Source organism: Myxocyprinus asiaticus, chromosome 31 (genome assembly GCF_019703515.2).
Source record: "Myxocyprinus asiaticus isolate MX2 ecotype Aquarium Trade chromosome 31, UBuf_Myxa_2, whole genome shotgun sequence".
Taxonomy (NCBI): Eukaryota; Metazoa; Chordata; class Actinopteri; order Cypriniformes; family Catostomidae; genus Myxocyprinus; species Myxocyprinus asiaticus.
Window position 1 is genome coordinate 20,886,567 of NC_059374.1, and position 249,568 is coordinate 21,136,134.

Consider the following 249,568-nt stretch of genomic DNA (forward strand, 5'->3'; position numbering starts at 1 on the left):
TGTAAAAATAATTCTAGACACAATTTTTTTCACCCCCGGGCCAAACATTTTAATAAAAATACATGCTATGTGTTCACTTACCAGTCTTGCTACTGGAAGTCCCTTTAAATCATATAGGCAAAAATGTATAAGGCCAAGTTGACACCAGTTTCAACTAAGAAATACTCCTAATGCTAATTAAAAAAATATTACACATTTCTCGTACGCTTAAGTGTTCTTTTAATACCATGTTTTCCAATTAATCTATATATACTTGCTACTCATGTTAATGTTCAGCATCAACCGGAAGTCCACGCGTGCTGCCTCAGACCCTCCTCAGTTTTCCGCTCACATGTCCTTGTAGCTATGGAAACTCATCAGCGGCAGCATCCTCCAGATTATCCATCCCATCATCTGGACAGCTAAGAAAATTTGCATGTAAATCATCGGCTCAAAATGGCGATCGGGCGTCAAACGCTTTTCTTGGTGCTCTATTCCTTTCTCTGTGAGTAATGTTTCTTATTCAGTGTAAATAAGTGACTTCTTGTTGAATTAACGGATGTGTTTCCGTGTGATGCATTCATCGCACTGACCCCTGCTGCTGTTTTACTATCGTTTGCCAGCTTGCAATTTAACGCCAGACTGAATTCAGTGTAAACACGGTTCCCGCTTTCTAGTAAGGTAGTTATGTAAACATCGGTGTTAGATTAATAAAACTGGATTAATGTCTGGTTTTGTATCGCACTCCACTGGATAGCGGCGGTCTCTCAAAACCTAGTGAGCTGCCTACCTGAACAGTATTTTGGGCATCAAAGACGCGTTTGAACATTCGAATTTGGAATATAGGCGCGTTTAAACGTTCGAATTTGGAACATAGGCGCGTTCGTACGTTCGAATTTGGAACATAGGCGCGTTCGAACGTTCGAATTTGGAACATAGGCGCGTTCGAACGTACCACACCAGTTTCAAAATGCTGTTTCTGTAGGCAGCTCATTAGCTTCTTAAGACACAACCATTATCTTTGCTCTGTTTTGCATTCCTCTGTTTGTGTTTGCACTGGTCGTCGGATCTGCATTACTGATTAAGTTTAATTATATGATTAACATCTTCACCAAAGAAACTATAGGAAGTTTGTTAAGCAACTTTTTGTTTCATTGTGTTTGGCATGACATGTTATTGATGTATTGTAATAAGTGTCATATTTCATATATAACAGTGGACTTTGACTCGACTGAACTCCTTTTCATTTTCATCTCAGTACAATGTCAGCTTTGTGCAAGATGTGTGAAGAGGTGTAGCTACATTCATCTGTTGGCCAGAGTCCTTTGAATACAAAGTCTGATATGGGGTCAACTTCAGTTTGTTCAGTGACCTTTACTTTGTAATGTAGTAAGGGGTGGTAGAATTGTAGAACACTTTAGCTGGAGAAAGCTTTTGTAAACAGGCATATTATAAAGAATGTTTTAAATTAAAGATCCAACCATTCATGCTCTCTTTTTAGGTAATTTCTTCTTGGTAAATTCTGGGATATTCCATTTAAAACATTACAACAACAAGCAATTGTGTTGTAATTAACCACAAAATATCAACAAACAACTATCGAGTGCACAATCATAATTAACCCAATGTTAATAAGGGCCTTTTAATGTTGTTTACAGAGTGGAAATGCGGAAAAAATTAATTTGAGATATGATTTTGATTAAGATTCATTGCTATACATTAGACAGAATGTATTAATTCTTGTTATTCAAAGTTAGCCTTTCGTACTCCTAAAAGTTCTTTGTGCAAAATTAAAAACTTTTTGCTTATGCACAAACATTCTTCAGTTTAATATAAACTTTATTGTTGCTTCCATAAACTGACCGTACGCTTCGCGGTGGTGGATAATGTAGCTTGTCTAATGGGGAAATAACACCCTTCCTCTCTGAACATGCCACACAACTTCTTGTTCGGTCACTTGTCATAACTAGACTGGACTACTGTAACACTCTCATTGCAGGCCTCCCTGCATGTGCAATTAGACCCCAGTCCAGAATGCAGCAGCATGTCTGCTCTTTAATGAACCAAAGAGAGCACGTTACACCACTCCTTGTCTCTCTTCACTGGCTCCCGGTTGATGCACGTATCAGGTTCAAGGCTCTGATGCTGGCATACAGAACAGTCACTGGATCTGCTCCAGCATACCTAAAATCATTTCTGCAGAGCTACGCGCCCACTAGAAGCCTGCAGTCGGCTAAGGAACATTGCCTTGTTGTACCAACACAAAGAGGCACCAAAACACTTTCCCGGACTTTCGGCTTCATCATACCACATTGGTGGAATGACCATCCCAACTCCATCCGTGAAGCTGACTTACTTTTTGTCTTCAAAAAACAGCTAAAAACACATCTTTTCCATGAGCACTTAACCAGTCACCAGTCACTTGTTGCACTTTAATCTGTTTTGAATACTACTATTCTGATGCTAGTGAAACTTTGTAATATGGCACTTTTCATACCACTATCACCTTAAGACGATTCGCTTATGTTTTCCTCTTTTGTAAGTCGCTTTGGATAAAAGCGTCTGCCAAATGAATAAATGGAAATGGAATTGTCAACAGCAGATGTAAAAATAGATCATGATGCATGCGATGGGAAAGGTAGCCTTGGAAACGCCACCGGAAACTTCAAGTCATCAGATACAGCTGTGACAATATGACTCTTTGCTCCAGTCTCCCATTAAGTAGCTTCACTACATGTTAATTCAGTGTATTGAACTGTACTTGAGTGAAATACCCACTACATTAACTAATGCTTGAGCTGACAGCCTAGGAGATAAAACACCACAGATGTTTGGCTTGTGCCTCACCACGCTCTGCAAAGGTCCATATGGTAAGATTTTTAATCTTATGCTAAAGCCACAGATTATCACATATGTATCACTGTAAATACACTTTGTGGATCTCATGAGATTATACAAAAGTGGAAAATGCATTTGAAAATGGTAAAAGCCCTATACCCCAAATTAATTTCTCATATGAGCGAAGTCTTTCGGGACGGTTAGGCTTAGCTAAATAGTTTGTTTCATATTTGCCTTTTCATTATGTCACACTGTCTAACCTTTTTTGGTTGGTGTGGACTGACTGGAACCAAAAACACAGAGGCTGTTCTAAATCTTTCCATGGATATTCAGCAGAAATTTGTTGATTTCTGGGTATAGTATCCTCAAGACAGTAACCAAGTATAATCTTCCACTTTGCTTCCATTAATATTACAAAACAAAGATATAGTTGAGAACATGTTTTGCAGAGAATTAATGATTTCTTTTATGGTATTAGCACAGAAAGAAAATAAAAATAAAAACTGTAGTTTAACAACTATGTTTGAAATGAGGTCATTATTAAAGGTAAATTTCCAGCAGCTTTGTCTTAATGAAAAAAATCATGAAAGTATAAATGAATTTCACGAAAACATGTCTGGTATTTCTAATTACTTTCTATGATGGGTCTCATTAGATTTTAATTACTGTAATAAAATAAAGAAAACTCATCCTGTCTGGACACATTTTGTAATTAAAATCAGCATAAATTAAGGGCAGTACAACAAAGTCTAACAGGATGTATAAATACTTAACAATAAATAATTAGGAATGCCAAATATTGACCAATCTAAAACCATCGGCATATCGGTTATAAGCATAAAAACACTGATGGTTGATTTATAATTAATAAGTTACACACTTTGTAAATACTCTGTGAATTTAAATGCACAATCCAGAAATAATAATAGCCATATGGTTGGCACTCCTAAGAACATGTAATATTTCTCACTCTTATGTTAATGCGAAAAAACCACCATAAACGGATGTGACAGTTGTGAAAGCGGCACTTAGCCATAGGCTACATGTCGAGAGAAACCATTCAAAACGCTTTGAAACCAGCAGACTTTGACTTCTGACATATCGGTATAACATCCATTAATTATGTATGATTGATTGAATTAAGATTGTAATCGCAATATGACCTTGCGTGATCACTTAACCTCAAAAGGCATGGACTGAGTTTTGAATTGCATACTACTCGTACTATTTTTGCCATATCTGTCTATGGGAGAAATAGTAAAAGTAGTATGGTAGTATGCAATTCTGAACTCAAAGTGCATTTTAAAATATAGCCTGCATTCATTGCTGTGTGAGCAAGTGGCGCCCTCTAGCGGTCTGGATGGCATAATCCATTATATACTACCATAATACAGAATTTAAAAAGGGGTTTTGTTCTTTTGGTTTAATTTTGTATTATTTTTCCATGATGTGATTGATATTTCCATGGAATTGCCCAGCATATGCATAGTATGAATTTATGTGATCTACGTATGTGTAAAATGTGAGTACTGTTGTTTTGAACTGCAAAAACAGAAGTGCAAAAATGTTTTAGAAGTTCAAAATAAACTTTTTTCATATCAGTCGTGTTATCATATTTAGTTATTTTTATTTTTTATCTTCTACTCATCTTTTATTGTTGTTCTTTTTAAAATGTTGGCCTTTTATGTTCAATATATCCAATCGATGTTCAATGGAAATTATTTATTATTAGTACAGTGAAAAAGCTTTTGGTGCTTCTTTGTACATTTTTAAAGCATAATTTCAAAGTAAAACACTGATATGAAAATGTTTGTATCAGTGCATTCATTATTTTTATTATAAATGATAAATAATCATTTTCCCACTTTACAATAATGAATATGCGATTATTTAGCATTACTGAGCATTATAGAGGAATTTTTTTTTTTTTATTAAGTCTCAAACTGTAGTTGAAGTTATGAAGCAGAGTTAAAAGATTTATGGTATCTGTTACAGGTCACAGTATAGCTTTTGCTGTAATACTTCGAACAACTGAGAAATCTGTATGGGCAAATGAATTTGAGTGTAAGTTGAAGCTTTTTCAGTCTTATTTGATGCTGTTTTAAACAGAGTGTTTCACTCATTTGCGCATAAGTTGATGTAATAATTGGATGTACCTTGTTTCTTTACAGCAATTGAGTTGACCTGCTTGATAGAGTCAATCTCTACAAACAATCCCAGGATTGAATGGAAGAAAATTAAAAATGGTGTCCCGAGCTATGTGTATTTCCAAAATAAAATTTCAGGTAATGTATTCATTTATATAATGTCATTTAGTTGTTGACAGTATTTAGCCCAACTCTGTTTACAAGACCCACATTGATGGTCACCAGCATACTGTGTGTTGTGTTTTGGATGCTAGGCCCCAGCAAGGAATGCTGGTATGCTGGTGTCTCTGCCAGGCTTAACCAGCAAGCCAGCTTCATCAGAAAGACCATGCTGGTTGATTAGCATTTTTTGTTGGTGAACAACATGGCTATGCTGGACCACCAGCTAGACCAGTTTGGAACTGCATGCTTTCTTTTCAGCAAGCTAAATTAAACTGAACTAAACTGTTTTATGTTTTCAGGTGACTTGGAGCACAGAGCATTGCTTAGAGAGCCCGCAAACCTTCTGATTCTGAACGCCACCAGATCAGATTCGGCACAGTATCGCTGTGAGGTTGCAGCCATCGATGATCAGAAGCCCTTCGATGAAATACTGATCAGTCTTGCAGTAAGAGGTACATCTCAGAGGAAGCTTGAGTTTTAATCCACAGATGCGTTTCTCACTGATGTCATCTCTTGATGTTGCACTAATCTGCCTCACGCAAACACTGATTGCACTATCCCGAAAAAGAGGTTTCACTGGGCTTGAGGGCTGAATGAATCCGTTAAACTGATCGACATGATTCCTATGATTTCTCTGCATGCACAAAACTGTCTCAGATTATAATTGTGGTCTTACTGTTTGGAACATAAAGTCGAGAACGATTTTAATGCCGCACAGCTTTAGACTTCATGCTAATGCTGTGTCCCTCATGCAGTACTCTTAAACCTTACTTAAAGCACAATCTCTTCCCATTCTTATTGTGGATATGGTTTTAGTGCTAAAAAATATCAGGGTTCCCGCGGGTCCTTTAAAATGTCTTTAATTCAGTTTTCTAAATTAAAGGCCATAAAAAGTCTTAAATATCTGAAATGGTATAACAAAAGTCTCAATTACTATTCAAAGAGGTCTTGAATGTGTATTTTCGGCTTGTTTATAGTTATAAGTCCTGTGTAATGCACTAAATCTTCATTCTTTTCCTGGTTATTATTGGAAATTTGGTTTCTTGTTGCCTCTGTGTCTTTGCCCATCACAGTAAAAAAAAAAAAAAAATTGACACATGTAATATCAATTTTAAAAACTATCGGCTAATTTATCAGTTATCGCCTGTCTTCCAACACATTTTTGTATCAGCAAAATCCAATATTGGTCAACCACTAATTCGTATGTTTTGATATATTGGTACATAAAACAATTTAAGTATGATCTGGTATGGACATACTGTACTAATTCTATTTGTTCAAGTCTTAAAAAAGGTCTTAAATTTGATTTTAAAATCTGTGCAGCATCCCTGAATATGTAAACAAATAAAGAATGCTGAAATATTTCAGATGTTGATGTGTATGTGTTGCAGTGAAGCCAGTGATGCCCAGGTGCATTGTGCCAGAGGCTGTAACAGTGGGTGCCACCACAGAACTACGATGTACTGAGAATGAGGGCTTTCCTCAGTCACAGTACCAGTGGTTCCGTAACAGTGAGGAACTACCAGAGGATCCAAAAACCACAGTCAAGTTCTACAACTCTTCATACACCATGAACATTGAGACTGGTTCGCTCGTAAGTATAATTTAAACATTCTGTGGTGGATTTACTTCAAATAAAAATGTAGCATTTTTGCATCACACTTTTTAAGTAAATTCAACTTTAAGGTCATTTTAAGTCAGTGTAACTAGAAAGCCTTTGTTAGATTTACACAAATGTATCAGTTCATTCAACTTTATTTACTTGAAAAGGTATGTAGCATGGATAGGATTAAGCATCTAATACTGTATCAAGTTGTTTCAAATGAACATTTACTGTATAGCATTACTTACTAATTTGATTTAATTAACTTGATTCCCCAAATAAGTGCACATACAACTGCACTTGAGGTGAGCATATTCCTATTACATGTGGTAAACAGGGTCCAACTTCACCAAAGGGAAAACTAATCACCCTAACAGTGACTTCACTCGAAGCAACAATTTCCAATAAAGTAACATCAGTATTTCTAAAAAGAGCTAAAACCTCTATGAATTCTTGGTAGCAACTAATTTAATGCCCACACAAGCTCCCTTTGACCAAGCAAAGATAATTAAATCATTCAGACTTATGGCTATTTCCCACAACCTCAATTTTGTACTGGAACGTTTGAGTTATTAAAACGTAAAATCGTAATTTTATGGATATTTAAGTCAAAGTAGTTCGAGACTGTGGCAAGAAGGGATAAAGAGAAGCCAGAGCCGCAGTTCGAGAGAGAGATGCACGAAGCTGTGTGTGTGTGTGTGTGTGTGTGTCCATTTGTTTAACGTAACTGCTGAAAAGCAGTGCATGTATTTTGTGTGATGCTGTAAAGCAAAGTTTTGTTGTACACTGAAAAGTGTGATTAAAATCTTACGTTAGGACCGTTTGGCAGCATATTCAGGGGCCGGCAAGCCCTCTTCTCTCTCTCCACCGACAAACTGCTCCAGCACCACCAGATCGACAAGGCGAGGACTCCATGACAGCAAACCCTTCCTCCTCCAAAATCCTGGGTTTCGCAGATCTCAGGCGAGTGGGGTATGTGGCGAGCAGGGTGTGGCAGAGCGATAAGGATGGACGGCTGGGGGAGAATCATCGCAATCAGCCGGGAGAGGGATAAAGAGGAGCCAGAGCCGCAGTTCAAGAGAGAGAGAGACGCACGAAGCTGTCTGTGTGTTTGTGTGTGTCCATTTGTTTAACGTAATTGCTGAAAAGCAGTGCATGTATTTTGTGTGATGCTGAAAAGCAAAGTTTTGTTGTACATTAAAAAAGTGTGATTAAAAGTCTTATGTTTGGATGTTTACCTGGCTCCCGCTTCCTCCTTCAGTTGAGAGCAAGAGATCTGCCACAAAGACACTTGTCATGCAACACATTTATTCATTGACTATATTCATCACTCTGAGTTCATATTATAATTGATATTTTGTGTTATACTCATTAATGCAAAATTAATTAAAGCTCAAAATTTCATAAATATTTACATTTTTTGAGTAGAAGCTATTTATTTTCATACATTATAGTTGTTGAGACAACAAGTAGTTGTTTTTTTCAGTGTACTTTGTTTTGCTATCATGCTTAGTAGAAACATTTAAATTCCTTACATTGTTTTCTCAAATTCAGAAGCTTGGACTAAGTTAAATCATGAAAAAAGATGTTAAAATAGAAAACAATTTTAATAGTTTACTAAAACAGACCCTATTTTAAAAACAATGCGAACATGCAAGCCTTTGTAAATGAGCTTTTCTCATTACAGACGTCAAGATTTTCACTAAAAGGTGACTTAAATTCTGGGTTGTGTCTCACCAAAACCCATTATATGTATTCAGAAGACTTGGAATATGACGCACAAGCCGCATTAACTACTTTTATGATACTTTTGGCTGCTTTTTTACGTTTTAAATGAGTCACTATCAACTGCCATTGTACTGAGAAGTCACTCCCTTTTGTGTTCTGCATAAGACGGATGTGGAATGACATGAGGGTGAGTAATAACAGAATTGTTATTTTTGGGTGAATTATTCCTTTAAGGTCAAATGAAGTATAGAAATTGTTCTATAGGATTGTTCACCCAAAAATGAATATTCAGACTTTCTTCTGTGGAAAACAAAAGGAGAAACTTTGAATGAATGGAGACTGGAGCTTTCAAAAGCACCATAAAAGTATCAAAAATGTTACAACTTATGTACTACACTCCAAGTCCTCTGAAGCTTTTAAATTAAAATTAGAGGCTTGGATTACGTTATGTGTATCCGTTATCTTATGGTACAATTAAAGGAATTAAAGCTCAATCAACAGCATTTGTATCACAATGTTGATTACCACAAAATTTAATTTCGACTCAAACAAGTCCTCAAACAAGAAAACGAGAAACAAGCCAAAATTAATTTTTGTGGTAATCAGTATTACGCCACAAATGCTGTCGACTGAGCTAAACTTGTATTGAACCTGGAATATTCCTTTAAGTTGCATTTTACCAGTTTCACCATTAACTGCGCTGTTGCTCAGTGTTTGATTTGTGTATGGTCAACAGAAATTTCAGGCAGTGAATAAAGAGGATGCAGGGGAATATCACTGCCAGGCCAGGAATGAGGCTGGATCTTCAAAGTGTAGTCCACAGCCCATGGAAGTCTGTAAGTGTTAGGCTTTAAACTAGCAATTCAGCTTAAAGGTGCACTCAGTAATTTTTTTGTTTATATCGTCTTGGACTTACACTGACACCTAGAGGCTTGGATGCAGCATCATTTAAATGCAATAGATTTCAATAACAGATGCCATTGTAGAAATGTACTTTTCACAGTCAGACATGATTAATTTAATCTATTTGTGAAAGTTTTCAAGAACAGGATGGTTACTGAGATTAAGCGAGTAGTATTCAGCTGGTCATGTGATCATGACATGGCTGCCACCATGAGGAGACCCTCTCCATGTAGAATAAAACAGCTTTAATACGTAAGGTTACTGATATGACAAGTCTTTATCTCATGTTATTGCTCATGATTTTATACATTTGATTTTTTTAATTACTATTCTTTAGGAGTAAAACTTTTTAATGAGGAAAAAAATTACTGAGTGCACCTTTATTTTAGAGGTACATGTTACCATTGTGTTACTATAGTTATGTTACAGGGATAATAGCCGTTGTTTCAGCCACATCATTTCTGTTCTTTATAGATGATCTGGACATTATGGGGATATTCTTGAAGGTGTTAGGTGGAGTGGCAGCATTTATTGTTGTCACTGTATGCATCTGTCAAATTCAGAAAAGTGGCTACTGTTCCTGCAAGGATCATACGGAAACCAAGTAAAAACCTTCAGAACCAGAAGTAGTAAATGGGGCCAATCTGTACGCGTTAAAATACTCACTGTTTCAAAAGTATTGCCACAAAATATAAACAATATGCGTGTTAACATGACTTTAGTGTGATAAACTTGCCTACTAACTTTTTCTGTGTAAAGTTATATTAAACTTTGTTGCCATGATGACATAACGGCGAAAAGACTAAAACCCTAAAACAATGATTTAAACAACTTTACAGCTCAAATAACACATAATTTTTAAGTTATTTTGTAAAATGATAAGCTTCACATTTCTGCCTTTAAACCCTCCAAAAATTGGCCCCATTTACTTCCAGTAACCTCGATTTTTCATGAGAAGGAAGGACGAGATTAAATTATTTTTTGTGGTAATCAAAATTATGGCACAAATGCTGTCAATTGAGTTTAACTTGTAGTGAACACGGAATATTCCTTTAAGCTTTTTGTGTGGTGTGCTTTTTTGTTGTTGTTGTAAACTTTATTCTTTTTTATAGAACTTTAAGATTAAAGTTTGAATAGATTAAAAATGCAAGCCTAGTTTTATTGTACAACTACTTTGCACTTTAAGTTGTGTTGTAATGATGTTATGTTGTTTCCTACAGCTACAAAGTACCCCAACATGACAATAGGATGGACTACGCTAGTCCAGATGAGGTAAGACATTTAAAGATTGTCAATTTGTGAAATGAAAAAGCACCACAGATTTAATTAAAGATATCATTGTCATGCATTAGTGCACTTTTGTTATGTATAGAAGCTGTATCTTCCAGGACTTGGTTGTATTTATCATATCAGGTTACTTTGTAATGTATCTCTCACTGTAGATATTTTCTACTATTAATGCTGCCAAAGTTCAGAGTGGTATTAGTGCAATCCTCAGAATAATCTCTCAGTAAAATCTCTACTTGGAAAAGGATCTTTGGCTGGAATTATTTTTGGCTTGGTGTTACCACCTTTTAACTACTGTACATTTAATTTTATTGATAACACTTTTTTCCCCCTCCTCAGGGACATTTTCGCCACAAGTCCTCCTTTGTCATATAAAATCAAAGATGAGGAAATGGGTGTTTCAGCTGCATAAAGGCCTTGTGAGACTTTCGAGCTGTCAAATTGTGCATTTTATGCAGATGTCTATGAACTTGAGCTTCTGAGCTTGCCAAAGTTATCACAAAAACTGAAAACTACTGTATTACACTGGGAAATTTTACTTCCCTCATTTGAATTTAAACTCACTGACAGGAATTGAACACAGTTTTACTCAATACTCACTTTTACTATTTATACATATTACATGCATCTTGTCAAGTGAAAACAATTACAGGATACTGTTTTCATAAATTACAATGGACTGCTTTTAAAAACTCACATAAAACCTTTGTTTTATGTGAGTTTGTTTTGTTGCAAGGTCTAAATCACATCCAGGGGCTGCTGTATTTTTTTTGCCCAAAAGTAGTCAACACATAATACCAGTGCAGGAAATTATTAAAGGTATGTCTACAAGGTAAATGTATTTTCCACTGGACCGACTTTGACTATGTGAATAGTCCAGTCCAAGCCAGTGTAAATGTGTACAATGCCATGCCAACACTGTTTTATCTGGGTCACTTTTGACAGGATTTCATGTATAGTGGATATTTAGATCATGAATTCTTAAATTGTAGCATTTTAGTTAGAGATTTAATCAAACATCTCTGTACAGTCTGTAGACTTGATTGTGCAAGATGATTATTTATTTAGTTATATTTTTGAAACAATCCTCTTGATACAGATTATGCACTTGTGTTTTTTTTCAGAGTGCCATTTCTGTGTTTAAGTGACCTTCAATAATTGTTTTATACGTTTTGGACATATTGTCCAGGTTTTTTGACTCTGTTTTTGTTTTAATCTGTTTTTTAATATTTGCATACGTTGTAGTTCACTTAAGAGTAGTAGCTGGATAGACTGTGGGCTGTGTCAAAAAAATAAACATTTATCATATGGAAGCAATTAATGTTATGTCTATCCTTTCATTTTGTTTTTCCCATTGATTTATTAAAGGAATATTCCAAGTTCAATACAAGTTAAGCTTATTCAATAGCATTTGGGACATAATTAATTTGGGGCATTACCACAAAAAAATTTTTCGACTCATCCATCCTTTAAAAAAAAAAAAAAAAAAAAAAATCGAGGTTACAGTGAGGTCTTGTCGCTATACTTTTGAAATAGTGAGAATTTTTTTTTCTCCGCTTTTCTTCCCAATTTGGAATGCCCAATTCCCAATGCGCTCTAAGTCCTTGTGATGGCGTAGTGACTTGCCTCAATCCGGGTGGCGGAGGATGAATCTCAGTTGCCTCCGCGTCTGAGACCATCAGTCCGCGCATCTTATCACATGGCTTGTTGGGCGTAACACAGACTCAGGCTGAGTGGGATCCATGTGCGGTTTATTAAAACACAACAAATTCAGAGTACAGACAAGCGTGGGTCGAATAACCAGGGCAACCAACAATATCAGAGGCAGGGCAGTAAACGAGGTCAAACAGGCAGAGGATCGGGGCAGGCAGCAAACAGCAATAGAAATAGTACAGAGTTAATCCAAAGCAGAGTCAAACACGGGCAGAACAACACAGGAAATAATAACGCTCAGAAATGTAGCCGGGGCAAACAAGACTTCGCAAGGAGTGAACACACACTCCGGGCTTAAATAGTCTGAGTGATATGAAACAGGTGTGTAGTAATTAGTCCAGGTGTGTAGTAATCAGTCCAGGCATGTGGGCACTTGGGATATGTAGTCCAATGTTAATACTCAGGTGAGTGAGACCTCTGGTGGCCGCTTGAGGAATCTTCACCGGCGTTCGTGACAGGCGCATTACCGCGGAGACATAGCGCGTGTGGAGGCTTCACGCTAATCTCCACGGCATCCACGCACAACTCACCACGTGCCCCACTGAGAGTGAACCACTAATCTCGACCACGAGGAGGTTACCCCATGTGACTCTACCCTCCCTAGCAACCAGGCCAATTTGGTTGCTTAGGAGACCTGGCTGGAGTCACTCAGCACGCCCTGGATTCGAACTCACGACTCCAAGTGTGGTAGTCAGCATCTTACTCGCTGAGCTACCCAGACCCCCGAAATAGTGAGTATTTTAACATTTCTGGATTGGCCCCATTCACTGACATTGTAAGTGTCTCACCGTAACCCAGATTTTTTTTTTTTTTTTTTTTCAAATTAAAAAAAAAGTAAGAAAGTCAAAATTAATTTTTGTGGTAATCAATAATATGCCACAAATTCTGTCGATTGAGATTAACTTGTACTGAACCCGGAATTTTCCTTTAAATTCGAAAAGGTTCAAAATTTGCAGTGGCGCTGAGATACTTGAAGTTTGAAAATAAGAACAAAAGATAACTAAATTAAAACTGTTTTTTCCACTTTTTTTATGTAATTTAATATATTTTATTATCATGGCATGTCCCACTGTCTAAAAAACAGACTGTTTATAGCACAACACATTAAAAAAAGAGCCTGGGTTCTGTCACTGTAGTTTGTATGTGATACAGCTGACATTATGTTTTGGATTAAAACAAATTTTTTTAACAACTCCACAGATTTCATATTAGCAAACTTAGTTTTGGCAAGTCATTTAGGACATCTACTTTGTGCATGACACAAGTAATTTTTCCAACAATTGTTTACAGATAGGTTGTTTCACTTTTAATTGATCACAATTCCAGTGGGTCAGAAGTTTACATACAATAAGTTAAATGCTTGGAAATTTACAGAAAATGATGTCAAGCCTTTAGACAGTTAGACAATTAGCTTCTGATAGGAGGTGTACTGAATTGGAGGTGTACCTGTGGATGAATTTTAAGGCCTACCTTCAAACTCAGTGCCTATTTGCTTGACATTATCTGAAAATCAAAAGAAATCAGCCAAGACCTCAGAAAAAAAATGGTGGACCTCCACAAGTCTGATCCATCATTGGGAGCAATTTCCAAATGCCTGAAGGTATCACGTTCATCTGTACAAACAATAGTATGCAAGTATAAACACCATGGGACCACACAGCCATCATACCGCTCAGGAAGCAGACGCATTCTGTCTCCTAGAGATGAACGTAGTTTGGTGCGAAAAGTGCAAATTAATCCCAGAACAACAGCAAAGGACCTTGTGAAGATGCTGGAGGAAACAAGTAGACAAGTATCTATATCCACAGTAAAATGAGTCCTATATCGACATAACATGAAAGGCTGCTCAGCAAGGAAGACGACAGTGCTCCAAAACTGCCATAAAAAGCCAGACTACAGTTTGCAAGTGCACATGGGGACAAACATCTTACTTTTTGGAGAAATGTCCTCTGGTCTGATGAAAAAAAATGGCCATAATGACCATTGTTATGTTTGGAGGAAAAAGGGTGAGGCTGGCAAGCCGAAGAACACCATCCCAACCATGAAGCATGGGGTGGCAGCATCATGTTGTGGGGGTGATTTGCTGCAGGAGGGACTGGTGCACTTCACAAAATAGATGACATCATGAGGAAGAAAAATTATGTGGACATATTGAAGCAACATCTCAGACATCAGCCAGGAAGTTAAAGCTCGGTCGCAAATGGGTCTTCCAAATGGACATTGACCCCAAGCATACCTCCAAAGTTGTGGCAAAATGGCTTAAGGACAACAAAGTCAAGGAATTGGAGTGGCCATCACAAAGTCCTGACCTCAATCTGATAGAACATTTGTGGGTAGAAATGAAAAAGCGTGTGCGAGCATGGAGGCCTACAAACCTGACTCAGTTACACTAGTTCTGTCTGGAGGAATGGGCCAAAATTCCAGCAAATTATTGTGAGAAGCTTGTGGAAGGCTACCCAAAATGTTTGACCCAAGTTAAACAATTTAAAGGCAATGCTACCAAATACTAACAAAGTGTATGTAAACTTCTGACCCACTGGGAATGTGATGAAAAATAAATAATTCTCTCTACTATTATTCTGACATTTCACATTCTTAAAATAAAGTAGTGATCCTAACTGACCTAAGACAGGGAATGTTTTCTATGATTAAATATCAGGAGTTGTGAAAAACTGAGTTTAAATGTATTTGGCTAAGGTGTATGTAAACTTCTGACTTAAACTGTATTTATACTCTTACTACATTATTCTTGTTTGATGGCAACAATGGTATGTTTTTATTTAAAGCACAGTATTACAACACTTTTTTCCTTTTGGCAATGTTATCAGTCAGTTGGCAAACAGAATCAAGTTGTATGTATTTGACCTAGTGTTTGGTAAATTACTCAAAAAAAATAATCCACTACAAATTACTTATTACTTCTCTAAAATTGCATTTAGATTACTGACTGGCAAGTAGTTTACTTCATTGAAGAAAGTAAACACATTACTAATTACTTTTAAGTTATTTTCTGAAAACACTTTTCACAGAACAGTTATTGTTTTTCCACTCAATGAATTCAAAATAATGTCTATATTTCCTCCTTGTCGCACCACATGTTTCAGCTCTCACAGAAATGCAAACAGACGTACAGTACATACAGGTATGAACACAATTCATGTTTTAAATGTATTTTACATAAATACAATTTTAGAAATATGTGTAGCCCAAGTAATGTACAGTACTTAAGTAATTATCTTAATTGAAGGTCAATAACTGTAATCTGATTACAGTAAATTACATGTAATTAATTACTTTGTAATTAGATGACATCCAGCACTGATTTGACCTAAGCAGTATAAAGAATGTATAAATACTGAAAACAATACAATAGAAAGGCATAACTGACATTCCACCTACGGTTAAATGTTGAATGTATATGCTTAATATTTAAACTTTATTATAACAAAGTTTGTCACATGCTAAACTGTCCTTTTATTTTTGTATCGTCTGTAATGTTTTGTGTTGTTTTGTGTGATGTGAAATGAAAAAACTTTGCTATAGTTAAATGCCATCAGACTAGCATTAAAACAGAGATGAGTAATTCTCTCTGGCATTACAATATTGTACTGTCAATAAATAATCCATTATATAATGCTTAGAATATTTCTCAGGTACATTTAAAAGGAATTGACCATTTGTGTATACCGTTAATTTGGTTATGTAATCAGTTTCTTTTTATTAATGTTCTTTAATAATAAAGACATTCTTATATTAACAAAGAACATTATTGTTTCCCAATCTCAGAAAAGTGAGAAATTTATTCTGAAATGAACTACGCAAATTGACTTTTATTTTGAAATGTAAGATAGCTCCCGGAAGTGTACAAAGAGGGAAATATTTTTATGGGCAAATATCCTTACTGACTGCAGACCTGCTGTGAATTTAGCTACTTTTGTTAAATCAGAGAGAAATATGCGGCCGATCTCGAATTTAATATATTGATATTTTCATTTAATCGCGGATATTAAACGATCAGACATCTAATGCAGTTACTTTTCATGCTCAATTGGTAAAAAGGCAGAAGAGCGACAGAGAATCGTTCATCCAGCCACCTGTAGCTGAGAGCGACAGCTGTCAATCAGGTGATCTGTCAATCATACAGCAGTGACAGACATGAGCTTTTTCGGCTTCGGACAGAGCGCAGAGATCGACATCGTTTTGAATGACGCCGAGACAAGGAAGAAGGTTGAGCACAAAACTGAAGATGGGAAAAAGGACAAATATTTCCTTTTTTATGACGGCGAAACTGTAAGTGGAAAAGTTAATGTTACTCTCAAGATTCCTGGAAAAAGACTTGAACACTATGGGATAAAAATCGAGTTTGTCGGGCAGATTGGTGAGTTTTGTGTTATTTCTACGCGCTAATGAACATTAAAAGAACAGTAAACAATTATGACAATTCTGTCATCATTTTTTAACCCTGATGCCGCTTCAAACCTATACGAGTTTGTTTTCTGTGGAACATAATTGAAAATATTTAGCAGAATGTCCATGCTGCCCTTTCCACATAATGAAAGTGAATGGTGACACCACTGTCAAGAAAGATTTTCAGTGAAAAATAACTTCTTACTCAGACATAGCTATCATATGACTTTGGAATACTTGAATGTAGAGCCCAAGCTCTTTTATAGTGCTTTTTTGTCATTTTTGGAGCCTGACAGCCCTTGGTCCCCATCCACTTTCTATGTAAAGCAGCGTAGCCAGAAACTTTTTGATGGGTGGGCCAAGAGAATTTATCGATTGCATGAGAACGGAAAACTTTTTATTTATTTACTTAATTTATTATTATTATTATTTATTTTTTTTACATTCTTGTAATGTATTTGGGACATTGAGCTACTAAAGATAGTCTACTTTAAGAATATTAGAAAGATCATGTAACAATATTTGTGTTTGAGTACATTCAGTCTTTTTTTTAATTTTACATGCAAGTGTAAAATATGGAACGTTAGGAGGCCTTGTGGGTGAGAACACATATTTATTATTATATTGGGATTTGGGGGATTTACCCTAGACATTTATGAAAATGTAAAACAGAATAGACATTTTAACCATAGAATGGACCAATTTTGGTATTTTCTTTCCCAGCACATATTGCTGGCATGTCTTTGGACAGTTATAAATATTGGAAATGGGTACTGTCGCTATGTTTCTGCTATGGTTTACTGTCAGTAAAATTACTTATTGTCTTCGATTATGTCACTGCGTTGCAACTCTACTCTCATTAAAGTGGGGGGAGAGATGACGCTGCTGCAATAGCGCGATAAGAAAAAAAAAGCATAAAGGAATCATGTTTCGAGGTTGAGAAAAATTATGAATCTACGCCTGTTTCTCTAAGTTATGACATATAAAATGCATACCAATAACTACACGCATATGACATGTTTGTTGTTGTACGGGGGTAAAAAAGAGGCTGGAGTTTAAAAGTCTTAGATTTTTATAATGCTAAATAATTTATTTCAGAGTAGCTTATTTATGCCGTAACGAGCTGCTTTTGATGCAACGAATTCATAATCAATTCATACATGTGATATTTGTGATTAACATTATCTTAAAAAATAAAGTGTAGAGTTTTAGGTGTTTTGAGAGCATTTTAAAATTTAAAGATAATTGATAAAAGATGATTAATTCAGCATCTTATGTCAACTCGATCTGGTTTTGATGAACAGGTTAGAAGTTATTTAAATTTTTTATTAAAATGGGTTTGAGCCGCTGCACGATACGGGATGCCCGTCAACCGAAGGCATGTCTCATCATCGCATCTGGTGTTTACATTGTAAATAGCTTTGTTATAATAAGAGCGATCTAGTTTTGTTTTTTGACCTGCTGTTGTTTTGAAAGCTTCGATGCTGACGATATCCAGCCCAACAGCCTCTGACGTTAGCAGTTCGTGGTTCGAGGCCAGCAAGCTTTTGACAGTTGGTGGAATAAGAAGGAATGCCCAGTGGGTGGCACCAGCCCACCCAGGTGCACCTGTGGCTACACCAGTGATGTAAAGAAGGGAGCAGCTCACATATTCTGCTAACTTTAGTGTTCCACGGAAGAAAATAAATCATACAGGTTTGAACGGGAGGGAAAGTAAATAATGACTGAATTTTCATTTTTTAAATGAACTGCCCCCGTAATGTTTGTGAACAGAACTGTAGTTTGTATAATTTATGTTGATATAAAGCTGTCCTCTTATTCTCAGAGCTGTATTACGACAGAGGGAACCACCATGAGTTTGTGTCATTAGTGAAGGACCTTGCACGACCTGGGGAGCTTTCACAGTCTCAGACGTTAGACTTTGAGTTCACCCATGTGGAAAAGCCCTATGAATCTTACACTGGCCAGAATGTGAAACTAAGGTAAATCTATCTATTGTTTCTTTACTAAAGTTACTAATTTGTCAGAAACCCGTTTAAACTGGTGCTTGATGTCATGGAATTTGTCTTGTACCTGATTACATGTAATGAAATAATCTGCAAATGAGTTTTGTGTCTGTATCTTGCATTTAATTGTTGTCTCTAGATACTTCCTCCGAGCGACAATCAGCAGAAGACTCAATGATATCAGTAAAGAGATGGACATTGTAGTGCAAACTCTGTGCACATACCCAGAGATGAACTCCTCCATCAAGATGGAAGTTGGAATTGAAGATTGTCTGCATATTGAGTTTGAATACAACAAATCCAAGTAAGCATCACACAGAATAGGAGTTAGTATTGAGTGGTATCTAGGTGAATCTCGCCAAGAAATGCCCAGGTCATATTTCACCCCAAAATCAAAAGATAAAAAGAAGAAATTATATTTTGCAAGAAATTGAAGCCTATTAAGGACAGGTGTTTTTGCATTATCACTTTGTTTTCATGACAATTAAAGGAATAGTTCACCCAAAAATGAAAATTCTCTCATCATTTACTCACACTCATGCCATCCCAGATGTGTATGACTTTCTTTCTTCTGCTAAGCACAAACAAAGATTTTTAGAAGAATATCTCAGCTCTGTAGGTCTATAAACTTTGAAGGTCCAAAAAGCACATAAAGGCAGCATAAAAGTAATCCATACTACTCCAGTGGTTTAGTTCATATCATCAGAAGCGATATGATACGTGTGGGTGAGAAACAGATCAATATTTAAGTCCTTTTTTACCATAAATTCTCCCTGCCCAGGTGGCGGCGATATGCACAAAGAATGTGAATCCCCAAAAACAAAAGAATGAAGTGAAAGTGAAAGAGGAGATTTATCATCAAAAAAGGCCTTAAATATTGATCTGGTTCTCACTCACACGTATCATATCACTTCTGAAGACCTGATTTAACCAGTTGAGTCTTATGGATTACTTTAATGCTGCCTTTATATGCTTTTTGGACCTTCAAAGTTCTGGCCACCATTAACTTGCATTGTATGGACCTACAGACTTGAGATATTCTTCTAAAAATCTTTGTATTTAGCTGAAGAAAGAAAGTCATACACAGGCATGAGGGTGAGTAAATGATGAGAGAATTTTGATTTTGGGTGAACAATCCCTTTAAACATGTTTTCTCCCCAAATTCCCATTATTTACTGTTCAGACAAATTTTTTTACAATTAAAGTACTGCAATCTTGCAAATGATGGCACTACAGCAAATACTAGTATTTTTTGCATTACAGTAATAAGAATGATTTTTTTCCACATTATCGTAGGCTTTTGAGAATGGGGTGGGAGGTGCTTAATTGTCATGAAAATGACACAGTGGTAAAAATCCTAATGGTGCTAAAACAGGCTTTTTCTTTTTCCTTTTAATTTTGTGGTACAATATCACCCAGACATTTCTTGACTGTTTTTTGTGAGATTCACCCATTTATTGAACCTTGAGAATCTCTTAAGATTTCATGTGCAGAAACAATCTTCCTTGTTTAGATATCACCTGAGGGATGTAATTGTAGGGAAGATTTACTTCCTTCTTGTGAGGATAAAGATAAAGCACATGGAAATTGATATAATAAAACGGGAAACGACTGGCACAGGACCCAGTGTGTACCACGAAAATGACACCATCGCCAAATATGAGATCATGGATGGAGCGCCAGTGAGAGGTGCAGCTAACATTTTATAACTGTGATGTGAAGGAATCGATACATCTGTACGATCTTATAGTACATTATGTGTTGTGCATGTTGATCTTTATCTGTAAACGTAGTATTTTCATGTACACTAAGTTTATGGCTTTGCTCACATTTTTTTTTTTTTTTTTTAGGTGAGTCAATCCCCATCCGTTTATTTCTTGCTGGTTATGAGTTGACCCCCACCATGAGGGACGTCAACAAAAAGTTCTCTGTGCGTTACTACCTGAACCTAGTCCTTGTAGATGAAGAAGAGCGACGATACTTCAAACAGCAGGTCCGGTATTCATACACATCTACATTCCTTACAGTCTATGTTAAAAAGTCTTGAGATGCAGTACGAGTTCAAATGTGGTCACATTCTTGATCATTCTCAAAAGGAGATCACACTCTGGAGGAAAGGAGATATTGTGAGGAGAAGTATGTCCCAGCAGGCCACCATTGCCGCCCAGAGATTTGAGGGATCAAACTCCGGAAATGCATCAGCAGCACAAGCCAAAGAAGACAAAAACTAAACACAAAATGCTATATATCAAAATGAAACTGAATCTGCCGAAAATGGAAATAATAGCTTTGTGAGATCAAAAATGAGAATCAAGCTTGTAAACTGCAGTCCAACTACTCAAATATGTATAGATTACAAAATATTTTTTTATTTCTCCATGTTCAGATTTAGCTTAATTCCTTTGCACTGATAAGTCAGTATATAGCCTCTATATTTGTCCTGTTTAATGAGCCCAAAATGAAATCACTGAGATATTTTGCGATCATTTGCATTATAAATCTAGAAGTCCATGTACCCTTATTAGAGCTCAGCACAGTATTGTTCTGTAATTTAGGGTAGAAAAATGAAAGCCTCCATAGAAACATCTATTACTACTAAAGGGAAATAAATGTTAAACTACTAACTCATGCAGGGCAGTGACTATTGTCTTTTTATGATTTTTGTATATTATTTTATCATTGATTGAAATATTTATTTTGGTCTGTCATCTTGCGATTGTTTTTTTCTATTAAAAGAATCAGCAAAAGCATTGTCACCATGGCAACAAATTTTTCCAGTATTCTCAAGAGTGGTGTTAAATGCTGTGATAGAGAAGGGTGTTATAAATCCCTCTTGTAATTTGATGCTATTCATTTTTAAAGTGATTTGGTTTTCTTACATGTATATGTTATTGTATAATATTAAATATGTTTAACAGCTTATTGGCTGTTCAGGTGATGGGGTATGACTATTAGTAGCTTTGCAACCATGAAAACTTCTGCAAAAGGCTCTTTTTATGAGCCATTATTGTAATAAACTTTATTAACTTCTGAATTAAAGATGATTATCTTTTTTTTCCCAAGATTTTAATGGAAATATCTAATATATAACATGATAATCTGGGATATCTGACCACTTTAGAGAAGTTATAGTAATAGATTTTATCAGTTCCTTTTTAAAACTTAAAATAATTATTTTAAGCATAATTAAGTGGTCTGAAGGAGACAAAAGCACAGCATGTGTTATTACCAAAAATAGTCAAAATGTATTACTTTTATATATATTTTTTAGTTTAAGAGGTTACATCAGTATAGAATAAACAAAGAAATCTCTGACAATAAAATCTTTAGAGAAAATCATAACAGGATGGGAAATTGCACTATGCACAAATGCACAGTTTTCCATTGGTGATCTTCATATTGGATCTGTATTCTCTAAACTCAGGACAAAGTCAAATTCCTCTGAGAATAAGAAAAGAAAACAAGTGTTAGACATAAAAGAGTTAACAATTATATTAAAGCTACTTTGCTGAAATTAAGAATTTATAGTTCAATATTTATAAAATTATTTTACGGAGTGACTATTTGCACTAGGTGTAAATAGCACCTACCACACAGCGACTATTTGCACTCGTATAGTCTGGTGGAAACACAGAAATTAAAGACAAACTGCACCCCTTTTCTCGTGCGGACGACCCGGGTTCGATTCTGCCTTTTTTCCCCATCCTGCATCCACCCTTAATATTTCCTTTAATACGACTTATAATAATAAATAGAAATTAATATAAAGGTTGTATATCCTCGCAGTAATTTGGTTAAGGTGAAAGGGAGTTGAGAGAAAGGTTTGATCCAGGTAAAATTAAACATGGTTTTACTATAGTAATAATGTAGTTACCATGTTTCTTGGCAGAAGCCATACTTTTAATGCATTTAACCATGGTGTTATTACAGCAATATGGTGTTAATATAGTAACTATGTTTAATTTTGTGGTTACTATGATTTTACTTCAAAATACCATGGTGATATTATGTAGTCAGACCATGGTTCATTTTTGTGAGGTACGGTTAGGTTTAGGGGTAGGTGTAGGGTGTCTGTGGAACTCTAAACAAAATAAACCCACTGCAGTGATGCCCCAATACTGTATGCTAATATTTAATCAGGGGTTCAAATAATATCTGCCACTATTTGCACTTAGTGAAAATAGCCTCTGCCATCATTTTATCATTACACTAGTACATGTAATAATTGACAAGACACTGTAAAATGAGAATATATTGTACTTTTTTATGTTTATGCATAACAAAATATAATAGATGAACTGGTTTGGTGAGTATTATATGACTAACCTGCAGTGAGGGGCTGAACTGATAGTCTAGCCCTGGTGAATAGTGCCATATCCTTCAGTGGACCACCCTTAGCCTTGTGCTGCAAGTGGTATTTCTTTAACTCAGAGAGAGGGATAAAACGCTTGGCCATCCTTTCAAACTGAACATCCACCTATACAGACAGATATTCTGCAATCAGTGTGGCCATTCTTTAGATTTAATTGGTGGTGGTGGGGGGGGTTGGGAACAGTGTCTTAAACCATTGAATAAGAATTAAAAGAATATTCCGGGTTCAATACAAGTTAAGCTCATTCAACAACATTTGTGGCATAATGTTGATTACCACAAAAAAAAAAAAAATTTGACAACCTTCTTTTCTTTAAAAAAAAAAAGAAAAGAAAAAAAAAGTGAGACACTTACAATGGAAATGATTGGGGCCAATTTTTGGAGGGTTTAAAGCCAGAAATATGAAGCTTATAATTTTATAAAAGCACTAACATGAATTGCTCTGTTAAAACTCATGTATTATTTGAGCTGTAAAATCACCATTTTTACAGTAATTTTAGGGTTTGTTGACATTACTTTGTCATGGCAACGAAGTTGAACAATTGGATATAACTTTACAACTTTACAACTTGATCACACTAAAATCATGTTAAGTATATTGTTTACATCTTGTGCCTACACTTTTGAAACAGTGAATATTTTAACATTTGCAGATTGGCCCCATTAACTTACCATTGTAAGTGCCTCACCATAACCCAGATTTTAGTGCTTCTTTTTAAGAAAAGGAGGGACAAGTCAAAATTAATTTTTGTGGTAATCAATATTATGCCACAAATGTTGTTGATTGAGCTTAACTTGTACTGAACCTAGAATATTCCTTTAATCAAGTAGATGAACTGTTAGATGGCCATGGCAGCCGATTTAGACTTTAAATGACTATTAATATGGCTTTGAACTCTATACGGTGTACGTAAAAAACATACCATACTCCATTTAGGGTTGTCCGGTTTGCTGGAGGGGTCGTAATGTGCATCTTTCTTATCAAACTGTGTATGGTCCACGTAAGCCTCCTTTACAATCTGTAAAATAATTCATAAAATGAATACTGATATTATGTGTGGGATCTTTTTGTAAGTCATTTTTATTTGTATAGCGCTTTTCACAAAAAATGAAACTGTAATATCTATAAATTCTACTACAGAACCAAACTCACCTTCATGAGACCAGCGATGCCTGGCTCTTTACAGTTGCTATGGTAAAAGAAAGACTGCTGGCCCACCTTCATGTCTCTCATGAAGTTACGTGCCTTAAGGAAATGTGCAGATATTTGTAGAACACTCATTTGTGGTGCAAGTCAACATATTGCATTTGTTTTTGTATGACAAATGTCCTCATTATAAGGTAATGTTCTGGATGTGCTTCATGTGGCATTCATTGCTGTGATGATCAATCACTCTACCTGATAATTTCTCACCCCATCCCAACATCCTGTTTGATTGGGAAGGGCTTTCAGGTCCTCAATTCCAAACTGCGATTGAGCAGATTTAAAACATGAGAAGATATATGATAAAAGATATTATGGGAACAGCCTTTGACACTTAACAAGGGGATATGATGGACTTTTTAAATTTTCTTCTAATGTTTACCTTCATGTCCACTCCATTTTCAATCCGACTCTCAGGTTCAGATTTCATCAGCCAGTGGCAATAAGATGCTTTGCATGTTTCATCTTTGTCATTTTTCTCCACCTTCGTTTTAACTGCTGATGATCTTTTTCTTTTGCCAGTTTGAAGTGGTGCAGCAACCTCGGACTCATTCACGTCCACATCAGCTAAAATAAAAAGCAATTATTAAATCGAATAACTTGTTTGGCATAAAACTATGCAACCTCGCTATCTGCACTGTATAAAACAGACAACTTACTTTGTTTATTAGATCTGGCACTGCTTCGTGTTGTTTTCTTGGGTGGCATGTTTGACTGCCTGGCAATGGTACGAACTTTTAATGCAGTTTCTTCTTGTGATCAAACAGCGCCCTGGTATATCGTGTGTGGTCTGGAGGATCATGGTTTGACTAATCTTGCGTTTATTTCATCCAAACCATCAAAGATGGAAATAAACAAAGGATTTATAACAGCATAAAAACAAAACAGTGCAACCTAAATGTAAACAGTTTAATAAAATTGAACGTGAATAAGAGTCGTAAAGAAAGCTGCGTTTATAGTGCGCATAGATGATACACATGAATCAATCGGCTTTTCTTTTCTTTCTTTTTTTACATTTCCCTTCCTATTTTATGCTTTTTTTTTATTATTTACAAACAGTAAAGGAGATAGACATGCAAAGATCCAGCCACACAACATACATAATTTAATAAATGAATTAAAGTAAAGCACATCAAGTTACAAAAATCAAACAACAAAAGCAAATAAATAAAGTTACGAGTATAAAAACACAAATAATTAAATAAAAACGACTAGTTTAACCAGGGGTCAGGAATTGGCTGGTTAGCAGGTCCCTGTTAGCACCTGCTGGTAGATACTGGAACTACACCACCCGATGGCAAAAAGAATGTGTTTCCACAGACAGCCATTCAAAAGTAGCCGTGTTTTATGACGACATAAAAAAATTTCCAAGAACCATTTCAATTTAAATTATTTCATTACATTATAGCATATCGTCATCCGGTGATGGATTGTTTTTTGAAGGGCTCTTAAAAGCGTGAAATTGATTTATAGTTTCCCCTATTCCCGTTGGCGAGTGATCAGTCACGTGACACCGATCCCGGAACTGAGCGCCAATGATCAAACATGGTAGCCTCCATTTCGCTCGCTTTCTGGGAACCCTGCGCTAGCTGAGCACAGTCATTGTCAGTAGACTTCCCATTAAATTATATAATTTCCATAAACAGGTCTTACTGTCATGGATGATTATGTATAAGCACAAATTTCCCCCTCATAAATGTTTCATTTGGAAGAATAAATAAAGCACAGAAATAATGGGTTTTTTTTGTTGTTGTTTTTTTGACAGTTGGTTTAAAAAATATATTTTATTGGTGACACAACTATTTAACAGCAATGGTAACTTACTTACACACTCTGAATTCTCTGGGAAATATTCCTTCCCAGTATCTATTAAGGAATTTCTGACTGTGATTGATGCTATACCATTTGATCTTCTTGAATTATTAAAATATTAGATTGTTTCAAGACCAAATATTGACTTTACTGTTAAGTTGGAAGGTATAAGTATTACAGATAAAAAATAATAATAACAGATATCTTAGGAAAATCTGTCAAAATTGTGCAGCTCCATCAGCCAAAATTTCAAAATATTAATTGGGAAGAAACCTTTAAAATTACAAGATGATATTGTGTGACCAATAAGATTTGTGAGGTCTCCTTTAAGATTATTCACAGGATTTACCCTGTTAAACAAGTTATTGCAAGATTTAGGATAGACATTGATTTAAAATGTGCTTTTTGTAACATTGAAATTGAAAGCATTGTATACCTCTTTTTTGAATGGATCTATAAAACAATGTTCTGGTGTGATTTAGAATATTTTATTAAGATGAATACGGTTATTGATATGCATTTAAGGAAAGAGGAGGTTAGCATGCAATATTATACATTTATTGTTGATTTATGGAATTTTTTTTATTTTATTCATAAATGAAAATGGTCGTCACAGAAACCAGACTTCACATACACTTCAAAACAGAAGTAAAGTATTACTTTAATATGTTAACAGGAGTAAAAAAACAGTAAAGTGCTAAAGAGTATTAACTTTATAAAGCCTTAAATACCCCCTTTTTTAATCTTAATGTTATATGCATTGTATATTGTATAATGTATAGCATTTTGTATTCTGTATATTGTCGATATACTTTTTTGTAAGTATTTTATATATATATATATATATATATATATATATATATATATATATATATATATATATATATATATATATACACACAGTATATTAGTTTAGTTTATTTCTTATGCTTTCAGTTGGTTTGACTGTCATGTTATATTGATTAAAGCAATAAAAAATAAATAAAAAAAGAGCACAGTCATAGAGATGAATGGGGATGCTAACGGATAGCTCTCTCCAGATCTTTTATAGTTCCATGTTTACCTGAACTACAAGTCAAGGGATATTAAATCTATAACATTTAGAACATATTAATACTGCCCATTATGCATTTAATCCAGTATACACTGATGGATCAAAAAACCCTGATACGGGGCGATCAGGTGCAGCATTTTATGTCCCAAAATTTAAAAGTGGAAACAGAGGGAGATAAACTGATGCAACTTCAGTGTACACTGCAGAGTTAGTCACCATTCAAATGGCACTTGGTTGGGTTGATGAAGTGATGACAGAGTCTGAAATGCAAGTTTTAATTTGCTCGGACTCAATGGCATCACTTTCAAGCCTTCAAACTTTCCAATAATGTCGAAGTGATATATTGATAGAAATAATGGTTATGTTACATAGACTAAGGCATATGGAGATTTAGTACACTTTCTGTGGGTTCCAGCACACGTTGGGGTACAAGGAAATGAAAAAGCAGATAAAATGGCTAAAGAAGCACTTCATTTGGATAACATTAACTTGACAGTCAGTTTAAGTAGGGTAGAAGGAAAGTGTCTGATTCAACAAGCATGTTGTAATAAATGGCTAATGTACTGGGACACATGTCAGAAAGGCAGACATTTCCATAAAATACAAAGTAACATAAAACGAAGTAAAATTAGTCATAATGTAAATAGAAAGGAATATTTTATATTTATAAGATTAAGAATGGGTCACACTAAACTTCACACAGCACTTCACATCATGGGCAAACACAACACATGTTTATGTAATATGTGTCAGGAAATGGAAACTGTAGAACATGTTTTGATTAAATGTACTAAATATGAAGAGAATTAGACACCTCTGGAAGCATAGAATTCACTATATGCAATATTTTAAGTATTGGACCAGAAACTGGTAGAACAATAATGGCGATAATGAGGTTCCTGAGAAACACTGGTTTGAAATATAGAATATAGAAAATCTGCCTCGTATTCCATCCTTGTCACACTCCAGCACAGTAGGTGGCGGTATGCACCTTTTTAGTTGGTTTGCAACCCGCCAGTAAATCCACAAAAGAAGAAAAACTACAAGTCAAGACTTTTTTGAACTACATTACCCGTCAGCGCTGTGATGTAACTCCGTTACTGAACCAACATGGCAGCGGCTAGGGCACTCGCAAGTGTTGTCCGCTTGGGATCACATAACATCACTAGAAGTCACAGTTTAACATTTAACAGTATACAGAGACGAGGAATAGCAGCTTGCATTGACCGTAAGTCAAATAATTTCAATCCCGAGATAATATTAAAGTAAACAGTCCATTGAGGAAAATCAACGACAAGCGAATCCAATTTTGATTGAGCAAGTATAGATCTGACCCTAGTTCACTGAATCTCGATAATATGTAACATTCGGTTCAAATGGATAATTGTAGCTCTGCTGGTGTTAAAATGTGGAGTCAGTGATTGTGACGGCACAGTCACAGAAGAGAGAGTTCCATTGGTGACGTAGGTTTTTTTTTTTTTTTTTTTTTTGCCTGTACTACAATTGTGCTTGACTGATACATTTAACGCTGTCGTTTTAGTGTACATTTTGATTCATAAACTCAGTTGTGCAGATTTGTTTTGCCAGTATAATGCCTCATTGAACGTACGTAAACTCTCATACTGGGTTTGACTTCGACAAAGTATACAGGAAAATTTTACTAGTCTACAGTTTACATTTTCAGGACTATTTTATAAACTTGTGTAGCCGCAAAATTAAGCACGTTCGTAATTCTTGGATCGACATTGGCTAGTTTTTCATTAGCTCAGCCAATCATATTTGGGGGTGTGTACTGGACGTTGATGATTGGCGCAGGTTTCTTTTGATCCGCGCCCTTGATGTATCTCATAATCCAGTAATGATAATGTCAGGCATACCTAAACACAAACAACACTTTGCATCCACATGCATGGAAAACCAGGAATATCAGGGATTTTAAAATAAGGATTTCAAGGCCTGGATATAAATGAAAGAAATAGTTCATCCACAAATTCTCTCATCATTTACTCACCCTCATGCCATCCCAGATGTGTATGACTGACTTTCTTCTGCTGAACACAAATTAATATTTTTAGAAGAATATCTCAGCTCTGTAGGTCTATATAATGCAAGTGAATGGTCATCAGGCCTTTAAAGCTCCAAAAAGGAAAAAAAGCAGCAGAAAAATAATCCATAAGACTCCTGTGGTTTAATCCATGTCTTCTGAAGCTATCCAGTTGTTGTTTTGTTTTTGTAGTGAGAACAGACGAAAACGTAACTCCTTTTTCACTTATGATTTCAAGCTCGATTACACTTCCTGGTGCTTGATGCATGCACAGAGCGCTAGAAAGTGTAATCGAGCTTGAAATTATGATTGCCAATGAGACTGCTGTCAAGTTGTAAAGTGAAAAAAGACTTAAATATTGATCTGTTTCTCACCCAAACCTATCATATCACTTCTGAAGGCATGGATTTAACCACTGGAGTCTTATGGATTACTTTTATGCTGCCTTTATGTGCTTTATGGACATTCAAATGTCTGGTCACCATTCACTTGCACTGTTTGGACCTACAGAGCTGAGATATTCTTCAAAAAATCTTAATTTGTGTTCAGCAGAAGAAAGAAAGTCATACACATCTGGGATGACATGAGGGTGAGTAAATGATGAGAGAATTTTCATTTTTGGATGAACTATCCCTTTAAATCTTAAGTCATGGAAATGTCTATAGTAAATCAAACATTTTCTGGTTATGCTCTGCTTTAGAATATTTAATTGGCTAGAAATTGCTCTTCCCGAGTGCAATTTCTTTAAAATTATTTTAAAAAATCCTTATCCAGTAAACCGAACAACTGAAAAATGGAAATATCCTGGAAATTAATTGGTCAAAAAGTCTGGGAACCTTGATGGTAACTAACAATTGTGTATCTATCCACAGCCTCTATAGGACTTACAGATGAGCAGAAAGAATTTCAGAAGGTGGCATTTGACTTCGCTGCCAATGAGATGGCACCACATATGGCAGAGTGGGACCAAAAGGTAAATCAACTAGACAGAAAGCGACTATTGTTTATGTGTCATGTTGAAACTTTTACCACTTGGAACTTACTAATGATTAATACTAATCATAGAAACATTCATGATTAAATTAATATATCGGGTTCAATACAAGTTAAGCTCAATCGACAGCAATTTGTGGCATAATGATAATTACCACAAAAATTAATTTAGACTCCTTGTTTAAAAATAATAAAAAAAGCAAAAATCAAAGTTACGGTGAGACAGTGAATTGGGGCCAATTTTTGGAGGGTTTAAAAGGCAGAAATGTGAAGCTTATAATTCTATAAAAGCACTTACATTAATTCTTCTGTTAAAACTCATGTATTATTTGAGCTGAAAAGTTGTTTAAATCGTAATTTTTTCAGGCATTTTAGAGTTTTAGGGTTTTTTGACATTACATCATCATGGCAATGAAGTTGTAAATTTGGATTTAACTTTACACAGAAAGTTTTAGTAAGTGATGGTACACTTTAGTTTGTGGTTACACTTTTGAAACTGTGACTATTTTAACATTTATAGATTGGGCCCCACTCACTTCCATTGTAAGTGCCAGACTGTAAACCTGATTTTTGCTTCTTTTAAAGAAAAGGAGGGGCAAGTCAATTATTTTTTTATTTTTTTGCGGTAATCAATATTATGCCACAGATGCTGTTGATTGAGCTTAACTTGTATTGAACCCAGAATACTCCTTTAATATTTGTACTCATAGGAAATCTTCCCTGTGGAAGCCATGAGGAAAGCTGCCCAGCTGGGGTTTGGGGGGATTTATGTGAACCCTGAAGTTGGCGGCTCTGGACTCTCTCGTCTGGACACCTCTATCATCTTTGAAGCATTATCCACAGGCTGTGTCAGCACAACCGCTTACATTAGCATTCACAAGTGAGTCTACACTGCCATCTGGAGCCTATTCATCCCACTATCCTTCTTTCACCTTTGTTGTAATGTTATAAGAACATCATAAATCCCACTATTGTAATTATATTTTATCTGCTTAATGACATTGCACTTATTGAAATGCCGCGTTTGAACATGTCGGTGAATATTGTTCACTAATTGTTATTGTTCAACAATAAGTTGCTTTTTTTGTGGTAGTTTGTTTCATTGTGTGTTTGTTGGTTACCACAGCATGTGCGCCTGGATGATAGACACATTTGGTAACAATGAGCAAAGGGAGAAATACTGTCCAGATCTCTGCTCTATGCAAAAGTTTGCCTCCTACTGTCTCACAGAACCTGGTAAGTAAGTTTTTCTGTATTCCTTTTATGGAATACATTCAGCTGACATGTGAACTGAAGTGTTTATGTTGTTAAAGCAACAGACATTTTTCCATTTAGAAAGGTAATTTTGTTTTAGAATCCAAAGTTGTTTAAAAAGCCACATGATTTAGGGGTTGTTACCACTGAACACGTTTTTGTGCCCATCTGCGCTGTTTTTCGATTGACCCTTTGCTAAGCTCCACCCCCCTTGGTTGATGCCACTCGCTCTGACAAGCTTTGCAGAACTTCCCATAGGAATGATTAGGAGATTGTTGTGAACTGTGCAGTTTTGGGCAAAATATTCTCATAAACAGAACTGATAATATTTTTACATGGGCTGGAATAAAGAGTGACATTTTAAAGCATATTTATTAGAAAAGCGTCATTTGATGGCAATTACACACCTGATAACTAGAGATCAGTGTTAGGTGTAATCCAGTTACAAAGTAATCAGTTATTGTAATCTATTAACTTTTAGCCAAAAAAGTAGTGTAATAAATTACAGTAAAATTATAGGCCGAAACCAATAACAATACCAATATTTTGCCGCTTTCATTACTTTGAATTGTGGCGGCATTTTTGTCCATTTAGGTGGCATTTTTGCCCCAAGCCCCCACATTTCTGACCTTGCTGCATGTTTCCTCTCTGGGCACCTTGTGTCACTGTTACAAGTGACCAGCCACAAAGATTTTTTAATTTTTCCTTTTTTTTTTTTTAATAATTTCTACCTACACACATTGCTCCCATAGACTCTCATTGTAAACAAGCAAATGCTTGTCAGAGAAATGGCGGACGGCAAAAGTTGCTAAAATACGATTGGTCAGAAATACTTAAGGAAGTGTAAACATGCGCTAGGCGGATGTCTCTGACCATTGCTCCACATTTTACAGGTTTTTTTATAGCGTCTTGTGCAGGCTTCCACGATTTTTAGATGCTGTTTTAGGTTAAATAAAATGTCACCTGTTATATTCATTGTGCTTTTTCGTAATATGCATCTAGCTTTTTGCATAAGAACGTATTTGGTCTGAATGGGCCATTAGAATACTGTTGTTTACTTGTGTTCATAGCATTATTGAATTGTGGTGAAAGGTTCTGGAATGAAATGACATGGGTGTTGTAATAGTTGCAAACATATATTGTGCTTTCTTCACTCCAGGTAGTGGGAGTGATGCTGCATCACTTTTAACCAGCGCAAAACTCCAAGGAGATCATTATGTCCTCAATGGCTCAAAGGTACTGGATTTGTGATGGGTTTACAGTACCAATAAAGGTCTTCCTGCAGCTTTTCAACAGTTTCCAATGTTTCTCCTCAGGCGTTCATCAGTGGAGCTGGAGACACAGATGTTTATGTGGTCATGTGCAGGACCGGTGGGAAGGGACCTAAGGGGATTTCGTGCTTGGTGGTTGAAAAAGAAACCCCTGGACTCAGCTTCGGCAAAAAAGAGAAGAAGGTAGCCTAATTAATGTACATGGGCCTTGGTATTTTGTTTGGTCTAAACTTATAGGTGCTTTCAAAAGTCATTGTTGAAGCTGATCAGAAATGTTAAAGAATGTCCAGCAGGTGGCAGAGTTGAGTCTGTGGATTAAAACATAAGCGGTGTACTAACATTCAAACTTCAATTCTGCAGGTAGGTTGGAACTCACAGCCAACCAGAGCAGTGATGTTTGAGGACTGTGCTGTCCCAGTGGCCAATCGGCTTGGAGCAGAGGGGGAGGGCTTCAACATTGCCATGAAGGGCCTCAATGGAGGCAGAATTAATATTGGTGAGTTGTTTGATAGATTTTAATAAGTGATATGTTTTACAATACCATCCTTAAAGAGAACAACATGTGTAAGTAAATGATGATGTGAATAATCCCTTTAATTGTTTGATCATCCCAAACCATTCAACCCTTTCCAGTAGTAATTTTGAAAACGGCCACACTGAAAAATCAAAACACTTTGATTTGAAACCATTTAGATAATTTTTGCATCACATTTTTAGTATTCACTTGCATGGGAATGTAAAAAGCTTTTAATATAGATTAATGCAAGTATTTTTGTACCCACAGCATCCTGCTCCCTTGGAGCTGCTCACGCATCTGTGGTGCTGGCTCGAGATCATTTGTGTGTGCGGAAACAGTTTGGAGAAACACTATCAAAAAACCAGGTAAAGAAAAAGTCGTGCTGAATTGTCAAGCACCAGTTCTATCCTTGGTATTTGGCTGTGTTGATTGAGTAACATGTAAGATAATTGTTTAAACCCAAAAAATTTAAGTATTATGGATATAACCAACAGTTTGTTCTCACTGTATTCAGTATCTGCAGTTTAAGCTGGCTGAGATGGCCACTAAGCTGGTAGCTTCCCGGTTGCTGGTGCGCCAGGCAGCGCTGGCTCTGCAGGAGAGTCGACCGGATGCTGTTGCACTATGCTCAATGGCCAAACTCTTTGTAACAGATGAAAGTTTTTCAGTGAGTATACACAGTGCTCAGTTCTTATGGGGACATCATGTACGGTTAGACCTGAATGTTATTGTAATTTAGACCAAAGCATAATTGCAAAAACAGATTTGCTTAAATAAGTTTTGTGACTTTTTGTGAAAAATTTTTTTTTTATGAAAGGTCATCTGAATAACACCTTTTTATATTCACCCTTCAGATATGTAACCAGGCCTTACAGATGCATGGAGGTTATGGTTATCTAAAGGACTATGCAGTACAACAGTATGTCAGAGACATAAGAGTACATCAGATATTGGAGGGTAATGGCTTTATTATATATAAAAGTGCACTAAATGCTATACTGAAATGTTTTTATACACATAATATATACTGTATAGTATATTATAATCATATATTTTATTGATTTTAATATTTATGTTTAATTAAAAATATATACTGATATGATTATTTGAATATTTGTATTAAAATGTATATACATAATGATATGTATATCACACATGATAATGATAATCACATATTAGTTGTGTATATACTGTGTGTGTATATACACCAATCAGCCACAACATTAAAACCACCTGCCTAATATTGTGTAGGTCCCCATCGTGCCACCAAAACAGCGCCAAAATAGCATTCTGAGATGATATTCTTCTCACCACAATTGTACAGAGCGGTTATCTGAGTTACCGTAGACTTTATTAGTTCGAACCAGTCTGGCTATCCTTGCTGACCTCTCTCATCATCAAGGCATTTCCATCTGCAGAACTGCCACTCACTAGATGTTTTTTGTTTTTGGCACCATTCAGAGTAAATTCTAGAGACTGTTGTGTGTGAAAATCCCAGGAGATCAGCAGTTACAGAACTACTCAAACCAGCCCATCTGGCACCAACAGACATCCATGTGATTATCTAATCAGCCAATCATGTGGCAGCAGTGCATAAAATCATGCAGATACGGGTTAGGCGCTAATGTTCACCAACCATCAGAATGAAGAAAAAATGTCATCTCAGTGATTTGGACCGTGGCATAATTGTTGGTGCCAAATGGGCTGGTTTGAGTATTTCTGTAACTGCTGATCTCCTGGGATTGTTTTGGCTGATCGGTGTATATATATATATAAAATGCAGTTCAAAAGTTTGGGTTCACTTGACTAAAATGTTTCTCATGATCTTAAAAACATTTGATCTGTATGCTTAAATGTTTGAAATTAGTTTTGTAGATAAAAATATAATTGTGCCAACATATTTCATTACAAACTACATTTTTATTTTATTTTTTTAAATGGATGATTTGGACTGAATAATAAAGAAAAGTAGCCAATAAGTGCCCAGCATATAGATGGAAACTCCTTCAAAACTGTTTAAAAAGCATCCCAGGGTGATACCTCAAGAAGTTGGTTGAGAAAATGTCAAGAGTACATGTCTGCACATTCTAGGCAAAGGGTGACTACTTTGAAGATGCTAAAATATAACAGTTTTGATTTTTAAATTTTTTTTTTGGTCACAACATAATTCCCATAGTTCCATTTATGTCATTCCATAGTTTGATGACTTTACTATTATTCTAAAATGTGAAATATATATATAAAAATAAAGAATGAGTAAGTGACCCTAAACATTTTACCAGTAGTGTATATATATATATATATATGATAATCATACAGTAGTAGTGTATATATTCTGTGTGTGTGTGTGTATATATATATATATATACATACACACACACACACACACACACACAAGCAATATCACACGAGCAAGAGTGTGATATGGCCCTACATCAGCACTTCTGTGATTACCTATGGCCGAATCACAGCAGTGCTGATGTAGGGCCATATCGCACTCTTGCTCGTGTGATATTGCTTATATACAACAGTTTAATGAGCAAGTCAATTTAAAAAAATTAGGAAAAACTGTGTACGGTCATAAAAATGCATTTGTGCATGGAACTACTTTCTTACGCGACGGATCAGAATCTGCAGTTGCTGGTTCAAACCAAATGATGCGTCCAAGCCTCCGTTAGTAATTCAAAAATGTCACTTCAGAAATAGTATCACGGCTTGTGCTGTTTCTACCAAGTTATTGGATAAACAAGGATGGATGGATGGATGTGTGTGTTTGTGTGTGAGAGAGAGAGATGGAGGGAGAGAGAGAGAGAGATGGAGTGTGTGCGATCAACTGTTGCCACTCCCAAGCAGAGATGCTGTCAGCTTTCTCAGTGGAAAAATAGCCATCAAGGGGGGGGGATATTTCTCCCTATTTCAGTGTGCAAGAGTCATTCACTATAGAAACTGCAATCTTCTCTACCATTTTAAACAGCACGTCCTCTCCAATGTGGAAAGTCTGGTAAGAAGTTAGCGCCTTGAGTTTGTGTAATTAATCAGTCTGTTGTGTCTCTCAGCTGTGATGAGCCTTAATGCTGAAGTTATTCGTTTAAAGCCGTTTAAAGCTATTTCCTAGCTTTAGTAGTGTAGTAGTAATACGAGCATTCACGTAGTGCTGTTGTATGTAAACACTGACTGACGCGGATTCACTTCACATCACCTAACTGGCTCATATTACACACAAACATTATCTTTTGCCACCACCTGCTGGCTAACATATGTAAAATTACATGTAAAGAGACACATATACAATAGCTCTTAACACATCTGCACTGCTCTTACACTTTAGTTAAGAACGGCACGAACACAAGCGGAGTGATACACACAGTGAAGCGTCAGAGTGCTGATGGTGTGAGACCATCAGTACTCATGGAACGTCTCTCGTCCAATCAGATTCGAGGACCGGAACTAACTGGTGTGTGTGTGTGTGTGTATGTATGTATGTATGTATGTATACACACACACACACACACACACACACACACACACAACTGGTCAAAAGTTTTGAAACACTTATTCTTTATTAAAAAAACATTTGTGAATAATAGTAAAGTCATCAAAACTATGGAATAACATAAATGTAACTATGGGAATTATGTTGTGACTAAACAAAATCCAAAATAAACCAAAACTGTTATATTTTAGCATCTTCAAAGTAGTCACCCTTTGCCTAGAATTTGCAGACATGTACTCTTTACATTTTCTCAACCAACTTCTTGAGGTTTCACCCTGGGATGCTTTTTAAACAGTATTGAAGGAGTTCCCATCTATATGCTGGGCACTTATTGGCTGCTTTTCTTTATTATTTGGTCCAAGTCATCAATTTCAAAAAGTTTTTTTTAAAATAAAATTGTAGTTTTATAATGAAATAAATTAATATGGTGGTACAATTATATTTTTGTCTACAAAACTAATTTCAAACATTTAAGCATACGCCTTCAGATCAAAAGATTTTTAAGATCATGGGAAACATTTGTTTCAAACAAGTGTTTCAAAACTTTTGACCGGTAGTGTGTATATATACATACATACATGTATATACATATATATATACACAGTTGTGCTCAAAAGTTTGCATACCCTGACAGAAATTGTAAAATTTTGGCATTGATTTTGAAAATATGACTGATCATTGAAACAACCACACCATCTTTTTCCAGAGCAGCCTGTATTTCTCCTGAGGTTACCTGTGGGTTTTTCTTTGTATCCCGAACAATTCTTCTGGCAGTTGTGGCTGAAATCTTTCTTGGTCTACCTGACCTTCGCTTGGTATCAAGAGATACTCAAATTTTCCACTTCTTAATAAGTGATTGAACAGTACTGACTGGCATTTTCAAGGCTTTGGATATCTTTTTATATCCTTTTCCATCTTTATAAAGTTCCATTACCTTCTTTTGACAGTTCATTTCTGCTCCCCATGGCTCAGTATCTAGCCTGCTCAGTGCATCCATGTGAGAGCTAACAAACTCATTGACTATTTATACACAGACACTAATTGCAATTTTAAAAGCCACAGGTGTGGGAAATTAACCTTTAATTGCCATTTAAACCTGTGTGTGTCTCCTTGTGTGTCTGTAACAAGGCCAAACATTCAAGGGTATGTAAACTTTTGATCAGGGCCATTTGGGTGATTTCTGTTATCATTATGATTTAAAAAGGAGCCAAACAACTATGTGATAATAAATGGCTTCATATGATCACTATCCTTAAATAAAAGACAGTTTTTCTGCATGATCAGTCATATTTTCAAAATCAATGCCAAAATTTCACAATTTCTGCCAGGGTATGCAAACTTTTGAGCACAACTGTGTGTGTGTGTGTGTGTGTGTGTGTGTGTGTGTGTGTATATATATATATATATACCAATTGTGCAAGATTGTAAAAAAAATGTAGTTAATTTGATGTACTTGTTCTCTTTAGGTACAAATGAAGTGATGAGGATGATCATTGCAAGGAGTTTGCTTACTGAATCATGAGAATCATATGCTGCTGTTTCTTCATGGAGTAAAATAGACTGTTACTCTGGTTCTGGGTTCTATCACATCTGAGACAAACAAGTTGTTTATGCCATCATTTTCTAATATGTACATCACAGTACTGTTAAATGTATTCCACCTATGTGTTACTAAATGCTTGGAGATTATTGATCTTATAACACTCCAATATCAGGAAGCTAACCTGCTGATTTATATAATGAATTGTTAATGTCACAGTATTTTCTGTAGCTGTTAGACTTTTCTGAATGTTCAGCAAAAGCCAAGTTTATGCCTTAAACTCTTGGATTAGTAGATCCAGATTAAAGTGTTTATTGTAAAAACACACTGTTATCTTGAGCAGAGAATCAGCAGATATTTGAATACAAGGAATTGTATTTGTTTAGTGTAAAAGATTTAGGCTGGATACAAGAAGTTATGCTATTAAAACATAAGCATAGTTCTGCAAATGTTACTGGAAAATTAGTCAAGTTGAAACCTTACACTGATTAAATCTAAAAATGCTCCAGATTTGTAGATTTGACCATTTTTGTTTAATTTTCAGCATTAAGAAATACGATTTATTTTGCAATGCTACTTTACTTCCTGAGAAACTTTTAGCACATACAACTTTGTTTGGGAGATCATTTTCAAAGCACAAATCAAGTCTCACAGTACTTCCATAAATTGTGTTCCAATAGAGGTGAATATGTATGGTTCTGATCCTCATGTTGTTTTTAAAATGACTGCTGTGATTTTTGTTAAACTGTCTTTTGCACCATGTGAAATGGAGAACAGTTTAGATTGAAATGTCCTTTTTGTGTTTTGAGTGTCACCTGCAAAGCTCTTATCTGTTTTGTATGTCTCATCCACATGAGTTGATAATGCTCTTATATTGGATAGGAATTCAAAAGCTGTCTGCTCCAATGCATTAGTCTATTCAACAGCAGGAGAACCTGCACACCAACTGTTAAAGAGCAAGAATTAATAAAACATTTATCATGCCTGATTGAAATAGAAATCTAAATAGGATTTTTCTGGCTTTGAAGTCCATTAGCTTTGAATAACTGTACTGTATTTTTATTAACCTTAAAGGGATAGTTCACCCAAAAATGAGATTAGAAGACATACATTAGACCACTGGAGTCTTATGGATTACTTTTATGCTGCCTTTATGTGATTTTTGGACCTTCAAAGTTCTGGTCACCATTCACTTGCATTGTATGGACCTATTGAGCTGAGATATTCTTCTAAAAATATTTGTTTGTGTTCAGCCGAAGACAGAAAGTCATACACATCTGGGATGGCATGAAGGTGAGTAAATTATGAGAGAATTTACATTTTTGGGTGAACTATCCCTTTAATCGGTATAAGCATTTAAAATGTACAGTCTTCTCTCTTTTGGAAAAATGGACCAAAAATATTGATAACTCATCGTGCACTATACATATTTTTGTCCAATCAAATGCATTTTAGAAGGAGAATGTCCCTTTGCAACAGACTTGCAAGTAGAAAAAACAGTTTATGGCTGTGACATAACTAAATTATTGTCTTTTTTTTTTTGTTTTTTTAAGGGAAGAGCCCTTCGATATATCCCAAGCAAACTTCCTGTTTCAAAAACAAATACGTCAACACAGGAAAGAAAACTACTTGTCAAGCCATTTCATAGGGTCTTTAATTCATCGGTAAAAGTAGTGTTGAATAAAATATAGAATAACAAATAAAAGTTTAACTAAAAACAATGTATTTTTACTTTCTGCTTAACAAAAAGTAAGCTAGTGCAAACAAGCCACAGATGTATAAGAGTTGCTGATAGGAAATTTTATGAAACAAGGCAGGGCGATAAATCTAAACAAGTGGACTGAAGTGGGAGACCTTCAAGTCCATCTGTTCCTCAGTAACCGACTGGCCAGTAGGTTGATTTCCTTCAGTCTGCTGATGAGGTATTGAATTGTTGTTCACCTGACTTTTGAAGAAAACCAGACTATTAATGAAAAAACCATGCTAAAAATATCACATCGTTTTTACAGAGGTTTAAATACACACCTAAGCTCACTGGAATATGTTTTCTTCAGTTGCTTCTTCCTGTTGCAGATCACATAAGCGACTGCTGCTCCAATTAGCAGAAGAACAAGAAAGATTCCCATCACTAAAGCACCGATAACAGCCGCGGTTTCCCCATCTAACAATAGATCAGTGGCAGTATAACACCATATCACATGATCTGGACTGCAATAACTGGTCTCGGAGCATTGTGTGATGTGAAGTACTCACGTGCCACTCTGAGAATTATGCTGCATGCTGACTGGCCAAGCTCATTAGAGGATCTACAGGTGTAGGTTCCAGTGAAGGCATCAGACAGGTTGTGTAACATCAGAGAACCAGTGCGCTGATCTGAAGCACAAATATTAACACGTGATTAATTGTCAAACGATATGGATTTTTCAATAGCTGATGCCAATACTGATATCAACAGAGTGGCCGATGACACATACAATGCTGATATTTACATAATACAATTCAATGACAGCAAATGAGTTAAAATAACAATACACCATAATAGTTTAATAGTACATCCCTTATGAGTCATTACAGAAACACGAACAAAGAAATTCATGTGTCACTATGCACTACTTTTAGGTGCTAACATACAGTAAATGTGGAAGTGCTAGGATAGACTCAAATCTGTATGTTTTCAAAGCAGTCGCTTGTTACGTACCTTCTATGCAACTGTCTGGCAGTAATGGGGCTGCATTCTGCTCTCTGTGCCATGAATAAATAGGTGTGGGGAGACCCTGAGAGGACTGGCAACTCAGAGTGACATCATTCCCCATATAGGTGTTTCCCTGTAGTTGACAGACTGGCTTGGATGGGGGCACTGAAGATTTAAAGAACAGTCTATGTTCATATGGTATTATTGATAATTATGTTGGCTTGAAAAATGTTATTCTACAAACTTTGTTTAGTAGGGCTGTCAACACGGCTGAGAAACTAAATTGGAATTTTTCACTGATATATTACCAGAATAATATACAAATTTTAAAGACATTATTTCAGGTAGGGGGGAAAATCTACAAGACATCTGATTTGTAAATCGACGTTGTCTCATATGTTAACAAGAGGGCGCAACAAATCAATATAAACCAAACCAATCATGACTGTGTTATAGTGATTGTTTATGGCAAACAATATATCTGGCTGTTAACAAATGTGTGTAAAATGATACTCAAAAGATTTAGCAAGTTCATATTTTCAAATATTAAATAATAAAAAGTAAAACGATAAAATAAACGCTTCACTAGACGGTTCTATGTTAAAGGTGCTGTAAGCGATTTTAGCCGTTCGAATTTTCACAAGCTGAACTGTTGGATTAGCCACACCCCCTCTTTCCAAAACCACGCACTCCAAAGATACCAAGTTATCTTTTCTGAGACAGACACAAGCAGAAACAACCGCAGCAAAATTGTGCTCTCACCTGAAAATTGTTATGAACAACATGGCATAAAAATGGCTTTACGACTCAATAATTCGCTGCAACTACAATATTATGAGAATGCACAAAATTATTGAAGGGCAGAAAGCATCAGAGGTCACATTTTTGTTTGCTGTTTACTGAGTCTAGTGCTGTCACAGAGACAGGTGAGATATCTCACAACACTTATTTCATTCATATCTTTCAGGGAGTAGGAAAATATTTTGCATACCTTTCCATGAAAAAATTGCCCACAGCACCTTTAATTAAGTGTTGCACAGTAGCCTATACTGGTGCCAGAGTAAGCCTTCTACCTTGGACTCAAGCTTCATAATACTGGCAGTACCAAAGTGTATTTCATTTATTACAGTTGTATGTACGTACCTAATGCTTATGAGGCAAGAACGCTGATAATAGAGGCATGCTCAAGACACAACCGCTGAAAACCTCCACCTCTGGGGGCCATTAACTCCACTAGACGGACCGTTGCATCGTGTCTCGCTGTTTTTTCAGCATCTCGTGCAGTAACTATGCATTTTTAAGATGCTGTGTCCATTTAAAAGGAAATGCAACCTTTAAAACGTGTCTTGAGACACCTGCATTCTATTTTATTTGTTGCACTGCGCCTGTTTTATCCCAAGAATGTAAGTCATCTTCAGTGCTTGGCACACATCCATGTTACTTTTAGCATTTTTATCTTAAATTCTGTGAATATTCTAATTCTAATTTGACAGCCTTATTGTTTAGGTTTTTTTCAAAATCCCTAAATGAAGACCACATTTTCTCACTGTAACTCCTCCTAGGGCTTTCAAGCTATATCCACCAATCTTGACTGAGACCTTCAGACATTTCTGGATTAGTGTGCTATGTCTTTTCTAACTGACAGACATACAGTTTTTGCACAGCAGATTATCAAAAATCTGAAAAATCCCATAGACATACATTGAAGGAATGTTCAAATGTTTACTCACCCACAAACACACATTCAAATCATCAAAGTTTGTCTTGACAAATTTTACCAATGTAGTTGGTTATTGTTGTAGTTCAGGCATATGGGCCAGCTTACCAAGCACAGTGAGGTTGATTAGACCCTGTCCACTGCCGGACCAGTCACTCGGGTTGGTGACCTCACATATATACAGGCCAGCATCTGAGGACTGAGCATTGATGATTTTGACAGAGGCAACACCCTTCACTGGAGGGTTCTGCACTAGAGTCATCCTTCCCTCCCAGGAGTTCACCCAGTACAGCCTTCCATTGTAGTATAACACCTGCTTGGGATAAGACTCATTGAGACTCATGGTTGTTTTATTGTACACTGACTTGTATAATTTTCCATGAATTCTCACCCTCTTTGCTTGGACAGCAGGCATTCCAGGAGCAGAGTAGCGCCACTCCAGAGTAAAACCCTCTGTGGCGTGTGTATCATACGTGCAGGAAAGCTCGGCTAAAGACCCAGACCGAACAAACACAGAAGGCTTTACCATAACCGCTTGCCATGACCTCACTATGTCTGATCAAAGACAAAGGGAACATTTGAAGGTACATTCAATGCCTTGTAAAGCTTTGGTAAGAAACTCAGTAACATCATAATCCCAATAAACTCCATAATATTTGCAGTTAGTTATAAAAGAAACAGCGATACATCAGAAACTAATTTGGAATATATTTATACATGAATGATAGAAATGATATACTCACCAAAGTACTGGATCAAAATCCACAATGTCAGCACTGTCTGACCAAACGCCATTATACACTGAATATTTTGTTTTCCTTGCACTTGTGCAGAGATAAGTAGCAGCTCATGACAGGATGGCTCTGACTAACAGTTGGCACAACAAAGTTCAGATTGTGCTTTCTAGAAGGGTAGGCAGGTGTGGCTAAACACGGCAACTTTAACCATAAATATTATTTGATTTCTTATCATTTTTGCCTTTTTCTCATGAAAATTATTAGAAAGATTCTAATTTACTGGCCATTTTTTGGCCTTTACTTACTCTAGTTTTAGTTGTGTTAAATAGAAAAAGAGAAGTGTTTGTGTTTCCTCCTAATCCTACACAGGTCGTAACATAAATTGGGGACTCGTCCAGGATCTCAACCAGAGACCTCTTGCAACTGAAACAAAAACCATGCACTGAGAGATAAAGTTAAAAGTAAATTATATGGCTACCAAAAGAAAGTGAATGGCTCTCATATTTTAGATACTGAATGTTAATCCAGTTTGTTTACTGGCACGGCCAATTAACTGGTACATAAAATGAATGTGCTAACTGAACTCTTTAATCAACCATGATATAAAAAGTAGTACAATACTGGTTTAATAATCAGAACATTATGGCAAGTGATCAAAACAAATACCACCATTTTATAAATTTTCTTGAACCTCACTGAGGCATTTTTCATCCTAAGCCTTTTTTTTTTACCTCTCTGTTTCCATCATGTGGACAGTTACAGCACAATGCTTTAAAATATGTATAATGCCAATTGCAAATAAAAAGAAAAGTGAGTGGAAAAGGCTTAATTACAGAGCAGACAATATCTTCAACCAACTATTCACCACACATGCGCAGAAAATTCAGCTTTAACACAAATATCAAACTATCAAACGCAATAGAAAACACTGCCTCTAACATTCAAGTCATTAAACCACAAGGCTAGTTGTTCGTACATTATCATGAACACACAAATGAATAAATGTACACTGCCATGGAACTTACATTATCAAATCTTTTAAGTTTATGGGGGATTTAGTGATTTCTGGTCCATTACATGAGCATTGCAGTATCTGGCATTTATATCATAAGATATTTTAAGACAGCATTTTCATGGGTCTTCGTTGTATCTATTTTAAAGTTGTTTTCCCCCCTCCTCTAAAAATGTCACATTTCCAATAAAAGACTGCAGAAATCTGTCAAATGTGTGACAGAAAAACATGCCACAAGAGAGAAAACTCCTGAGAGAAACAAAGGCACAAGAGGCACAAGAACAGGCGATGCTAAAGATGAACTAATAGAGTATTGTCATAATTTTAACTGAACAACAAATAAAGAACGGGATGAATCTGAATGTATTAATATAACTGTTTCAGGGGGCCTGGGAAGCTCAGCGAGTAAATACGCTGACTACCACCACTGGAGTCGCGAGTTCGAATCCAGGGCGTGCTGAGTGACTCCAGCCAGGTCTCCTAAGCAAACAAATTGGCCCGGTTGCTAGGGAGGGTAGAGTCACTTGTGGTAACCTCCTTGTGGTTGCTATAATGTGGTTCTTGCTCTCAGTGGGGCGTGTGGTGAGTTGTGCTTGGATGCCGTGGAGAATAGCGTGAAGCCTCCACACGCGCTATGTCTCCACGGTAATGCGCTCAACAAGCCACATGATAAGATGCGCGGATTAACGGTCTCAAACACGGAGGCAACTGAGATTCGTCCTCCGCCACCCGGATTGAGGCGAGTCACTACGCCACCACGAGGACTTAGAGTGCATTGGGAATTGAGCATTCCAAATTGGGGAAAGAATGGGAGGGAAAAAAATAAAAATAAAATTATATATATATATATATATATATATATATATATATATATATATATATATATATATATATATATAAAGTGTTTCAAACAGTCAAACATAATTAGTGGTGCCTGCATCCCTTCATAATGTCTAGCATTCTACTGCACAACACACAGTGAAGCAAAATGTTTTTTTACATTTGTAAAATTGCCCAAATAAATGGTCAGTGTATTGGTTTGAAAAAGAATAAGTTCAGAGTGTTTAGGCATCATAAAACAAACTATACTCAGTAGAAAACACAAAACATAACCCTTTATCAAACAAACCAAAGGGTTTCTTAACAGATTTACTGTACTTATTTTAGTCTTTGATGTATAAAAAAGCTAGTCTATTTCTGTTATCTTTACAATTGTTAACCATTACATCTTCACCATTGTTAAAACCTTTCCTCAAACAATTTTGGCTACTGTCTGAGGACATAAGTCATCTTGTGTCCTAAACCAATGAACCTACGTGGTTCTGGGCAGGCACCGTAACTGGCACAGCACCCATGCGGGACAGAGTGGCAGTGTTTATAGGCATGTTGAGTGGGTGTGGGGCCTGCGGCATGGGCCCCTCAGTCCTGTGTGTGGAGCAGCTGTTGGGGCTGAGGACTGCGGGACTGTGATGGCGATGAGGGTTATGGTGAAGGTGATGAAGTTGCATGTGATTGGGCGCACTGCTGATGTTATACCCAGGCAGGCCGTGAAGTGGGTTGGGTTCTCCAAGGCGGAGGCGATAGGTGGTGGTGCTCCCAGAGGCTGTGAGTATGGAGGCAGTGTCAGAGGCACCTGGAGGATACGGGTAATGGTTGTTGGGCAGATGGTCCTGCGGAGGAGGACTGGTGGCTATGGAGGATAACGTGCCGTTCTTTGATATGATGTCGGATCCAGTGCCGCTTTTAGCCCAGGAAACCCGTTTAGGCGCCTGTGCATCTTCCCTAAAAGGAAACAGGAGTCAGTCAACAGAAATCAGATATACTTTGAAGCAGGGTCAGATATTAACCAGAGTACAGGGCAAAATTTTAACCTAAAGTGAGAAAAATACTTCAATTACCTGATTCAATTGAACAAACAATGTCATACATGTGTTAAAAAAATAAAAATAAAAAATACATACAAATGTTGGAACTTAATGATATTGAACTGCATTGAACAGACAAGCACAGAAAACTCACAAACCCCACAGCAGCATTACAAACAGAAAATACACACATCTAGTCAAGCTTTCTACTAGGGATTATGGTGAAAGATAATATGAGAGCTCACTTAATGTCATTGGCCATCTCCTCCTCTGTGTCACGGTTTCTCTTCAGGATAAAAATCAGGAATAAGATAAGAGCCATCAGTCCCACCACTGAACCCACCGTGGCACCAGCAACGACCCAGGCATTGTTAGCTGCCAGAAGAATAAGGAACAATTCACTTACCTGGACTGGATGATATATAAAATATTCACATATATTTGCAATGTATTTGCTGGCGATAAAAAATTAAGCAACATTGACAATATCACAATGATTTGGCCATTAAGTTTCATCCCATTAGTGCACGTCATTAGTTTTGCAATCCGACTTGTCTTGTGACTCGTGAGTATGACAGTGTTAAGGTGTTTTAATACCGTCTCTGATTTAAACGCAAGTAGCAAAAATGGCATTAGTGTTAGCAAGTTAGGATCATTCACACGATCACTTCAAACTGTCCGATTCAATGAATTCAAAGCACTGATTGCACAATATGTTTGTGTCATCAGAATGTTCACTGAAGTCTCCATGTCAGAATCCATGTATTAAAATGTTCAAGTAAAATTATTGTAGAAAAATATTGCTGTTTGTGATTATATATTGTTATATTGGTGCATATAAATATTCTTTCTTGTGTTCATTTAATGAAAAACTGTAAACATGCCTTGATGATGACAATTATTTTTAACTAGATTTTTACTGTAGTTTACTTCTTGTATTAAACAATTTCAATACATAAATATCAAGATATTTACCATCAAAAGGCTGAACAATATTGTGACACAATTTATTAGTCATATCGCCCAGCTCTACTACTACTATAATAACTGTGCGGAAATCCACAACATTTTATGTGATATCAACCTTTTTGTGTAATACTTACGGGTGGAGACCTCTAAATTGATGTGGCAGCTATCAGTCCCCGCTGTGTTGCTGGCACGGCAGACATACTTGCCAGACATGCTTTTGGTGAGGTTGCTAAGTCGAAGAGTGCCTTGCCTTTCATCTGAAATCAGATGATCTTTCGTCTGAGTCATACGTTCATAAAAATGTCTGCTTTAAAAAACAAACCAAAAAACAAAACACAAATCCTTCTAAAATAAAGTCCTTCTTTTAGAGTTAATCACTCCATATCAAGTACTGCTGTGACCTCTTTGTGTAAGGTTTTGCAGAGCATAGCTGATTATTCTACATCTATATGAAATAGAAGGATAAATACAGGACAAAAAGAGTGCATATGCTTTATCTTTGTCATAAACAATCCAATGAAATCCCTCTTCAAAAAAGCACTTTGCCATGAATATGGAGGAAGCTGAGAGATACACAAATAGGACATAAGTATTCTAGAGTTCTAGCTACATTATGTGGACACAATACAGTGTCTAATTTCACTACATGACTGTGGCAAAAGTTTTAAGAAGGATGAAAAGCAGTGCATTAAAACCATAAACACAGACAACTGATTTGACAGAGATTGAAGCCTGACCATCTGCTGCTGATTGGCCTGCCATGAGAGGGCAGTCAAATTCAAATTCCAAGAGCTAAGGCCAGACGCCCCAGGGACCTACTGACTCTGGGCATTGCTTTAAAGATGTCATAAGCACAGACATTTAACTAATGAAAAATTGGTAATACTTTAGATGAAGGTGCTATTTGTTAACATTAGCAATGCATTAGGTATCATGAACTTTCAATGAACAATATATTTTTACAGCATTTATTAATTTTGGTTAATCCATGTTAATTTATAAAAAAAATCAGTTTATGGTGAAATTAACATTAACCAAGATTAATATGAGCTGAAAAGTATTTATCATTGTTAGTTCATGTTAGCTAATGTAGTTAACTAATGATAACAAATTATTAAATTATTATTAAAACAGCCTTATTTTAAAGTGTTGCCAAATACAAGTGTGTAATTTATTGGTAAATTTATAAAAAAAAAAAATGTTTGTTCTGCAAAATTAGTTTCTACATTCAAACTATAAAGACACAGGACTAGTAAGCTTCCTAATAAGATCCATTAATATTAATGTATAACACAATTTCATAATATTTCAACAATGGGAGGGGACAAAAAGATGAAAGGGGTAAAATGAGGTTTGGCAAGCTTTTAGACTGAGTGATGAATTAGAGGTTTTTAGCTTGTGATATTGAATGACCCTAATCTCACTAACACACATTAATACTAATTGTTGATTAAAAATGGATCTTAAGTATAATTTTTTAAGCATTTTATAAGTGTTTTTTACCATTTTTATTGAGAAAGATGATGTGCAGCTCCTATCTACTTGAATGAGGAAAGACCAAAATCTCCAAAACAGTTGGTCAAGATTACAATCAAAGAACATATTTCAAATCAGCAGTAAAATCTGACACAATGGTATTATAAATTGTCTTTACCTCAGATTACGCTAAAAAACACAATTTTCCCAGCTTGTATAGCTAATACGCATGCTTGTTCTCGAGTTGATTGACAGGCGATGTCTGATTGCTGATTGGCTCTTTTACCTGTAAGGCGGGACTTCCTTTCTACATCTGTTGACTGTTGGGCATTCCAATTTCTCCCATTCATTTTAATAGAAGTGGCCCGTCTCTGCTAAATAGTGTCTGCTGCTACCAAAGTTAGGATTACTGACCACTGGTGCATGGTGAGCGAAGCGAAGCAGATATTTTTAGTTAATTCCAATGAGAAACCACTTTGCAAGCGTGGTGCTCGGCTCCAGTTGGAATGAACTGAAAACACCCACTTCGCTTTGCGAACCACGCGCCAGTGGACACGAACGGTTAGGTTCATAACAGTTCATAAATGTTGCATGTGAGTCTTGCGAAACTGTTTACAGAATGAGGGTCACAACTGTATAGACACAACTGGAAGACATAGAAAATAATATGAAGATGTGAAATGGGATCGGGATATAGCCCAAGCCAGATTCAAACCCTGGACACCCAAAGATGGACATATGCCCTGCCTGCCAGGCCACATCTCAGACATAGTTTTAAAATCAGAAGTGTTGGGATCCAAGAACCGGTTCCATTTAAAAAAAAATATACCAGAACCAATTGATTTTCATGACTTTAGGTTCCATTAACGATTCTTGAAAATGCATTTTTCTGCCAATGTGGATGGAGCACTGTCCTAAAATACTCTAAATCTATAGCACAAAACATAAAGCACAGTGGTCCGATTTCTGAACAAATGACTGAAACAGATTCAGTTCTTTTGAATCTACAGTGTGAAACACAGTGTGGTCAGTGTAGTCCCATTTAGAGGTCAACCGATAGTGGATTTTGCCGATACTGATAACTAAGGTGGTGGAAAAGGCCGATAACCGATTAATCGGCTGATAGTTTTTAAAATCGATTTTTAAAACATCAAAAAAATATTATTCTTTCTTTACTATGGTGAGCAAAGACAAAGAGTCCACAATAAATAAAATCCCAAATGTAGCTTTTTGTTCAACCAAAATCTCAATAATAACCAGAAAAAAATGACGATTTGGTGCATAACGCAGGATGCAGGACTTTTAAGTATAAACAAGCCCGATTCATATTTTGAAATGACGAAATTATGAAAAAACTATTGCCAACTATCAACATACTGTAGATTTTTGCTGATAACTGATAGTTCCAAAAAGCAACTATCGGTACCAATTAATCTGTTGAATAGTCCCATTTCTTAACGAATGTAAGTAAGCAGCGTTATTGGAACCATAAAGGAATCAAAATCATTAAGAGGAATAGAAATTCTCATCCCAATATTTCTACAAAAGTGTACTCTTACTGATCAGCACAAATAATACATGTTTTCAAAAGGATTCCAGATCCGCTATACAGTGTGCAGAATTGAACCGCAAGATTGGAACTGTGCGTGCAAATTGTGTTCAGCAGTCATTTTGTGGGCGCTGTTGCATGATCTGCAGAATTCGGGCGCTAAACCAGCACGTGAAAACGTCGCTTTTAACGGGTGCAATTAATTCTTAGTGAATTCCCCTTACAGTGTTTCACAGGTGAAATCAACCTACAAATTGATTACTTACCGTTCACTCTGCATATTACCATGGGATACAAGAAAGAATTTAAAAACTTACACACGTCTTTAACATAATGCCTTTACAAAGGTTATCTATAAAAAAACAAAAACCTGATTTATCATTTTTGTCCTCAAGACATGCACAAGAAAACAAGGGTTGTGGACTAAACTGAACAGCACTGCAGGTGCCAACCTCACGTCTAATGTGGCTCAAAGAGTGTCTCTAAAGGAATTCTCTTTCTATCTAAGGGTCTACTCTCTTACCCATGTAGCCCAGCACAAGCACAGGCTGGGGGCAGGATCTCCACTCTGTGAATGCGCAGATGAGAGTGATGGAAAGAGGGTAAGAGGAAGAGCGATGACCAGGAGAACATGATAAATTATCTTTACTGAGGGGAGAGATACTGAGCATCTCATTTCCGTCAGGATTCTCAGTTTGGGAGAAACACTCCTGTGTAAAGTGAGACCCATGTGCCAGGGAGCAAGGAGGAAATATGCTGCATGGCTGATAAGTATAAGCCAACTTTTGTGAACAGTTGGCACCGCCATCTATTTCCACTAAAGACTTGTGCTGATCAGAGCAAACATGTCAACAGAAATCATCATGATATATTTGGAAAAGATGTAACAGATTTTAATGTGTGATTTCTTTTTTTTTGTAACCTGTTGTTGTATGTTCAGTATGCTCTGCTTTATCATTGCATAAGGACACGACTGAAAGTGCATGTGGGAATGTTTTAGTCCTCAGTGTAAGACGGTTCCTGGGACTGAGCCAAGGTCAAAGCCTGCAGTGTTCAGAAGCTGATTGAGAATCCGTTGTCTGGCTGCTCTGAGGTTAATGGAGCTATTTCCCCCTCTCCACAGGCCAAAGAGAGTAAAAGAGGAGAGATGCGCCAAATTATCAGTGATAAACGATGTCTGTGCTGTTCTTCTATATACAGCGTATAACCAATCTCACACAGTTAATAAAGTGCCCCAAAGCAAATACAAGCTCTAAAAAAACAATAATGACATTAAAAAAAAGAAAACCTTTTTTTTTGTATTTTATATTGTTTAAAAATTAGATTTCTGAAAGGATACTTTTCAGACACTTTAGAAAGATGTATCAAAAATCATGTTCTTGTTTAGGTATTTTTTGTGCTACATGTGACAATGGGTTGGATGTGAAAATTTTGCACACAATTCTGTTATTTAAAGACTTAAAAGTGGTCTAGTGTGTCCTTTTAACTCCTACTGTGGCATAACTACATTTTAATCAGCCAAAATATATCATTCCATTCAACAAATTCAACAAAATGTTCATACTTTTCTGTAAAATCAAAATTAGTGAATGAAATCTTAGGCTGTTAACGAATCCACAGAAGCTAATGAATGTGTTTGTTTCTTAAATACAGAAAGAGAAGCCAAAGGAGAGATTATAAATGCAGGAAACTAACTTTGCATGGGAAAGAAGAAAACTTCAGAGAGAGGAGCTGCTTTGGTCCACTTGTACTGAGGAACAGGTTTGCCATAGCTGGATTTACAGCTCAGTGTTACATTGCCACTCACTACAGGATGTCCCGTCATAGAGCACACAGGAGTGGATGGAGGAACTAAAACAACCAGAGAGAAATCAGAAATCACATATTTAGGAACAAACATAAAATGTATTAGATACTGTAATGTAGAAATTAAAATGAACCAATATGAATAAATGCTGTGAAAGTATTGTTCATTGTTAGTTCATGATAACTATTGTGTTAAATGTTAACTGTATTGTAAATTGCTACTAAAAAAAAGTAATTTCCATGGCTTTTCCAGGACTTTCATATTTTTATTCATTTCCATGACTTTTACAGGCCTGGAAAACACAATTTTTAAATATCCTGATATTTCTAGGTTAGTATTGGTGAGGTGGAAGATTTTAGTCTGTTCTTAACACAACGCTATCGAACAGCTTCAGAAGACTTGAATTGTAGGGCATGAGTGATGAAGACAACTTTTGGAGCTTGACAGTCACAATCACTATCCTCTCACCCCTCATCCTTGTGTTTCATGGATGAAAAAAAGTACTGGTTTGGAATAACTTAAAGGATGACAGAATTAAAAAATTTGGATGAGCTATCATATTAACATTGCTCCTACAATCAGAATCGCTTTTTTATTTGTTCTATTTTTTATATTTTAAAAGTATATACCGGTAATTAAAACGTATTTCTTTTTTTAACACAGAAAGTATACAGAAAACAGAACAGTGACAAAAAGGTCTTTACTTTTTTTTATGAAGTGTGTGACTTTATTCAGCAAAAAAGTATGCATTCAGTTTTTATTGTATTTTCAAATACAAAATATAAATTTTTTTATTTATTTATTTTTTAATCAGAAAGAGTTACATGAAGCTGAAAAAAACCTTTAACCTCCTGAGATCTGAGCATGGCTGCTGCATGTATTTTCCATTTCCTTTTTTCATTTGTAACTAGTAGCCCCTAAGAAACTAAAAAAAAAAAAAAATGTAGACCAAAGAGTTTTCCTAAATATTTTGGAATATGTGGACAGCAGGACTATGTTGTGAAATTTTAAATAATACCAAGCAATAGAAAGTCAGATTTTTTTCTTATCAAATTGTTTATGTTTCCAGGAGTGTTGGTTTGTTGGAAATGTTACAGACATTACAGCTGATTTTCTGTAAAGCTGCTTTGTAACAATGTGTTTGGAAAAGCACAAATAAAAAACCTATACAAATTAAAATTATTTGACTTGTGTGTTACAATGTTTATTTTCTACACTGGCAATAAAATATCAATGTTCTCTCTTTACACTGTCAAACAAACAAGTGATAGACAGTGCTGAATGGTGAATGATTGACGATTTACCTTTAACATTGAGGCGTAGTTCCCCAGAAAGTCCTGGAGCTCCAGGGATGATAACATTACAAAGGTAGCGTCCTGAGTCCGACTCCTGTGTGTTGTTGATGTAGATAGACAGGTTGGCGGAGGGCATGGACATTGTAAAGCCCACCCGCTTCCGAAACTCAGTGCTGCCCATGCCAATCTGTCCTGCTGTGTAGGAGATGATCTGCAGCGCAAATTACACAGAGACACGTTAACAGCCAAATAGGGATGGGCAAAACTACATTTACCAAATCAACAGTGGGTTGTCTGAACAACTAGTCAACTAGTTGATCTTAATGTCAATGTATTATTAGGCTGGTTTAGGTTCATGCCTACCAGACAGCGAGCAGACATGCTTCTTAGGGGTTAATGTTAGGCAGAATGACAGCTTCATTCACCATTCACTTTTACTGTGTGGAAAACAGATGCAATGAAAGTGAATGGTTACTGAGGCTAACATTCTGCCAAACAACTCCTTTTGTGTTCCACAGAAGAAAGAAAGTCTATATGGGTTTAAAACAACATAAGGGTGAGTAAATGATGATACAATTTTCATTTTGGGGTGAACTATCTCTTTAAAGGTACACAAAAAACCAAATCAACCTTGCTTGTTGAATGACCACTGCTGACCCTACACTCAACGAAAAAGTGGTTTAACAACATATTCATGCAGCCTGTGCATACGAACATTAACAAACAGGGCTGATTAATTCCAGGAATAATATCAGCCAGCACACACGATTAAGAACATTAAAAAGAAAGGCTTCTGGTGCCAGCGAGCGAATGACATGACAGAGGTAAACTCATCATACAGATAATCCTCAGATGCAAGTGCAGATGGTCAAGTTTGAATTTTAGGCTGATTTTCCATTCATTTTCGATAAGCTAGCAGGCAACGGGAAACAAGAGAAACTATACAGATTATGATAAGCACCACAAATATCATGCATGTGATAGCTGGCTCGCATGTCCAGCCCATTATCACGCCTTGAGGGTGTATTAGCTGACATTTACATCTCAATCTTAAACCTTCTGTGATAACACCTCGAGTAAATCCACTTCCCACCCGTCCATCCAATTCATCACTTGTATTTTTCATAAGCAGTTATTGACCTTTTAAGTCTTCCATACCGTTCCTATGATATTAAATCTAACCCCATCTGTTAAGTGAACCTGACACAGAGGATGCGGATGGGAGGTGGGTCTGATGTGTCAGGTTCCTTTAACATATTGGTGTGCTATAAGAAGTTAACGGATTGTTCTCCCATGTAATCTGTTTGTTTTTTTAAATGGGAGGACTTTTTTGCCATTTTTTCATAGCAACAGTTGAGAGAGGATAGGAAATTATGGGGAGAAGAGGGGAGAACAGAATCAGAGCACGAAAACAAACCACACTCAAACTCATATTTTCCAAATGTGTCTCAAGCATGTGTGCTTAACCGCTAGGCCATGGCTCTGACAATTTGGTCATCTGTTTTGAGGCGATCAAAGTGATCTCTAGAAGCTCCGATAAACCTCTGTGCCCACACTTGAAAATGTTGTGACTGTCGACCCCTATCAAACTCACAAATACAGAAAACTGCACAAATGTCCTCATCTGAAAGTGCATTGGAGATCTGTGACATTAAGGGTAGGCAGTACGTGCAATTTTATATCAAGTTATGTTTGCTAGGAATTCAACCCAAAAAATGTTTTATACATTACATAAACATGTAAACTTTTTATCTTTCATAATCCAGTCAATGAAATGCTTCACAAATGAAGTTCATCTTATTAAAAGCAGCTGCTTCACATTTTAAAACACTTGAGTTAATAACAAAAAGACTCAAAAAGGTAATACTTTATAAATATGATTAGATGAGCCACATTAAAAACCACTGAGAGTTACAATTTGAAAGTTGCGATGTTGCTTGGCTTGACAGTAAGGTCAGAAATGTACTTTATGTAAGTACACACTTGGCCAACGTGTGGTACGGCTGAACATGCTTAAAGTGCATTCTTGCGTTAACGTCTGTGCCGTTAAACTGGATGTGTTGTTAAATTCAATTAAATTATTACAATTGTAGCTCTGCCCCAACAGAAGTTGGCTTGAAAGAGAAAACTCACCAAAGAAGAAGACAGTTCACACTAAAGTCTGCCATAGCACCCATTTTGGCAACGTTGAGAATGCGACACATACTTCCGTTGTGGTATAAATTGTGGCCTAACACATTTTGGAATGCAGCAACACACAAAATCGAGCTTTCGTAGTTAGAAGTGTCTGCATTCTTGTACAGGTACTTGCGTAGAGTATGTTTCAGTCTTAAGACTACTTTTCCCATCACATTAGTTCCAAAAGTAACTCACTTGTTTGGATTCATTGGCCATGAAGTTCCAGATGACTGTGTTCTTATCTATGGGAGTAGTGGGGGTGTACCAGGCCTCCAGAACAACCATTTGGCCCATGACTACCTCCATGTCTTTCCGTGGAATCTCCACCCATTGAGAATCACCTGTGACAGCAGAAAAGCACAGCTGAGTGATGGGACTTACAGTATTCTGGGGTTTAGAGGACAGGTACAGGAACAGAGCTTGACTTAAAGGTGACATGATTGTATTGTACATTAAAATAATCATAATCCTACACAAGAAAATGTCCTAATACATCCAAATACCTGAAAGTACTCAGATAGGAACCTCTACAGCCCCTCAGGTCCAAAAAACAAGAAAGAAAACAAGTTCTGATTGACAGCATTAAAGTGTTCCCAAATAGCAAGGTGACGTTGATACAATGTAGATTTTTCATCCAAATCATCATTTTGGTTGAGATCGAAATTTCAACGTTAAAAGTATGTTGGATCAACACTGAAATTTTGATGAAAGCCAGCAGCAAATATGGGTGGTGGCACTGAACTATTAGGTGTGTTCAACTTGAACTGCACCTCTTTGCGCTTCCATCATTTGCTGAACCTACGTCAGTGACGGAAGAGGGAAGACCATGCAATGTTTGTTTTCTTTATTGCAGACGAAGTGGAATTCAGACAGACAGAGGTTTGAATTTTACATATAATAACCAGAAACATTATTCATTTGAAAAGGTTATGTGCTGCTTAATACGGGTCCTGCTGTGTGTACAAGAAGAAAGTCCAATAAAAGCCTATATTATTTTAATATCAATAAAGGAGTCAGTATTTTTAATAATTTTGAATTGTGTTTTATGAATAAACCTAATATCACTATGATAAACATAATTATATAAACATGATGTACTGTTATAAGAACACAGATTTGTGAGAGTTTAGTGAAACAGAAGGTGTTAGAATAAACACCTTGGTAATGGCATACTACCATACTACTCTTACTATTTCTGCTATAGACTGACATTGCAGAAGTTGTAAGAGTAATATGTGAAGTATGCCACTGCGAACTCAGCCCATGAAACACACGTTACCGATGTCAACGGTGAGTCTGGCCAATCATGAATAAGTTGTGTCATCATCAAAGCTTGTGCAGCTGCTTTGTGGCAACTGCGCCGGTTGAGCGAGGCTGCTGTTCTCGAATTGCTGTTTACAGTTGGAAAAAATTTCTAACCGACATGCACTGCTTCAAGTCCGGCGCCAATCGGTCTGCGCTGTGCTGCATGAAGTCGAACACACCTATTGATTTGTAGTTGATGTAGGAATGTCTTCATTAGGAAAGTTTAAACAATATTATGGCAGATATCTTAAAGTGCAGAGGTAATGATTCTGTGCAAAGTCTTTGTGATTGACATCACTTAGAAGAGACACTTGAGTAAGCAAGGATATAAAATTTTACACATGTAGTGCTGTGATTTCATTCTTTAAATAGCATCCTTGCATTTTTCCCCTCTTGTCTTATGAGGGAAGAGTTAAGAAAAAGAAAGAAAAAGACAAAGAAAAAATAAGGATACACAATTACTGAAATGAAAAGCACCACATGACAGAGTGACATTGAATGAACATTGATATGTTGTCGACTGTGTGATCATCTGGGATCTGGAAAGGACCAATCAGCATCTCACATCCTTGCAGTTATAACAGGTAAGGAAAGGATTTAATTTGTATTACAATCTGCAAAATGCAGTGTTTCAGTGATGGATTGTTGCATACTGATTATTAGTGAATAGTTTTAAAAGTTTGTTTATGTCCTGCATTGTATGAAGTAATATCAAATACCAAAATTATGTTGTGACTAGGTATTGCTAGGTGAGCTAGCCAACAGTGAATTTCAGTATTCCAAATTATTTTTTTACCATAATTTTACACCGCCAGACTTTCATGTATGACTGCAACTAATGATTATTTTGCTAATAGGGTTATCAATTATTAGAATGAATAACTACTGGCCGATTAATGCAAATTTTAATCTTACGTGGATTCTCTTACAAAAACAACACAATCTGTACTGTGTAACATCATCAAGTGTATAGAAAAACTTTTTTATCTTGTGTTTTCTCTTAATACAATGAGGTGGAAAATATATTTTTGATAGCAGGTGTAGCCTTTAGCCTTGTGTAGCAATATTCTTGCAAAAATACCAGAGACCGCTTAAAGAATCTATTGAAAGAATATATTGTTGTAAATATTGTTCCCACAGACTTCACATTATGGATGTTTTTCTTATCTGGAACACCCAATTCAAGCCATGGAGCCTCTAATAAATAGATGAGTTGAATCAGGTATGTTTGTTAAAGGAGACATCCCAAATGTGCAGGACTTTGGGTACCCAGGACTGGACTAGCCTACATGATCAATCTGTCAAAATGTGACCCTGCTGGACTGTACAAACCAATATTCCACTTAAGATTAATATTATTCCATTGTCCAAAGTTTTTTTTCTCTCTTTGATGTGTTCTGTTTTAGATGCCTTCATTCAGCTAATGGCCTTCATATTTTTTTAATTTGGCAGCAGTTCCTCCAGTGCATCCAGCAACAACCTTTTTTTAAATGTTATTACATTGTGATGAAGATAAATAAACTCTAGAATCCATGTGAATTTTTTTTTTTTAATTTATATATTTTTTTCAACAACTTTCTTGAATTTTTGTTGATATTTCAATGCTTTTTCAACAAAAGTTATGTAGAATTAACATCAGATTGTAATGTTAATTCAATGCCATTAATGTTGACGCATCAACTTTGACTTAATATAGTTTTTAATGCTTGTTTGCTATCTGGGTCAGCCTAGTACACCCAAAAATGAAAATTTTGTTGTCTGAATTGACTGAAAGTCATAATTCTCTTTCATTGTTTGGAACAAAATTCGATGAAAGTGAATGGTGACTGAGGCTAACATTCTGCCTAACATCTTGTGTTCCACAGAAGAAAGTCAAATAGATTTGAAACAACATGATGGTGAGTGAATGATGACAAAATTTTCATGTTTAGTGAAATATCCTATTATTAAGATGATAATACATATCCTCAAAGAAGCAAAGAGTAAATAGTAAGTAGTAAACATAGCAAATATTAAGTAGAAATACCTCCAAATTAATGAAACACGTAGCTGTGGTATGATTTGAATTCAATAGATTCAGCACAAAGTACTTCTCAATAACAATTAAACTTTAAAACATGCAAAATGACACGAGTATTCAAATTCAAATACACCCAGTGGCACCCACTCACAGGGCAGAAAGTCTCCTGAGCTGCTCAGCTGAAGGTGGATCAACTGATCCCAGCATTCCCAACTGTCCTGGTCAGCCAGTTTGGTGGTGGGTCTCTCGCTCACAGACTCAAAGAGAAATGTGGCGACCGAGCTCTGCTGAGCTGCACTGCTGCTTTATAACCTTTACTTTCAGAATTAAACTAATCTCAACAGGGAGAATTAGAGAGAGCATGACTGTGACGTAAAGCCTCTAGTATCTTGTTTTAGGCTGAACGCTGCGCTGATGCTTCTTTAATATTGCTCATGAGACTGCGCCCATCTCTCGCTTATTTTTATTTCTGTTGTGGATGTGGACTAGCTCTATAATCCTCCATCAATCCTCCAGCTCAATCTTTTGACACATTTTTTCGGGCTCATTCAGACTTAAGGATGATGTAACCGGTGGCTCCTTTCACAAGCACTTTCACCGCTGACTTGTCTTCATTCACATTCTCACAGAACAATATTTAAACCTCCCAGATAAAGGATCTGACAGGAAAGTGATCTAAAAAATAACCACGTTCCTCCTTATTTCATTTCACAGAGTTATATTAATAATATCTGAACATTTTTGAGTAACATATCCTATAAATATATATATATACACTTAATGAGCACTTTTTTAGGAACACCTGTACACCTACTTATTCATGTGATTATCTTATCAGCCAATCATGTGGCAGCCGTCCAGTGCATAAAATCATGCAGATTTTCACGCACAACAGTCTCAAGAGTTTACTCAGAATGGTGCCACAAAAAAAAAAAAAAAAAAAAAAAAAAAAAAAAACATCCAGTGAGTGGCAGTTTTGCTGATGGAAACACCTTATTGATGAGAGAGGTCAACGGAGAATGGCCAGACTGGTTTGAGCTGATAGAAAGGCTACTGTAACTCAGATAACCACTCTGTACAATTGTAGTGAGCAGAATAGCTTCTCAGAATGCACAACACATTGAACCTTAAGGCGGATGGGCTACAACAGCAGAAGATCACGTCAGGCACTTTATTAGGACCACAGTGTTCCTACTAAATTGCTCAGTGAGTGTATGTACATATAAAACATACACATTTTATTATTTATTATTGTATTTTTATAATTTAATAAAACATTTAATAAGTTTATAAAAACAAAGTAAAAAGTTCAAGAGAGTTACAAAAGTCATACAGGTTTGAAACATCATGAGGATGTTTGGCTAAATTATCCTTTTAAGTGTCCCATTTGACCAGTTCTCCCATTTTACCAGTAATCACACCATTCAACTATACATTTTATATTCATACAATATACCTAACTGAATGAATATGTAGAGTTGTAGCACAAAAAGTATATACAATGATTTCCTCTGATAGATTAAAGTGCAGATTATTAAATGATATATGATAGTAAAGTCATATGTATCAGTACCCAATCACTGAACATAATCCAAGAGAACCGAGGGCAAATAGCAAGATGACCTGACCTTAAAGGTCAAAAATTGTAAACTCCCAGCGGAATAGTAGTTTTCATTTAAATCCCAATTCTTATCATCTGATTCAATCATGATATTACTATAACCAGTACTGTACTTGTCTCTGTCTGCCAGATTTGCTTTGCACTTTGCCTACCCCTAATCTTTTTAGTGGTAAAAGCTCAATTTTTACCCTTCGTCCCAGCATGGGGAGTTTGGAGGGAGCGTAAGTAGGACATGCGTCGCCTGGGCTCAAGAGAGCGTCGTCCCGATGTGTGGCGGCTCTCTGACATGCTGCGCTCAGCAACTGACTGTGTGCCCAGGTTTATCCCTCGTTTCTGAGCTATAGTAGTAGTTTATTAAATCAAGGAAAATCTTCCTTAATCCCCAGCTCTGGATCCATCTGTGCTGCTCCAGACAGATACATGCAGCGACAAGGTGGGGAGCCGACATGGACACATCAGTGACAAACATGCACGTACATTTTCATACAAAGCCAAAGGGACTAGGAAAAGTGAAAACCTGGTGAACTCTTTTAAAAAAAATTGTAGATCTTGACCCTAATTTAAAGTTTTTTTTTTTTTTTCAGTCCCTAACATTTTGTCATCTCAACATCTTTTTGTCATTCACAGAAGAACGTTTTGCAACAAGATGAGGGTTGCGATGGCAGAAATACAATTTTTGGGTGACAGCCCTTTACACTGCAAGTAAATCACTCACATATGTGAGTAAATTTCACACAATGCGACTAAAATATGTCTGTTATTAGCCACTGGCGAGTAAATATGAACATTTCACATGCTAGTTGTGTAGTGTCGAAACACCAAGACCCTTTTACTGAACAAAAAGCAGGTGATTAAGAAGATGGATTCAGCCTCGTCTTTCCATGCATGCTGTGTCTCATGAGCACGCAGGAAAACACATTTGTGTCTCATTCAGTTGAACTCCGGCATCTCATAAAACCCACCCCCACCTCTCTTGAGAGCGCGTGAAGATGCACCGCTCCTCAAGCGCTCTGATGTGCGCGCCATCTACAGAGGCTTGTGCCAAACTCCAGCAAAAATATAAATTAGGTATAAATTTATTAATTAAATAGTGAACGTAAAGCGCTCCAGTTTCACTTCAATTTAACGACCATGTAATGGCAAATGTCCGATGTCACTGAGGGTTCATTTACAAACTGTTAATGACACTCAGTGACTACCTCTATTTCTGTGGAGATGAGAAAATGCAAGAACATGAAATTCAGAGTCTTCCTTCATGAGAAATAAGGGCTCGTGAGTTAATCGGGGGAGAGCCTTAAAATAATGTGTGAAAGTTAAGAATTTAAGGCAGAAATATTTTACTATTGCATTATATATATATATATATATATATAAAATAGCTATACAGGTTGGATTTCAAAACAAACAAAATAAAAAAGTTAAATACAGTGTGAAAAAGTAAAATGGACCAAGAATAAATCTGACAAATAAGAGAAATATATTTTATTTATTTAGAAATCTTTTGATAATGAAAACATTATTTTAATTATTTTAAAATATATACTTTTATATTTTAGATTTGATTGTCATTCATATGTTTTTGAAGCCTGACAAGGAAATCATATATACTTATTTTATTATATGAACCAAGCTAAATTTGTATAAATTACTTTGTTGTATGATAATTAATCATCATATTTGTGAAAGACCTAAAACAGACAATTAATCGTCATAATAGCAATTATTTGTTTAACAATTAATCGTCAGCCAAATTTCATAATTGTAACAGTCCTAATTTTCATTATTAGGTTCCAACCTTGTGAATTTATTTGTTAAAGATGTGTAACAGCTTGTATTATTATTAAAAATGCAATTTCATTACATCATAAAAATTGATAGAATGTGAAATTTTTAAAAAGTTAAATATGATTAAAATTATAAGGCAAAATATAAAAAATAAAATGTACAATATACTATATTGCGTGAAGTCATATATATGAAGAGGCCCCCTTTCTCGGTTTGCTTAATATCTTTTTCAGTTGCATTACGCTTACATGTTGTCAAAAGTCTGGTGAGTAAAAACAAAAATTTTCTAGCCAATGGCGATTTTTCTCCAACATGACAGTAGAGGTTTGGGTAACTACTCCCTAAATAAACAAGCTATACCCAGTTTGTACTGCTTTTACAGTCAGCTACTGTTGGCTTAAAATGGTCCCTACTGATCTATTCCTTTGAGGATGCTATTCCAAAAAATAAAGTACACAATAGTATTTGGGGTAGTCAGCAGGACACATATGGATGGGATGTACTGTTCCAAAGCAACACTTGTGGGAGATGAAAATTATCAGGCCATGAATTCAAAATCTTCACTAATGGATGGAAACAGACAACTCAGTATGGATTGTTGCAGTTACAGAACACCACCTATCGAGGGCAGCAAAATCCTGCCAGATAAGGCAAGATGATCTAGATGAGTTAAAAAAAAAAAAAAAAGAAAAAAAGAAAGAAAAAAGATTTAACCCTTGCAGGTGATTTTGATCCATTTTAGACTTTGACATCGATTTACTTAAACTCTACATCAATTTGTCAGCCTTAAACTTATTGACATCCTCCACAGATGTGATCTGAACATGGCAAAGTAAAATGCTTTCACCGCCATAATGTCTCTCACATACACCCATTCCCAAACAGCAAAATGGGACTCTTGAGCTGTGATTTGTCTTGTAGTGTCAATTTGACCCAGTAACAGCTCTGCTGGATCTTCAGTGGTAACAGCAATAGAGGGTTAACTAAGTATTTATTAATGTCACTGACCCTCATGAGCATTCAAGGGAGTCAGAATTGCAGATATCATCAGATACCATAATCATCTTCATATAAATAAAACACAAACTCCTCTCTCTCACTGTTGCTTGCGTGCTAGTGATTATACCTCCGTAGGTTAATCGGTGCCATAGGTTGTCGACCGCCATCTAAAGGCTCATTGTCAATTTATACGCTGCATGGGAGGACTGAAAACTCCCAATGCATCCGAGGGTTCTCGAAAATAGCCAAGCAGCTTTTATCAAATGCCTGGGAAAAAAATCCTTCATGAAAAAAAATAAAAAAATAAATCGCCCTCTCTCATTAAACAGAGACCCACTGTCTTCTCATATATTCTCCTCTTTTGCTTGTCTCTGGCTCTCAAGGGTCTTCTGATAAAGCTTTAGCTCCAGCGATATGAGCCAGCCTTTAAAATACCTGCTAATCTTGGGCAGCTGCAAATGACAAAGCACTTAACTGAGGTACGGGCGATGCTGGGCACGACCGACCCTCTCCATCTCATTTCAGACTCTTGTTGAGGGATCACTGGGTTAATTATTGGAGGGTTTACCTTGAGTGGTGAGAGCAGGGTCAGCGGTATATGGTGAAACTGAGTGAAGTTTGCAAGGGCAAGGGCTGATATGAGGAAATATAGATGCCCTGTTTTTTTGAAAGAGGAGTTTGTAGTTTAAGCAAGAGCTTTCTGGCAGATGGCAATTGAATAATAATAAACATTTGGGAAGGCTTCTTTAAACTGAATTACATCAATTAATCTCTGGTGCTATTTTAAGCAATTGTCACATCAAAGGTCCTCTAAATCCTTTCAAGTTTGGATCGATTCTTCATGCATATATGGACACAGACCCTTGACCTAACATGGGAGCTCATTTCCAAAAACATAGTGAGCTGCCTTGGTATCTTCAAAAGGCACATTTTTGCATCTGTCCATGCTGCTTTTCAGTTGATTTACTATGTAATAATAATGTGCTAAACGGACGTCTTTGACTGCTGCGCTCCGTATCATTATTTTTTCAGCATCTCGTGCAGGAGTGCCATGTGTTTTAAACGCCGTGTAAGAACTTCAGCTGTTAAAAACGCATTTTGAGACACCTTCGTTCTGCTCTTTATATGGTGCTGCATCTATTTATTTTCTACAAAGGTACGAACACACCGCCAATGTTCAGCATCAATATTCTAAAGTGCCACGGAATGCAACTTGCATAGTTTTCCATTAAATTTGACCCAAATCATCATCAAAGAACAAATATTACTTACTCTAGACAATACTGGATGATATATTGTGTATATGTATCTTTTATATAGCCTACACAATGTCTTTTCAGTTACAAATATGTCATTTTGTGGTTTAACAGCTTGAATGAAAGACCTATGTAAGGCTACGTACAAAGAAATTGCATAATAAATGTCGCCATTTCTAATGGTTCAGTTTGCGCAGTTGCACCAGTTTCATACACTAACCTGCAAACTTATCAATGTCACTATGTTCATTCTTGAAGAAGTACAAAAACCTTCATAACTTTGGATTGCCATCTGCTGCGCTGCATCAGTGTGTGTGTGTGATCGTGACTGCGACCGGCATCAGTCAATGTTATATCATCCTCTTGTGGTCTCCCAACGCTATTACACCAGACTGTTAAACAGAGGCCAACTGAGGGAATAGAAAGCACACAAATTAGGCTTCTAATTTAAATGTCAGCTAATTTTAATATATTGATGCCTCACAAATATATTGATAAAATAATGTGCCGATCAATAATCAATATTTTATGACATAATATATTCCCAACTGTGACATTATTTCTCACAACTGCATGATATAAAGTCAAAATTGTGAGATATAAACTCACAATTGCATGACATAAACTTGCAATTGCGCTAAATTTATCTCTTTATATTTATATTTTGCAGTTACTATACTTTTTTTTTCTTTTTTTCTCCCCTTTTCTCTCCAATTTGGAATGCCCAATTCCCAATGTGCTCTAAGTCCTCGTGGTGGCGTAGTGACTCGCCTCAATCCATGTGGCTGAAGAGGAATCTCAGTTGCCTCCACGTCATCTTATCACGTGGCTTGTTGAGCACGTTATTCTATTCTCGCTATTCTCCGCGGCATCCACGCACAACTCACCACGCACCCCACCAAGAGTGAGAACCACATTATAGCGACCACAAGGAGGTTACCCCATGTGACTCTACCCTCCCTAGCAACTGGGCCAATTTGGTTGCTTAGGAGACCTGGCTGGAGTCACTCAGCACGCCCTGGATTCATACTCGCGACTCCAGGGGTGGTAGTCAGCGTATTTACTCGCTGAGCTACCCAGGCCCCCCCCGACTTCATTTCTTATTTCAACTTTATATCACACAATTTCGAATTTATATTTCGGAATTGTGAGAAATACATTTATAATTGCAAGAAATAAAGAATTGTGAGGTATAGTCAGAATGGCCTATTTTATTTTTTTCATTCCATAGCGGGATCAAGGCACCATACTTTTTGGCACTAAATGAAATATAAGTATGTTTATAATCTGCTATGTTGGATACATTTTTTTACTGAGTTTATCATAATGCATTCTGGGATTACCTTCTCCGCAAAGGATACAAGCAATTCTGCCTTAGAATTTGACAAAAAAATGCATCTCCATGTTGTGAGTGTACCCATTATGCCTTAAAATGCTGTAAGCACCTTTCTAAGTTTTGAAACTGCTATTATGTTAAATTTGCATCCTCTTTTCTCAGCTGTTCACACTTCTCTCTATCTTTGATGTACACATTCCACAATAATAACAAATATTATTCTAAAAAAGAACACATTGTACAACGGAGGTCATATTTTTTGCCAGAACATTATAGAAGAATCTAATATAGCATGACTGCAGGACGTCAGAAAAAAAATTTCGGCCATAAATACGGTCTTAAATCAATGTGACAATTTTTTACTCTCAGTCATCATGAACCAAGCTGTCAACTGACCTTTTAAAGGACTGTGGCAATATAAATAATACCTCAGTGTATATAGAGTTAATAGACTCTACAAGTTCAATCAATAGCTGATCATAAAAATACTGGTAGACACCATGGTGCTGGCAGATATATAGATTTTCCATAAAAAGCTGCCTTGCTTTAAATAATCTGAGCTGAACTAGAATCATTATATTTGTTTACATGTCTGTCTGCTCTTGGATCAATGCAGATGCTTTTGTTTTGATCGGTGTGGTGGCCTGGAAAAGCACTATCAATCTAATGAGTGCTGCCTAGACTGTGGAGAGCATCAATCAGCCTGAATATGACAGGCCTGAAGGGCTCTCCATCTCTGCCACTCAAGTCCGTGGAAAGAAAATGATGCCATTCCACAAAGCTACTCTCTCCACAGCCTCCGGCATATGAGAAGAATCAGAATCAGAATGAGCTTTATTGCCAATTGTTCTCACGTACACAAGGATTTTTTTTGAGTGACAGGAGAAACAAGTGCACACAGAACATTACAGTGAGACAGAATATAAAACAAGGTAAGAGTATAAATAGACATACAAATAATAGGACATATACATGCCAGTGGTAATGTATGTGCAATTTAGGGGTATGTACAGTTATTGAATTAAATATTTGGATTTACATATGTACATGAGATACGTATTTACATCATTGCACTATGGGGGAGTCCTGAGGCAGTTTAATTGTTCATGAGGAAAATGGCCTGAGGGTAAAAACCATTCTTATGCCTGGATGTGGGATGTGGGGTCTTTTGCAGTGCAGTCATTCATGTACAGGGAGAAGAAAAGTGGAGAGAGAATGTATCCCTGAGAAGCACCAGTGCTAATAGTGAGGGTCCCTGATGTGAGTTTCCCCAGTCTCAGTAGCTGCTGCCTATCTGTCAGAAAGCTGGTGATCCATCGACATATTGGGGTAGGCATGGAGAGCTGGGTCAGTTTGGTTGAGAGAAGATCAGGCATGATGGTATTGAAGGCTGAACTGAAGTCAACAAACAGGATCCTTGCATAAATCCCAGGTCTGTCGAGGTGCTGCAGGATATAATGCAGTCCCATATTGACAGCATCATCCACAGAGCAAAACGAGTCTCTCAAACGACTTCATGACCACAGACATGACAGTGACAGGTCTGTAGTCATTAAGTCCTGTGATTTTGGGTTTTTGGGGACCGGAATGATGGTGGAGCTCTTGAAGCAGCAGGGAACTTCACACTGCTCCAGTGATCTTTTAAAGATCTGTGTGAAGATGGGGGCCAGTTGGTCAGTGCAGACTTTCAGAAACGCAGGTGAAACACCATCTGGGCCTGAAGCTTTCCTAGTCTTTTGTTTCCAAAAGACCCGGCACACATCCTCCTCACAGATCATAAGTTCATATTGAGTAGCAGGAGGGGGGAGGAGGGGGTTCCAGGAGGTGTTGGTGTGTGTGTGTGTGAGGTGAAGATCAGAGCAGGGGAGGGGTGTGAGACTGGGCTTTTCAAACCTGTAGTAAAACACATTCAGTTCATCAGCCATTAGTTGACTCTCTACAGAGTGAGGGGGAGGTGTCTTGTACTTGGTGATACTTTTTAGGCCTTTCCACATAGCTGCAGGTCATTGGCTAAAAAGAAGCTTTTCAGAGTAGCTTCTTTTAGCCACACTGATTTCCTTATTAAGTGTGTTCCTGGCCTGGATGTGCAATGTTTTATCCCCACTTCTGTAAGCATCCTCTTTGGCATGACGAAGCTGTCTGAGTTTTCCTGTAAACCATGGTTTATCGTTATTGAATGATAAAAATGTCCTAGTAGGGATGCACATATCCTCACAGAAACTGATATATGTCACACTATCTGTGAGCTCGTCCAGGTCTGTGGCTGCAGCCTAAAAAAAAACCACTCCAATCAGTGCAGTCAAAGCAGGCTTGAAGTTCCAGCTCTGCTTCATTGGTCCATTTCTTAACAGTCCTTACTACAGGCTTAGCTGATTTTAGTTTCTGCTTGTAGGTCAGGAGAAGATGAACCAGACAGTGATCAGAGAGTCCTAAAGCTGCACGTGGGACAGAGCGATATGCATCTTTTACAGTGGTGTAGCAATGGACCAATATATTTCTTTCTCTGGTGGGGCATGCAATGTGTTGTTTATATTTTGGCAATTCACAGGTGATGTTAGCTTTATTAAAATTTCCCAGAATAATGATAAGAGAGTCTGGGTGTTTTTGCTCCAAGTCTGTGATGTGATCAGCCAGCTGTTGCAACGTTGCATTCACGCATGCTTGTGGTGGGATCTAAACACTCACCAGAAAAAACCAGGAAAACTCCCACGGCGAGTAGAAAGGCTTACAGTTGATGAAGAGCGCCTCTAAATTAGGACAGCACATCTTCAATGCTATTACAGCTGTACATCATGTTCCACCACCTCTCGTTTTCCCCGATAAGTCCGCGATGCGATCTGCTCTGAACAGCTGAAAGCCCAGCAAATTTAACGCGGTGTCCGGGATGGCTTCACTCAGGCAGGTTTCCGTAAAACACAGAGCAACAGAGTTAGAAAAGTCCTCATTTGTTTCAGTGAGCAGAAGCAGTTCATCCGTTTTGTTGGCGAGGGAGTGGACATTCGCCAGATGAATACTCGGCAACGGAGTCCTAAAGCAGTGTTGACGAAGTTTCACAAGCGCGCTGGCTCACTTCCCTCGCGTGCGTTTTTTTGGATCGCTTGTAGAGCACCGCTGCGCCTCCAACTAAGATGTCTAATAAAATGTCTAAATAATCAAACACCTGCAAACATTATCAGGTATGCTCTGCTGAATATTCAGCCATTCATCCCTGGTGAAACTGATCAGGAAAGAGTGACAAAATACATGACAAACAAACAAAAGTAACAAAAACTCTAGCGAGCTCCACACCAAAGCAGCCATCTGTGGCACCATCATAATATGGACACTATCTCCTCCAAATCTGTGCAGAAAATATTAATTCATGCAACAGGCAGATGGATCGGGCTTGAATTATGTATAGAGCAAGAGCTTTATAAGAACAATTACTCTGCAAATCTTGTAGTAAGTCTTACACTAGAATGTCGCTATTAGGACTGGGAAGGGGGGGATCAGTACTTCAAAGTATTGTGATATTTTACCTCACAATACTGTATCATTATTCATGTGCTAAAAACGTATTTTTAGTTAAATTTTTCACATAAAACTTTTAGGGAAATAAGATTGACGCAACATACTGCGGCATTAGATCACCGAAAGCTCAGTTATTTCCATTCGACCAAAATACAAAGTCAGAATGAGCTAAGAATATAGGTCTAATTCTTTCATTTGCAAGGATGTCCACACAGATTCTCTGTACAGCAAGACTGCAAAAGTTTTCATGCAAATTTAACCATAACGGTTTTTTTTCTACTGACACTGATGTGCAATGTGATATACTATATTAGTGTGCATACACAGATACATACATCTTAAACCGATTATGCTTAATAAGCCAACAACATGTAAATGCAAAACAATTGTAAGAAAAACTTTTTTTTTTTTTGCCCATTACCCTGATCTCATGTAGCATGTAAACACCTTTAAGACACAGTCACACATACCTCCGCACTGCAAAATTCCGCAGCAAAAATGACATGGGCGGACATTGAGCCCGTGTGAAACCAGCATGTGTGTACGAAGCACCACCCACACAGAGGTCACTGCCCCACCAAGCAACTTCCCACAGGTCAACGTGGTGAAATTCACCTGTCAAAGTTCACCAAACTTGATTCCACGTGAAATCCGAAAAGGAAATCAGCATCTCCATAAAGCTTGTCAGCAGATGGAAGCATAAAGTGCTCTAAAATCTCCTGGTAGATGGCTGCATTGACTCTCGATGAGTCAATGCAGCTGTGCCTCTCCACTCTTCCTCCAGACTCTGGGACCTTGATTTCCAAATGAAATGCAAAATTTACTTTCATCTGAAAAGAGGACTTTGGACCACTGAACAATAATTATTTGCAGTAATTCGTGCAAAAGGAGCCCCAACCAAGTATTGAGTATTGATATTTCTGTATTATAAATTCTTTATTCTAATATTTTGAGATACTGGATTTTTGATTTCCATGAGCTGTAAGCCGTAATCAAGATAAAAAAAAAAAAAGGCTTGTAATATTTCACTTGATGTGTAATGAATCTAGAATACATGAAAGTTCCACTTTTTGAATTAAATTACAGAAAAAAATTTACATTTCCACGATATTCTAATTTTTTGAGATGCACCTGTAAGCCCGAACCCAACCCGAAATTACTCACTATCTTTATTATTTCTTCTCCTAGCAAGTACTGTTGCAATAGGCTATATTTTATGTAAACATATAGGCAACATTCGTAACAGTATTGAAACAGTAAACATAAAAAAGCACAGCAGCCCCTTAGTACACAAGAGCAGAACGGAAAAAAAGCACTGACTTACCGTTTATGCACTGAAACTTTGCTTGGTGCAGAAAATCTGGAATAATATGAAACAATGCAATGGCCCCTCTTTACAGCCTGAACTTTTTCAGAATGTTGAATCTTTGTGACACCTGCGCTAAAAACAATCTAGACGCAGTGCAAAGAATGAAACAAAGCGCAGGTGTCTCGACATGCGTTTCTGAAAATGTAAGTTCTTTTTAACTTGACATGGTGTTTAAACAGTGGCAGTGTTCTGACAATCTGTGCTACCTGCTCAGGATATTCTACCAGCAGTAAAAACAGTGATACGTAAAATTAAAACATGGGTAGCACATGTTGTGAAGCACAGGAGAACGTCATGGTTACTTGTGTAACCTCTGTTCCCTGATGGAGGGAACGAGACGTTGTGTTGATGTACTGACACTAGGGGTCACTCTTGGGAGCCCGAGACACCTCTGGTCTTTGATAAAAGGCCAATGAAAATTGGTGAGTGGTATTTGCATGCCACTCCCCCGGACATACGGGTATAAAAGGAGCTGGTATGCAACCACTCATTCAGGTTTTATGCTGAGGAGCCGATATAAGGTCCGGCCATTTCAGCGGGTAGTTCAGCATTCTGGCAGGAGGGACACAACGTCTCGTTCCCTCCATCAGGGAATGGAGGTTACACAAGTAACCATGACGTTCCCTATCTGTCACTCACTCGACATTGTGTCGATGTAGTGACACTAGGGGTCCCTATACGAAACGCCACAACTGGCTGAACTGTGTTACGTGAACTGGCGGTGTGTATTGTGGGCAGACTACTGTGTGCCTCATAGCCAGCACACCAGGTCGACACGTAACCTCCCCCAACATAGTTATGAGTGTCGAATGGCCCTTTTTGGGGACAAGTCGACTACCCAAAAGATAGAGACAGGCTTAACCCAGTCGTGGCCTCTTTTAACTGACTGGGCCGCCAGGTCTAGTCGGGGGTGTCCCTCCCAAGGGGAAGACACTGCGGAGACCACACCTCGCCCAAGAGAGGGGGGGATATTTAAGTGGAAGAATACGTCACATGGTCTTTCCAACCATGTGGAGAGACTTCAAGGTAGATCCTGCCCAATGGGGAGGAGTTACTACAAACATGGAGACAGGGGCAGAGGGGCTTTGCCCAAGGAAGACGCAGTTTGCCAACAGGGAGTTCTCCGAAGACTCGACTGCCACAGGGCTCGGAGGAAGTCAACCAGGGAACAAAATTTGTGAACACTACTGGGAATTAATGGCGCACGTCTTCACCTCCAAGGGAGGTGGAAGGCGCTATGTGCAAGCGATACACCCGGCCAGCTATCCCTGGCTTATCCGCTTGTGTTGCGTGCCACTACCCGGAGGTTGTAGAACCTTGCAAAGGTGTTGGGTGTTGCCCAGCCCGCTGCTCTGCAAATGTCTGTTAGAGAAGCACCTCTGGCCAGGGCCCAGGAAGCCGCTACACCTCTGGTAGAATGGGCTTGTAGCCCTACCGGGGGCGGCATGTTCTGGGCGAGATATGCCATAGTTATGGCATCAATGAGCCAGTGGGCGATCCTCTGCTTGGAGACAGCGCTTCCTTTCCGCTGTGCACCGAAGCAGACAAAGAGCTGCTCAGAGATTCTAAAGCTCTGCGTGCGATCCAAATAGATGCGTAAAGAGCGCACCGGACACAGCAACGACAGGGCTGGGTCTGCCTACTCCTGGGGCAGCGCTTGCAGGTTCACCACCTGGTCCCTAAAAGGGGTGGTGGGATCCTTGGGCACATAGCCCGGTCGGGGTCTCAGGATCACGTGAGAGTAAACCGGACCGAACTCCAGGCACGTGTCGCTGACAGAGAACGCTTGCAGGTCACCTACCCTCTTGATGGAAGTGAGCGCAGTCAGGAGGGCAGTCTTCAAGGAGAGTGCCTTAAGCTCGGCTGACTGCAAAGGCTCAAAGGGGGCTCTCTGTAGACCCTTAAGAACTACGGAGAGGTCCCATGAGGGAACGAGGCGCAGTCTGGAGGGATTCAGCCTCCTGGCGCCTCTTAGCAACCTGATGATCAGGTCGTGCTTCCCTAAGGACTTACCGTCGACTGCGTCGTGGTGTGCTGCTATGGCGGCAACGTACACCTTCAAGGTGGAAGGGGACAGCCTCCCTTCCAGCTTCTCCTGCAGGAAGGAAAGCACTGATCCGACTGCGCATCTCTAGGGGTCTTCGCGTCGGGAAGAACACCACTTAGCGAACAGACACCACTTAAAGGCATACAGGCACCTCGTAGAGGGGGCCCTAGCCTGAGTGACCGCTTAGGTCTTCCGCGTCCCGTCCAGGGGCCAGACATGGAGATTCCAGAGGTCTGGGCGCGGGTGCCAGAGGGTGCCCCGTCCCTGAGAAAGAAGGTCCTTCCTCAGGGGAATTCGCCAGGGGGGAGCTGTCGCGAGGAGCGTGAGGTCCGAGAACCACGTCTGGGTGGGCCAGTAGGGTGCTACCAGGACGACCTGCTCCTCGTCCTCCCTGACCTTGCACAGGGTCTGTGCAAGCAGGCTCACTGGGGGAAACGCATATTTGCGTAGGCCAGGGGGCCAGCTGTGTGCCAGCGTGTCTATGCCGAGTGGAGCCTCGGTGAGGGCGTAATAGAGCAGGCAGTGGGAGGATTCTTGGGAGGCGAACAGGTCCAACTGTGCCCGTCCGAATCAACTCCAAATCAGCTGGACCACCTGAGGGTGGAGTCTCCACTCTCCCCTGAGGGTAACCTGCCGTGACAGCGCATCCACAGCAGTGTTGAGGTTCCCCGGGATGTGAGTGGCTCGCAGCACAGGGGGACGCCCTTGGCGACGAGCAGACGGGGTGCGGGATCTTGAGCCGCACCGGGGCAGGATGTGCTGGATTGCCTCCGTCTGCTGCTTCACCGTCGAGAACTTCTGGGCAAAGTCCTCGACGGTGTCGCCGAATAGGCCCGCCTGGGAAATGGGGGCAGCAAGGAACCGTGTCTTGTCGGCCTCGCCCATCTCGACCAGGTTGAGCCAAAGGTGGTGCTCCTGGACCACTAGTGTGGCCATCGTCCGCCCGAGAGACCGCACCATGACCTTCGTCGCTTCGCCGAGCGCAGTTCCTGCATCAAATCTGGGGTGGAACTACCCTCGTGCAGTTCTTTCAGCACCTTGGCTTGGTGGACCTGCAGGAGAGCCATGGCGTGCAGGGCAGAGGCGGCTTGTCCAGCAGCACTGTAGGCTTTAGCCATCAGGGATGACGTGAGCCTACAGGGCTTGGACGGGAGCTTAGGGTGTCCGCGCCAGGTGGCGGCGCTCTGTGGGTATAGGTGCACCACGAGCGCCTTATCCACCGGGGGAATCACCATATAGCCCTTGGCCACCCCGCCATCGAGGGTAGTGAGAGCGGGGGAACTGCGGAGTCGGGCCCGGGCAGTAAATGGTGCCTCCCATGACTTCGTCAGCTCCTCATGCACTTCCGGGAAGAATGGCACTGGAGTGGGGCGTGGCTGCTTTGAGCGGCGCCACGAGCCCAGAAACCAATCATCAAGCCGCGAGGGTTCAGGGGAGAGCGGGGGGTTCCACTCTAACACGATGCTCGCGGCCTCCCAGGTTCGGCATCGGCCTGTGACTGGGCAATCGTCCCCGAAGGGGGAAGCCCAGCTGAGGCTTCTGCGTCCGACTGGACAAGCCTGCTCTCCGATGCTGTGCTCGAGAGCTCATCATCTTCATGGGTTCCGAACAAGAAGCCAGACTCGCCGTGAGACGAGCCAGCCAACTCATCCAGAAGCCCGATTGGGGCAGACAAGCGTGCTGGGGAATGGGAGGTACGCGGGGGGATACCCGGCGGAGACGATCCCAATGGGGTCCCCAAATCGCCCCCAGTGCTAGCCGCGCTGGCCTCATACCCATAGGTAGAAAGACCGAGGCGGGGAGCTGCTGGGCTGGGAACCGCAACGTTGCCATGGTCATGTTCTCGCAATGAGAACATGAACCATTCACAAACGCTGCCTCCGTGTGGGTCGCGCCCAGACACGAAAGACAGCGATCATGACCATCCGAAGTTGAGAGATAACGACCGCAACCAGGAATAACACACAATCGGAAAGGCATCTTTAAAAAGATGCGTCTTTAAAAAGACGTTCCATGTGTGCGCTCTTTTAGAGAAATATATACTCTTTTAGAGGGGAAAAGCTCTTTCAGAAAATATACTCTCTAGTTTTTTCTGCCGAACCGCCCAGGGGCATTCTCTGCAGTGCACCAGTGCAGAGGAGGGAGAAGCTGCTGAAATGCGCCGTCAGATCCAGCAGAGGTGAATGAACAGTAGTATTCAGCTCAATGAGCATGACCGTTCGGCTCCAAAGAGAAAATCTGAATGAGTGGTTGTATACCAGCTCCTTTTATACCCGCATGTCCGGGGGAGTGGCATGCAAATACCACTCACCAATTTTCATTGGCCTTTTATCAAAGACCAGAGGTGTCTCGGGCTCCCAAGAGTGACCCCTAGTGTCACTACATCGACACAACATCGAGTGAGTGACAGATAGGGAACCTGTCAGTATGTACTACAACAGAATGAAACGTGTTAAAAACCTAGGTAGCACATCTTGTCAGGCAGATAATACCTATCAGGATGTGCTACCAGCATAACTATCAGATGTGTGATATGGTGTGAGGCTGTACTAAGCCCTAACCCTAACCTTAACCCTACCCCAAACCCTAACCCCAACCCTAAAACTATGTGAATACAGCATTGGTAGCACATCCTGATAGGTAGCATATATTTTCAGGACACCGGTCTCGCGCGAGACACTGAAGAAACAGCTAGACACGGCGCAATCGTCCAGCATGTGTTTACATAGGAAAACTGTGGGAAAACAGAACAGACATGCACAAAAATATGTTTGGTGTTTATTTTTTCATTAATTACAAACCCGACTCCGAAGTCCTACTTGAAAAACTGATCCGAACCTGGCATGAAACGGTGGCGGTAAGGGCATGTTAAGCTTGTTTTGCCAACCGCAATAAAAAAATTAAAAAGAGGAGAAAGAACAACAACAACAAACTTAAAAACATTTATTTTCTGGCTAGACGTTGCAATGAAGACATATGATAAAGACTTTACTGCAGAATTAGGCATCTACACATTGGAGAGTTATTTGTTTGCATTTATTCATTCACATTTCATTAGAGAGAATTATCATTTGTGAGTATTTTTATACATATGCACAGACGTTATGAGCAATCATCATTAGACCGCATATTCAAACAAATGTGACTTCCAAAAACTCTAAACCTGTGCTTTCTTTTAATGTGCCGTTAGGCTAGCTCATATTTTCTATTTTTAATTAGGGTGGAAGTTAGTACTGTGACAACATTATTTATATAACATATGTCTCAATACATGAGTTTTACGCTGAACATGTGATAACCAGAAACGCTATGCAGTTCAAACCTGTAGGTTACAAGCTTTGTTATTCATTATCCGTCGTAGTATTTTATTAGTAGATAATATTTGCTATTAACCAATGTTGCCCCAAAGCTTGTGACTATTTGCTTTCAGATGTAACCCCAATAGTCTATTGGCAACATAGAAATACACAACAAATTGCGTTGATAGTGTCGTTCCAATGGCATGGAGTGTAACGTTGGTGTGCCAGTGTCTAGAGGACCCGGATTCGGTTCTGCATTTGGTGTATTATATTTCCCATTCTACTTCTTGACTCCACTCTTAATATTTTCTTTATTACTATTTTTAATAAATAAAAACTAATATAAAGGTAGTTTTATTATAGTAATATTGTAGTAACCATGATTTTTTGATGGAAAACATAGATTTGATGATATTAACAATGGTGTTACTACAGTAATATGGTGTTACGTCAAGTCAAATCATTTTTATTTGTATAGCACTTTTTACAACACACATCATTTCAAAGCAACTTTATTAACAGAAAATGAAAACTGTAATATCTATAAAGTCTTAGAATCATCATTGTGTAGTTTGATTAAATCTAATTGTAAATTGTGTATAAAAACAAATAATTAATCAAATCAAATCAAATCACTTTTATTGTCACACAACCATTACACAAGTGCAATAGTGTGTGAAATTCTTGGGTGCAGTTCCGAGCAACATAGTAGTCGTGACAGTGATGAGACATATACCAATTTACAATAAACATCAGATTAACACAACACAATTTAAAATCTAATATACACATAATTACACATAACAAAATATACAAATAATAACATACAATGTACAGTATACAATACACACAATATAGAATACACATTATACAATAAAAAAAGTATATATAGTATATATAACATGTACAGTAGGTTGTATTGTACTGTGTTGACATTCAGGCTGTCGGTTGATAGTAAGTTGCCAGTGTGTAAAGACAGAATATAATATAATAATAATATAATTTATGACAGTCCGGTGTGAGATATAAGAGTAATAAAGTGCAGTGCTGATGTATTTTGATCGTGGGAGATCAAGAGTTCAAAAGTCCGATTGCTTGGGGGAAGAAGCTGTCATGTAGTCGGCTGGTGAGGGTCCTGATGCTGCGATACCGCCTGCCTGATGGTAGCAGTGAGAACAGCCCAGTCTCTGATGATCCTCCGAGCTTTTTTCACACACCGCCTGGTATATATGTCCTGGAGGGAGGGAAGCTCACCTCCGATGATGTGTCTGGCAGTTCGCACCACCCTTTGCAGGGCTTTGCGGTTGTGGGCAGTGCTATTGCCATACCAGGCGGAGATGCAGCTAGTCAGGATGCTCTCTACAGTGCTGGTGTAGAACCATGTGAGAATGTGGCGGTTCATTCCAAGCTTCCTCAGCCGTCTCAGGAAGAAGAGGCGCTGATAAGCCTTCTTCACAACGGCTTCAGTGTGGATGGACCATGTGAGTTCCTCAGTAATGAGGACACCCAGGAACTTGAAGCTGCTGACTCTCTCCACTGGTGCTCCATTGATGGTGATGGGGCTGTGTTCTCTTTCTTTTCTCCTGAAGTCCACCACAAGCTAATTTGTCTTACTGACATTGAGGGAGAGGTTGTGCTCCTGACACCAGCGTGTCAGAGTGTGCACCTCCTCTCTGTAGGCTGTTTCATCATTGTCAGTGATCAGACCTACCACCGTCGTATCATCAGCAAACTTAATGATGGCATTGGAGCTGTGTGTTGCCACACAGTCATGTGTGTATAGGGAATACAGGAGTGGGCTGAGAACACAGCCCTGTGGGGCTCCAGTGTTAAGGGTCAGTGATGAGGAGATGTTACTGCCCATTCTAACCACCTGGCGTCTGCTTGACAGGAAGTCCAGGATCCAGCTGCACAGCGAGCTGTTTAAGCCTAGAGCCCGGAGTTTCTCATCTAACTTGGAGGGCACTATGGTATTGAATGCTGAGCTGTAGTCTACAAACAACATTCTCACATAAGTGTTTTTTTTTCCAGGTGGGAGAGAGCAGTGTGTATTGTAGATGCAATGGCATCATCAGTGGAGCGGTTGTTGCGGTAAGCAAACTGCAATGGGTCTAGTGATGGAGGCAGCACAGAGCAGATGTAATCTCTGATTAGTCTCTCAAAGCATTTGCTGATGATGGGATGTCAGAGCAACAGGACGCCAGTCATTTAAACAAGTTATTTTTGATTGTTTTGGAACAGGCACAATGGTGGACGTTTTAAAGCATGTGGGGACTACAGACAAAGAGAGGGAAAGGTTGAAAATGTCCGTAAAAACACCAGCCAGTTGGTTCACGCACGCTCTGATGACGCGGCCCGGAATGCCGTCTGGACCCGCGGCTTTGCGGATATTCACCCGTCGTAAGGATCGGGTTACATCCGCTACAGAGACGGAGAGTGAACTAACCTCTGTAGCTTCGGCCGTGAGAGCTCTCTCCACGAGGGCGGTGTAATTTCCCTCGAAACGAGCATAAAAGTATTTAGCTCATCCGGGAGAGAGGCAGCGGTGTTCACGGCGGAGTTTTTATTCCCTTTAAAGTCCGTGATGATATTAATTCCCTGCCACATGCTTCTAGAGTTGGTGGTGTTGAACTGTCCTTCAATCTTGTTCCTGTACTGACGTTTTGCTGTTCTGATGAGGGCATAACTGGCTTGTTTATGCTCCTCCACGTTCCCGGAATTAAAAGCGGAGGTCCGCGCATCAAGTGCCACGTGAACATCGCTATTAATCCAAGGTTTCTAGTTCAGGTAGGTCCATATTGTTCTGTTCAGAACAACGTCCTCTACTCACTTTCTGATGAAACACATTACGCTATCAGCGAAAAGCTCGATGTCGTCATCAGAGGCGGACCGGAACATCTCCCAGTCCGCGTGATCAAAACAGTCTTGTAGCATAGTGTCTGATTGGTCCGACCAGCACTGGATCATTCTGAGGGTGGTTGCTTCCTGTTTCAGTTTCTGCCTGTAAGCGGACAGAGCAGAATGGAAGAGAGGTCTGATTTGCCAAATGGTGGGCGGGGGAGGGATTTGTAGCTGTCCCGGAAGGGAGAGTAGCAATGGTCCAAAACCTGGTCCCCTCGTGTGTTAAAACTAATGTGTTGGTTGTATTACAACTTGCTTTATTAAAGTCCCCAGTCATAATGAACGTGGCCTCAGGGTGCGCAGTTTCCTGCTTGCTTATAATCCCATACAGTTCCTTGAGTGCCCGGTCTGTGTCGGCTTGTGTACACAGCAGTGATGGACGAGATATATATATATATGCGGGTCTAACACTTTTAGTCTAACACTGTCGACTAGCCGGGTCAGTTGTAACACGGGTTAACACCATTAATTAAATGCATTGTTCTTGTTTCTTCATTAGGGCTAACAAATGAATGTTCACAATTTATTTTAGGAAGATAATAAAATAGCTAATATCTATGAAGCAACAGTTTTAATTTATTGAAAAAGGCTGAAATTGGAGCATTTTGTCTGTATATCAATTCATGAGCTAACTAAGCTATAACTTTAATGCTGCCATTAATGTTGCAATGTTAGATCACCTTCTTCACATCAAAATGTAAAAAATACAAAAAGTAATATTTACAATTTCATCATAATAACTCTCACTTTCTTCACAATAAACAATGGTGACAAATGTCCTTTTGTGCCTCCTGTGGTGATTTTGCGAACATGTCTCACTTATGAGAATTTAAAGTTTTCACGTGGTGGTACTGAGGCTCAATCTGGTTGCTTACCCACTGTATATCACAAAAAACAATTTGCGAATAAAGCAGTGTTTCCATCCCATGTGTTTATGACAGCAAAATCCTCACTTCTGGAGAATTTGCTGCAAAATATAAATGAAAATGGAAGTTGAAGCCACTGTGTGCAGACAAAGCACTCTGACAAACTGACAAAAAAAAAAAAGATTGTTTGTTGGCAATCAGTGGCAGATGCCTTATGTCTGGGAGCGAAAGCATTGTCAGATTCAGGAATGTAATAGTAGCCAGTCATTTTGATGAAAGGCTTTGGCTCCAGCATTTCAAAATAACCAGAGCAACATTTGAGATGCTATGTGATAATAGTTATGATATTTTCTGACTCTCTATAAACATAAATAATCGCAAAATTATTGTATCACAACTCAGATATCGATATAAAGCCACCCATATAATATCGCCAATGTCCCTGCTGATTCTCAAACCTCGTTATGACATCACAATCACGCTACTCATTAGATACTTGTGAAGTCAGGATGGTAGGTCATTACTCACTCTGCCCTCTCTAACAAGTATATTATGGGATGTGATTCACACAGGTAGGATTAGAGCAGGAGACATAGAGGACCTTTTATGGACATAAAAAGCTATCAGGGCACGTTGCCTCAGGTTCTGAAAAAAAGGATGGATGGAAAGCAGTTTACCCGTGCTACAAATGGTTAGACCAACGTCTGGTTCACAGTAAACTGTTGTACTTGCTGATGCTGGGTTTGTTTGCTTTGGCCCGGTTTGTTTAAATAAATCTGAAAGCTTTGAATCATAAGAATGCAGTCTGATGAAGGTTTGGAAGCAGATCAAACAGAAAGGATTGCATATGGACCATAACTTTTGTCCTGTTGATATACTGTACATGCCTGGAACTTCATAAAATTAAGGGGAAAATGTTAAGCATGGATAACAATTCTTATCAGCAAATACTAACACTAGCACAACTTGTTATCTACGTGTGTGTATAAGGCTCAGAATGTTTTTAGTAATTAAATTATTAGACACCAAGACAGCCCCCTCCCTGTGCACGTTTCTATCAAATGGCTATCATCTAATCATACACAGGTCTGAGGGGTTAGCTCTGGGGTGAGCTGTCTGGATTACAAAAAGAACAAAAATGAAATCTAAATTAATCACTGAGACTTTTTTGGACAGACCCCCTAGCCATTATGGGCTTTAGGATAAATATATGACATCAGCATGGGGAATGGATGCACTGTCTTTTCATCTCTTGGATATATCGTTTCCAGGGGGATCAGAGAGCTGCTATGGCAACCTCAGAGCTGATACCATATTTGAAAGTTTCGCTGAGAGGTTAATTAGGCCGTAATGTCATTTCGAAATAATTTTTTTACACATGGCTTTCTACATTCTATAAAGTTCAATTTAAAGAAATCCTCTTTAGAACAGGAAACACTCATTCAGAAAGCGTGCACAGGCTCACTTATACCTCATGCTGAAGAAAATTCATCAAGGTCACCATTGTTCATCAGCCTGCAGAGGTATAGGCTTCCCCTGCTGAATTTTGGATTCTCCCAAGGTTCCTTCCTCATTTACTTAAGGAAAATCTATAGGCATTTTTCCGTGCCACTGTCACCTCTTTCTCACTGAGGGTTGTATGGCACTATTCTTTGTAAAGTTGCTTTGGAACAATATGTTTTGTGAAAAAGCTACACAAATAAAAACAGAATAGAATAGAATAGAATAGAATTATAACTTCGGATTAACTGCTGGTACTTTACAAGCAATGACACAAAAATATGTCAAACTACATTTTTACATTTTCTAAAGAAAATATGAGTGGTGTTAATTGTGCACAATCTGCCACCATAATGCTAGAGTGTTTTGAGTGGTTTTTTACTGCATTGCTATGTACACTGAATATGATTTATTATGTAAGCTTGACAAAGCCAACATACTGTTATCGTACAGACTTGGGTTAGGGTGTTTCAAAATCCCGAAACCAATAACAAAATCTCTGACTGTTAACTTTTCCATGAGCTTTCAAGCTACATCCACTAAACTTGGCACAGACTTTCAGATGTTTCTATCCATCCATCTATCTATCTATCTATCTATCTATCTATCTATCTATCTATCTATCTATCAGGGATGGACATGAGTTTGATCCTGATCCTGAAGTTTTGATTTTGGCTGATAGAATATGCGCTACAGAGGAAGATATTAGATGAGCGCTCGACGGGAAGATAACGCTGGATTTTCGTGAGGTTCGTGAATTACATCTTTTTAAATATTTGCAGACAGTATATAATAGAAGTTTTATTGATATTTGCCTTTTATCATTAGAAAAGTTAAAGGGAACTGTTGAGGATAGACTGTTAAAATACGTGCTTCAGTGGAAGATTTATGAGCATTCCACAGGATGCTGGATCTGCTGAAGTTGTGTGAGGTTAATTTATTACATCTGTTTAAACGAGATATGTGCATATTTGCAGACGGTATATGATATTAGTTTGACTGATCTGAACTTTTATCATTAGATAAGACAGTTAAAGTTACAGGGAACTGTTGAGGAGAGAGAGGGTGAATGAAACAGGCGACAACTTTAACATTATGATCTCAAACGCATCTGCCGTGGCTCTGATATGTGGACCTTTTAAATGACACTGTGTTGCACACCAGTCTATTATTGCAGTAACACGATGGCACGTAACAACAAAACGAACCTGAGTCGGGCAGTGGGGGTATGTGGTGATGGGGGTGTGGTCGTGTCTGTCTGCGGGAGAGATGGAGTGGTGTGGCTCGTCAAGCTGGTTGACATGATTTCTAACAGCTTGCTACATAATCCGATTTTAGAGTTCCCCAACCTCCGAAATCCCAATTTAACCCTGTATATATATATATATATATATATTCGTGTTGTCAAAAGTACTGGTACTTCGGTACCAAGTCGATACTAAAATTAAAAAAAACGTAACAATACCAGTGTTTCCGCAGTATTAGTAGTACCGAGCACCAACTCTATCCGATACCAGCACGCAGTATGACTGACACACGACAGCTTTAAAACGCTCACAGGCTTATTTTGAATGCGTGCTTTGTTACTCCTTGTACACTGAAATGGACAAATAATCAAATTAAAATCATGACATGTCCTAGTGTGATTTATTAAACCGCTAGAGGCTGCAATCTTACTGTGGACGAGCTGCGTACTTTAAATAAATCTGACCGCTCATCCACTAGAAACTCCACAGACACTGAGAATCATTCACGTTGTATGAGATGACAGAGCAGAGCACTTATCCATTGTGAACCACGTAGCACATGTAAAATATATATTTATATTATTAAAATCACAGCATTTGCGCTTTAATCTCAGCTCAGCTTTATTTATATCGCATTTAAAACAACAGATTTGACCAAAGTGCTTCACAGTAATAAAATTGGAATGCAATGACGTTGAAAATTTCTATTTTCACTTTTTAAAAGTTGTAAGAATTTATTGATTAGACACCATTTTGATGATGAAATTAAACTTTAATTATTAAACTATAATTATTAAAATAATTAGTAAATAATTAAAAATAACTTAACTGGTGTGTTCAATAGCACATTATCATATTAGCATATTTTTGCTGTGCTATCGAAATTGATATCGAGAACCGTGAAATTTCACTGGTATCGGTACTGATTACTACTCTCAAGAAGACAACACACTACTATATGCATACTATACTTTATGTAATTATCTGTAATGTAGATTCTGAAGAGCAGTACTAAATAAAAAAAATTATATTTGTATAAACTATGAAAGGGGTGTGAACATTTATGAGACAAAAGGGAATGCAAATGTATCTTTTTAACTATATATACTGTTTATTAAACCTCCTATTAATGGGTTATCAGCTGTCTTCCTTTTCTTTGGCTTTCTATCTTGTTTCTGAACAGCAATCTAAATTGAGCAATTATGTGATTTGGCAACTAAAAGCAGCCATTTGGCTCTTTAATGTTTTAGTTTAAGAGTCATTTTCTAGTCTGGAGCCTTGTTTTGATTATGCCTTTATATTTTTTTTGTAACAGATATTATAAAAAGGCTATTATCATGAATATGCGGGACGTTTGAATATTGAGATGCAATGCAGCTACCAAAGACGTCTGTCTGACATATACTGTATATCTATGTGCAGCACCCCCCACCCAAATACTTGAGTGTGCCTAATTACTTTGAGTACTCGAGGAGACAAAATGACCAAAATGCTCATCCCTTCTATCTATTTATTAGTGGTCAACCAGTATAGGTTTTTTAATGACTGATGCCGATATCCAGCGAGCAGGGTGGCCGATAGGCTGATATAATGCTGATATACAGTAAATGTTTTAAGAAATCTTTTTTTTGTGTGTTTTACATGTTAGATAGCAGTTTCTCCTGGTTTCTGTTTAGTTATACCGTTTTAGTAATTTCTGCACATAAAGAAGTCTATCCATCCATCCATGTATCCATCCATAGTATCTATCTATCTATCTATCTATCTATCTATCTGGCAAGGCTTTTAAAACAAACGTTACTTATCTATCTATCTTAGCTATGATATGAAATTTTATCTTATAAACATGAAAGTTTTATGTGACAATCCAACTCTAACACAGACAAATTACATCAAATCTGTGAATCTATTTGATCACCATTTGAAAATAGATGATGTAATAAGAGTGAAAAAGAGTCTACATAGAGTCCCTAAATACACATGATGCCTCACAACTATGCCAAGGAGGCTAATGCATGTCTGACATAGGGCTCATAAACAGAAATAAATGGTTTGATCTGACCTAGAAGAGAAAGAAAGCCATTGGGAACTGGGATGAATGAGAGAGGTCTGTGCTGAATCCCACAGGGCTGCCCAGTACAGCTGTGGGACAGAGTAGACCCTGTGCTAAGGCTCAGGTGTTTCACACTATTTCCAAGCAAGCAAAGAACTCAAAGGCAGCATGCAAAAACATGGACCATAATATCATCCGCTCCAATGGAGAGAGCTAAAAGAACTTCATATGGTCAAGTCCCAATCCGATGGCTCTCTCACCATGGGAGATTCTTGCTTTTCATTTCCACTCAAATCTATCCCAAGGGTCTCTTGCTCACGAAGATTATGAAACTACAACATTTCAACTGCATTATGGCTAGAGAAAAGCAAGCAAACAAACAACATCACTATTTACTGCAACTATAGTTTGCAACTATGCTTAAAAACACCCTGCTCATTTGAAAATTAATCATTTATTCAATGACACTGAAACAGTTTGGTATTATTCTTCACCTGTTATATCTCAGTAAATTGTAGTAATTTAAAACTTAAACACATTTTAAAGGGAATTTTCAACCCAACTTTAAAATAGAAAGGAATTTGTTTCCATGACTTTCATGGCAGGGTGATCTTAAGTGTTCGTTGATATTTGTATGTAACATTTTCAAAAAAAATTTAACTTTTGAATAGACACTGAGACGTACAATATCAACATGTTCACAGCATCTAAAACATAAGCACTTTTATGTATGTACAAATTTAGAAACATACAAATCTTTATGAATCGTCTGGCAACTGATCGGAACTGAAATTCCGAGAGACTTTTATTTATCAGTGGCGAGAAACTTTGTCAGAGGAAGACCTTTTAAATGGCATATTTAGTAGGAGTCGACCAATCATTTTTGTAATTATCGTAATCGTTATTTTTTCTGATCTTATTGCCGATACATTTTAAAATGCGCTCTGTTGGCTCTGATGCCCCCGCCTCTCTCTGAAAAGTTACTTTCCAGGTCCGAACCCTGGATTTGTTCCATCCGGACCGCAAGACATCATGAGAATGGTTGCCCCATCTCACCGTTTCTACACTTTACGTTAGCAGCGCGACAAAGCAACGGAGCTGTGTACACTAAAAGTGCTCAAGCTGATACCCCCGAGAGGGCCGTGAGCCAGGGAGTCGATTTGGTCGGGGAAGTGCGAGAAGTGCGGCGAGAGATGTTGAACATGTCGGCAATGCTGACGAAGGTCGTTGCTGACTTGGAGGATCTTGCTGTAATATGTCGATCGATCACTGCAATGGAGCCAAAGTTCTCTGAGATGGTTAGAAGAGTGGGGGATGTCGAAAAACGGATCGATTATCGAGTCATCGGAGAGGGAATTATCTGCTAATCCACTAGCAACCAAGGTGGATTTGGAGCATGTCTGGGAGAAGTTGGAGGACATGGAGAACCGTAGCCAGCGGAATAATGTCCATAGTGTAGGAATTCCTGAGGCCGAAGAGGGTTGGGATAAAGTGAAATTCCTGGATGGGCTCCTTCTGAATCTGCTTTACATAACAGACCATAAGCTAAAAATTTAGCGATCTCACAGGGTTCCGGTGAAGAGATCCGCGGAGGAAGACAGGTCCCAATAAATTCTGGCCAAATTTCAGAGATCATCCGATAAACATCTTGTGTTACACCTTGGAGTAAAGGAAGGCTTTCTTGGAAAAACCACAGCATTTTCTTGTTCCCAGACTTTGCAAATTTGACAAGAGAGAAACGTTATCGATTCAAGGAATGCAAGAAACTTTTACATCAATGGAAGGTTGCTTTTGCACTGATAATCCTGGCCAAATTGAGAATAGATGCTAAGGAGGGCCGTAAAACATTCACATGCCCACAGCAAGCAATGTCCTTCATACTGTAGAGTCAATGGAGTCAGTAATTATTTTGCAGCCGAGTAGACCGACTCACTGATCATTCACTTCACTGTTTGAGGAAACTGAGCCTCTTTTTTGTGCTGGTTCCACCTAGCGGCTGGAGTTGATTTTGCAGAGTGGCACACCTTCGGGACAGTTTTGTGGATGAATCTTCACACTCTTTGAGTTTGTTCCGCCTATTGGCTGGAGTTTGTTTTATAGATTTTCTTTTGCTGTGTAATTCTGTCTCACAAAATTTGTATAGAAAAACTGGACTTGAGCAATTCAATGGCAAAGTTGTTGCAGGGGTCCTAGTAGGTGTACATGGACTGTTTGAGTTTGGAGAGATGGATGCCAGTTGGCGCTGTCCTACGCAGGGTTAATATGCACATTATTCTTTTTTCTGTTTTTTTTTTTGTTCCGAGGGTTGTTTGGGTTTTAATGGTCACACCAATGTTGGAATATGGTCTTTATAATCTTGTTTTTGACACACAATCTATTTTTTCTTATATGTCAAAATGTAAAATGTTAATATGAGTGGATTGTCTCTATCCACGTGGAATGTGAATGGGTTGGGGCACCCCATAAAAAGAAGGAAGGTTATTTCTCTTCTTAAGCGTAAGTAATATGATATAGTGTTTCCTCAAGAAACGCACCTTTCTCTGCAGGAAACGGAAAAATTTGGAAAGATATGGGGGGGCATTTTTTTTATAATGCTGGCTCAAGTAAGAGCAGGGGAGTCATTACACTGATAAGTAAACATATAAAATTCAAATTTCTCAAACAGAGTAAAGATAAATTAGGAAGAGTCATTGTTGTTTTAGCTGAAATTCAGGAGCAAAGTCTTATTTTGGCTAATATTTATGCACCTAACGTGGATGATCAGGGCTTTTTTATAGATCTTGAAGGGATGTTGCAAGCCGCTGGCACCCCTCATGATATAATACTGGGAGGAGACTTTAATCTTTTGATGGACTCAGTCCTTGATCATAGTGAAGCAAGGGTGTGGAAGCTCCCTACAGCAACACTGATGCTTCACAGGATGTGTAAAAATCTTGGTCTTGCAGATATTTGGAGAATTCTGACCCCATCTGGTAGGGACTATACATTTTTTTCATCAGTCCATAAGATTTACTCTAGAATAGATTTATATATATATATAAAGTCCCTCATTTCATCTGTTGTTGATTGCTTAATTGGAAACATTTTAGTCTCAAATCATGCCCTGGTGTGTTTAGAGGTTTTGCCATATACGGAGAAAAAGAAATCATATAGTTGCCATTTTAATGTATTCCTTTTGCATAATCCTGAATTCCAACAAACGCTAAAGGCTGAAATCAATGTTTATATGGAGACCAACTGGTCCTCAGTATCCTCTGTGGGCGTGGCTTGGGAGGCACTTAAGGCAGTTCTTAGGGGCCGGATCATACAGTATGCCTCATTCACCAAAAAATCCAAAGCACAAGAACTTGTGAAATTGGAAAGGAATATTAAAGGTGTCGAGGCAGAGCTGAAGTGCCGAATGTCGTCTAATGGCCTCAGAGAATTGACCCGATTGAAATACAGATATAATACTATTTTGTCACGGAAGGTGCAGTTTTGGCTATTCAGGGCAAGACAGTCATACTTTGAGTATGGGGACAAGGCAGGAAAACATCTGGCTAGATATATAAAACAGAGAGTGTTTTGTTTTACCATTCCCTCAGTGAAATCGGCTGGTGGTGAAATATTTACCTCAGCCATTGATATTAATAATGCTTTTAAAGAATTCTATCTTGGTCTCTATAGTTCCACGTTTTTGTCTACTGAAGAGGTTAATAGAAACTTTGTGGAACCATTAGAAATTCCTAAACTGACGACTGAGCAAAAAAATTATCTTGATTCTGAGATAACCTTGGAGGAGCTTGGCGAGGTAATTAAGGCCTTGCCTACAGGCAAGGCTCCGGGGCTAGATGGCTTTCCCGCTGAGTTTTTTAGATCTTATGCTACTGAACTGACCCCACTTTAGCTAGAAGTTTATATGGAATCATTATAGAATGGAAAGCTTCCACCAACCATGACACAAGCCCGGATCAGTCTGATTTTTAAAAAGGACAAAGATCCAAGCAAGTATAAGAGTTACCATCCAATTTCCCTGATCCAGCTAGACGTTAAAATATTGTCAAAAATTTTGGCAAACCGATTAAGTAAAGTTATTACTTCTGTTATACATATAGATCAAGTGGGGTTTATTCGGGGCCGTAACTCTTTTGATAACATTAGGCGTTTCATCAATATCATGTGGTCAGTGGTAAATGATCAGACTCCGGTCGCTGCCATCTCACTTGACGCCAAAAAGGCATTTGATATGGTAGAAAGGGATTATCTTTTTAAGATTTTGGAAATGTACGGGTTCGGGAATACTTTTATTGGGTGGATTAAGTTACTTTATAGACACCTGGTAGCGGCAGTTCAAATGAATGGATTAATTTCAGATGATTTTACTCTGGATAGGGGCACCCGACAGGGTTGCCCTCTTTCCCCCTTATTGTTCTGCCTTGCCCTGGAACCATTAGCAGTCACGATAAGAAAGGAGGATGATTTTCCAGGGGTGCTGGCAGGTGGTGTGGTGCATAAGCTTTTGCTTTATGCAGATGATATTTTGTTATTTGTCTCCGACCCTACTAGATCTATGCCTTGCCTCCACAGAATTATTAATTCCTTTTCTAAGTTCTCAGGATACAGAGTCAATTGGTCTAAATCTGAAGCTTTGGCTCTGACAGCGTACTGCCCAGTAACGGATTTTCAGCCGGGCGCCTTCCAGTGGCCCAAACTGGGCATTAAGTATTTGGGTATTTTATTCCAGCAAATTTGTGTGATTTAGAGTTAATTTTGACCCTTTAATAAAAGGTTTTCAAACAATGTGGGCAAGTGGGCTTCATTACATTTATCTATGATGGGGAAGGTTAATGTTATTAAAATGAATTGTATTTCAAAATTCAATTACCTGCTACAATCTCTCCCTATAGATGTCCCTCTCTCTTATTTCAAGCAATTTGATAGCACAGCGAAGTCCTTCATTTGGAATGGTAAACATCCCATATTACATTTCAATAAGTTACATAGGCCAATTGACAAAGATGGGCTAGGCCTAACCAAGATTTTGTTTTATTATTATGCATTCAGTCTCATACATTTGGCTCACTGGTTGCTTCCACCTGAGAGAGCCCCTCCCTGGTTTTGTATTGAACAGGAAGTTCTTGCCCCTATTTCGCCATTGCAAAGCCTTTCTATTAAACTAACCTGAGAAGTTAAGTTACACCCCGTTATCTCACATTTGCACTCGGTATGGACAAAAGTGTCCAGAGTGTTTAATTCAGACATTTATTTAAATGTTGCCTCGAGCATATGGCTGAACCCTTAATTATGGATTAATAAATCCCCTTTCTGCTGGTCAGAGTGGATTGTGAGGGAGGTTAATACGCTCTGTGACCTATATGAGAGTTGAGTGTTGAGATCTTTTGAAAGTATTCTTTTTATGTTTTTATTTTATTTATTTTTTATGTTTCTAAATATTTATGACCACTGGGGTGTGGAATGTTCGGGAGGAAGGGTTTAATTTTATATAATCTGATTCTGCATTTTCTGTTATGTTTATTTAATTTGTTGAATGGAATCAATACAAATTGTTAATAACAACAAAAAAACAAAAAAACACAGTAGACCATAGCAGAGAAATACAGTGAGCAGCAATATACTGTAGATGGATACCGTCATCTTTCGCCAAAATACACTGCAGGTAACGAAAATGAAGCAGAAACCATCTTTATGTGTCTGATATGACTCAGACGGTTCAGCTAAGCAAGGTTTGTGACAGGACAATTTATTGTGGTTCCAGGGTGCCTTAAAACTATAAACAATTTTTTCCCATTTAAAATTAGCTTTATTAATCAACATGTATCGAGCCTACTGATAATGAAAAGAGATTTTTGTTAAAATTTTGTGAAAATTATTCAGAGATAACATCATCTCTGGCATGGATGGCAAGAAAGACAACCAAAACTTTGAAATTATGAGTTCTTTGCTTACGATGAAAAGCATTTCTATTATTTGATAGTCAGCCCATTTATACTCCTAAAAAACAGTATTTTTAAACTGCACTATTTAGATGTAAATTGTTTGTTTGTTTTTGGCAGATTTGCATTTTAAGGAAAATATAAAAATGGTGCATTGAGACTTTTACATACATTTTCTCTCAAGGGTTACCCCTGAACCCCCATACAGTATCTTTCCTATGTACATATATATATATATATATATATATATATATATATATATATATATATATATATATAAACGGTAGAAAATCCTCCTTAGTCCACTACTTTGGTTGTCTTTAGACCACAAGGTCCTCATACTTGCCCAGTTCTTAAGAGACTTTTTGACTGTTGATAAAACTTTTTTTACTTTTACTGCAAATTTATATTTACCCCAAATTTCGGTTATCGGTCTCCTTGATTACTAATAATTGTTATCGGTATCGGCCCTGAAAAACCATATCGGTCCACCCCTAATATTTAGGGCCCTCCTATGAAATCAGTTTTATTTATTTATATTAAATTTCACGTATCTAGTTAAATTGAGGTTTTATTTTGGCGGGAAACCGAATAAACCCTTCGCTTGTATGTACAGTATAATCAGTTCGCTATTTACACTAATGTGCTTACTGAATCACAAAAAGCTGCGATTTTATTTTATAAATGCATAGTCTGCATATGCTGGGCACTTAACAGTAAGTAAGCGCTATGATCTCTGTCATCTATTACACATACAGAGCACACTTGATGCTCATGTTGTGTGTTTGGGTATTGAAGCATGCAGCACTTATTTAATTAATTTATTTAATCAAATTGCAGCCTTTTGTGGTTTAATCATCACACTATGACATATCACGATTTTAATTTTATTATTTGTGCATACATACATTAATTTGATCCCAAATCTGTAAAATTCTGTGACTTTTACCACATTTTTTAGTTAATTCATTTTTATTGACTGGTTTCCGTGATTCTGTCCGTGTTTTTCTGCATCGTGGGACTTTTACGTGGGGGTTTCTACATAAAGTATTAATGTATAAATTACATTCAGATTATTTTTCAGATACTAATAAAAGTATAATCACTTCCACTTTTTGTGTGGCTAAATTTATCATCAAACCTCAACTGCCCCTAACCCAAAATGTGCTATGTATCATTGCACTTTTATATTATATAAGAAAATTATTCATTAAATAAATTATTAAAATTCATTCTCCCTTGGGTTTATTTAGTGAAAAACTGTGGAAAACATGACATGGCTACAATGGCTGTTTGGATGGTTCCTCTGAATAAAAAATAAAAAAAAACTTTTAATGGAGTAGAGGTAAACTAGAGGTTCGGGAGGAGCTTGTCAAGTTAGTCCAGTCAATTATGAAGCACACATAAGTAGCTGCTTACCTCACCCTCGTGACGATTCTTCCAACATCCCTCCACCACCCCAACTCCTCGATTATTCATTTTAACTAACGTCATGGTTACTTTCATAACCTCCGTTCCCTGATGGAGGGAACGAGACATTGTGTCGATGTAGTGACACTAGGGGTCACTCTTGGGAGCCCCAAACACCTCTGCTTTTTTGTAAAAATGCCATTGGGAATTGGCGATTGGAATTTGCATGCCACTCCCCGGACATACGGGTATAAAAGGAGCTGGTATGCAACCACTCATTCGGGTTTTGTGCTGAGGAGCCGAGACCAGGTCCCAGCTATTTCAGCGGGTAGTTCAGCGTTGTGGCAAGGGGGACACAACATCTCGTTCCCTCCATCAGGGAACGGAGGTTATGAAAGTAACCATGATGTTCCCTACCTGTCACTCACTCGACGTTGTGTCGATATAGTGATACTCGGGGTCCCTAAAAAAAATGCCACAACTATCTGAACTGTGATATGTGAACTGGCAGTGCGTGACGGGCAGACCGCTGTGTGCCTCGTAGCCAGCGCACCAGGCCATCACGTAACCTCCCCCAACGCTCTTATGAGTGTCGAACGGTCCTTCAGGAACAAGTCGACTGCCCAACAATAGGGACAGGCTAGCCCAGCCGAGGCCTCTTTTCCTCTTTTTTCTCCCCAAAAAGAGTGGAATTTGTTAACCGACTGGGAGCCATAAGTGTCTATGTCGGGGGGTGTCTCTCCCAAGGGGAAGACACCGCAGAGACCACACCCCGCCCAAAAAGAGGGGGGAGGGGGGTATTTTTAGTTGAATATGTCATATGGTCTTACCGAGTCTTGTCGGAAGTATGTCATGTGGAGAGGTCCCATGGTAGGTCCTACCCGAAGGGGGAGGAGTTTCTACAAAGCATGGCGACCGGGGGCAGAGGGGTCTCTGCCCAAGGAAGACGCAGTTTACCGACAGGGAAACAATTTTGCGGAAGATATCACATGGGGTCGCCTTCGGGGAACCAGCAATGTGGAGCACTTACCTCAGTACAGGGCCTCATTAGCGCACATACTGGGCTGGCAGCGAGTTTCTCTGCAAACTCAACTGCCAGAGGGCTAAGGAGGAAAGTCATCCAGGGATCACAGTCTGTGAACACGACTGGGAGTCAAGAGCGTACGTCTTCACCTCAAGGGAGGGGAAAGGCGCTATGCGCAAGCGGTACACCTGGCCAGCTGTCCCGGAACTTACCTGTTCGTGCCTGCCAATAAACGGGACGAGACCGGCTCAACCCGGAGATTGTAGAACCTTGCAAAGGTGTTGGGTGATGCCCAGCCCGCTGCTCTGTAGATGTTTGCCAAAGAGGCACCACTGGCCAGGGTCCAGGAGGCCGCCACAGTCCTGGTAGAGTGGGCTCATAACCCCGCAGGGGGTGGCACATCCTGAGCCTGATATGCCATCGTGATGGGCACAGCCACAGCTGGGCGCACAGTGGTGGGGGGTCATACCTGCAAAAATGGGACGGTGGACGTTGGTCGTGACGACGGCCGTGCGCACCAGACATGTGACCCAGGAAACAAGAAAACCACTCTTTTGTCGAACTTTTGGGTACCGCAGCCTCTTGGGCATGCGGCAAAAAATGAAACAAAAGATTCTCCTCCTGTCCCTCCACCGGGGGATGGAGTGGTCTGTTCACCAGCTCCAGAGAAGCAGGTCTCCTCGCCCCTGGGTCACCCGTCACTGCGTTGGGCTCCACGTCGGGGCCGGGCCACGGGGGGCGGGCTGCGGCGGAGCCGGTGTTGTTGCTGCTCGACGTCCTTGGCGATGAGCAGACGGGGTGTGGGATCTTGAGCCGCACCGGGGCAGGATGTGTTGTATGGCCTCCGTCTGCTTCTTCACCGCCGAGAACTGCTGGGCAAAGTCCTCGATGGTGTCACCGAACAGGCCAACCTGGGAGATGGGGGCGTCAAGGAACCGTGACTTGTCAGCCTCTCGCATCTCAACCAAGTTGAGCCAAAGGTGGCGCTCCTGGACCACCAGGGTGGACATCGCCTGCCCGAGAGACCGCACCATGACCTTCGTCGACCGGAGAGCGAGGTCTGTTGCCGAGCGCAGTTACTGCATCAATCCCGGGTCAGAACTACCCTCGTGCAGTTCTTTTAGCGCCTTGGCTTGGTGTACTTGCAGGAGAGCCATGGCGGGCAGGGCAGAGGCGGCTTGTCCAGTGGCACCGTAGGCCCTGGTCATCAGGGACGACGTAAACCTACAGTCCCTGGATGGGAGTTTCGGGTGCCCGCACCAGGTGGTGGCGCTCTGCGGACACAAGCGCACCGCGAGTGCCTTATCCACCTGGGGGATCACCGAATACCTCCTGGCCGCTCCACCATTGAGGGTAGTGAGAGCAAGCCGCGACCGCAGTGATGCCATGGTCATGTTCTCGCAATGAGGACATGATCCATCCACGAACGATGTCTCCGCGTGGGCAGTGCCAGACACGTAAGACAGCGATCGTGGCCATCAGAAGCGGAGAGATAACGACCGCAACCAGAAATAACACACAAACGGAAAGGCATCTTTAAAAAGACGTTCCATGTGTGCCGCTCTTTTTGCGAATGAAAATATACTCTTTTATAATATACTCTCTTTTTTGCTCTGCCGAAGCGCCCAGGGGCATTCTCTGCACTCCATGGGTGCAGAAGAGGAGAAGCCACTGAAATGTGCCGTAAATCCAGCAGTTTTGAGGTGCGTCTTTGGAGGGAAATTGAATTCAGTGCACTGAATACAACCGCTCGGCTCCGAAGAGAAAATCTGAATGAGTGGTTGCATACCAGCTCCTTTTATAACCGTATGTCCGGGGGAGTGGCATGCAAATTCCACCCACCAATTTCCATTGGCCTTATTTCAAAAAAGCAGAGGTGTTTGGGGCTCCCAAGAGTGACCCCTAGTGTCACTACATCGACACAACGTCGAGTGAGTGACAGATAAGGAACTCCAGTTAACTAGTCACTTAATTAGTGCCTTTTGATTTGCTTCTGGTGATATTTGCTGCACTCTGATGATAAATCGTAGGAATGAGCTTAAAAGATGTTTTAACCTCTGTTTTGCCATTATAAAAAAGAAGCAAAGTATAAAACAAAAAGCGTAAAGAGAAAATACAAATGTAACCCTGAGTAGTTCTGAGAAAAAAATTTTGCTTTACTTTTGTGTGGTCTTAGGGGATGGACACCAGCAAAAGATTGGGAACAGAATTAGTGCTATTTAGATAAGATACACTCTTTGGCTTGGGGACTGTGGAGCCAGAATGCAACATCATGTGCAAGTAATGTTTACAGTCAGTAAGTGTGATTATAAGGTTTATGGATTTAATCCTTTTAAAATGTGTTGAGAATGTGTGTATATATTTGTACATATCGGAATATTTTGCAGTAAACTTAAAAAAAATATTGTTTCTATACTTATTATAAACAACCTAAAATCAATAGTTTATATATTCACATAGGTTTTTATTCAACGACATCATTCGCAATGCTTCATGACATTGTAGTTTGTGCCCTCATGAAAGACGCTAAGTACACAGTGTTGTACTTTTGTCTTTATGTCAGATTTTCAAATACTTTTTTGCCTCAAAACAAATTTTGTGATGCTGTGATTTATCTCGGGGATGGTTGCTTTGGTTCATGGCCTGCAACTCTTTTATGAAGGATTTTATAAAAAGTCTATGGAAGAAATTAATGAGAAAATACTGCCGGAACCCAGACGGCTGAAAAAGTGGGCAGGCACTGTTGTGCTCTATTGGCCCTATCAACATGGTATACAATATTATTACTACTTTAAATACAACATTTGTATGTTTTTCTTTATTAAAACATCTTTTATTACACAAAAAAAGGTTCAGAATGTGTTTAAAACTACACATTGTCATACAAAGAACCAGCTAGAAATTAGACCAATTTAAGTATCAAGGACCTTGACATCCTGTCGACATGAGCAGCGCGACACATCACATCGTATTAGAAGCAAATCGCTCCCATTATAATCAATGACGCTAACTACATTGGATGAGAGTGTCACTTCAACAGTTAACAGACACCCGCTATTTCGGATACGCTGCGTAGTCATTTGTTTGCGAATCAGACATTGTTGCACTGTATGTTCAGTGTTGCATGCAATAAGGGAGGGCATCACAACAAAAACCGTGAAAGTTGTTGTCTATTTATTGTCTATATACTGTAGGCTATTATTTTGTGATGCAGTCCTACTCTCTCGTCATATTCAATTCAGGCACAACAACTAAATTATATATATTTTTGCTGTGGGGCTGGAAACACTGGTATGAGAATAAAGGCATAGCTACCTCACACTGAAAATGCTAATCTAAAAATCTTGTGCTTCATGTGATAACATCTAAATTAACTGGTTTAATTTAAGTCAAAAATATGATTTAACGAGTCTAAATCAAATTGACTAAATTAGGTTACACCAACAAAATCTTTTTTTAAGGGTTATAAATAGCTCCTATGGTAACAATTGCAGGTTACCACTTTTTAAATTGTATGAAAGAAAAGAGGTTGATGTTTGAGATTTGCTAAATACTTTTAAAGAGGCCCTATTATGCTTTTTGGGATTTTACCTTTCCTTTAGTGTGTAATATAGCTGTTTGTGTATGTAAAAGGTCTGCAAAGTTACAAAGCACAAAGTCCGCGCAAAAGGAAGTTATTCTCTCCCACAGAAAACACTGCTCAAGAACTACACGAAACGGCTGGTTTGTAGTCCAGCCATTTCTTCCATAAAGTATCTACGTCAATATGTAATACATTTGCATAATGCCCGCCTAAGGGCTACTTTGCCCCACCCGCCAGGATGAGCTGGGTTAGTGTTGTCGCCATGTCGAGAAGACGCTGTTTTTTTCACTGCAAAAGCAAAACCTCTTTGTTTGGACTTCCAAATGCAGACGAATTGAAGTATCAGTGGTTAAAATGTATTTTTACCACTATTCCTCAGCAGTACAACCACAACCAAGGCCGGATTATCAAGACAGTTACTCCTGAAAGATAGTATAGTTCCCACTTTGTTGTGACAATCTGGCCATCACAACCTGTAAGTAGCCTATGCTTGATTATTTGTGGATTTATCCATTACCGAGAGTTCAAATGCGGAGTTTTGTGTTGTAGCTACAGTGTACACCCTGTGCACAGCTGTAGGCTTCTGCTAACCTGCTAGCTAATGTTACTGTGTTGAAATAGTTTTGCTAATCAGCTGCAGGCCCACTTTTACCTACAATTGTGTAGAATTATGCAAATTGTTTGTCATTCTTACTATCATGAATAGTGATCAAGTGTGGAGATGGATTTATTTTTACATACGGTAATTTTACGTCTGCAATCCATGGTAGTGCTCGGCTAACTTGCTTACTAACCGGGACTAAGCCTCTGTTCTCCATTCATAGCTCGGGTGAAAAAGATTCGGCTACACCCATTCCAGCAAAAGATGACTAACTTAGATGCACTACGTGTCTTTTACTTGAAGCTTTGTTAGGTTCACAATAATCAACAGTGTACTTGTAAGAAAGCTACAAAATTAAAACTTATCACTGTGAAACGTCCTGCTCCAGTCGTGCTTGCGAAGGTCGTTTAGGTCGATCAGCTTGTTCTCCCAAACTTTCATTATCGGACTCGGACTCAAACTGGTACGGCAAAAACCGACGCCACTGTTACCATAGTTACAATAGTGTTTACAGCTGTTAAGGAAGCCTGAAACTCAAGCTTAATCAGAGCGTTTGAGGATGAAAATAGGTGTTGCAGCAATGTACAGTATGAGAAAAATAATGTGTTTTTTGAGCATTAAAGCATGTAAACCTATTCTAGTAGAACCCAAAATAAAATCATGAACCTGTAAACTAGCATAATATGGACTCTTTAAGTCTTAAGATGGTTGGTTACAGTGCTACGTATTAAGTTGCTTGCTACTAACCGTGTAATTCATAAAGTACAAATCATTTTTTTTTTTTTTTTTAAATGGATCTCATAGATTTCTGCATTCTGTCACATTATCCATTCTACATTACTGCACAGAACATGCAAATATTTAAACAAAATACTCTGCACACTAAGAGAGCTGTACAACTGTCATGTTGAGCTGTGTTTTAATCTGTCAGGAGATACTAGAACCAGAAAAGAATGAATAAGGACAGAACTGCACAGGAAACACGTCTCCCTCCTCACCCTGTCCGACACACTATTTAGTTACTCACTAGGCATTCAGCAACTTACTGTACACCAATCATAGTAAAGCCCACCTGGAGCAAACCTGAGGTAAAGAGTTTTGCTCACCTGCACAAGTAATATGTTTCCTCAATAACTCTAAGGTTTACATGTTCCCTGCACCTGGGAACAAACCTGGGACCAAAGTCGGCCATGTGTAGAATATTAAATGATCTGGATATTGGTCAGTTTGTATGTATTTTGAAAATTCTATGAGCTTATTCAAACTTACAAATGATGTTGGGAAAATATAAGATCAGTTACGTAAAAACTGTGTAATGAGTATGGTAGCAATGTGTTAGTAATAACAAGTAATTAAGCTATAAACTGTAAATAATTTCACCATTCACTAAAGTACAGTAATAATGACATATAACACCTGTTTCTGTGTACATGCTTACTCAAGTAAAATGAACTATCCTGCATTGTGCTGAAACACACAGCCAGCTATTCACAAATCAAGAATATTTATTCTCTGAATGCAACACTGTCTCAAAGTGGAACTATTATCTGAGCACTGCAGATGTTCTCTCTCAAAACAACATCAAGGCCATCAGACACAGCTCCCTTCAGACTGGCCGAGCTAAATGAGTTTCGAATTAAAGCTGAACTTACCATAGGTTTGTATGAACTGCAGTAGACCTTGGCAAAGGTTTTGCACAGAGGATGCGTCGAAAGGCCCAAGTTGTGAATCTAGTCACCGTGCACACAAAAGTTACAAAGATTTTAGTACTTCTTCAAGAATCAAAAGTGACATTGATGAGTTTGCAGGACAGTACCAGAAACAGGTGTAACTGCGCAAGCTGAAGGATTAGAAATGGCAGTGTTTATTATGCAATTTCTCTGTATTTAGCCTCGAATAGGCTTCATTCAAGCTGTCAAACCACAAAAAGACATACTTGTAGCTGAAAATGCATCGTGTAGGCTATATGAAAGAAACATACACGTTGTATCATCCAGTCATGGCTAAAGTAAATAATCTATGTCCTTTGATAATGATTTGGGAAGAATTTAATAGAAAACTATGTAAGTGGCGCTTTCCAGCGCTGCAGAACTTTGAGTAGCCTTGGGAGATGTACCTAGGCGCAAAACAATTGTTTAAAATTTTAGAATGCACTGTGGTTCAGGAGGGTCACATGACGCCATGCAAGGAGCGGACGTGTGAGCGACGAGCTCTGCGCACTTTGCTGAATTTTCGATTATTCTCATGTTATAATCTGGTGAAATTTGATACACCCAGTTTCACATTTGCCCTAAGTTAAAATCCTCGGGCTCTGGATACATTAAAAGACACTTACGTGTTCAGGATGAAAGCCCCGACAGGCCTACAGACCGGGGACTCGATTTGGATGGCGCGGCGGGAGAAGGAATCCAGCGTCAGTTGTCCAACATGTCGGTGATGTTGACAAAGATTCTTGCTGACTTGGAGGATCTCGCTGTAATACGTCGATCAATTACGGCGATGGAAACAAAATTCTCTGAGTTAGCTACAAGAGTGACTGATGTTGAAAAATGAATCGATTTTCTGGAATCTTCGGAGAGGGAATTAACCGCTAATACGCCCGTGACCAAAGTTGATTTGGAACATCTCCTTGAAAAGCTTGAAGATCTTGAGAATAGAAACCGCAGGAATAACGTTCGAATTGTTGGAATTCCTAAGCATAAGTAGGGCAGAGATATGGTGAAATCCTAGACGAGTTTTTCCCGAGTCTGCTCGACATAACAGGCCACAAGCTGGAAATCGTGCGAGCTCACAGAGTCCCAGCTCACAGATCTGCTGAGGGAGACAGGCCCAGATCAATTCTGGCCAGATTTCTGAGATCATCCGATAAAGATCTTGTGTTGCACCAGGCGAGGAGCAAAGGGAAGCTTTCTTGGAAGAACCAAAATATTTGCTTGTTCCCGGACTTTGCGAGTTTGACAAGAGAGAAATGCGATCGGTTCAAGGAATGTAAGAAACTCTTACATCAGAAAAAGATCTCGTTTGCTCTAATGTTTCCTGCTAAACTGAGAATAGAAACGAAGGTCGGTCGCAAAGTATTCACATGTCCAAATCAAGCAATATCTTTTATAGAATCAATGTCTGAGTAAACCATTGGATGTTTCTCATGTGAGTGGGCCTGACTCGCTGTACTAACTCTTGAGGAAGCTGGGTGACATTTTAGGTTTTTTGCGTTGGCTCCGCCTAGCGGCTGGAGCTTGTTTTGTGAATAACACTTTCCTTAAAGAAACTTTTGCATTTAAGTTCCCGGACAGATCGCAAAATATCTACATGCTCACACAAAGGATGTCTTTTATAAAGTTGATGGATTGTGTAAGTCATGGTATATACTTTTATGCAGCCTCTGAGTGAATTGACTCGATCATCCGGGGAACCAGGATGCCGGTTTTGTTTTTTACGAGACATTGGAATGATTACATCATCCGTTGAACTCATAACAGCTGGCTCACTGAACATTCGTTTGTCTGTCCGAGGAATCTGAACAGTTTTATATCAGCTGGAATTTGTTTTGTGGAAGATCACATCCTTGAGACAGTTCTGTGAATGAATCTACACATTCTTTGTGTTCATTCTTCCTATTGACTGGGTTTATTTCACAAAGTATTTTCTGTTATGTAATTAAATTGAGCAATCCGATGGCAAAGTTGTTGTGGGGATTCGTGGGCGTTCATGGACCTTTTGAGTTTAGAGGGATTGTTGCCGGTTGGCACTGTCGTGCGCGGGATTAATGCGCACGTTTTTCTTTTTTCTGTTTGTTTTGTTCGGGGGGATGTTCGGGGGTTGATTGTTTCACTAATGGGGAATGTGGTCTTCATAATTTTGTTTTTGGCACACAATTTATTTTTTATATTATATCAATATGTCAGTTGTTAATATAAGTGTACTATCTCTCTCCACATGGAATGTAAATGGGTTGGGGCACCCCATAAAAAGAAGGAAGGTTATTACTTTTCTTAAACGTAAGAAATATGATATAGTGTTTCTTCAAGAAACACATCTCTCCCCGCAGGAAGCTGAAAAATTTGGGAAGATATGGGGTGGACATGTTTTCTTTAGTGCTGGCACAAGTAAGAGCAAGGGAGTCATTATATTGGTAAATAAACATCTACAATTCAAATGTCTCAAGCAGATTAAAGATAAATTAGGAAGAGTCATTATTGTTTTAGCTGAAATTCAAGGGCAAAGGTTGATTTTGGCTAATATTTATGCACTTAACGCTGATGATCAGAGCTTTTTTACAGATCTTGAAGGGATGCTGCAAACCGCTGGCACCCCTCATGATATAATATTGGGAGGAGACTTTAATCTTTTGATGGATTCAGTTCTTGATCACAGTGAAGCAAAAGTGTGTAAGCCCACTAGAGCAACACTGACACTTCACAGGATGTGTAAAAATCTTGGTCTTTCGGATATTTGGAGACTACCCGTCCGGTAGGGACTATACATTTTTTTCATCAGTCCATAAGATTTATTCTAGAATAATTTTTTTTTTATATCCAAATCCCTAATTTAATTTGTTGTTGATTGCTCAATTGGAAACATTTTAGTCTCAGATCATGCCTTGGTGAGTTTAGAGGTGATGCCACATATAGAGAAAAATAAATCATATAGTTGGCGCCTTAATGTATCCCTTCTGCAAAATCCTGATTTCCAACAAATGTTAAAGACTGAAATCAATGTTTATATGGAGACCAACTGGTCCTCAGTATCCTCTGTGGGCGTGGCATGGGAGACACTTAAAGCGGTTCTTAGGGGCCGGATCATACAGAATGCCTCATTCATCAAAAAATCCAAAGCACGAGAACTTGTGGAGTTGGAAGGAAATATTAAAAGTGCAGAGGCAGAGCTGAAGCGCCATATGTCAGCTGATGGCCTCAGAGAATTGACCCGAATGAAATATAGATATAATACTATTTTGTCATGGAAGGTGGAGTTTTGGCTATTCAGGGCAAGACAGTCATACTTTGAGTCAGGTGACAAAGCAGGGAAGCTTTTGGCTAGATATATAAAGCAGAGAGAGTCTTTTTCTACCATTCCCTCAGTGAAATCTGCTGGTGGTGAAATATTTACCTCAGCCATTGATATTAATAATGCCTTTAAAGAGTTCTATATTGATCTTTATAGTTCCACGTCTTCGTCTACTGATGAAGATATAAGAAACTTTGTGGAACCATTAGATCTTCCTAAACTGACGATTGAGCAAAAAAACACTCTTGATTCTGAGATAACCTTGGAGGAGCTTGATGAGGTAATTAAGTCCCTACCTACTAGCAAGGCTCCGGGGCCAGATGGTTTTGCCGCAGAATTTTTTTAGATCCTATGCTACAGAACTGGCTCCACTTTTGTTAGAAGTTTATACTGAATCATTAAAGAACGGAAAACTTCCTCCAACCATGACACAAGCCCGGATCAGTCTGATTCTTAAAAAGGACAAACATCCAAACGAGTGTAAAAGTTACCGTCCAATTTCCCTGATCCAACTAGATGTAAAAATATTGTCAAAAATTTTGGCTAATCGATTAAGTTATGACATCACTTATACATATAGATCAGGTGGGATTTATTCGGGGTCGCAGCTCTCTGATAACATCAGGCGTCTCATCAATATTATGTGGTCAGTAGCGAATGATCAATCTCCAATCGCTGCCATCTCACTTGATGCCGAAAAGGCGTTTGATATGGTAGAATGGGATTATCTTTTTAAGATTTTGGAAATGTACGGGTTCGGGAGTACATTTATTGGTTGGATTAAGTTACTTTATAGACACCCTGTAGCAGCGGTACAAACAAATGGATTAATCTCAGATTATTTTACTTTGAATAGGGGCACTCGGCAGGGTTGCCCTCTTTCGCCATTATTGTTCTATTTTGCCCTGGAACCATTAGCAGTTGCGATAAGAAAGGAGGATGATTTTCCAGGGGTGGTGGCGGGAGGTGTGCCGCATAAGTTTCTGCTTTACGCTGATGATATTTTATTATTTGTCTCTGAACCTACTAGATCTTTGCCTTGCCTCCACAGAATTATTAATTCCTTTTCCAAGTTCTCAGGATACAAAGTCAACTGGTCTAAATCCGAAGCTTTGGCTTTGACAGCGTACTGTCCAGTAACGGCTTTTCAGCCGGGCGCCTTCCAGTGGCCCAAACAGGGCTTTAAGTATTTGGGGATTTTATTCCCAGCAAATTTGTCTGATTTTGTTAGTGTTAATTTTGACCCTTTAATAAAAAGGTTTTCGAGTGATGTCAGCAGGTGGGCTTCATTACATTTATCGATGATTGGGAAGGTTAATGTTATTAAAATGAATTGTACTCCAAAATTTAACTACCTGCTACAATCTCTCCCTGTAGATGTCCCCCTCTCTTAAAGGAAATTGATAGTATAGCGAAGTCCTTCATTTGGAATGGTAAACGTCCCAGATTGCATTTTAATAAGTTACATAGGCCGATAGACAAAGGAGGGCTAGGCCTTCCCAAGATTTTGTTTTATTACTATGCGTTCAGTCTCAGACGTTTGGCTCATTGGTCACTTCCACCTGAGAGAGCCCCTCCCTGGTTTGTTATTGAACAGGCAGTTCTTGCCCCTATTTCGCCATTACAAAGTATCTCTATCAAACTAATCAAAAAGTTAAGTTACACCCCGTTATTTCGCATTTACACTCAGTATGGACTAAAGTGTCCAGATTGTTTAAACTGGACACTTATTTAAATGCTGCCTCGAGCATATGGCAGAACCCAAGACTGTGTATTGGCAAGTCTCCTTTCTGCTGGCCGGAGTGGATTGTGAGGGGGGTTGCTACACTCGGTGACCTATATGAAAGTGGTGTGTTGAGATTGTTTGAAAACTTGGTCCAACATTTTGGGATCCCCAGACCTCAGTTTTATAGGTATTTACAACTGCGCCACCTGCTTTGCACTATTTTTGGGAGTAGCACACATCCCCCTAAGGAGGCAGATGCTTTGGGAGAGGTGATTGCGGCTTTTGGAAAAGGTCATGAGGCATCAGTGTACTACTCCTTGTTAATTCAGAGTATGGGGGACGGAGCCTTAACTTCTCTCAAGAGAGTATGGGAGAAAGTTTTCAACTTGGCATTGGAGGAAGGAGTGTGGGCTAAGATTCTTAAAAATGTTAAGTCTGCATCTAGTGATGCAAGGGTGCATCTTATACAATTAAAAATTTTGCATATATTTTATTGGACCCCCTCTAGACTGTATAGGCTTGGTCTTAAAGACACACCCACCTGCTGGAGATGCCAATCGGAGGATGGAGACATGGCCTATGTTTTTTGGTGGTGTATCGAGATCCAGAAATTCTGGTCGAAGGTTCAAAAATTTGTGTGCGATGTGGTGGGCACTCAGGTTTCATTTTGCCCCAGACTTTGTGTTCTAAGCGATGGGGCGGTCATCGATGTGGGGGATGGCCATATAGGGAACTGGGTTCTGACATGTGTGATGATCGCCAGGCAGGTTATTTTGAGGGGTTGGAGGTCAGCTGGTGCACCCCCATATCTGGAGTGGTACACGGAGGTGGGGAGGGTGGCAGCTTATGAGGAGGTGTCATCTAGAACACGGAGTGGCTTGGATAAGTTTGTTCGGAAATGGGGCAGGTATTTGGAGTTTTTGGAGGGCTCTCGGGTGGGGTGTGGAGAGAGTAGTGTATTATAGTTTGTATGATTATTATGTGTGTGTATGTATGTATGTATGTATGTATGTGTATATATATGTATATGTATTTATGTTTATATATGTATGTATGTATATTGACCACAGGGTTGTTTTTTTGGAGGGGGCAGGGTCAGGGACGGGGGGGGGGATTTGTGGGGTTTAAATGTTGATTTTATTTATATATATATATATATATATATATATATATGTTTACATTTCATTGTAAAAAAAAAAAGAAAAAAAAAGAATGCGCTGTGTAGTCCGGCAGACGCGTCTGGTGTATGACCCCTTTCAGTCACCATTCACTTTCACTGCTTTTGTGTTCCATGGAAGAAAGAAAGTCATGTGGGTTTGGAATAACATGAGGGTGAGTAAATGACAGAATTTTCATTTCTGGGTGAACTATACCGTTAAGGTCAACTTTAACCCTTCCCCCTGACTTCTGTTTCATAGGGCACTTTGCAGATCCTTAGGGGACTGGACAATTTTCCTTAAGCCAGGTCGCTAAGCTGTCTCTTCACACCATAATCCCATTACAAGCCCAAGCTGTCTTTACGGGAAAGGAGACAGGCAGATTCAGGCCTTAACGAAGAGCATTTCTTAATCTGTGAATTGTTTTAATTCTCTGTACAACTGCATTTTGTATTCCTATAAATTCAGAGTCTGGGTGATACCCATTTTTACATGCTAAATGGAGAATTTCAGTTTATCTACTCTATGCATGTTATTGACACGTTACCTGCCAACAATTTAAAATAAGATATCTTTTATTTGGAACTGTTATTTTCATTATAAAAATGCAAGATTAAAGAGATCAGGTAAAAAGAAAAACACTTAAGATGTTGAGCTGAAACAAAAGTTCTGTGATTCTGAAAGTGAAACAAGCTGCATTTAAAACTAGTCTGTCAACTGGCAACTGCACTGAAATTAATGGGAATTCGTCTCACGATGGATGGATGACAGATATATGTTCTGTTTAGCCTCATTTAAAATGGCTGTGCATCCTTTGCCCTATTTTTTTGGACAGAAAACCTGCATTTCATTCACATGCAGGTTTTCACTATTTTATTTGAAAAAGAATAACACATTCCCTTCACACTTCCCCTCCAACAACTGAATTGCTCATGGGCCTATATACACGCTGCAATTCATCTGACAAGGCAACATGTTCCCCTAAAAAATTTATCACGCCATCAGTTCACTTTAAATTCTACAATGTGTTCTCAGTGCATGAAAAAGTTACCAGCAAGAGCTATTCGCATGAGACGTGTTCACCTTAACTAAACATGCAGAATTCTTGAGAATCACATGTCTGCCTATTTTGGTGACTAATGTCACCAAAAAAAGTGAAAAGTGGGGCCTTGCCATAAAGGTTGAATGCCATAAAGGAGCGAGCAGTTAACTGTGTAGTCGCACATTTTTCCAAGCATATTTCTAACACTCCTTGTGCTTCTCTGCTTGACAGTAACAGGCTGCTGCTCAGAAATAATTGATGCTCACCAAAACACGACTTCATTTGCTGCCAGGAAGTCAACATTAAGTCTATGGGCAAAACCTGAAGAGAAAGCCATATCTGTCATAAAATTACACTCACTTCGGGATGGGAATCGCAAGGAATTTAACAATTTTGGTTCAGATTCCACTTAGCACTTCCGGTTCCTTAACGATTCCGTTAATGATTGTTTTAGTAATTTTGAAGAAGAAAGGACAGACCATGCTTGTCATATAATGATGAGATCATTTCAGACAAAAGAACAGTAATAATATATCAAAAGATATATTGAATTCCACAATACTTCAAAAAAGCAGGTTATTACAGAGTTGCATTTATTGCATCTAGCAATCTAGTAATTGTTATCTCTTCTAAACCCATACCTTGTATGCATGTGAGCTGCCTATATGTGTGTTAGCGAGAAAGAGCGAACACACTCTCAGGAAATTAATTGTAAGATTACGTGCTCTTATCCCAATCTAAGTTATGATGTAACATAATTATTTTAATTATTATCAGCATCACAATCATGTTTTGAAAGTAACGCTGGTGTCATAAACCTGACATTGTGTGCCCTAAAGTCATGAATAGCATGCTGGCTGTTGTAGATTACTGTTAATCGCTCGTGCATTTATTCAGTTCGCTGCCAATTCACTTCTGCTGGGTCTCAAACCTGTAATTTTATGGCCGTCTATGATTAACCTGCACAGCAGCCGAAACTCTTAAAATATAATGTTTAATTTCCTAAAAAAAAAATTGTTACAGCCAAAAAAACAAAAAAAAAAGACGTACACTGACCGTTAAGGGCTCACATGCGCCTACAGAATGCAACAGTGCCCGCCCACTTTTTCAGCCGTATGGGTTCCGGCAGTATTTTCCCCACTCATTTCTTCCATAGACTTTAAAAAAAATCCTTCATAAAACAGTTGTGAGCCATGAACCAAACCAGCCAGCTCAGAGTTGAATCACAACATCACTGATTAGTGGATCTTTCTCTGCTGTATCATGAGTAATGTGGTTGTTTACCATGAATTCCGCTATTAAACATGATTTTAAACAATGAAATTAACAAGACACAGATGGATGGCTTCAACGGAAGCATATACCATCGATGAACAACCTCATAGCTCATGATTTCTACTTCTGGAACCAGACTGTTGCGCTCTATTGCATATTTTATAGTCTTCCGTTAGAATCATCAAAAGAATGCAGACAGTCTAAAACAGTTAACGAAACCAAATGTCAAGAAAGTAATTTGGTTTCTGTATGTATTTTTTTAATTCCCTCCCCAAACTCACTTCCTTGTTCTTAATATAATGCCTGACTTGACGTAAAACACCAAAATAAGACCACCATTTTTTAAATCAAATTAATGTGTTGACTTGATTGTAAAAGGGTATATGGACACATCAGATCTTCTAATCCACTCTATAAAAATTAAATAAGCTACAAATATATTAACAAGTGTAATAGATACTAATATATGTAGAATGTGCATGTGGAAGAAGAAGAGACAAAAAGTTCCAGGGGAGTTTGCAGTTGATGTCAGAAGTATACGTACAACTTAGCCAAATACATTTAAACTCTCAAATATTAAAATCTTCGTTTTTCACAAGTCCCGACATTTAATCGTTGAAAACATTGCCTGTCTTAGGTCAGTTAGGATCATTATTTTAAGAATGTGAAAAGTCAGGATAATAGTAGAGAAATTATTTATTTCAGCTTTTATTTCTTTCATCACATTCCCAGTGGGTCAGAAGTTTACATACACTTTGAAAGTATTTGGTAGCATTGTCTTTAAATTGTTTAACTTGGGTCAAATGTTTTGGGTAGCCTTCCACAAGCTTCTCACAATAATTTGCTGGAATTTTGGCCCATTCATCCAGACAGAACTGGTGTAACTGCATCAGGTTTGTAGGCCTCCTTGCTCGCACAATCTTTTTCAGTTCTGCCCACACATTTTCTATCGGACTGAGGTCAGGTCTTTGTGAGGGCCACTCCAATACCTTGACTTTGTTGTCCTTAAGCCATTTTGCCACAACTTTGGAGGTATGTTTGGGGTCATTGTCCATTTGGAAGACCCATTTGTGACTGAGCTTTAACTTCCTGGCTTATGTCTTGAGATTTTGCTTCAGTATATCCACATAATTTTCCTTCCTCATGATGCCATCTATTTTGTGAAGTGCACCAGTTCCTCCTGCAGCAAAGCACCACCACAACATGATGCTGCCACCCCCATGCTTCATGGTTGGGATGGTGTTCTTCGGCTTGCAAGCCTCACCCTTTATGTACCCTTTACGAAATTACGTTAATCTCTAGCAGACAGAACGCGTCTCCTTCCTGAGCGGTATGATGGCTGCATGGTCCCATGGTGTTTATACTTGCGTACTATTGTTTGTACAGATGAACATGGTACCTTCAGGCGTTTTGAAATTGCTCCCAAAGATGAACCAGACTTGTGGAGGTCCACCATTTTTGTTTCTGAGGTCTTGGCTGATTTCTTTTGATTTTCCCATAATGTCAAGCAGAAAAGGCACTGAGTTTGAAGGTAGGCCTTAAAATACATCCACAGGTACACCTCCAGTTGACTCCAATTAGCCTATCAGAGACTAATTAGCTAATAGCCTAAAGGCTTGACATAATTTTCTGGAATTTTCCAAGCTGCTTAAAGGCACAGTTAACTTAGTGTATGTAAACTTCTGACCCACTGGAATTGTGATATAGTCAATTAAAAGTGAAACAATCTGTCTGTAAACAATTTTTAGAAAAATGGCTTGTGTCATGCACAAAGTAGATGTCATAAACAACTTGCCAAAACTATAGTTTGCTAATATGAAATCTGTGGAGTGGTTAAAAAATTTGTTTTAATGACTTCACCTTAAGTGTATGTAAACTTCTGACTTCAACTATATGTTTATGTGAAAGCTGTTTATACTGTATAGGCTAGATACTTAAAACTCACTCTGTACCACAAGGAACACAACACATATAGGCTGCCTTCCTTTCAATTTTAAGACACAACATAACACTTTGCAATTACAAACAGATGTTCTCATTCAAAGGTTGTGCTAGAAAAAGTCTTTATCACCCTGACGGACTGAGTTAAAGTTAAAAAGCACATACACATAAGGCTTCACGGACCTTTAGTGTGCCTGATATCAACTTAAAGTGACACAGATGAGAAGCGAGCACATGATAAAACAGGTACTCCACTAAAACAACTGAGAATTCTGCTCTAAATGTCATGTTTGGCAAGTATAATTGGCAGAAATGGTGAGGCAATTTTTTTCACGCTTTTTGCTCTTATACTTTTTTGCGCTTTATTATCATGCAGTAACACACTGACATACTGTAACAATTGATGTATGCACTCATGAAATCAGAGATACTCCTCGAAAAATCTGAACAAAAGTGGTCAAAAGAGACACAGTACAATCAGGAGTAAATGGTGATGTGTCTGTAAATGGTGATGAGTGATGACGCCTGTCCACTTGTGATCGAATTGCCCTAAATGAAATAAACAGGGCAGGGCGCACACACACACACACACACACACACACACACACACACACACACTGCAAGAGTGTGAGAGAGAGAGAGAGAGAGAGAGAGCGAGAGAGAGAGAGAGTGAAATCAAAACTGATGCACATGGTTTAAAGTTTTTTTTTTTTTTTATCTGTCAAAATGACAAAAGGCATTTGGAAAGTATTTAGAATTATCCGTCAATGTTTAAAAAAAATGGTAAATTATGGAGAACATTCGGTTAATGCAGCCCCTGCTCTCATCTGCTCAAAAAATGTTGTAACTATGGAAACTGATGATTGCTTTTGCTGTTTTTTATTAGGCTTGATGTTACAAACTTTCACAATCAAAATATTTAGGGAAATGGTTAGTAAACAGCACTGAGCCCAAGGCAAGCAGCACAATTCCCACACCAAAATGTAGAGCACTCCAAACCTCCACAGACTAGATTGCCGGGCTTATCAGGTCCAAGCAGGTTTCACAGATCCTGCTTTGTGTGTGGAACTGGGACTACATCAATTTAGAAGCCCAAGTGGGTAAAACTGAGCCCAGATAAAGAAATGTGTAGGTAACAGAACTTTGAAGGTGACAACAAATTTCTGCCTAAATGCATTTGCTGTGGAGCCTGAGATCATTTCTCGATGTTGTCTGCTGTAACAATTTGGGTAGTCTATACACTTTTAAAATTAATGCTTCTGCCATAGGATATACTTTTAAAGTTCCACACATAACATTTTTTTTTTACTTCTCCAGACACCTGATCTTCAGATATGCTCAACTAAACAACCTAATGCAACAAGAAAGTTTTTTATTTTATTTTTATTTTTTTGGTGATAACATTTTTATTGATTTTTCAAAGCAAAGAAAAACGAAACATATATACAATGAATCAACATTAACACCCACTACTACCACTCCCCAATCAAGAACACCGCCCGACCCCAAAAGAACATCCCAGTGGTCTTATATATATATATATATATATATATATACACACACACACATACACATACATACACACACACAAACATATATATATATATATATATATATATATATATATATATATATATATATATATATATATACATACACACACATACACATATATACATACACATATAATAAACATACAACTCTAAACTATACCTCTCTCTCCAGACCCACTCTGAGAACCCCCCAAAAACATCAAATATCTACCCCATTTCCCATTAAAAGAATCCCATATCCCAAGCCTTCTACACATTACCTCTTCGAAGGCTGCCACCCTTCCCATCTCCTCGCACCACTCCCGAATTGACGGTGCTCCCACCGACTTCCAACCCCTTAAAACAATCTGCCTGCCTATCATCGCACTGGTGAGGACCCAATCTTTTATGTATTTGTCACCTACGCTGATGACCGCCCCATCACCCAAGACACAGATTCTGGGGCAAAATGAAATCTGAATGCCCAACACGTCACACACAAAACTCTGTACCTTCAACCAAAATTCCTAAATCTCAGCGCACCACCAAAAAACATGGGCCGTGTCTCCATCCTCCGATTGGCAATGCCAGCAGGTGGGTATATCTTTAAGACCAAGCCTATACAGTCTAGAGAGTGTCCAATTGAATCTATGTAGAATTTTGAATTGTATAAGTTGCACCCTTGCATCTCTAGATACAGACTTGACGTTTTTTAGAATCCCAGCCCACACTCCATCCTCCAATACCAAATTAAAATCTTTCTCCCATAATCTCTTGATAGAGGTTAAAGCTCCATTCCCCAGACTCTGAACTAGCAGGGAGTAATACACTGATGCCTCATGACCTTTTCCAATAGCAGTAATCACCTCTCCCAAAGTATCTGCCGCTTTAGGGGGGTGAACAAGAACGTTTTTAATCTCAAAAGAACCATATAGCAAAATCAAGAACCCTTATACAGCGGGAAATGGTTCTTAATAAAGAACCATTGAAAACATGATCACACTGGAAATCGACATGTTGCTTCCATAATCAACCACATAATGCCAAGTAACTGACAAGCGCCATCCCCCATCAGACATTTTTGCATAATTTCAACTGTGGTAAATTTTCTCTCTAGCGCTACTTATAGCGTGTTATGCAAGCAACATCTGAGACACAGACTCTGGTCCCATGGGAACCAGAAAGTAATCCCGTTCACATAAACAATGATGAGCAGAATTCAGAGGTTGCATTTTCAGTCTAAAATTACATTTCCACACCACTGACGGTTAGGTTTAGGGTTGGGGTTTGGATTTGGGTTAATAAAATATGCATTCCTGTTGACTGTATTTCATCATTTACTCACTTTTGCCACCATTCTGTGTGCATTTCACCCCGAAACTGAAGCTCACTCGTGCAAATACCTTCAACAACACTTCCAGTTTTGGCCACTTGTTTCAGTAAGCACAGACCGATATCAGCAGCAAAATATTTGACCTACTGCCACTGAATTCACAGTGATCAGTCTGTTGAAATCCCTTCATTTTTAAAAGTGTACATTTGTCCATAATTAATATATCTATGTTGTTTATCTCTGCTATCCACACAACTCACAAACAAACTAGAGCCTGACTGGTATGGGATTTTTGAGACCAATACCGATACCAATTTTAGAGGGGGAAAATTCACTGATTACCGATATGGTGGCCGATATAGTTCATTTTTGATCTGGAATGAAAACAGACATTTTCTATGTGGATTGTGCAGCAATTTTGCACCAATATGACTATACAAAGGCACTCAGAAGGCTGCTTTCTTAAACAAATACTTTTATCAAAGAATATTTGACATTATTATTACATATTTTAACAAATTCTAGAAATGAACACTGAGAAAATAAAGAATAAATAAAAATACAAAAAATAACTAAATAAACATCAGTACTGTATGTTCAGTATCAGTCAGTTGCTGACCATTTAAATAAAGAATAAATTCAACAAAAAAAAAAATAGCTAAATAAACATCAGTACTGTTTAGTATCAGTCAATTGCTGAACATTTAAATAAAGAATAAATACAAATAAAATAAATAGCTAATAAACATCAGTAGTACTGTTTAGCATCAGTCAAATGCTGACTATTTTAACAATGCCAGTCAATTAGGGGCAGGTGTAAACAAGAAGCATTTACACCTGCCGATTCAAGAGAAAAACAACGGCAACGGAGCTACACCGTATTCTGCTATTCAAGTTCAGGGGAAACTTTCAACGGTGGAAAACCAGACTTTTAAATATTACATTTTGTAAATGCAATGACTGGAATTGTTCACTTGAAGGGGGTACCAAACTGCAAATCCTGAATAAAATAGTTTGGTGAACACATGTTTACACATTAGCTTCCACTCAGCTGACAAGGTATGAAAGTAGCTACGTGGTTAGCTAGTTAGCTATAAGCTTGTTGTCACGGAGAGTAAAAGATGGACTTTATTTACTTTCCAACATTGCATCTCACCAACTAGGTAACAACGTAGCATGAAATCAACACTCAACAGACACAATCCACCACCGCACCATTGTCTGCTGAGCTGCAAAAAGATGCTCTGATGTTTACCTTTCAATCTGCTACATTACTTACTGCACTGACAAACTATAGATGGCTAACATAGCAAACAGATGTGATAAACATGAGTGACATGGTTGTCAGGGACAGGGTTAATGTTATATTAGTTATATTGAAAAGGGAAAATGATGGGGTCATTATTAACTTTCCAGAATGTATTTCACAAACTAGTTAGCAACTTACCGCGAAGACACCGTTTACCTCTGCACTGTCTGCAGAACCACCATCAACTCAGCTCTGTAAACAATGGAGACGGAGCGTGCTCTGCTGGACAAACTATGTTATGAATAAATTCTAAATCACCCCAAGCATTGTTTTCTGCATTATATGTTCTGACAAAAAATTTTCATATCTGCGCATATCAGAAAACACATACGCCGATACCGATATATCCGTGAAAGGCTAATATCGGCCGATAAATCGGTTGGGCACTAGTCATAACTAACGTGATTTGATTTGCTCAATGAAAAACAAATAATTCTGTATTTCATAATTACTGTCTTTGCATATTTAACTAAACTACTTTGGGGATTCAAATTTAAGTAAGTCATTGATGTGATTCATGCTGCAGGTGCTGACTGCTGCCCCACACAGATCGACTGTGAGCTCAGACCCATCATGGCTGATTATTCTCTCTAATTACATTTGCAGGTGATGGGTGCACAGTGTGACCCAGTCTCCTCCACCTCTGATATTATTTCACATATGACCATTCCTCATCCTCAGGCACATCAGAGTAATTGCTACCACCACCACAACCACAGGGATGGAGTAATAAAAAGCCTTTAAAGATAAGTGCTAAATACACAAGCCCCCCTCACAAGATGTCTTGCCACGTAGAGCCAATGTGATGAAGGATGGATGGATGTGGATCAGCTGCACAGATGTAGCAGGAGGGCAGGGGGAGGTTTAATAAGAGCTCAGGAGAGATGGGGCAGAAATGTTGTGCTACTCTGTGATAAGAGTGAAGGGAACAAACACTTGCAGTCTACAGCAGATCAGAGAGAGTGAGCGAGAGGGAAAAGCAGATGAAAGCTTAAAACAATCAGCTGTGTTAATCTGCTAGGTACAGCAGCTGCTCCTGGTGTATTCTAAGGTGGCTGGCTGAATCGGATCCTTTAGGCCCTTATTAGCCTCACTCAACCAGGTCTGCTGTGTCCAAATCCAGGTCACACCTCCTAAAAAACTTGTTTCCTGCTGTCCCCCTCGGACTATCCAAGGTAATGTGGATTACTGTCCTACAGAACCAATCTCGCCTCTAAACCATCCTTAAACAGCATGTTCAGAGGCAGTGTATGAGTATGAGTACCCCAGGGGGCACTCAAGGTTCCAGGTGGTCCTATGAAAGATCACACTTTCACTTTGTTCAACATATAAATCAGAAATGATTACTATCAGTACCATCTGTCAATGAATTCAAATGAATATTCATGATTAATATCATGATTTATTTCCTTTCAAACACAGAAATAATGTAAGTTTTGTAAATTTGTGTGGATGAGCCTCAAAGCAGAATATATTTGCAGAGACAAACAGAGGCAGATTCCTCACTCGCACTTCTCTGTCATTTACAATACTATAATGTTCTGTCCTATTCTCCTCCTATCACATCAATGTACAGAAACCAAATAAAATTATATGCAGTTTAAGAACAATTAGGGGTGGCCAATATAAATAGTATTCTGATGACATCACGACAAGCGCCATCGCCATATTGTCTGGAGACACCAATCAAAACAGTTTGTAGAAAGAGTATTACTAAAACCACGTAATGTTTAGTGTAGTATTTCTAGTTTGGTATAAACTATAAAATGTATACACTTTATAAACTGTTTGTTTTGATTTTTAAATGGTAACCAGTTGAATAGTGCTATAATCTGGCCAACCGGCGAAAAACACAAAGGAGTGGACATCAGAGTACTTAGTAGGAAAAGAAGGGATACGTAGACAGGAAGAATCAAAGGAAAAAGTTGCAGCTGGGTGTATTCTGATCACGTCTTTTATATAAATATAGGAACTGTAAGGATATATATCTCATTGTTACTGGAGTAATATAGACAAGTGATGGCCAGCTAAAGGCTATGGTACAGTCAAATGGCACGCTAATGTTTACCTGGCTGTTTCTCTAGTTTGTAAGTGTTCTTCTGTTGCCGTCTTGGCCCTTTAGTAAAATATGTATCTCTTGTACACTGGTATAAATGCTAAAATGTAAACCTGCAACACTAGAATTCAATAATGACAGATTAATATAAGAATTATAATATATTGAATAATTAATTCACTAAGAATGAATTGCACCTGGTAAAAGCACAGTTTTTTTGCACGCTTTGGCTTTGCTGGTTTAGCGCCCTATTCACAAAAGTAATTTATGCAGATCAGGTAACGGCACCCACAAATTTTCTCCTGAATGCAATTCCGATCTTGCGGGCTGGTTCTGAGCACTATATTGCAAAGGATGCAGCAGACCACCGCGATCTAGCACACTCTGCCAGGACTGTATGTAGCATCACTCCACTACTGTGATCCAGGCACCTGAATCATCTCTTTAACATGCTGAAAGTGCGCTTGACTACACCGTACATCTGGACATATGTCAGATAATAATGCTCTTCTCCATAATTTTATCATTTTTTGGTTACCACAGTTTACTACCTGCTTTTCTCTGGCATTTACAGCGAGATGCTATTTGCCCCGCGCAACTTTTTGTGTTGTTTTGTGAGTAAAGCGAAATCTATAATGAGCCTAATTTACATAAAAAGGAGGTGTGCTTGCATGGAAGGAAAGACAATGACTTAATTTAAATACTCAAGATGCACAGCTATTTCAGCACTGATTATGCCTGCTTAAACTAGATTGCGGGTGTTTAATAAATAAGACACAGGTTTTTGCACTGAAATACCACACGCAAAAGTGGTGCAGCTTAGTGAATTTGTCCCTGAGCTTTTTAAATAAATTAATATATTTTGTTCCTAACACTGACCAGTAAAACCAAAAATCAATAATTTAGAAATGGTATTTGTACGTACACCAAAACATATCAAATAGTCCTGAATGCACTGGGCCACATGCTTATGTAATACCACATGTGATTTATTGTTCCAGATTCTTAGATCAATACAGCCTTTGACAGCTGATCTGTCCATCTTAAAGAAAGGATAGGCCTCTCTGTGTCTAATCCTGCAGAAATAGCTATTTCTCCTCAATAATCCCCATATAAGGCATTCCCTGAAGATATGATGTGTAGCGCAGATGAGGCTATATAGAAGCACCTATAGCACATATTCTAAAGCACAAAAGGAGTGTGTGGTCAGCTAGTTTGCAGTTTCCCAGGTGTCTCTGAAGCCCACACAGGCACACAGCAGTGTGTCAGGAATAAGAGGCTCAGGACCCAAGCGCAGAGACTCAAAAAAACAAGGAATTTATTTAAATACAAAAATGAATCAAAAACAAACCAAAACTCCCACAAGGGGAAAAACAAACATAAACTACCCTGTAGGGGAAAAATGTGTCCAGTTTGGGGCAGAGGGTAACGGAAATGGGCTGGACTGGAAAATGGGGCAAACACACAGGACCGACTGGACGGGGAACAGGACCGACCGGAACAAGACCAACCAACAGGACCAACTAGAATAAACACAAGACACACAAGACAAACTGGCACTGGGCAGCACACACGAGGAGACTAAAATAGGGAGAGAAATCAACAGGTTAACAAGACAGGGCAGGTGTGACTAATAAACTAATAATGGGCAAACAAGGAGACGGGGTATGACGTAAGACAGAGAGACGCGATGATACAGAAACAAAGCCACGTGCTCTCACATGAAAACAAAACACCCGAATGGCATGAGCGCACACCGCCAAAACAATGAGGCGATATACGTCCACGCCGACCGCCAAACAAGACGAGAGAACGCATAGCAACAAAAAAAAACCAAGCGATGCCACGCATTCTCACACTGAACAAAACCTGAGCATACATTGCGAGGCAAACGCCACGCGATGCACACAACAGGCGACAAAAAAAGACAGGACACCTGTGTTAAGAGTTCGGCCACACACAAACCCGAAACCTCAGACCATAAAACATAAAACACAACAGAAATGGAGGGAAGGGAGGGAAACCAGGGAGAGAACTTAAGGAAAGGGGTGGGGTCCGACAGCCTGGGAGGAGGCCTCAGGACAGAGGCGGGGTCTGGAGGCCTGGGAGGTGGTCTCAGGGCATAGGCGGGGTCTGGAGGCCTGGGAGGGGGCCTAAGGGCAGAAGTGGGTTCTGGAGGCCTGGGAGGAGGCCTCAGGGTGGAGACAGGGTCTGGCGGCCTGGGAGGAGGCCTCATGGCAGAGGCGGGGTCCAGCGAACTGGGAGGAGGTCTCAGGGCAGAGGGGACAAAATACTGGGCGGTGGCCGCTAGACAGGGGGCAGTGAACTGGAGGGTGGCCACTGGACAGGGTTCAGGAGGGAGTGGCTCAGGAGGCGGAGCTGTGGAAGGCTCAGGGGGTGGAGCCGTGGAAGGCTCGGGCACTGGCTGCAACAGGAGAATGGCCATGAACACCGGCAGAGACTGGCGAATGGTCTCCTTGGTCGTGAGCACTGGCAGTGACAGGGGAATGACCTCCTTGGTCGTGAGCACTGGCAGGAACAGGGGAACAATCTCAGTGGCTGTGAGCACAGGCAGTGACAGGGGAACGACCTCCGTGGTCGTGGTTACTGGCAGTGGTAGGGGAACAGCCTTCGTAGCTGTGAGCACAGGCAGTGACAGGGGAACGGCCTCCGTGGCCGGGAGCGCTTTCAGCGACTAGGGAGCAGGAGACCTTCTCCTCCTCCTCTTCTGGGCAGCCGGGAGCACTGCTGTGGGATCGGCCATCATGAAGATTCTGGCACTGGGACGGCCGAGGCTTCAGGTACTGGCTCTGTCACAGCTGAGGCTTAAGGCGCCGGCTCTGGGACGGACGAGGCTTCAGGTGCCAGGTCTGGGACGGACAAGGCTTCAGACACTGGCTCTGGGACGGACGAGGCTTCAGACGCTGGCTCTGGGACAGACGAGGCTTCAGACGCTGGCTCTGGGATGGACAAGGCTTCAGGAACCGGCTCGTTGACCGTGGCAGTTGTTGGCGCGGCTCGTTGACCGTGGCAGGCATGGGCGCTGGCTCATAGGCCATAGCAGGCGTGGGTGTTGGTCATTGGCTGTGGCTTCAGACATTGGCTCTGGGACGGACAAGGCTTCAGGAACCGGCTCCTTGACCGTGGCAGTTGTTGGCACGGCTCGTTGACCGTGGCAGGCATGGGCGCTGGCTTATAGGCCGAAGCAGGCGTAGGTGCTGGTCGTTGGATGTGGCAGGCGTGGGCGCTGGCAGCAGCAGGGGAACGACCTCCGTGGCCATGGGTGCTGACAGGGGAACGGCCTCCGTGGTCGTGGGCACTGTCAGCGACTGAGAAGTGGGCACCCTCCTCCTCCTCCGGGCAGAGGGAAGTACTGCTGATGTAGCAGCCTTTGCCTCCTGGCGGTCAGCAGCAGTGGGCTCGGCCAAGGCATCCCAGGTGTGTCCCAGGCGATTTTACACGGGATGCGGTGGGCGGCAGGCTTTGCTTGCGATCTTGCCATTTCTCGTTTGTACAGGCGTTTTCCATTCACATGAGAAGTGGTGCGAAACGTGCCAGTAGAATGCCACCCACTGTTTCAGCTAAGTTACTGCATCTATGAGGTGATTACTGTAAATATTGTATTAGTTTTATAACTATAAATATTGTAATAAGCTATTTTTATATTAATATAAAATTATAATATCAAGGCTAAACAATGTAATTGTAAATATTAATGGCGTCTTGCCACCTGTCTCCACATTTGATGAGTTCCGCATTTTTTAAAGACTAAAGAAACAGACTGCATGTTACTTCATATTTGTATTGGCAAATTGGTATAGAATAAATAAAATCACATCAATAATTAAAATGAGAGGGCTACAAATGAACATTCAAAATTCATAAAACACCTGCCTGTTTATCTTAAGTTGATGTTTCAAACACCTGTTGCAGAAGAGAAAATTTAAGTATACGGTCCATGACACATTTGTATACACTGCACAATCGTCTATTTTCCAGATATAAGCTATACATGTTTCCGTAGTCTATTTTCACCTGGTACACCGACTCATCCACTCACAGCTTTCCATGAGGCTGTTTTCCTATTCATGTCTCTATAAACGCTCAAAGAAACATTATATAGCTCAGGAAATTCAGCAACAGTGAGAATATTCATCTCCATGTTGCTTTTGACTACATAAAATCTAAATGTCATTTGATTGGTTGTGAATAAATTTGGCTCTGATTGGTCAGTGACAAGCGGCAGCCATGGAGAGATAAAATATTTTTATCTTACGCGGTGTGCGGTGTGCAACGCAAGCAGTCGTGCACAACAAAGCGGCAGGATTCTCGTGAATGAGCTTGAAAAGCGGCACCACTTCGACTGCCACCTCGGTTTTGCCACCTGTCACGTCTCTCTCATTGAAAATGAACAGGGAAAGCGCGGTGACCGCGTCCCGTGTAAAAACGCCTTTAGTCTTTGTGTATAGAATGCCCTCATGTTCTCTGTCTTTGTCAGTTCTTGTCCTTTTGTTAGGCTGTTTTGTGGTTAGTTGGGTTTTGAGCTTATGTTTTGGTGTTCATGTTCTCTCTTGGCTTCTTTTACTTTATATTTTGTGTTTCTTGAAAAAAAATCTGATCCTCATATCGCTGCTCCTTAGACTCCACATTACAACATCTTACTGTACCATTTTATAAGTAACACTTGCATTTAAGCAAAAAAAAAACACCTGGCACATGGCTTATGCACAATGACTTCATTACCTGTATCAGTACAAATTATTCCAACAATAGACCCGTGGCAGAGTTAATGAATTGAAACATAGATTTCTTGCTAGTATTGAATGTTCTTTGCTGTGCGGGGTGGGGGGGCATTAGTGTTTCTAATGATCTCTGTTGTGAAGGCCCAGTGATCCACACTCAGTTACAGGCATTGATTATCCACCTCCTGCTTTTCATGGATGAAAATGTTTGTTTTAAATCATGCAATTTACTACAGGTGGTTTGTGCTCTGAGGAATCAAATACTTTAACACAATTTAACTGCTAACGATGAAAGATCTTCAGTGTTTTGATGTATTTCAAACAGTCTATTCTGATAAATAAGCCTCAAATGGCCTTTTACCTCTTAGCCTAATAGTTTAGGATCTAAACTATTCAAACACAGGCTGTAGAATCAGTCAAAAGGAGATGTAACTAAGGAACTATAGAGTCACACTGACTACAACTAAGCTTTCATCAAGGCTATTAAAGGAATAGTTCACCCAAAAATGAAAATTCTCTCATCATTCACTTACCCTGATGCCATCCCAGTTGTGTATGACTGTCTTTCTTCAGCACACCACAAATGAAGATTTTTAGAAGAAGATAGAACTCAGACAGGTCCTTATAATTGAAGTACACAGGTGCCAGCAAATTTGATGGTCCAAAAGTCATATTTAGGCAGCATAAAAGTAATCCATGTGACTCCAGTCGATCAATGAATGTCTTCTGAAGCAAATCGATACGTCTGTGTAAAAAATAAATAGATAATTAAAACGTTATTAACTTTTAAAAAGCACTTCCTGCCGGGGCCTGGGTAGCTTAGCAAGTAAAGACACTGACTACTACACCTGGAGTCGCAAGTCCGAATTCAGGGTATGCAGTGACTCCAGTCAGGCTTCCTAAGCAACCAATTGGCCCGGTTGTTAGGGTGGGTAGAGTCACGTTGGGTTAACCTCCTTGTGGTCACTATAATGTGATTCTCGCTCTCGGTGGGGCGTGTGGTACGTGGATGCCATGGAGAAAAGCGTGACCCTCCACACGCGCTAGGTCTCTGCAGTTACGTGCTCAACAAGCCACGTGATAAGATGCCCGGATTGACGGTCTCAGACGCGGAGGCAACTGAGATTCGTCCTCCGCCACCCGAATTGAGTCACTATGCCACCAAGAGGACTTAGAGCGCATTGGGAATTGGGCATTCCAAATTGGGGAGAAAAGGGGAGAAAATAAAAAAAGCACTTCCTGCCAGCAGCTGACGCAAAGCGTGATGTAAGCGCGTCAGCGAGTTTACACCAGAATTCAGAAGCGGCGCTTATTTACAACAGAAGAACGAACGTCACACAAGAGTTCGGCCATTTCAAACTGCATCAGAGCCCTGGAAGCACCGATTTAAAGTTAAAAACATTTTAATTATCGACTTGTTTTTTACATAAACCTGTCGATTTGCTTCAGAAGACATTCGTTGATCGACTGCATTACTTTTATGCTGCCTAAATATGACTTTTGGACCGTCAAAGTGCTGGCACCCGTGTACTTCCATTATAAGAACATGATTATAAGGACTCTGTCTTCTTCTAAAAATCTTAATTTGTGTTCTGCTGAAGAAAGAAAGTCATACACATCTGGGATGGCATCAGGGTAAGTGAATAATGAGAGAATTTCAGTTTTGGGTGAACTATTACTTTAAACCTGTGTGTGGGCAATTCCTTCAAATAGTGTGATTTAAGCTGGTATTGAAACGCTTTTTGTATTAAGGTGTTTGGAAAATATGGCATGTAACCTAGTCTTTTACATCTTGGATGGATTCGGATAATACTTAAAGTGATAGTTCACCCAATTTTCTCATCATTTACTCACCCTCGTGCCATCCCAGATGTGAATGACTTTCTTTCTTCTGCTGAACACAAACAAAGATTTTTAGAAGAATATCTCAGTTCTGTACATTCATACAATGCAAGTGAATGGTAACCAAATCTTTGAAGGTCCAAAAAGCACACAAAGGCAGCATTAAAGTAATCCATATTACTCCAGGGGTTAAATTTATATCTTCAGAATTGATATGATAGGTGTGGGTGAGAAAAAGTTCCTTTTTTAATATAAACTCTCCTCCCAGCCAAGTAGGTGGCGATATACACAAAGAATGTGAATCACCAAAAACAAAAGAAGAATGTGGAAGTGAAAGTGGAAGTGGAGATTTATTGTAAAAAAAAGGACTTAAATATTTATCTTTTTCAATACTTATCTTTTGATGATATAGATTTAACAACTGGACTCATATGGATTACTATTATGCTGCCTTTATGTGATTTTTGGAACTGCTAATTTCTGGCCACCATTCGCTTGCATTGTATGAACATTCAGAGCTGAGATATTTTTTTCTAAAAATGGGTGAGTAAACAATAAGAGAATTTTCATTTTTGGGTGAACTATACCTTTAAGTATATAAAATATTGTACTTAAGTTTTAGTGTTAATGATAAACAAGGGCCCATGCCTTATATAGTCCACAATAGGGTGATACTCACAAAACCTGTCAAGAAAATGTCCTGGTCATATTTAAAATCAAATCAATACAAAAATATTAAATTATATTGTGCATAAAGAAAATTAAGCTGACATTTAGGACCTTTAAGATATTTTGCATTGTGCCATTATTTTCAGTACCCTTCAGTAAATTTTTGCTACCCTCAATTATCATTACCGATCATATCGATTACAGTTGTTTTAAATGATGGTTCTCATTAACGTAACACATTCATTTTTTACTGTATTGCAATTTTTTTTTTATTACAATCAGTGAAAATGAAAGGCAGTATAAAGGGAGTACTACTATTACGTATGTATAAATACTTTACAATTTAATAAATATTTTCTCCATGTTGCAGTAATAAGAATATAATAATGACCATCTTCTTTGCATTGTGGTAATGTCAATTGGGGGTAAACTGTGTGCAACCAGCAGTCATAAAAATATTGTCACAATGTAAAAAATCCTAATGGCCCTAAAACTAACCTTTATTTTCTATATGTAAAATATAATAGCCTAATTTCTTGTTTGTTTCTTTTGATTTTAGAGTAATACAGAACCAGGACATTTTTTTCAGACAGGTTTTGTGAGAAACGCCCAAAAGAGGGTCAGCTTCAAACCTTCAGGTTTGTCAAAACAGAGTCTTTCAAGAGTAAAACCTAGAATTAAATAGGTTACCAATGCAAAAAAAAAAATAAATAAATAAATAAATAAATAAATAAAGCAAACGTGTGGTGTAGTAATTTTGCAAGGCAGCATATGTGGTGTTCCAAGTTTTGTAATATCCCTTTTGAGGTCACTCAAAACAGGTCACTATAAACAACAAAATACTGGTAAGCTGCTGCAATGCCATCTGTTTCTCCACTATATGAAGCTTTCTCAATTTAATGTTATAATGGTTATAATATGCCTCCCTGGAGGTACAAAAAAACAGCACCACATCAGCAACTTGTCATGTTTGAAACACAGTCCAAAACCCTGACAAAGCAACCAATGCCAGTTTAATATGTTTCTCAACATTTCAAAACATCCAAAGTGGCATGAATGCATATGCATGCAATTTATTATATTGAATAAATATATTGACCAGTTTGTATAAAATTAGACTGGACAAAATCATGAACAATGTACAGGATGTACAGGATCCCTATCATTGATAATGTTTTATATAATGTTTTATATTGTTAACTTCTATATGTGTTAGATCCTTATCAATGTCTATGCAATTACAGTGTCACTTGAATCTGATTCTAGAGAAACTTCATGATTTAAGCAGTTCGTGTTTGTGTGAGTGGCACTGCATTACTGTAACACATTGTTTAATTAGATTATGTCAAAATGAGGATAATACAGAGGGAGTGTTGGACAATCCCTCTTTTGGAAGGTTTCCCTAAATGTGACCTCAAAATAACTGTTCAGGCTAAATTTAACATTCTTTAGACTTAAAAGGATATACTGCAGCACAATGACACAGTTTAGTCTTGTCTGCAAAGACTAAGAGTGAATTTGTACCTTGTCCTTGCTTGTAAATATGTCAGGGCAATTCATCAGATTACAAGATCCTCTGACTTGAAGCTTGCTACAGATTAGTCTGGACAATTGTCATATATCACAGTGCCTAAAATCACGGTCACTCCTTTCAGGTCTTGCCTACAAATTGATCTGTTGTGTTAACAAAATTGTGTTGGTCTGGGTTAATAATAGTTTAGTATGGCTTAAGAGATGAGTGTAAAGCATTAAAGGATACAGAGCATTTGTTATGACATTCCCAGAAGTCCATGGCGAAGACAGATTATGAATTAACATTGGCTATGATGATGTACACAACATGTTAAAGAGTGTGAATATATATAACATCCCATAAATACTAAATCCTGTGGAGTTCTACAGGTGTTCTCATTTCATTTTCATTGTTTGCCTCTACACTAACTTCTTTGTAATATTAACCCTAACCCATTCTACAGTTATATTATTAAAATAGAAGAATGTATCGTGAGAAATAAGCAAAGCCTAAAACGAAATTGCACACGGGATAAGGTCCTTTCCCTTAACTTTCCCTCAGAGTTGGCTCAACACAGAATTAAATAGAGAAGATTTGGTTATTTCAAAGAGGATATAGTAAGCTAATATTTCTCTTCATAATCTTCTCTCACCTGGAGAGACCCACAGTAAGGTAAGAAACAGAAGTATTCCAGGTCTCCAGTATATCAGCATCTCCATCGCCCCGCGTGAAGCGCCCGTTCGCGCGACACCTCATACAGATTTTAGTGATAGTCACTCCCGCGCTTTTCTTATTCTGACTCGCCTTGTCTTCTGGTTTCCTCCGATCGTTAAAAATGCATTTTCTTTGAAACACAGTCAGTTTCGCTCAATTTCGACAGATGGACCCGTTTCCAGCTTGTAAATAAATCCCATTCCCTCCTCGTCTCTCATCCGCGTAGCGCAGTCACTTGGGAAAGCGCTTTTTGGAAATCTCGGGTGTTTTTTTTTTTTTTTTTTTTCAATGGTCTTTCAAATTTCTAACCAAAATCTCAATGGACAGTTCTTCAGGTACTTTCACACATAAACCGAAGTTTTCGCTCTTTCACTGTAGACGATTCGATGGGGTCAGACACCTGAGCGCGCGATTGCCCTGACACGTCTAGATGTGTTCATAAAGCCACGCCTCTTTCTGCCTACAGGTGTTCACAAACCATCATTACCTCTCCGTCTGAAAACTACATATGAACCTTGCGAATAGTTCAGAATTGTTATTAGCCTATATATTATGAGTTCTTATAAATTGCATTACATTACTATTAGAAAAAAACTTTGATTACTTTGAGTGGGTTTTTGCCTCATGTAGAGCAGGGACTTGAAACGATGTTTTTCATTTTGTTTTGTTGAGTTTGGTTTTTTGTTTTTTTGTTTTGTTTTTTTTGTTTTGTTTTTTTGTTCCGGTTCAGAAGTTCCGCAGCCTCCTTTCCAATATTTTACCGCCGGTTAGAACAAAATAAAAGAACGGTAAATAACGTTTTTTTTTTGTTTGTTTGTTTGTTTGTTTTGTTTTAAATGACAGTACTTTGTGCTAATGGATGGGTGAAATACCAATTGCAGTGTTGCCAGATCTCACAAGAGAAACAAGCAACATGATCTGGAAATACAAGCCTAAAATAAGCCACTTGCCTCACCAAAATAAGCGAAAATAAGCAATAATTGTTTTTCCTGTGAGGTGGATTTATCAGCATAGAAATCATAAGCAGTTAATTAACAGTTAAGTATAATTTTATTTACAGATCTATTTCTCAGTCAAAACACAGCAGCATCAAATCTGTATTAATGCAACATATCTAACAATAATTCAGTGAAGACTTGGAAACAACTGAGAAATGTACTTTTTACCTCTAATAATGTTTTCACTGTATCTGGATTAGCTGTGCGTGTATATGTATTAATTAGTTGTTATAAAGGTCTTCATTCAGAGAATGTGACATCCACAACAGGCAGTTAGGCAAATAAATGTGTGATGCAACAGTTTCCTTCAGGATCAAAGCACATGTTTCATTTTTTCAGGCAACATGAAGTGGTGTAGTTCTAAAAATGTACTGTGATAAACCCTTTGGCCTTTGGTTTCATGAAAAAACTATCAGAACAAAATAACCGGTTATAACCAATTACCAGCATTTAAAAATAAAGTTTTCACTCTGGAACAATTGAAAATCACTTTGTTCTGGTTTTTGGTTACATTCTGCTAAAAATTTAATTCATTTTTTATTTTTGTTTTCGTTCCTTGAACCGTTTTTAGTCCCTGATGTAGAATAATTTTACATCAAACAGAGTTGGTTTATCCAATGACTGTCTCTCGTAGCACATATTCTGACATGAGTCGGTCTGTGATATTAGGCTAATCAGTACGGGAGAAAGCATACATTGACTCCGGGCAAAGCTCATTCTCACCCTCTCCGACTGGCCGGTTGCCATAGAAACACATCTTCAAAAGTCCATACATTAGGGCCACTCAATTATTGGGGACTGGTGAGCTCAGGTCTTTGATTGTCTTGTCTTAGATTAAAGGGGACCTATTATGCAAAATTCACTTTTACATGGTGTTTGAACATAAATGTGAGTCGGCAGTGTATGTACACAACCACCCTACAATGTTAAAAGTCCACTCACTCCTCTTTCTTATATTTCTATTAATCTAAAACAGTGTCTCAAAGTGATTGGTTTTCATATCCGCTCTAAAGTGATGTCACTTTAGAGCAGGCCACGCCCACAACTGGTGACGGACTCCACCCTATTATCATAGATCCTCCCCTGAGTGATCGTCACACAGTCCATTTTTTCCCACGCTGGAGCAGCTAGAGTGAGAAGAATAATGTCTCAACTTTGTAAGCATCATAAGTGTTCTGTTGTTGGCTGTAAAAGTGAACATAAGAGTCTTCATGTACTCCCGGCATCAGAGCCACTGAAGACACAGTGAACAAGTTTTGTTTTTGAAGAAAATGTGCTCCAAAACATACCAAAATTTGTGTATGTTTGTGCAAATCATTTTACACCGGACTGCTTTGTGAATGAGGGTCAATATAAAGCAGGATTTTCCAAAAATTTGATTCTCAAGCATGGATCAGTACCAACTGTTCGTGTTCCAGCTTTATATCCTGAAGATGTAAGTATCACACTTTATATTTTGTGAATGTTTGCAAATCGCCTTTCCGAATGTGCTTATTAACTGATTCCACGGCTAATGCAGCTAAAGTTACTATTGTCTCTGATTGTATTCACAGAGAACAGAGCTATGTCGTTATAGCTTGTTTGCACATGACGTCACATCACTGTGTTGCTGTGGCGTGAAATGCAGATGGAGGGCAGGAAGTGATTTTCTACATAAGAAGCACTATCACAAATTAAAGTAACAAAGTAAAGGCACACCCCTCTTCCGGAAAGGGGGCGGGGAGCAGCAGCTCATTTGCATTTAAAGAGACACACACGAAAACAACGTATTTTTTATTCCACCCAAAAAGAGGCATTTACAACATGATATAATAAATGATCCGTGGGGTATTTTGAGCTGAAACTTCACAGACATATTCTGGGGACACCTGAGACTTATATTACATCATGTAAAAAGGGGCACAATAGGTCTCCTTTAATGTCTAACTTGAACTACTGGTACAAAGTGCCTGGCACAAAGACTGTGATTAAGGAACAATAACCATATTTCTATTTAAGTTGTTCAGAGTTAAACCTACTGAAAAAAAATTAGCTGTGAGCCAATACATTTTATAACAGGCATCCAAATTACTCTGAATACACCTGGGTTCATAAGTGAGACTCACTGTGGAATAGTAACGATTTGAAGTGCTAATATTATTACATGAAATAATTATTTTGTGTCTTAGATCCACTGAGTTATATGACCCCCACCTCCATAGGCGAAGTCAACATCACAACATATCACACTTCTAACATGTTCAAACATGATGTAGGGTCTAAAACTTACATGCATATAAATATAACTGTTTGGCATTAATAGGCCAATGAGACAATCAAAGACCCATGAAAGTGAAATAGCAAAACAAACTCAACAGACCATAAAGTTGAAGTTGTACTTACATTCAGAAGCTTGAAAACAGATTTTCTGGGTGTCTGTGGGTGTCACTAATAAAAGAGAGAATACCGCATTACAGCTGCTGTCACCACAGCTACTTGACTGAGATGAGCAAAAATGTTCAGATTTTCTGGTTGTTGACTGATGATGCAGTGACAATATACCAAAAGATTTTACAGGCTGTCAATACTGTGTGTGCAACAAAGAGCAAGATGCCACAGCCTGTACATAAACAGGAAACAAACAAACAACTATTTGACAAGAAATTAAAAAAAAAAAATAACAAATATTGCACCACAAGTGAACATTTTCTCCACTTTCGACTTATTTCGAAAATATTCAGATGAATTGTGAGAGCCAGAATCAGGGTCACAGATGCAATCGGAAGCAGCTGAGGCAGCCTTGTGCATTATTGTACCATTTTAAATTGTACAGTTGTATATGGCAATGCTTGTATTCTTGATTGCACTGTCTGGGGGTTGGTCTTTGCTGTAAGATGCCAAGTTCTGTGGTTACCAGACGTATCCGGGGAGTTCAATTAAAGGGATAGTTCACACAAAAATAAAAATTCTCTCATCATTCTTTCCCAGATGTGTGTGACTTTCTTTCTTCTGCAGAACACAAACAAAGATTTTTAGAAGAATATTTCAGCTCTGTAGGTCCATACAATGCAAATGAATAGTGACCAGAACTTTGAAGGTCCAAAAAGCACATAAAAGTCCTCCATGCCGATATGCATGAAGAATGCGAATGGCCGTAAACAAAAAAGAAGAATGTGAAAGTGAAAGTAAACCTGGAGATTCAGGGCCCTATTTTAAGCGCTCAAGCGCTAAGCGCAGCTCAATGCCTTAACTCATAAGTGCAAAGTCAATGGGCATGGCCATAAAGTTTTGGTATTTTTGTGTAAACGTGCGCTAAGTCTAGGCGCAAGTGGGTTTGGCGAAATCGCGCTCGCAATGCGCTAATCAGTTCAATTGGAGGTTCACCTCCGGCACCGTCTCTGTCCTATTATACAGTCCATTTCCTGTCAAGTATCAGCGATATAAACAAAGACAGTACATTCATAAGAAGTTGGTGGTGTAAATTGACTGTATGTAATGAATTGGAAGAATAAAATTATGGATTTACATTATTTTGGGTGTCCTTGTTAAATGGGACCCTTTTATACACATGGAAAATGTGGTTCAGGATATGGATGTAGCTAGGCTCCATTAAATTATAGAGAATGTAAGTATTATTAATCATTTTCATTTACTGACACACAAATCATGTCTAGTATTAACAGTGATTGTATCGGCATGCACTTCACTTCTACTGGTCGACACTGATTTTGAAAAATGTAATTTATTTACTGAAGCACAAACAAATTAAACCAGAAATATTTCTAAATTCAAATTACACTTCAAATGAAATGAAAATACAATCAAATGTATGAAGTGGTCAAAAAATCATTCCAAATAAAAAAAATTTACTCTCTCCTTCTTCCACTGGCCCCTTTTGCAGTGACTTAAACATAACAATAAAAATAAGAATTGTAAGTGAAAAAATAAACCATGACCTCTAGAAAATGTAACACAAATCTCATATTTGTTGTTTCAACAAATAGCTTCCGCAGCGATCGACAAGGACATTATTTGATGTTCTGTACTTTCAGAATTTGGACATTAATTTTATTACCACCTGCTGGTGAAATCTCCAAACTGCAAATGCAGAAACTGAATTTGGACTTTGTGCTGAGTTTAAGAGGTGGTATTGAAACGTCTTAGCGCAATGACCAAATTCTTAGGAAAATAGCAAATTGTGCTTTGCGCCACTTCATTTACATACAGTACACCCACAGTTTGCGCATCTACACCCACAGTAGTGCAAACACACCCACCCACACCCAATTGCGCTTTGCGCTGACACGAAAATTGCACTTAGATTTAGCGCTCTCACGAAGATTGGATAAGACGTTGAGCACGGTCCTAGCAAGTTGCACTGCGCTTTGCACACTCATGAAAATAGAGACCTTATAGTTAAAATTGATTTAATATTGATCTGTTTCTCACCCACACTTATCATATCGCTTCTTCTGAAGATATGGATTTAACCACTGGAGTCGTATGGATTACTTTTATGCTGCCTTTATGTGATTTTTGGACCTTCAAAGTTCTGGTCACCATTCACTTGCATTGTATGGACCTACAGAGCTGAGATATTCTTCTAAAAATATTTGTTTGTGTTCTGCAGAAGAAAGAAAGTCACACAATTAGTATGGCACAAGGGTGAGTAAATGATGAGAGAATTTTCATTTTTGGATGAACTATGCCTTTTATACAAAGTCATGTAGGCTACTACAGTTGAAGCCTCATCACATGTTACAGCAAGCTTTCTCACCATGAAGCCAAACGTCACACACAGCCTGAAGCCAGTCACCACCATTTATCTTAGCTTGACCAAGACCACTTTGAAAATACTTTGGTCAAAGCCATTTGCACATCACGGGTTACATGCAGACTGATGAATTAGAAATGCTTTCTGATGACAAAAGTATATTCATTATGGTGTCTTAATTATATATTAGAAATATAATTTGATATATATATATATATATATGTGTGTGTGTGTGTGTGTGTGTGTGTGTGTGTGTGTGTGTGTGTGTGTGTCGTTTACAAGGTGATAAATGAGGTCAATAATTTACAAAGAAATGTCTGAATTTTTGACTGAGCTGTATTTGTTGGCTTCTTTGCCTTTCATTGTCATTCAAATGAGCACTTTGGTTGCATTTGATTTTTAATTGGTTGTTTTGATAAATCCTGTCTAGCTTTTAGACAAAAGCATAAAATAAAGATGCTTTATTTGCTTTACCCTATTTTATCCCAGTTATGTGGTCTACAGAGGTTTTTCTATTTCTATATTTTCATTTGAACCATGCTTTTCCACAGAGATAAGGCGCTCTGTAGTCTAATCTATGAGTCTTCTCTGCCACCTAGTGGAATGGGCAGCATTAGTCTTTTCTGCTCTCACCTGGTGCTATCAATAGAGTCTACCAGTGGTTTGACAACCATTAATCCAGACATTTTACTTACTGAGGTCTTGACCCAGGACAGCTCATGTACACATAGACATATGGGGCATGTGAGGCCTGAATAGAGAATGAGCCTGGGAGATTTAGCCAGCATTCACACTGGACAGTCTGTCCTTTCTCATAGATCATATGGAAGGTCAAGTGAGTGTAAAGTACAGGCTAAGTTTTTGATATGTGATTTTGGGTTGTGTGGTATATCAAGATGTGAGATGTGAATTATAGTGAATTAATAGGCTAACATTAAATATAATGGATATATACACCTACACCTAAACCTATAATATTTAATTTCAAAGCATATTAATCCCTCACATTACTGCTATTACAGCTTCCGCTCCTCTGGGAAGGATTTCCACTAGATGTGGGAACATGGAAGCAGGGATTTGCTCTCAAGAACATCAGTGTGGTCCAGGGTTGGGACTTTGGAGGTTTATTTTAAATATGTATTCTACTACAGATTACAGAATGCATAATGTAAATATGATTTGTAACATATTCCATTAGATTACTAAAGTAATCTAAACACTTTGGATTTCTTCTTAATTGTTTTTTTCCATGGAATTAAAAAGAATGGTTACTGGAGCTTTCAAGCTTCTAAAATTGTATATAATGAATTGTAATTATATAATTATATAAATTATAAAAAGTATCACAAGAGTCATACTGAGTATATATACTTTATAAATATTCTACTGCAATACAATAGATTTGTGTGAGGAACAGAACTAAATTTAAGACATTATTTTTCACGGACAGGCCTTTTCTTATAATCTTACAATGGTAACCGCTGCGACTGGATCATTGAGTTGAACCCTAGAACTGGATTAGTCCGATTTGTCCAATTCAGACTGTTGTTGTTAACCAGATTAATGATTCATTGAAAAGATCTGACTCAAATTAACCGTTCATTCACGAATCAGATGGATGGACATCATTGAAGCAAATTACAGTATAATCTAAATATTTTTTAATGTAACTGTAATTTGATTAACAATTTAAAAGTGAATCTAACAGAATAAAGTTAGCCAACTCATATTTTGTGAGTTTAAAAAGTTCTACTTATAAAGAAATTAATAGGAATTTTGAAACATATGTATAAAATCATGACCAATCATGTGAGATGAAGAGATCAGTCATATCAGTAACCTTATAAAAAGGCTCTTTTATTCTACATGGAGCAGGGGCGCCTCATGGGGGCTGCCATATTAGCATGACCAGCTGTATATTACTCACTAGATCTCAGTAACTGCCCTGTTATTGGATACTTTCATTCATGGATTAAATGAATCCTGGTTTACTGTGCATAGTGAATTTCTAAAATGGCATTGGTAACTGAAAACTACTGTATTTGAATGATGCTGCATCTGGGCCAGTAGGTGTCAGTTTAAATCATACTTCGACATACTTAAAAAAAAATCACTGAGTGCACCTTTAAATATAAAATGCCATTGTGTGTAGCCAAAGTTCCTTTTAAGTAAAGTCAGTCCACTTGGCGGCCATCTTTGAAATGCTTCAGGGCAGCTATTTTCTATGGATTCAAGCAGCATGAAAGTACAGCTCCTATCTACTTGAATAGGAAATGGGTTCTCCAGAACGGTGGGTCAAGATTATGATTGAATCAGCAGGAAAATCTGACAACGATGGTTTATCCATTGTGATTCTTTAGCTCAGATCAAGGAAATATATATATATATATATATATATATATATATATATATATATATATATATATATATATATTTCAGGCTTGTCCAGCTAATGCACATGCGCGTTTTCAAGTTGACTGACAGGCTATGTCTGTAAAAAAAGTTTATTGGCTCTTTTACCTGTAAGGTGGGACTTTTTTTTCCTACATCCGCCATATTGGGCGTTCCAATTTCTCCCATTCATTTAATACAAGTGCTCCATCTCAGGCTAAATAGTCTCTGATGTAGCCTATTACATCACTCCCTAAACCTGGTGTGGTTGGCCACTGATGTTGGGCTGCCTATGGGTCTTGAATGGCAGTCAGAGTTACAATTTATCCCAAAGTGTTAAATGGGGTTCAGGTCTTGTCTTTGTACAGGCCAATCACATTTTTCCACACCAGACTCATTATAGCCTAATCAGTAAATCATTTATTTTTGGACCCTGCTTTGTGTACAAGGGCATATTGTAATACTGGAATAGCAAAGTGCCCTCCACAAACTGTTACAATGTATGCCATTGTATAGGAGAAAGACACAGTATTAAGAAATGTCCTTATGAAAATGACTGGAATAATTGTTAATTACTGTAGAAGGGGGTGTCCACATACTTTTGGCCATACAGTTTATCTCACAGTGGCAGTTTTAAATATGTCTGTACCATGTATTTGTAATTCATCAGATAAATCAATAAGTCAGCTGACTGCAGGGGGAAATAGTGTTCATTGTTAATTGCCTCATGGCCATTCAGACTCAACATAACTAACAAAAGGAACAATTAGGTGAACCTCAGCTGTGAGAATGCACCTCATTAAGGGGACAATAGATGTTGACAGAACGCAATATAATCTGCCTTTATAAATATATTCTTTGGTTCTAATTTTAATAATAATGCAACACTTTTTTCTTAGCCAGAGATACCACTGATTTAATTTAGGTTGCATATCAATGCTTAATATAGAAATGACCTGTTGCTACAGTAAGTACATTGTTATAGGTTCTTTGGTAATGTGTGTTAAACAGGTTCTCTAGGGAATCAATACAGATGGGCAGAGATGAAGAGAGAGATGGATAGAGAGAGGAAGAGAGACAGAGCCTGCAGCTCCAGTGGCACTGTGGCTGAAGTCATTTCCAATAACCACATAGCTGGAACTGATGCATTTGTTTCACATCTACTTTCAGCCCAATATAAGTCCATTCATTTTTATTTCAGCTGTACCTTCAATATCTTTGACCTAATTGAATGGACTCATTTAGAGACTAAATTGTTCTTTGTACTGGATACCACTGGACCTTGAGGCCATAAGATTGTGAACTGAATGACTTTGTGCAAAGATGCTGCTCTATCTTATCAGAGCACTCCTTCAGCTAAATGTATACACACTCTATTGATATCACATCCACCTTACTTTCCGTCACTGCCAAGTGTATGCCACACCTGGATCTTGAGCAAGCCATTGATGTCAGCGGTGAGTAAATTCAAAGCAAAAAATGTTTTATTATTAATTTGATCCTGAGATATATTATTTAGTATAAGTATTTAGAAAGTATTTGCAATTTAAATTTCCTGTTTTAAAAAATGTAAATGGTGGAGACCAGGGCTAGTTGTCACACTTTTTACTCCAGTGAATATCACTCAGAGTAAGGCTATTTTTGAGTCAATTTCTGTATAGCCATATATCTTAAAGTCTTGGCTACAAATTTATTTATTTTTTTAATTAAAAAAATAAATAATTCACTGATATTGCCCAAGAAAAAAAGATACCGGTCACTGAACAAATTCTGACCTTTTGTGACAGCTTGCTCCAGTGGTGGGGAAGTTCACTGTAAATCTATGGGGTAAGTTGTCACAATGGAACCTTCCAATTTAAACAGTGGTGTACGTTTTATGTGAACATTGAGGGGGACAAATCTAAAATAACTCTCTTTAAATCTACACCTGCATTACATAGTCTATTATAGGCTTTTCAGCTAAATTTTAATTGTAGAACAATGAGGCACAAATGATTAAAAAAACAACAGAAATGGAAAAGGTGACATACAAAAATATCAAAACATTGTTATGACCAAGAAATATTGTAATTGATAAATTGTGTTATTTAAAACACTTAACAACCTGCCTCAAACTGACGTTCATGGAAAATAGCATTGTCTTAAGAATACATTTAAACCTTTATAGTTGTAATCGTTTAACCTTGCCTTAAAGTAATATTTTGGGTTCAGTACAAGTTAAGTTCAATCGAAAGCATTTGTGGCATATTATTGATTTCTTCTTAAAAAATAAATAAATAAATAAACAATCGAAAATCGACCAATTTTTGGAGGGTTTAAAGGAGAAATGTGAAGCTTATAATTTTACATTACTTCTGATAAAACTTATGTTTTATTTAAGCTGTTAAATTGTTGAAATTAGGATTTTTACAGTCCTTTTAGGGTTTTAGAGTTTACAATGTTACATCATGGCAACAAAGTTGTAAAATTGGTTATAACTTTACACAGAAAAGGTAAGTAAGTGATTTTATCACAATTAAATCATATTAACATGCATATTGTTTATGTCTTGTGGCTATACTTTTGAAACAGTGAGTATTTTAACATTTATGGATTGGCCCCATTCACTTCCATTGTAAGTGCCTCACTGGAACACAGATTATTGCTTTTTTTTTTTTTTTTTAAAGAAAAGTAGAGATGTTTCTAAATACATTTTTGTGGTAATCAAAGTTATGCCACAAATGCTGTTGACTGAGCTTAACTTGTATTGAACCCAGAATATTTCTTTAATGAATACCAGTTCGGTTTGATTATGTTTAATCAAATATAACAAAAATACACCGATCAGCCACAACATTAAAACCACCTGCCTAATACTGTGTAGGTCCCCCTTTTGCTGCCAAAACAGCACCAACCCACATCTCAGAATAACATTCTGAGATGCTATTCTTCTCACCACAATTGTACAGAGCGGTTATCTGAGTTACCGTAGACTTTGTCAGTTCGAAAAAGTCTGGCTATCCTTGCTGACCTCTCTCATCAACAAGACATTTCTGTCCACAGAACTACTGCTCACTGGATGTTTTTTGTTTTTGGCACCATTCAGAGTAAATTCTAGAGACAATTGTGTGTGAAAATCCCAGGAGATCAGCAGTTACAGAAATGCTCAAACCAGCCCATCTGGCACCAACAATCATGCCACGGTCCAAATCACTGAGATCACATTTTTTCCCATTCTGATGATTGATGTGAACATTAACTGAAGCTCCTGACCCGTATCTGCCTGATTTTATACACTGCACTGCTGCCACATGATTGGCTGATTAGATAATCACATGGATGATTGTTGGTGCCAGATGGGCTGATTTGAGTATTTCTGTAACTGCTGATCTCCTGTGATTTTCACACACAACAGTCTCTAGAATTTACTCTGAATGGTGCCAAAAACAAAAAACATAAAGTGAGTGGCAGTTCTGTGGACGAAAATGCCTTGTTGATGAGAGAGGTCAACAGAGAATGGCCAGACTGGTTCGAACTGACACAGTCTATGGTAACTCAGATAATCGCTCTGTACAATTGTGGTGAGAAGAATAAAATCTCAGAACGCTATTCTGAGATGCAGATTGGCGCTGTTTTGGCAGCACGAGGGGGACCTACACAATATTAGGCAGGTGGTTTTAAAGTTGTGGCTGATCGAGGTATGATAATAGTACAAATTTACTTTGGAGGGTAGAATTCACAAAATAATTATTCTAATTTAAGAGGGGTTAAGAGGGAAACCAACATACCTCTCAACCTCTACTAGAGAAAACACACATTTGCGAACACAATTGGTCTTTTGACTCCAAATCTTATCGATATTGAGATATAAGCCTTCTGACAATTTCCCAGAGTGAAAAATAGCCCCGATCTCCCCTTTATGATTAATGAGAAAGTACAGGGCCTGTTTGCAACAAACCTTTCATGTTAAGAAAACCCTAATAATTCTAAGGCTATTGTCACTAGGAATTTTCTTAACTTAAGGGGGTTCTTGCGTCCATCTGCAGGCATTTATATTATTTGTATGAAAATGACCTTTGAGTATGAACTGAATTTTATTTTATGAGTATGAACTTAATACAGTATATCTAAACCATACAGTTGTATATCAAGTATATTATTTATTCAGTCTCGCATTAAAAAGAAAAGTGAAAGCGAATCACTTTTGTGCTTTATTGTATTATGATATATAATTTAGATGTGTCTTGTCAAGGTAGATTGACTGTTTTCAGTTCAAAGTATTTACAAAAACTCAAGCAGCTAATAAGTCAAAACATAACTTTATTCATCTGACTGCTGAAACAGGTGCAGCCTCAAGGGGCTTCTCATCTGTTGCCATGACAACAGCTGAGGAGTGGTCCCAGGGGGGATGGTGCTGAAAATATTTGCAGAGGGTAAGACCTTGGGGCTATGGAAATATGATAATATTTTCTAGCCACTTGTCCTGTTGCCATCTTCACCCCACAAAGAGACTTTGTCTTGTGGTTTATAGTCTACAGTACATAGGCCTTATCTACAATATTTTAAACGTATGTTTAGAGTCAACTTTAGAGAATATAAATGTATTGCTATTAGGGATGTGCCCGAAGCCGAATACATCATTCGGAAAGGCACGGATAATGACTTCAAAACGAATAACGGACCCGAATAATATAACAAATATTTGTATGACTGATTATCCAAAAAGCACAAGGATGAAACGATATTTTAAATAAACATTTCCAAAATTACAACGAATTTATGAATCTGTGCATCCAGTATTTCTAAAGTGTAAACCTTATGAATGAAAATGCGCACGTTGTGATTTCAGATCATATTTGGAAGCATTTGCAGTCTCTGTTAATTGTGCACGTTTGGAGCTTATCAAGTGTAACATAATGTAACATCATATACACTTTCCACTTCGTGAAATGCTATATTCACACGTGATTCTCAAGTATTTATTTATAGCCCAAAACTGAGCGCGATGTTAAATTCCTGAACTGAACTGATGATTTCACGTCGGCGCTCGTCTATCCGTCTCTTAAAGTTGACCACATTTATGTCCACATCAGAGATTAAAGTTATTAACTGGTTAAAGCTTTATTCCGAAAAAGCGTTAAAATGCTCCATAAAGGTTTAAATGCTTCATATAGTATTCATCTATTAGGAATATTCCTCCTTATGTAAAACGAAGAAACTGAAACATGCTTTCCTTCTTCTTCTTCTTCTTCTTCTTTAAACTGTGCTAAATTTTAAAATGTTAAGTGTTCTTGAACTCTGGTAAGGCTCTATATAAATGTAACATTATTATTATTATTATTATTATTATTAAAATAAATAATGGTGTACTATCGTAAAAATTCCTGATAGATTTACGGGACTTTCACCTGTTTGTGGCTATATTGATTTTATTTTAATTTTATTATTTAAATAATTTAATGTTTGAATTTGTATTTATTATTTACTGCTAAATGTGTGCTTGACATTTTCACATTTTGCTTGACACCTCTTGCCACCAGAATAATGTTGTTATACATGCAAAAACAAATGAAAATTCTGTTTCATGCCGATATTAATATCTGAAATACCAGGAGAAACCACAAAATATTCCACAGTTAATGTAGCCTACAAATTCAGCTTCATCTGGTAAGAATTCTTTTTAAATAATAATTGTATAATAATAATAATAATAATAATAATAATAATAATTATTATTATTATTATTATTACTATTATTATTGTTATTATTATTATTAGGCTATTATTATGAAAAGGCATAACAAGGCATATTTTATTAATAGAAACTATAAATGTAAAAGTAATACTTAAAAATGTGCGTTTCATTTAGTTTTGACGCACTTCCGGTTTAAGCCCCGCCCACACCCGGTTCTATCCGAATACAGAGACAGATACAGATAACTTTGTCATATGAACAGATACAGATACAAATACAGATAATGGCTCCGCTGCACACCCCTAATTGCTATTATTCGAAAGTTATTTATTGTTGAGGTATAATAAGTTTTGCTAGAATCAGAATCAGCTTTACTGCCAAGTATGCTTACACATACAAGGAATTTGTCTTGGTGACAGGAGCTTCCAGTGTACAACAATAAAAAAACAATACAAAAACAGCAGCAAGACATGGATAATAATAAAAAATAATAATAATAATTATACACATACGTACACACACACACAGACACACACATACACATACGTAGTGCAATCTAATACATACACTATATTGCCAAAAGTATTTTCTCATCTGCCTTTAGACGCATATGAATTTAAGTGACATCCCATTCTTAATCCATAGGGTTTAATATGACGTCGGCCCACCCTTTGCAGCTATAACAGCTTCAACTCTTCTGAGAAGGCTTTCCACAAGGTTTAGGAGTGTGTTTATGGGAATTTTTTACCATTCTTCCAGAAGCGCATTTGTGAGGTCAGACACTGATGTTGGACGAGAAGGCCTGGCTCGCAGTCTTCACTCTAATTCATCCCAAAGGTGCTCTGTCGGGTTGAGGTCAGGACTCTGTGCAGGCCAGTCAAGTTCTTCCACACCAAACTCGCTCATCCATGTCTTTATGGACCTTGCTTTGTGCACTGGTGCTCAGTCATGATGGAACAGGAAGGGGCCATCCCCAAACTGTTCCCACAAAGTTGGGAGCATGGAATTGTCCAAAATCTCTTGGTATGCTGAAGCATTCAGAGTTCCTTTCACTGGAACTAAGGGGCCAAGCCCAGCTCCGGAAAAACAACCCCACACCATAATCCCCCCTCCACCAAACTTCACAGTTGGCACAATGCAGTCAGACAAGTACCGTTCTCCTGGCAACCGCCAAACCCAGACTCGTCTATCAGATTGCCAGATGGAGAAGCGTGATTCGTCACTCCAGAGAACGCGCCTCCACTGCTCTAGAGTCCAGTGGTGGCGTGCTTTACACTACTGCATCCGACGCTTTGCATAGCACTTGGTGATGTATGGCTTGGATGCAGCTGCTCGGCCATGGAAACCCATTCCATGAAGCTCTCTACGCACTGTTCTTGAGCTAATCTGAAGGCCACATGAACTTTGGAGGTCTGTAGCGATTGACTCTGCAGAAAGTTGGCGACCTCTGCGCACTATGCGCCTCAGCATCCACTGACCCCGCTCTGTCATTTTACGTGGCCTACCACTTCGTGGCTGAGTTGCTGTCATTCCCAATCGCTTCCACTTTGTTATAATACCACTGACAGTTGACTGTGGAATATTTAGTAGCGAGGAAATTTCACGACTGGATTTGTTGCACAGGTGGCATCCTATCACAGTACCACGCTGGAATTCACTGAGCTCCTGAGAGCGGCCCATTCTTTCACAAATGTTTGTAGAAGCAGTCTGCATGCCTAGGTGCTTCATTTTATACACCTGTGGCCATGGAAGTAATTGGAACACCTGAATTAATGGGTGAGCAAATACTTTTGGCAATATAGTGTATCTGTTATCTGTTATGTACAGTGCAAATACAAATCTGTTATGTACAGTGCACCTTAACCTCTACTTTGTACCATTTTGGAATGACAGAACTATTCATGATTGCAGCTGTTTTTTTACTTAAATCTCTTGATGATTTTCTACCTGAACAATTTACTCAATACCCTGAGAACTCCTGTAGATGGCAGTAAATATGTAAGTTGCAGCACAATTGTGAATACTTTTGGAGACACTACGGTTATGATCAGTTTCTAAGGCCATGTATAGAGAACACAATTATGTACTGTGTGATAAGCAAAGGCAGATGACCCCACGACTTTGTATCGTTGTTATGTAAAACCACACAACTCTCGAGTGAAGTAATGAACAGAAGCATCTGTACCGTAACAGTCCTGCTGCTCTCAGCTGAGGTCACAATTGTGACTGATAGAGGTCAAACTGTGAAGTTTTATTGATGTTGCTATGCAACTGACCCCTGGCCCCCCTTAAAACAACCCCATCACCATCTTCAAACCCCTCCATTTATCATCCTTCATGCTTATACCTGGATTAACACCTTCACTTCTGTCACTGAGCTGTTATATGGTCGTGCCATACCACAGGAAATTATCCCAAGGCTATTGTGTCCTCATAGTAAGCATGTCTGCTTGAGCACACATCCTGGGAGCAGGCCCTTTGTTATGAAAGTTCACCCTGCCCTGAAGTGACCTGCAGTCTGTGCCTCCGACCCCCACCTCCTCTACCCCTTTCCTGAATGCAATAGGACTCAGAACCAGAGCCATATGGCACTGCCACGCCACTGACAGGAACAGTGGACAAGAGAAACGGAAACATGGGCCCTAGGCCAACTAAAGGCCATCAAGAACTCAAATATGTGTCTCTGGCTTACGGTGATTGTTATGTTATTTTTAGCGTAGTTACTGTTTTTCAGTGTGTGTTTACATGGAATACATGGAAAGATCTCTGCAGGTGCTTGGCCTAATCAAACGTACTCAACTGTATTTGCGTCAAGTGCACTACAATCTGCCATTTTGTAAAGGAGCAGAGATGAGTCAATGTTTACGATCACGTACTGTTATGCCGAAAGAGAAGGGAGTCACCAGCGGTCACCTTTGATTTATGTTTTTCATTTCTGTTGATAAAGAGTGAAGTCTGAGACCACCACATTGAAAATGTGGGATTAAATATAATTTAGACCTGGAAATAAACAGAATGTTTTAGGATTTTGAAAAATATACTGTACAATACAGAAGTGTTATGATGTAATATATATATGAAATATATTTTGGCACGATTTCTAGGTCCCTAATAACACATTTCATTTTCTTTTCTTTTTTCTTTTTTTACATTTTAACTAATTGGTAAAAGGTCAGATTTCCTTCCATTTAAGCACACAAAATGCATGACGGATCACTTTCAGAACTTGTGGATGCTGTTATTTGAAGCAAAATGGGGACATACCAAATACTAAGAAATTCTGTAACTTTTTGCTCAAATTGTTATGCTGATAATATATTATCAATTTTGAATGAAATTAGAAAAATACTAAATAGAAGCTTGTGGACATTTGGAGTCATCTGTATATTTGTATCATAAGTCATTTTGTAAAAAACAAACAAATAAATAAATAAATACAAAGTAAATAAATTAACTCTTTAAGCTCTGAAGGTGTTTTTAAAGATTTCCTGTTTCAGTGGCATGCCCAAAATTAAAGGCTTATTTATATGTAAAAAAAAAAAAAAAAAAAAAAAACACAAAGAGAGAAATAAAAAAAAAACTTCAGCCAAAAACTTTTTTTTCTTATTTTTCTGATTTGGCATTATATATCTCACAGTGTAAATAAGGTAATCTCCTGTAACTGAGTAAAAATGTTGTGTTGATACGACAAAGCAATCAAAAGTTATAGCATTACAAAAATAATTTATCCTAGTGTCCAAAAACATCTCAAGGTGTCCAAAAGCATCTCCAAACATATAAAACATAATAATTGCACATAAAAACTAATTACACATGCAAATACAACAAAGGTATGCTCTCTCTTCAAAGCATGTAAGCACGAATAATGAGATTTCATTCAGTTCAATTCTGTGTCGAGCATCGAGTCTGTGTCATGTATTTGGCGCCATCTCCAGGTGGCCATATGTAATTGCAGTGAACAATTCTCTCAATCCATTTTTGGATGACTTCCACCTCTGGCTGCAGTGATCTGAATCCTAATACAATTTGATTTGTGTTCCATGATCGTGGACCATGCACTACATAATTTCCGATAAATTAATCTGATCCAGGAGAGCTAACAGGTTTTTAGCCTGATACCACATTTTGTGCTGTGTGCACATTGTGCTTCGGATGAATTATCTACTGATCAATGCATCCGATTACGTTGTGTGTGGGCTCGTTTTAACGGAGATCCTCTCATCTAAGTAATGCTATGTGATATTTTATATTTTGTTTATTTTTCATGAAATTATAAGATAAAACGCGGCATATAAGCAACACCTGTTTACATGTAACATGTATGTCAAAGACGTGTACTTAGCTTTTATTCACTATATTTTTGTCTATGAGTAAAACAAATAGGCTGGTTGTATTCCACTCTTTGAGAGCTTTCTAACGGCATATGACACATGGCTATTTGATCAGTCTGATGTTTTTGCAGATTTTCAATAATATGTGCAGTGCAAAATGATTAATATATTATTCAAACAGAACACTTCAGATTTGTCTGCAAATTTCAAAGCACTTGTTCAATTTTGTTCATAATGCCTACATGCACCGTACAGCTGCTATGCTTTAAAATGCTATCCATATGTGTTGGTCATGTATGGAGTTATTGATATTTTGATTGTAATTTGTTTCTACATGGGCCTTAAAGACATCCTTAAAGGGTTAATAAATGAATATTATTTATTTAAATAAATAAATAAAAAGCAGCTGCCGAGAGTGTAAGTGTAAATGTAAATAGTTTTTACAGAGGAATATCTGTATTGGTGCTAGAGCATCAGCCCACAACACGGCTTATGTGAACAATTGTCTTTTCAAGGGGAAATGACTTTATTGCCTGCCTGAGCATTGTTCTGATGAAAATAGTATATGGATGAATGAATTCCAGTTTCTGAAGGCAAACCAAATGTTCCTTCGCTAAAGAGTAGTTGTTTCCTGCTTACATACAAACGGTGGAAGAAAAAAAATTGTAGTTCAGAAGGTCTCACACAATCTCATACATCCATAGAAATCTTGATAAAAGCATTTGAGGAGACTCAGACATACACTTTAGATAAATAGGGATTGAATGTTTGTTTGGCACATTTTCTTGGATGCTTTTTGTGCTGTCAAGTTTTTATGAAATGTGCCACACATTGTTAAGGGACCACAATTTGTATGGCAATGGAAATTATGACTCATCCACTTTTTGATTACAGGATAGCAGGATGATAATTTGTTTATGGCAGCACTTGTCTGAATATGTCTAAGCACATAATTGTGTGTCATCTGCAAAACAATGATAGCTAACATCCTCCTTTGACATGTAGATGGATGTTACTGACAAACATGTCACCGAGAGAAAGCTTGTTGAGAAAAGGCTGAAAAGTAAATTAACATTTCTCCGTCTATTATTATCTCAATCTAAACAATTTTATTTAAGGATGCACTCTGATATCAAAGTGAAGAAGCTTATTAAAGCATTGCTTTTAAAATATTAACAGGGTCGTTGTTACTGATGTGAACAAAAAAGCGTGAATCTGCTGTGTACTTCTGTGCGTGGAGAGCAAATATACTCAAAATACTTGTTATTGATGCAGTGAGTTCTTGATGAAGGTTTTCATTCAGACCTCTCAGACATTGTTTGCTATTACGCAGAACAATTTCTCAACTGAGGTGAGGAGAATTTCAATTTGTTGCACAGTTGGTTTCCCTAGAGCTCGCAACTGTTGTCTGTTCTCTGATTCTCAGCCCATTTTGAGTTTCAAGGAAAGACAAATGTTCGCTTCTCACTTCAATAATGGTGGTCTTTCACAAGAGACACAAAGTCAATGCAGCAAAGAAAAACTGCACATGGCATTAAGGAAAGCCCCAGAGAACAGCACCAGTAAATCTAAAGAAGGCCGATCAATGAGGGGTCTAATTTGCACTGGAAATAACGTCTGCTTAATGGGTTGCTGTAAAATAGAGCCACATATCTATTTATCAGAAACGCATCCCTGAAAAGCTAGTTAGAAAGTTTAAACAACAATTGTTACTTCTTTAGAATAAAGCAAGTCTCTGCTATTTACTTGAGGTGCAACAAAAGATGCCCAAAGTACTAGCCAAAGAAAGATGTCCAGAACCAAAAAAATTTAATAAAAATTTGCTAAACGTTTCTTGCTTAGAAAATATGCTATTTTTGTTATACTTGTTCAAAACTGTTCAGATTGGTCTTCTAACAATGCAGTGGTTTTCAAACTGGGGTCGTTCTGCTTTCTAAAGACTAATCATAAGATTAACCACAGTTAAAGGGATAGTTCACCCAAAAAGGTGTTGGTGAGAAACAGATCAATAATTCTCCTCCCTGCCCAGTAGATGTCAATATGCACAAGAATGCGAATCAGCAAAACCAAAAGAAGAAGAATGTGAAAGTGGAAATTGATAGTCAGAAAGGACTGAAATATTGATCTGTTTCTCACCCACACCTATCATATCACTTCTGAAGACATGAATTAAACCACTGGAGTCTTATGGATTACTTTTATGCTGCCTTTATGTGCTTTTGGACCTTAAAAGTTCTGGCCACCATTCACTTGCATCGTGTGAACCTACAGAGCTGAGATATTCTTCAAAAATAATCTTCGTTTGTGTTCAGCAGAAGAAAGAAAGTCATACACATCTGGGATGGCATGAGGGTGAGTAAATGATGAGAGAATTTTAATTTTTGGGTAAACTATCCCTTTAATTTTTTAAATATTGCCAACTACAATGTTTCCCTTTAAATTGCCATTACATTTTAGGAAGGGGGTCCCTCAAAAGGGGATCATCATATTTAAGTGTCCTTCCTTGGCATCAAAAAGTTTGAAAATGGATGTGCTGAGTGACTCCAGCCAGGTCTCCTAAGCAACCAAATTGGCCCGGTTGCTAGGGAGGGTAGAGTCACATGGGGTAACCTCCTCGTGGTCGCTATAATGTGGTAAGTTGTCGGTGGGGCGTGTGGTGAGTTGAACGCGCTCAACATGCCACGTGATAAGATCCGCGGGTTGATGGTCTCAGATGCAGGGGCAACTGACATTCATCCTCCGCCACCTGGATTGAGGCGATTCACTACGCGACCACGAGGACTTAAAAGCGCACTGGGAATTGGGCATTCCAAATTGGGTGAAAAAGGGGTAAAATAAAAAAGAAAAAAAAAGAAAAAAAAAGTTTGAAACCCACTGATCTAACCAATGAAAATCATCATAACTGATATAACTTTCGACTCGCGAAGGAAATGCCATAATATTAAATACGCGCCACAGTAAACTGTCGCTTTAAGATTTGTTTGGTGCCGCGGGAGAAATACGTCCTGGCCTAGTGGACGCACTGAGAAAGTCCTCGCACTTCATTCTGCAGATCGCTGCTGTGAGCGGCACACGCGCACAGTCAAGCGTCGTATTCATACGCCAATGAGCTCAATGGATGAAACAGCCTATGAACTCTATGGACCGCAGTCAGCGCATCTTCAGCGGAGTCACATCCTAGCAGAATGAGTGATGGAGTGAGCGCACAAAACTAGTTAGACAACAGAACAGAGTCGTCATGCGACACCATATACAAAGTCTCGCGCATTTCAGAGGCGTTACTGAGACTTTATTGTAATGTATCGCTGTGGATATATTTAAGAGAGCAGTTGAAGTGTAGTGTAAATTGTTTATCTCTTGTTCTCATTTTTCCTCTCCTGATACGTTTCATATATGTTGTGGTGATCTTTGCCTTTAGTTTAAAAACCATAGTATACTTATGTCGTAAATAAAAGCGCATTTATCGTTGGAAGACGGACCAATGGCTTTTGCTGTCATAGGAACGCTATTACTGATGCTCTCCAACATCTACGGCTCTTTTGGTAAGTTAAAAAATACTCGTTTATTGATCCGCTGACGCGCGCGATGTTGGGTCGATGTACTGCGCGTGCAAATATGTTTGACTGTCAAAGTCATGCTGTTTATCTTTGTTCACTGTAAAGAGCCAGATGGCAACCAATTATGTGCCTCCAATGTTTCGCTTGCTGTATGTAATGCAATTCTTAATACAATTTATGGAACATGCAACAAATTCTCAACAATCCATTTATTTTTGCACTAGAAAATCCTCAATATACTACTAATGTTGAGTCACATCAGGTCACATCTGGGTTGTGCCATAACAGCCGCGGGAGACGATGATAAGAAAAGGTTTTCTATTTAAACATTTAAAAGGTCATCATCGCTCATACTTTATAAATGAACAATAGATGATGCTGACATCGGTATGCTGTGAATAGATATAACACAAGACATCTGTGTTTTTAAATATTTACGTTCAGGCACCTATGAAAGGGTAAGAGAGAATATTGAGCTTCATTACTTTATTGGGTAACAATGATAGGCTACAAGATAAGTATAATTACAGGTACCAATACCAATAGCAACAATATAGAATAGTAAAGGGAATATTAGACTATGTTATGATAAGAAATACTATTTATTTATTTTGTTTATTTATTTTTAGGTTTTTATGACAGTTTTCAATGTGCATTCTCAGAAAATCTGCTTAAAACTGGCCATAATACCCATTTTTACTCTGAGTTGCTATACTTATTAAAACTACTTGGTAACACTTTACAATAAGATTCAATTTGTTAACATTAGTTAAGAACATTAGTTAACATGAATTAACAACGAACAATACTTTTACAGCATTTATTCATCATGGTTAATGTTAATTTCAACATAAAGCAATACATTTTTTAAATAAAAAGTTGTATAGGTTAACATTAGTTAATGCACTATGAACTAACATGAACTATCAATTAAATTATGTAGATTTTTTTGTACATCAATGAATTAAATTTTTACTTAGGCTATAAACACTTCACTTACATTTAGCCTCTTTCCTATACTCTCTCACACACTTTCTTGTCTCTCACTGGGACTGCATCTTTTTTTACAAACATGCACACACACATGCACATACAGTCACACACAGAAACACACACACACACACACACACACACACACACACACACACACACACACACACACACATACATGTTGGTGCAGCTATCAATATGAGGACTCTCCATAGACATAATGATTTTTATACTATGCGAACTATAGATTCTATCCCCTGACCCTACCCCTAAACCTAACCCTCACAAAAAACATTCTGCATTTTTACATTTTCAATAAAACATCGTTTAGTATGTTTTTAAGCGATTTGAATTATGGGGACACTAGAAATGTCCTCATAAACCACATTTATAGCATTATACCCTTGTAATTACCGGTTTGTAACCTAAAAAAAAGTCCTTGTAAACCATTTAAACCTGCCCACATACACACACACACACACACACACACACACACACACACATTCCTGTTCAAAACAGACATGACAGATGTAACAAATATAACAAATAAACTAAATCTAAGGTACTATTGTCTAAAGGGGGTGTGGCGAGAGTAATGCACACATTAGTCTATAGAAGATTTGAAAGAGGAAATTGTCCACGTTACTCTGCACCCATCTGATGCCAAACCATCTTAAAGCATACTCATGCATCAACATTCGGCAGTTAATGCAAGCAAATAGAATAGATTTTGCTTAAAAACATAGTAAAGAAGTAATAATGTTGTGTACTTGTGTTGTTTTTATGTTTAGTTGAAAAAGAATAAGTTGGTTTCATAACTTTTGACAACCAAGTTGTATTGAGCAATTATGAGAAATAGGAAATTAATTCCAATTACTAGTAATTCTCACATTAGATGTTAATATAAATTGTATATTATGTTATATTTAGAGAGAATTTCACAGAATTGTTGATGTCTTCAAAAAAAGATGTCTTCACATGTATCACAGTGGTTTTGCTGTAGTTTATGCATATTTTGAAAAGTCATATTAATAACTTTTATATTTGCCAGTAAACATGCCAAAAATATAAATCTTTTTACATGTATGAACATATAAAAACGTATTAATGACTTACAATATAGCTTTAGATGAAAACCATCGGGTTATGAATTATTTATAAGCTTGAATTCCACCGGGACAAAATTGACCCGCGAATGCAAAAGTTGTTTGCAGAATCTGAGTGCAATAGGAGGGTTAACAAAGATTTTTAAATGCTGTAAAAAATATAACGGTTGCACTTAATTTTACAGTACGTGTACTTTCAGTATATTTACAGTGTATTTACCCAAGAAAATACTGACTAATATAATTAGGTAACTACATGTACTTAATATGGGTTAAGGTTAGGGTTAGGTTTAGGGTTAGTACTATAGTTTTTGTAATTATATAGTACGTAAATGTGGAACAGTACTGTAAAATAAAGTGCTACAAATATATCGTTCATTGATAGTTCATGATACCTAATGCATTAACTAATGTTAACGAATGGAATCTTATTGTAAAGTGTTACCAAGAAAATTGATCCATGATCTCCTATATGCTGCAATTTACAATACAAAAAAGTACAATAACAGTTACCAATACCAAACGTACCAGTTCAAGTTCTACTCGTAGAAAAGAAGGTAGTAGATTATGTTATGACAAGAAATGCTATTTATTAGTTTATTTATTTTAGATTTGTTTATTTGTTAGTGTTTTAGGGCTGGTCACGATACCATTTGTTACTGTGTGAGCAGGAACAGAAAACAAAATTGACACAAGAACTGTTTTCATGGTCGCCTATATTCTGCAGTGGGCTTACTGGTGAATTGACCTGTAAGAGGCTGATCTAATATGTTTGGCAGGTGCAAGGAGGGATGCAACTGCTGTATCATCAATCTGCATGAGGTCTGCATGATGTGTCCCCCTGCTGAGACTAGCTTAATGGCCTTCTGCATTAAAGGAGACAGCGGCTGCTGTACACAGCAAGCTTTAGAAACAGACTTTATAAGTTATGCATCCGTCACCCCATTGTCACCCCATTGTGGGGATGCACAGAATGAACATTCTGAAAGGGGGCTTAAAATAGAGAAATGCCTGTATTAATATGCAGTGGGTTTATCGATTTGACTGTCAGCTGAATATGAAAAGCATGCTGTGGTTTAGAAAAAGTTCTGAGTTAAAACACTGTATAATGTGAAAGATGATAGATAATACAAGATAATTGCAGACTTCATATTCTGGTTGCTAAGAGACGTCTGTACCACAGGCGGATCGGTTAGAAGGATGGATTCTCAAATTGTTTTTTAAGGTTTTGCTACTTTCACCATGATGGCCACAGATGAAATAGTTAATATAAAACAGATTTGTAATCAGCATCATTGCTTTCTCCAAGAGTAATATAATTTCATATAGTGTGAATGGATTAAATGAAACTCTTTTAATCCAGTGTCACACCGATTATTTTAATACATATTTAAATGTTTACACCATTTACAGTGACAAAATCATATCATTGCTACTTTGTAGAGCAATGATTCATTTGGCTTATTGCTTTTCACTAGCAAATAATCGACCCAGCTTTAATTTTCATAAGTAAATGTGTTTGTTCCTTAAATAGTGTGTATGTGGGTGTGTTTGTGTATACAGTATATTTGAATTGCAGACCACAAAATCTCCCATAACTGTCATTAATGGAATAGGTCTGAAGCTTAGAACTGACAACAAAAGCCGTGCAGTTTGTGTTACTCAGTGGATGCAGTCATGTTAGGGCAAATTACCAGCTAAGAGGTTGAATGGGGCTGACTGAGATAATGGTTCTGAAATGGTGACAAAAGCCAGCAGAGATCTAAGCTGTCAGAGTTAGTAGATAAGAATACTTTTTGTGGTGATGTAAAAAGCACTGTACTTTGGCATAATTATGGGTCAAGCATTCATACCAGTGGATAACACAACATTGCTGATCTCTTTCATAAACATCTGTTTTACCTTATTCTTTGATCAGCATACACTGGTATGCACCCATTAGCAAAAAAAGCATTAGATCATTACTGAATCCAGGGAGCCAGGTTGAGGCTCATGTTATTTTAATGTGTTTGAAGCAAACAGCTTTGAAAATACGGCTGGGCGTGCTCTGCCTGGTCACTGTTTTCATAACGTATTAGCATTTACAATGGTACATTTAAGCCCTAAGGAAAAGAGGGTGAAGCATGTCTAATATTTGTAAATATTAATTAATGTAACGCATTAAATAATGGCATAGCTCGTAGACCAGCGCTAAATATAACTCCCTTCAGCAGTATTTCAGAAGAAGACACTTGATTTGTTGTACTCTGAAGAGCAAATCACATTTTTATGACATAACTTTAGCAGCAAAATATGCTTCATTAATCAGTCATAGTATCTCACAATATCTATATTTAAATTTGTTAATTATTGTCTTTAGTAAATTCATTGGTATCAGTGGCAGTCATGCAGTCACACATAGGAATGTCGTGATTATACAGTTTCACTATTAACACGGTTAATTCAATTATTATACTGGTCAAAAACCAAATTGGCAAAAATACGTAAGGAATAATTGCCGACGGACCTTTAAATTATTAAAAAAATAATGCATTATTTTTTAATAATTCAATTATAAGTCAATTCATCACTTATACCAGGGTTACCACACCACAAGACATCTTTCAGGGTTTTATCACAAGACATTTTCAGGTTTTCATCCCTTAGAGAGAGAGAAACAGGGCATGCGAGGGTGCTTTCCACAGATATTAAAATAAATGATTGTTTATCATTCTTATGTGGTTTACTTAGCCAATGTGTATGTCTTATTAGGTTATTTTGTTGTGGTAGCCTGTAGGGCTCTTTTAAATAACTGAAATAATTTGGCAAAGTGATATGGAACCGTTATGCGGTCAAGAACTGGAACTACTTAGTAGGTCCTCGTGGTAGCGCGGTTACTCACCTCAATCTGGGTGGTGGAGGACAAGTCTCAGTTGCCTCCGCTTCTGAGACCGTCAATCCGCGCATCTTATCATGTGGCTGGTTGTGCATGACACCGCGGAGACTCCGCATGTGGAGGCTCATGCTACTTTCCGCGATCCATGCACAACTTACCACGCACCCCATTGAGAGCGAGAACCACTAATCGTGACCACGAGGAGGTTACCCCATGTGACTCTACCCTCCCTAGCAACCGGGCCAATTCTGTTGCTTAAGAGACCTGGCTGGAGTCACTCAGCACACCCTGGATTCAAACTCGCGACTCCAGGGGTGGTAGTCAGCGTCAATACTCGCTGAGCTACCCAGGCCCCCCAATATATAATGATTAAATAATTATAAATAGTTATATTTAAATATTATAAATTATATATATATATATATATATGTTATTATTATTATTATTATAAAAAATTACAATATATTACATTATTTGGGCACACAAGTTAAGCATTAAAAGACAATACAAAAAGTGACTTTAGGATGCAATATATTGTTTATTTCCATATTACTGAACATAAGCCTATTATTGGTCTACAGTTCACAGCAATCCATTTTGCAATTTAATTTGTCAGTTAGTCCGAGATTTATTATAAGGGCTTGTTTAAGGACGTGTCAATGTACACCTGCGTCAGACGGACGCTTTTGGAGAATCTCGGTTGCATTGCATCATACACAAACCGTTTTAAGGTTGCTGTGTCAAGTTAAACTAAGTTTGAAACTTCGAAGTCTTGAGATCCCTGCCTTCGGATTTGTGCATCATCAAGCTGTGTATGTTGTTGTCTGCTTTCGGTAAGTGTGGTTTGTTCTCTGTCTCTATGAGCTGCACGTTGCTTATACCTTATTTTCTCTTTAAAATGTTCTCTTATTTTCTCTTTTATCCATGATGACCATGAAAGGGAAACAATCTTTTAAATATTAAAGTTGGTAGAAGAAAGTTAAAAATACACTCCTTCATAATTTTATTTCTTTATTTATGTCATTTATCTTTCATAATAACACTGTACGTTTGAATATCTACAACGAAAATGCAATGTTGTTGATTAATATCAAGTTGTGTTTTAATGTGCGAGCTTATAATCATGTCTCAGGTGTTTGAGTCATAAGTGTCCAAATGTTTATTGGATGAACACCCTTGCCAGTGCCCGAATTCGTGTTCACTGTATCACTGTACTAATTCATGGCATAGGGATCTAGGGAGCTGATTCAGACAAACCGTTATGGTTATGCATTTTTGAAGTGACTCTAAGCACTCCGCTTACATTAAAGTGCGTCATTCTGCATCTGGATGTGCATAAGCACTGTAGTGCTGTTGGTGCTTCTCTTATTATATACTTCCTATTTATTTGATGTGTATTTATCAGTTTTCCTATTGTAGGGCTGCGCTTAGCATCCATATCCTTAAGAAATGCATCCACTAACACATTCAATTGTGATATCAGTGCTTTTGCATAATAAGAAAATTTACAAATAATCGTAAAACTGGTTAACCGAGATCATTGTTTTAGTTAATTAAATTGATTTGTTTGCACTAAAGAAAAAGGAGCTATAAAATAGTGTCTGCTTCCCTGTGAAATTGTGTCTGTCTGTCTTTGGGTTCCTGTAGCTCAGCTGTAGAGCATGGCACTAGCAATGCCCAGATTGATCGCACTGCAAATACGGCAACAGTAGGTCAGAAGTTTTGCTGCTGAAATCAGTCTGTGCTTACCGAAATTTGAACTACTGCCCCCAGTGGCTGAAGCTGAAAGTGTTGTTGAACATATTGGCATGTGTTAGCTCCAGTTTCTGGGTGAAATGTCCATTGATTGGCTCCAAAAGCAAATTGTATTTTTAATATTAAATGATCCCCAACCCTAAACCTAACCGTCAATGCTGAATTTGTTTTAATTTAGAGCAAAAATGCAACCTCTGAATCATGCTCTCCATTGTTCATGTTATAGTGATTACTTCGTGGTTCCAACAGGACCAGAACCCGCAACTCGAAAACCCGTAAAAGCTTGAATTGATGCAAAAATGCTTGATGGGGGATGGCGTTCAGTAATTTGGCTGAACAGAGTTCATTTCAGGGTACATGAATTTTGGAAGCGACATGTCAATTTTCTGTGATCATGTTGCAATGCCAAGGTCAGTGGTTTGGTACCCAGGGAACACATAAACTGCTAAAATGTGTACCTTGAATGCACTGTAAGCCGCTGAGGATAAAAACATCTGCCAAATGCATAAATGTAAAATTCTTTGCTGTGACCCTCTGAGTATAAGTCGATGCTGAAGAAACGGAATATTAATTCACTGGCATATTGCATCTGCTGTTGTATCTCTCACAGGTCTCTTTTACTCTGATACTGTATGTATGTCAAAATTTCCACATATACAGGTTCACAAACAACATGTCATGAATTTGATCATTTCAGTGCATGAAATTTCTATGCAGTAAAATGTTAAATTCATCCGAAACCCAGGAAAACACTTTTTATTTTTTCACCAGTCAGGGAATCTACCACTGAGACATACTGTGAAAATTAGGATCACACATATTTCTCTTGTGAGTTATGTGTGTAAATATTTAACGACACTTTGACTACTTGACAGAACCTTGAAGAGAATTTGAGTGTTTTCTCATGATTATGCTTTGGGAATAATTTGGATCACGTTTGCCCTTATGTCACTTTCTTTCTCTCAAGATTTTTGTATTACATTTTATACAAACCTAGTAATGTGCTTTTATACTTCTCAATCACACATTCTAAAGGAAGCAGCGACTGTGTACAACGTAAATCCCTGACTGATAATTATCCTTTTAAATCGGGATGGCTTGCTCTTTTCATCCGTGATGGGATTGAAAAGGGCAGGCTTTTATTAGTTTCTTTCACTCTCTCACAAGGACCAATTAGCTTGCCTTAACTTTTAAAATGATGGTGCCTCTGAGTAGTGGGGAGGTATAATCCTGAGTGTAGAAACATACTTATGTGGAGTGTAATGTGCAGCAGGAGGCTGATGAACTATTGAGGTGTTCATTACTGAGTTTTTATGAAAGTCATTAGCAATGCCATTGGATTTTGTTCCACCAAGAAAATACACTTTGCGCTCTCTAAGGGCTGTTTTTTCCACCAAAGGGCTTTCAGACAAATTAAGCTTTAATCAAAAAAGCTGTATATTCCATATGTAGGGCTATTATTTAATTCTCTTTCACACAAAATCTTTGTTTTGTTTTTTTATCATGGTGGGGACTTTACATTGACATTGTTAGCTAAGATATTACGTAACATTGATGACTTTGGCATTTACATTTGACATTGTTAACTGAGATATTTTCTATCCCTTTACCCTACCCCTAAACCTAACCCTCACACAAACCTTACATTTTCATAAAGACATCATTTATTATGTTTTTAAGCCGTTTCCCTTGTGGGGATCATTGACTGCTCTCCACAATGTCGGTTTACTGTTTACTGTCCTTGTGGGAACATTTGGTCCCCATGATGAAGGCAATCCTCGACCCTTCCCCACTCCACATCCAAATAAATAATTGTAGAGATGCATCAATATGAAAATGTTTGGCCGATTTGATACCGATTTTAAAAAAACCATAGGCTGATAATGATACCGATATTTTGCCACTTACCTTATTTTGTCATCAGATCACTGTTTTACTAAGAAATGCATAACATTTTTTATAAAGAGGATCAAAAGCATTTTTACTGTTCTAACAATAAATAGGTTCCAATATATATAATTTTCGATATCTCAGAAGTCAAAGTCTGCTGGTTTCAAAGCGTTTTGGATGGTTTCCCTTATGATGTAGCCTATAGGTAACTCTCACGTCCGTTTATGGCATTTTTTTCTGCATTAACGTGACAATGAGAAAGAATAAAAATTAATAATTACATGTTCTTAGACGTGCCAACCCTTCTAGATGCTGTGGCTTTTATTAGTTCTGGATTGTGCATTTGAATTCACAGAGTTTTTACAAAGTGTGTTACAAATTAATTGTAAAAAACCATTGGTTTTTCATATTGGCATTTTCATGTTTATTACCAATATGCCCATGGTTTTAATTTGGTCAGTAATTGGCTGTCAAATATTGGTAGCCGATACATCGGTGCATCCCTAAATAATTGCTTTATAATCTCACTGAGCACTTTATTATGAAACCTATGGTCCTAATAAAGTGCCTGACATGGTCTTCTGCTGTTGTAGTCCATCCGCCTCAAGGTTCGACGTTGTAAGGGGGTTAGAGGGAAAAGGAGGAGGCGAGAATCGGCTTGAGAACTTAAATAATAATTTAATGAACAACTTAAACAAAAACACACAACCATAAACACACACAGTACAGCTGCCTGTAATTCTCTCTCTCTCGAACTGTCGTCCCCGGCTGCCTTTATCCCTCGCGCCCCATCAGGCTGATTGGGGACCGGGCGTGCGACATTCCAGCCCGGCCCCGCCCTCCTCGGCTCTACAGATGTGTTGTGCATTCTGAGATGCTATTCTGCTCACTGCAATTGTACAGAGCGGTTTTCTGAATTACCATAGCCTTTCTGTCAGCTCGAACCAGTCTGGCCATTCTCCGTTGATCTCTCTCATCAACAAGGAGTTTCCCTCTGCAGAACTGCCGCTCACTGGATGTTTTTGGCACCATTTTGAGTAAACTCTAGAGACTGTTGTGTGTGAAAATCCCAGGAGATCAGCAGTTACAGAAATATTCAAACTAGCCCGTCTGGCACCAACAATCATGCCACGGTCGAGATCAAATTTTTTCCCCATTCTGATGGTTGATGTGAACATTAACTGAAGCTCCTGACCCGTATCTGCATGGTTTTATGCATTGCACTGCTGCCACACGATTGGCTGATTAGATAATCGCATGAATAATTAGGTGTACAGGTGTTCCTAATAAAGTGATAATTGAGTGTATTTCAGTAGATTTTATTAATAGGTTTTTAAGCTCACTTTTGGGGGACAGGATTGTCCCCAAACTATAGCTAAGTACATGCGTTCACACACACACACACACACACACACACACACACACACACACACACACACACACACACACGTTGGTGCAGTTATCATTATGAGGACTCTCCATAGACATAATGATTTTTATACTGTACAAACTATAGATTCTATCCCCTAACCCTAACCCTACCCCTAAAGCTAACCCTCACAAAAAACATTCTGCATTTTTACATTTTCAATAAAACATTGTTTAGTATGTTTTTTAAGCGATTTGAATTATGGGGACACTAGCAACATAAACCACATTTATAGCATAATACCCTTGTAATTACCAGTTTGTAGCCTAAAAAATGTCCTCATAAACCACTTAAACCTGCCCACACACACACATACACACACACCTTATCAACCATGAAATTTTCCACCCTTTTAACATCAAGTAAAACTCAAAACAAAGCCACTGCAGTGCATTGTAATGTATGTACTCCACATCTTAAAAGCCCTTGCGAACATATAAGAAACCCTCTCTGTTCATTCCATAGCTCGGGCTGGAGCAGAATTCAGCACTAATGGGCGTTGAAGTTTGGAGGCTTATTCACCAGCAGCAGCCATGCTAGCCTCAGCCTTAATGTCAGCTTATTTGAACTTTTCACTGATTTCGTATAGCTCTCGGGGCTGAAAGCTTAATAGGTGCTGAGTCATCAACCTTTCAGAGGTCCATCCCAGCTCTTTTCCCACTGGCCATTAGAAGTCTCTCTTCCCTCATTGAATCTTTTGACTGATACTGGCTAGTAGTGTAGTTTTAGAGTGTTGTGTGCTTAAATGTTATGTTTCACCAGTACCCCAGTCATCCCTGTTACTGAATATTTTGTACTACTGTATATACATGTTAGATTTTGTTAAAAATGTCATGTCAAGTGGTTCCACGCAATTATTTAAAGGGATAGTTCACCCAAAAATGCAAATGCATCCTAGTGCTCTGTGTATGCATCAAGCTTGAAATCATGATGGTGCCTAGAGACTGCAATGTCAAGATTTATAGTGTAAAAGGAGTTACATTTTTATGAGAGAAATATAATTTTTGGGTGAACTATTATCTCCCAGACCCTGCTAATCTTTACTGTTGATTCCACACAGGGTCTCGCCCACGTTTAGAGGATGTTTCCCCCAGGATAGTGGAGAATCCCTCTGATCTGATCGTGTCAAAGGGTGAGCCGGCCACTTTGAACTGCAAGGCAGAGGGTCGTCCCATGCCCACGGTGGAGTGGTACAAAGATGGTGAGCATGTTGAAACCGATAAGGATGACCCTCGCTCCCACCGCATGCTGCTGCCTAGCGGCTCTCTTTTTTTCCTGCGCATCGTGCATGGACGCCGCAGCAAGCCTGATGAGGGTGTTTACACTTGTGTGGCCCGCAATTACCTAGGAGAGGCTGTTAGCCGAAACGCCTCACTGGAAGTAGCCGGTAAGTCCATTTTGATGAATTCCACCTTTTTCCGTATACATCTGGATGGAACACAACTGAAATAAAAGTAATCTCTCCCTCTCAGACATGGCCTGAGGTTTTGTTTTTTGAGTTCTTTTCATGGCAGGCAGCTCGTGAGTTTTTTCCTATTATAACACTGGGCTGTAATTGTGTTCTGCTGTTCAGCTGTGCTCCAGGCCTTTGGCTCAGTCATAATCCAGCTCTCTGGCACTGGAACGACTCCATATCCAGCTCCTCTGCCAGAAGAAACTGGATTTGCAAGTCGATTGATTAGGATAGGAATGCAAGTAATTAGAATCCCCAAAGTTTCCCCATTAAAAACACAAAACAGCAACTTTATGTTGCCTATTTTCCACATGGCTGTCTCCTTTCCCCTTATGCAAACCATGTCAATTACAATTCACAACTTAAATTGCTCATAGCTGCCTGATCTTATCACAAGTCTGATAAGAGGTTTCTGGCTCTTTGGTGTGCTTTCTGGAGCTTCGTGATGGAGGTAAGGCTGATCTAATGTATAAGTTAGAGCAGGGGTTCTTAAACTGAAGTAAGTCAGGCCCCCCCAGAGAGGCAAGTGTAACTGCTGAGGGAGTGTTGAGCCCTTGGAACCATTATTATACCTAATTTCGTTGTACCTGTGCAATAATAATTGTATTTATACAATGACAATAAAGATATTCTATTCTATTCTATTATAGACTTTTGCTTACAGTCCCAGGGTGTAGTGAATAACAGCACCTGCTGGGTGAAAATTATTTGCAATCATGCTCTCAGTGGTAGATCTAATCCTGTATCCGAAATACTTAGACTCTCAAATAGATGTTCATTTTTGGGCTACTATATACAGTATAGCAGGGAGAGAAATATTAGTTATTATTACTACTTAAATGTGATGTGCGTTATTTTTTTAATGTTAAAAATAAGGCTGTCAATCGATTACAATTTTTAATCGAATTAATTACATGGAATGCTGAATAATTATTCGAATGAATTGCAGTGAATCTCATATAAATATTCACTGAGAAATCCCCTCAAATAACAATAATTCATTAATGATCAAATAATTATATTAAAATAATAGTTATATTTAAATAATTATAAATTATATATGTTAAAAATGTATTCAGATAATTAAAATGCATTACATTATTGTGGCAGACAAGTAAAGAATTGATGAGAGAACACAAAAATTGGCTTTAGAATCCGATATATTGTTTGAGCATCCTGACCAGCCTGAAATAGCATCGCTGGCTCGACCAATGGAAAGAGTTTGGGGGACTATCTGTTTGTCCAACCAATAGAAGAAGTGAGTGTTTAGGAAACATGTTTAAAAACAGTCATTATGTTGCCTTGAAACATTTCTTTCTTTCTTTTTTCTTTCTTTCTTTCTTTCAAACTATTTTAAACTTTTAGGCCAGGCTTGACAAACTTTACCTATCTACTTTATTTGTGCAATTTCATTTGGTGACTCTAGTGGCGCAGACTTTTAGCAGATTTGTTTTTTAGAATGTGATATATTATTGCCATAAGATTTGCTGAATGGTGCTATGTGGCCAATTACTTTTTGGGCTGCTATAAAAGGAATGGAGGGGTATACAGGCTGGGTATTATAGTAACACACTTGGCACAGTATCTTAATGCTTAGAAAAAACTATATATTTAGGATGTGAAATAATTGTTTTCAGAAGATTTGCCGAATAGTATTTTGTGACCATTGACTCCAAGTCATAATTACTGCATAGAACCTTACAATATGTCCTCTAGGCAAGCCTTGAACACAGAGGATTATTTATTACAGACAATTAAAGAAGAGAGAATAATTTTTAGCTCTCCAAACCACATAAGACCCACACTCAGCACTCCTGCATACCTCAGATCAAGCTGGATATGAGCTCTTATTGCCCAATGCTCATGTTTTAAGTGCTCGTCCTTGTGGAGGATGAAGCGATGAGTCTCGGGTCATACACAGAGAGACCTGACTCACCGCAGGCTGTATCTTCTCCTCAGCAGTGATTAATGTGCTAATTAGAGCTGGATAGTTGCCAGCGAGACCACATTGTGAGGGCAGGGTGGGTGGTTTATGAAGATGAAGGATCCTGAAGGGTACAACAGGTGAAAGAAGGGGTAAGGGGAAGCAATCTCCCAATCCGCCATACTCTTCTGCCTCCTCCTTAGAAAGGTTTACATCTTTGAGGCTGCATGTCTGCAGATTATAGCAGCAAGTGGATTGAGGTAGAAAAAAGTTTATCATACATGGGATCAGCCCTTTTGTGATAAGTGAGCAGTATTTGACATGACTAATCTGGTGCTGCAGTGTCCATCTGTTAGATATTTCAGCTTATAGGACTCTTCAAAAACACTGAGAAATGTTGGGATGTGAAATGTTGATTTGTGTTTGTTTGTTGGTGAATCACTTCCGTTTCTCAGTTTTAGGCACGTGTGTGATGTGATTTAAGGAATTGTTCACCCGAAAATTATTGGTTGTCATTTACTCACCCACATGTTGTTCCAACCCTGTATGACTTTCTTTCTTTCGTGGAACAGAAAAGGAGATGTTTGGCTGAATGTTAGCCTCAGTCACCATTCACATTTTTGCATTTTTTTCCTATACAATAAAAGTGAATGGTGACTGACAACAGATTTAAAACTATTTGTTTAACGTCATGTTTTATGTCCTGTGGAGAAATATTATTTGCATCGTTCAGTCGACAACTACTTTTTTTCTAGAAAAATCTATTGCAAAAACATTGCATGTGACCTAAACATAAGAGGAACCCATAATATTATAATGTATTATATAGAAGAAATAAATTCAAATTCTGTCCTTGTCACTAACTTGTATGACTTTCTCTACATGTAATACATAAGGAAGTATGTATAGCAGAATATTGTTGCTGCCTTTTCCCATTCAATGAAACTGAGTGGTGACGATGGCTGTCAAGCAAGACTTTCAAAGCAAGATCTTTAGTGAATAAGTGAACAACTTGTTCAGTGAACAACATCTTACACAATGTACAACTTTTATGGTGCTTTTGTGTCTTTTTTGCTGCTTGACTGTTCCTGGTCACCATTCACTTTCATTTTATGGAAGAGAGCAGCTTGAACATTTTTCAAAATGTGAGAAAGTCCTACAGGTTTCAAACAACATAAGGAAAACTAAATTATGACATAAATTTTATTTCTGGGTGAAATATCACTTTAAGACACTGCAACACTTTGAACAGACTCTCTTAATTTGTCTTAAAAAAAAAAAGACTCCAGTGGTTAAATCCATATCTTCAAAAGCGATATGATAGGTGTGGGTGAGAAACAGATCAATATTTAAGTCCTTTTTTACTATAAACCTCCACTTTCACTTTCACAAAAGAGAAAGCAAAAGAGGAGATTTATAGTAAAAGGATTGAAATATTGATCTGTTTCTCACCCAGATTGACTGCATCGCTTCAGAAGACATAGACTAAACCACTGGAGTCATATGGATTACTTTTATACTGCCTATATGTGATTTTTCAGCTTGAAAGGTCTGGTCACTATTCACTTGCATTGTATGGACCTACAGATCTTAAATATTTTTCTAAAAATCTTCATTTGTGTTCAGCAGATGAAAGAAAGTCATACACATCTGGGATGGCATGAGGGTGAGTAAATGATGAGAGAATTTTCATTTTTGGGTGAACTATCCCTTTAATTACACATGTATATAGATCTATAAAGATTCTACAACCCTTTTATACCCTTTATATAAAAAAGGCTGTGAAAAGAGTGATAATCGATGTCAATTTCAAAAGATTTTCTTGGATTATTTTGGGTGTGAAGGGCATAAATTGGTTGATTCATTTGTAAACAAAAAACATTGCTCAATGTTCTTAATTGTACTTTTATTTTAGTATTTTTAGCCATTATGACAAACAAAGGACAGGCGTTTTATGATTACACAGTGTTGTTCTCAACAAAAATATTTTAATATTAAAGGGTGCACCAGTGAGAGAAGGTTGAATCTGGGTTTTACAGCAGTATATTAATCCATGCAAAGCTAGACCCTAGTATATTGAGGGACACAATATTAGCATGCCAAAGGACCAATGCTTAATCTGACGCTTGTCATAATGGCACAATAACAAATGGCAAGAGCAACTATTCGAGCCTGTTATTTTTCATTAGAAGCTGATATTTAGCTCCCTGCTTGATTGTATGAATCCATTCACGTATTCTCTCAAAATAGCAATTTGTGTTGAAGCTTTTATGCAAGAGAAAAGCTGTATCTATTTCAAAGCATTGAATGTGGCAGTCTGTCTCGGGGAGCACACTGCTGTGTTCTCTCAGCCTGGATTAATATAAAGTAGGACAAATGAAAAATAAAACTTGCTTAAAAGGCTCTAGACCCAGCTGTCCCTCTTTCTCTCTGTGTGGGATTAAAAAGTAATGATGCTTCGGAGGCAGCTTTTCCCTAATACTTCTTTCCCCATGCACTCTTATCTTAACCCTCTAAAGGGCTGTTAGGGGATTTCTTGCATGCACAATGTTGTTGAACATAACTCGCTCACTTTTATCTGCCATATCCTCCATGGTCTTTGTGTTTCATGTATGTGTTAAATTTTAAGTTTTTGCACAGTAGCAACACTATTTGGCTTTGTGTTTTCAAGTTCTGTCCATTTACTGTTGATTGTTCAAAAGAGCGTATAATGGACCAAAAATGATCAGAATGGAATTCTTGTTGGAACTGAGGGAAATTCTCACAACATATACTGTGTGAAATGTTAGTTCACAGGGTACGGGGGTTCGAGTCCTGCCTGTGTCATAAGTCCATTCCTCTTTTCCCGTATTTACTGTCTACTCTATACTGTTTTATTAATAAAGCCAAGCACACAATACAAGATAGAAGCTCTTTAGATGTTTTTAGTCTGTACTAAAAACTTGCTGAAGCTCTACTTGAGTGCGCACTTGGGAGACAAACTGCAACTACAGTCGCAGATGCTACGATCGATTTCAAACAAATTTTAACTTGTTTGAAATCTGGTTGGTAATATCTAGCTGGGTTTCCATTGAAATGTTTTGCATTTTTTAAGCGCATTTTTAAAAAACGAATCGTTGAAAGTTTCCATCCACTACGTCATGTGCATTATCTAGAGGGAGCTGTCTAGTCTTAATAGAGCAGCTGTAGTTTGTTCAATAAAATGCTGTCAGGAGACACTGCAGAATAAGTGTAATATCTGATATAATGAGTGCTGAAATGGCTGCGATGCCCAAATGCCTCCAGCCTCTGCATACCTGGGAGCGCCCGCTCTCAAAACTGTTCTGGCGGATTGTGAGGACCAGTTTTAATGACCAGCTGTGGGTTAAACACTTGCGAATGTCAAGGGCTATGTTCGAAGAATTGTGTGCCTAGATTGGACCCTCTCGTCGGGCCAGTCACATCAAGCTTTTGCACACTCATAACACGTGCACAAATTGTCAAAACACTTCATCTGTAATGAGGGATAGCAAGACAAACGGACCCAAGAGTAGAGGAACAGTTCAAAGGAATTATTAACAACAAATATGAGCAGTCACTGAGTTGCAGAATGTCGAAGATCCCGGCACTGGCTACAGCAGCGGGAAGCGATCTCCGATAAGTGTGCGTGCCGTGGCCGCTCAAGGGGCAATCTGTATTCGTAGGATGAGTGTGCAAATATCTAGCACAAAACAATCTAGCAAAGATACTGAGAGAACAAAGAACTTAAGAAGGGAGTGAATTAGGGTAGAACAGGTGTTGCTCGGCATGCTAATCAGTGGCATGATCAGCATTCCCCCGGGAACAATCAATGTTCCCATGCCTGCGAGACATGTGGGAGAGAAAATGACAAAACAAACAAAACAAACCGGCAAACTCACCGGAGCCATGGCATCATCGTTTTGCGAATAAACTCTTTCCATCACCTTAATGCACATTTTAACTAATGTGAAACTCTATAAAATCCACCTCTGCCTAGCACAATACATTTTAAGTGAATTTTGAGAGTTTATTTGCATATCAAGCGTTTACATTCAGGATTTTTTTTATGTGCAGTTTCAAAAAGCACATAAAAATTGTTGGATGGAAACACAGCTTCTGATCCATTTTTAAATGCAACAGTGCATGAAATGAAGCTAATGTTGCTAGCAGTGTCTGTGTTCACGTACTTGTGCCGCATATGTTTTGGTCTTAAGTCTTTAAATGTGCGCAGAGTAACGGCCTTAAGTCATGTAGTGTACGCTTGGAATAAAGGGAATTCTTTAAATAAATAAAAAAAAGGAATTCTTGTCATTCGTAGATAGAAAATGAAGTCTTAGAGTAGACTTTATCAGGCTGAAAGTGTCACGGTCCTGTCACTCTGTCAGTCTGGGTTTTTGTCTGACAGTATCGTGGCATCATCATCCCATGTCTGTCTTGTGTTTCATTGTCTGTCTTTGTGTGATCGCACAGTTTTGTTGTATTCCCTGCTGTGCGCTCTTGTTTCATGTTGGGAGCACGGTGTCTGGATCCTGACTTCCTGTCTGGTTCGGTTTCGGTCTGTGTCGGGATCTGGACACTTGTGCTTCATGTCTGTCTGTTATTGACGTGGGTGCATCGCGCTTATGTCATTTTGGCAGCATACACTCACGTCAATAGTTTGTCTGTCTCTCACAAACATGGTTGTTTGTCGGTTGGCATGGGAGTGTATTGCCTTATTGTCTTGGCGATATGCGCTCATGCCATTCAGGTGTTTTGTCTTGTGAGAGCACGTGGCTTTGTTAAGTTTCTGTATCGCCATGTGTCTCTCTGTCTTATGTCATACCCCGCCTCCTTGTTTGCTTATTATAAGTTAATTTGCCTCACCTGTCCCCTGTTAACCTGTTTGATTTCTCTCCCTATTTTAGTGCCAGTCTAGTGCCAGTTCATCTTGTTTCCAGTCTAGTTTGTTCAGTCGGTGTTGGTCTGATGTTCAGTCGGTCTAGATTGTTTCTTATCAGTCTAGTTTCCCATCCCTGTTCGGTCCGGTTGGTCCTGGTCCCTGTTTCGTATGCCCCAGCCCCTCTTCAGTTAGCTCTGCCCTGGATTTGTTTGTTTTCACCCTTGTAGGATCTTTAGTTTGTTTTTTTATTTATTTTTGTATATAAATAAATTCTTTTTTTCACTCTGCGTTTGGGTCCTGAGCCTCATTCTCTGCATTTGTGTCAGAAAGGAAGTAAACACAAACAATGTGCAGATTAACCCAGTGTGGGTGGGGGTGTTGAGTCTCTATATGAGAGCCAATGTAGCATGGGATTAGCCCACCTCTGGGATGGATTTATTTATGTGGCTCTGAAATGAACAATAACAACATACTGTGTCATCTACACACAGCCATGTGTCTTAATCGTGGCTTGTCATAACCCCATACAATCACATACACTTTCATGCATTGACGTACAGTATAATTACACATTAGGAGCTAACATAATTTTGCATGTAATTATATGTATGCACCTCGTCAAGGTGTTGGAGTGCCTCGCTTCAACCTGAAACATTTCAAAAGTCTCCACCTAATCTCATACTCGCACACACATAAACGCAGACAGATGGCCACTTGTCAAAACGACACCTATTATTCAGGTTAGAATGATTGCCCTTATAGGATCAACATGTGAGTCACTAACGGGCGAAAGAGTCGTGGGTCTGCAAAGTGCGGGATGCAAATGAGCCACCGTGTAAAAAGAAGAAGCAGGAGTGCATGGTGATACAGTGGTGGGCTATTAATAATGTACATCCCAACAGGCTTGTCATTTACCATCATTCCATGATCTCTACAGGGGGTGTAGAAGAAAGAATCCTGGCCTTTTGAAATGAGACAGACCTGTGTGAGGTGCAGCCTGGGAAATGTCCTTTCATTTCCATAACTCAAAAGCATAGGACTGCATTATCGGAATACCGGTGATCACATTTAGACAAACAAGCCATAATGGGAACAGCAGGGAATAAGATTGGGTCATGGTCATCCCAGGGGTTCCATGCGACATCATCAACATACACGACAACCTTATGACAAATCTCATTCACATGGTATAGCCCAAATTATTGAAGTGATTTATGAAAACAATGGGTATGTAATATAAAACCTAGAAAGCGTTTCAGCGCCTTCCCATCCAGACAGCAAGCCCAAAATCTCTCAGTTGTTTTTTTTTTTTTTTCTAATAATATTAAGATTATGGAGACTTTTGCCAAACTCTCTAGCTTCTCAGATTTTTATCATAGGAAAAGTCTCACAGGTGTCTCGTCTTTTAGAAGAGATCTCAACCATGTCAAACAAACAAAAATTTCACCTAATTCTTACAATAACAGATTAATTTGCAGCTCTACTCTTGCTGTAAGTCAGTTACCTCATTGGTCTATTGTTGTTTCTTCTAAGGAATTTTATGAGACACAGTTTTGAGACAAAGTTGACACTTGTATGAAGCATAAATGAGAACTATTATAGATTTAGGTCACTAATGCTGCCTTTTTTTTTTTCTTTTTCCTTTTTTTTTTACAATGAAAGTAAATGTGACTAAGGCTGTAAGTCACTAACATACTGCCTAACATCTTCTTTTGTATTCCACAGAAGAAAGAAAGCCCAACCATGTTTCATGACAAGTCATAATAATAGTATATTGATATGGCAAAATCGTAAAAATTGTTTGAGTTGGCTCCCATGGAGAAAAACTAATGAACTAATGAACAATAGCTGCTTTTCCACTATCGGGCCAGTGTGAGCCAGGGCTATGAACTGGTCAGCCGGGGCTAGTAGCTTTGGACCTTGAGCTGCAATACCAAAATATATCTGCATTCCCACCATCGGGCCAATAGCCACTCAGCGTTGCTCTAAAACCCGCCCTGATGCCAATGTCACACACCCCGCTCATTTCAAAAGCATGACGGAAGCTCAAGCTGAGGTATCATGTTATCTAGTTATCTAGAATATCGAGTTAATATCGTATGTAAACATTAGCTAGCTAGCAAGATAAGTTAGCATTGACAACTCACCGACTGTAACTGCCATGGTGATCTGAGTGGTCTCTCCACTAACAGTTTGACAATGTCCCAGCACACCGTCTAAAACCCTAACCCCAACCATGGAAAGTTCTTCCTTTGGGCATTGGGCACTGTCCATTGTGCGTTGTAACAGATTTGTACTGTGCCTACAATTTTTTTTTTTTTCCTGAATCTGTACTGTTGTGTGCTGGATACACAACCCGGGAAGTTTGCCGATCTTGGTGCTGAACCTCTTACCTGATCTGAGCTAAACTTCGCCTTTGACATTGACCACGCCTCAATCCCCAGCTGGTCTTGTTTGGCTCAAGGGTAATCAGCGGGCCAAAGGCCATTGGCCGTTAGCCCCGACGAAGCCCCGACAAGGCATGATGAAACCTCAGATGTGACAGTGGAAATGCAACTGGCCTGACATGCACTAGCACGGCCTCATTTGGCCCCATAGTGGAAACGCTGCTAATGTTATTACGATTTTCCCTAAGTTTAACCCCTAACCCAATCATAAACCTAACCATAAAGTGTAACCCCTTACACAAACCCTAAACCTAACCATCTTTTTTTTATAGACAACTCACTGTTGTGTACCACAAGAACACAAAGAGAAACATCAGGGCTTTGAACAAGCGTTATTAGATTTTTTGTTTAGATTTGATTTAAGTTTAACCCCAAACCTAAACCTAACCATATAGTGTAGCCCCTAAATCTAACCATTATTTAAAAAAAAACAAAAAAACTTTTGTTTACCACAGAAGAAAGAAATTTTAACAAGATGATTGAAGCATATTGCAGGTTATTGACATACATCAGTCATTTGTATTGAATGAGTAAGAATGCAATGAGAAATGAAATTTGTTCACAGACATTTCCTTTCTCAAAATAAAGTGTTTTATAAAGGAGCCTATAGCTAAAATGTGATTCCAATATTGTATCGATTTGAAATTCTGTTTGTTGATTGGTTGATTTCTATGGGATAAAAAACTTTCATGATATCTTACGATTTCACTATCTCGTATTGTTATGAGAGTATATTGGGAAGTCAGAGAGATTTTGAGCAACAAGAGAGTGAGTAAGTGATGACAGAATTTTAATTTCTGGGTGAACTATCCCTTTGAGTATACTGTGATATGACAGCAAAATTCTCCTCTGGGAAATCTAGGTAGGCAACTCACTACATTTTGAGACCAAGCCAATGTGTAAGGAAGATGGTTTCTTCTAATTCATATCAATTATTTCCATAAATAATTGTAGCTACTTCAGTAATTGGCTTTTACAGCATATGTAAGGGATGATGATGATTTTGCTCTATAAGGTCGGCTCTGAGTGGAAGGTAGCAAAGCAGAATTAAATAGTGGCCGAAATGTTTTCTACTGGTCATATGACCCACCCTGGCTTTCAGCTGTATCTAATGAGTCTCTCTGATCATGTCAGTCACCATAAATTACTAAAAATCAAGCTGTGTTCCTGCTTTATATTAAAGTGTAGAGGATGAGAAGGGAAAGAATGGCTTCCTACACATACCGCTGAAAGGGACAAACCATGTCAGAACCAAACGTGTATTATTCTTTCCTATAACTAGGCATGTGGTATTGCCGAGGGCACTTATGAGCTTTGTGTGCGGGCTGGCCAGCTCTAGGTAAACGGTGACACTATTTTCCCCTCTCTTTTCCTAACCAGCACTCATGAATTACACATGGCTTTGACTCCTAAAAAATGCAACATGCTGTGGGCTGTTTGGGAACAGCCTGTCCTTGTCCTTGCTTGTGCATATGCCTCCTGCGAGTTATATTCTGTTCTGTAGGTTACAGGGAACCACAGTGGACTGTGGGGGACAGAGAGTATGCAGACACTGCCAATTTGAAAGCTCATGCATGCATTTATGTATTACACTACTGTATGTATATTTTAGTTTGAGGCCCACCAGTGACCCACGGCATCAGCTTAGCTCTTACTGGCATTCACAAGGCAGCAGAATGGTAGTGAGTGCCAAATACGGTTATGTTCACACACAGTTTGATTATAAACTAGAGTGACAACAGCATTCTATAACCAAATGGACTCCCTTAAAGGTGCACTCAGTAACTTTTTTGTTTGTGTCTTCTTGGACTTACACTAAAACCTAGCGGCTTGGATGCAGCATCATTCAAACACAGTTGTTTTCAGGTTTACATGCCATTGTAGAAATGAAGTATTCACAGTCAGCCATAATTACTTTGAACTTGAGTGAATGTGCCAAATAAAAGGATGGTTACTGAGATTAAGCGAGTAGTATTCGGCTGGTCATGTGATTCTACTATAATACTATAATAGTATGTCTATGCAATACACACAATAACACAGTAAATTAAAAACATAAAATGAGGATTCAGTAATGATGGGATAAAATATACTTTATTAAACATGAAAATAATATGCTTAAATATGCAATATAACAATTACAAGAAGTTAATTTCAGAAGTCATAAATAATCATGTTACAGTAACTTCCCCCGACAACTTAGATACATTGTGATCGATTAACACATGAGTAATGTTCGATTCATAAAAGAATGACAAGCAATATTAGCTTCAACAACTCTATCAGGCAACATATCCAAGCAACTTTGCCAAACGAATAACAGATAAACATCCATCCAGATTGCTGCGATGCTGTCCTGAGCTATATGAGTGTAACTGACTGAACTGAACGTAGTTTCTCCAGCCAGAACATGAGACAGGCGGTACTTCTTTTCTGTTTTACATACATGATGAAATGACACAATCATGAAATGATGTAAATTCAAATCATTTTTATAGGCTTACTGTAGTGAATTGGGGTAAGAACATTGTTTTGAACACTGATTGTTTATGTGCTCAATCAATAATGGCAATTTGTTCATTTTTAACCAAACAATCTTACATAGTGCAGATTTAATATTTGACGAATTAACCTGGTTGGACTTGTTTATTAAATAATCTTGTGTCAATTGTGATAAGACTTTCTGGTGTAATGGAAGTCGCAATCTTTGAAATTTAATTTCCTCAGTGCTACTCATGGCTTTCGTGAAAAAAGAGGCTTGACTTTATTCTCTAATACAGATGGAATTTGAGGCGCTCATGTTGGCTATTAAATGAACAAAGCAATTCTATATGTAAATATGGTTGTCAATCCCAAACACTGTGACTGTGTGGATGTAGTCATTATCACAGTGGGCGTCTCTTATCTACTTTGGATCTGGGTGGGTTGGTGGGTGTCCAGTGGGGGAAGATGTCTGTGTCATTTGTGCCATTTTTTGGGCTCTTTTCTACAACATCTGCACTCTCTATTTTTCTCAAACAAGCTTTTGTTCACTAGGGAGTCTTGTGCTTTGTTTGTACACTGTTATGGAGAGTGGCCCAAGGGAATGAGTGGACGCTCATTTTACAGTGACAGCCAACCATGAGGGAGTCAGCAGCTCATATGGCCAAAGGGGGGAAATGGACAATTGAATAATTTTATAGTCAGTTAGTTTTATTATCCATCTTGGCTATGTGGTATGAGTGGTGTTATTGTTTTAGCTAAATGTCAAATCTGTTGTGGAATTTACTTTCATATTCAGCTGCATAGAATCTATTAAATGTAAAATTAATGCAAATTATGTATTTAACAGCAGTGATTCCCAACCCAGGGTAAATGTGTTTGTCAGGGGGTACTCCAGTAGGTTCCAGGGGGTACTTGAAAAGATTTTAATTTGTTAACCCTATAAAACAGAAATTATGACTTAAAATAAAAATATTAGGGCTGTCAATAGATTAAAATAATTAACCATGATTAATCTCTTTTTTTTATTGTTTTATTTTTTTATATGTTGACACCTTCACCAGGAGCTTTTATTATGAAACTGGAAGTGCAACGTTTGTTTGACAGTTATAAGTTTTGCATCTTGTGAATGCTGTCAAACTCTCCTTTACTGTGCCACGTTTGTAGATTTGTATAATAACTTTTTAGCGTTTACTAATGTTTTGAATTGCGTGAATGCTTGAACCTGCAGTATTTCACAATGCAGGTGAACTGCGCTAAAAACACAAGCCCATGAGCCCCGCCGCCCCTGCGTGTGCACAGATCAGTGCGTCACCGGTTCATTCCGAAGGCCACACAGACCATGATTATCTGTCTTTGATCACAGCCTTTGGCAGTTTAATAAATCAAATCTCCATTTTGATGTTATTTTGATTAATTATACAGCCCTGAAGAATCGTGAAATTAGTCTACTGATGCACTCTATGAAACTTAATGGCCAAATAAAAGACTTATTAAAATCATCGCGATATTCACAATATTATTGAATTTTATATCTTCAGCAAAATCGTCGCAATTATATCTTGGGTATTTGATGTATCGCCCAGCCCTTTGTATTGCCACTTTTCGTTGCCACTATTTTTAAACAAAGTCGACATACCGGCTCGTTCATGTTAATGGACTCCTCTCTCATTCGGCTTAAACCCAAATGTTCCCACACTGGAGCTGTGGAGTGTGGCTTTGAAACCACGTCCATTTGGACTTATTCTTCCAAACTTTCTGGCTGGAATTATGGAGTCGTCGGGGAATTAAAACACCAATTAGCCTCGAGTAACATATTATAATATTCACCTGTCGCTGTCCGCTCTGTGTGTGTGTGTGGAGGAGCTGCCTGAGCCCCACCTCCAACACAGAGAGCAGATGAGAGGACAGAAGCAGGGCGACTGGCTAAAATGTTGGTGACATTCATTCTTATGTAAACAAACACACATGTAAACACAATGGGCAATATCGAGGTCAGCAAAAATGATCGAGGTCATGTCCATATATCATATGATAAGTCAATAACGTAATTATCGTGACAGGCCTAGTTACGATCAGGTATAAACAGTGATGTGTCTCGTCTTCCTACTTGTGATTGGATCGCCCAAAATGCATCTTTTTTAAATTTATATTTTATTTTATCCCCTTTTCTCCCCAATTTTGGAATGCCCAATTCCCATTACTTACTAGGTCCTCATGGTGGCACGGTTACTCGCCTCAATCCGGGTGGCGGAGGACAAGACTCAGTTGCCTCCACTTCTGAGACAGTCAATCCGCGCATCTTATCACGTGGCTCAATGTGCATGACACCGCGGAAACTCACAGCATGTGGAGGCTCATGCTACTCTCCGTGATCCATGCACAACTTACCACCTGCCCCATTGAGAGAAGAACCACTTAATCGTGACCACAAGGAGGTTAGCCATGCGACTCTACCCTCCCTAGCAACCGGGCCAATTTGGTTACTTAGGAGACCTAGCTGGAGTCACTCAGCACACCATGGGGTGGTAGTCAGCGTCAATACTCGCTGAGCTACCCAGGCCCCCCAAAATGCATCTTAATACCATGTGTAAACAGCGCCTAAGATATAGAATTCTTGTTATCTTTTAAAAAACTGGCCCCATTTAAACCTTGGATAGCATTAATACCTTGCAGTCAAATGTGTCTCCACTGTAATTGATAGAGATCTGATCAAAGTTACCTGCACAAAATGGAAAGCACTACTATTCCAATGAAATAATTCATGAGATATTGTTCATTGCTTGGGTGACAAGATTCCAGGTGGGGAGTGTATGTTGTGTCCTTCACATTGCAATGGCAGGATAAACAGAAAAAGGCAAGAAACCGCAACACAGCACTTAAACAACGAATGACTGTAGGGTAACCTCATCATATAATTAATTACTTATCGATAACATTCTGATCACAATGCATCTTGGGTGCATTTACACCTGTCATTTAATGTGGTCAACTTCAATCCGATAGCAATCCGATCACCGAAAACTAGGCTTGGGATCGATGCCGTTATATCAATATATATCGGGATTTTATAAATACAATTTTTATAAATCGAGATATAAATAGGGCTGCTCATTGCACAATAGTCTTTGTTTTTTCAAGCATATTTCACAACACAACTTTGGTAAAGTGTGTTGTGCACCGAACACGTCTGGTGGATGACATGGCGCATTCTAAAATTTGAAACGTCCTGGTTACTTTCGTAACCTCCTGTAAAGGTTTTTGCCAGGGAGGACACGGGGAACCAGGTTTCTTTCACTCAGGTAGGGTCTTTAATGGAGTTACAGGGTTGCCAAAACACGTCAGCTTCACGCTCTCACAATACTCTTTAGCTTCTCAGTAAGATTCTAGCTTCACAATAACACTTTAGTTTCACAAAGAGCTTAAAGACCCAGACTTTCTCTCTCTGGTCTGCTGGTGGTGTGGCACTTTTATGCCGCTCTCCCCATGCTCACTGTAATTAGAGACAGGTGTTAGACATAATTTAGCTCAGGACACGCGCCCTTACCGCTTTCTCTCTCTCTGGACGGACGCTTGACCACGATCCCGGTGTCACACCTCTGTTCCCTGATGGAAGGAACGAGACATTGTGTCAATACTAGGGGTCGCCCTTGGGAGCCCCAAACACCTCTGATCTTTGAGAAAAGGCCAATGGGAATTGGCTAGTGGAATTTGCATGCCACTCCCCCGGACATATGGGTATAAAAGGAGCTGGCTTGCAACCACTCATTCAGGTTTTGTGCTGAGGAGCCAAGACAAGGTCCCGGCCATTTCAGCGGGTAGTTCAGTGTTGTGGCAGGAGGGACACAACATCTCATTCCCTCCATCAGGGAACGGAGGTTACGAAAGTAACCAGGACATTCCCTATCTGTCACTCACTCGACGTTGTGTCGATGTAGTGACACTAGGGGTCCCTATACAAAACACCACAACTAGCTGAACTGTGTTATGTGAACTGGCGGTGCGAGACGGGCAGACCATTGTGTGCCCCGTAGCCAGCGCACCCAGCCATCACATAACCTCCCCCAACGCTCTTACGAGCGTCGTACAGTCCCCTGCACCTCGGGGACAAGTCGACTGCCCAAAAAATGGGGACTGGCTGCCCCAGCCGTGTTCTCTTCACTTTCTTCTCCCCAAAAGGAAAAATTGTTCAGCATGGGGCCATATAGTGTCCTTGTCGGGGGGTGTCACTCCCAAGGGTTAGACACCGCGGAGACCACACCCTGCCTGAGGGGGAGGAAATTGTGTGGAAATACGTCACATGGTCTTACCGAGTCTTGTCGGCAGTGTCTCATGTGGAGAATTCCCTGTGGTAGGTCCTACCCGGGGGGGGAGGAGCTCTACAAACACAGCAACCGGGGTCAGAGGGGCCTCCGGGGGAACCGTCTCATGGAAGATACATCACACGGGGTTACATATGGGCAACCAGCGCATGTGGAGCACCTACCCCAGTACAGGGCCAAGTTAGCACACGTACTGGTCCGGCAACGAGTTTCTCTGCAAACTCGCCTGCCACAGGGCTAAGGAGGAAGGACATCCAGGGTCCACGACTTCGTGAACACGACTGGGGGTAAAAAATGCACGTCTTCGCCTCCGGGAGGGGAAAGGCACTATACGCAAGCAGTACATCCGGCCAGCTGTCCCGCAACTTACTTGCTCGTACCTGACAACACACGGGACAAGACCGGCTCAACCCAGAGATTGTAGAACCTTGTGAAGGTATTGGGTGTTGCCCAGCCCGCTGCTCTGCAGATGTCTTCTAAAGTGGCGCCATTGGTCAGAGCCCAAGGGGGGCGGCACGTCCTGGGCATGATATGCCAAAGCGATGGCGTCAATGACACAGTGGACGATCCTCTGTTTGGAGACAGCACTCCCTTTCCGTTGTCCTCCAAAGCAGACAAAGAGCTGCTCAGAGCATCTAAAGCTCTGCGTGCAATCCAAATATATGCGCAAAACATGCACCGGACACAGCAATGACAGGCTGGGTTTGCCTCCTCCTGGGGCAGCGCCTGCAGGGAACCTTGGGCACATAGCCCGGTCAGGGTCTCAGTACCACGTGAGAGTATCCTGGACCGAACTCCAGGCACATGTCGCTGACAGAGAACGCCTGCATGTCCCCTACAGGAGGGCAGTCTTCAAGGAGAGTGCCTGTAGCTCAACTGACTCCAGGGGCTCAAATGGAGCTCCCTGTAGGCCCCGAAGGACCACAGAGAGATCCCATGAGGGAATGAGGCGCGGTCTGGGAGGATTCACATTTACATTTACATTTACATTTATTCATTTGGCAGACGCTTTTATCCAAAGCGACTTACAAGAGAGGAGAACATAAGTGAATCATCTTAGGAGACAGTGGTATAAAAAGTGCTGTATTACAAAGTATCACTAGCATCATAATAGTATTCAAGATAGAATAAAGTGCAACAGAATTTTTATTTTTTTTAATGACTGGTTAAATGCTCATGGAAAAGATGTGTTTTTAGTCATTTTTTGAAGACAGAGAGTGAGTCAGCTTCACGGAAGGTCGTTCCACCAACGTGGTATGATGAAGCTGAAAGTCCGGGAAAGTGTTTTGGTGCCTCTTTGTGTTGGTACAACAAGGCGACATTCCTTAGCCGACTGCAGACTTCTAGTGGGCGCGTAGCTCTGCATAAATGATTTTAGGTATGCTGGAGCAGACCCAGTAACAGTTCTGTATGCCAGCATCAGAGCCTTGAATTTGATACGTGCATCAGTATCAGTAGCCAGTGGAGAGAGACAAGGAGTGGTGTAACATGTGCTCTCTTTGGTTCATTAAAGACCAGACGTGCTGCTGCATTCTGGATCATTTGGAGGGGTCTAGTTGCACATGCAGGGAGGCCTGCAATGAGAGCGTTACAGTAGTCCAGTCTAGTTATGACAAGTGACTGGACAAGCAGTTGTGTGGCATGTTCAGAGAGGAAGGGTCTTATCTTCCTGATATTGTAGAGTGTAAATCTACATGATCTTGCGGTCTTTGAGATGTGGTCTGTGAAATTTAGTCTGTTGTCGATGGTTACCCCTAGATTTCTGACCGATTTGGAAGGTGTTACTGTAGTTGCACCCAGCTGCGCGGTGATGTTGTGTTCAACATCAGGGTTGGCTGGAAAGACAAGGAGTTCAGTCTTGGCTGGATTGAGTTGCAGGTGGTGCTCCTTCATCCAGGCCAAGATGTCCGCCAGGCAGGCAGAAATTTGAGCAGTCACTGTGGTGTCGTTGGGCTGGAAAGACAAGTAGAGTTGCGTGTCATCAGCGTAATAGTGGTAAGAGAAACCATGTGCTTGAATGATGGGTCCCAGTGATGTTGTGTATATAGAGAAGAGAAGTGGCCCAAGCACTGATCCCTGAGGTACCCCAGTAAGTAGCTGATGTGGCTTGGATACCTCACCTCTCCAGGCTACCTTGAAGGACCTACCTGAGAGATAGGAATTAAACCAGTCAAGCACAGTTCCTGTGATGCCCAGCGAGGAAAGGGTAGAGAGTAATATCTGATGGTTGACTGTGTCAAAGGCTGCAGAAAGGTCCAGCAGAATCAGGAATGATGATCTGGATTCAGCTTTCGCTCGTCTCAGCGACTCGGTGACAGACAGCAGGGCGGTCTCGGTGGAGTGTCCACTTTTAAAGCCTGACTGATTGTCATCCAGCAGCTTGTTCTGTGAGAAGCCTCAACAGATTCAACCTCCTCACGCCTCTAAGGATCCTGATGATCAGGTCATGCTTCCCTAAATACTTACCGTCAACTGCATCGTGGTGCGCAGCCATAGCGGCCACGTACACCCTCAAGGTGGGGGGAACTGCTGCCCCACCAGCTTCTCCTGCAGGAAGGAAAGCACCGAACCGACTGCGCATCTCTGGGGGTCTTTGCATCGGGATGAACACCACTTAGCGAACAGACTTAGTCCAGGGGCCCTGTCCACGCTTGGATGCATCTGTCGTAACCATGATGCGCCTTGGCACTAAGGGAACCCCTGCCCGCAGAAATGCAAGGTCTGTCGAAGGGCTGAACAGGCAGAGACAGATCGGCATGATGGCCACGCGATGTGCCCCGCAGCGCCATGCCCATCTGGGGACTTGAGTCTGAAGCCAGTGCTGAAGCGGTCTCATATGCATCAACCCGAGCGGCGTGACCGCCGCCAAGGACGCCATATGCCCCAGGAGCCTCTGAAATTGTTTCAGTGGGACCGCCGTTCTCCGCCTGAATGCCTTCAGACAGTTCAGCACTGACTGCGTGCACTCGACCGTGAGGCGCACCACCATAGAGACTGAGTCTAACTCCATGCTGAGAAAAGAGATGCCCTGAATCGGGGAGAGCTTGCTCTTTTCCCAGTTGACCCGAAGCCCCAGCCGGCTGAGGTGGCTGAGCACCAAGTCCCTGTGTGCACACAACAAATCCCGAGAGTGAGCTAGAATCAGCCAGTCATCGAGATAGTTGAGGATGCGGATGCCCACTTCCCTTAGCGGGGCAAGGGCTGCCTCTGCGACTTTCGTGAAGGCGCGAGGTGACAAGGACAGATCGAAGGGGAGGACCTTGTACTGGTATGCCCAGCCCTCGAAAGCAAACCACAGGAAGGGCCTGTGTCGAGGTAAAACTGAGACGTGGAACCAATCTTGATGGCGGACGCTTGCTCAAATGCATTTTTGCGTCAGCATCTTGAACGGGAGTCTGTGCAAGGCCCAGTTCAGTATTTGCAGGTCCAAGATTGGCCGCAACCCACCGCCTTTCTTTGGTACAACGAAGTAGGAGCTGTAAAACCCCTTCTTCATCTTGGCAGGAGGGACAGGCTCCATCTCCACACGCAAGGCAGCGGTGTTCTCGGCCATCACTGAGGTGAAGCAGATGCCGTTGGACCTGGACAGATGCCTGGCGAACTGAATCGTGTAGCAACGTAAGCCTACAGGCCCTGGACGGGAGTCTCGGATGGTTCCGCCAGGTGGCGGCATTTTGCGGGCACAAGTGCACCGCAACTGCCTTATCCACCTGGGGAATCACGAGTACCCCCTGGCAGCCCCACCGTCAAGGGTAGTGAGAGCGGAGGAGCCCATAAATTGGGTCCAGGCAGTGAAAGATGCCCGCCATGATCTCGTGAGCTCATCATGCACCTCCAGGAAGAAAGGAACTGGGGCGGGGTGCTTCTGTGAGTGGTGCTCTGAGCCCAGGAACCAATCGTCAAGCCATGAGGGTTCAGGGGGGAGTGGAGGGTTCCATTCCAGCCCGACGCTCGCAGCCGCCCAGGCAAGCATGGCCACCAGCTCCACGTCGGCCTGCGACTGGGCGACCACACCTGAAGTTGGGAGCCCAGCCGAGTCCTCAGCGTCAGACGGGATGAGCCCGCTCTCCGAAGCTGCGATTGACAGCTCATCCTCTTCGCGAGCCCCGAATGAGACCGCAAACTCACCCTGAGACGAGCCAGCGGTCTCATCCCAGAACTCAACCGGGGCGAACGAGCGTGCTGGGGAATGGGAGGTCTATGGGGGCATACGCGGCGGAGCGGCTTCCATTGGGGTACCCAAATCGCCCCCAGTTCTAACCGACGCAGCCTCAAACCCGTAGGTAGAAGGACCGCGGCGGGGAGCCGGTGGGGTGGCTTTCCCTCTGAGGAAGGAAAGCCACAACCACAATGTTGACATGGTCATGTTCTCGCAGTGAGGATATGACCAGTCCACGAACGCTGATCATGTGATCATGGCCGTGGGAAGCGGAGAGGTAACGACTGCAACCAGGATTTATACACAAACGGAAAGACATCTTTAAAAAGACGCTCTCCATGAGTGCCACTCTTTTAGTAGGAAAATATACTCTTTTATTAGGAAGAATATACTCTTTTAGCTGCTGAATCGCCCAGGAGCGTTCTCTGCACACCACTGGTGCAAGAGGAGAGAAACCGCTGTAATGCGCCGTAAATCCAACTGCTTTCGAGGTGAATAGATTGGCGGAGGAATTCAGCTCGTTGGAACACAACCACTTGAAATCTGAATGAGTGGTTGCAAGCCAGCTCCTTTTATACCCGTATGTCTGGGGGAGTGGCATGCAAATTCCACTCGCCAATTCCCATTGGCCTTTTCTCAAAGATCAGAGGTGTTTGGGGCTCCCAAGGGCGACCCCTAGTGTCACTACATCGACACAACTTCGAGTGAGTGACAGCTTACGGAGCTTATTGCATAGTTTTCCATTAAATTCGACCCAAATCATAATCAAAAGGGATACGCATATACCGCTGCTTAACGAAAGCCATTATTTATTGTTAAAAAGTACTTAAATATTGATCTTTTTCGCATCAACAGCGATCGCATCGCTTTATAAGAGATTAATTTAACCGCTGGAGTTGTATGGATGACGTTAATGCTGATTGTTCCATCCACATCCATTATAAGGACCTACTGAGCTGAGATATTTTTCTATTTTTCTTCAAATGTGTTCTGCTGAAGAAAGGAAGTCATCTGGGATGGCATGAGGGTGAGTAAAATATGAGAGAATTTTCATTTTTGGGTGAACTAACTCTTTATCAAAGGACATACTGTAGATTATTTACTCTAGTCATTACTGGATGAAATATTGTGTATAAAGTATCTTTCACAGAGCCTACACAATGTATTTTCAGTGACAAGTATATCTTTTTGTGGTTTGACAGCTTGAATGCAAGACCAGTTCAATGCTACATACAGGAAAATTGCATAATAAACATTGCCGTTTCTAATCGTTCAGTTTGCACAGTTACACCAATTTCATACACTAACCTGCAAACTCAACAAAATCACTTTGTTAATTCTTGTAGAAATAAAGAAACCTTCATAACTTTGGACTGCCATCAGCTTTTACTTTTTGTGTGATGCCTTATTCGTGCCAAATGTCGCCCCCCTTGTGGTCTCTTAACAGTATTACGTCAGACTACACTGAATGGAATGCAACTGATAGTGAATTGAAAGCACACAAATTAGGCTTCTAATTTAAATGTCGGCTGATGTAAATATCAATGCCTCAAATTTATCGATAAAATAACATGCTGAACAATAATCGATATATCGATACTTTATGACATCCCTACTGAAGACGCATGTTCATGCAAAGTGTAAATGGGGTGTAAGATTCCAGAATGGGAAGAAGTTTTGAGTGAGCAGGAATGTGACAAATTGTGTTGGATGGATGGTGGTGGAGTTGGTAACGGTTGAGTTGGGGAGTAGGGGGGTGGGGCCACTCTTGAGTGGCCAGATTGACAGATGACCACTTCAAATGTGAGATCTGACAAACTTACTGGTCAAAGACAGACTCGCACCATTTGTCCCAGCTTGAAAGTTATGAATATTCATAGACAGGAGATGAGGATGAGTTTAACAAAGAAAATGGAGCTCTCAGGGCTCTGGACATCACCAATAACATGGCATTCCAATGAATATTTATAAGTAATTATCACAAGTCATTGTATTTATAAAGGTCTGCCAAGGGACGGTGTAGCCAGGACTCTGGAGAGGTCATATCATAATTATGAACCGAAGGTTGAACTATTTATATGGCTTCATTTTCATGCTTTACATTATGCATAATTCAGTTTCCTTTTGCAGCCCACGACTGGTGAGATTACACTTTATAATTGCGGGGAAAGTATGTAAACCTTTGGATTAACCATGCATTTTGCATAAATTTGTCATAAAATTTGATCTAATATTCAACTTAGTCACAACACCAGACAAACACAGTCTGTTTAAACAAATAACACACAAACAATTATATGTTTTCATGATGTCTAAGGAACCTTGTAAGTATTTACAGTGCAGGGTAGGCTTGTTGCAATTATTTAAAATAACTGCAAGTATAGTGCACTTTAAATTCCAATCACATGTTGCCATCCAAATAAAGGAATTTTATGCAAATATAGAATTGAAATGAAAATGCAACCAATTTATGACCAATTTATGCAGAAATCCATGGTAAATAGCTTTTTCTATATAAAACCATATAATTGCACTGTTAATCGAAAAATCCATCCACAAAATGTTTAAAATATAGAAAGATACTGTGGTTGTCAGGCTGATTATTAATCTGTGGACATCAGTGTACCTTTTTATTACAGAAATACATTTATATTTCACTGACTTGAGAGTATGAGTGGCATTTATGTTTGTATATATGTGTGTGACGGTGCCAGCTGCTAGTCTACAGCCCGTAGGAGCTCACCCTTTGATGTAGGCAACTCAAAGGGCCCCCTGAGGCTGCTGCAATAGGGCAGGGGTGGCATTTTTAATCTGTCAATCACCACCAGGGATTTATGGGGACATTTACTGCTAAATCAGGCGGCAGGGAGTGCAGAATTTTGCCGTTCGCTCACAGTAAAAAGGTTAGGCAAGTAATAGAGAAAGGAGCAGAGTTCACTGTGTATGCCATTATCATCGATGCTTAGTTAGGTCAACAAAGCCAACCATCGTTGAATTTGGTTGACTGCAATATTAAAGCTGCTCTCAGAATTTTTCCCTCATTACATTTTTTTACACATAATAAATGAATAGTACTTTTGAAAATATTTTATAAAATAATGTACACTCACATGAGATGAAGACTCCTTGTCATATCAGTAGCTTAATAACATCATTTCATGGGGACCGACATGCTCAGTTATAATTGAGCTACAGTGGGTTTTTGTATAGTCGAGTCTTCATCTGTCTGTCCAAGTATATGTGACACAATGTGTAATCAGATATTTGAAGAAAGGACAATCAAACAGGAATGATTTCAATATGACTGAAGTGTTGACGTTTTAAAGAGACAAATTATTGTTTTATTCCGTCTGAATTCGAACTTTTAAAGTGTATGCAAACGTACTGAATGAGATAAAATGACCAGCTGAATACTGCTCATTTTACTTTTGTTCACAAAATAAATTAAACATGGCTGACTGCAAATTGGGTATTTCTGCAATGGCATTAGCGACTGAAATATTTAGCTTTTGTGTGATGCTTCAACCAGGTGTCAGTAGGTGTCAGTTTAAATCCTAGTTGACTGCCATTTCCAAGTGTAACTGATGACAAGGAACACCCACTACATGACACGCCCACTCCAAGTAACCTAACCGTAACCCTTGGATCATAAAGTGATTCTGTTGGCTAAAAGAACTATTAAAATCCTATGCAATTTCTTTATGATTCATGTTGTCTTAACTGTGTGAATATAACAAAGGATAACTTTTAAATTATGTCACATATCATATTATTAAACCAAAGATATAAACGGTGAAATTAAACATTTCTCTATTCTGTTTTCTCCAGTTCACTCACAAGCAATCCGGTTAGCCTATTAGCTTAGCATACCGTTAGCTTTTTCTCCTTTTCATTTTCATGACGTTTCTCATGGTTGCCACCTAGTGATATGGCAGTATGATTGTACTGTGCTGTGAAAAATATTTGCCCCATCCTTTTTCTTTTTTTTTCTTTGATTTTCTCTTCTTTTTGGAATGCCCAATTCCCAATGTGCTCTAAGTTCTCATGGTGGCATAGTGACTCACCTCAATCTGGGTGGCGGAGGATGAATCTCAGTTACCTCTGTGTCTGACACCGTCAATCTGTGCATCTTATCATTTGGCTTGTTGAGCAATGCGCCCCACTGAGAGCGAACCACATTATAGTGACAACAAGGAGGTTACCCCATGTGACTCTACCCTCCCTAACAACCAGGCCAATTTGGTTGCTTAGGAGACCTGGTTGGAGTCACTCAGCATGCCCTGGATTTGAACTCGCGACTCCAGGGGTGGTAGTTAGCATACTTACTTGCTGAGCTACCCAGGCCCCATTCTGATTTCTGATTTTTTTTTTATACTAAATTGTTTAAGTAAACACAAAATACAGTTTTCTAATATCTATTTTTTTTATTGAAGCAAAAAAGTTATCCAACACCTATTTCACCCAAGTGAAAAACTAACTGTCCCCTTAAACTTAATAGCTGGTTGTGCCACCTTTAGCAGCAACAACTGCAACTATACGCTTCCGATAACAGGAGATTGGTCTTTCACAGCACTGTGGTGGAATTTTGTCCCACTCTTCTTTGCAGAACTGCTTTAGTTCAGCCACACTGGAGGTTTTTCAAGCATGAACTGCCCTTTAAGGTCCTGCCACAGCATCTCAATCTGGTTCAATTCAGGACTTTGACTAGGCCACTCCAAAACTTTAATTTAGCTTCTTATGAGCCATTCAGAGGTGGACTTACTCCTATGCTTTGGATCATTGTCTTGCTGCATAATCCAGTTGCGCTTGAGCTTCAACTCATGGACTAATGACCGGATGTTCTCCTTTAGGATTTTCTGGTAGAGAGCAGATAGCTTTGTAACCTTGCCCAGACTGATGTATTTCAGTCACCTTTTTCCTCATTATGTTTGGAATTTCTTTCAACCTTGGCATAGTGTTCTTCTAGCTTCTAGGTGAGACCTTTTAGCCAACTTCATGCTGCTGAAAAAGTTCTATTTAGGTGTTGATTTGATTGAACAGGGCTAGCAGTAATCAGGCCTGGGTGGGTCTAGTCCAGCTGAACCCCATTATTAATGCAGTTTCATAGATTTGGGGATTTAGTAACTTTTTCACACAGGCCCAGTTGGTATTGGAAAAAATGGACTCAAGATGGCGCCGAGTATGGCTGCTGCGTTGCGAGCTCCGACACAACATAGCAATGTTTTGTTTGTTTTGTTTACAATTCTTATGTTTTTTGTCTTGGATGTTGTCTGCCTTATTGTCTACGACAGACAAACACTTTTGGACATTGGTTCAGCGATCTCACACCGAAAACCGGACTTCACATTCCTCAATGCCGACCCGCTGTTTACAAACACGCCAGCGGAGCCCTTTGTCTGGGCTGCCCGGCCGCGGAAATGCAAGAGGAAAAGGGGAAACAGAGCCGGCGTTCTCATCAGAGTAAGACGCCGCGCAAATCGACCCCCGCTACCCACTATTCTACTGGCAAATGTTCAGTCTCTGGATAACAAGCTCTGCGAGCTGAAAGCGCGGATCTCTTTCCAACGAGAGACGAGGGACTGCTGCATTATCTGCCTGACAGAAACTTGGATGTCTGCGGAGATTCCAGACTCAGCCATTGAACCCGCGGGGTTCTCCATGCACCGAGCGGACAGAGCGAAAGACCTCTCAGGTAAAACTAGAGGAGGTGGTGTATGTTTTATGATCAACAAATCCTGGTGTGATCAGAGGAACGTACATTCCATCAAGTCTTTATGTTCTCCTGATCTGGAATTTCTTATGCTTCTGTGTCGACCATTCTGGCTACCGAGGGAATTCACAGCGGTCATTATCACAGCTGTGTACATCCCGCCACAAGCCGACACAGACCGGGCACTCAAGGAACTGTACGGGATTATAAGTGAGCAGGAAACCGCGCACCCTGAGGCCGCGTTCATTGTGACCGGGGACTTTAATAAAGCCAGTTTAAAATCAGTTGCACCAAAATACCACCAGCACATTAGTTTCAACACACGAGGGGACCGGGTTTTGGATCATTGCTACTCTCCGTTCCGGGATGGCTACAAATCCCTCCCCCGCCCACCATTTGGCAAATCGGACCACTCTTCCATTCTGCTTCTGCCCGCTTACAGGCAGAAACTGAAACAGGAAGCACCCACCCTCAGAACGATCCAGTGCTGGTCGGACCAATCAGACTCTACGCTACAGGACTGTTTTGATCACACGGACTGGGAGATGTTCCGGTCCGCCTCTGATGACGACATCGAGCTTTACGCTGATAGCGTAATGTGTTTCATCAGAACGTGCGTATAGGAAGTGATTCCAACCAGAACTGTGCGAATCTATCTGAATCAGAAGCCGTGGATCAATAGCGATGTTCGCGCGGCACTTAATGTGCGGACCTCTGCTTTTAATTCCGGGAACGCGGAGGAGCATAAACAAGCCAGTTATGCCCTCCGAAAAACTATCAAAACAGCAAAACGCCAGTACAGGAGCAAGATTGAAGGACAGTTTAACACCACCAACTCTAGAAGCATGTGGCAGGGAATTAACATCATCACGGACTTTAAAGGGAATAAAAACTCCGCCATGAACACCGCTGCCTCTCTCCCGGATGAGCTAAATACTTTTTATGCTCGTTTCGAGGGAAATAACACCGCCCTCGCGGAGAGAGCTCTCGCGGCTGAAGCTACAGAGGTTAGTTCACTCTCCGTCTCTGTAGCGGATGTAACCCGATCCTTCCGACGGGTGAATATCCACAAAGCCGCGGGTCCAGACGGCATTCCGGGCCGCGTCATCAGAGCGTGCGCAAACCAGCTGGCTGGTGTTTTTACGGACATTTTCAACCTTTCCCTCTCTTTGTCTGTAGTCCCCACATGCTTTAAAACATCCACCATTGTGCCTGTTCCAAAACAATCAAAATTAACTTGTTTAAATGACTGGCGTCCTGTTGCTCTGACCCCCATCATCAGCAAATGTTTTGAGAGACTAATCAGAGATTACATCTGCTCTGTCTTGCCACTCAATCTTGACCCGCTGCAGTTTGCTTACCGCAACAACCGCTCCACTGATGATGCCATTGCATCTACAATACACACTGCTCTCTCCCACCTGGAAAAAAAGAACACTTATGTGAGAATGCTGTTTGTAGACTACAGCTCAGCATTCAACACCATAGTGCCCTCCAAGCTAGATGAGAAACTCCGGGCTCTGGGCTTAAACAGCTCGCTGTGTAGCTGGATCCTGGACTTCCTGTCAAGCAGACGCCAGGTGGTTAGAATAGGCAGCAACATCTCCTCATCACTGATCCTCAACACTGGAGCCCCACAGGGCTGTGTTCTCAGCCCACTACTGTATTCCTTGTACACACATGACTGTGTGGCAACACATAGCTCCAATGCCATCATTAAGTTTGCTGATGACACGACGGTGGTAGGTCTGATCACTGACAATGATGAAACAGAGAGGATTTGTACACTCTGACACGCTGGTGTCAGGAGCACAACCTCTCCCTCAACGTCAGTAAGACAAAGGAGCTTGTGGTGGACTTCAGAAGAAAAGACAGAGAACACAGTCCCATCACCATCAATGGAGCACCAGTGGAGAGAGTCAGCAGCTTCAAGTTCCTGGGTGTCCACATCACTGAGGAACTCACATGGTCCGTCCACACTGAAGTCGTTGTGAAGAAGGCTCATCAGCGCCTCTTCTTCCTGAGACGGCTGAGGAAGTTTGGAATGAACCGCCACATCCTCACACGGTTCTACACCTGCACTGTAGAGAGCATCCTGACTGGCTGTATCTCCGCCTGGTACGGCAATAGCACCGCCCACAACCGCAAAGCACTGCAAAGGGTGGTGCGAACTGCCAAACACATCATCGGAGGTGAGCTTCCCTCCCTCCAGGAAATATATACAAGGCGGTGTGTGAAAAAAGCTCGGAGGATCATCAGAGACTCCAGCCACCCGAGCCATGGGCTGTTCTCACTGCTACCATCAGGTAGGCGGTATCGCAGCATCAGGACCCGCACCAGCCGATTCCATGATAGTTCTTCCCCCAAGCAATCAGACTTCTGAACTCTTGATCTCTCATGATCAATATACATCAGCACTGCACTTTATTACTCTTACTCTTATATCTCACACCGGCCTGTCATAAATTATATTATTATTATATTATGTCTCTCTTAACAACTGACTATCAACCGACAGCCTGAATGTCAATACAGTACAATACTGTACATTCTATATATATATATATATATATATATATATATATATATACTTTTTTTTATATATATATATTTTAATTTTTAATTTTTATTGAATAATGTGTATCTATATAGTAAAAAACAAAAAAACAAAAACAAAAACAGCGTATTGTATACTGTACAGTGTATGTTATTATTTGTATATTGTTGAGTGTAATTCTGTGTATAACAGATGTTTAAATTGTGTTGTGTTAATTTGATGTTATTGTAAATTGGTATATGTCTCATCACTGTCACGACTGCTATGTTGATTGGAACTGCACCCAAGAATTTCACACACCATTGCACTTGTGTATATGGCTGTGTGACAATAAAGTGATTTGATTTGATTTGATTTATTGGATACATTTTTTGCTCAATAAATAACATTACCATTTAAAAACTGTATTTTGTGTTTATTCAGATTGCCTTTGTTTTATGTTAGATTTTGTTTGAATTATTTGAAGGGGTGTAATTTGTAGTGGGCATGCCTTGTAGTAGTATTGCAGGATGCAGACAGACCCTTCTCGTCATTTCGGCCATTCTAGCACCGGTTTCCTGTCATGTGTTGCATATTTCATATTGAAATAGGGAGTTTGGGCGGGACATATCGAAAGGCTTGTCCCCCTTTTTTAAAATAGCCAATAAGCTGTAGTTACTGTACATCACAGCCATTAGCCACCGATTTGCTACTTTTTTGTTGGTTGCTGACGTAAGCACTTTTTTTCTCAAGAGAGAATTTGATTGGACAGAAATCTATGTAGTACAAGATGAGCTATCAATATTTTTGGTCCATTTTTCCGGAAGAGAAAAACTGCAGCAAATTAATTAATTAAGGAGTACACTAGCAAATAGATGACTTCAAAGCTTACAGACATGGACCAAAAGCCATAAAACTCCAGTTTTGAAAGAATTAGCTCTCCCGTAGAATTTTGTTAGGTGAGACTGTAAAAAGAAACCCAGTCATGTCACATCTCTTTCTGTGGTCAATTATTTAACTGTATTTAAATGGAAATGTGTTGTTATGAAAACAGTTTATAACTGATAAGCCGAGAAAGCCGAGGCATTACATGCAGGAAAGAGCACAGGGAATTTAAGAGCAGGAGTTGAGAGAGGAAAGATGGGACGCAGAAAGCCACATTCATCTCTGACACACTATTCCCTCATTCCTCAATGAATATATGTGAATAAACAACTCTCACAGGGGAGAAAATACTAAACAAAACAATGCACACCTAACACACATCTCAATCTCCCACAGTTCTCCGGGATGATTTCCGCCAGCCTCCCAATGATGTGGTGGTGGCAGCCGGAGAGTCTGCTGTGCTGGAGTGCATCCCTCCCCGGGGTCACCCTGAGCCCACCATCTCCTGGAAGAGGAACAATGTTCGTGTCAATGACAAGGACGGCAGGATCTCTGTGAGTCAATAGCACAAAGTGAGATGTTGGCACAGGGCTGATTAGACTGTACAGCACGGACATCACTCTATCCCTCTGCAACCAGTATTGATTGGAAGATGCGTCAGTGTATGAGGTCACTTCCTTTTCTCCTCCATTTAGTGACGTCAACACCAGACACACATTGAGTATTTCTGTTCTTTTGTTGCATGCTTGGAAAGGTGCCCTTGTTGATGCTGAAGCTCTTGAGAGAACTACCATATTTTTGTCAGTTAAATGGGATATTTCTGCAATCATTTATTCACCATCATGTTGTTTTAAATCCTTATGACTTTCTTTCTTATGTGGAACACAAAAGGAGATGTTAGGCAAAAAAAAAGAGATGTTAGGACAAGCTGCTCTTTTCCAGATGATGAAAGTATATATTGCCCATGGGCTGTCAAGCTCCAAAAAGGACAAAAAACATCATAAAAAGAACTCAAAAGTAATACATTTCACAAGCCTCATATTCAAGTTAGAATATGCACAAACACCTCAGACAAAGCTACTGTATTGAATGGTTTAGGAAGACCTAGATTATAGCACATGTGTACCTTTAAAATGCTTTTTTTTGTCACTACATGCTTTCGTTGTCTGGAAAAGAGCAGCCAGGACATTCTGCTAAACATCTCATTTTGTGTTTCATGAGCGAAAGAAAGCCATACGGTTTTAAAATGACAACAAAGATGAGTAAATGATGACAGAAATGTATTACTTTAAACCTAAAAATGTGCTTCAAGTGGTAACATCTAAATTATCTGGTTTTATTCAAGTCAAAAAATACAGTTTAAAGGGATAGTTCACCCAAAAATGAAAATTCTCTCATCATTTACTCACCCACATGCCATCCCAGTTGTGTGACTTTCTTTCTTCTGCAGAACACAAATTAAGGTTTTTAGAAGAATATTTAAGCTCTGTAGGTTCATACTATGCAAGTGAATGGTGACCAGACCTTTCAAGCTCCAAAAATCACATAAAGACAGCATAAAAGTAATCCATGTGACTCCAGTGGTTTTCTTCTGAAGCTATGCAATCTTTTTGGGTGAGAAACAGATCAATATTTCAAGCCTTTTTTACTATAAATCTATTTAAATTTATATAAATGTGAAAGAGTGTAAAAGTAAAAGTAAACCAATCATATATCTCCTGAAGATATGGATTAAACCACTGGAGTCATGTGGATTACCTTTTTGCTACCTTAATGTGATTTTTGGAGCTTGAAATGTCTGGTCACCATTCACATGCATTGTATGGAGCTACAGAGCTGAGATATTCTTCTAAAAATCTTTGGTTGTGTTCTGCAGAAGAAAGAAAGTCATACACATCTAAGATGACATGAGGGTGAGTAAATAATGAGAGAATTTTCATTTTTGGGTGAACTATCCCTTTAATATGACTAAATCACCCCGAATACCTTGGGTAACCCCAATGAAAATTATTTTTAAGGATCAGGTAGAAATAGTTCTATAAGGTAACGTGGTCACTTTTGACAGTGCAAGTCTGTTTTGCTCACTTCCCCAATTGGTTTGACTGATGAAAAGTTTGATTTTCTTTTTCTTCAGATGCGTAATGGTAAGCTGATGATCTCTCACACCCGCAAGAGTGATGCAGGCATGTACGTGTGTGTGGGCACCAATATGGTGGGCGAGAGAGACAGCGATCCAGCCGAACTGGTCGTGTTTGGTAAGTCCCATTTTCTGGCTCATTTTTGGTTTTGTGAAAAGGTGAGAATGATCACTGTGTGATTTGTACAGTATGTGAGTATTTGTGTGTTTACAGAGAGGCCAGTGTTCATCCGCAGGCCTGTGAATCAGATTGTGGTGGCTGAGGAGACAGTTGACTTCATGTGTGAGGTGCATGGCGATCCCGCTCCCACTGTCCGCTGGAACAGAGACGAGGGAGAACTTCCACGCGGGAGGTCAGATTCCACTTACAAACCTTTACAACATCTTATAGCAGCTTTATGGAACTCTCATATGGCATTAATATAGTAATAGATTAGTTAATGGAGAATCAATTTTATATAGAGGGCAACAGGGACCTCCAATTCTTTCAGCTGTCCTTGATTCTGGAAGTATTTTCCCATTTTCCCTCTTAGCATTTCAAAATATTCTGCATTAATGAGATATATTGAGATTTGTTGATTTTATTACATTGAAGTTTAACATACACTGAAAAATGGGAAAGCAGCTCTATTGAAAATACTAAACCAGTACACTTGAAATCAACTTAAAACTTTTATGTTTGAGATGAGAACAAAGTTCTAGTGAATTAAGCACATATGATCACATTGCTTGGAAATGTTCGAATGGATTCAGACTTCTAACGGATGGTGTTCACTCAACATGATTTTTACAGGTTGCTGAATAAACTTGTTTTAAATGACCTACTGCAACACAATTCTTTAGCATTTGGTCTCAACTTAATTTCATTGTGTACAATGAGGAGTTTCTGCCATGTTAAAAAAATTTTGGACAAGAGTGGAGCTAATGGTTAGGTCGAGGTTGGGTACATTACTACTGAAAAATAAGTGTTTACTGCTTTTCTCATGAAGCAAATACTGAGGGATCATCAGTATAATGATTGATTGGGAATCTGTACATTTTTAGCAGTACCATACTTGATATACAGTACAGTACTATATATGTAATATGCAAATGTGTTTGTTGACAGCTAGTAACAAGCTGCAAGTTTCAATAGTTATTTGAACAGACCAAATTTAAGTTGGGTTAACTCAATTCATTTAGGTTTTCACTACACAAAGTATTTGAGTAGAGCCTAAATTTAATTTCATATCAAAGAAACTCTTTGTCATTGTGTGGAACCAATGTCCATAATTGAATTAAGTTAAACCAACAAAAAACTTTTTCAGTGTACCATATGTTTAAAGTTTATTGCTAAATATTCTGTCACGAGTTTACTCACGTTCATGTGATTCCAAACCCATATGAAGTTCTTTCTTTCATGAAACACAAAAGGTGATTTTTTTTAGAATATCTGCCCTTTTCCATATAATGGAAGTGAAGGAGTACTGGGCTGTCAAGCTCCAAAATGACAAATAAGCATCACTAAAGTATCATAAAAGTGGACCATGTGTGTTGTGCACTATATTCCAATACATATGCTAACTTTGTGTGAGGAAGAGAATCATTTTTTGTGCTTAAAAGCTCTCCTTGGCATGTTCATAAGGGTAAATGAGAGAAGTAGCAATGTCTGATTCATAAACAAATGAAAGGATTCATTTTATTTGTATCTTTTTAATAAATCAGTTGATCCAGTTCACAAAACCATTCTGAATGATTCGTTCACTAACTCAGTGGTCCTTTCGCAGCAGTTAACAGCCATCTAGAGAGGAAGATTATAAGTGAATAATTATTTCAATTCATGTCCGACTTGAAAATCTAACATATGAGTCATATTGACTACTTTTATGATACTTTTATGGTGCTTTATTGTTACAGAAATGAAATGATGGTACAATATAAAACTATTAGTCATTGATTTTAAGTGTAAAATACAATATGTGATAAGTTTATTGCTAAATATTCAAATTCTGAGCAGTATGCAACCTTTTAAGTTGTGATCCTAGTAATTGGTAAAAGGTAATAATGTTTTATTGCTTAATGCTAAAAAATCAAACAAATAAACCCTTAACCTAACAGCATCTTTAAATAATGAGCCAGGAAGCTTATTACTATAACTTATGCCTTGTCAAATTCGTGGCCTTGAAGTTAGTGCATATGCTCCAGACCTTGGTGCTCATGTGGGAGACACAGATTCAAATCTAACCATATCCCAATCCTATTTCCACTCACTCTTGTCTCCTCTCTACTGTTCACTCAAATAAAAACATGTTTGTTGGAACACAAAACAGTGCAGTACAATGACATGTATTTTGAAATGTCCTCTCAGAGAGTGAAAGGATGTACACATTGTGTAGGTGGAGGGTGTGATTATTACTCAATATACTCTCCTCACGGTCGACCATTCTCTTCTTTTTCTCGACCGAATAGATTTGAGATCTGCAGTGACAACAGCCTCCGTCTGATCAGAGTCCGAGCGGAGGACGAGGGCACTTACACGTGTGTCACAGAAAACAGCGTGGGCAAAACGGAAGCCTCTGCTGTGCTACAGGTCCACGGTAAAACACCCATACACATATTGATCCCGGGCTTTTACATGCGTGCCAACGGATGTGAGTTGATATTCTTAGCTTCATGCATATGTTCATTGCACATCACCATTAAACAGACCTCACCGCTGCCATTTGAACCTGTCAGACATAATCAGAGTGACCTGTGTGAAGTGAGACGGAAGCAGTGAATTGATCAGCTCCTCACATCCTGCGCAAAAACTATGTGGAGCTTATGTTAAAGCATATGGATTACTGTATCTGACAGCTGTTATGAACTGATGGAGTGCAGAGGCAGTGTTAATAGAATGTGGCAGTGTGTGTGGAGGAATGAAAGAGCAAAAGAGTGAGCAAAGGAGAGCTGGATGGGAGTATAACTGGCACAACCCGAGGAGGCAGCTGGAGCAGACTTGATTCAATTTATCCTCCAGTTATTTTGCCAGTCTGAATTAAGATGAGACCATGCAGCTCTGCCTCCAACTCCTTCATAATGCCCCTCATGCTTTTTCTGATTCTTGACCATTTCTTGATGTTTCATTTGTGAATTTTCTATGTCATTTGCAATGACGTTTTGTTGCCCTTCATCATTTTATCCAAACCAAAGTGAGACCATCCAAAAGTGTCCGTCTGACACAGGTGTACATTGATGCGTCCTTAGAAAAGCCCTTATTATAAATATTTTCGGACTGATGAGACAGACTGATGAATTCAGTTGCAAAATGGATTGATGTGAACTGTAGGCCAATGACATGCTCATGTTCAAATATATGGAAATAAACAATGTTGACTTCTAAAGCCACTTTTTATATTGTCTTATCAAAACTTTACTCATCTGCCACAATAATGTAATACATTTTAATTATCTGAATTATTATATTTATATTATATATTATATATTATACATTATTTATATATATATATATATATATATATATATATATATATATATATATATATATATATATATATATATATATATATGTGTGTGTGTGTGTGTGTAATAAACTGTAACAATTTGTAATTTCAAGCAGATTTATAAATTAAAGTGATAGTTGACCCAAAAATGTTGTCATCATTTACTCACCTTCATGTTGTTCCAATCCCATATTGCTTTCTTTCTTCCATGGAATGCAAAGATGTTATGAAATGACATTAAAGATGTTCAATGAAAGTAGGGGACTGAGGCTGTCATTATGCCTAACATTTCCTTTTGTGTTCCACTGAAGAAAGTCATACAGGTTTGAAACAACACGAGGGTGAGTAAATAATTAAAGAATTTTTTAAGCTCATCATTGGTATTACAGTAAATCTGTTAATACACAGTAAAATTAACATTTTCAAAGTGTGACTGATTCGTCCTTTAGAAATTTGCAGTAACAAAGTTGCAAACTTGCACATCCTGTGTGATGTTATGAGAACACCTGGGCTCATATGTGATTGACGGGGCCTGTGGCTGTCAGGGGAACGCTGTCATCTCTGATCCTCTCAGCAGATGCTTGCTGCCATCCTCCCGAATATTACCCCAACTCTGACATGCCAGGGAGCAAAGCCATGACATCAGTGACTTAATGCACTAAAGATTAGTGACTGACCAAACACATCTGGTGTTTTTACATTCATCAGGCGAGTTCACACAACGTGAGACCATTTGCATAAGAGCTTTTACCAAGCTAAAAAAATGCCCACAGGATTGAGTTGTGAGTGAAACGCATCTTCGTTCCCTTGATCATCATAAATGTATCCTGTATTAAAAATAGAGGAAATGGTGCATTTTAATGCTGTTGCTTTAAAGCCTTTAGAATTTCAATTTACAGGGAAACATTTTATCTGGAACTCATAATTTTCGGTTCCTAAAGTTGACATACATACAATTAGAGGAATAGTACACAAAAAAAAAAAAAAAAAAAAAAAAAGAAGAAGAAAAAAAAGAAAAGAAAATTCTGTCATTATTTACTCACAATCTTGTCATTCCAAACCTGACTTTTGTTCTTCCTTGGAACACATAAGGTGAATTTTTTGAAGGCCAATTCTTTCCATATTATGAATGTGAATGAGGACTGGGGCTGTCAAGCTCCAAAATGACAACAAAAACACAATTTTGTTTTCATAAAAGTAGTCAAACAACTCATGCACTATATTTATATAATTTAAGTAATTTATTACTGAAAATCTTGACATCCACCCTAGCTCTCCTTGGTGTGCTCATAAGAGTTCTTGAGAGAAGTAGCAATGTCTGATTCATGAATGAACAATTCGTTTGTGTTCTGAATAATTCGTTCACTGACTCAATGGTCCAGTCAATGGTAAACAATTGTCTGGAGGTGCAGATTATCAGTGAATAAAGGCTGAAATGCAGGCTTGTTTCTCACACAAAGCTATCCTATGGCTTTAGAAGACTTGGAATATAGTGCACAAGTCATACGGACTTTTATGATACTTTAGTGGTGCTCTTTTTGTCATTTTGGAGCTTGAAAGACCTGTTCCCCATTCACCTTAAAAGAATATTCCGGGTTCAATACAAGTTAAGCTCAATCATCAGCATTTGTGGCATAATGTTGATTACACAAATATTAATTTCGACTTGTCCCTACTTCTCTTTAAAAAAAGCAAAAATCTGGGTTACAGTGAGGCACTTACAATGGAAGTCAATGAGGCCAATCCATAAACGTTAAAATACTCATGTAAATACTCAAATACTAGTTTCTATATTAGTATAGCCACAAGACGTAAACAATATGCATGTTAACATGATTTTAGTGTGAAAAAAATGTCTGTATAAAGTTATATCCAATTTTACAACTTCGTTGCCATGATGACATAACACCGTAAAACCACTTAAATCGTAAAATGACTGTAAAAATGGTGATTTAAGCAACTGTAAAGCTCAAATAATACATGAGTTTTAACAGAAGAATTAATGTAAGTGCTTTTATAAAATTATAAGCTTCACATTTCTGCCTTTAAACTCTCCAAAAATGGGCCCCCATTCACTTCTATTGTAAGTGCGTCACTGTAACCCAGATTTTTGCTTTTTTTTTAAGAAAAGAAGTTACGAGTCAAAATTAATTTTAGTGGTAATCAACACTATGCCACAAATGCTGTCGATTGAGCTTAACTCGTATTGAACACAGAATATTCCTTTAATTATATGGAAAAGAGTGGCCAGGAATTTCTACATCAATTTTCCTTTTGTGTTCCACAGACGAAATTAAGTCATACTGGTTTGCAATTAAATGAAGGTGAGCTAATGATGACATAATTGTCTTTTTTGGGCAAACTATAGCTTGAAGCTGTCAAAATTTCATTCTACAGGGAAACATTTAATCTGTATCTCATTATTTAGATCCCTAAAGCTGACATACATACAATAAATGCTGCTCAGAGAATGTCACCTGAAGTACGCAGTAGCTTCTTCAGCCCCCAACCACTTTTCCACACACTATTTTTCTCCTCTTAAGTGATCTTTATCGGCTTCTCATCATGAGCTGTTATTTGTGTGGGAGATTGTAGCCTCATCAAAAAAAAAAAAGTGAAAATGGAGAAACAACACGGATGAGTCAGATGCTCATGCTTTCTCCCTGTCTGCCTTTCACGCCGTCATACTTTTTCTCTCACATAAGTCTGCTGCACTGAGTGTACAAGCCTACTGTGAAGTTTTTGAACAGCAGGGTAGCGGTCTGGTTATCTAAACAAAGATACACAGCCCTGAGTTTAGCGCCATACTAAAAAGTGGGTGGAAAACTGCAGCTGGGTACACATTGCTGGTTCTATTTGGATTTTATGGGGCATCGGACTGATAAACCAGGCAGTGGCCAGCTCAGACGCCTCGCCTGGCAGCCTCTGTGTCACCAGCAATATTCATGATCTGTGAGATTGTTGTGAAAACAGATGTTCTCCAACACTGTGAATCTGCTTTGCAGTCACAACTAAATTACAGTACTTCTTTTAATCCCGGCTGAGTGGAGACTCTATATGTTTTAAGCCAATGGCTCTTACACTAATGTGCAAATCTCGGTGCTGTTGAGTCTTTAGAGGACAGCACTTAATGCAGTGACTTAAAATACTGGGAAAATCACTTGCTTGCAGTTAATTTTTTTATAGATTGGGAAATCATCATAGACAGTATTTGCTAAGAGTGAATTTAAATCAAAGTGGAAATCATAGTTTTCAGAGCCACCCAAAGGAAAGAAAAATATGAAACTTTAACATCTAAATTTTTTCAGCAAGACAGCAATGAGATTCAATGGAGAACAAATAAAGAATTTTATTGTGTCCTGCTTCTTAGATTTCTTTATAAAAGGCCTCAGATGGGATCTTATGTCTCAAACTGTGCTCAGATTTGCCAAGATACCAAAGTCTGCAGAGATTTCAATATTAAATCAAATATTTATCATCAGATTATTCCAAGACCTATTTATCTGGGCTATGCAATCCACAGTAATCTTATAGCTCTTTCCTATTATGGAATGTCAACAATTGTCAAATGTTTTGCTATTTTTATGTCTCTACGGACATTTAGGAGAAAAAAAGAGACACTGAATTGATCGCACTTACATGAAATATAACTGAGAAAAGAAAAAAAACAACAACCTTTGAGCAATACAATTTCCCACTAAGTAGGGCTATACAATATTTGTAAAATCATATTGCGATTTTTTTGATCATTATTGTGATATTAATTGCACATATTTGAATGTTTTTCCATATTTATACATTTTACATTAAAGATTTCAGTGTTCAAAAACACATTTCAGGAAGGAACAAATTGTGTTTGTATTGATAGATGATAGGGTCAGTTTTTCCCTGTTAGGCTTTTTGTTTTCCTTTATTCATCTTTTTGATTTTTTTTTCTGTTCTCTCACTGATTAGCGAGATCTTGTCAGTGTGAAAAAGATCCAATCAGAATGGCGAATTGAATATCACAGAATTCAAGTAAATCAATTTTTGTTTATAAAATTGTCGTGGTTTAGAGATTGCACATGATCATGTCATGATTTTATTGGGTTTGCGATTTATTGTGCAGCCCTACCGCTGAGCATGGCATAGAAGTTGCATGTATACTGAAATTCAGCTTTGTTATGTATTCAGCTTCTCCCCATCATTTCTTGTCCTCTCTCCATTACCTACATAAAAAAGTAGCAAAAAGGGCCAAACATAAATGAGAATCATGTTCAAGCATGTTCAAATTGTCTAACCTGCTCTGTTCTGGTCTCTTTGGTCTCAGTACCCCCACAGATTGATATCCGCCCACTGGACCAGGTCGCTGCGCAAGGACGGACTGTTACCTTTCAATGTGGCACCCAGGGAAACCCCCCTCCAGCAGTTTTCTGGCAGAAGGAAGGCAGTCAGGTGAGTGTGCTGTACATATGCTTATTCTTTTTTTTTTTCAGATTTTCTCCCCTTTTTCTCCCCAATTTGGAATGCCCAATTCCCAATGCACTCTAAGTCCTCGTGGTGGCATAGTGACTCGCCTCAATCCGTGTGGTGGAGGACGAATCTCAGTTGCCTCCGTGTCTGAGACCGTCAACCCGTGCACCTTATCACATGGCTTGTTGAGTGCGTTACCGCGGAGACATCACGCTATTCTCTGCGGCATCCACGCACAACTCACCACGCGCCCCACCGAGAGCGAACCACATTATAGCGACCACGAGGAGGTTACCCCATGTGACTCTACCCTCCCTAGCAACCGGGCCAATTTGGTTGCTTAGGAGACCTGGCTGGAGTCACTCAGCATGCCCTGGATTCGAACTCACGACTCCAGGGGTGGTAGTCAGCATCTTTACTGGCTGAGCTACCCAGGCCCCCTCATATGCTTATTCTTAGACTTCCTACAGGAACTAGCAAACATGTACTCAGGCTTTCAGTGAAACTGTAGGAAAAGGCTTAGCATTACATCCCAGTATAATCCAATATTTCACTTTATACCTTGCGTGGGTCAAAAGAGCCTGATTGGAGATCAAAGGCAGATCTCTTGATGTAAAGATGTTTTATTTGTGTCCCAGCATGTTTATCAGTGACTCATTAACAAACCCAAAGCTTGAAAACAAGCCTAGAGCCTCTTGTTGATTACATTTCCTTTCATTGCTGCTGATTAGCCATGTATTGCTGATTGCGGTGAAGAGATTCAAAAGGGGGAACTCACTAAAACTGAATTGCCCCAGCTGATAGCAGCGTTTATTTGCATGCGCTGTCTGCGTTGTTATAGAGCCCAATTCGCTAAAGGAGTTATGCAAATCAGTTAACACAGCAAACGTACCCACAGAATTACTGCTTAATGCAATTTGCACACGCAATTCCCCATTCTCATTTTGCATCGTATTTTCAGCTCGTTAAAATTCCAAAAGTGCGTACAGCTGTGCAGCGTGTCAGGATATATGCCCGGTTATAATGCTCTTCTCTATCATATGATAAATTACGGCTGCCATGATCAATAAAATATACATACCAGGGTTGGGGAGTAACGGAATACATGTAACGGGATTACGTATTTAAAATACAAAATATAAGTATCTGTATTCCACTACAGTTACAATTTAATTCATTGGTAATTAGAATACAGTTACATTCAAAAAGTATTTTGATTACTGAAGAGATTACTTTGCATTTTATTGTCATTTGTTTCATTTAATATTTAGTCCTTTCAGATGGAAAATATTTATACATATAAATGATGCGATCCAAAGTGCATTTGAACAGCGGTGAAACACTTTCTTATGATGTGTTACATTCATACGAGCAGACAGAGAAGTAAGTTTGAAGTAAGTTTGGAGCAGAAGAAATAGAAATAAACCTTGTGTAAATTGTCAGCTTTACGCTAAGATAAAATGCTATTTCTAGCCATTTTACAAGCACATGTTACCAGACACGATCATATTTTTTTATCAAGAAAATTCATGTTGGATCATAATTTCTTTTTTTCTAGTAAGACCTTTGATATTAGGGCAAACATTATATTCTTGATAATAATTTTTGTATAATTTTCCTGTAAAAATATCTAAAAATCCTTAAAACAAGATCAGTTAGATTGATCTTGTTTTAGAAACAACACTGCATAAGATATTTAGGTTTTTCAGAGGATGTATTTTTAACATGTGTATTTTGTCTTACTGTACTGGCAGAGTTTTTATAGTCAAAACTATTGAAAAAATCTACCAGTGCTGAAGAAGTAATCCAAAGTATTTAAAATATGTTACTGATCTTGAGTAATCTAACAGAATATGTTACAAATTACATTTTACAGCATGTATTCTGTAATCTGTAGTGGAATACATTTCAAAAGTAACCCTCCCAACCCTGTACATACAAACATTCCTTTTAAACAGTTCTATGGCTGTCAAATAAATATTTAATATTTGTAGAATTTAAGATAAAAATGCACATTCGAATGCTAAAATGAAAAAGAATGATCACATTCTTGGGCTGTAGCAAATGCAGCGCAACTAATACAACAGAACGGGGGTGTTTTGAGACATGTATAAAAGGTTGAATTTCCTTTTAAACTGACACAGTGTCTAATAAAGCACAATGCTCCAGCATGAAATGCTTAAAAAGAAAATGTTGCACAATGGTCAAAGGCATCTGTCTAGCGTACATGTTCGAAGTGAATGGCCCCTTGGGTGGAGGTCTTTGGCCATTGTGTCTTGCTCTCTTATCAGCATCACGCTGTATAAGCATTAGGTACATACAGTACATACAACTCTATTTAATGTAAAACACTGTGGTACTGCCGGGATTATGAAGCAAAAGTCTGTGGTAGTACTATGGCACCGGTATAGGCTGCCGTGCAACACAAATTTAACATAGAGCCGTCTACTGAAGCGTTTCTTTTCTTGTTTTACTTTTTTACTTTAGATTTGAGATATGAACTGGCTAAATCTTTTGACTTTATAATTTTACGCATTTTTGATAACAGCCAGATATGTTATTTGCAATAAATAATTGCTATAACACGGTGCTGTTTGGTTTATATTGATTTGTTGTGCCCTCTTGTTGACGAAAGAGACAACGTTGATTTCCTCCCCCCCGATTTTTCCCCAATTTGGAATGCCCAATTCCTAATACGCTCTAATTCCTCGTAGTGGTGTAGTGACTCACCTTAATCCGGGTGGCGGAGGATGAATCTCAGTTGCCGCTGCATCTGAGACCGTCAATCCGTGCATCTTATCACGTGTCTTGTTGAGTGTATTACTGCGGAGACGTAGCACGTGTGGAAGCCCACGCTATTCTCCGCGGCATCCACGCCCAACTCACCACGTGCCCCACCGAGAGCGAGAACCACATTATAGCGACCACGAGGAGGTTACCCCATGTGACTGTACCCTCCCTAGCAACCGGGCCAATTTGGTTGCTTAGGAGACCTGGCTGGAGTCACTCAGCACACCCTGGATTCGAACTCACGACTCCAGGGGTGGTAGTCAGCGTCAATACTCGCTGAGCTACCCAGGCCCCCCGAGACAACGTTGATTTAAAAATCAGATGTCTAGCAGCTACCTGAAATATTGTCTTTAAAATTCGAATTTAATTCGAATTTTGTTCATATTTAAGTGAAAATTCGAATTGAGATTTTCAGCCCTAGTACATTCCGTTTAAATGCACACTGTGAACTTCACCAGGCAAATAGCGCTGAGTTTTGCAAATAAAGCACAACCTAAGCCTAGTTTGCATAGAAAGGATGTTGTGTTTGCACTGAAATACTGTGAACTGGATGTAAATACTGACAGCTTAATGCTACAGTGCTCAATAATCTGGTTCCGGAAGTAAAAATCCCATTCATTTTTTCCATAGGGGAATTGATTTTTAACGATAACTTATTAAACTATAAAGACAGACCTACCATGAACTCAAAGGTTGTTAATCAATAGTTTATGCTCCCGTTAAAGCCATCAGACTGCGTTCAATTTCAAAAAATCTTGTTTAGTTGTGGAATTCTTGTTGAGAAACTACTTTAACCATGAATTCTAAAGAAAATAATTCACCAATCTGAGCATTGTGGCAGACAAACCATAGCAAAAGAGCCCAACAGCGACCGCCCACTGCCATGGCTGTGAATGACGCAACTGAGTCAGTCTACCTACACTCATAAACAACTTAGGCCTATATATTTGTATATATCTGAATATTTTGCAATTTTCCTAAACTATATTGTTGCTATACTTATAATGAATTAAAAATCACTAGTTTTATTAATTTTTTTCCATAGTATTTAATTTGATTTCGCAATTAACAATGTTCCATGGGATGGTTGTTTATTGCCTCAATAAAGATGTTAAGTACACAGTCTTGTACTTGTACCTTCATCTTTTTGGCCAATTTTAAAATACCCTTTTCCTTCAAATCAAAGCTTGTAACCTTGTGATTCACCTCGGAGCTGGTTGGTTTGGCTAATGGCTCAGAATGATTTATGAAATCCCTATGGAAAAAATTAATAAGAAAAACACTTCCGGAACCAAAAAAGTGGGCAGGCACTGTTGCACTCTATTTCAGTGCATTTACATTGGATTACAGGTGATCAGTGTATAAGACACAAGTGTTTACTCTAAAATATAAGAGTCATGAGATATGTTTTCAGAGGCATTATGGGAGGAAAACCACCAATGAAAGCTGGGCCTCCTAGAAGGAAAAGAAGAGACACGTGAACGGGGGAGAAATTTTGACACAGAGGAACATCAGGTGTCAGAGCTGTTCCCATAAGCCTGCAAAAGCAGTGTTCAGTGTAATGGCAGTCAGGAATGTGTTCCACTCTAAAAATAGACCTCCGTCAGTGCAGAGCTAAAGACCACTCAGCCTTGATGGCTCACAGTCATATTAAAGTCATTCAGGGTATGGTCTGCGAAATGGATTTTATATTTCGTCCCCTGTGTTTATGTGTGTAAGCCATTTGCAGCAGTGTTCTAGATTATTCTGTGGCCTTTTCACCTTCGTCCATTACTTGCCCATTTTAAGCCTCTTAAAGGAACTGAATGGATTCCCCCGCACATACGTATGTACCCCCAGTTACCTCAGACAGAAGTACCAAATAACAACCAGACCTCCTATCTAGTAAATCTTTTCTGATGAGATGATATCTTTAAAGTGTGTAATGTCTGTGCCACTAGCATCACCAAACAGAAACAGAAAAATTTCAACTTTAATCTGTTCAACAAATATTTTTCATAAATATTTTAAAGTGGCTATATTCTACAGTATACTTTGGAGCATTTTAGTTTTTCAAGCATAATTATGTTAGTCAAGATTTCTTACACCAAAAACAGTCATAAATTAGTTAGATGATCATTATCAACCCTCTCTCTGGCCATTAAAATGGCTGTTTTTGCCAATGTACTTTTAAGACTTCTTTGTGTAAATTAATTATTGAATAAATGCAATTTATAGGTGTTCCTACGTAGATGTGGGCATCCATATGTTAATGTGCTTATGGTTGTGACATCATATTCATTTCTGAATGACAAGTTTTTGCCAGGAAGCTTTGCATTGTGAATATTAGTAGATTCATAGTACATCAAACCCTTTCCATTCAAAAGAGCAATTTTTTATATGTCCTCTTTAATATTTGAAGTCCCTCAGAACACTGAGTTTGTCCATGCTGTTGTGAAATTAAGAATCTGTGCTCTGTCATAGATGCTGCTTTTCCCTGGCCAACCTCCTTCCCAGTCAGGTCGTTATTCAGTGTCCATGAGCGGAGACCTGTCCATCTCTGATGTTCACTCTGAGGACTCAGGCTACTATGTCTGCCAGGCAATCAGTGTGGCAGGAAGTGTCCTCACCAAGGCTCTGCTGCAAGTGGAAACTGGTGAGTGCCAGGGATTACTGTTTATCCCACCCAGCAAATGGTGTCTCTGGAGATGATTGTGAAGAAAACCCCTAGTATTAACAGACTGCCAAAGTGTGCACAGACACGCGCACACACACACACACACACACACGCATGCACGCATGCACACTATACACACACAGCTCTTCATTTTGATGTGCATTCCTTAAACCATGAAGCCAGTTTTTAATTAGTGTTGTTTGCTAAGTAAAGCAGCATTATTACTATTGCTCATACTTAGGGATAGTGAATTTTAAACTTTGATATGTAACTCATCACACCATTTGTGCTATGATACCTCAAATTATGCAGATTTTTGAGGAAACATTTACTTTTACTGTTCCAAGTGAATGGATTTACGATTTTCACTTGGCTACGGTAAAATAGGTGAAAAAATCCCTTAGATTTACATTAAACGAGGGATCCAAACCATATTTAGGATCTTCATTATCATAAAAACTTGGGGGTTGGCTTTTTTAACCTGGGTCAGTAAAGTAAGTAGCATGTATATATACTGTGTGTATGTATATATATATATATATATATATATATATATATATATATATATATATATATATAAAACACCTTAGCAACCTCATAGCAATGCCCTGGAAACCACCCAGAACACCCTAGCAGCACCATAGCAACAACCCAGAACAGCCCAGCAATGCCCTGGCAACAGCAATGCACAAACATCCACGAAGAACACCTTAGCAACCTTAAAGATATGCATTGGAAACCACCCAGAACACCGTAGAAATGCCCTAGGAACAATGTGGAACATCTAAGAAGCCCCAAAGCAATGTGCTAATAACCACTCAGAACACCCTTGCAACCAAATAGCAAGCATCTCGCTAATAACCACTAAAAACACCTTAGCATCCACAAAGCAATGCCCTGGCAACCACCTAGAACACCCAAGCAATGCCCTAGTAACCACCCAGAACACCCTAGCAATGTCCTTGGAACCACCAAAAACACCCTAGCATCCACATAGCAACGCACTAACAACCACTCAGAAAACCTTAACAACTTTTTAGCAACACACTGGCAACCACCCAGAACACCCTAGCAATGTCCTAGGAACCACCTGGAACACCTAAGAAGATGCATAGCAACGTGCTAATAACCAATCAGGACACAATAGCAACTGTATAGCAATGCCCTGGCAACCTCCCAAAACACCCTAGAAACCACATAGCAATGCAATAACAGACATTTGGAACACCATAGCAACTGCATATCAATGTCCTTGGAACCACCCAGAACACCCTTGCAACCAAATAGCAAGCATCTCACAATAAACCACTCAAAACATCTTAGCATCCACAAAACAATGCCCTGGCAACCACCAGGACCACCCTAGCAATGCCCTAGCAACCACACAGAAAACCCTAGCAACCAAATAGCAAACATTTCGCTAACAACCACTCAAAACACCTTAGCATCCACAAAACAATGTCCTGGCAAACATTCACAACATGCTAGCACTGCCCTGGCAACCATCAGGACCACGCTAGCAATGCCCTAGCAACCACTCAGAACACCCTTGCAACCAAATAGCAGGCATCTCGCTAACAACCACTCAAAACACCTTAGCATCCACAAAGCAATGCCCTGGCAACCACCAGAAACACCCTAGCAACGCCCTAGCAACCACACAGAACACCCTTGCAACCAAATAGCAAGCATCTTGCTAACAACCACTCAAAACACCTTAGCATCCACAAAGCAATGCCCTGGCAACCACCCAGAACACCCAAGCAACACCCTAGTGTCAGGGTTGTATGTATTGTGTTCCATGCCATGTTTGTTCCTGTTTCCTTGTCATGTGATCTTGTCATGTGGTCCCCTGGTCATGTGATTTCATGTTTCCCTCCATGTTCATGTGTCTTGTTTTCATTGGTTTATTGTCTAGTTACCTTGTTATCAGTTCTGTCTTGTCATTGGTTATCATTGTCATGTTTCTCCCTTGTCCATGTATTTAAGCCTCATGTTTGCCATTGTCCATTGTCAGGTATTGTTTGTGTAATGTTGTGTTATTGTTTATGCCAAGTTCAAAGTCAAGTCAAGTCAAGTCAAGTCAAGTCAAGTCAAGTCAAGTCAAGTCAAGTCAAGTCAAGTCAAGTCAAGTCATGTCCATGTTTATGTTTTGTTCAAGTCAAATTTAGTCAAGTTCATGTTTTTGTTTTGTTCACATTTGGAGTTATTTTTTTTGGATATCACGTTTGTAAATAAAACTGCACTTGGGTTCATCACACATCATCATCTCTTCGACTACGTTACACCTCGCAAACCACCCAGAAGACCCTAGCAACTCACCCAGAACAGCCTTGCAACCAAATAGCAAGCATCTCACTAAAAACCACTCAAAACACCTTAGTATCCACAAAGCAATGCCCTGGCAACCACCCAGAACACCCTAGCAATGCCCTAGCAACCATTCAGAACACCCTTACAACCAAATAGCAAGCAACTCACTAAAAAACACTCAAAACACCTTAGCATCCGCAAAACAATGCCTTGGCAACCAATCACAACACACTAGCAATGTGTTAGCAACCACCCAGGACACCCTAGCAACCTCATAGCAATGTACTAACATCCACTCAGAAAACCTTAGAAACCTCAAAGCAACGTACTGGCAACCACCCATAACACCCTCACAATGCCCTAGGAACCACCTGGAACACCCTAAAAACCGCATAGCAACGTACTAACAACCACTCAGAACACCATAGCAACTGCATAGCAATGCCCTGGTAACCACTCAGAACACCCAAGCAACTGCATAGCAATGCATTTACAACCATTTAGAACACCTTAGCAATGCCCTGGCAACCACCCACAACACACCAGCATTGTGGCTGTGAGCTTTGCATGGGCAAGCACTCACATTTCTTAAAACTCTAGTCATACAGAATAAAGACACATCTGGAATAAAACTACAATTCGAGAATATCTCCATCTTTTGTACCGTTGTGTTCTCAAAGTGTGATTGACTCTGACTGCCAGTTATACTTCCATGGCTGTATAAATAAGTCAGGCTGCTCCTAGAATGCCAGAGGCACTGTTAGACAACTGGACAGATGCAAAAACACTCCTCACAAACACACTCTGCTGTTTATCCTCCAGGCCCATCAGATCACGTCCCTCCTATTATCCGACAGGGCCCAGCCAACCAGACGCTCACTTTAGGCTCCAGCACCCTGCTTCAGTGCCATGTGATGGGCAGCCCATTCCCCAGCGTCAGGTGGGAGAAGGACGGGCAAAGCGTTCTGGCCGATGACAACCACATAAGACTAATGGAAAATGGCACTTTACACATCAATGCCTTGAAGGTATTTGACAGATGCTTCAAACAAAGATGTGGTTTGTTTGCTTTGATTAGGGCTCTGAAATGCGAAAGCTCACTAGACAGAGCTCTCGGAAAACATTTCAAACTGAGTGAGACATCCACAAGCACACCTGAAGTAATGGTCTTCGCTGGAGCGTTTCATATCACATGACTTACTCAAGGCAGAGTTTCCATCAGTGCATTCAAAAAACATTTAGCTGTATAATGCTCATAAATCAATAGCCAACAGAAATTATTGCTCAAAAAAGCTCTGAGTTTTGCCGTGAGTTTAGTTTAAATGTAATTACACTCACAAACTTCCACAAAGTTCCTGTGATTAAGTGGTAGTGACGCTAATCTGCAGTTTCCTTCCAAGATTTAAAGAGTAAGATTTGTTTTAATTGATTGTGCATGTGAAAGACTAACTACCTTTGGTTTGGATTTTAATTAGAAGATCTTGCAAACTCCCTTCATTCATCAAATTGGTTCTGTAGAAAAAATAGCTCAAGGTCTGGGTGTAATACATCAGAAACCCCAGCCATGTCATGATATAGTATTTGACATTGTAGAAATATTAGCTTATCAAATGAAAATATAGATAGGAATGAAACATGTAATTTGCCAGCACAACTCTTTGGAGCTCTCCTGAATATTAAAGCAGCATATGACCACTCCATGTATTTTAATGGCAGTTTTTAAGTGCAAAAACCTGAATTTTACTCACTAACGTCCCATAATCCAGTTTAACCAGCTGCTAAATGCACTTAAATTGCGGTGTGCTGTGAGTATTTAAATTATTACAAATGATTGCTATACTTTGTAGTATTAACACGCCTTCTTTCTATGTAAATTAGGTTTATTATTATAGATTGCAGCTTATTCACAACACTGTTCTCTTTGGATACTGAAATTAACATTGCATCTTTAGCACCCAGTATGCCAGATCGCATTAGTTTACTGCATCATCCACCACCTAGCACTCAGAACTGACCCGCAAGATTGGGAAAGTTTTTTGGGTGTTTTAGCCGTTACCTGATTTGCATTATTTCTTAAGTGAATCAGGTGCTAAAACAATTCAGACAGGCAGTGCAAATAACAACTTTAATGGGTGCAATTAATTCATAGTTCAAGCCATATGAAAGATACAGCTATGTAATACACAGATTTTATTTGCTTAAGATTCAAAAATATTCTGATAGAATGAATGCCATCTGTGGTACATGGTCTGTATATCTTAAATGAGACATTTGACAGACTGCACGTCTGTTAGAATAGAATGCAGAATACAAAACAGGCGTTCAGAATGTCAAAAGTGATTTTTAGAGGAGTTTCATCAGTCACAGCCTCTAACTATCTCAAACAAACTCGATTGACTGATCAGCTGAAACAATGCATTTCATCCACCCCATTTGGAGAGCAGGGGGAATGAATGAAGTACTTCAGAGACATTGCATGCTCGCAATTATCTTTGTCGTCTTTCAGATGAAGAGAGAGATGATTTTGTCTTCTATGTTGCTAGGAGACAGACTCAGGGACGTACACCTGTATCGCATCCAGTTCCACTGGTGAGACGAGTTGGAGTGGGACCGTGACAGTGAAAGGTAGCGTACAAGCATTCTTTTCTGTAACAGAGCTCTGTATGACACTTTGAAAAGGGTGACACTTAAAGAAAAACGTTGTACTGATGATTGCAATGTGCAGTCAAACGTCCTTGGTACAGGTATGCACCCTTGAGGGAATAGTACTGCAGATGGATTTGACTTTCTTTCTTGTGTTTAGCAACTGGAACGTCCTCTCTCCTGAGGGCCTCCCAGTCCTTGCAGCTGCCTGGTCCTCCTCAGAAGCCCGTTGTGACAGATGTGACCTCAAGCAGTGTCACTCTCACTTGGCAGCCCAATCCGCATGAGGGTGGAGCCGCTGTCACTTCCTACATCATCGAGGCTTTCAGGTTTATATAATTCTATTACCATTAACATAACACTATAACCCATATGACTTTCTTTCTTACACGGAATGTTAATGACCGATAGCCTCAGTTGCCATTCACTTTCATTGCATCTTTTTCCATACAATAAAAGGCAATGGTGACTGTGAGTGAACATTCTGCCTTGTGGTTTCCATGGAAGAAAGAAAGTCATATGGGCTTGGAACTACGTGAGGGTGATTTAATGACAGAATTTCTAAATTGGCCCTTTGAGGTAGGATTAATCTTCTAGGTGGAGGAACTTCTGTTAATGCATTGCTTATATAATTCCTGTGGTTGGATTTTATTGTATTCAATCCTTTTCCGGTATTGTTGTGTGTATCAGGTGAAATTACAGGGTTTATCTGCTTTACGTAGTCATGACATGAGCTGAAATATTTGCTATATATTATCACTCTGGTCTCATGTTAACACATATAATGTTTAGGTCTTGTTGCTACGGAATACTTTTGAAACAGTGTGTATTATAATGTTTATTCGCATTGCTCCATAGACTTCTATTGTAATTACTCTACACTCAAGGATGAGTTGATTCTCTGTAATAATAAACAGCATGTATCAGATCGACAGTGTGTCGAACTTGCATTTGTACAAATGAACTTGTATTGAACACAGAACATTCCTGCAGTATTAGCCTCATGCGACCCCATGTCCACATACATGGGCGTTGTATTGGCTTCGCTATATGTAACCCATAATTTAAATTAATTTAAACCAATCTTAGTTCAGGACACTCTGGGCTGTTAGTAAAGGGTTAAAATTTCGACGCATGGAGTCATGTGACAAACCAACAAGGCGCTGATCACAGCAGAGTTTGACTTTGGGAGAAACGGCAACAAAACTACATCTGGTAAGAAACCTAATGAAGTGTTTACATTGAAATCTGTTTGTGTCAAAAGATTAGAGTCTCTAGTTTCATCCGACATGGCATTTTTAAAATTTGAGCGATTTATCATGAAACGCCACACAGATAAACACAATGTTTTCATCCTGTAATGTGTACAACAGCACAAGGTTTTCATTAGAAATCTTATATTTACTGTGCATTTTCACTTTGAAAAAAATTCTTTCAGAGGATTTATGTGGAGTTAGGATGAAAATAAGGTGCAATTTTCACACAATCAGCACACTGGAGGTTAAGTAATTCACTAAATAGGGAGCAAGGGAGCATTCTATAGCTTTCCTATGCAGCTAAGTGCATTCAACCCTAAAATCCGACCAAAAGTTCATTTTCATTCTGCAGATAATGTTTTGACCACTCAACATGTTTGGCAGACATGGGACAATGGCAATCAGTATAGATTCAGAATTTATAATGTTTAATTTTATTTTAACATGGTTGGCAGTGATTGGATGATGCTGGCTTGACAGTGCAAAGAGAAAACAAGATTTAGTTGCCAAAGTAGAAAAAAACATTGTAACATAAAAGTCAAATCAAGTACAAAAAAATAAATAAATAAATTGTATAGGTTTTTTATTTGTGCTTTTCCAAACACATTGTTCCAAAGCAGCTTTACAGATGTCTGTAATGTCTGTAATGTCTCAAAAACATGAATAACCAACACTCCACAATTGGATTAAAAAAAAATCTGACTTTCTATAGCTTGGTATTATTTAAAATTTCACAATTTAGTACCGCTTTACCCATACAAGGGCATACATTTTTAGTAAAACTATTTGCTCATAGGAAATTTCTTTATTTTTTTGTATGTTTATTAGGTGCTACTAGTTACAAATCAAAAACGGAAATGGAAATTGCACACAGCAGTCACACCCGGGTCTCAGGAATTTAATGTACATCAATGCAAACTGTACACTATACAGTACCTCATGTTCGGAAATGCATTCAGTCAGTTCCTGTGTTTATTTAAAACATGCTTCACTGCTGCATATGAAAAAGAAATATAAGGTTTGTACACCCTCTCCAGTGGCCTGATGGGTGAAGCGATTGTCAGCCGTTCTCATTATAGTGATGGTTTTGGTGCGAACATCATTTAGAGTGTCAGAGTGGATGGAAGTTTATGGTAAAGTGAGAGCAAAGCCCTGCTCTCTTCCAGGCTCAGCTGCTCCCTGGGGTTGCAGTTAGAATTCAGCAGAACCTGTCCCTCTGGGCTCTGTGGAGGTCAGATGAACAGAAGGCTCTATTATTGTCCCGCCAAGAGAGCAGCAGGGAGGTTGATGCAGGGAGGCTGAGAGTACAGGCCAAGTCATTATTTAGCTCTGCTCTGACACCTTGTTAAGGAGACGTTTAGATTTATAGTGCAGCCCACTCTGTTGAGAGGTCACGGTCATGTGCACTGTCCGAGAAGTCAAATCGCCAAACCTTATGGGCTCAGGGTGCATGTTGACTGAGCATTGGCCAGATCCATTGTCCTTCACGCTCTGTTCTGTGCTTATTGTTTCTCATTAACAAAGACCAGTGTGTCCAATTCAGCATGCCAGTTGAGCTGTTTTTAAATAGAAGTGAGAAGGAATAATTCACCCAAAAATTAAACTTATTCACCCCCATGTTGTTCCAAACCTCTATGACTCTATTCCTTGGAATACGAAAGGAGATGTTAGGCAGAATAATCACCTCGATTACCATAAACTTACATTGTATGAAAAAAATTAAGTGTAATTAAAAGGTGACTGAGCCTTACATACAGCCTAATACCTAATTTGCATGGTACCCTGAGGTACTGCAAAGAAAACCATGAAATTACCATGGTACCATTGTCAAAAAACAGTAATACAGCGCAATATTCGGGTCCTGGAAGTAAAAATCCCATTCATTTTCTCCATAGGTGAATATATTTTTTTATTTTTTATTTTGTTTTTTTTTTTTTATCCCATTTTCTCCCCAATTTTGGAATGCCCAATTCCCACTACTTACTAGGTCCTCGTGGTGGCGCGGTAACTCACCTCAATCTGGGTGGCGGAGGACAAGTCTCAGATTTGCTCTAAATCAAAGTTTGTAAAGCTGTGATTCACCTCGGAGATGGTTGGTTTGGTTAATGGGTTAGAACTATTTTATGAAATCGATATGTAAAAAAAATAAATGAAACTGAGCTGGCTAAAAAGTGGACAGGCACTGTTGCACTCTATACAATGGTGCTATTTGATTCTTATTTGTTAGTGCAACATTATATAAGATACCAATGTTCCATAAATAATTCAGTTTATTAATGATAATGATAATAAGCAATGCTATAGCATATTAGTGTTACTGTAGGCTGCAACTTGATTCATGAATATAGAATTCAAATGGTGTTCATATCGGCTATTTTAAAGAGCCCATATTATGCTCATTTACTGGTTCATAATTTTATTTTGGGGGTCTACTAGAATAGGTTTACATGCTTTAATGTTCAAAAAAACACATTATTTTTCACATACTGTACATTGCTGCAGCATCTCTTTTCACCCTCTGTCTGAAACACTCTGTGTTAGCTCCTGTCTCTTTAAAGCCCCCCTTTCTGAAAAGCCCAGTCTGCCATGATTGGTCAACTGCTTAGAGCATGTGTCGGAAATGTAATGGCCCTTTCCATAACCAAAGTAGCCCTTACACGGGCATTATGCAAATGTGTTACATAGTGACATAGCTAAGTCACGGAAGTAATGGCTGGACTGCAAACCAGGCGTTTCAAGCAGATCAGGAGCAGTGTTTTCTGTGGGAGAGAGTAACTCCCTTTGGCATGAACTCTGTGCTTTGTAACTTTGCAGACCTTTTATATGCACAAACAGCTATATTACACACTAAAGGAAAGGTAAAATTCCAAAAAGGTCAGCACAAAGCAATGGCCTTTTTAATATTGCCCACCTAATCAGAGTGTTTAAAGATGGAAAAATCTGTTTTGTAAATTCCCAATAACATCAATAGTGTTCATTTTCTGTGTCATATTCCAGTCAGTCAGTGGGCAGCACATGGCAGACCGTAGCTGACCTTGTGAAGCAGGAGAGGCACACTGTGTCCGGGCTCTACCCCAATACTGTGTACCTGTTCATCATCCGAGCGGTTAACTCCTATGGCCTGAGTGACCCCAGCCCCATCTCAGAGCCTGTCCGAACACAAGGTGGCACAGTTTCTGGTACAGTGTGATGTATGAGATGGTTTGTGCACATCTGCATGACATTGTCTAAATACTGTATGTTTTCAGATGGCCCAGAGGATCAGGTAAAGGAACAGGGGCACATGCAGATGGATTTAGGAGGGGTCAAGGTGCATCTGCAGACACTAGAAGTCTTGAGCCCTACTAGTGTTCAGATAACATGGACTGTGAGTACATGATATGATTCACATGTAGATCAGTATTCAAACAGTGTACTTTTTTTATATGCCAGGTTTAGTACAAAGTAGTTTTCAAATGCACAAACCAATGTTGCTTTTTCGGACTGGTCGGGATGCTCAAACAAACCGAGGAATGTTTTGATTGTGCCACAGAGCCATAGTATTACATAGTTGTTGTTTTTTTTTTGTTTTTTTGTGGCTTACTTATAGTTGTCTCTGCAGAGAAGACAAATACTTTCTCCTATCCCATCTTAATATGCAGAGACAACTATATGTAAGCCATCTGTAGGTTGATTCCACTGAAAAATGTAAACACTGTGCTCTATAGCCTTATTAAAATATGCTTTGTTTAACTGAGCATCCTGACCAGCTAACATAGCAACTTTGGGTTAACCAATGCCATACATTTGAGGCAGGACTGTTTGTTTGTTGACCAAACTGTGTTTTTTAAAAACAATCATTATTTTTGCAATTCTGTTTTGTGATGCTAGTGGCACAGAAATTTCACACTTCAGCTTTAATTATATAGATTTATTATATTGGTTATCATGACGGTTATCAGCCATAACATACAAATTATTATCAGCAATCAGTATCATTAGTAGTGTATGAAAGACAGTCTGCAGATACTGTAATTCATTATATAATATGCATGTTTTGTTGTTTTTTTTTTCAGCTTGACTGGCACCCATGGTATATTCAAGGTTACAGGCTATATTTCAGGCCTGTGGGGGGCACTTGGATGGTCCAGGACATAAAAGCAGGTCCCCTGCACACTGCTGTCCTAACAGAGCTGCGCCAAGGAACAGAATACGAGCTCAAAATGAGACCATATTACAATGAATTCCAGGGCATAGAGAGTGAAATCAAAGTGGTTCGCACTCCAGTTGAAGGCAAGACTTTCACTAATGCTTTTTTAGCTTGACTTTCATTTTATCCTCAAACTTCTACTGTAATGTTAATGTATTTTACATTTTCCCCATCATATTTTCTGCTTTTAGTGCTAAGTAGCCCTCCTCAGGGAGTCAGTGTGGTGCAGCTAAGTAACAGTTCAAGCTTGCGAGTGTCCTGGCAGCCTCCTCTCTCAGTACCAGACGAGCTCATACTAGAGTACAGGGTGAGAACTGTGACGCCTTCAAGTAGAGACCATTTAAGTGGCCGTGGGAGGTAAAATGGTAACACTGAGGTCTGGTTCTGTGTGTCATACAGGTGTGGTGTGTGGGAAATGAGTCTCAGCAGGTGGTGAACAGGACCGTGGATGGGAATGTGCTGTGGGTGCTGCTGGATGGGCTGTTGCCCGAGTCAATGTATCGGGTGCAGGTTGCAGCAGTGACGGCTGCAGGTGTGGGCGTTCACAGCCTGCCTGTGTTCATCTTCCTGAGTGAGTACTGCCATGCCCTGCTGAAAGAGCCAGCTTTAGCTGGTAGATTTGTTTTGGAACATAGTACCTGATTTCTAGCTGGTCCAAGCTAGTAGACTATCTTGGTCCAGCTAATGACCAGCTTGGTCTAGCTAACAGCCAACTTGGTCCAGCTAACAACCAGCTTGGTCTAGCTAACAGCCAACTTGGTCCAGCTAACAACCATCTTGAACCAGCTATTGACCAGCTTGGACCAACTAATGACCCCTTGGTCCAGCTAATAACCAGCCTGGACCAGTAAATTACCAGCTTGGACCAGCTAAAAACCAGTCTGAACCAGCTAATGACCACCTTATACCAGCTAATGGCCAGCTTGGATAGCTTGGTCTTGCTAACAACATGCTTGGACCAGCTAAAAAACTATTTGAACCAGCTAAAGACAAGCTAATGACTAGCTTTATACCTGCAAATTACCAGCTTCAACCAGCTAACAACCAGATTTGAACAGCTATCAACCAGCTTCGACCAGCTGATGACCAGCTTTTAACAGTTAATGACCAGCTTATTTCAGCTAAAAACAAGCATTGATTAATGACCAGCTTTGACCAGCTAACAAATAGTTTGGACCAGCTAACAACCAGTCTGTACCAGCTAATGACCAGCTTTGTACCAGCTAATGATAAGCTTGAATCAGCTAATTACCAGTTTGAATAAGCTAAATACCAGCTTTGACCAGCTAATGACCAGCTTGGACCAGCAAATGACAAGCTTTGTACCAGCTAATGACCAGCTTTAAACCTGCTAATTACCAGCTTCAACCAGCTAACAACCAGATTGGACCAGTTAACAACCAGCTACGGCCAGCTAATGACCAGCTTGGAAGAGTTAATGACCAGCTTGTTCCAGCTAAAAGCCAGCATGGATTAATGACCAGCTTGGGCCAGCGAACAACCAGCTTGGTCCAGCTAACAACCAGCTTGGTCCAGATAATGACCAGCTTGGACCAACTAATGACTCCATGGTTCAGGTAACAGCCAGCTTGGACCAGTAAATTACCAGCTTATACCAGCTAAAACCCAGTCTGAACCATTTAATGACCATCTCAGACCAGCTAATGTCCAGTTTAGATAGCTTGGTCAATCTAGCAACATGCTTAGACCAGCTAATGACGAGCTTTTAACAGTTAACAACCAGCTTGGTCCAGCTAAAAACTAGCATTGATTATAGACCAGCTTGGACCAGCTAACAACCAGCATGGAGCAGCTAACAACCAGTCTGTTCCACCTAATGACCAGCTTTGTACCAGCTAATGACAAGCTTGATCAGCTAATTACCAGCTTGAACAAGCTAAATACCAGCTTTGACCAGCTAATGACCAGCTTGGACCAGCTAAAAAACAGTTTGAACCAGCTAATGACAAGTTTTGTGCCAGCTAATGACCAGCTTTAAACCTGATAATTAACAGCTTCGACCAGCTAACAACCAGCTTAGACCAGCAAATGACCAGCTAACAACCAGTTTAGACCAGCAAATGACCATCTTGGAACGGTTATTGACCAGCTTGGTCCAGCTAAAAACCAGCATGGATTAATGACCAGCTCTGTACAAGCTAATGACCCCCTTTATACCAGCTAATGATCAGCTAAAAATCAGCTTGAACCAGCTAATGACCAGCTTGGACCAGCTAAAAACCTATTTCAACCAGTTAACAACCAGCTTGGACCAAATATTTACCCCACGGTCCAGATAGAAACCAGCTTGGACCAGCTAAAAACCAGTTTGAACAAGCTAATAACCAGTTTGGACCAAATAAATACCCCTTGGTTCAGATAGCAACCAGCTTGGACCAGTTTATTAACAGCTTGGAACCACAAATGACTAGCTTAGTCCAGCTAACAACCAGTCTAAACCATCTAATGACCATGGCTGCATTTCCCAAAAGCATCGTAAGCCTAAGTAGATCGTAGAAACCATTGGCGCCAATGGTATTTACAATCAACTTAAGATTGCGATTATTTTGGGAAATGCAGCCCAGCTCTGTACCAGCTAATGACCAGCTTTTGAGAACCAGATAATGACCAGCTTGGTCCAACTAACGACCAGCTTTGACCAGCTAACAACCAGCTTAGACCAGCTAACAACCAGCTTAGACCAGCTAACAACAAGCTTGGACCAGCTAATGACTAGCTTGGACCAGCTTAAAAAAACAGTTTGAACCAACTAATTACCAGCTAATGACCATCTTGGTCCAGCTAATGTACATTTTGGTCCTGTTAACAACCAGCTTGGACCAACTGACAACCAACTTGAACCAGCTAATTACCAGCTTGGACAAGCTAAAAAACAGTTTGAACCAGCTAATAATCAGATAGGATCAGATAACAACCAGCTTCGAAAAGCTAATGACCAGATGGAAACTGCTAATGACCAGCTTGAACCAGCTAATGACCGGCTTTGACCATCTAATGACCAGCTAACAACCAGCTTGGACCCATTAGTGACCAGCTTGGACCAGCTAATGACCACCTGATCTACCTAATAACCAGCATGGACCAGCTAATGACCAGCTTTGACCATCTAATAACCAGATAATGACCAAATTGGACCATCTAATGACCATGCCAGCTAATAACCAGCTTGGACCAGCTAATAACCAGCTTTGACCATCTAATAATCAGATAATGACCAACTTGGACCATCTAATGACCACCTGTGCCAGCTAATAACTAGCTTGGACCAACTAATGACCAGTCTGGACCAGCTAATGACCTGTTTAGACCAGCTAATAACCAGTGTGGACCAGCTATTGACCACCTGATCCACCTTCTAACCACCATGGAACAGCTAATGACAAGTTTTGACCATCTAATAACCAGAGAATGACTAGCTTGGACCATCTAATGACCACCTATGCCTGCTAATAACCAGTTTGGACAAGTTAATGACCAGTTTGGACCAGCTAGAAAGCAGCAACCATGTTCCAAAACACAGCTACTAGCTTGAGCTGAATTTTCCAGCAGGGGTACCACACACCTGTTAGGGTGACATTTATCCTACCTAACAGTTTTTATCTCAGAATTTAGTCAAATATAAGAAAATTTAATGTTGGGGATTTTCATGCTGTGTGTCAGTTGAAGATGGATTCTTAGGGAAATATATTTTGATTAAATATTTCCTCTAAAAGACAAGCAGCATTTAGTCTTCTCTGCCTCTCCACCGCTCTGCTTTCACATACTCTTTCATTGACTTTTTTATTTCCTTCTATATTTTTCTGTCAGAAGTACCAATAGATCAGTCCTCCTTGTCAGTGTTGAAGGATGATAGTGTCAGCCTATCAGAGCAGATAACAGAGGTGGTTCGCCAGCCAGCCTTCATTGCTGGGATTGGTGTTTCCTCCTGGATGGTTCTAATGGGCTTCAGCACCTGGATCTACTGCAGACACAGGAGGAGGAAAAAACTTGGCCATTATACTACCTCCTTTTCTTACACACCAGCAGGTAACTCAGGGACTATAATAGCACAAAATCACCAGTGTGTGTTTTTAACAAATAAAGAACACAAGAGTTTTTATGATTATGATTTTTCCCTTTTTCTTCCTTAGTTGCGCTCTCTCGTGGGGATGGGTCTGATCTTATGAATGGAAGGTCTGTATCATTGGAGACACTCATCACACCTGGTGCTAATCCTGGCTGTGTTTAGCAACGGCCACTCTGCATTTATCAGAGTAGAAAATACAATGGCCCCTTTAAAAATATCATCCAAAGGTAATTTAAAGTTTCCTTTACAGGCCATGTTTGCTTGAGTCACACTTGGGTAACTACCCTTGGCTGGCTGATTCCTGGCCCACCAGCAACTTCCCTCATAATGGAAAAGAGTCTGTTAACTGCTGTGCAGGCAGACTTGACTCTACAGATCAATACTACAACAGTAAGATCATAGTCTCAGATACGTTTTGGTACTGTCACACTCACACAAATCCTATAGTCATTAATCCATTTTCCAGCTTCAGGATTATCTAATTATCTGAACCAGAATGGGAAGTACAGCCCGGCCTCCAATGAAGGCGCTATATACTGCACCATCAACCCAACGGATGCAGATGGGCATGACCTATGCAGTCTGTACTCTCAGGGTCCAGATCCATACACCAGCATGCCAGTCCTCTCCAAAACAGACCTCTACAGCCTGGACCAGGACCTGGACCAGTGGAGCCTTCAGTCCAGCCACAGTGGAGCAGAATATGCAAAACTTCAGTACCCAAGAGGAGGAAGTGGTAGGAGGAATTTTAAGATCAGCTGTAGGTCATTAATGATTTCGATCATGAGGGTTAAGGGATTAGCCCTTAAAGAATTATGTAGAAAGATAGGATCAACATATCTTAAAGTGCTGCACCAAATGGATTAATGGAGCAATTTAATGCTAATGGATTTGAAGTCAGCTTTGTCGAATGCCATTGTACTGTTGTTTTATCCTGCATTACAGCCAAACTGATGAAGCAGAAGTCTCTGGGGCAAGCTTCCTCACCTATGTGGTCTGACATGCTGTCCTTACCTCCATCAAAAAACAAGGAGCTTCAAAACAAAGAGAAAAAACAGAGGTATGAACCATCTCCATACCACATAGAAAGACATCATTCAGTGCAATGGAATTCTAAGTACCCATTTCCTTCTTTTTGATGCAGTTTTTTAATTGAAAATATCAAAGGATGTGTTCAAACCAGCATGTTTCAATGCAGTGTTTTAAGTATTGTCCTTACCTTGGGAAAAAAGTGATAACGTTACAGTGATGGAATCAGATGGTCATACCATGGTACTTTGAAACACTGTATGGAATATATAGAGAATTCTCTAGAATGTCATTGTATGCCATAGCATTGCATTTGTCTGGAATTAAGGGGCCTAGCCAAACCTGTAAATTAGAATGGGGGTGTCCACATATTTTTGGCCATGTAGTGTATATATCAAGGTACTGAATTACCATAGTACATGTCCAAAAACAAGGTTTTACCATGGTATATATCCAAAGAACATGGTAACATGTCCATAAAACATGGTAATACCATGGTACATTTCCACAAACCCATAGTAATACCATGGCACTTTTTTGTTGGTTTTCAGCCAATTTACTGAAGACTTTATATGCTTATAAATGTGTTTTTCTGTAGCAAATTCACACACTACTGGGTATCATTTTTCTTTTACGGAACATTTATGGAACATTTTTTCCCTCCTGGATCATTCCCAACACTCTTAGAAGTAGCTGACCCAATATCAAACCTTGGCAACTGAGTAAAAATGTGACCAAAGCACTAAATTGAGGTCTTATCTAATCTCATTTGATGTTTCAGCTCAAAGTGACAGGGGCTAATGATGATAACGCTTAGAGCCTAGCTTTTCTGGCTGTTTGAGTGGGGGCCGAGAGCCAGGTCACCAGACACGGCTTCTCAGAATGAGCCTTTAAGAATAGCCACAGGTCATCATCAAGCGGAACCGCACATATCAACCTTTGTCCTCAATGTTTTCTTCCTTTCTCAGCACATTTTATCATCACCCTCCATGGATGAAACAAGTTTTTGATAAGCCTTTTTACAATGCTGTCATTTGTAACCACATAGCATTCTCTTTTTTAGTTATTTATTTATTTTCTCAAAGGACTGCAATCTGTTTTTTATTTACCACAGTCTTTTATCATAAAATGAAATCAGTGTTCGATTCATCAGGGGTCCAGAATCTTTTGATGGGTGTTCTTTTTGTATGGTTGATATGAACGTTTTCTTCCTTATTTTACCCTTGTCTTGTTTTTAACTTGTTATTCCAGTTTGTGCTTTTGTAGTGTAGCCCAGTGAGATATTAAAAGGGATAGTTACCCTGAAAATTTAATTTCTTTCAGTAAAACTGAATGGTGACTGAGGGTCACATTCTACCTCCTTTTGTGTTCCACTGAAAAGAGAAAGTTATAAATGTTTGGAACAACATGAGGGTGAGTAAATGGAATATAGCATTTTTGTTTTGGGTGAACTATCCCTTTAAGAGTAACTAAGATCCTAAATATAAATTATTTATTTTGTTACTCTGTTTACATTCCTGTAGCTCTGAGGAGGATGAAGAGTGGTGTCCTCCTTTGCCTAAGCGGACGTATCTGATCGAGGGTCTGGAAGATGCAGCCACACTGCCGTTAAGAGGAGAGGAAACCAACAGAGCAACTACTTATAGCCTGCAGTCCACAGCAACTCTCACACCCTCTCCCAGCGAAGGAAAGTACCCAACTAACCCACGCCTGGAGCATCCAGACCTGCTGCCACGGTACACACAAACACATACAGTATACACACCAGTGCTCCACATTAAGTTTTTCCACGGTGTTGCCTAAAATTAATCTTTTTGCCTTTTTTATTTTTTTAATATGTTCATTTACTAAAATATTAGTAAAGTTTTTGCACAAAAAACAGTCATATATTTGTAAAACATGATTGTTTTCCACTCTCATTCTGACCCTCTGTCAAAAAACACTTGGTTTTGGTGCTGCTTCTCCTTTAAGAATTGACAGTTAACGCCCACTGTTATGATTCGCTCACTGCTCTTGACTGACCTGCTCTCTCTCCTTCTCACATCTCACTGCTCACTGCTGCTGGGAGGGCTACGGAAATGATAATAGGCTTGTTTGAGATGCCAAACACCTCGCCTTGAAAGTAGACGAGAGTAGGCGGGTGCAGTCAGGGGAGGAGTGAAATAAGTGCTGTGAAGTCAGACAGTTCTCACTTCTCGTAGTGGAGAGATCACAGGCAGATATTGTGTGATTCATGTTCATGTGCTTTGTTGTTAATAAAGTGGATGCAATTTAAATTCTGTTGCTTTTTTTTTTTTTTCTTCAAGTTTGGAATTCCCAATTCCCAATGTGCTTTTAAGACCTCATGGTTGCGTAGTGATTCGCCTCAGTCCAGGTGGTGGAGGACGAATCCCAGTTGCCTCCGCGTCTGAGATCGTCAACCCGCACATCTTATCACATGGCTTGTTGAGCGCGTTGCCACGGAGACAGTGCGTGTGGAGGCTTCACGCCATCCACCGCGGCAACGACGCTCAACTCACCACGCACCCCACCGAGAACAAACCACATTATAGCGATCACGAGGAGGTTACCCCATGTGACTCTACCCTCCCTAGCAACCGGGCCAATTTGGTTGCTTAGGAGACCTGGCTGGAATCACTCAGCACGCCCTGGGATTTGAACTAGCGAACTCCAGGTGTGGTAGCCAGCGTCTTTACCACTGAGCTACCCAGGCCCCAATTGCTTTTAAATGAAAATAAATTTGATGAATAAGACATTCATTATACCTGTTATTTAATTACCCCCATAAGACATGTCTTTCCATCCATTTTTAGTTTAATAAAGACACATATTTGAGATATTTCAGAAATATGATACCAATCACATATCCCATACAGAGATTGCACTGTCAGAATGTTGGGGATATTCACATATATGTTATACACATAAAAACATGATTTTAGAGATAAAAAATCTAACATTTTAGAAGAGAACGAAACATCATGGTTGTTTAGGCCTATGAGCAATAAGCTGTCGTCAGCAAGTCATTTCCCATCATGCTCGTAGTTCACGCAGCTCGGAAAAAGCAACTGCGCCTTCTCTCTGCTACAACTGCGGCCACCTCGCAGGACATTTTTTGACATATGTCTTCGTGACATCACAGCAAGTCGGACAGATTTCTAACCGGCATGCACCTGCTTGTGATGACGCAGAACTTGCTCATCTCAAACAAGCCTTATGTAAACTAGTTGTGGAGGCTGTCAGATGCAAATGTCTACCACTGACCAATGGGGAATGGAGGCAGCATTCAGGAAATTAAACATGTCCCTTTTAAAAGAATTAAACAAAAGACCAGCAAGTAAGTAGAGTGAAGAATAACCCAGTTGTCTTTGCATTCACACTGTCCCCGGACTATTTCTGGTCCATTTTAGTTGTGAAAGGGTGTCAGTCTACATTCCCACTGTTGTTTTTGGAACCCAGCTCTTTCAATATTATATAATTGTAATACTGATTATTTTTATATTTATTAATATTATTGCTACACTGCAAGAATTGAAAATTATTTTAATAAATGTAAAAAATGTATATACTCAGTGTTGGGGAGTAGCTAACTACATGTAGCGACACTACTAACTTAACTACATTTTTCAGTAGCTTTTCCAGTAGTGGTGTAGCGTGACCAAACGCTGCATCATGTTGGTCAGATTATAACTAATAGCCTTCCTTATTGCGTAGAAGCCAAACTTTTACCGGCAAAACATCAGACGATCTGGCAGCATATTTCTGTCTGCTGATCAGAATCAGGCAGCGTCATCTTCTTCTTTTGTAATGGCAGATCACAAACAAAAATAGTGAATTACCGTCATCTACTGAGAGCATATTACAGCTCACTTGGATAAGAAGAGATTGTCTGATGGTTATATAAAGTATTCAATGCTGTGTTAATTTGATGTTATTGTAAATTGGTATATGTCTCACCTATGTCTCATCACTGTCACAACTGCTATGTTGATCGGAACTGCACCCAAGAATTTCACACACCATTGCACTTGTGTATATGGCTGTGTGACAATAAAGTGATTTGATTTGAAGTGAGCAACCACAGTTTGTTTACAAGTTTGTTACAAGACGTACAGGGGCAGGTAAATCTGAAAATGATAAAAGAACCCCATTTTATTCTTCTATGTAACAAAGAATGTTTCAGACACTTTGTTCTTAATAGATCACACAACAGCATATTTACCTTTACTATTTTAAATAAAATAATTAAAAAAGTTATTATTGCCTTTTGAGGGATTTTGTTTCTGTTCTAAATATGTTTATTTTGCTTCTCATCATCTGTGCGTTATTGGGAGCAGTGAGTGAATTATTATTATAATATTTATTAATATACAGTATATATATGAATATAATAATTACTATCATGCAGAGCTATTAGATTTCTCCATTTCTTAGCATTTAATTAACTATTATTTTCATGTAAAATAAATAAAATGATTGGTAAAAGAAATAATGTATGACATGTATTATTATGCAGCAATCTAGGATGATCATCCATCCACTTTTTTTGGACCTGAACAAAGCGAACAAATATATGTAGAGCAACCTGTATGTGACCTGTAAAGCTGGCACTTGCATGTCAATGGCAAAAAAGTCAGAAAATATAATGAGCATGAACCCAGGTGAGGGGAGAAACAAGCCCTGAGTCTTTATTCACATATTATCCACACTAAATATTATGTGACAAGAACAAAAAATGCCAGCCCAAGGAGAGTTTGTCATAAAAATGTGATCTTTAGGGAAGTAGGCTACACCTGGCCACAGCAGGACTGAAAAGTGTGAAGTATAGTATAAAAATGATTTTTTAATGGCATCTGATCTTTTTTGTTTTTATTTTATACTGTTATTTTATGGCCATTATTAACTGTATTAATGTTACTATTCATTAAATGTATTAAATACATTTAATATATTTAATTAAACACATTAAATGTATTTAATACATTAATTAATAAATGTCATTAGTGTACATTTTCTTTATTAATATTATTGGTTTGATAGTAACATAAATATATATATACATATATTGCCTCATTAAGTAGCTTCAATGTAACTAGCTACTTTTTGATAGTAACTTGTAGTGTAGCTAACCACTTTTTCAAAAGAGTAGCTTGACTGTAGCTTAACTACTTAAAATTATGAGTAGCTTGTAGCTTGTCAAACTACAGTTTAAAAGTAGCTTCCCCAGCACTGTATATACTCTATATTTCAAATAAATTATTATAAATTATTACTGTTATTTTCACTGGTGACTCATGTCAACTCATATTAAATAATATTTTTTGACTTAAAATTAGTAAAAAAAAATAAAAAACAGTTAATTTAGATGTAAACAAATAAAGCAGATTGTATTGCTGTTGGCAACCAAAAAAAACAAAAAAAACAAAAACATTTATATAGTGTGTTATAATTATTATTATTATCATTATTATTATTATTATTATTATTATTATTATTATTATATTGAATATCAGAATATTGTTTTCCTGATTTCTTCACTTTCACACATTCAGGCAATGCATGGCTGTCTAGTTAAACCCTCACTGTCATTTAATTCAGCTGAAGGAAAACTGTGGAGAAATGATCTCATGTTATAAATGCAAATGTGAAAATATTTAGAATTTGAACCAGGAGTGCGGTGTATGTTGCAAGGGAACCGGACCACAATTTACCCAAATTGGATCAGAGCACTTTTAAACTCTGCCATTGCTATGACAATCAGTACATGTCTTGTTTACTGTCAGTTGTGCGCAAGAACAAAGTCCCATTAAGGCAAGTCAGGTCACTCGGCAGCCTGCGGGTTACCATTTTCTATTGATACAAGTACAGCTCCTATTTCCTATTTATAAATTGTGCTTCTTTAGCTCAGATCACGCTAAAAAACACTATTTTTCATGCTGGTTCAGCTAATGCGCATTCTCGAAGATAACTGAACATGATGTTTTAATCAAAAAGGTGATTGGCTCTTTTAACTGTAAGTTGGGACTAGAGCCCGACCGATACCGATTTTAGAGGGGGGAAATTCACCGATTACCAATATGGTGGCCGATATATTTAATTTTTGAGTTGGAATGAAAACAGACCTTTTCTATGTAGATTTTTCACCGATTTTGCACCAATACGACTATGCAAAGGTACTCAGAAGGCTGCTTTCTTAAATATTTTTATCAAAGAATATTTGACATTATTATTATACATTGTCAACAAATTCTAGAAATGAACACTGAGAAAATAAAGAATAAATACAAATAAAATAAATAGCTAAATAAACATCAGTACTGTATGTTTAGTATAAGTCAATTGCTGACCATTAAAATAAAGAATAAATAAAAATAAAATAAATAACTAAATAAACAACAGTACTGTATGTTTAGTATCAGTCAAATACTGACCATTAAAATAAAGAATAAATAAAAATAAAATAAATAGCTAAGTAAACATCAGTACTGTATGTTTAGTATCAGTCAAATGCTGACCATTAAAATAAAGAATAAACAAAATAAAACAAATAGTTAAATAACATCAGTACTGTTTAGTATCAATCAAATGCTGACTACTAAAATAAAGAATAAATAAAAATAAAACAAATAGCTAAATAAACATCAGTACTGTTTAGTATCAGTCAAATGCTGACCATTCAAATAAAGAATAAATAAAAATAAAACAAATAGCTAAATAAACATCAGTACTGTTTAGTATCAGTCAAATGCTGACCATTCAAATAAAGAATAAATAAAAATAAAACAAATAGCTAAATAAACATCAGTATTACTGTTTAGTATCAGTCAAATGCTGACCATAAAAATAAAGAATAAATACAAATAAAATAAATAGCTAAATAAACATTAGTACTGTTTAGTATCAGTCAAATGCTGACCATTCAAATAAAGAATAAATAAAAATAAAACAAATAGCTAAATAAACATCAGTACTGTTTAGTATCAGTCAAATGCTGACTATTAAAATAAAGAATAAATAAAAATAAAATAAATAGCTAAATAAACATCAGTACTGTTTAGGATCAGCCAAATGCTGACCATAAAAATAAAGAATAAATACAAATAAAATAAATAGCTAAATAAACATTAGTACTGTTTAGTATCAGTCAAATGCTGACCATTAAAATAAAGAATAAATAAAAATAAAATAAATAGCTAAATAAACATCAGTATTACTGTTTAGTATCAGTCAAATGCTGACCATTAAAATAAAGAATAAATAAAAATAAAATTAGTAGCCAAATAAACATCAGTACTGTTTAGTATCAGTCAAATGCTGACTATTAAAATAAAGAATAAATAAAAATAAAACAAATAGCTAAATAAACATCAGTACTGTTTAGTATCAGTCAAATGCTGACCTTTCAAATAAAGAATAAATAAAAATAAAACAAATAGCTAAATAAACATCAGTACTGTTTAGTATCAGTCAAATGCTGACTATTAAAATAAAGAATAAATAAAAATAAAATAAATAGCTAAATAAACATCAGTACTGTTTAGGATCAGCCAAATGCTGACCATAAAAATAAAGAATAAATACAAATAAAATAAATAGCTAAATAAACATTAGTACTGTTTAGTATCAGTCAAATGCTGACCATTAAAATAAAGAATAAATAAAAATAAAATAAATAGCTAAATAAACATCAGTATTACTATTTAATATCAGTCAAATGCTGACCATTAAAATAAAGAATAAATAAAAATAAAATTAGTAGCCAAATAAACATCAGTACTGTTTAGTATCAGTCAAATGCTGACTATATTAATACTGCCGAGTCAAGATAAACAGCGGCAGCGGTGTTACACCATATTCTGCTATACAAAAATAGGGGAAACTTTCAACGGTGGAAAACTAGACTTTTAAATATTACTTTTTATAAATGCAACGACTGGAATTGTTCGGTTGAAAGGGGTACCAAACTGTGAATCCCGAACAAAACAGTTCGGTGAATACACATTTACTCATTAGCTTCCACTCAGCTGACAACAATGAAAGTAGCTACGTGGTTAGCCAATTAGCTATAAGCTCGTTGTCACAGAGAGTAAAAGACGGACATTGATTATTTTACTTTCCAGCATTGTGTCTCACCAACTAGGTAATAACATAGCGTGAAATCAACGCTCAAAAGACACAATCCACCACCGCACTGTTGTCTGCTGAGCTGCAAAAAGATGCTCTGATGTTTACCTTTCAGTCTGCTACATTACTTACTGCACTGACAAACTATAGCTGGCTAACAGCAAACAGACATGAGTGACATGGTTGTCAGGGACAAGGTTAGTGTTATATTAGTAATATTGAAAAGGGAAAATGATGGGGCCATTGTTTATTAAGTTTCCAGTATGTATTTCACAAACTAGTTAACAACTTCCCGTGAAGAGAGACCGCTGAACTCCGCCCTGTCTGCAGAGCCACCGTCAGTTCAGAGTCAGCTCTGTAAACAATGGAGTTGGAGCACGCTCTGCTGGACAAACTACGCTATGACACCAATTCTAAAGCATTGTTTTCTGCATTGAATGTTCTGAAAAAAGTTTCATATCGGCGATAACGATATATCGGTGAAAAGCTAATATCGGCCGATAATATTGGTCAGGTACTAGTTGGGACAACCATTCCTACAGCCACCATCTTTAGCATTACGATTTTTCCCGTTCATAAGTATGGGAGCAATTGTAATATACAGTCTCTGACGATAATCAGCAGTCAACATTCAAGTGTGTGGTACATTTCTCAGTTTCTTGTGATTATGATTCCTGAGTAAATACATTTATGCCGCCTCTATGCCTCATTAAAAAAACTTTTCTTTGCAGGGTAAAGAAAAATGCCTTTAGATGTCAGATAGAACAACCTAATTTAACAATTCAGTCTCAATTTTTTTTTCTGACAAGTGGATAAGCGTTTATGTAGAGCCCTGCACAAACAACACTGTCATTTATTGCTCACTAAAGTGTTGATAGGTTTTTGTTTGTTCAGCAGGATGACACAGTGCGCACAAAATGCACAGTTCTCTCTCTCCGACCCAAAGCCGTTAACGAAGACAGAGTCTCATAATGGCACCGTTCCTCACCACAGTGGCCCTTGGAGAGACATTCCTGAAATGGAGGAATTATTCTCCAACAATACAGACACAAGTAGGCTCTTCACCTCTGCAAAATATCTGTTTTTATTATGTGGGCAATGATTATGTATGGAGTTCATCATCTTTGTTTTCTTATCACCTGCACTGTTATTAGGAGAATTCATGTCGTACCCATCATCAATTCAGAAGCCTAGACCTAAAAAGAAATCACCGAAAGATGGCCTTGCGAGACGGGAAGTGTTGATACCAGGGAGTAAGAAACCACAAAGTTATTAAATTATTGATTGAACAGGCAACTAAAGCTGTTGTTCCAGTGTAATAATGGAGTATTTGAGTGATCTATCACATTTTCGGTTTCTGTGTCTCCACAGACCTACCTCCTCCCCCTGAAACCCCCCCTGTCATTGAAGACCCTCTGAAGCATCTGACAGATATCTTGGACAACAACAGCAGCCGAACTCCCCCACAGCGTAGAGAGAGGAGATCAGACCGCATAACAGCAGCACAGTGGAGCACAGAAGGTCAGATTTTGCAGAAAACAAAACACTCATGTTGGATTGCCTTGCCAATGCCAATATACTGTTATTGTACAAACTAGTTAATTTAGATGTTATCACATGAAGCACATTTAAAAAAAAAAAAAACAGAAGAAACTGACTTGCAACACTCTAGCAACACCCTAGCAACTACTTAGCAATACCCTAGAAAAGCCCTAGTAACAACTCAGACTGCCCTATCAACCAGCAATCAATGTAATAGCATCTGACAAGGAATCACCAACAACCCCCTAGTACTCACATAACAATGTCCTAACAATGTCCCAGTGACAACCCTGAATGCACTAGCAATGCCCTAACATCTGATGAAGGACCACCTACAGCATCCTAGCAACCACTTGGCAATGCCCTAGCAACGCCCTAGTGACAATCCAGAATGCCCTAGCAACCACCTAGCAATGCCCGTGCATCTGACAAGGAACCACCCACAACATCCTAGTAACCACATAGCAATGTCCTAGCAATGCCCTAGTGACAATCCAGAATGCCCTAGCAACCACCAAGCAATACAATAGCATCTGATGAAGAACCAACAAAACATCCTAGCAACCACTTAGCAATGTCCTAGCAACACCCTAGTGACAATCCAGTTTCCTCTAGCAACCACCAAGCAACGCAATAGCATCTGACAAGGAACCACCAAAACACCCTAGCAACCACTAAGCAACGTCCTAGCAATGCTCGAGTGACAACCCAGAATGCCCTAGCAACCACCTAGCAATGCACGTGCATCTGATGAAAAACCACACACAACACTCTAGTAACCACAAAGCAATGCCCTAGCAACAACCTAGTGACAACCCAGAATGCTCTAGCAGCCACCAAGCAATGCAATAGCATCTGACAAGGAACCACTAAAACACCCTAGCAACCACTAAGCAATGTCCTAGCAATACCCTAGTGACAACCCAGAATGCCCTAGCAACCACATAGCAACGTCCGTGCATCTGACGAGGAACCACCCACAACACCCTAGTGACCACAAAGCAATGTCCAACCAATGCCCTAGTGACAACCCAGAATTCCATAGCAACCACTTAGTAACACTCGAGTATCTGACAAGGAACCACCCACAACACCCTAGTGACCACAAAGCAATGTCCTACCAACACCCTAGTGACAACCCAGAATGCCGTAACACCCGTGTATCTGACAAGAAACCACCCACAACACCCTAGCAACCACTTAGAAATACCCTAGCAACCACATTGCAATGTCCTAGCAATGCCCTAGTGACAACCCAGAATGCCCTAGCAACCACTTAGCAACACCCGTGCATCTGACAAGGAACCACCCACAACACCCTAGCAACCACTTAGCAATGCCCTAGCAACATCCTAGTGACAACCCAGAATACCTTAGCAACACCTTTACATCTGATGAGGAACCCCTCACAGCATACTAGCAACCACTTAGCAATGCCCTAGCTACACCCTAGTGACAACCCAGAATGCCCTAACAACCACCTAGCAATGCCCTAGCATCTGATGAGGAATAACAACACCCTAGCAATCATTTAGCAATACCCTAGCAACACCCTAGTGACAACCCAGAATACCATAGCAACCACCTAGCAATGCCCTAACATCATTACAAAGCACCACTCACAGTATACTAGCAACTACTTAGCAATGCCCTAGCAACACCCTTGTGACAACCCAGAATAGCCTAGTGTAACCGGTCCTACTTGACCCGTTCTGAGCGGGTTTCAAATCGGCGTCTCCGGCACGGGAGGCAGGCGCTCTAACGAGGAGGCTAAAGTCCACAACCTCTAGTGTCAGTCGCTAGTGCACCTCTTGGGGCCAGGGGAGTGAGGTTTACACACTGTACAGCTACTTACCAGCTGGCTACCATTACACTAGCAATGTCCTAACATCTGACGAGGGACCACTCACAGCATACTAGCAGCTACTTAGCAATTTAAGAGGAACCTCCCTCAACACCGTAGAAACCTCTTAGCAATGCCTTAGCAACCACCCTATCTGTACTGTATATCTATCACTCTTGTCTGTCATGGCTTTATAACCTTTAGGCTTTTTTTAAACTTGAAGGCAAGAATTGTCTTGCCAACATTCAGAGTTTGTCTATTCCTTTCCTATTTGTTCTATTTCTGTTTCTTGGGTTTGACTGGTTAATATTGCCCTTCACAGATGAAGACTTAATCCAGTACTTCAAAGCAAACCTGCTGGCTAGCGGTCAGATATCCACTCACTGTTCTCTTTCGAGAAGCTCCGCCTCTCAATCCTCCACAGCTTCTCATTCCCTGGGGGCAGGACGGAGGAGAAATGAGGTTAGATGAGTACTGTATATGTGTTTGTGTGAGACTGTGTATCTTCAAACTGTCTGGTAGCACATGGCCTGAATAAGTTCATTAGTCACTCGCCACGCGCAGAGGCCTTGCAGCATTGTTGTAAATTAGCAATCGATAAGCTTCAGGACACTGTGTGCTTGGAACTGGAAGCACATTAAATGAATCAAGCAAATGATTCCATTTCCATTGCTGCTTAGAGCTACATGGAATATTTCTTTTTTTTGCCAAATATGTTTATTAAGAGAAAAAAATAAAGCATACTTCCTGACACAGAGATACAATACAATTTACATTTTTGTTATATATATATATATATATATATATATATATATATATATATATATATATATATATATATATATATATTTAAAAAAATAAGCTGGTTGTTTATATATTATAAAATCCAACAACAGGCAAAAATTCAAATGGGAAGTGCCTGTAACTCCATAAAATAAGAAATAAAAGATTGCCATTTGTGGAAGAACTTGTCAGTACATCCCCTCATCATATATTTTATTTTCTTGAGTTTTAAAAAAACATTGTGTCCCTAAGCCACTGGGAGATGGATGGATATTTAGCAGACTTCCAATGCAACAGTAAGGAATGTCTTGCTATTAAGGATGTGAAAGCTATAATATCTTTTTGTATAGAGCTTAATGGAACTGAGGCATAAGGAATCCCGAATATAGCAATCATTGGGCAAGGTTTTAGATCTACTCTGAGAATAGAGGACATAATAGTAAAGAAACCATTCCAAAAACCATACAGATCAGGGCAAAGGAAAAACATATGATTAAGATGACAGGGAAAGCCATGTCATTTATCACATTTGTCTTCCACTTCTGGATATATTACAGAAAGTCTCGACTTAGACCAATGGACCTATGTAAAACTTTGAATTGGATGAGTCCAAGACGAGCACAAGAAGTGGTAGACTGTATCCTATCTATAGCATGTTCCCAAAACTCTTCACTTATTTGTACTCCTAATTCCATTTCCCATGCATTCTTAATTTTGGTACTCGACTGACTGCTTAAAGTCAGAATAAAGTCATATATCTTTGAAATCATTCCTCTCTGATGTGGATTATATGAGAGCAAGCTCTCCCAAGGCTGTTCTTGAGGTGCAGAGGGGAAATTAGTGAAACATCTAGAAACAAAATTTCGAATTCGAAAATAGTGAAACAGATGCATTACATGGAGGTCATAAGTAGATGACAAGTAGGCAAAATGATCAAAGACACAATCTACATACAAATTTTGAATTGTTTAATGCCCTTGTCATACCACACTGAAAATGTCATGATGGAGGAAATAAGTGGTTATTGCTTAAAGGACCCAAAGAGGATGCACCAACAAATTTAAAGCGGCGTCTAAATTGATACCAGATCTTAAGTGTGTTAAGGACAACTTGATTATCAGTATATAAAGAAAGTTTTGTAGGTAGAGAGGAATAAAATAAAGCAGGTATAGAGGATTCCCTACAAGATGATAATTCCAATTTACACCAAGAAGATCCAGGAGACTCAACCCAATAGCAAAGTTTATGATTGGGTAATGCAAGTCCCCTACTAAGTCTACATCTCTGCAATAAAGTTTTACGAACACTTGATGACCCCACCCCCCCACCCCCCAAATAAAAGAACAAATTATTTTATCCAATGAATCAAAGAATCGTTTTGGCAGAAAAAGAGGAATTGACTGAAATAAGAAAATAAATTTCGGTAATATATTCATTTTGACAGCATTGATCCTGTCAATTTGAGAAAGGGGGAGGTTACCCCAACTTTAAATATTGGATTTAACCTTTGAGATAAGGGGAGTGAAATTAGCCGATGCAAGACCAGACAAAGAACGTGTCACGTTAATACCTAGGTATTTAAACCCTGACTGACTAAATTGAAAAGGTAGATCTGACTGTTGGAGATAAAATGCTACAATATTGACGGGAAAACAGTCATTTTTCTCCAAATTTAATTTATAAACCAAAACTGAACTGAAGGGTTCCAGAACACCTAAGACAGCAGGCATAGAAGCAACAGGATCGGTTACATACAGTAACAAATCATCAGCATATAGTGACAATTTGTATTCAACACCGTAACAGACTATTCCTTTAAATAAGTGGGAAGATCTTAATATGATAGACAGAGGCTCGATAGCGACAGCAAAGAGCAAAGGCGATAAGGGACAGCCTTGGCGACACCCTCGTCCGAGAGCAAAATAATCAGAAAGAATATCGTTAGTATAAAAACTGGCTTTAGGGGATGAGTAAAGGAGGTGAATCCAAGAAATAAATTTATCCCCGAATCTGAATTTCCTCAAAACTGCAAACAAGTACTCCCACTCAACCCTGTCAAATGCTTTTTCGACATCTAAAGAAATTACAATCTCAGGAAGTTCAGCCGAATGCTTTGAATAAATTATATTAAAGAGTGTACGGGTATTAAAAAACAACTGACATCCCTTTATAAAACCATTTTGCTCTTCTGATATAATATAAGGGAGCACGTTCTCTAAACGAGATGCAATTACTTTTGCCAACATCTTTACATCTGCATTAAGCAGAGACAGTGGTCTATAGGAACCACAGGAGGTTGGATCTTTACCCTCCTTAAGAAGGAGAGCTATAGTGGCTTTTGTCAGAGTTGGTGGCAAAGAACCACGTTCCAAGGATTCATTGAACACAGATAAAAGCAATGGTGCCAATTTTCCAATAAATGTTTAAAAAAATTAAATTGGAATCCCATCCGGGCCAAGGTCTTTATTAGATTGCATAGTTTTAATTGAATTTAACATTTCTTCAAGAGAGAGTGGGGAGTTCAGTTTTTTGACAGTATTAGAATCAATAACAAGGTTACAAAGGTTTTGAAGAAATTCATCCAATTTAGAATTGTCTGTAAGAAATTCAGATTTATAAAGTGAAGAGTAAAATTATTTAAAACTAGCATTACTTTCCATGGGATCTGTAGTAATAATATTATAAGTGTTTTTAATACTAGGTATCAGACGGAAAGTGGCCTGTCGTCGTAGCTGATGTGCGAGTAAACGACTTGGCTTGTCGCCATGTTCATAGTATGAACCACGAGTACGTAGTAATAAGCGCTCTGCTTCTTAAGTTGAAATATTCTGCTTGTAAGTCAAGACGCTGTTTAAGTAGTTCTGGAGAAGGATTCAGTGAATATCTTAGATCGAGGTTACTGATTGCAGATGTGAGTTCATTAAGCCTAGCAGTGTGCCTTTTATTAGAGAGAGCAGAGTAAGAAATAATCTGCCCTCTGAGATAGGATTTAAGTGTCTCCCATAACAATGAATAAGAAGTGGAGTCATTCTGATTGAAGGAAAGAAAGTCATCAATAGAAGTTGAAATGAAGTTGCAAAATTCTTTGTTTGCCAAAAGAAGAAGAGTTAAATCTCCAAAGCAGTGGGTTACGTTTATAAATAGAAAGTTGAATATCTAATTGTAGAGGCGCATGTTCAGAAATTACAATACCCAAATAGTCAGAAGAAACTACACAAGAATTAAGAGTACTGTCTATAAAAAAATAATCAATCCTTGAATAGGAATGATGCACCTGGGAGAAGAAAGAAATTTTTTTAAGAGAGGGGTTGGGGTGGGGGGGTGGGGGGGTGGGCTGGGTAGCTCAGTGGTAAAAGACGCTGGCTACCACCCCTGGAGTTCGCAAGTTCGAATTCCAGGGCGTGCTGAGTGACTCCAGCCAGGTCTCCTAAGCAACCAAATTGGCCCGGTTGCTAGGGAGGGTAGAGTCACATGGGGTAACCTCCTCGTGATCGCTGTAATGTGGTTTGTTCTCTGTGGGGCGCATGGTGAGTTGAGCGTGTCTCCGTGGCAACGCGCTCAACAAGCCATGTGATAAGATGTGCGGGCTGACGATCTCAGACGCGGAGGCAACTGGGATTCGTCCTCCGCCACCCGGACTGAGGCGAATCACTACGCGACCATGAGGACTTAAAAGCACATTGGGAATTGGGCATTACAAATTGTGAGAAAAATGGGAAAAATCACAAAAAAATAAATAAATAAAAAAAAGAGAGGGGTTACGGGATCTTTCTGCCACATAAAATATTAATTTTTTTTAGACATAGCAGATTTGAGTCATATTATGGGGATTAGACCGATCCAAATTTTGGTCAAAAACACAGTTTAAATCCCCTCCGAAAATCGACAGGTGAGTATTTAAAAAGGGCTGTGTAACCTATGGTGATCATTAATACGAAGGTGAGTCTCCTGTAAAAACACTATATCAGAGTCGAAACATTTCAAATGTGTAAAAACCTTAGAACTCTTGACAGGATTACCCATAGCTCTGACGTTCCAACTAATAAATCTTAGAGGTGTGCCTGTCCCAGCAGTGCTGGGATCCTTATTACTATTAACCATTTAAATAAAATAAACAACAGGGATACAGATAGCCATTTAGAGCCGAAGTGGGACACCCTCCCCCCACACACACACCCAAAGTCTCCATATAACAAAACAATAAAGGAGACAGCAGTGTTTCCTGCAGTAACCAAAAGTTGTCCACAATGTGAAAACAACTCGGAGAGTAAGCAGAACTAACCAAAAAAAAAGAGGTACGAGAAAAGACTCCTACTGACTTCAAGTCTGATAAACAGTCTGCGCACAATGACAAATATAATATAATATATTTTAAAGCCTTGTGTTACAAATTACTGTGCCATCTGAAGGTGAGCATTACAGCAAAACATTGGTAAGTCCCCCAGTAGCATAAATCAAATGACTACAAAGAACAGATAGATGAAATACAGGTAATGCAATAGTATAGCACGTAAGGCTGAATACGGTAAATACTCTAACATAAATTTAAACAAACAGAAACAACATTAACCTAGTCAGAGCATCAGAACAGAAAACCACATATTATTACAATGGTAGATTAAAGAGGGGTGAGTCCACTGAATCTAGAAGAAGTAATGCAACGATATTTTAATTGCAAATCAGAACACTGATAGTAGGATGCCTGAGTACCAAAAAAAAAAAGAGAGCGAAAAAGATGACGCTGTCATAGCTGCTGCAGCTCACCCAGATATCAAGAATTTGACATAGTCCCCTGCTTCCTCCGCTGAAACGAAGTCCTTCTGAACACCATTGTATGTAATGCAAAGTGGTGCTGGGTGAAGTATTCCATAGCGAGTGCCCTCAATGCCACGAAGTTGATGCCTGACCTCGTTGAATGCGGCCCGAGCCCGGCCTATCTTGGCAGTATGGTCCGGGAAGACTGAAATGGTCAAATCCCCCACTTTAATCCGTTGGAGCTCTCTCGCGCGGCGTAAAATGTCAACACAATCACTGTGATAATGAAATCTACACACAATAGCTCGTGGTCGTTCACCAGGCTTGGGCTTAGGCAGAAGGGTCCGGTGGGACCGGTTCAAAACCGGCTCCTTCTCCAGACCAAACGCTCCCTTTAGCAAGACGGTTACAGCAACAGTGGTACAAGTGTCAGGCCCCTCTGGAACTCCCACTATCCTAATATTATTACGCCGTGATCTAGACTCTAAATCCTCACATTTATTCTCCAACTTGGCTACGGTAGCAGTGAGACACTCGATAGTAGTTTTCATCCGAGCTATGTCATCGGTACAACCGGAGAGAGCATGCTCCATTTCCCCAACAATACCCTTCAGTGTCAATATAGCAGCATCGGTAGCAGCTTTATCTTTAACCAGCTGTGTTTTCACAGCCAGCAGGTCGAGCTTGATCGTTGACAGAGCATCCCTGAGAGTCTTAAAAATATCGGCAATGTCATTCCTCAGCGAAGCCAGCAACTCGAGCCTGAGGGCGGCGATGTCAGGGTCAAACCGAGGCAAGGCGGACTCAGCGGAAGGAGGTGATTCACACGAGGCTGTGGTCGTGGCGCTTATACTAGGCCTCAGTTGTGTCTGAATAGTATTATGGGTTTTCATGTTTTTTCCAGACATTTTAACGTAGTTCAAGGTTGAACGGGCAAAAAAAAACAAAAAAAAAAACAGAGTAAAGTAAGTCAAGATCAAATGTATGACTGAAAAGCGCAAGTAAATTACAATTTTAATCGAAAACAGCGGGAGCCTCCAACTTCGCGTCCTACTCCATTAGCAGCTCAGCAGCACCCCTCTACATGGAATATTTCTGTTACTATATGTAATTTTACTAGAGCTTTAAAGACAAATTCTCTTGACAAGTGCAGTTTTCTTTCCTGTGTTGGCATATTTCATATTCTATCAGGAAGTTTGGGTGGGACATGGTTCAATGACGTGACGCTCATTTTTTTGTGTTTAGATTTAAGTTATTCATCAATATATTTAATTTGCAGTTTTACACATAACAATTACTTAATACACCTCTACAGAGATGAACATGTTTTCAATCACTGAATTCAAAGTCATTTTTCTGTCTATGTGGTGAAAAGCTAATTTCCGAAACATAGGTTGGCAGGCAAAGAGTCAATTATGTATGTTAATGAAGAATGTCTACCTAATAAGTCAGAGAAACTTTAAAGGAATATTTCCCCAAAAAATAAACAAATTCTCTCATTATTTACTCACTTTCACACCATCCCAGATATATGACTTTCTTTCTTCTGCTGAACACAAACAAATTTTTAGAAGACTGTTTCAGCTCAGTAGGTCCTTTCAATGCAATTGAATTGTGACCAGACCTTTCAAGCTCCAAAAATCACATTACGGCAGCATAAAATTAATCCATAAGACTCCAGTGGTCTAATATACACTGTCTTCTGAAGTAATGCAATCACTTTGGGTTAGAAACAGATCAATATTTCAATCCTTTTTTCTATAAATCTCCTCTTTCATTTTCAGAATGTGAAAGTTAAAGTAGAGATTTATAGTAAAAAAAGGATTTCAATATTCATCAGTTTCTTGCCCACATCTATTATATCGCTTCAGAAGACATGGATTTAACCACTGGAGTCTGATGGATTACTTTTATGCTGCCTTTATGTGCTTTTTGGACCATCAAAGTTCTGGCCACCATTTACTTGGATTTTATGGACCTACCGAGCTGAGATATTCTTCTAAAAATCTTCGTGTTCAGCAGTAGAAAGAAAATCATAAACATCTGGAATGGCATGAGGGTGAGTAAATGTTGAGAGAATTTTCATGTGAGCTATCCCTTTAACCCAACCCCCAAACCTATGCCTAACAATTCAGGTAGTGCTCATACAGTAAATACTCATAAATTACTTATAAATATAAATGACTCTTCCCTTGCCATCCTACGTTTCAAAAATGGACAAAAATTTTAAATTTCTTCAAACTTGATACATGTGTTGTAGATTTCTCCTTTTTATCATCTAGTCTAGGAAAACCTTATATCAAAGGGCTCAAGTTCCATCACAGCCAGGAACCATAATTTGCTACTTGCTAGTCATTTGCAGATAGTATTAGAGGGAGGGACATTCTCATTCTAGAGAGAATTTGACTGGATAAAAATCTTTGTAGTGCAAGATGAGTGATCAATATTTTGGTCTGTTTTTTTCTGTAGAGAAAGACTGTACATTTTAAATGTGTATATATGCTACAAGTGAATTTTGTAAACTTTAACCTTCCTATGGTCTTCATAAATGAGCCCTTCCTTTGGTCCTCTCGGACATTTTTGAATGGAAAGAGCAAAGGTGTAACTTTTTTTAATGATGATGTTGATAATGATACCATTTCTTATTCCCTGAAGTAATGACAATCAAATTATGCACTTCTTTTGGAATGTTATGCTATTTATGTAAATTTCTCAATGTTACTATTCATTTGCATATGCAAATAAGCAAATTCATGAAACTTTAGTACAAAAAATAATATGACTTGAAAATCATGTCATGACAATAATAGCCACTAGATGGCTACAGTGTTCTATGGAGCCACCTACTGTGTAGTCTGATTGCTTGTTGTAACCTAATTTTATATTTTATCACAAGTAATGCATTTGGATATCTATCTAGACATTATCAAACTATTATTTGTCAAAGTTTAGCATTATAAAATGGATTTGAAATCAGTTCATGCAGTTAAGAGAAATTAACTGAAAAAATTGTGAAAATTCAATTAGAGTATAAAACAGAAGAATCAGAGAAAACATTTAGCAATTTCAAATTTTCTATGGTAAAAATTTATTTTGCAAACATTTTCATGTCAGTGAGGTGAACAGCAATAATAAACAAGAAATGCATTAAAAAAAGAACAAACAGTAAGCAACAAAAAACAGTAATAACAGTAAAGAATGATGCAATGTCTTTATGCATTCATGCATCTGTGGCAGTGTGTAGTTATTATAGCATGTACCTTGCAGATGGATTTTTTTTATTTTATTTTTTTATTTTGCAAACCTTGCTAGATTTAATGTCTCTTGGGAGACAGTCCGCACACCTTTATTTCTGTGTGTGTTTGTGTGTGTGTATGTTCTGCATTGTGGGTATGTCATTGTCTCACCCCCTTATTTCTGAGTGTGTGTGTTTAGCATTGTGGCTGATTTATTGGTTTTATTTGACAAATAAAAAAAATATAAAAAACTGCCCTGTGTTATAGTCTCACTAGCTCATTTTTGTGTGTGTGTGAGTGGGTGTGTATGTTTTGCACTCTGGATGTTTTATAGTCTCACCCTGTAATTTCTGTGTCTTTTTTCTGCATTGTGGCTGATTTATTGATTGTATTTGACAGATAAAAAAAATGCTATGTTATGGTCTTTCCCATTCATTTTCAATGGTCGGACAATTTTGACTGTGAAGATAAAAGATATAGCTCTTTTTTTTTTACAACCACTTAAAGAATCATGGCCAATTTCTTTTATTTATTTTTTTATGTTCAGATGGCAAATGGAGGAAAAGTCACCAAATCTTGTACCGTTCAGATTAAGGAAACCGTTTTTATTAAATCAGCAAAAGTGATTCTGGTCAAAAATGACCGAAGACCATACTGTAGGAGGGTTAAGAAGTACACTAGCATATATATTTCCTCAAAGTTAACACACATAGACTAAAAACCATAAAAATCTCATTTTTATTTCATTGGGTCTCTACTGTGCCAGGATAAGATTGCTTTGCAACAAAATGAGGGGTTTTATGTTATCTTGCGTTTGTTTATTTTCAGAATATGGTATGAGGAGAGGATGTTGCCCTTGGCTCCCTGTTGTTCATCACCACGCAACATGCAACATTAGTCATGCCGTGTATATGCCTCCATGCTCCTGTCCTTCAGCTCTCTTCAGTTCTGTTTTAGTCTTTTTTTTTTTTTTTTTTTTAGAGAAATGTCTAAAAAGTTTTTTCCAATGTTTTTCCAGGCATGCTGGAAAGTGTGCTATTTTATTATTTATTATTATTGTTTATTGTATTATTAGTTTAAAAAGAAAATGAAATGTTAAAAAACATATTGTCAGAAAAATCAATTTAGATAAACATGATATTTGAATGTATATGGTGCATACATGTATGCCTGAATGTCTACAGTACAAAGTTGTTAATTTTTGTGACAAAATATAGCAAAACTTATCAAGCACAGACAGTCTATGTGAAGAAACCATCAAAACATTAGTAGGCCTATAGAATACCAGATGTTTCTTGTTGTGAATCGTAACCCCTACTCACTGAAGGTTCTGTTATTTACCCCTGGAGAATTGATCTCACTATGTCAGGCTACCTTCCACAAATGCATTAATCATATGCAGTTTTACCCAGCAACATGCTTGGATTGCATAGTACAAAACACAATAAAACTCATGCTCCAAGACATTTTTACAGTACTGGTATTGATATTGAATTCTTTTTGTATTGTTATGTCAGTCCCTTTGCACTTTGTGTGTGTGATTAATGATAATGCATCATGTAAATCCCATTAACTTTATTCATTTTATTAGTTATACCAAATGGTCCATAGGAGGAACGATAAAAACAAATGGAAGCCGCCTCACCTTTGATTCTATTTATCATGTTAAGGACATCCACACAAGTCTTTCAAAAATTCAATTCCTACAGTGCATTCAGAAAGTATTCAGACCTTTTCATTTTTTTTTTTCACACTTTGTTATGTTTCAGCCTTAAACTAAAATACTTTAAATTATTTATTTTTTCACATCAATCTACAACCCATACCCCATAATCACAAAGCGAAAACCAGTTTTTTGATAACTTTGCAAATTTATTAAAAAGAAAAAACTGAAATATCACATTGACATAAGTATTCAGACCCTTAACTCAGTACTTTGTTGAAGCACCTTTGGCAGCGATTACAGTCTTAAGTCTTCTTGGGTATGATGCGACAAGCTTTGCACACCTGGATTTGGGGATTTTCTGCCATTCTTCGCTGCAGATCCTCTCAAGCTCTGTCAGGTTGGATGGGGACTGTCGGTGGACAACCATTTTCAGGTCTCTCCAGAGATATTCGATAGGGTTCACGTCCGGGCTCTGGCTGGACCACTCAAGGACATTCACAAAGTTGTCTCTTAGCCACTCTTGCATTGTCTTGGCTGTGTGCTTAGGGTCATTGTCCTGTTGGAAGGTGAACCTTTAGCCCAGTCTGAGGTCCTGAGCTCTCTGGACCAGGTTTTCATTAAGGATATCTCTGTATTTTGCTGTGTTCAGCTTTCCTTCAACTCTGACCAGTCCCCCAGACACTGCTGTTGAAAAACACCCCTACAGCATGGTGGTGGTAGCATCATGCTGTAGGGGTGTTTTTCATCCACCACCATGCTTCACCGTTGGGATGGTATTGCACAGGTGATGAGCGGTGCCTTGTTTTCTCCACACATGACAAACAGTTCAATCTTTGTTTCATCAGACCAGAGAATCCTTTTGGTGCTTTTTTATGTGTCTTGCACTGAGGAGAGGCTTCCATCTGGCCACTCTGCCATAAAGCCCAGATCGGTGGAGTGTTGCAGTGATGGTTGTCCTTCTGCAAGTTTCTCCCATCTCCACACATGATCTCTGGAGCTCAACCAGAGTGACCATCGAGTGACCGTTCTCCACCAATTGCTCAGTTTGGCCAGGCAGCTCTAGTAACAGTCCTGGTTGTTCCAAACGTACATTTACATTTATGCATTTGGCAGACGCTTTTATCCAAAGCGACTTACAGGGACAATACCCCCGGAGCAACCTGGAGTTAAGTGCCTTGCTCAAGGACACAATGGTGGAGGCTGTGGGGATCGAACCAGCAACCTTCTGATTACCAGTTATGTGCTTTAGCCCACTATGCCACCACCACTCCTTCTTCCATTTAAGAATTACAAGGCCACTGTGCTATTGCGAACTTTCAATGCAGCCATTTTTTTTTTGTTGTTGTTTTTTTTTTTGCCTTCCCCAGATCTGTGCCTTGACACAATCCTGTCTCTGAGCTCTGCAGGCAGTTCCTTTGACCTCATGGCTTGGTTTTTGCTCTGATATGCATTTTCAGCTGTTAGACCTTATATAGTCAGGTGCGTGCCTTTCCAAATCATGTTCAATCAATTGAATTTGCCACAGGTGGACTCCAATCAAAGTGTAGAAACATCTCAAAGATGATCCAGAGAAATGGGATGCACCTGAGCTAAATGTCAAAGTGTCATAGCAAAGGGTCTGAATACTTATGTCAATGTGATATTTCAGTTTTTTCTTTTTAATAAACTTCAAAGTCATCAAAAATCTGTTTTTTGCTTTGTCATTATGGGGTATGGAGTGTAGACTGATGTGAATTTTTTTTAATTTTTTTTTTTTTTAAAAGCATTTTAACATAAGGCTGCAACATAACAAAATGTAAAAAAATAAATAAAAAATAATGAAGGGGTCTGCATACTTTTTGAATGTATTGCATATACAAATGCAGATGCAACAAACCACTAGATTAGATTCAGTTTTTAGTCAATTGAATTCACCTCTGAAATGGTTTAACTGAAAGGCTGTTATTTTGGTGTTGCTTTTGCCAAAATGTTGCTGTTTTTCAAATTCGCATCTAAACAGCATCGGCATACGTAAGAGCATCAACAGCCTTCAAAATCCCAGGAATTTTATTTTCAGTTGCTAAACAAGCATGGAAATGGTGAAACAGTTCTTGATATGTTTAATGAATACATCAGTCTGTTTTATGGCCTATTTAAAGTGGAGTGGTAGTGAACCAGAGGTAAGTGTATGTAACTGTGTACTGGTTCACCTGAGACTGCCCTCCCTGGAGAAGATCATTCAGAAATTTTAACAAACACTTCATGACCTCTGAACAACTCTGCCAATTTTTCCTTGCCTCTGAGTCAGACCCCTCTCACCTCTCACAGCAGCAAACAGGCAGAATCTTAGTTAACTCGCATGCTGTGTATTTAAAACCCTGTGGGGACTTCTGGGTTTTAAAAAAAAGAACATTGAAAATGTATGCTAGTGTGGATGGGGGCTGTTGCTGGGATACGTGTGGGTGATGCTGGGTGGTTTAGTTAAATATGGGTCATCACAGTATGTGAATAGTCTTATCCCTACCCTCATTTCATATGGCATTAAAAATAACCCAATATAATTTCAGAGCCACAAGAGTCACCAAGAATTTGTGACAAGTTAGTTCTTCAAATTTAGTTTGTCTTGCAAGACTCGGCGCATACAGGCCAGACATTTAAAATCCTCTGCATTGATTGGTGAGGAAGTGAAGCAACATTAATGGCACACTCAGGATTGATTGTTATTTTCTGGATAAGCCGACACATAGGAGCCCTTTAAATGTGGACGTGCTTTTGATAAGAGTGCAGGAATTTATGAAGGGCTGTAGCTTTTTATTGAGAACATACCTGTATAGGAACAGGATTTGTCATTGCTGGGCTATAATCCAGAGAAGGCTTCATTAAGAGGCCATTGTTGTCAGTGTTTCTAATCACAAGCTCTATGGAGTAGAGTTTTATATTGTAATTGTCAATCCACCATAACAAACTGAATTGGGAATGGGGGAGCTCCAATACTGGTTGGCTCTAACTAATAAATATGGATTAACTGAGCTACGCCCGTGTTGGATCATTGTCTAATGAGGAAAAATGACTGACACAATGTATTAGAGCGCATTAATGCACATATGCAACAGGGAAATGCTGTAGAATGAATAAATGAACTGTATCATAACTTAAGTTGCTCTATGAGGTGTAAATTTATGTTATTTTGTCCACTTTGATTTTGGTTTACATGAAACTGAAATGCAAATGTTTAGCTGGATGTGAATGTAGAGCAGCTCCAATCAGAGAAACATATAACACTCAGACTAAAAAATTCCTGGAGCTTGTTGTTAGTATAGACAGAAAAGTAAAATCTATCTCTGATTATGCGGATTAAATTCAACAGCATTAAAACGATGGGATAAATTCACACCTGAAAATATTAGTGTGTGAATGAGGTTTTGAAATACGAAATAATGAGGATTTGTCTCCACCTAGCGGTAGACCAACGATGTAACCTAACGTCGATTAACCTTCATATGGCGTCGAAATGACTGGTCAAGATTCAAGAACAGAGTTTAGTGAGTTGAAACCAGATGGTCAGTCAAGAAGACACGCCAACAACAACCAAAAAGTGTGCAGTCACCGTCTAACACTCCAGTTTGGCACCTACATCATGTGTGTTATCGTGAGTCACTAAACAAAATAATGAAATACAAAGGTTGAGAAAAACACGAACAGCTCTCTGACATGTTTAAGCAGTCACATGAGCAAGAGTCGCGCTGATATACGGAACAGCACGATTACGAGTGTGATGCAGTACAAGAAACAAGTAAATAATATTAAATAATATTAAACGCATCAAGCACAACTCGACTCTCTGCACTGCTCTCACAACAGTGCGGTTGAATTCCTAAACGAATTAGTGTTTTTAAAACGAATCTTTTAGGTGAACGAATCATTCTCATTTACTTACATTTATTGCGTCCAAATCTGCATTCTTTTCTACTATATAATATGCCAATCAAATAGGGTTTCAGAAGCCTCAGTATTTAAAGGGACACCCAAAAATGAAAAGTCTCTCATCATTTACCCACCCTCATGCCATCCCATGTGTCTTTCTTTCTTCTGCTGAACACAAAGATTTTTAGAAGAATATTTCAGCTCTGTAGGTCCATACAACGCAAATAAATGGTGGCCAGAACTTTGAAACTCTAAAAAGCACAAAAAGGCAGCATAAAAGTAATACATATGACTCCAGTTGTTAAATCCATGTCTTCAGAAGTGATATGATAGGTGTGGGTGAAAATATATCAAAATTTAAGTCCTTTTACAATAAACTGTCATCCTTGCCCAGTAGAAAATGAATCGCCAAAAACAAAAGAAGCATGTGGAAGTGCAAGTGAAGATTTATATTAAAAAACTTAAAACCTTAAATATTGATCTGTTTCTCACCCACACCTATCATATCACTTCTGAAGATATGAATTTGACCACTGGAGTCATATGGATTACTTTTATGCTGCCTTGATATACTTTTTGGACCATCAAAGTTCTGGCCACCATTTACTTTTATGGACCTACCGAGCTGAGATATTCTTCTAAAAATCTTCGTGTTCAGCAGAAGAAAGAAAGTCATAAACATCTGGAATGGCATGAGGGTGAGTAAATGATGAGAGAATTTAAATATTTGGGTGAACTATCTCTATGCCATAATTCCACTGGAGCTGAGGAGACAATGCAGAATAAAAAAAAAAAAATGTCTTTAAGTACTATACATACCAGGAAAGTTGTTCCTTGTGGTCAGATGGTGCTTGTTTAATAAAACCTGAGTTAGTTATTTTCAGGTTGTTGTTACTAACTAGTATATTCAGGTCACAGGACAATGTCCACTATTCCTGGATAAAGTAGGTCCAGTAATGTATAGTATACTACTCACTTCTTTACCTGAAGAACATACTTTTTTTTTACCAGCCGAGAAGTACGTTCTTCATCAGATGCAGTACGTACTCTGACAGTACACAATTTCGGACGCAGAAATGTTTTCTGTTGTGAATGACTCAGTTGAATCAGTTGACTCTATCATAACTTAAAAGATGCTTGTTTGTCGCCATCTACTGGTGTAAGATGTAATGAACAGACATGGTTACTGAACAAATCAGTGAAATCGAAATGAAAGGTGAATCAAAATCCCCACCACTATTTGTAAAGCCACGAACACAGTCAAACGGAATGATACAGAGAGTGAAATGTCCCATTGCTGTTGCACTCATGGAACGCTTCTCGTCCAATCAGATTGGAGGACTGGAACTTACTGTTGTATAACACAAAATGTTCCAATGCGTGGCCTTCTTTGTGACTGAATAATATTACAGCACTGGAAATGCACAGGGAGATGATTGGAAACTTATTGGCTTGCAGTCACTGTTTCAGCTGTAAAATGAAATTAGATGAGCACAAATCTAATAAGCCAATTAGCAAAGCAGCGGCACAGATCCACAGTGATGTTAAGCCTATTGAATCAGCCACACTGCATTGTTTTCCACGATTCCTTCAGCACTTTGAAATGAACCATGTGTCCCAAAATGAGCTTTTAACACATCAGAAGCCATTCAGACAGACACAGTAGGATTACAGGCAGCATGTGGGATAATAGCCATTGTTGCATCATTCCTAAATGGCTCCACACCCATGATGCAATGAATGATGTCATAATGCATTGATTGCTATGCAGAGAGCATCCTGGAACAGACAACCACAAAATCCAACAGAGAAATGGAGCTTGTATAATTGAGAAGTGAGTTAATACTTCATCATGAACTCCTCAATTATACAAGGCCAATTTCTGTGTTGCAGTCCCTAACGACTATGTGTATAAATCATTACTGAAAAGGATGTCAGGATGTCACATTTCTTTCTTTTCTTTTTCTTTTTTTTTTTTTTCCTTTGTTGTCATTATATCATTAATTATTTTGTATGTGTTTTGTTCAGTAGACTATATTTTTAATGTAAGGTGTTATCCAACAAAGAAAGACCTAAAGGGATAGTTCACCCAAAAATGAAAATGTTCCCATCATTTACTTGCCCTCACGTCATCCCAGATGTGCATGACTTTCTTTCTTCTGCTGAACACAAGCAAAGATTTTTAGAAGAACATTTCAGCTCTGTGGGTCTATACAATTGATTGAAAGTGAATGGTGACCAAAATTTTGAAGCTCTAAAAAGGACATAAACGCAGCATAAAAGTAATCCATATGACTCCAGTGGTTAAATCAATGTCTTCAGAAACGATATGATAGGTGTGGGTGAGAAACAGATCAATATTTAAATATTTTTTTACTATAAATTCTCCTCCCTGCCCAGTAGGTGGCGATATGCATAAATAATGTGAATCGCCAAAAACAAAAGAAGAAGAATGTGTACTTTTATTCTTCTAAAAATCTAGAAAGTCATACACATCTGGGATGGTATGAGAGTAAGTAAATGATGAGAGAATTTTCATTTTTGGGTGAACTATTGCTTTAAACAGAGAAAAGGCTTCAGACAGAGGCCATTGCTGTTTTAATCCACCATAACCAATATTTTTGGAGTGCAAGTTTTTTCCAAGAAGGTAGTCTCAGAAAAAGTGAAGAATATGTATTTATTAATTGAATTAGTGTGTAAGCCATTTAGCAAGCAGTATGTTGAGTAATTAACATGGTGTGGATCCCTCTTTGACAATTACAAGTTTAAATGTTAAGATTCCAGAGTGCTGCTGTCTCCTAAAGGGTTATTTCATCCAAAAATGAAAATCCTGTCATCGTTTACTTGCATGATTTACTCTCTTCAATGGAATACAAAAGATGTCGCGCAGTATGTTCAGTCTTAGTCACTATTCACTTTCATTGCATCACTTTCCATACAATGGAAGTGAATGGTGACTGAGGTGGTAACATCTCCTTTTGTGTTCTATTGAAGAAAGTAAGTCATACAGGAACAACATGGAAGTGAGTAAATGATGACAAAATGTATCCCTTTGTTTACGAATGGCAAAAGATCTCCCTCTGCTGGTTGTAAAATGTGAACATCACCATCAACTATAGATCTAATAACAATAGTTGTTTAATTTAAACAGAGCTGCTTTTGGCTGTAATAGAGCAAGCAAATCTATTTTGAAATACATAAATATTCTTTTTTTTTTTTTTTTTTTCAAACATCACATTGCTTTGTAGCACTCACAGATGTTTGAAGTAGAACTCTGTATACTAGGTAATCTCTGTACCCAAGGTCAGGGAGACTGTACCAAGCAACGACAATGCATCCGTCCTTATAGTTGCGAAGCAAAACACAACTGTGAATGAATACATGATACAGTTCTATAATCTTATCACAAATAGAAAGTTGACAATCATATTCATTCAAGTGTATATGCTACTGAGGATCCATTATAATCACTATCCTGCAGAGGATTGATTTTTGATTAGTTCTTGTGGGCACTATTTTAACCTGTTCATTACTATCCATTTTCATTTTACTGCATTTCTTTAGTGTAAATGCTGTGTAGGTGGCACTTAAGTGGATACTGAGCTTACAGGGGAGACAGAATGTTCACTGGATTGATTCTCAACCTTTTGGTAGACAGCTTAAAACACTTGCATTCAGAGCTTTGAGATTTTTTTGAAATTGTAGTAGGTCAAGAATCACACTGCGTAAATGGATAAATATTAACTGTTCAGTGCTTTGTGGGAAATTTTTATTTGTAAATCAATTATTGTAATTTACTGTATTTACTGTAATAAATTGTATTACTGTATTTTCATACATTGTTATAATGCTTACTTGCAAAGCCATTAAATTAACCATTATTGATGTACACAGTCATTTTCTGGTAAATTACATTTTAATTACACTTAAGACATTTTAATATGGGACGGACAATGTAACATTTAGCTGAACTTTAGCTTCTTAAAGCTGCACTACGTAAGATTTTTTGGTTAAAAATGAACAAATTCCCATTATTGATTGAGTACATAAACAGTGTTCAAAACAATGTTCTTACCCCGATTCACGACGGTTAGCCTATATCAAATTATTTGTATTTTGAGCTGTCGGGTTCGATTTGGTGTGAAATCATTGGCTTATGAAGTACATCCTTGCATCATTACGTCATGTCCGTGAACATAGGAAAGAAGAGCCGGTGTACAGAAAATATATTCTACCAATCAGGATGTGCTACCAACGCTATATTCGTATAGTTTTAGGGTTGGTGTTAGGGTTTGGGGTTTGGGTTAGGGCTTAGTACAGCCTCACACCATATCACACTATCTGATATGCACATCCTGATAGGTATTATCTGCTTGACAAGATGTGCTACCTTGCTTTTTAACACATTTCATGCTGTTGTAGTAAATACTGACAGGTTCTCCTGTGCCTCCCAACATGTGCTACCCATGTTTGAACTTTACATATCACTGTTTTTACACATCCTGAACAGGTTGCACAGATTATCAGAACACCGGCTGTCTCGTTTTAGTTTGCGAGAAGAAAGAAACTACAGTTCAGTTCAGTCACACTCACAGTTCCGGACAGCACTGCAGCAATCTGGATGCTTTAATGCTTAGATATGTTTTCTCTTAGGGTTGTTGAAGCTAATATTGCTTGTCAAGCTTGTATGAAAAAAACATTACTTGTGTGTTAATCGAACCAGATGTATCTACGTTGTCGGGGGGAGTGATTTTGACATGTTTACTAATATTTATGACTTCTGAAATTGACTGTTAACTGTTATATTGCATTTTTAAGCATATTATTATCATGTTTAATAAGGTATATTTGATCCCCATCATTACTGAATCCTCATTTTATGTTTTTAGTTTACGATGTTTTCCTGTGCATTGCATAGACATACTATTGTAGTATTACGGTTCATTTGCATTTTTAACTGAGGCTGTACGATATAATATAAAAATAATAAA

General features: G+C 38.8%; 7 protein-coding genes across 11 annotated transcripts; 4 read left to right on the forward strand and 3 right to left on the reverse strand.

The window, feature by feature from the left end:
* The first annotated feature begins 347 nt into the window (after nucleotides 1–347).
* On the forward strand, nucleotides 348–11,956 carry LOC127421743 (junctional adhesion molecule 3B-like). 2 transcript variants are annotated; one of them, XM_051664825.1, is made up of 9 exons: nucleotides 348–484; nucleotides 4,813–4,881; nucleotides 4,989–5,102; nucleotides 5,426–5,578; nucleotides 6,518–6,720; nucleotides 9,194–9,293; nucleotides 9,835–9,964; nucleotides 10,581–10,632; nucleotides 10,987–11,956. In XM_051664825.1, the coding sequence occupies exons 1-9, from the start codon at nucleotides 436–438 to the stop codon at nucleotides 11,020–11,022; spliced, it is 906 nt and encodes a 301-aa protein (XP_051520785.1). In that variant the 5' UTR covers nucleotides 348–435; the 3' UTR covers nucleotides 11,023–11,956. The 2 variants fall into 2 exon arrangements, with proteins under 2 accessions (XP_051520785.1, XP_051520786.1); XM_051664826.1 differs by lacking the exon at nucleotides 348–484 and adding an exon at nucleotides 2,572–2,849.
* A 3,262-nt stretch (nucleotides 11,957–15,218) lies between these two features.
* LOC127421742 (vacuolar protein sorting-associated protein 26B-like) lies at nucleotides 15,219–21,760 on the forward strand. The gene is made up of 6 exons (XM_051664824.1): nucleotides 15,219–16,738; nucleotides 18,593–18,749; nucleotides 18,913–19,077; nucleotides 20,287–20,462; nucleotides 20,624–20,766; nucleotides 20,870–21,760. Exons 1-6 carry the CDS (start codon nucleotides 16,516–16,518, stop codon nucleotides 21,002–21,004), a joined length of 999 nt encoding a protein of 332 aa, XP_051520784.1. The 5' UTR covers nucleotides 15,219–16,515; the 3' UTR covers nucleotides 21,005–21,760.
* A 233-nt stretch (nucleotides 21,761–21,993) lies between these two features.
* Nucleotides 21,994–25,380, reverse strand: thyn1 (thymocyte nuclear protein 1). The gene is made up of 7 exons (XM_051664828.1): nucleotides 25,008–25,380; nucleotides 24,731–24,915; nucleotides 24,544–24,612; nucleotides 24,298–24,390; nucleotides 24,068–24,163; nucleotides 23,100–23,250; nucleotides 21,994–22,214 (listed from the first exon to the last, which is right to left on the reverse strand). Exons 1-7 carry the CDS (start codon nucleotides 25,054–25,056, stop codon nucleotides 22,168–22,170), a joined length of 690 nt encoding a protein of 229 aa, XP_051520788.1. The 5' UTR covers nucleotides 25,057–25,380; the 3' UTR covers nucleotides 21,994–22,167.
* A 2,911-nt stretch (nucleotides 25,381–28,291) lies between these two features.
* acad8 (acyl-CoA dehydrogenase family, member 8) lies at nucleotides 28,292–39,314 on the forward strand. Of its 2 annotated transcripts, none has more exons than XM_051664820.1 (11): nucleotides 28,292–28,442; nucleotides 30,131–30,231; nucleotides 30,962–31,131; nucleotides 31,378–31,487; nucleotides 32,665–32,741; nucleotides 32,822–32,959; nucleotides 33,137–33,272; nucleotides 33,561–33,658; nucleotides 33,808–33,960; nucleotides 34,148–34,250; nucleotides 38,253–39,314. In XM_051664820.1, exons 1-11 carry the CDS (start codon nucleotides 28,325–28,327, stop codon nucleotides 38,306–38,308), a joined length of 1,260 nt encoding a protein of 419 aa, XP_051520780.1. In that variant the 5' UTR covers nucleotides 28,292–28,324; the 3' UTR covers nucleotides 38,309–39,314. The 2 variants fall into 2 exon arrangements, with proteins under 2 accessions (XP_051520780.1, XP_051520781.1); XM_051664821.1 differs by lacking the exon at nucleotides 28,292–28,442 and adding an exon at nucleotides 28,541–28,677.
* Nucleotides 39,315–39,464: 150 nt separating this feature from the next.
* On the reverse strand, nucleotides 39,465–43,881 carry LOC127421744 (V-set and immunoglobulin domain-containing protein 2-like). Its single transcript, XM_051664827.1, has 6 exons — nucleotides 43,127–43,881; nucleotides 42,844–43,048; nucleotides 41,025–41,183; nucleotides 40,580–40,699; nucleotides 40,352–40,487; nucleotides 39,465–40,271 (listed from the first exon to the last, which is right to left on the reverse strand). Exons 1-6 carry the CDS (start codon nucleotides 43,262–43,264, stop codon nucleotides 40,154–40,156), a joined length of 876 nt encoding a protein of 291 aa, XP_051520787.1. The 5' UTR covers nucleotides 43,265–43,881; the 3' UTR covers nucleotides 39,465–40,153.
* A 1,512-nt stretch (nucleotides 43,882–45,393) lies between these two features.
* Nucleotides 45,394–125,526, reverse strand: esamb (endothelial cell adhesion molecule b). Of its 2 annotated transcripts, XM_051664818.1 has the most exons (8): nucleotides 125,085–125,526; nucleotides 55,819–55,964; nucleotides 53,455–53,656; nucleotides 52,039–52,194; nucleotides 50,867–50,911; nucleotides 47,453–47,575; nucleotides 46,595–46,724; nucleotides 45,394–46,266 (listed from the first exon to the last, which is right to left on the reverse strand). In XM_051664818.1, exons 1-8 carry the CDS (start codon nucleotides 125,149–125,151, stop codon nucleotides 45,783–45,785), a joined length of 1,353 nt encoding a protein of 450 aa, XP_051520778.1. In that variant the 5' UTR covers nucleotides 125,152–125,526; the 3' UTR covers nucleotides 45,394–45,782. The 2 variants fall into 2 exon arrangements, with proteins under 2 accessions (XP_051520778.1, XP_051520779.1); XM_051664819.1 differs by lacking the exon at nucleotides 50,867–50,911 and having other exon boundaries at nucleotides 45,396–46,266.
* Nucleotides 125,527–146,007: 20,481 nt separating this feature from the next.
* Nucleotides 146,008–240,482, forward strand: LOC127421736 (roundabout homolog 2-like). Of its 2 annotated transcripts, none has more exons than XM_051664805.1 (27): nucleotides 146,008–146,835; nucleotides 157,956–158,282; nucleotides 188,088–188,245; nucleotides 189,826–189,946; nucleotides 190,043–190,181; nucleotides 192,277–192,404; nucleotides 197,620–197,744; nucleotides 203,016–203,187; nucleotides 206,344–206,549; nucleotides 208,065–208,146; nucleotides 208,325–208,493; nucleotides 212,418–212,584; nucleotides 212,669–212,787; nucleotides 213,476–213,692; nucleotides 213,801–213,916; nucleotides 214,009–214,180; nucleotides 217,438–217,656; nucleotides 217,761–217,803; nucleotides 217,947–218,086; nucleotides 218,163–218,432; nucleotides 218,642–218,756; nucleotides 220,249–220,461; nucleotides 227,744–227,901; nucleotides 228,004–228,102; nucleotides 228,221–228,370; nucleotides 230,557–230,696; nucleotides 239,837–240,482. In XM_051664805.1, the coding sequence occupies exons 1-27, from the start codon at nucleotides 146,775–146,777 to the stop codon at nucleotides 239,846–239,848; spliced, it is 4,038 nt and encodes a 1,345-aa protein (XP_051520765.1). In that variant the 5' UTR covers nucleotides 146,008–146,774; the 3' UTR covers nucleotides 239,849–240,482. The 2 variants fall into 2 exon arrangements, with proteins under 2 accessions (XP_051520765.1, XP_051520766.1); XM_051664806.1 differs by having other exon boundaries at nucleotides 227,747–227,901.
* Nucleotides 240,483–249,568: the final 9,086 nt, after the last annotated feature.

Bases quoted from the DNA above. Each gene is read 5' to 3' on its own strand.
- LOC127421744 (XM_051664827.1), bottom strand. From the start codon at position 43,264: ATGGTAAAGCCTTCTGTGTTTGTTCGGTCTGGGTCTTTAGCCGAGCTT. The intron at 40,488-40,579 runs GTGAGTACTTCA...ATCTATTGTTAG, and splicing joins CATAATTCTCAGAGTGGCAC to ATGGGGAAACCGCGGCTGTT. The intron at 40,272-40,351 runs GTGTGTATTTAA...TTTCTTCAAAAG, and splicing joins ACATATTCCAGTGAGCTTAG to TCAGGTGAACAACAATTCAA.
- LOC127421742 (XM_051664824.1), top strand. From the start codon at position 16,516: ATGAGCTTTTTCGGCTTCGGACAGAGCGCAGAGATCGACATCGTTTTG. The intron at 16,739-18,592 runs GTGAGTTTTGTG...TCTTATTCTCAG, and splicing joins CGAGTTTGTCGGGCAGATTG to AGCTGTATTACGACAGAGGG. The intron at 20,767-20,869 runs GTCCGGTATTCA...CATTCTCAAAAG, and splicing joins GACGATACTTCAAACAGCAG to GAGATCACACTCTGGAGGAA.
- LOC127421743 (XM_051664825.1), top strand. From the start codon at position 436: ATGGCGATCGGGCGTCAAACGCTTTTCTTGGTGCTCTATTCCTTTCTC. The intron at 485-4,812 runs GTGAGTAATGTT...TATCTGTTACAG, and splicing joins GGTGCTCTATTCCTTTCTCT to GTCACAGTATAGCTTTTGCT. The intron at 6,721-9,193 runs GTAAGTATAATT...TATGGTCAACAG, and splicing joins ACATTGAGACTGGTTCGCTC to AAATTTCAGGCAGTGAATAA.
- thyn1 (XM_051664828.1), bottom strand. From the start codon at position 25,056: ATGCCACCCAAGAAAACAACACGAAGCAGTGCCAGATCTAATAAACAA. The intron at 24,391-24,543 runs GTAGAGTGATTG...CATTTCCTTAAG, and splicing joins ATGGGGTGAGAAATTATCAG to GCACGTAACTTCATGAGAGA. The intron at 22,215-23,099 runs GTTAGTCATATA...TCTTATTCTCAG, and splicing joins AGTTCAGCCCCTCACTGCAG to AGGAATTTGACTTTGTCCTG.
- LOC127421736 (XM_051664805.1), top strand. From the start codon at position 146,775: ATGGCTTTTGCTGTCATAGGAACGCTATTACTGATGCTCTCCAACATC. The intron at 213,693-213,800 runs GCAAGACTTTCA...TTCTGCTTTTAG, and splicing joins GGTTCGCACTCCAGTTGAAG to TGCTAAGTAGCCCTCCTCAG. The intron at 227,902-228,003 runs GTAGGCTCTTCA...CACTGTTATTAG, and splicing joins CTCCAACAATACAGACACAA to GAGAATTCATGTCGTACCCA.
- acad8 (XM_051664820.1), top strand. From the start codon at position 28,325: ATGGCAGCGGCTAGGGCACTCGCAAGTGTTGTCCGCTTGGGATCACAT. The intron at 31,488-32,664 runs GTAAGTAAGTTT...TCTTCACTCCAG, and splicing joins CTACTGTCTCACAGAACCTG to GTAGTGGGAGTGATGCTGCA. The intron at 33,659-33,807 runs GTAAAGAAAAAG...CACTGTATTCAG, and splicing joins AAACACTATCAAAAAACCAG to TATCTGCAGTTTAAGCTGGC.
- esamb (XM_051664818.1), bottom strand. From the start codon at position 125,151: ATGGAGATGCTGATATACTGGAGACCTGGAATACTTCTGTTTCTTACC. The intron at 47,576-50,866 runs GTAAGAGAGTAG...ATCTGATTTCAG, and splicing joins GCTTGTGCTGGGCTACATGG to ATGAAAGGCAAGGCACTCTT. The intron at 46,725-47,452 runs GTAAGTATTACA...TTCTTCTGGCAG, and splicing joins CAATTTAGAGGTCTCCACCC to CTAACAATGCCTGGGTCGTT.